The 207,278-nt window shown below is 41.8% G+C and overlaps 1 protein-coding gene and 1 non-coding gene across 3 annotated transcripts; one reads left to right on the top strand and one right to left on the bottom strand.

Moving 5' to 3' along the window:
* The first annotated feature begins 635 nt into the window (after positions 1 to 635).
* Positions 636 to 185,202, top strand: DAPK2 (death associated protein kinase 2). 2 transcript variants are annotated; one of them, XM_072613525.1, is made up of 12 exons: positions 636 to 982; positions 14,299 to 14,396; positions 96,897 to 97,118; positions 114,191 to 114,329; positions 139,725 to 139,854; positions 147,427 to 147,475; positions 147,998 to 148,024; positions 153,560 to 153,712; positions 159,244 to 159,289; positions 177,554 to 177,643; positions 177,776 to 177,859; positions 183,795 to 185,202. In XM_072613525.1, exons 2-12 carry the CDS (start codon positions 14,320 to 14,322, stop codon positions 183,873 to 183,875), a joined length of 1,098 nt encoding a protein of 365 aa, XP_072469626.1. In that variant the 5' UTR covers positions 636 to 982; positions 14,299 to 14,319; the 3' UTR covers positions 183,876 to 185,202. The 2 variants fall into 2 exon arrangements, with proteins under 2 accessions (XP_072469626.1, XP_072469636.1); XM_072613535.1 differs by lacking the exons at positions 177,554 to 177,643; positions 177,776 to 177,859; positions 183,795 to 185,202 and adding an exon at positions 163,144 to 164,460.
* LOC140521814 (U6 spliceosomal RNA) lies at positions 43,063 to 43,164 on the bottom strand. The gene has a single exon (XR_011973102.1). It is a non-coding gene; the product is annotated as a U6 spliceosomal RNA (small nuclear RNA).
* Positions 185,203 to 207,278: the final 22,076 nt, after the last annotated feature.

The following is a 207,278-nucleotide window of genomic DNA, read 5'->3' as shown; positions in this document are numbered from 1 at the left end:
TACCGAGGACTGCAAGGAGGCCATCGTCTCTAGATCCCAGAGGATGAGTAGGACAGTAAGATGTAATTACATGGGAAAGGGAGGAAGGGGCCAGGTTATGAAGAGTTCCATCTTCCATATTTGTGCTTTTGCCTGACCATCCCTCCACCTCCCATCCCCTGTGCCTGTAATATGCGCTCTCACTTCTGCCTTTATAAAGAAGAATCTCTCCCTTCCTTCAAGATACAAGAACCACTTTCTTCAAGAAGCTTTTCCTGATTCCCCTCTCCCCGCTAGTGCCTCCTCCCTTTTTACGGACCTCGTACTTTCCCCACATTACCCCAAGTCTCACACTTTTTTTGTCTCCCTCCATAGAAGGTAGGATTCTTGAGGTCAGGGAATCAGCACCATCCATTTGGAGTTAGAAGCTAACAATCTAGTCTAATCCCCTCAGTTCTACAGAGAAGGAAACAGAGGTCCGGAGAGATTAAACGTCTATCAGAACCCGGTTCCGGACTCCAAATCTACCATGCTACTGAACCATACTGTCTCTCTCCTTGAACTGTCCCTTTATTTCTCTTCTCACTTTGTCATCCCCATTGTTACGGAGGTGCCTGGCACAAAGCAGTGCTTAATGGTAAACGTTTAGTTATTCGCTGGATGGATCCCGATGCTCGAGGTCCGCAACATCGGCCACGATCAGGGGATCGCTGGTCCAGTCAGCTCCTCCCCCGCCCCCCGCAAGGCTGCAGGCGGCCAGCAGGGGACGCCCCAATCCCCACCCCGTCCCAGGCCCGAAGGGCTCGCCTCCAAAGGGTGGCTGAGTCCCCGCTCCTCCCCTCCTGCTCCTTGTCTGCGTCGCTCCCGGGCCGCCGCACTCCGAGGGCTGAAGCGCAGAGCTGCGCAGTGCCCGCCGTGCCCGCAGTGCCCGCGGTGCCCATGACCGGCGCAGCAGCGGCAGTCACACCACCAGCAGCAGCAGGAGCAGCCCCAGCCTCTCGCGGTGAGTAGCGCCCCGAGACCCGACGGCTGCATCCCAGCCACCCGGGATCCGGCCCCCAGCGGAGAGGGCGCGGGCACTGCCCGCCGGAGCCTCCCCCTGGTCCGGCCAGTGGAGCAGGGTTCGGACCTCCGCAGCTCTTTGCTGTCCTCCCCCTTCTCCGTCGAGGTGGCCGCCTGGCCAGAGCTGGCGGCTTTTACTTTCCTTCACTCTTGGCGAGTTGGATCTAGCGCCTGGTGCCAGCTCCCCTCCTGACCCATTCTTGCCTGAGCGTCCCGGTGGGTCTCGTCTTTTCCCTCCTGCCCTACATCCAGACTTCTCCCCTTGGACAGCAGGCTTCTTCAAGGCTGGGGGCAGGTGGGTAGAGGCCAGGGAGACAGCCCTCCCTGCGGCTGCTCCCCGTCCTAGTATTCGGAGACAGAGATCGCTCCATCCCAGCCGGAGTTCTGGTTAGCCTGTGACTGAGTCCCCAAGTTCCTCTCCCATCCTCCTGGCTCTTAGAGATCTCACTATCCCATTCCCACCAGTCTCGGGGAGTAGGGGCTATTCCCTGGACGACCTTGTTGGCTGCGGGGGGACCCACTGCCCCCAACCCTCCGAGGTGGTTGTGTCTTTGACCTTGTTTTTTCCTGGAGGCATCTCCTGGTCTGACGTGAGCTGAAAGAGATAAGCTTAGGGGCTGACAGCAGAGGCATCTGAGAGACCCGGTTTGACCGTCTCTCCTTCCCCCGTCCTAATACGGTCCTTCAGGGCTAGTTCTATGCATGGAGGCTGCATCTCTTCCTTTAAAACTTAGGATCATCCTTGCTACCTGGGGCAGATAGCCAAGGAAACACAGTAAAAACAGCAAGAATAACTTTTCACAGCATTCTAAAGTTTACATAGCACTTTTCCACAGGAGAATTCTGGGTAGTAGTCAATAACAAATATTATTCCCCTCCTACAGATCAGGAGACTGAGGCTCAGGGAAGTTTAGTAACTTGCTTTAGATTACATAGCCACGAAGTGTTGGAACAGGATTCATACCCAAATCTCCATACTCCTACACTTTTCCCACTATATGATGCAGTTCTGTCCAAAGTGCTTTGAATTTCAGAGAGTTAAAGTTCTTTTAAAAACTAGCCCTAGAATCCAAGTGTGAAGATGCAGCGAATCTCTGGTTTTTTAGGAGAGCATATTTATTATCCACTGTGATTGACCTCTCTCCCTGAGCCCATTATATAAAATATCATACAATGGAGATGAAATTAGAAAACTTTCAGTACCCACCACCAGACCAGCTTTATCTTCAAAATGCTGAATTGTAGGATCTGGGTCTGGAAGGGACCTTAGCGATCATCTTCTTCATTTTACAAATTATTAGGAGAGTTAGGGATGGGAAGTTCCTAGGCAAAGATGATATAGCAGAATGAGGATCTGAACGAACCCAGAGCCTCTCACCATTGAGCTAATATTTTTTTTCTTTTATACCATGCAGTTTCTTAGGACTCAATGTGTGTAGTCTTGGTAAATGTTGAATCGTAACTCCTGGGCTACATCCCAAGTGTGTGAGGGTCCCACTGACCCCTTGGCTTTGCCCCATCTTGTTATATTCTTGCAAGATGGGCTGACCTGGGCAAGGACTGGGGATGGGGAGGGAATGGAAGGAGAGAAAGTCAAAAGCTATGGAATCTCAAGAGGTAGGAATTAGAATTGGAGTTGTGCTTGTTTTAAAAGGTCACTTTCTTCACCATTGAGATGCACAGTCCCTAGGTACTTCCTAGTGGAGAGTTGGGACTTGAACATGGCAAACCCTGCCAATAGGAAGGCAATGGGCTTTGGTGCCCAATGGAGCAGGTTCTGTTATCCTTCCTCCTGATTCTCTTTCCCCTTTTTTTGTTATGGTCTCAGGGAACCAAAAAGGCTCCCATCTCTCCCAAGTTTGTCTCTGTTTCCTGGTGAGTATCTAGAAATTTAGTGAAAAAAGCACAGTCATAGGCTATTATATTTAGAACTGAAAGGGACCTTAGAGGCCACCTATTCTAACGTCTTCGTTTTACAGAGGCCCAGAAGAGAATCAGAACTCAAACCCAGGTCCTCTGATTTCAAAGATATCCCTCTTTCCATTGTACCATGTTGCCTAAGCTCTGCTATTTACTACCTTTGTGACCTTGGGCAAGTCATTTCAACTCTGAGGAAGGGTCTTAGTTTCTTATTTGTGAAAAGAGGGAGTTGGACAAAATGACCCCCAAGCTTCTTTAGCACTAGTTACCTTATAATAATAGCGAATCTGTACATAATACTTTGAGATTTTCAAAAAGTTTTATGAATAACTCATTTTATCCTTGCAACAACCCTATTATGTTCTCCATTTTACATATGGGAGACTGAGGTAAACAGAGGATAAGTGACTTACTTGAAAAAAAACTTACAGCTTTTCAGTGTCTGAAGCCAGATTTCAACTCTGGGCTTCCTGACTTTAGATTTCTTCCTGACTCCATTAGCTGACTAATTTGATTTTTTTTTCTTTTTTAAAATGTATTTGTTTACTTGTCATTTACAACATTCCATTCCACAAACTTTTGAGTTCCACATTTTCTCCCCCTCCTTCCTCTCTCCCAGACGGCATGCAATCTGATATAGGTTCTACATATACATTCACATTAAACATATTTTCACATTTAGCTGTCTTGTAAAAAGGGAAGGTTGAACCAGATTGCCCCTTAGATCTCTTCCAGATTTTCAGTTTTATAATTTTAAGGCATCCCAAGATACAATCCTACGAAATCTTATTTCATTCCATCACTCCTTTGGCTCAGTGTTTTGAACCTGGTTAAAATTCAAGTCTTCCTTGATAATGGTATCTTTAAGGAATATCAGTCTTAAAGATTTTGGTGTTGATCTTAGAAGGACCTAACAGTTTTTGTAAGAAGGTATAGTGAGAGGGTACACTGATTGATAAGAAGGCAAGGAGGAAGATGGCTTTGTAGCTGGATCACTCTGTTGAATTCCAAATTTTCTATACTGCCAGCCTTGGGACTCACAGCCCCAATTACCCTCAAACCCAGGGAACCAATCCCTTAGATAAGTTCAGGAGGGTTTGAATGCCTCATTGGTGCAAGAGCTGGAGCCTTGGAGAGAGTAGTTCCTTTGCCAGGAGCTTCTCCTTTAGGGGAAGAGGAAGTCTGGAGGTAGGACCACAGCAGATGAATGTTCTAAGGGTGAGTGGAATGTCACACTCCACAGAACTGGCTTCCAGTCAAGCTGATGGTCTGTTTGGCCATTCCCGGGACCACTGCCAGTGGATTGTTTTGGGGGCTTCCACCATTATTCCAGCTGTGCATGAACCGGTAAAGTGGGACCCTTAGGAGGTTTGGGTTCTCGGAAGGAGTTTTGCATCAAAATTGAGACGCCAGAGGCCATAGCCATCCTAGGCTGACCCTTGGAGGGGCCTAAGTTTGTGGTGGGGGGTGAAGACTCCTTATATGTCTGGCTAAACCTGGACTGTCAGAGGATCCTTGAAACTCTCCCAGAGTCAGCAAAGTATCATGGAAATAGTACTGGATTTAGCACAAAAGAACTGGGTTCAAATCCTGGTCCTTTTCCTTTATTGTAGGGATAACCCTGAGCAAGTTTTAATTTTTCTGGGCCTCAGTTTTCTCATCTGTAAAATGGATGCATTATTTGATCTCTAAAGTCTCTTACAGAGCTAAATTGAGATACCCTTGTTATCTGCTTTCCACTCAAGGGAGCCAATCAACCTACAACATTATTAAGTATCTGTGTACAAAGTCTTGGGGTAGAGCTGAGGGAAACACAAGAGGTAAATAAGCTATAGTCCTCATGAAATATATAAACTGGTAGGGGAGAGGTCACATATTTAAATAACTAGAATGTAAACTTGTATATTATAAGAACATAAGAAAGGCACAAAGTGCTTTGAGGGATCTGGGGAGGAAAATATCATTTCTGTCCAGAGGGATCTGGGACAAGTGTGAGGGAGGAACAAGCAGACTTGGAGCTGGACCTTGGAGGAAGTCCAGCCCTGGAGGGAGGATGCAGCCAGGAGAGAGAGGGAGGTGGGAGGTGGGGCAAGGGCATTTCAGCTGTGATCAAAGGTACAGACAGAGGTTCTGTTGGTGGAACAATGAAGAACTAGTTCAGTTTGACTGTAGTGCAGGATATATGAAAGTGAGTAGTGTGAAATAAGCCTGGAAAGGTAGGTTGAGGCCAGATTCTAGAGGTCCTTGAATACTACACTCAGGAACTGAGGCTTTGTTTAGTAGGCTCTGGGAAATCGCTGAAGATCTTCAGCAAGGGAAGGTTTTTTCATACATTGAAAAGATTACTCTAATAGTGCCGTACAGGGCTCCTCAGAAACTAGGAGACACTGCACAAGAAGGAATCTGTTAAGAGGTTATTGCAGGAATCTAGGTGAGAGGGAATGAGGGCCTAGATCTGGGTGGGGCAGCATGTGCCAGGGAAACAGCAATGAGTACCTGGGATTAGATCCTGGTGAGCAGTATTTTCTCTGTGGCATCTTGGACTGGTTACTTAATGAGCTACCATTTCCTCATCTACAAAGAGAGGTTGGTCTAGTTGGGGTCTTTTACAGCTCAAAATCTACCATCCTTTGAATAATAGATCTTCCACTGATTGGATGTGAGTGGCAAGGGGAAGGAAGGGAGAATAAATATTTAAGTGCCTACTGTGTACCAAATGCTTTCCAAATATGGTCTCATTTGATCCTCACAACAACCCTGTGAGGTAAGTGCTATTATTCCCATTTTACTGTTGAGGAAACTGAGGTAAACAGAGGTTAAGTGACTTGCCCAGGGTTACACAAACTACTAAGCATCTGAGGCCATATTTGAATTCAGGACTTCCTGGCTCCAAGCCCAGCATGTGATCTACTTCATTATCTAGTGGCATGGTATAGGGATGAGTCAAAGATGACTTTGTGGTTTTGAGTTTGACTAACTAGGGAAAGATCGTGCCATCAACAGAAATACAGTTCAGAAAGAACAGGTTTTCAACCTAAAAAGTCTGGTTTTAGTTGTATTGGATGTGTTAGGAAGAGCTCATCCTTGATAGAACATCCCAGACAATTGTATCAGTTCAGCAAATGTCTGTCATCTGCTTTCCCCTCTAGAAAGTGAAATTAGGTTAGGTGATCCCTAAGTATCTACCTCGAAGATATGATCGTGTGACTTGCCATGTAGCTAGAAATATGTAGGCACGAGAGACGCAAAGATACACTTCTTACTCTCATAGATGATTAGAATAGATACTGAAACATGATGTAAATAAGATCAAAAGTGCCTTATCAGCACACAGGTCCAACCAAGGAAGGAAAGAGAATTTCTGACTAAAGACATCAACCAACAAAGGCTACTTGAAAGAGGTGGTGTTTAAGCAAGGTCTTAAAGGAGGAGTAAATTTCAAAAGGTAGATATTGGGAAGACATTCCAAGGATGCAGAATGATGTGAGCAAAGGCGTGCAAGCAGAAAAGCTTCGGACAGGTATAGGTACGTGGAGAACAGTATAGTTTAGTTGAAGCACTGAGTGATCGTTTGTAAAAGGTGTGAAATAAGGCTGGAGAGGTAAGGTAACATCATATTGTGGAAGATTTTGAATGCCAGGCTAATTAATGACACTGGTTTTTATTGGATCCAAATAAGGAGTCACCAGTTTTTGTGGTCAGAACAATCATTTACTACAGGTAAATCATTATAACCTTCTTGGTCCTTGGTTTCCTTATCTGTAAAATGAGGGGATCGGATTCGTCTTTGCTTTCCCTTTCAGTTCTAGTTTTTGATCCAACAAGATCAGATTTGTTCATAAATGAGGCTAATTTGGTAGTGGTATAAAGTATCAATGGGAAAGAGGTCAGTCTAGCAGCTGGGAGACTGGTTAGGTGATTGTAACCATTCTTGTAGGAGGTAATGTGGGAGGAGAGTAAAATGGTGACAATGAAGATAGAAGGGAGGAATAAGTGAAAGATGCTTTGTGGTGTAGAATTGGCAGCTGTGTGAGGAGAAGGGAGCGAGGATGCTATTGACAAAAATAGGGAAGTCAGGAATTGTTCTTGAGTGGTTTTTCAGTTGTGCCCCATTTTTCATTACCCTTTTTGGGGTTTTCTTGGTAAAGGTACTGGAATGGTTTGCCATTTCCTTCTTCAGCTCATTTCACAGATGAGAAAACTGAGGCAAACAGGATTAAGGGACTTGCCCAGGGTCATCAACTAGTAAGTGCTTACAGCCAGATTTGAACTCAGGAAGATGAATCTTCCTGACTCCAGGCCTGCCACTCTATCCACTGTATCATCCAGCTATGTCAGGAGTAGGAATAGGTTTCATGGGGAAAGAGTAAGCTCAGTTTTGAACATAGAGAGTTTGAGCTGTTAGCTACATGTCTAGTCTTCAAAAATTCTGGTGGGGGAATTGAGAGAGGTCAAAGCAGCCCAGGGAGATACAAATGATCCATTATTGCTGCATAGAGCTGTAGTACACATTTTGTTCTTGAATGTAAAAAAATGAAGGTGGCCACACCAATGGTCTTCCTGAACAACTACGGGTGAATTCAATTTTTGTAAATCAAACCCTACTTAAAATCCTTTAGGATCAGGGTAGAAAAGAGAATCTTTCCAATCTAAAGATAATGTATTGTAAATACTTGTGAAGAATCCTTTTGGAAAGTAAATAAACATCTCTTGTATCAAACCAGAGTTTCAAACTATTTTTGGTTTCAATTTAATTCAACAAATGCATGTTAAGTACTCCTCTAAGTACTGTGGATATTAAGTAAAAAAAAATGAAGTTTGGTCTTCCCTCAGGAAACTTACATTCTACTGGAGAGATTGGCTTAACTTGATCTTATATTAGTAAATGCCTGATAGGTCAATTAATCTAGAGTAAGGGTTCTTAACATTTTTTCCCCCAGTACTTCTATTAAAGTACAATTAGTCATAGTCAGCTAGTATCGATTAAGCACCTACTATGTGCCAGATACTGTGCTAAAATCTGGGCTTACAAAGAAAGGCAAAAGACCAACCATGCTTTCAAGGACCCCAGGTCTCAAACCCAAGGCCTAGAGCCCTGGTGGTGGTTCTATACTTGGACACCAGCATATACATGGATTTTACCGTATTTATCAAGAACTCATAGTATAAGTGGAAGATATAGTCCAAAGAGAGCATGTGCTGGGGCTGGAGGGGCTTTAATGAAGATTTATACCCCACACCTCTGTGATTTATGCCCCAGTTAATTGAAGTTTTGTCATAAAGACTTTTGACTGGCCCCTGAGGAGGTGGGGAGCAGCAGTTATAAAGAAGTAACACTGGGAGTGAAGATGGGGAGACACCATAGTGGGGGAGTCAGTAAGAGAGGGGTGGTCACCAAACATGATTTCCTTCCTTCTGGAAGGGAGGACACTGTGTCCCAGGAATTAAGCTCCAGGTTGTGGAAATAGCTGATGTGGGTGAAAGAGAATGAAATTTACACACCTGTTGCCATATTTGACCTTTACAAGACTCACCATGGTGTAATACAAGCTCTCCTAGAGCTGTATTGTCTGGCAGAGGAAATCCTGCCCTCCAAGGTAATTTCCGATCTCTTAGAGCCTTGACTGATGGTTGGTTTTACCTTTCTTTGGTTGTGTTTTGCTTTGCAAAATATGCCTTAATTGCTTAAGTTCTTGTAGGGTGGCATTTAGAGATGGGGGAGGGTGGGGTAGCTGAGAATTGTGGGAGATTGGGGGAAGAGTGGGTGACTGGGAGGCAAAATAATAATTTTTTACACATCAGTGAAATTTTAAAAATTCTTTCATTATTATCTCATTTCAACATTCCCTAAGTGTAAGTCGTTATTGTCTCATATTTTCTCTTTAGGAAACTTAGCCTTTCATGGGCCTCAGTTTCCGTACTGTAAGATGGGCTTCTCTTTCAGTGCTAACTCTATGATTCTATTAGATTTAGGAAAAAGCCACAGAGACTTTCCTTATTTTCCCCAACGCCTTTTGAAATTCCTCTGTATTTACTCACTTGCATATAAGCTGCATCCCTATAGTGGCATGTAAATTCTTTGAAAGAGAAGTTTGTTTTGTTTTGGTATCCTTAGAAAGGGACTTACATACTGGAGCATTTAAGTGTTTGTTAAATTAAGTTAAATTAAATTGGAACCTTCCTCCAACTTAAAATGCTATCCCAGTGTTACTGGCACTTTTTTTAAAAAATAAATTTAACTTGCCTGTGGACCAAATGAAGGAGATGGGGCATCCTAGTGTCAGAGAAAAGAAACAATTTGGAGCCAAAGGACCTGGGTTCAGATATTAGCTCTGCTACTTATTCTCTATGTGACTGGAAGTCTCTTAACCTCCATAGGTTCCTCATCTTCATTTCCTCATCTTCAAAATGAGTTCATTAGAATGGAATTGGATCATTAAACTGGAATGGAGTTTATGATCTCTTGCCATTGAAAGATTTCGTGTGGTCTGTGAACTTGGATGGAAGAAAAATTACCACTGTATTTTAACATACCTCTAATTGAAATTTAGCATCTTTCAATTATGAATTAAAAAAAATTATTCTGACCAAAGGTCCATAGGTTTCACTAGACTACTCAAGAGGTTCATGATGCACAAAAAGGTGAAGAGACATAGCACTAGATAATCTCTAAGACTCTGTCCAAGGCAGCTAGGTAGGGTAGTGGATAAAGTGTTGGTCTGGAATCTTCCTGAGTTGAAATCTGTCTTGACAACTTACTAGTTATATGACTGTGAAAAGTCACTTAATCCTGTTTGCCTCAGTTTCCTCATTTGTAAAATGACAAACCGCTCTAGTATCCTTGCCAAGAAAACTCCATACAGGTTCATGAAGAGATGGATAGGACTGAAAAATTATTGGAAAAAAAAACTGTCCAGTCTACCATCCTATGAAAGTCAAAGAAATGAAGTGATTACCTTAAGTTAAGGTCTCCTAGCTAATTAGTGGCAAAACTGGACCAGAACCCTGAGCTATTGTCCCCTCCTCTAGAGAGGGGCTACCGTATTCCCTCCTGGGATGGTGGTGAGAGGAGGGTGTTCCAATGCACCCCAAGCAAATTAGGGAATCATAGTTGAATTGACTAGAATGAGGTTAGCCACTTGGTCTTGTACGCTCTGTCTTTCTCCAGTTTTTGCAACATGTATTTTGTCCTTTAAATAAAAGAAGTTAAAGCACTTTGGGAAGGCTGGCAATCTTTATCCAGTTTTGAATTTATTCTTCTCTAACAAGAATATTTGAATATTTCTAAGGGGGTCCTCCACTGCTGTAGATAGCTACCCATTCTTGCTTTTTCATCTTGTTCTGGCCTTGTCTGTGTACTGTGTGCTTGGGAGTCTTCCTCTGTTGCCTTCCATTTCATAGCCATGAGAGCAGCAAGTAGGCTGTCCATCAGTTTTCCTTTATTCTTTTTCGGATTAAACATAGTAAGAGGTAATTGCAAGAGCATCTGAGACTTGAGAGATTACAAGAAAGGCCCATCTCTCCAAAATGTGGTCTAGGTCACAGGGGTGGGGAGCCTTTGACCTGAAGGCCACATATGGCCCTCTAGGTCCTCAAGTGCAGCCCTTTGACTGAATCCAAACTTCACAGAACAAATCCCCTTAATAAAAGGATGTTCTGTAAAACTTGGATTCAGTCAAAAGACCAAACCTGAGGACCTGGAAGACCACATGTTCCTCACCCTTTACTCTAGGAAGACTTGGATTTAAGCCCCATCTCTGACACATACTAGCTGAGTGGCCCTAGGCAAATTATTTAATCTCTCAAGGCTCTGGGTCAGTGGTTTCCAAAGTAGAGGACCTTGTTCCCCCATGTGGGCCTTATTCTAGGGGCATCATGGTCTCTCCTCAAAGGGTGTGGCACCAACTAATGGCCATTGGGACATCTCTCTATGCCTCATTTCCTCCTTTACAAAATGAGTTCACAACCCCTCCTCCAGTGGGGCTTGTCTTCAACACACCTCTCTTCTCCCTGCCCTTCCCTCTGCTGTGCAACTTCCAAACTTTTCCCCTCCTGTGTCAGGCATCATTCATTAGAGTCGTTACAATGCAGGTATAACTTAACTGCTACCCAGGTACATACTATCAGCTGCATAGGTGCCCTTGACAGAATTGGAAACCCATCCACAAACTACCCATCTGCCTTGTACATCAGATCATCTTATGGTGGTGGTAGGCAACCCTTGGAAGGTGGACCCTGGCTCAGGGGCAGTGAGTAGTGAGTAGTGAGTTAGAGCCCTGCTTTCTCCTTCTCACTTAGTGTGGGGCAGAGTAATGCCCACAGGATGATCGAACATGGGTGAGTTCCAGTAGCCAATATTGGATCCAGTATTGCAGATCTTATTTCCTGGTACTGATTTCCCCTTCTCTCTTCAAATCTACTCCTCTTCTCAAAATCCTTATTTTAGTTGAGGATGCTACGATTTTTCTAACCACCCAAGTATTTAGGCTTGGGGCCATCTTTATTTCTTCTCATCAATCTTGTGCTTTTACCTCTATAGTATCTCTCTTGAAAGTCTCTCTTCCTCTCTAGTAAAATGGCAACCAGGCTTGTTTAAGTCTTCATTACCTCTCACCCAGATTATTTCATTAGTCTCCTAACTCGTCTCCTGCTCCAAATCTCTTCCCATTCCAGTATATCCTACACCATTGCCAAAGTAATATTCTTTAAACTCAGATCTGGACATGTGACTTCCCCTCCTTAATCAACTCCAGTGGCTTCCTCTTGCCTCTAGGATAAAATATAAACTCTGTTTAGCCTTTAAAGCCCTTCACAACCTGGCCCCAACCCATCTTTCCATCCTCATTGGACACGACTTTCTTTTTTAAACTCTGGGATCCAGTCAAACTGACCTTTTCTTTGTCTCTCACACACAACACCCCATCTCCAATCTCTGTGCTTTGTCCAGGCTACGTGCCTAGAATGCACCCTCTCTTTACTTCTACGTAGCCTGTCTGCCTCAGTATAAGGTGATTCGGGAAACTGGGGCTAGCAGTTGGAGGAAATCAGGAAATTCTTCATGGTGTAGAAGATGGAACTCTTTTCCCTTACAACACAGATCAAACACCATCTTCTACACCATGAAGTCTTTTCTGATTTTCCTCAAGTGCTAGTTGTCCCTTTCCCAAATTACCTTGTATTGAGGTAGTTAGGTGGATGGTGTGCTGGGCTTAAAGTCAGGAGTTCAAGTCCAGCTTCAGACATTTAGCTGTATGACCTTGGGCAAGTTACTTAATCTGTTTGCCTGAGTTTTCTAAACTATACATGCAGATAATAATAGCACCTACCTTGCAGGATCATCAAGGATCAAATAAGATAATATTTGGTAAATGTTTAACACACTGCTTGGCATATAATTGTTACATAAATGCTATTATCATCAACTACATATTTCTGTCTGTTCACTTCAGATTTGTGCTCTTTATAGTTTAGTGTGTTCTTGTCTCCCTTTTTGGAATATAAACTTCCTGTAAATGGGAAGCTTACATCCCAATATAAGTAAGAATTGGGATTGCTTCATTTTTTTGATTTGTGTTTGGCACATTTTGGACAAATGCTTAATAAAGACTTTTTGATTTGCAAGTATTTGCACCTAGAGCCTTCTTATCCTGGAATATGCTTCTGTCATGTTAATCCCCCCCACCCCCTTCCCATTGGCCAGCTCCTTTCTGGGCTTCCATTTTGGGGATGTGCCCAGTCTGACTGTTCCTGTTCCAGCTTCTTTCTCTATAGGCTTCAAACGCCATATTCCTGCATCGGTACCGTCATCCCCACCCTGTTCCTCCTTTTCAGCTACCTTTTATGTTTTATCTTCTTCCATTAGAATTGCAAACCCCTTGAGGTCAGGTCTATTATTATTTTAGCTTGTACCTGTATCATCAGGGCCTAGCACAGCGCCTGGTACAAAGCGGTTACTTAATAAATGCTTATTGCCTTAGTGTCTTCATTTTGTGAGTGTGTGTGTGTGTGTGTACTGGAACAGAAACCTCTTTAGGATAATACTCTTTCAATGTATTCTCGATAATAGTATTAGTCAAAGGACATGATTATTTTATGACTCTGTATGCTGCCAGATTGCCTTCCAAAAAGATTCTACCAGTATCCAAATCCACTAACTACAAATGAACGTGCCTGTTTTTTACAGCCCTGCCAGCGTTGCATTTTGATACTTTGGGTTATTTTTGACACTTGGAGGGGTTTGAAGTAAAACTTCAAGGGTATTGTAATATTTTACCCTGATTCTTGGTGAAGTTTCTTTCTAGTGATGTATACACATATATACATACAATTAGTGATGTAATATATATATACATATATATATATATGTATATATATATTATTAACTCCTACGTGAAATGAACCCAGAAGGCCCGACCTTTATAATTCTTGAGTCTACTTTTTATCCTTTCTTGGTTTGTTTCTTCCCTTACTTTCAAACTATTCCTATCATAGGCTTGTAGACTTAGGGCTACAAGGGGGGACCTTCAAGGTCATTTAGTCCAATCCACTGCTTTCAGTTGCCATCCCACCTTTCAGAATTATGTGTCAAGGCACTTTGTCTGTGGGGGAAGGTACATGAACTTTGGACAACTCTTTCAGGACTCGGTTTTTCTTGCCTATTTCTACACATGGGGCTGCATGTGTTCTGGGTATTTGAGGTGGCTGGAAATCTGAACCCCAGATAAGTGGGATGTTAGTGTAGTACTGCCAAGAACAATTTCAGATGGCCCACTCTAGTTGGCCTCACATATGGGTTTGAATGCACTGTGCCAGAAAGTCAGTGGATCTTTTTCCACACTCAACAGGGCTCAAGCAGCGATATAGTTGATGATGGCAAGCACCAATATTCAAAGAAATGTTGCTCAGACAGGGGAATTTGAAAGGCTTATAGAAATCAGAAATGTGGGCCAACTTTTTGGTAGTGGTGACAGAACCAATGAACTCTGGGTACATGTGTTATTTTGCCTGACCCCTTCTGGGCCTTCCTCCTGCCTTTAAAATCATAGCATTAGGAGGGAGACCAAGCAGATAGCTTTGTGGTAGTGGCCGTGGTATCCAGAATACCTCCTATGGGGGAAATGTTCTTTCCCCTCTCTTCTGCACAGTTGGTGAGGCAAGATATATTGGGTGGGGGAGGACAGACAGGGTCACAGTATTTAAAAAGGTTTGACAATGAATTTCCTAAAAGAGCCAGGGGCTCATTTGTTGTTGTTTCAGTTTGTACTTTCTCTGCAGCCTGATTTCTTTCCAGGACCATTTACAAGGCTGTCCTAACAGCTCTTCCCATACCATTGGCAGGTATATTAGCTCCAAGCCTCAATGAAGAGTCCAAACATGGCGGCCTTCAAACAGCAGAAGGTGGAGGATGTATATGAAATCGGAGAAGAGTTGGGAAGGTAAGAGCCTGTGGACGGTGTGGGGACCAGAGAGGATAACAGAAGCAGCCCTGTCTGTTTACCCTTGTCTTATTGCAACCGTAAACCAGTTTCCCAGGGCCCTGCCTGGTAACTGCACCCAGGCACTGGAGTGTGGTTTTAAAAATGAATGTTCCCAGCCTGAGGTTTATTTTCGGCTTTCAGGTGAACCTTGAGCCATATTTGCCTCTTTGGAAATTTGCTACTCAAGCCAAAGGGATCCGAATGGTAGAGCTCTCTCTTCTCAGCATGGTGCAGGTGACTGTTTTGGTGTGGTCAAATCAATCATATATTGTTACTCATTTTTAAACAGTAGGCTCAGGGCAGAGACCTGACCTGCTGATCCGTTCCTCCTGTTCTCATTTGTGACTCTCCATGGCTCCCAGGAATTTCCCTTTTTAAGCTCACAGCTTGATGGGAAGGTGATGTAATCTTTCCCAAAACTAGTTGTATAAAAAACAAAAATAAATTGGACCACGATGAAATCTCTGATCTGAGTTATTTGGTGTATCAGGTTTGTTAAGTCCAGGACTCCCAGGGATCTTGAAAGCAAGTAATAGTTGGAAGGGAATGGAAATTTTTTTTCAATATTTCTTCTGACCTCCTGGTTATAAAAAACATATTTAAGAAATATGTATCAACATACTGACTTGCACCCTTACTGGTTCATTTCTGCATGTGCAGCGACACACTCATAGACATGCACCCTCATAGGATCTTGGGATTTAGAGCTAGGCCTGAGGGGTCATTTAACCTGACTGCCCCTCCCCATTTTACTGGCAAAGGAGGTATTTGGGGGGATCCTCTCTAAAGGTCTTTAATCAGAGATTAGATGAACACCTCTCAGGGAGTCAGATTTAATTCAATGAATTAAACACCTGCAACGGGTAAGGCACACTGTGCTAGGGGCCGAGACAAAAGAGAAAATAAAACCAGCAGAGGCTGCCTTTAAGGACTTTCATTCAATTAAATGAGATACTGTAAGGAGGTAGGGTGGGGTTGGACTAGATGGGCTCTGCTGTCCCTTTTAACTTGGAGGTACTGACACAACTGAGGAAACTGAGGATTAGTTAAATGGCATCCATTTTCTAAGGTTGTATAGGTTTTAAATGACAGAGCCTGGATTCAAGTCCAAGTCTTTTGGTTCTATATTCGGTACTTTTTCCACCACATTGCTTTTCTTTATTTACACACTCAGGGATATAGGCATGTGTACACACACACACACACACACACACACACACACTCACTCACACACTCACACACACACGCACACACACACACACACACACACACACACACACATACACACACACATACTCTTTAGGCTAAACCCAGCCCATGAACATGATATAACTCTATTACCTTTGGGTTACTCCATTTCTCTGGGAAAGTTAATGCAGAATGCATTATGGGAGAGAGCACAGAAGTTATTTCAGCCTCCTGGGAAGCTCTTAAGAGTGAGGTCAAATTTTTGTCTCCCTTTTATTTTTTTTCTTTAAAAAGTGAAAAAACCAAGAGAAACAGCTTGAAAGGGTCAGAGAAGCCCTTTTTGCAGGAAGAATAGGATCTCCGACTGTTTAAAGTTCAATTTGAGTTATCCAGGCAGGGGAGCTGACTCACTCTGAGGAATGAGGGAGCTAGAGCGTCTGTTGGGGGGGGTGGTGTAAAAATCTTGACAGTTCTTGACACTGGGAACCAGCTGCCCTTGCTGATGTGGATCCTGTCTGAAGAGGCTGGGGGAGGAGCAGAGAAAGTCAGGGCCAAGAGTTTGCCTGGGATCCTGAGTTAGATTCGCTTTTGTAACATGAAGCCCAGCTTCTTGCTGGGTAGGAGGTTCTCAGCCAGTGCCCAGGGAAGCTGAAGGTGAGATGCTTCCCATGGGAGTGGGGGCCCTCGAAGACAGCGTTAGCATTCTTCAATTGTCCACCACTACTTCAGCCCCTAGAAAAAGATCAGGGGTTGGGAGTTGGCTGAGTAGCCTTCTAATCACCCCCCACAGAAGATGTTTGTTTTGTAGGATTTTAGAGGAAGAGTTTCCTTGGTTAGCGCCGTTTCCCATGGGGTCGTTCTAGTCTTCTGTGAGAGGCAACGTGATGTAAAGGATAGAAAACTGACCTCAAAATTAGGGTTGAAGTCTTGCTTTTGATACATAGCAGTCATGTGACCTCAAGCAAGTCACTTAACCTCTGTGTTCTAGGTAGTTCTCTAGGGCTATAGGTCACAAAGAATGAGACAACCTGCATTGATAGAGAGAGTTCTCTATATCTGTGAAATACCTTATTAATCTTGGGTGTTTCTTCTCCCACATCCCCTTTTCCCTTTTTTCTTTGGATTTGGGACAGGGGTGGGGAACCTTCAGCCTTGAGGCCCATGAGGGTGAGACAGAATCAAAGAGTTGCACTTGAGGACCTAGAGGGCCAGATTCTGTCAAAGGGCTGTGCTTGAGGATCAAGAGGGTCATACTTGGCCTCAGGACCTCAGGTTCTCCAACCCTTATTTGGGGAAATAGGTGGAAGGGAGGATGGGTAGGTGTCATGAAGGTCCCACCACTCACTACCTTCCCCTCCTACCTAGTTAAACTACCTTGGCTTTATACAGACATTCCTCATTTTATTGCTCTTTCAAGATAATGGATTTTTCATAAATTAAAAGTTTGTGACAACCCGGCGTCAAGCAAGTCTATTGGCGCCATTTTTCCAACACCATGTGCTCACATTGTATCTGTGTCACATTTTGGTCATTCTTAGGATGCTTCAAGCTCTTTTATTATCATTGTATCTGTCGTGGTGGTCTGTGATCAGGGATCTTTGATATTACTAATTGTAATGATTTGGAGGTGCCATGAATCTCATCCATACAAGACAGTATTTAATCAGTAAATATGTGTATTCTGATGCTCCACTGATCAGTGGTTCCCTTTCTTCCTATTACGAGATACAAGATACTGAAAATAGGTCAGTTAGTAACTCTGCAGTGACCTCTTAAGTGTTGAACTGAAACGATGAGTCAATTAATGCCACAGACTTCATTGTTATCTTATTTTAAGAAACTGCCACAGCCGCTGGAGCCTTCAGCAACCAGTCCACGGCCATGAACACGGAGATAGGATTTTCCACAAGCCAAAAAAGATGACAACTCACTGAAGGCTCAGAAGATGGTTAGCATTTTTTAGCAATTAAGTATTTTAGAATTAAGGTGTATACATTGTTGTTTTAGATATAATATTATTGCACACTTAATAGACTACAGTGTAGTGTAATCCTAACTTTTATATGCACTGGGAAACAAAAAAATTCGTGTGACTTGCTCTGTTGTGATATGCGCTTTATTTTGGTGGTCTGGAACCAGATCCACAATATCTCCAAGGTATGCCTGCACTTAACCCTTTCTAATTTCTCTCCAGTAAATTTCTCCACCCTTCCCTCCTCCGTTGTGTGTTCGTCCTTCATTGCCGAAGAAGACCATGCCATCAGAAAAATAATGACATGACTTGCACTTGACTTTGTTTTGAGGGAGGGAGGCCTCCTCCATTATCCTCAGCCTGAAGACCCAGCCTGTGATCAGAGAGCTGGAGCATAGGCCTAAGGCCAGTAACCCAGAGTTTTAACAGCACGCACATTTCTGATCTTTCTTTGGGAACCTTTCCAAATGAATGATGTAGAATTAGAACTTACGGGAACCAAAGAGCCCACTTAGTCCAGCACCCCCATTTTTCAGGTGAGAAAACAGAAGCCCAAGGAAGTTAATTGAATTGCCCAAGGCGATACAAAATAGAAGTAGCAGAGTTAACAAATCCAAATCCAGGATACTTTCACTGTACTATGCTGGCAGCTCAGATAGAAGAGATGCCTTGGAGTTATTAAGCCCCAGGACCACTGAGTGGTTCTTACCCCAACAAAGCAAAAAAGAACCCTTCTCCTAATCTGCTGAGTGCCAGGTTTGGGAATGAGAATCTCTTTCTGTGGGAAAAGCTGGCTGAGTCAGGGTTCATATTTAGAGTGATTGACGAGGGATGGAGGACCTGGTCTCTGCTGCTGGGTCTTTGACCCCAGAGCTGGGAACAATGCCTGCTTATCTCAGCTTCAGCCTGAGTTTCTGCCTCTCAGGCCCAAGTGCAGAAACTTGGCCAGTGCAATGCTCACACTCTCAGGGCAAGGGAGGTTATCGCCTCATGACGCCAGCTGCCCTGCAGAAGTCAGTTTTCCTCCTTGTCTGGGAGAAGGAGGTTCAGAGCAGTTGCTCTGGTTGCATCAGAACTGGTGGGGTCCAGGGCAGGAAAGGTGAGTCTTTGAGGGGTAGTAGAAGGGAGTGAGATATTTCCATACACAGCTGTGTGCTATTTACATACACACGCCTCATATTATACATGCATTTGCTCTGAGACTCATGCATATACATGTAGGCATTTCTTGGAGGGTATTAAAGGGGCAGGCTAAGGTCCAGCCCTAGGCTTTGTTCTCTACTTAACTCTCCAGATTTATCTTTGTTAATCCTTTACACGAACCCTTGCTCCCATCTTCCTGTTCCTTCCCCAGTTTCCCGCCTCCTCATTTAGTGCTCCATCCTCCTCCTCAAATTACCATGATGTCTGTTTATTTGTGTACACAGAATCCTAGATTTTGAGCTGGAAGGACCTCGAGAGGTCATGTAGCCCCAGCCAGCCCCCTTCTTTTATAGACGAAAGCACTAAAGCCTAAGGTCACAGAGGTAGCAAGTGACAGGACTGAGATTCAGCCTGAGACAGGGACTCTTGAACCCAGCATTCTCTCCATTTCCCCCGTTGGTCCACATGGCATGGTTCTACTTCAGGGGTTCTTAACTTGCCTCAAACATTTAATGAGCTGTGTAAGTCACCCTGGATAAGTCACCAACATTCACTGAGCCTCATGTTTCTCACCTATAAAACAAGGAAAATAACATCACCTACCTCACAGGGTCTTTGGGAGACAAATGAGATTACACACATGGTATCCCAAAAGGCTTAGTGCATTTTACAGCTTTAATAACTTCAGGCTGCACCAAAGCTTATGGTATGCCCTGTACGTAAAATGTTTGCAAGTTGAAAAGTCCTAACGAGTGGGAACTGTTAGTAGTCAGGCTTTTACTTCCACTAGGACATGCCCAGATTTTTTTTCTCTCTCTCAAAGGTACAGGCTTAGGACCTGAGCTGAGAAATGATGAAAGGCATTTGTGTAAGGTGTGGTTCAGCCAACGACCAGTCCTCGTTAAGTTGGCATCATCGTAGTGTACTAAGGATCATGGAGGTCTGCAGAAGGAACAACTGTTGCTGTGAGGAAGGAAACAGAGAGAGCACCTTCGGTGTGCCAAGAACAGTGCTATCTCATCTGAGCCAGGAATAGTGCTATCTCATTTGAGGCAGCTAAGTGGGGTACAGTGGTTCAAGTACTGGACTTGGAATTAGGAAGACTTGAGTTCAAATCTGACCTCAGATATTTACTAACATTGTGAGCTTGGGTAGGTTACTTAACCACTCTGTGCCTTGGTTTCCTCATCTGTAAAATGAGGGACATTCTACCCGCTGCTTCCTTCCCAGATTGATATTGTTGTGATAGTAAATTAGACCAAGGTCATCCACTGCATCCCAGGCCACTGCCAATCATCTTGACTTTTGTCTCGCCACTGGACTGTTCAGTGACTCTGAAAGAGAGAATGAAGCTGATAATTTTGTCATCATGTCATTAAACAAAGCACAAACAACATTGACAATGACAAAATGAGGGAGCTGGACTCAGTAGCTTCCAGGGTCTCTTATGATCTTTCCCTTTTGAGATGCAACTCCATCATCTGTAACATGGTAGGTTTAATTAGTTCATATTTAAGGTCCTTTTTAGTTCTAATATGCTGCGGATTTATGAAAATTCTGTAAGATCATCCTCGCTATACAACAGAAGGAAATGTACATTTACTCAGACTTGGAAAGACTTGCTTGGTGGATGTGGGGGAGGAGAAGGAAGTGGGCAGGGGAGGTGGAAATTCCTAAGTTCTGTTTCTGACTCTTTTGGGGGATTTGCCAAGTTTCCTGGAAGAGGTCTCTGAGCTTTGGATGCTCCATTGGTGAAGAGGGAGAAATCTTTCTCACTTTTGTTTTAAACATAGATATGCACTGATATATTTTCTTATGTCACCTAGATTTTCCTCCATATCCCTCTATCCCTCCCAGAGAGCTGTTCCCCCCACTGACTGGGAGAAACCTGGGAGTTCTTGGATCCCAGAATCTTTCAAAGTTCAGGGTAACCACGACTCTGACTTAGTGGTTCTGCTTCTAGCTGGGTCTAGTGTGAAGTAGGGAACACAGCACCAAACTGGAAGCCAAAGGGACAACAAATCTATAGTTGGGAAGGTTCCCAGGTTCTAGCTTTGGCTTTGCCGTTAACTTGCCATTTTTTCTTTGAGAAATCACTTAAACTCCCCATATTGCATTTTCCTTCCTTTTCCTTTTCTTTTTTTCTAAATTCAGTTTTATTTTATTTTCAGTTCTAAGTTCTGTTCCTTTTTCTCTTCCACCCATGGAGAAGGCAAATGAATCACTTTACACTATCTCTTTTGAATCTCACAAAAGCCTTTTATTATAGGTATCGTTTATAGCCCATGGAATCCCAGAATTTTAATGCTGGAAAGGGTCCCCAGGAGCTGTCTAGTCTGATCTGTTTCTGAAAGGATAGGGAGAAAGACTGGATCTGTGAATTAATTGACATAGAAAACTCTCTAGCGAGGAGTTTTCTTCTATTAATGCACTTTCTCTGCAATTTCGTCTTAGAATTGCCCACTTCTCTGAAAGGTTAAGTGACTTGCCCAGGATTGTGTGGCCAGGATGGTTTGAGTGAGGACTTGGACCCAAGTCTCTTGGATTCCAAGTCCAGTATTATTATCCCTGTGCTACTGTGCCTTGCTAACGGAGTTGAAGAAAATATTACCTCACAAAGTTATTGAAACTGTAAAGATGTCTTAAACAATATAAGATGGAAAGGGATTGAAGCTCAGGTTTGGAGAGAAAGCAGAGATTCCTTATTCCTTCTAGTTCTTCCGTGACCACCTACCAAGGTGCTTCCATGTCCCCCACCCTGCCCTGGAATACTTATTTGCCTGCAAACACCCAGGTCACTTCTGTCAGTTCCCTCTTTAATCATCCCTGATTCCTTCATCATCTGCCCCTCTAGGAAACAGGATGCTCACCATGGCCCCCCAGATTCAATTCTCCTCAAAGAGTGCCTAGCGGCGCCTCCCTACAGGAGACACAGCTGCCTGCCAGGACTGTGTCTCAACTGTGGGATGTGTGTGTGGTTAGAATCTTTCTCTGCTGGCTCAGCCCTGAGAGGCAATCTCTGGTGGGGGAAAGACAAAACCTACAGGAAATTCTTAAGAGCTCGAATGAGGCCTGGCTGCTTCCCCCCTCCCCACACGCCCCCCTGTACCAGCAGTCTTGTTTATTGAGAATAACCAAAGAGGACACCACATATTTGCTGCACCCCATTGTCCCCCCACCCTCCTCCTCCTGCTTTAAAGTGACTTCCAGCCATGATGCTTGGGAGCAGAGGCTGTTTCTGACACCTACCACTCTTCTTTCTCAAAAAATAACTCCCCTGCCTCTTCAGTCAGTCAGTCAGCGAGGCTTTGTGAAGTGCAGACTGCGTGCCAGATGCTAGAAATACTAGTTGAAAGAAAGAAAGAAAGGGTCTCTCTCAGTAAGAGCGCACTTTAATGGAGACAACAAATGCTTATAAAATATTGATAGGGTAAATATAAAGTTAATAAATGAATCTACATACACACACGTATAAATGCACAGCAGACAGGGGTGTGATAGTCAATGTTCGATAACTTGCTTGGGGGGTGATGGGCATAACACATTTTTAAACTGAATAGGCATAGTTACCATTTTCCGCAACAGCTAGTTTTCTTGTTTTTAGTTTTATTACTTGAATTTAGCCGAGAGAACTTATATGACACAGCAAAGGTCACACAGTTTGTGGCACAGTTGAGAACCCAGATCTGTGGCCTCCTGGCTTAGATCTCTTCTCAGAAGAGGATGCTTTCTTCTCTCCCCTCCTCGTATGGCTCAACTTCCCAATCAGAAATGGGGAGAGGATGCGTGGATCCCAGGGGACAGAGAATTATCTACATTTCCTCAGTCTAGTTGGGGGCAGTTAGGAGCTAGCAATGACTCCTTGGTAAAGAGGGAGGGGGAAGGCATGTTCCATGGGTGTTCATGTTCTCTCTTTCTCTCTCTCTCTCTCTCATAATCTCTCATCTCTCTCTCCTCTCATCTTTTTCATCTCTAATTTCTACTTCTGTCTTCTCTTATCTCTCTCTGTCATCACTGTCTCTGACTGTCTATGCTTCCCTCTTTCCTCTCCCCTGTCTGTCTCTCTCATAGTTTCCTCTCATTTCTCTCTCTCTCTCTGTGTCTTCTCTCCTCTCTCTGTCATCACTCTCTCTGACTCTGTCTCTCTGTCTCCCTCTTTCCCCTCTCTATCTCTGTCTTTTTCTGTCTGTCTCTGTCTCATCTTCCTCTCCGTGCTTGGACCACCCGAATTGGTGAGGCTAGGCCATTATTAGATACTTAACTGGACTCTTCTTTTTCAACTCAGTTTCCTCAGAAACTTTTAAACTGAAATAAAAATCGAAAGCTAAGGTGAGAGCTGGGGTGGGGGGTGGGGGGATATGGCACAATCGTCTGAACTGGAATGACCACTCCGGGTTTCCTCACTGATCCCAGCTTGTTGGCTGGGGCCAGAAACTGTCAGGGAGAGGTGTAGGCAGCTTTGCCTGAAGCTGGGGTTGAGTCTGCCCCACTGATATATCTTTCCTCACAAGACAGGTGGTTAGCCTCTCAGACTCCTACTAGAGATTACTGGCAAGGACTTGTCCCCATACCCGGCAGCCGGATTCTTGGTTCCCTGTGGATTTGGGAGGGTGTGGCTAAATTCTATCAGTGGTTTCCATAAGCTCCTCCTTGATATTCTCCAAAATGGGCCAAGGGATCATTCTGATGCTTCTAACCAAGGGCACTTGCAGGTATCAAGCACCTTCCACTATAGGCATTAGATACCTAGGTTCTAGTGCTAAACTCAGTCACTAGTTGTGACCTTGTGCAAATCCCTTCCTTTCTCTGGACTTCCCTTGCATCATCTTTAAATTGAAGGGGTGGATTTTTGAGGTCTCTTCCAGTTCTAATGGTTGTGCCTTATAGTGCCGCAGAAAGATTCCTGGATTTGAAGTCAAAGCAACTGAGTTCAAATCTGACTCTGCTGTTTTCAACTTGTATTATTTTGGGCAAGTCACTTCAGTTCCCTGAGCCTCAGTTTCCCCATCTGTTCTAAGAGAAGTTGTTCAAGGGGACCTAAGATCATTCTAAATCTGTGTTCCCTAGAAAGGAGGTGATAATAGCATAGAGGCCAGTACTAGACTGGATTTCAGAAGACCCAGGTGTTAAGTCTTGGCTCTATAAGTCCTGGTTCACACTTTGCTCTCTGAATTTGGGCAAATCTTTTTTCCTCTCTGGGCCTTAGCTTGATGAGAGCTTAGATGACAGCTTCAGACCTGAGTGATTTCAAAAGTCCTTCCAGCTCTGACGACCTGTGCTCGGTGATTTCCTGCTTGCCCTTTCACTGTTTTCTCCAAGATTTGTGAAGGAGACTTTAATTACCTCTAATTGTCTCCAAGGCTCTAATTGTCCTTCCCCTCTCCATAGATTTTGCCCTTTTCTCATTTAATACCAAACCCGGGGGTCTTAGAATGCCTGAGAAACATAGCAAAACCAAAGGCCGCAAGAGCTGGGGTCCTTATGACCTGATAACTGGCCTAGCCCAAGACTTCAAGGATTATGTAATTTACTTCCTGGAGATGCTGTAATATTTGCCTCAGGCTCAGTGTGTGGGGGCCTCAGAGCCGGAGGGAAGGAACTGCTGTTGAAGTACAGAACTGTAAGGGGACCCTGTCTGAGGACCCTGGTTCTTTCTGATCTGGTTTGTGGACACTTTGGAGATACCTGTACCACAGATGGAGAGCTCTTAGATGGGGGCTGGGAAGGATGGGGAGAAAGGGAAGTGATAGAAGAGAGTGAGAACTGAGCTAAGCAATGAGAAGGCCCAGAAATAGGACTCTGAGGAGGACCTACCTTCAAGCTGAGGGACAGCTAGGTGGTGCAGTGGATAGAGCACCAGTGCAGGAGTCAGGAGGACCCGAGTTCAAATCTCACTTCAGACACTTGACACTCACTAGCTGTGTGACCTTGGGCAAGTCCCCTAACTCCAATTGCCTCATCCTGGGTCATCTCCAGTCATCCTGATGAATATCTGGTTACTGGATTCAGATGGCTCTGGAGGAGAAGTGAGGCTGGTGACCTGCACAGCCCTCCCTCACTCAAAACAAAGTCAAGTGCAAGTCATGTCATCATTTCTCAGATGGTGTGGTCTTCTTTGTTGACAAACACACACTCACACCTTCAAGATGCAGACAAATGCTGTACTGCTTTAAAAAAAGTTTTTATTTTGAACTTAGCATACACCAGATAAAATGAGCATTTCCATGGACATAGTAGAACAGAAAAAGATTGTACTTAAAACAGTACTTTTACTTTTATTTTTAAATATACACTTGATCTTAGGCCAGGTAGACTGAGACACAATTCAACACGGCTTTCAGAATGCTTGTCTGTGATTCTTTCTAGTCTCCCTGCTGTTCTCTTTGGTCAAATGCCATGCCTTTTATTAGTTTTTTTTAAGATTTCTTTTTCTTTTTTTTCCTCTTTTTAAATGGTATTTTTTCCCCAGTTACATATCGAGAAAATTTTTAGCATTCATTTTTACAAGATTTTGAATTCCAAATTTTTTCTCCCTTCCTTTCTCCTGAAAATGGGAGGCGTTTTGATATGGTTTATACATGTGCTTGTCATTTCTTTTTTTAATTCAATTTTTTTATTCAATTAGTGAAAATATGCCTTGTCTTCCTGCTGCCTAACCTCCCTGCCCCTGCATTGAAAAAGAAAGAAAAACAAAATCCTTGCAACAAATATGTACAGTCGCAACCAATTGCCATGCTGGTGTTGTTGATCATTCACGTCTGACTCTTTGTGACCTCATTTGGCATTTTCTTGGCAAAGCCTCTGGAGTGGTTTGCCATTTTCTTCTTCAGCTCATTTTACAGATGAGAAAACTGAGGCAAATAGGATTAAGCGACTTGTGCAGTAAGTGTCTGAGGCTGGATTTGGACTTAGGTCTTGACTAGAAGACTAGGGCCAGTGTTTTATCTACTGCACCACCTAGCTGCCCACAATTCCCACACTGGCCAAATCTAAAAAGTATCTATGTCTCAGTCTGCGCTCTGAGTCCATCATGTCTTTGTCAAGTAGCATGTTTCATCACGAGTCCTCCAGAATTACCGTTGATCATTGCCGTGAATCAGAGTTCCTGTGTATTTTCCAAGTTGTTTGTCATTGCAATACCGTTGTTATTGTAGAAAGTGTGACTTGGGTCTTCTGCTCACTTCACTCTGTATCAGTTTATACACAAGTTCTTGAAGGTTTCTCCGACATTGTTCCTTTTTTAATTTCTTGTAGCATAATAGTATCCCATTATATTCATATACCATAATTTTTAGCTGTTCTTTGACTGATGGTTACCCCTTAGATCTATAGTTATTTACAAAGACAAAAATAGCTTTTCTAAATGTTTTTGTACATCTGATTCTTTCCCTCCTTCCCCCCCTTTTTTCATCTCTTTGGGATATAGACCCAGTAATGCTATTACTGGGTCAAACTGGATCACAGTTGAATAACTTTCTGAGAACATGCCAGGCCTAGAGGCCTGAGGGCTACCCGAGTCTTCTTACCTCACCTCCCGAGGTCTTCGGTTGGCCAAACCGGATGCTCGTATGAGAGAAAGAACGTTCCAGAGTCGAACAAGGGTTGAGCTTTATTTCAGGGTCTAGTTACAAGTGCAGGGAAATTCTTCCTTAGGAGGGAAAGAGAAAGATTTCCCAAGGAGACAAAGATCTTACAATAAGAGATTGGAAGTAGAAGTGTAAGTGGGGAGAGAGGGGGAGGGGAGAGAGGAGAGAGGAAAAGCGGAGCCTTGTTGTCCTGTCCGCTCCGCGCCCCTCGGCCCAAGAGAACTTTCAGGCTTTCTTGATCCTACTTAAACTCTTCAGCGGCACAGGTTGCATCTGAATACCGTGCTGTTAGATAACAATAGTGTGCCCAGATCCGGGACAATCTCAAGGGCGGGGAGAGCTCTCTCCCATCACGTTTCTCACGGGAAGAGGCGGAAATACACGAGATAGCTCGGTTCACCTCGATTCCCAGCCGTTTCCTGGGGGGTCTCGTGAGAACTCTAAGATTTAGAAGTTCCCACCTTTACCCGCCCGAGACTGTCCACATGGAATTGAGCTTCCAACCCTAGCAAGAACATTTCCAAATTACTTTCTAGAATGGCTGAACCAGTTCACAGCTCTAACAACAAGGCACTAATGTTCCTGTTTTTCCATGGCCGTTGTGTCCAAATGCTGTGTCTTTAAAAGCTCTTGTAGACAATTGTTTTAGGCTAAATCCTAAAACTGATCCAGTGCCTAAAACTGAATGGCACAGAGTAGGCCCTTAATAAATGTTTGCTGAATTTTATTGACTTTGAGAAGTCACATCAGTATCCGCAGCTTCCTACATAGACAACATCAGAAAGTCTGGAGGAAGTGAGAGAGTCAGCCAGCAGAGCTCATTGCGCTTGCACTGAGGTCCAGGCCACTGTGGAGACACTGAAATAGTCATCATGTTGTCTTGTATGTGCTGGGTCTTCAGATGCACAGGCATCGTATCGTCTAATCCTCCTAATGCCCCAATGATTATAGTTACCATTTTACAGATGAAGGCGCTGAGGTGCAGGGGGCCCAAAGAAGACTTTACAATATAATATAAAAGATAGATGAAACAGAAATTGGGATGTGAATAGCAGAAAAATGGAGACAAAGTTACTGAGTTATCTTAAAAGAAGAATTTTCCAGAGAAAATGATGCCCTCTTTGGTCATTAGGAAACACTGCATGATGCCTCCCCAGCCTTCTGTTGAATTCAGCTCCACAAGCCCTTAAATGTGAACTGCCTACTACCAGACACTGTTAAGAGATTCTGCCTCGTGTCTAACCTGAATTTCTGATGGAGAAACCTCCTCAAAGGGGGCACTAGTCTGCTCTTGTCTGAAAACCTTGCTGCGCTTGTGCGTATCAGGGTGCACTGGATTCCCTTCCTTACGATGTACAGGGACCTCAAGGAACCCAGGCTGGAGAGGGGGACCATTTAACTTGTCACCAGCTGTACACAGCCCTAGCCTTTTATCTTAGCCCCAGCGCTGCTCTGGGTTGAGCTGTCTGGGGCCTGGGGAGCCCCTTTTACCATCCCTCTATCCCTCAGAAGATGTGTGGGTTTCAGATATCTGGTTCTGTTTCAGAGAAGAGAGGGGAGCAGAGTGACATCACTGGTGAAAAGGGCCAGCCCATTTCTTTCCCTTCTGTCCCCAGTAGGCCACAAAAGAAACTGTTTGGAAATGACAGGCTGTGGCTCGACTATTTCCAGGCCCTGAACTTCTGGGGAAAATGAACTGAGTCCAGTGGTTTTGATTCTGGGCTAGGGCCAGCTAGGAGGTTTCATATGGTGCTTCTTCCTCACCCCACTGTCCCACATGCCAGCTGGGAAGGTCTGACTGTATCCAGCATTTACCAAGCACTTTCACACCTTTATGTACTTGTCCATGTTGTTTCCCTTCCCAGAATGCCCTTACTTCTTTTCTTATCCAAAGTCCACTCATTCTTTAAGATTGTCTTCCAGGAAGCCTTCAGGACTGCTGACCTCTTCTCTGTGCCTGTGGTGCACTGATGAGCAGTTTCCTGCCTTATTATTTTTAATTATTTCATCCATGTCATTTCATGTCCCTCACTAGACTTTAAACTCTTCTAGAGTAAAGACCCCATCTTCAGCTTCTTTGTATCATTCTTGCTGCCCCTCCATCCTTTAAGCCTAGAAAAGAGTTGGGGAAGTAGTAGATGCTCAATAGAGATTCCTGTCTGCTTTGAACCATTTGGAAACTCTTTACTCCAGAATGGGTCCATTCTTCATGCCTGGGCTTTTCTGAAATCTTTGCCAGTTGCTCTGTGGCCAGCGACTGGGTGGAACTTGGGTCCCAGAATCCTATTCCCTATTACCAAGACAGAAGACCCAGCTAGTAATAGTCAGAGTATAAACCACTATATAATGGTTCTGATATGCTTGGTTTCTATTGTAAATAAATTAAAGTGTGAAATTGTATGTGGAACTGGTTGAGGGACTTGGACACTTTTAAGTGAAAGATAAACTGAGGCTTACCAATTTTTCAAGTTGATAATAATGAAAATAATGACAGTGAAAATAATGAAAAGATAACAAGAGTTGCCATCTACATGACAGTTGGAGGCTTACAAAACATTTTGCCATAAATGATTGCATTTGATCTTCACAACAACCCTGGGTAGGAGCTGTTATCCCATTTTACAGATGAAAGTACTGAGGCTTTGACAGATTCCATGAGAGGTTCAGGATCACAGAACTAGGGAAGAGGTTGAGATGGGATTCAAACCGAAGCTTGTGACTGCAAGTCCATCACTTTCTCTACATAAAGCTCTGGAAACTAGAGGTCTCTAATTTGGAAAAATTAAGGTTCAAGAAAGCCATGGATCTAGAGAGCTAGGATCGGAGGCAAACAGATGAAGATGAGAATCCCAAAAGACCCTTCACATAAATGGGGAGTCAGAAATTGTGATCACAATCAGAAAGTGGGACTGTGATTTTAATAGGGGCCTTTGGGAAAGATGGACTTCTGTTCTAACCTTGCTAAACCTAGTTCCATCTGGCGCCGGTGGGAAGAACTTACTATCTCTCCTATAGTCCCCACCTAACACAGGACTGGTGGTCCGAGGGTTGCTCAGTATAGACTTGTGGATGAATTGAATGATTTTACTTTTCCCCTTTCCACTCCCATCTTAAGTTCTAGCTAGGAATCATCTGGGTCAGTACTGTTGTGCCCTGGGAGGGCAACATGATAAAGACTGGGTGCTTTTCTCTGCATGGCCTTGGACGATTCTCATTGTTTCCTTGGTGAGGCCCTTGAGGGGAGGGGGAAGTCCACATGTGGGGGAGTTTCTTTGTTATCTCCAGCAGATGCACAGAATGCTCACTTGTTCTGCCTTCTTGGGTGCCAGGCCTGCCCCTAGTCACATGCAACCTTGGTCCCCAGCTGTAGAAGAGCCACGGTCACCAACGACATGCTACATTGTGTACCCTCTGGGGCTGGGAGGCCATTATAATCACAACTGGAGACCCCTGGGGAAAAAGTGGGGGTAGAGTTAGCTTTACATGTCACAACTGGATAGATTTAGACCTGCAAGGGCCTTTACAGATCATTTCATAATAACCCACATTTACATGGTGCTTAAGAGCTGTTGTTAAAACTCTCTATCCCAAAGACTGTATTTGAGTCTTCTGGTGGCATAAGATGCCATTGCATTTATTTATTTGGTAGGGGACCAAATGAAGGAGAAAAACGTGTAACAGAGAAGAAGAAAACAGCAAAGGAATGATGTGTCACATCTTGGAATCTTGAGGTTAGGATGGAGCTTCTCTAGCCTTCCCTTACTTCAGGAATTCTCTCTATTTGCAGTAGAAAGTGTGCTGGACTTGTTAGGAGATTAGGACTTGAATTCCTGCCTCACACATATATTAGCTGTGTGATTTTGGGCAAGTGACATCATTTCTCTGAGCCTCAGTTTCCTTTCTTGTCTGTGAAACTGTGGGATGCAACCCCATATAGGGGCACCAAAAATTTGATAACGGTAAAAGATTTCTGAAAGTACAGCTACCAAAAATTAATTCAAAATTGTTTCTGGCAGTACTTGCTTGTGTTGTATTGGGCAACTTCACTGCAGTCTAGATTCTGAATACAAAACATGTTCACTTTGCACTGTACATGCCCTCGGGCCATGCCATGGCCACTGAATACTGCTGAAATGCAAAAAGAGGTGAGTAGAAAAAGTTTAAGAAAGTCTGAATTAGGTGCCTCTAAGGTCCCTTTCAACTTTACATCTATGGCCCTATAATGTTGGTTTTGAAGGAAATGACTCATCTCGTTAGAGATGAGCACAGACAGTGTCACGTTCTCAGCCCACTGATGGCCAGCCTTGCAGTCAGGGTGTGAGAATCACTTACCACCCTAGAATAATACCTATTGCCATTCCAAGGAAAGCCAAGACTCCCTTCCACTTAAATTTCCTACCTCTCCTCTTTTTCCAGAATAATTAGCGGAAGGCCACTTAGGACAATGGCAAAAAACGAAACAAATACAGTTGAGTAAGAGTCAGGGACTCTAGATTCGAGCTGAGCTTTCCTACTAACTACCAGTCTGAGTTCAGGTGAGCTACAGCCTCTCCAGGCTCATAGCTTTTTCATTTAAAAAATGAGGAACCCTCTTCAGCACTGAAAGGGTTGTGAGTGGAAAAAGTTTAAGAAATCCTGCCTATATCAAGTGTTCTTAACCTTTCCTTTGTCAGTGATTTCTTTGGCAGTTTGATGGAGCATCTCAATGAACTCCTTCTCAAAATAATTTTAAATAATTGAAGGAAATGTTAGATATAATTTTGAGGCTAATGAAAATAAAGATATAATTTTTCCCCATTAATTTATTCTCTGAAATTCATTAATTCTCTGAAATTTGTACATACCAGGTTTAAAAAAGAAAGAAAAACTCTGCTCTAGATGACATCTAGGGTTCCTTCCAACTCTTACATTAATGAGAACTTATGATTCATTGCTGTTTCAGAGATGAATTGTCACAGAATCACCTTCTGAGGACTTTGGAGCCTTCGTGTGGCACTGGAAATATTCTGGTCTGAGATTAGACTGGGAAGTTTGTCACAGAGTCAATGCCTAGTGCCTGTTTTAGCAACATAGGTAGTAAATATTGACTTTGCTGGAGTGAAAATGGAAAGCAGAAATGACTTGGTTAGCGTTGCTAAGAGGGTGGAAGTTAACTGGCCGATAAGATGAGGGGTAGCTGTGCAATATGGATGACGTGTCATTGTCCAATAAGTTATTTAGGTATGGGGTGGAGATGCAAAGAGTGGAAAGAACAGATGACGAAACAACCTTCCAATGGCTACTCAAGTTCTGGCTCCCTGCCTGATGCCTTTCATTCCCCCTTAACTAGGAAGAAAAATCCAAAATATTGGAATATGCAACACATACTTGAGATCCTGTATTTTCTCAGCTTTCATGAGCTGTGTGTATGCATGTATTATACATGCATATATGCACATGTATATATTTAATATAAATCTGTAAACATACAGACACAGCTCATGAGAGTTGAGAAAAAGATATATACATATGTATATAATCTATATGTATACACACATATATGCATGTATACACATTTGCATACATACATATATATAGTCTATACATATATATACACATATGCATATATATATATACACATGTATACAGACATACATGCATACACACCAATTCTAAGGATTTACTTGGAGAGGTAGAAAGCTTAGAGATCTTGTAGTTTTTCAGATGAGAAAACTGAGACCCAAAGAGACAACATAGTTTGTCTAAGATTATCTAGCATTTGAGTCAGGGGCATAGCTAGGACTAGAATCTGAGACTCCTTACTCTGGGAAGCCAGAAAACAGGCCCATTGTTGGACAAGACTTGAGATGACCCCAGTATTAGCTTTTAAGAGTATACACCAAATTGTCTTCTTTCCTTTGATTTAATTCAACAAAGGTATGTAAATAATTCTTATTTTTCCATAGTGGTCGAGGAAAAGACTATTTTTGTTAAGGTACTTAGCCACTACTCAAATGCTGAAAACTAAGATAAGTAAATAAGTACATTTTAAAAAAGGTACTTAGCCACTTAATGAGTCAATTCATCTCTGTGGGCCTCAGTTCTCTCATCTGTAAAATGAGATAGTTGCTGGTTGGTTGATTCTTGGTTGTAATACAATCTCCTTTGCCTTCCAGAATATTATATTCCAAGCCCTCCAATCCTTTCATGTAGAAGCTGGTAAATCTGATAGAATCCTGACTATTGCTCCTTGATATTTGAATTGTTTCTTTCCGGCTGCTTGCAGTATTTTCTTCTTGACCTGATTGATAGTTTTGGGATTTGACTATAATATTCCTTGGAGTTTTCATTTTGGGATCTCTTTTAGGAGGTGATCAGTGAATTCTTTCAATGACCATTTTACTCACTAACTCTAGGATATCAGGGCAGTTTTTCTTGATAATTTCTTGAAAGATGCTGTCCAGATTCTTTTTTTTGATCATGGCTTTCAGATAGTCCAATAATTCTTAAATTATCTCTCCTGGATCTATTTTCCAGGTCAGTTGTTTTTCCAATGAGATATTTCACATTTTTTTCTATTTTTTCATTCCGTTTTTCTTTATTATATTGTCATCATCGTACAAATTATTCCAGTTTTATGTTAGTCTTCATTAGTCCATAGAGGTTTTCCCAATTTCCTTTGAAACTATCCATTTCATCATTTCTTCGGGCATAATAGTATGCCATTATATTCACATACTATAATTTGTTTATGGTATTTGAATGTAATGGTATGTATCCTAAATAGGTGGGCACCCTCTTACTTTCCAGTTTGGGTCTACTATGGAAAGAGCTGGTATTTATTTCCATCCTCAGAACTTAGCACCGTACTTGACTTAATGAATGTTGACTTAACTATGTGTTCTTTGTACCCCTAAGTCTTTTTCCTTTCTTTTATATCTTTGGGGTTTGACCCTTGTAGTGTCATAGCGGAGTCAAAAGGTCTGCACAGTATAGACCATAGTTCTCAATTGCTTCCCAGAAAGGTTGGAAGAATTTACAACTTACAATTTACAGCAAGAATTTATAGCTCTACCAACAATGCACCAGTGTGTCTGTTTTCTGGAAGCCTCCTTTTCTGTCATCTTTGATAATCTGATAAAGTATGACATAGAAGCTCAAAGTTGAATTTGCATTTTATTAGTGATTTCAAGCATTTTAAAAATAACATCAACATTATAAAGACAATTTTGAAAGATTTGAAAACTTACAACAGTGCAATGATCAACCATGATTCCAAAGAACTAGTGATGAAGCATGCTATTCACCTCCTGACCAGCGTAGTCATTAACTCAGGATGCAGAATGAGACGTCTGTCTTTGGACATTGCTAAGATGGGATGTGTTTGTCTTGCGCATGCATATGCAGCACTAGGTTTTTGTTTTTCTTCAATTTTTTTGGATGGTGCGAAGAGCAAAACTAGTAATAAAATTATCAAGATGGTGGGGAAGGGAGGAGAAAGTAAAGGGATCACTGAAAGCCTTTAAAAAATGCACAAAGGACAACATAAAAAAGGTCAGTATAGGAAACACAGACAAGCAGGACAGCTTTGAAAACAACATGTTGAATTCATTGTATACTTGGAGGTAGAAGCAAGCTGCTCATGTATAGCTTGCAACTGCATGTGTCCTCCTCCCTGTTTGCTTTGTATATGACAATACCTATCCTGATATTTGTTATAAATTGAAAAAAATATTTTAAAACAACAATAACAACAAGTGAAGCAATTTTTATCCAAGGTTGCACAGCTAGTGGAAGAGCTAAAATTTGAACCCAGAACAAAAGCCTTTTTATACCTACATCTCATCCTGGCTTGGATTTTTGTCAGTTAAGAGTAACCATCAGTTAGGTGTTAAAAAAAGTTCTGCTGGGTTTGTGTGTGTATGTGGGCTGGAGAATGTATGATTTTATTTTATTTTTTTAGCCCAAGGGTCAGTGCTGGTTAAAGCACAGTGGTAGCAGAGGTAATGGCTGGTTTGGTGGTTTCCCAGTGGCATAACTAGGATTTTTTGGATTCCTGGCAAAGTCAAATAGGCTTTTGTAATTTGATAAGAGTTTACAAAGTTTGTAAAGGATGCTACAGTATTCCTGTGCCTGCAGTCTAGGGAGCTGTCCATCAGCTGCCCATCATTTACCAAGAATGTTCTTTTTGTTGTCAAAATTTGGTTGCCACATGTCATGAGTGCTCCTAGTAGCTGTTCTAATTGGATCTGGAATGGGAACAAGGTTGGCATAATGGCAGCCTTATCTAGCAATTCTAGCACCACTGTAGTTCAAGATGTTGACTCATCCCATTCCAGAATGCTCTCTCATTGTGAATAAGAGATAAACAGGAGTGCCCTGAATGCCACAGATCAAGTCCATAGGTCGTCTAGGCCCAACAGTGCCAGATTGCATGGAATGAATTACTGCTTCCACAGTGTAATGTGATGAACCCCAGGAGGGTTTCTCCCTTCTTACCTCCCACCCCACGAATATCTCTCTTCCTGCCTGTTACTAGTACCTGATATGTCACTGTAAGAGCTTCATTTCCTTGACATTTTTAGGAATTTTCAAAAGATTCCTTTTATCAACTTTGAAACACTTAAGAATTCTGATCAATGCAGTGACCACGATGACAAAGCATGCTACCCGTTACCTGACAGAGAGAGAATGATGGACCCGTGGTAGAGAAGGAGACATATTTTTGGACATAACCAGTGTGGGAATTTGTTTTGCCTGTCCATATTGATTATGAGGGTTTGTGTTTGTTTTTCTGTTGGGGAGGGTGATTTGGAAGGGAGACGGGTCAAGTGATATAAAAGAAAAAAAGAAAGAAAAGAGGGTCATCACAACATTTAAAAATGCACAAAGAACATAACAGAAGGAAGACAAGATGGAAACAGACGAAAAGACCACTGCTTATTGAGTTTATCATATACTTAAAAGGAAAAGTAAGACAGTCATAGCAGCCTAAGACTTACCTATGAAGTGAAGAGGTGGGTTGTGACCTGCATTGGTGGAAGGAGTTATCCACATCAAGGAAACCATAGTGTCTTTAAGTATTGATATATGTCTTCATATTATGCTCATTAAAAAAACCTGTGATATAAGTAAAGTAGGCATTAGTATGTATACTCACTGAACTGATAAGAAAACTGAGACTCAGGGATGTAATTCAGCTAGTCAATGACCAAACCAGAACTGAAAGATCCAGTACACAGTTCAGTATCCTTTCCATAGTACTGGGTGGCAAGCTAACACTATATTGTACCTTGGTTAACTTTGCCTTGGAGAGTTTTAGAATGAGTCTGGGTGGGATATTGAAGTGGAAAGAACAATGTATTGGAAGCTCTTGAGGCTTGGATTCTAGTGGGCTGAGTGGCTGTGAACTTCACTTTGAAAAGCAGTAGTGCACAGTAGAGGGAGGTAATGAAGAACTTGGGTTCAAATCCCACTTTTGTGACTTACTACTTGTGTGACTTTGAACAAGGGACTGTCTTCTCTGGACCTTAGTTTCATCATCTGTAAAAATGGAGGGGTTGGATTAGATGACCTATGCTATTCTTCCACCTCTACATCTATAATTCTATGATTCTCCAGGCCTCAGTTTTCTCATCTGTTAAATAGGGATTACATTAACATGGAAGGGAGTTTCTTTCTGTAAAATGCCGGTGTTGGATTTGATATCTGATTTTTGATACTTCAGGATCCTCAAATCCAGCCTCAGAGACTTACTAGCTGTCTGACCCTGGACAAGTCACTGAATACCTCTCTGCCTCAGTTTCCTCATCTGTAAAATGGGGATAATAATAGCACCTGTCTTACGAGGTTATGGAGAAGGAGTTGGGGAATAAGTATTTTTACAGCACCTACAATGTGCACTTACTACAGATATTATCTCCAAATATTGACCTGGCAACCCTGCAAGCTAGGTGCTCGTATTATCCCCCTTTTACAGATGAGGAAACCGAGGTTTAGTGACTTGCCCAAAGTCACACAGTTGGTAAATGTCTGAGGCCGGATTTGAGCTCAGGGCTTCCTGACTCCAGAGCTCTGTTCATTGTACCACACCTGTTGGGAGAATACAGTGAAAGAACATTTACAGAGCTTTGTAAACCTTAAAGCCCTATCTATATAAACGCTTTGTTGTTATTTGGTCAGGTCTAATTCTTTGTGACCCTGTTTGGCTTTTTCTTGGCAGAAATATTGGAGTGATTTGCCATTTCCTTCTCCAGCTCATTTTACAGATGAGGAAACTGAGGCAAACAGGGTTAAGCCCAGGATCATATAGGCAGTAACTGTCTGGGGCCAGATTTGAACTCAGGAAGATGAATCTTCCAGACTCCAGCCCTACTATACCACCACTGCCCCTATATAAATTATTATTGTTCTTTGGCTATACAGAGGAGGTATGCAAGATTGAGCCCATTTGAAGAAACCCTTAGAATTTCCTCTTACCTTTCCCCAGGTGTGAGCATGGGCTCTCAGCCTGTAGGCTGATGTAAAGGATTGATACTATCTGGCACATGCCCTTTCTGGCTCTGATTCATCAATTATGATGCACCTGGGTGCCACCGGCATTAGGCAAGTCATTCCTTGAAGACTCTCAGTTTTCTCATTGTTGATTGATTGCGTGATTCAGATGAGCAATATGCCAAGTCCTCATGTGGACTTCTCAGAGTTTCTGATGTGTTTGCTTTCCTTCCATTTAACAGATGGGAAAATGGAGACATGGGGCAGTTATATGTTAAGGACATTAGAGCCCTGTTAGAACCTTCCTGGTTAATGTGATTCTAAGAGGTGACTCCTCTTTTGGGTTGCCCTGCCAGTTTTCCCAGGCCAGCCACGAAACCTGCTTTGATTAGTATTGAGTGAAGGTCTTTCTTATCCTTTACATGTATTCAGATGCTCTCCATTCTTCAAGGGCTGGATTGAGTCTCACCTCTGCCACGAATCCTGCCCAGACCATTCCAGTGGACAGGGATCTCTCCTTCCCTCTGATCTCAGTAGCACTTACCTGCTGACATCATGCATTGAATATCATGCATGCTGCCTCACATCTTATCTTTGGCCAATGTGTATTTTGTCTCCACTTAGATTGTGAAGTCCTGGAGGCAGAGGGCAAGTCTTATTCACGTCTGTGCCTTACGTATAGTAGGCACTCAATAATACTTGTTGATAGCAAGAACAATGGGGGGGGGCAAGTGGGATGGATATTGGCTTGACTTCTGGGAGCCAGGATGCCTCTTAATTCACTAGGTGAAGAGGAAAAGAGGAAGAAATAGAGAACAGCATGAGCCCAGAGGTGGCAAAGTACAGGGCATGTGTGGGTGGGACAGCGTACACTGATTTTGAGGAGGGGTCATAGGGGAGAAAGACTGACAGATGTGGAGAAGATCTGGAGCAGGCAGGGATGAGGCTACTTTTCGGGAACAGAGAGAGCTGTGTAGCTTGTGGGCAGGGCCCATCTTTAGCCCCTGCTAACAAGACCTGCTGTAGCAGCTGATGAGAGGGAAGATTGGGGAATATTGTTCACCCATCTTTCAGTCACACTGGCGCTGGCCCAGAGCCCAAGGGGCTGGGGCTTCCTCAGCAGCTGCACCTCTCTGCGCTGGCTTACTTGCAGCTGCTGCTTAACTCCCTTTGAAAGATAATTAAGAATCCCTTGCTTTGCTTGGTGTTTTACCTTTTACAAAGTGCTTTCACTTACTTTATCTCCTTTGATCTTGTCATTTATCCCTTGAGATAAACGGGGTGGGGCTTCAGCAAACATTTATTAGGCTCCTACTCTGTGCAAGGTTTTAAGTGAGAGACAAAGTTCAGGTGAAACAAGATCCTTACCCTCACGGAGGTTCCATTCAAGTTGGAGGATAGGAAACATGAGCAGATAGCTGTAATATGGAATAATACATGTCCATTATTGAAGAGAAGGCCCCCCCAAAAAAATTGCTATTGGAGGGCAGTTAGGTGGTGCAGTAGATGAAGTACTTGACCTGGAGTCAGGAAGACCAGAGTTCAAATCCAGCCTCAGACACTTTCTAGCTATGTGACTCTGAGCAGGTCATTTAACCTCTGTTTGCCTTGTTTTCCTCAATTGTAATATGGGGATTACAATAGCATTTACTTCCCAGGGTTATTGTACAGATCAGATGAGATAATATTTTTAAAGTATTTAGCATAGTGCCTGGTACATAAATACTTGTTACTACTGGATGATCAGGGGAGGCTTTTTTAGAAGACGTTGAATTTGAGTTGGGGTTTGAAAGGATGGGTAGGTATTCATAAGATCATAAATTCAGACCTGGAAGGGACCTGAGAAGTCAACTAGCGAGTCCCACGCCTTCATTTTACTCCTGAGAAAACTGATACTCAAAGAGGTTTGTGACTTGCTCAGTCCCCTAATTCCAAATGGAGCCCACTTTCCTCCTCTTTCAGCTCCTGAAGGTGGAGAGGGAGAGAGAAACAGACAGGGAGAGAGACAGACAGACAAGGAGAGAGAGAGAGAGAGAGAGAGAGAGAGAGAGAGAGAGAGAGAGAGAGAGAGAGAGAGAGAGAGAGAGAGAGAGAGAGAGAGAGAGAGACAGGGAGGGAGAGAGAGGGAAAGAAGGTGGGAGAGAGGAAAAGGAGACAGACAGACAGGGAGAGGGAGAGAGGGAGGGAGAAGGAGGAAGGATAGTATGAAAATCAAGAACAGCCTGAGCACAAAGGCAAGAAAGTGCAAGGAATATTATATGGGGACACAGAACTTCCCTCTGACTGGAGCATGGGATGTCATGCTACTATTCCTGTTTCATCGGTAGGGAAACTGAGACCTAGCTAAGTGCCATGAGGGCTCAGACTTAAGTCTCATGTTGCCCCACCGTGGTGCTAAGGGTTCTCTCAACCTTTGATGAGAGGGAACCTTTTTCTATCTGGAATTAATCAGTCATAAGTTCTAGAGATGTCCTTCCTGTGTTCTTTCCCCCTTGTCTTTCCTTCTTCCATCTAGCCTAAGTTTTCCTTTACTCATCACAGATCTTTTTATTAAAAATCCAGCACTACAGTAGGCAGTTCACCTTGCTGACAGTAGCTGGCACATATCCATAAGTTTGCCCATTCAGTAGCAGAGGCTTGGGTAGATCTCTGAGCCCTCACTGATGGGTAGGTTGGATGACGTTGTATAAGTAGTGGTGTGTGCACTGTGCTGAGCAATCTTTGCCCTTCAGAGTAAAGATACACAAGTATAGAACACGTTGACCCAAACCTCTTCCCACCCCACACCCGCCTTCAGCTCCTGAACAGTGCAAACAGACCAGCATTTTCTAAAATAGCTGGGCAAGAGGATGAAGCCAATCTGGATCCCCACCAGTTGGTTTTTTACCGTCCCCCAAACACGCTTCACACTTTTCTATTTTCTCTGATTCCCCTCATCTGGAAAGCCCAGCCCTTCCTCCCTGTCTGCCTTTTAAAGTCCTAGTCATACTTCAGGACTTGCTTCAGTCCCTGTGATTTCCCTGATTTCTCTGGTCCACCATGATTCCCTTTGTACCCCTGTAACAATTGTCCGAACCACTCGTTTGGAGATTTATTATACACCTCCACTGGACATCATTTGTGTGATTGGTTGTCTTATGTGTCTATTCAACTTTTCCTGTGTCAGCATCTTATCTGCCTAGCTGTAAATTCCTCTAGGGCAATAGTGACCCTTATATAGTAGTATCTTCCACAATGCTTTGTCTGTTAAGTGGACACTTCTAAATCCAATTGAATTTAGGAAGGAAGATCACTTGGTAGGCTGGAGGAATGAATGGGTTGACCAGCAGTTTTCAAGTTATTACAGAAGCTGGGTTTGACAGAGGCAGGGTGTTAACTAAATGCCTAGCTCGGAAGCCAAGGACAAAGGGAATAAGTATCAGGGGAAACAATGGTACAGAAATGTTGCATCATGACACTGTATTCACAAACAGGGTGAAAGTGTATGACTGTACTTGAAATCTTTGAAATGTACAGGAAACATATCCTTCTTTCTTTCCCCTGCAAAACAGCATGCCTCAGGAATGGTTCCTAATGCTTTCCCTCCTTGTCATTTCCCTTAGGAAAGAGACAAGGCAAAGAATCATGGGCTGGTGGAAAGGGTGCTGGTTAGGGAGTCACCTTCTTTTGTTCACGTTTAAGAGGAGAAGTTGTGAATGCTGTGGATAAGTTCACTTACCTTGGTAGTGTACTTTCCAGGGATGTGCACATTGACAATGAGGTTGATGCACATATTGCCAGAGCTAGCTCAGTGTTTGGGAGGCTCCAAAGAAAAGTTTGAGAAAGGAGAGGTATTAGACTGACTACCAAACTGAAGGTCTACAGAGCTGTTGTGCTGACCTCATTGTCATATGCTTGTGAAACATGGACAGTCTACCAGCGCCATGCCAGGAAACTGAATCACTTCCATTTGAATTGTCTTAGCAAGATTCTAAGGACCACCTGGCAGGATAAGGTACCAGACACTGAAGTCCTTGCTTGAGCTGAACTGCCAAGTATTCAAACTATGCTTCAGAGAGTGCAACTCTGATGAGCTGGCCACGTTGTTCGAAAGCAAAATATATGCTTGCCAAAAAGACTGTTTTATGGAGAACTCACATGGGGCAGGCAATCACATGGTGGTCATAAGAAGCAATACAAGGACACTCTCAAGGTCTCTCTCAAGAACTTTGGATTTGACTGTACAACATGGGAGACACTGGCACAGGACTGTTAAGCATGGTGTGCCCACATCAGAAAATGTTCTGTGCTCTATGAGCAAAGCAGAATTGAGACAGCACAAAGTAAATATAGGATGCACCAATTTGGAGTATACATCCCAAAAATTCATACGGACTATCTGCGCCCAACCTGTGATGGAACAATCCAAGCTTGTATTGGTCTGATCAGCCACAGTTGGACACAGTGAAACTTCACTTTATCATAGTGATGTCATTTGGGTCCTCTTTGAAAACAAAGGACAACAACCAAACAACCAAGAGGAGGAAAATGGCTTTGGAAATCTCATCTAGTTCTCTGAACCTTTGGTCAAGAGTCATGGAGCTCAGGGATGATGACCAAGAGGAGCCATGGTAAAGGCTCATTGATTCCAGGTTGCTGGGTGTTGCCTTTGTGATCCAAGCCCACAGTTATGCCTGTTTTCCTTTTATCCCCAACACTGGTAAGAAAATTGTTCTTTTTCTGACTGAGCAGTTAGTTTACCACACCCAGATTATGTTGGTGCCCTCTCCAATTTTGCTGAGTGAAATAACCAATTAGACCTTAAGAGGGAGATTTATATCGACTCACAATGCCACTCATGATTTATTCATGTGAGGTTGAAACATTTATATGGATTGGGTCCTTGTTCCAGGCAGTTCCTATGTGATGCTTGGCCAGCTGGGCAATAAGCCATCGATATTTTTCCAGAAAAAATTGATTTTTTTTTTGTTTTTGCAAATCTGATTTGCTTTAACAACTTCAAGAAAATCTCTGCTTCTGGTCATTTAATAATACATTCTTTAACCCTTCCCTCCTCTACATTGCATTTCATGATTTTGGAAAATAACGTGTAATAGTACAAGATGTGTCCAAGTTCTGGTTCTACCATTTACTTGGGCAAATCATTTCTCCTTGATGGGCCTTGATTTTCCATTCTGTACAATGAAGGGTTGCTCTAGATAACTTAGGTGTGTGATCCTGGGAAGATCACTGAACCTCCATCTGCTTCAGTCCCTCATCTGTAAAATAATAATGATGATAGTACTATTATATAATAGTAAAACACTTCTAAAGCTATGCAGCCATTTTAAGATTTGTACCATCTCATTTTATACTCACAATAACCCTGAGAAATAGATATTTTTATTATTATCCCCATTTTACAGGTGAGACCACTGAGGGAGACAGAGATTCAGTGATTTGTCCAGGGATGCACTAGTGTGTCTGCTGGCTTTGTTTGAATTCAAGTGCCCCTCTTTCCTTCCTTCCTTTCCCCCTTCCTTCCTTCCCTTACTCTAATTTCCTATATATGGTGAATGCGGGTGGATACCGATCTCCATGAAAAGCCGGAAACCCTTTCAAATTGTCCGTAGACTGGATGGAAGCCTGACCTACTTAACGTCAGTATCAGAAAGACCTCCCTCCTTGAGCTGATTTGGTTTCAGGACAGTTAGTCGATGTCTTCAGCTAAATAGAATTAGTGAGTTCTGTCAAGCACGTATGTACATCACTTCTGACATTTTGAATGAGTTAACTAAAGAAAAGAAATTGTAATCATCTTCTCGTTATTTGTAATTACCTCTCTGTGGAACATCAGGGGAGATTTCCTAGCTCTCCCTACCATTCGAGGTTGCCAAGAGTAGACCTGACCTTGCAGAGGATCTGAGGGAATTTCTCTGATTGTATCCCATAATCATCTCATGTCTTACCTGATGTATTTTTATATCCTCCATACAATAAATAGGTACATGGAGTCAGATTTGTTTATTTATTAGCAAAGAAACCCATTTCAAGTTGTTAATAAAACAGGAATCGGAGGAAAAAGGTACATAGGAAAATACATACTGGACAATACAGAGCGAAGAAGGCCTTCCTTTGGCAGTGAAGTAACTTAGCACACCCAAGAGAGTCCTAGATCTCACTCAAAGGGAAATTCCCCGAAGTCTCTAGTGTAGCAAGCTGGTGATAGGGACATGATATAGACTGCGAGTTTTTCCTCATGTAGGCTTTTTCCTAGCATCTTAAAAATAGGAAACACTTGAGGAATCTGGGTGTTATCCTTGCTCAGAGACCATGCTAAGTTTTGTTTTGTTCTGATTTTAGTAAATGTGCTGCTGAAGCGAACAGGCTGTCAGAAATTTTAGAGCTTGGATCTTTGAGCAGGCAGCTAGGTGGCACAGTGGATACAGTGCCAAGCGTGGAGTCAGGAAGACCTCAGTTCAAATCACTTAACCTTGTTTGCCTCAGTTTCCTCCTCTGTAAAATGAGCTGGAGAAGGAAATGGCAAACCACTCTAGTACTTTTGCCAAGAAAACCCCAGATGGGGTCATGGAGAGTCAGGCATGACTAAAAAGGACTGAAGAACAATAGACCTTTGAGCTCATCCACTGCACACCTCTCTATTTTCTACATAAGGTAACTGAGGTCTGGAAAGGTCATAGGTTCATAAATCTAGAGCGGGAAGGAACCTTAAAGGTTCCAACTCCCACATTTCACAGTTGAGGAAACCAAAGCTTAGAAAGGTTAAGTGACTTGACTGATTGAATGTTAGATAAATGTTAGCTCTTTGGTAAATACACATCAGTCACACTTCTCCCTGCTATTATTACTGTGGATATTCAATAATTTTTAAACATGCATTCATAATTATTTTCCTCTAAAATTATCATTAGGCAGTTTGCCTGGAAATACACTTGTTTTACTATTGTGATAAGGCTTAAAAATAGTGAAGGACAACGTGGAGAGTGAAGAGACGACTGGCCTGTCATGTTGCATCGGCAAAAGGAGTTTACAATGGGAGTTTCTTACAGGAATGAAATGGCAGGTCCGGATCAAAATAATAGCCATCAAAATGCATTTATTGAGCACTTGCCAAGATGTGCCAGACCTTGTGCTTGGTGCAAGGGTGCAGAGACAAAAATGCCTTCAAAGGGGTGTTATTTCTGTTGGGAAAATCAATATGTACATATAGATGTAGTTATAGAAGGTACTTTTGGGAAGAGAGAATAATAATTGTAGAAATAATAATGCATCATATTTGTGTTTTACTTTTCTCAGTTCTTTTCCAATTGTGCGATCTCATTTTGGTCTTCTAGTAACACAGGGAAGTAGGCTTTTCTTGTTTGTCCTTTGTTTTCAGAGGACGGTGACATCAGGGAGGTGATAGGGCTGGCACAATTGTTCCCATTTTATAGATGAGGAAACTGGGGTGGGGGCAAGGCAGGGAGAGGTTGGAGATTAAATGATTTGGCCAGTCTCACAAAGGGTGTTATAGCCAGGAGTAAAACCCAGGGAGGGGAGACCCGGACTCCCAGTGTTTTCCTTTGGTGACAATGCAACTTGGAATCACAGGTGGTCAGAAGAAGAAAGAATCATAAAACTCCTAGTTGGAAGGGACCTTAGAGCTCTTCTAGTCTGTTTTCCTCCTTTTGCAGATAAGTAACCTGAGACCCAGAAACTAAAGTGATTTGTGTAGAAGAACAAAGCTAGCTTGGGGAACGGATGGCCCTAGAACTACATGATGTTTTTGAGGGGGAGATGGGACAAGTTAGGAAAAGTTCAAAGGATATAGATTTTGGCATGGCCCACTGGGTAATGAGCCTCATGCTAAGGAGCATCTTTCCAAAGGGCTCTTTACCTGATGCCTCACATCTTAGTCATTGTCGTGCCCAGAAGTCTTCACAGCTGTTGGATGAATTAGAAACAGTCACTGAAATGGGAAGGTTTGCCTTCTGGACTTTACACTCTCAGGCCTGCAGACCTGGCTCATTGAACCCCGGAAAACAGAGGCATGGGCATAAGCAGGAGTTTATGGAAAGGATTACCAAAGGTGTGGCTGAGAAACAGCTCTGCCCAGCAATCTTTAGTTCTGAGACAGGTGCTGACGCTAGGAGTGCCTTGAATTTTGCCCTTGGCAGAGTGAAATCTGAGGAGCTAATATTACCTTAAGTCACTCTTGAAAGGGGAGTGGGGGTGGGTGGGGGTAAGAACTTGGGCTGGAGACAGAATGGCCAAAGGACAGAACACCAGATCATGCCTACTCTGATACTTCATCAGGGTATGGAAGTGACTTTGAGGTCCTCCAAATCTCTCTCAGTGAAAGACAAGCTGTGGCATCGCTTCTGGGAAGGCTTCTAGTTGGGACCCAATGAGGAACTGGCTTCCAGGAGGGTGTGGAAAGTTGCACCACCAGGCACTGGATAGAGAGCAACCTGTGAGATTCTCCATAAAAGCAGAGGCAGGAGCTCTTCACCTGGGGCCTGTGAAATTGTCCTTGGGATATTTTGATGACTGTATCTCAATAGAATTATTTTCCTTTGCAGTTTCCTATATTTTATTCTATATACTTAAAAACATTATTCTGAAAAGTGGTCTAAGGCTTCACCAGATTGTCAAAGGGAGGATCATGGCACAGAAAAGACTCAGAATCAATGCCACAGTAGGGTCATAGATGTTGGGCTAAAAAGCAATCTTAGATCATTTAATCCAAGTGCTTTAATTTGCATGTGAGGAAATGGAGACCCAGAGAGGTTACCCTAGGTCACATTAATAGTAAGGAATAGTGCTAGGATTTGCACTTGGGTCTTTTTTTCTCCAAAGCTGGAGTTCAGCCGTGCTCAAAAAAAAAAAAAAAACCTTTCAGAAAAGACCTTCTCATAGCTTTCTTTGGGAACAGCTAGTGGTACAATGTTTAAATCTGTCCTCGGACACTTACCAGCTGTGTGACTCTGGGTAAGTCACTTCATCTTGTTTGCCTCAGTTTCCTCACCTGCAAAAGGGACTGGAGAAGGAAATGGCAAACCATTCCTTTCTCTTTGCCAAGAAAACCCCAATGACAGTCATGAAGGGTTGAACATGAATGAAAAATGACTGACCAGCAACATAGTATCTTCAGTATGGTTTATGGTTCCTTTTGTTTGTGGCTTTTTAAACACTATCTTTGACCAATGCCTGACACCTCACACAAGAATAAGGTCCAAATGGATACATGATCTAAGTATAAAGATTGATACCATAAACAAATTAGTGGAGCAAGGAATAGTGTATTTATCAGATTTATGGAGAAGGGAAGAATTTTTGACTAAACAAGAGATAGAAAGCATTATGATGTGCAAAATGTATAATTTTGATTACATTAAATTGAAAAGTTTTTCACAAACAAACCTAATGCAACCAAAATTAGGAGGGAAGCAGAAAACTGAGAAAGAATTTTTGCAACTAGTGTCTGTGATAAAGGCCTCATTTCTAAAATATATCGAGAGCTGAGTCAAATATACAAGAATACAAGTCATTACCCAGTTGATAAATGATCAAAGGATATGAACAGGCAATTTTCAGAGGAAGAAATGAAGCTATCTATAGTCATATGAAAAAATGCTCTAAATCACTATTGATTAGAGAGATGCAAATCAAAACAACTCTGACATACCACATCACACCTATCAGATTGGCTAACATGACAAAACAGGATGATGATAAATGTTGGAGAAGATATGGAAGAGTTGGAACACTAATTCATTGTTGGTGGAGCTGTGAGCTGATCCAACATTCTGGAGAGCAATTTGGAACTATGCCCAAAGGACTACAAAAATGTGCATTCCCTTTGACCCAGCAATAGTGCTTCTAGGACTGTATTCCCAAGAGATCATAAAAATGGGAAAGGGTCCCACATGTACAAAAATATTTATAGCAGCTCTCTGTGGTGGCCAAAAACTGGAAATCTAGGGGATGCCCATCAACTGGGGAATGACTGAATAAACTGTGGTATATGAATGTAATGGAATACTATCGTGCTATAAGAAATGATGAACAGGAAGACTTCAGAGAGGCCTAGAAAGACTTATATGAACTGATGCTGAGTGAAAGGAGCAGAACCAGCAGAGCTTTGTATAAAGCAACAACCACAGTGAGCAAGAGTTTTTTCTGGTAGACTTAGTACTTCATTGTAATGCAAGGACTTAAAAAATTTCCAATGGTATCTTAAGTCAAAATGCCTTCTACATCCAGAAAAAGAACTATGGAATTGGATCACAGAATGTAGCAGATCATTTTCTTTTGTATTACATTTTGGTTTGTTTTATGATTTCTCTCACTTTAATTCTCTATGCAACATGACTAAGGTGAAAATGTATTTAATAAGAATGTATATGTAGAACCCATATAAAATTGTATGCCATCTCAGAGAAGGAGGGGGGAGGGAGGGGAAAAAAAAATCTAAGTTATATGGAAGTGATTGTAGAATACTGAAAACCAATAAGATTTTAAAAATGCTATCTCTGTCATATTTTTTTTTAGATTTTGTTGAAGATTGTTTAGTTCAATTTGTCAATCATGTCATTCAACAAATATTTATTGAATGTTATTATATGTCTGTCCCCCATTTAGGCACTGTGTGTGTGTGTGTGTGTGTGTGTGTGTGTGTGTGAGAGAGAGAGAGAGAGAGAGAGAGAGAGAGAGAGAGAGAGAGAGAGACAAAGAGAGAATTCAGATATAGTATATGAAGTAGCAGCATTATGTGTCAGAAATCAATCAAATAATTAAGTGTTTATTAAGCATTTATTACATCCCAGGCACTGCTAGGTGCTGAGGATACAACGACAAAGAATGAAACAATCCCTACTTGCAAGCAGCCTATATTCTAATAGTGGAGACAGTAAGTACATATAAAAATATATTCAGCATAAATACAAAGTAAATAATACAAATATATACAAAGTAACTAAATGTAAGTAAGGTATTCAAGTTCAAGGGGAAAAGCAACACAAGCTCGTCTGGGGAGGGTGTGTACGTATGATGATGATATTCTACTAAGCCTCTTTACATCCTAAAGTTTACTCTAGGTTAGTTCTTTACTATTACTGAGCAGGTGCCTACTCAGGGTAAGTCCCTTCTATTGTTTTGGGGTCCACATCCTGCTTGGGTATCCTGGTGGTACTGCTTTCCGATTGGCTGAGTGTTGTGGTCCTGTCTGAGACTAGATGGATGTAGTTGTGGTTGAGTGCATCGATACACCTGCTGTTTCCATGGAAAATATGAGGAATGGATCTAGGGGCAGTGGCTAGCTAGAGGTAGCGCATGGGATCCCATCACATGGAAATGCCTGCTGTTCTGTGAGAAACAGGAGTTCACGGACACACCTGTTGTTCTAGTGAGCAGTGAAGCATATATGAAGACATTAGGATATTGAATGTGTGTGTGGGAGGGGAGGGGGGAGTGGCTAGGTGGGGCAGTGGGCCTGCTGTTTGGTGGGGCCTATAAGGAGATTAGAATATTGGGACTGGGGGCAGCTTTATTAGGATTTCATGCAAAGGCATGGAGATGGGAGATGGTGTGTCATGTGTGATGAACAGGAAAAAAAGTCAATTTGACTAGATTGCAGAATGCAAGATAGGAAATGATATCCATTGAAACTGGAAAGGTAGCATGGGGGGGCAAGATTGTGTAAGGCTTTCAAAGCCAAACTGGAGAATTACTATATTGTCCTAGAGGCAATAGGGAGCCACTGGAGTTTATTGAGTAGGGAAAGTCAGAATGCTAGGCTTGGAGTTAGATCAAGTTTCTAGTCTCAGCTCTTTCATCAACTAGCTGTATGATCTTGAGGCAGGTCACTTAAACTTGGCCAATTTCTAGTCTATAAAGTGAGGGAGCTGAATCAAGGTCTATTTTAATTCTGACAGTGTGTGGCTGGCATATTATCAATATGGGTTATTAAATAATTGGGGTACCATATTGTCTGTGATACAAATGAAAAGTATTGTAGGATCAGAAGAGTGGGGAATTGTTGAATAATTGGGGAAGTCAAAAGGATGGTAGAATTTGAAGTAGACTTTCCAGATTGAGTAGGATTTGTATAGAAGGTCACTCCAAATGGGAGAAGTAACACAAGTGAAGGTAAGAAGGTAAGGGTGAAGATGGCATGTTCGTAACACAACAAGCCCAGCCTGACTACAACAGAAAGTATGATTTGGGGAGTAGTGGTAAATAAGCTTGAATTGGTGAGATGGGGACCAGAATAGGGAGGATCTTGAAAATCCGGTGGAATAATTTAAAATTGACTCTGACACCTCCTGGTGACATGGACGTAGGCGTGGGTTCTCAAATTCTATGTCAGTGAAACTCAAACTCTGGCAGGTGCTACCAAGCTAGAAATACTTTGGGCATGGGAATAAGACCATACTTACACTCTCTGAATTTCATTAACTAGACTAGCTGAGTTGTTTGGAGTAATAGACCACTAGACTTGGTATCCACATTGATGAAGACCCTGTTCATACTCTATGACTGGAAAAATCACATCATCTACGCATTCTGTCAGCCTTGTTACTCACACTTCACCAGTACCCTCTGTTCTTGAGTCTTCTCTGATTAGAGGGTGGAGTTTGCTTCCATTTAAGGGGAGTCCTCAGGCCAGCCATCTCTTAATTTCCCACCTGGCTACTACTCTCCTTTGGATTTCTCTGTCATGTACCAACACCTTGCTTTCTCCTGCATTCGATTGTAAGCTCCTTGAGGGTATGGTCTATTGACACCAAGTCCAGTAGTCTTTTTATTCTTTCAAACTCCTTAACTAGCCTAGTTAGTGAAATTCAGAGAGGCTAGTTATCAGAAAGTTGGCCCTAGGGTGATGAATTTTTCAGCCAGGACAACTTATGAAGATGTTTACTGTAAGGGTTCACAGGATAGTGGAGCTGGAAGACACCTTTGAGGTTGTTTAGTACCCCTCACCACATTTTGATAGATGAGAAGACAAAGAAACAGAGAAGTTAAGTAACTTGCCCAAGGTCACATAAGTAGTGACAGAGCTAAGATATGAACATAGCTCCTCTGACTCCAAATCTGGTACTATTTTCACTGCACCATGATGTGATCTGTATGAGTAAAAGTGCCTGTAATGATACATCATGACTTCTTTAAGTATTGATGCTAATGATAATAAATTCAAAGTCACTAAATAGCAGAGAAATGATATGATGAAAAGAGTGTTTTAGGAAGATTAATCTGGTTATTGGGACATGCGTGGGCATGAGCAGGCCACAATGTATGACTAGTAAAGAACTGCACAGGAAAAACAGCATGAAAAGATGTCATTGGTAGAGGGAAAATCCGTAGGGAACAGCATGCCCTGAACAACTCATATTCCTCAAGCTGTATCCCAGCTGGAACACTTCCCGACTGCTGAAGCTCTAGTTTGTTGCTTATCTGAAGAGTTAATGATTATCATCTGCTATGCTGCTTTTTTCACTTTGCTAAATTGCTACTTCCATCTACTAGTTTTTTCTGAATTTCAGCTTATATTTAGTCACTTCTCTAGATGACAGCATTTATAGCTTTTTTTTTTTTTTTTGAGAGGCAGGGTCAACATGGCCCATTACTTCAGGGCTATTTCACCTCTTTTGTGAGTCAGGCCCACAGCTGCACTCAGCCAGTACAACAAAAGACTTTTAGTTCACATCTGTCTTAGTAGTCTTCTCTTTCAATACCAATTTTCTCAGGCCAACCTGACATTTGGTTTGGGGAAAGTAAGTTTCTTGGCATTTTCCTTGGAAAATAATGCTAGAGTCATTCAGCATTACTCTGGAGTTTCCTTACCAGGATCATAGATATGGTTATCTCTGGCCTGCATTCCTAAAGCTATACCTAAATTACCAGTTGCCCTACACAAATTTTTATCCAGTACTCCATTGTATCCTTGTCTTTCTACTCTTTGACAAAAGGAAAGTCAGAGATCATTTAACCTTTTTTGTGTCATGGGCAACACTTTTAGTAGTCTAATGAAGTCCAGAGACTCTTCACAATAATGCTTTTAAAATGCTCAAAATAAAATATATAGGATTACAAAAGACACTAAAAGTTAGTGCAAATGAAGATGCCAGTTACTGGATTAGACTTTAATGTGTTGGGTTTTTCTCCACTACCAGAGATGGACTTTTTCTTTTAAATTTACTTTTGAAATGATGAATTGTTTTTTATGACTATACTGTATTTAACTGCCGCTTATAGGGAGCATAGTGTTTTAGAGAACACCAAGAATAATTCATGGTTTTTGCCTTCAAGGAATTTGTGATCTCATTGGGAAGATACGATATTCATCAAAAAGTTAAATAATACAAGAGAGAATATGAGAGATGTGCCAAGGAAGCATTAGATGCTAAGTACCAAATGTTCATACAGTTAAGTGTTCTAGCAGGGGCTGAAAGTAGTAAGAGAGAGAGCACTGTGGATAGCAGTGGTTAGAAAGGTAGCCATGAAAGAGGAGATAGGTTTTGTGTTGGTTCTTGAGGGCGAATAGAATTTAGATAGACTATAAGGAGGAGAGAGCAGAGTCCAGAAAGGTGTAAGCAAAGGCACATAGACAAAAACTGAACTGTTTAGGGTATAGGTAGTAGATCAATCTGGTTAAAATAGAATCAGTCTATTTGTGAAGTCTAGATTGTGGAGGGCCTTGAATGCCAAGCTAAGGAGAGATTATACATTGCCGCTGTGGATACTTTTAACCTTGTTTGTTTGTTGGACCTCATCCTAGGAGCGAAGGGAATGCTTCTCTAGGTCTGTCTGGATTGTGTAAATGAAAAGACAGAATTGCAATTATGAAACATGAGTGGTTGTGTTTTATACTTTTCCCCTCTGCTATAGGCATCCATCTGTTATCTGTCTTAGCTGTGACACTTTTTTTGTAAAGAGCTTTTGACAAGTTTTAGCTAGTTTTTTTCAGGAGCTTTGTGGAACCTGAGTTGCTTGTGAGAGGGAAGGAGAATAGTTTCTACTTATTTCTTGGCTACCTATGAAGTTGGTATGATTTGTGCTCCCCCTTGCCACCCCTTGTAGCAACTCACATTTCCCTGGATTGGCTCTCTATCAGTGAGGTTTGAAATCATGAGGAGATATGATAAAGTGGAAAGAACACTGGGCAGTGTGAAAAAATGACCCCTCTCTTACTGTAGTTGAAATTTTTGCTATCATATGTATAAGATAGTGGGATAGTACAAAATTGTTCATTGAAACCTATGAATATCAATCTTTCTAAATGTCCACATGTTTGAAAGCAACTTGGTAGAAAGCACAATAGGGGACAAGCTAGAAAAGGACAATCATTCCTAATCAGGGAGCAGTGAATCACTCAAAGGATTAGTTCTGGGGTTTAAAGTGGTACAGCCATTGAGAGCCCAATGGACAGGTTTGGGTTGAGGCTGAGATATCAGCTGAAGATGAAGATGCTAAATTTACTTAAGGAAAGAACCAGTGTTAAGAAGTATTCTATGCTACTGAACTGGGAATAAAGATGGCTGGGGGCATGAGTGGTGCTGTGAAGAAAGGGTCTTTAACAGGACTAAATGGAATACTATGATGCTCCTTTATAAGTTAGACAGTGCTTTATGATTTCGCTTCAAGTGACTTTTCCTCTTTTTTCTTATTTTTTAAACCCTAACGTTATCTTCACTCCTAAGGGAAGTTGATTTTCCTAAAACACAGACGAGAGAGAGATAAGGGAAATAGCTTTCATTGTGGTAAGGAAAAGACTGATAGTAGGGAGAGGCAGAATAAGAAAATCCTTTTGGGGAAGGGGCATTGAGGTTTAGCTGTTTCCAGGCTCCCAAGTATATTTCATCAGGCAAGCAATCAGAAGATACGGCTTCTTGTCCCATCACTGCCTCCAGCTAGCTGTGTGACCTTGGAACCTTTGACTTCCCTTATCTGGGTCTCAGGTTCCTCATGAGAAAAATGAAGTCATTGGACCAGATGAACCTAACTTCGCTTCTAACTCAAAAATTTTGAGTCTATATGAAGTGTGCTTATTGGTGAATACTTGGGATAAATGTTATGGGTTGTTTTTTTTTTTAACATAATGTTCTGACATAGATAGATCTGAGTTTGCAGAGTTTGTCCCTTGGCCTGGTAATCCTACCTAGATGACTGCCTAGCCCACAACACTCTTGAGTTGACCCAAATCAGATTAAAATATAGTTGGAAAATATTTAGCAAAATTTAAAAATACAGTAAAGAAGAGATAATATTAATATATTTTCTAAGTCAATACATAACGCATGAGAATTCTTATGTATAGTCCCTGTTTCTGTTTAAGTTTGGCACCAGTGGTCTAGTCTGACACTAGACCAAGGCTCCTTTACCTTTCTACCCCTTCCCCATATGTGTCGTATCTTCGTAATAAATGGTTTCTTTACCTAGGGTAGAAGGACGCACAAGAAGTCTGTGGATAGATTGTGGGAATCTGTGAATGTGGATGAGGAAAAAAACTGACATCTTTATTTTCACTAACTTTTAGTGTCTTTTGTAATCCTATATATTTTATTTTGAACATTTAAAAAGCATTATTATGAAGAGTCTCTAGACTTCATTAGACTACTAAAGGTGTCGTTCATGACACAAAAAAGGTTAAGAACCTGCCCTGGTAGAATATAAGCTCCTCGAGGGCAGGGGCTGTCTACCCTTTATATCTGTATCCCCTCTGTCTAGCACAGTGTCTGACATAGAATAACTGCTTAATGCAATGTTTATCAATTGCCACAGGCACAAAGGCTTCTTTCTTCCTCTGTTCGTGGGCACCATGCCACTACCAGCCAAAAATGGGAGGTAGGCAATGCTTGGCTTAGGGGCAGCTTCCTCTTCTCCTTGCTCCTAGTGATGACACTCCTGTACCAACTGCCCTTTCCTAGGTTCTGTCCAACTCTTTGAACATTTTTCATTCCAAAGTAGAATGTGACATAGTGGAAAATACACCGGAATTGTAGTCCGAGGACTCAGCTATAAAATTATGACTATTTCTGCATTTATATCATTCAGAAAAATTCTCTGTAAGAATTTGATGCTGTGTAAGCTGTTATTTATTCATATATGTTATATTTATTTACATTATATGTTATGTAAATGACATTATATTTTGCATATTCATTTTTATACGTAGTTATTTATATCTTACTATTTGGTCGCTGCATATGAGATGCAGGGACAAAAATGACATACAGTATTCCTGTTGTGGGGACAACGTTGTTTGAGTGACATCTCTTTTGCTCCCAGTACCCTTCTTGATACGCCTAATGGTCCCCCTGTAGGACTACACTGAGTACAGGGAGTTAAAGACCCCATAAGTGGAAGTTATGGTTCCATTTAGAAAAGTCAAGTTTAAACAGAGGAAGATGCACCCTCCGAAATCAAGCCCCTCCACACTTCATATCTGGTTCGGTATGCTAACAGCTAGAAGACAGCACAGATGATGGAACTCTCCATGATCTCTTTCCCCACATGTGAAATAGGAATTATCTTAATGTTCCCCCTTCCTATTTTGTTGAAATGTTCTAAGGATTAAATAGAGTTTGTTTTCAAAGCTCTTGAAAATCCTCCAATAAAAGGAGCTATGTAAGTGGAAAGACTTAACACTGCCAAAGGAGAAAAAAAAAGGAGGTAATTATCATCGACGCGGATACCAAGCCAAGAATGTGAGATTAAGAAATAACCTGGAACTCCTGGTAGCAAAAAGCTCTCAGAGTGAAGCATTCTTGAGGTTAGTCCTTGACGTGGTTAGGAGCCAGTTCTGCAAGTTGGCCCTTCTGTGTTTAATGGGGGCAATACTGGGAGAAGACTGAAGAAGCACATGAAGGAAATCCAGGCATATGTGCTAGACTGAAAGATGGTGAGCCCAGCCTAACGTATTTCCATGATGCCAGGCAGGGATCACAGAATCATAGATGATAGGTTTAAAAGATTGTGTATGGAAGGAACCTTAGGGGCCATCCAGTCCGGGTCCATTTCTTCTGTACCATTTTACAGGTGAGGAAACAGGCTCACAGAGAAGCAAGTTGTCCAAGGTCACACAGGTAGAGTACATTAATAGAAGAATTTAGACCTGGGTATTTTGGATTCCAAATCCTAGGACTTTCCCCACTATCTCAACAATTCTTAACTTTTTTTGGTGTTAGAGATAGATCCTTTTGACAGTCTGGAAATGCCTATGAATTCCTTCTCAGAATATGCTGTTAAATGCATAAAATAAAATACATGGGATTGCAGAGAAAATAGTTTATATTTAGATACTGTCAGAAAGGTTTTCTGAAAAACAAATGAACAGTCTGTAGGTTGGTAACTCTTGAACTCTCATAAGAAGCAGATTTTCTTTAACATTTGCAAATTGCTTGACAAATGTCTCATTTTATTCTCTGAATACCCCCGGAGGTAGGTGCTATTTTGATCATCCCTGTTTCACAAGTAAGGAATTGACTTGCCCAGAGTCATACAGCTAGAAAGTGTCAAGAGGTTACATTTGAAATCAGGTGTTCCTGACTCCAAGCCCAGACCTCTGCGCACTATGTGGAGTCACCTAGCTGCTTAGACCGTGCTGATTCTGACCTGAAAGGGACCCCTAATCATTAGTGCAGTGAATAGGGAGCAGGACTTAGAGTCAGGAAGACCTGGATTTGAATCCTTGCTTCTAACACTAACTGTATGTCTACAGACAAGTCTTGCAATCTCTGAGTCTGGTTTGGTTATCTTTAAAATTGGTATGGTAACACCAGATGTATAGTATGGTGCAGAGGTGCAGCTACCTGGTGCAGTGAATAGACTGCCAGCCCTGGATTCAGGAAGATTTCTGAGTTCAAATCTGGCCTCAGACACTAGCTTTAAGACTCTGGACAAGTCATTTCACCTTGTTCGACTCAGTTTCCTCATCTGCAAAATGAGCTGGAGAAGGAAATGGACAACTACTCCAGTATCTTTGCCAAGAAAGCCTCAAATGGGTTATAAAGAGTCGCACACAAATGAACAACAGCCTGTTAACACTGGACCTGGAGTTAATATCTCAAGCTAAATTTTTTTAAAAACAGAAGAAAAAAACCCCAACACTGTTGTTTTGAGGCTAGAATGCTTGGCAACCTTTAAAACATCCTAGAAATGTGAATTCAGAGGATCATCCAGACCTGCCATGGACGGCACAAGTTTTCTGTTGACACCTTCTCTTTTAACAGATCTGGAAAACTGAAGTCCAGAAAGGTCGGTGACTTTCCCAAGATCATACCAGTGGTGTGAGACAGAGCTGGGATTCCAGCCCGGACTCAGCCCTCTTTCTACTGTACCATGTTTATAGTTGTTGTGATTATTTTTATTATCATCATCCAGTCCCCCTTCCTTCTCTGCCCCTTTTCTCTCTCATTTGCCAGTTTTAAAGATAAAGAAATTGAAGGGGATTGGGGCGGGGGTCAGAAGTGGCATGCCCAGTGTCATACCAGTGGTAAATCATACAGGCAGGTTTTGGGCCCCAGGTCATCTGGCTTCTCAAATCCAGCGTTCTTTCTGCCTCAGCACTCTGTCCTTTCTTCCTCTTGGCAAAGGGAGCAGCCATCCTGACATCCTTGCCTAACAGAGGGCCCATCATGCTAGGCACTTAAAACAATTACTTTCAGAAAGGCAGATGGGATATTTGTCAGACTGTGTCAACAGCTGATATGGTAATTGATCAGCCAGTGTGACAAGCTCGCTCAAGGAACTTGTCCCAACACAGATGTGGCTTTGAGGATGAATGCCTTTCACACTAATGATCCCAAACTGCTGAGTGATCTTTTTCCAAAATGCAGTTGATGAAAATCATGCATCAGACAAATGTGACCCCATGCTGTCTGACAGATCTTAATTACTTACACTGACATCATTGAAATATTGATGAGCCAAAAGGCTCATTAAGATATTGCCTTAAAGGAAATGACGTAATGCAGGAATTGTTTGTGTTACTGAAAGGGTGATCAGAATGGAAAAGATGGAAAGGAGGTGACTCAGCCACCAAGGCAGGCTCTGGGCTCTGCCAGGGGCTCAGTCCAATTGTGATCCATAAGCATTTATTCAGTGTCTTCTGTATACGAGACATGGTGCTAGTAGAAGCTGGGGATACAAAAACAGACGCAACGTAGATTCTCCTATGGAGATTACTTAATGAAAGGGAAAAGGTCTGGACACCAACAGACAGGCTTCTGGTCAATTTGTTTCACTGGCTTCTGAAGGCAGAGCTAGAAGCAGCCTTAAGTTAAGTTAAGGCAAGTTAAGACTTGATGTAAGGAAAAACTCCCTGACAGTTTAAAGTTATCCAAAGAATGAGAGATAAGTAAGTGGGTTTCCCCTTGTTGGAGACCTTCAAGTTGGATGATCACTTGCCAAGTAGGTTGTTGTAGAGGAAAATAAATTTAATTTGTCACTGAACCTCTTTGGGCCTCAGTTTCCTCATCTGTAAAATCAGAGGTTGGACTGGATGATAGGAACCCTTTTAGCTCTAAATCTGTGAACCTAGAAATCTTAATATCTCTTTTTCTTCCTTGTCTTGGTTGTGAGAGGCAGCATTGAGAAGTGTTAAATTTGAATTTAAAGGTTGTTGTTCTGTCTTTCAGTCATGTTCAACTCTTTGTGACCCCATTTGGGTTTTTTTTGGCAAAGATACTGGAGGAGTTTGCCATTTCCTTCTCCAGCTCATTTTGCAGATGGAGAAACTGAGGTAAATAGGGTTAAGTGACTTGCCCAGGGTCATATAGCTAGTAAGTGTCAGAGGCCAGATTTGAATTCAGAAGATGAGTCTTCCTAACTCCACTATGCCACTTAACTGCCCCCGATTAGAAGACCTGGGTTCAAATCCTTACTGTGTTGGATGTGTGGGCTTCTGCTTGTCCTCCATAAAAGTGAGGTGGTTGAACTAGTTGACTTGTGAGTTGCTTTCCAGATCTTAGGTATGAGAGTGAATGAAAAGTGAATTCATCTTTACCTTCCAAACTCATTCTGCTTTTTAGGGGGTGAAGTGGATAGAGTGCTGGGCCTCAGTCAGGAAGATCTGAGTTCAAGTTCAGCCTCAGACTCTCACTAGCTGTGTGACCTGGGCAAGTCACTTAATCCTGTTTGCCTCAGTTTCCCAATCTGTAAAATTAGCTGAAGAAGGAAATGACTAAGTACCCCGGTATCTTTGCCAAGGAAATCCCAAAAGGGGTCACAAAGAGTTAGAAATGACTGAAAAATGACTAAACAATGATCTCTTCTTGTCCTACCAAAGACTAAAGTCTTATTAGGTAGAGACAACTAGTGGCACAGTGGATAGAGAGTTCTGGGCCTACAGTCAGGAAGACCTGAATTTGGCCTCACACCCTTACTAGCAAGTCATTTAACCTGTCTGCCTCAGTTTTCTTGACTGTCAAATGAGAATGATAATAGCACCTTGCAGGATTGTTGTGATGCTCGGATTTTAAAGCACTATATAAGTGCTCCCTGTTATTACAGTGTGAACCTATCCGCTAAGTTCTGTGTCCACAGTATAGTATTTACTAAGCCTGAGAAATGGTGACTTACTCCGTTGAGAAAGATATTAAGGTATAAAACAGAATGGAGTTTCTGGTAGGTCTCTTTCTGCCTTCTTTCTAACTCCCTGAGGATCGAGTATCATCCGTGGGAACATGAATTCTTATATTCTAGGACAATAGATGTTTGTTGAATGGATGACTGAGCCCTGAGTTACTCAGGAAAATCAGTGAAGCAGATTATCCTGTTCTCTGAGTATTACATTTGATCCATGTTTTACAACACTGCTTTTATAAGGAGTAGACTCATATATACACACATATATGCTAATTCCAACGTCCTTCTCTTCTTTGGTCCCTGGGAGAAGCTCAAGTCTCCTAGACCAGGGCATCTATGCTTTTGTTTTATTGGAGAGTCTCTGTGCTTGTATTGGAGAGAAGGAAGCAGAAAGGAGATGACTGTTACAGTTACTGCCTTTTGCTTTTAAGATGCCAAGACATTTTTCTCCTGGCCAGAAAAACACTTAGAGGTTTGCAGTGTAAGTCATTTTCTTCCTTGTCGGGGCTGGGAGACCTCAGAAAGGTATATCCAGCTTTCACTGTCTGTAGGACCATACCTTAGTTGTGAACAAGGGCAAAATGGAGAAGGAAGTGCAAAAAGAGTCATGTTTTGTGCCTCCTGCCTCTCTTTCTCTATCCCTTCTAGTGTCCAGGTGATCCCTTTCTCCACCAGGCCAGTAGAAGCATAGTGTTATTGATTTAGAGCTGTAAGGGAATTTTGAGGTCATTTTATAGAAGAGGAAAGCGAAGCTGAACCCAGGTCTTTTTGGCTCCAGATCTAGTGTTCTCTCAACAACCTCCTATTGCACTCTAATAGCTCATCATCCCCTTTTTTAAAGAGAGAGCGTGGCATAGTGGATAGAACCCTGGAGTCAGAAAAACCTGAGTTCAAATTTGACTTCAGACACTTACTAGTTGTGTGACCCTGGGCAAGTCATTTCACCCTGGTTGCCTCAGTTTCCTCATATGTCAAATAAGGATAATAATAGCCCCAACCTCCCAGGATTGTTGTGAGGACAAAATGAGATAATATTGGTAAAGTTCTGTGCAAAACCTTGAAGAACTCTCTCTCTCCCTCCCTTTCTCTCTCTTTACCCATGCTATGTCATACATATATACATACATACATACATACATACATACATACATATATGAGTTATTACTACTAGTTATTGTGGTTATTTTCTGGTCTACCACTTTCTAGCTCATTTGAACCATACTTGACTGGAGTCAGCCACCCATTCTGCCTCCCACTGGAGAGGTGGACATCTTGATCCCGATTCCCATCAAGGTTGCAGGTGTGGACTGTCCACTCTTTGTGTGGGTCCCACATAGCTTCCTTTACTGGTCTTCCACATCCTCTTTCAAGTAGAGCCTGGGCCCTTGGGGTGAATGGGAGGCTTTGTCACTTCGGCCTATGATTTCATTGATGTAGAGAACACTCAGGTGAGGAAATTCCTCTCCACCAAGGTAGGTCTGTACCTTTTTGGCCACTTAGAGTCTCATAGAGTTACTTAGAATACTGGGGTTAAATGACTTGCCTAGGGTCACATGGCCAATATGTGACAGAGGTAGACTTCGAACTCAGGTCTTTCTGGCTCTGAGGCTCGTACTCTGGCTACTGTTCCACACTGCCTTCTTTTCAATCTTGAAAAAAATAAAAAGCTCTGTTTAGGCGAAAACAAGGCCTGGCAGTAGTGTTCCTCCTAGTGTTTGGATGTATGTTGGGTGGATGAGAATGTGTAACTAAGAGGATCATGGGAAAAATGAAAACTTCCACCAGGCCGGGTCCCTGTTTAGCTGGTATGTGCTGGAGAGTATTGCAATAGAGCAAGAACATAAGCTTTAGAGTCGGGAGGTCTGGATTCTGGTCCCATCTCCTCCATTGATTGGCAGGGCAAGTGGGTTCCAGATCTTATTACCCTTATCTATAAATGAGGGGGTTGGGAAAAAATGTGCTCTGAGGTCTCTTCCAGCTTTGAACTGCTCTGCTTTTTTTGCATATCTGGAAAGGGCACCATAGTTTTTTGTGGATTGCTTTTCTTAGAGCAACACTGAGCACCCAAGACCAACTGATGGAGTTATAGAGGAGAGTGCTGGGTCAGGAAGCCAAACTAGGTGAGGGCAGCTTCAAAATTTCAGTCCCCTCTAAGTCAGTCAGAGGTTTGCAAGGGTTGAAGGGAATGGAAGTTTGAATGGATCCTTTCACTTCTTTCTTGCTTCTATAAACTCTGGGAATGTATGCCAGGATTGATTATGTAAGAGTGCCTTTGGGGGCAACTAGGTGGTACAGTGGATAGAGTGCTGGGCTTGAAGTGAAGAAGACTCATCTTCCTGAATAATTCAAATCTGCTCTCAGATACTTCCTAGCTGTGTGACTCCAGGCACATCCCTTAACCCTGTTTGCCTCAGTTTCCTCATCTGTTAAAATGAGCTGGAGAAGGAAATGGCAAACTGCTCTAACATCTTTGCCAAGAAAACCCCAAATGGGGTCACAAAGAATTGAATATGACTGAAATGACTCAAAAACAGTAGCAAAAGAGGTCTGGACAAACTTTCTGGTACATCACAAATATTGACCTAGGGTATGTCCTCTATATGTCAATCAGAAAATATTTATTGAGGATTTACTATGTACCTAGTACTGTGAGCATATCAAAGATGAGTAAGACAGTCTCCTCCCTCAAGGAACTCATGGTGGTGGGAAAAACAGATTGATAGGAGAAAAGACAAGTTATTCATATTTGTGTCCCATTAAGAGCCAAGTCAAGGATACAGTGGTAATACTTGCTGGCATTTAAATAGTTTGTTATAGTTTGAAAGTGTTTTACTTAGAGATTTTCTCATTGGATTCTCATTACAACCCTGTGAAGTACAGGTAGTGGGAATGTTGTGGTCCCTGCTTTTTAAATGAGCGAAATGAGACTCAGAAAGGTGAAGGAAGTTATCCGAGGTCCCTCAGCTAATAAGCTGTAGAGTTGAGAACTAGGTCTTTTGATGTAAAGTCAGTGCTTTGGTTTTTTTTAACCACTGTCCCAAAATATTTCTTTAAAAAAAATGTTTGTTGAATTGAATTAAATACTAAAAATATAAGGTAATAGATACTGACTAGTACAAATAGGAAGTGCTCTGAGATGTAGAGCTGGGAGGGATCGACCTTGGATGCCATTTAGTCTCTCATCGGCAGATGAGGAAACCCAGGGTTAGAGAGGTTAAGGGATTTGTCCAGGTCACGCAGGCATTAAGTGGATGTCCCAGTATTTGGACCCAGTTCTTTAGATTCCAAATACACTATTCTTTCCATTTCCCCTATACTGGCTCTTTCAGAATTTGGGGAGAAGGGGGAGCACTGCTCTTGATTGAAGTGCCCCAGGAAGACTTCATGGGTATGCAGAGCTTGAGCTGAGATTTGAAAGAGAGGAGGTATTTGGAGAGGCTGAGAGGAAGAGGCAGTACATTGTGTGTCCTTGGAGGCAAGTCTCTACCCCTCTCTTTTCTTCTGAAGGGTTAACAACTGGTAGATCAACCCTATAAAAATATAGCTGGTCCAAAGGAGTCGGCATGGGATGAGTGGGTGTAGGCTGGCTGGAGACGTCTTCAAGATTCAAGTGAACAAACAGGGCCTAGGAAACCATGGTGGTTGTTCTCCAAAGGCACGTGTACAGATGTGTGTATGTGTTTACAAGCCCAACAGGGTTGGCCAAGATTATTCATTCGTTCATTCAACAACTATTTATTGTGCGTTCCAGTTACCAACTAAGGGAAAAGGTTCTTCTCTTCCCCCCACCACCTGGGAGTGTCTTGGGTTTCCAACCTGAAAACACTGTCTTGGCTTTGGCCCTGCTCTGGAATGGCACAGGAGAACATATCAACAAAAGATTAACCTGTTCTTCATATCTACCCATAGTTGAGGCATCTGGAAGAAAGGGAAGGTCTTCTATGCAAGTCTCAGGAAGTCTGTCGTTTAAGACCCTATGATAAGGTCATGGGAGATACAGATAATAATAAAAATAATAGCATTTATGTAGGGTCTAATATGTGCCAAACACTTCACAAATGTTATCTCATTTGATCCTCATAACAACTCTGGGAGGTAAGTGCTATTATTGTTATCCCCATTTTACAGTTGAGGAAACTGAGGCAAGCAGAGGTTAAGTGACTTGCCCAAGGTCATACAGCTAGTCAGTGTCTGAGGTCAGATTTGAGCTTGGGTCTTCCTGACCAAGGCTCGGTCACCTATGCACTTCACCACTGGGCTACCTCTTGAAGAGAAACATAACAATGGCTTTGTCCACCTCAGTTTCCTCATTTGTACAATGAACTAGAAGGCCTCTAAGTTTTGTGGCATTTAAAAAGTTTGAGAGACATCATTTCTAGGTAGTTAGTCATTTTATTAATAATGCTAGTATTTTATGTTTTCTTTTTTTTTTTTAATTTAACTTTTAACATTTATTTTCACAAAATTTTGGGTTACAAATTTTCTCCCCTTTTATCCCCTCCCCCCCCAAACCCAAGCATTCTAATTGCCCCTGTGACCAATCTGCTCTCTCTTCTATCCTCCCTCTCTGCCCTTGTCTCCGTCTTCTCTTTTGTCCTGTAGGGCCAGATAGCTTTCTTTACCCCTTAACCTGTATTTCTTATTTCCTAGTGGTAAGAACATTACAGTTGATCCTAACACTTTGAGTTCCAACTTCTTTAGCTCCCTCCCTCTCCACCCCTTCCCTTTGGAAAGCAAGCAATTCAATATAGGCCAAATCTGTGTAGTTTTGCAAATGATTTCCATAATAGTTGTGTTGTATAGGACTAACTATAATTCCCTCCATCCTGTCCTGTCCCCCATTACTTCTATTCTCTTATGATCCTTTCCCTCCCCATGAGTGTCGACCTCGGATTGCATTCTCCTCCCCATGCCCTCCCCTCTATCATCCCCCCCACCCTGCTTGGGCCCTTGTCCCCCACTCTCCTGTATTGTGAGATAGGTTTTCCTATCAAAATGAGTGTGGATTATATTCTTTCCTTTAGTGGAATGTGATGAGAGTAGACCTCATGTTTTTCTCTCGCCTCCCCTCTTTATCCCTCCACTAATAAGTCTTTTGCTTGCCTCTTTTATGAGAGATAATTTGCCCCATTCAATTTCTCCCTTTCTCCTCCCAATATTTCTCTCTCACTGCTTGATTTCATTTTTTTTTTTTTAAGATATGATCCCATCCTCTTCAATTCACTCTGTGCACTCTGTCTCTATGTATGTGTGCGTGTGTGCATGTGTGTGTGTGTACTCCCACCCAGTACCCAGATACTGAAATGTTTCAAGAGTTACAAATATTGTCTTTCCATGTAGGAATGTAAACAGTTCAACTTTAGTAAGTCCCTTATGACTTCTCTTTGCTGTTCACCTTTTCATGGTTCTCTTCATTCTTGTGTTTGAAAGTCAAATTTTCTTTTCAGCTCTGGTCTTTTCATCAAGAAAATTTGAAAATCCTCTATTTCATTGAAAGACCATTTTTTCTCCTGAAGTATTATACTCAGTTTTGCTGGGTAGGTGATTCTTGGTTTTAGTCCTAGTTCCTTTGACTTCTGGAATATCCTATTCCATTCCCTTCGATCTCTTAATGTAGAAGCTGCTAGATCTTGTGTTATCCTGATTGTATTTCCACAATATTTGAATTGTTTCTTTCTAGCTGCTTGCAATATTTTCTCTTTGACCTGGGAATTCTGGAATTTGGCCACAATGTTCCTAGGAGTTTCTCTTTTTGGATCTCTTTCATGCGGTGTTCTGTGGATTCCTTGAATATTTATTTTCCCCTCTGGTTCTAGAATCTCAGGGCAGTTTTCCTTGATAATTTCATGGAAGATGATGTCTAGGCTCTTCTTTTGATCATGGTTTTCAGGTAGTCCCAGAATTTTTACATTGTCTCTCCTGAATCTATTTTCCAGGTCAGTTGTTTTTCCAATAAGATATTTCACATTATCTTCCATTTTTTCAATCTTCTCGCTATGTTCTGTGATATCTGTCTTTCTCACAAAGTCCTTAGCGTCCATCTGTGCCATTCTAGTTTTGAAAGAACTATTTTCTTCAGTGAGCTTTTGAATCTCCTTTTCCATTTGGCTAATTCTGCTTTTGAAAGCATTCTTCTCCTCATTGGCTTTTTGAACCTCTTTTGCCAATTGAGTTAGGCTAGTTTTCAAGGTGTTAATTTCTTCAACATTTTTTTGGTTCTCCTTTAGCAGGGAGCTGATCTGCTTTTCATGCTTCTCTTTCATCCCTCTCATTTCTCTTCCTAGTTTTTCCTCCACCTCTCTAACTTGATTTTCAAAATTCTTTTTGAGCTCTTCCATGGCCTGAGCCCATTGGGTGGGCTGGGACACAGAATCCTTGATTTCTGTGTCTTTGCCTGATGGTAAGCATTGTTCTTCCTCATCAGAAAGGAAGGGAGGAAATGTCTGTTCTCCAAGAAAGTACCCTACAATAGTTTTATTTCTTTTCCCTTTTCTTGGCATTCTCCCCAGCCAGTGACTTGACCTCTGAATATTCTCCTCACACCCACCTCGCCTCCTGGTCCTCCCAGCCAGCGTTTGGGGACTGAGATTCAAATGCTGCTTCCCGCCTTAGGGTTTTTGGTGGGGGCAGGGCTGCTATTCAGTGTGAGAATTAAGTTCAGGTGGTCAGGTCGGGGCAGGGCCGCCTCTCAGGCTCAGTTCCCTCAGGGGGTTTATGCACAGACCTTCCACAATGGATCCAGGCTCCCGCCCGCTTGGGGAGCCCCTGTCTGCAGCCGCCTCTCAGCTTCTATCTCCCGGGGGGGCCCGAGCCATGGGGGCACCCCACTCCCCTCTCGACCCGCCAAAGAGACTCTCTCACCAACCCCCGTCACCCGTGGGTGGAGGGGCTTGTGTCGCCGCTGGAGATCCCGTCCCCGTAGCCCGCTTGGATCTTTTCCTCACGGTGTCACGGCCGCTGCAGGGCTGCCGTCTGCTCCCAGTCCCGGCGCCCAGTCCGCAGCGCGAAGGACCCCCCGCGAGAGGTTTGCAGGTCTCTCCGGAACAGAAATCTCCCTCGCTCCAATATTCCGTGGCCTCTGGGTGCAGAATTCACCGTGGGTTGGTCTCCTCTAGCCGTTCTGTGGGTTGTGGGTTCGGAGCTATGTGTATGTGTATCTTTCTACTCCGCCATCTTGGCTCCGCTAATGCTAGCATTTTATTAAGCATCATGGTGGTGAGTTCACAGCTTATATGCCATTGGAAGAGGAGTGTTCCTGAGGATGGCAATCAACTCTGATTGATTAATAATTAATGAGAGAATGAATGTTACAATGCAGGGCTGAGAGTGACATCATGTTACTCTTGAACAGAGACTCCCTCCAGTCTTAGTGTGTGTTCATCCTTCATTGCCAAAGAAGACCATGCCATCAGAGAAATGATGACATGACTTGCACTTGACTTTGTTTTTGAGTGAGGGAGAGCTGTGCAGGTCACTAGCCTCACTTCTCCTCCAGAGCCATTTGAATCCAGTGACCAGATATTCACCAGGATGACTGGAGATGACCCAGGATGAGGCAATTGAGGTTAAGTGACTTGCCCAGGGTCACACAGCTAGTGAGTATCAAGTGTTTGAGGTGAGATTTGAACTCAGGTCCTCCTGATTCCTGCACTGGTGCTCTATCCCCTGCACCCCTAGCTGCACTACCACCCACCCCCCCAGTCTTAGGCAATCTAGACAAAGGATCTACCTGCACCCAAGCTTGATTGAGCTGAACTCATTTTAGTTTAGAGATTCCTTGTAAGGTTGGGTGAGTTCTGAGAGAGGACAAAGTTCAACCTTCACAAATTGGTTTTAAAATGAGGGCTTTAGAAAAAGGAGGAACTCTGAATCTCCCCAAATCATTGGTTATTAATAATAATTTCACTCAGTTTTTAGCTTTAAATTTACGAACCTATGAATTAGTAGTGGATAAAGAAAACTCACATGCTTTGAGAGATTAATAACATGATGGAAGGCCAATGACTTTGGGTTGGTTTGTTGCTAGATTATCACTCATTCTCTTTCCCATTCTGGAAATTTGGTGACTTGACTTTCCACATGCAGAATCAAAATACTTCTAAGGATGTTTGGCCAGTCCTTTATTGGGATGGAGGGAGTTTGTTCCTATTTTGCAGATGAATAAGCAGATAAAGGAGCCATTAATGGCACTGTGATATCTCTCTGAACCAGTTCTTGCTCTGTCCTTTTCCTGACTATAGAAGTGTGGATGCTTCTTGGGCCAACTTCATGGGTCTTTTTCTATAAGTTTGTCTACTAACATATGGATATAGCTCAGGAATATGTCTGAGGTTACTCTGTCAGGGTCATCTCATCCCACCAATGGGCCGAGGTTAAAGTGTTTTCCAAGGTTAAATTTCATTAGGTAGATTCTTTACATTGGTCTTACGGTTATTGTCAAGAGCCTCACCACAGCAGGAAGAAATAGAGCCGAATTCCTCACCCTAATGAAGGGGGTGTGTGTGTGAGAGAGAAACTGATCCTTGTGGGTAGGGTAACAGATAGCCTATCTTTCATGATTACCACACTTCAAGCTGTTCCTGGCCTTGCCATGGTGGGACATGACCGCAGTGTCATTCTCTGTCAGGAAAACGGAGATCTTTCAGTTCTTCTGATAAGGCAGAAGTGTGCATGTTTGGCTGGATCTAAGATCCAGTTTGAACTCTGGTTGCTCTTCTGCAGCCCTAGGATACTGGTGAGTGATATAACTTCCCAGTTACAAGGTGGGCCAGACCCAATGGAACAATGAATGAAACAATCTGACTTGGACCTCTAACCCCAGGCTATCAAACTAGGTCAGCAGTCCCTCTGCCTTCCTGTGAGGCAATCCTAGAACCTCTTCTCCTTTTCAGACTTCTGTCTTGCTTTTAATTATGATCAGCACCTATGGGCCTAGGACCATGCACATCTAACAGTCTGTACAAAGTAGCCAAGAGATCAAATTGCCTCTTCTCTAGGATCAGAGTTTACCAATCTTATTCTCTAATGCCATTTTTTAAAATTAAATTTTATTTTTTCAATTAACAGAATGTTTTCTCTCCTTATTTACTACTACAGGATAAACAAAAACAAAGCTTCAAACCCTTGTAACAAATATGTATAGTCAAGTAAAATAAATTCCAGCATTATCCGTGTCCAAAAAATATATGTGTCATTCTGCATCTGTCAGGTCTCAGGAGGTGATTAGTGTCTTCATCACCAGTCCTCTCCTCTAGAATTGTGGTTCGTCATTGCGCTGGTCAGAATTTTTAAGTTTTTCAAAGTTGTTTGGTTTTTTATAGTGTTGTTATTATATATCTTATTTTTCTGGTTCTGCTCATTTCACTGTGAATCAGTTCATACAGATTTCACCAAACCTTTCATCATTTCTTATGCTCTCTAGTACCATTCATCTTACCCATTCCCCATCACCCCCAGACTTTGGATTTTGCCTCCCTACTAGACCTGAATTCTCTTGACCCTTTTGTGTGTCTATACCTCAGAGTTTCTCCTGATCCTTGCCACTTCACCAGACTACTGATTTCTCCTGGTCAACCTTGAATGACACCAGTCCATCTGCCATGTGGTCATGTTGTGCATTGTTTGAACTGAAGGAAAGAGTTTGCCAAGAAGTCCCTGTGGGCATCTGTTTTAGAAAATCCAAGGATGGGGGCCATTTTAGAGGACTACCAGCTTGGGAATGCTGTGAAAGAAAATGACATGTGTAGGGTGTGGCCCCTGTCTTTCCCGTGTCTTGACAGTAAAGTTAGACCCAAAGAAAACATCACAGGCAAACCAAAGCCTGTTATGTGGGTTGCCTTAGATCAACACCAGACAGAGAGGAATGCCAGTGCCCTGAGGAAACTCAGATGCTTCTGTTTGATGATAACAGAGGAGATATGCTGAAAAGTATACCTGCCTCTCTGAAACTTGTAGAACCTTGAGCTCAGTGGATCACTAGAGTTCCTCTAGTTCAGCTTCTTCCTTTAACAGATGAGGAGACTTATTCTTTGGGAGGCCAGAGGGATGGAAGCTAGTTTGAAATCCTTGGACCTTGGTCCAAGGATCCCCAACCTTTTGGTGGGGTATTACCTCAAAACCTTCAGTAGGTAGAGGTTTCAGTGGTGAAGTCCCTTAGTGGTCAGACGTGGGGTCCAGAAGCTCAGATAGACTGCAAAGGGCTCTGGAAAAGGAGGACATGAGGTGTAGACTTCTGTCATTCTGTCATATCTATGAAAGGAAGGAAGCCAGGTATAATGAACATAGTGCTGTAGTGGGAAGGCTGCTAGATATGGACTCAGTATGAGTCTTGGCTCTGATGTTTACTCTTTTTTTAGGACTTTGGGCAAGTCATTTAACTCTTCTGGGCCTCATTTTCTTTATCTACAAAATGAAAAACCTGGACTAGATGACCGATGAGGTCCCTTCCAGCTCTGTGTAACCATGGAGAAGTCAGTTCACTACTCTAAGCCTTAGTTTTCTCATCTGTAAAATGGAGGTGGTAATGTTTACTGGATAGTATGAAGAGAATACTTCATTAACCTGAAAGTATATAAATATGACTTGTTAGTATTATTGTTTTATTATTTACCTAATATTCTGTGTCTTAGTCATCTTCCCCAGCTAAGGGAAGGATGTTTTCTGTTTCCTTTGTATTCCCCAATATTGAACATATATATTGGGCATATGGTAGCCTCTTTCGGACCTGCCTTATACATAACAAGATTTATAAGTTTTTCTGCAAAGCGCACCCTACTATGGAAAGAGTTCTTTCTTGCCTCCTCTCCCAAGAACTAGGAAAGCCCTTTGGGTTTCCCACCAGAACGTGCTGCCCTGGCACAGCAGCATAAGCAATGAGCCCAGATCTGAGCGGGTGCTGGAACCAGCTCTCAAGACCTCCCTGTTAACATGTCAGCGTGAACATTACACCTTGGAAATGACAGAAGCAAATCAAGGCTGGATTGATTGTTTTGTGGATTGTTTAGCCGTAAGAAAGTGATAGAGAAAAATGTTAGCAATGCAGATTAAACTTAAACCAATGTCATGGGCACATTTTCCTTCCAGAAAACCAGATGTTAAACATTTACCAGTACAGCCCTGCCGGAATTCCACATCTGAGGATTCTGATCTAGGACTGACTGGCATGCAATGAGAAAATATAACTAAATGCTAGCACCACATCAAACAAGTCAGTGAACATCCCAGTTATATTCCAAGCCTTGTTGGAGTTCAGTCATCTCAGACTTTTCATGACTGCTTTGGGGGTTTGCTTGATCATTTTACAGATGAGAAAACTGTGGCAAACAGTTAAGCAACTTGCCCAGAGTCACACAGCTAGTAAGCATCTGAGGTTAGATTTGAACTTGCGTCTTCCTGACTCCAGGCCCAGCTGCCCTCCCTCTAGGCCTAGAACAATCTTAAGACTGAAAGAATGCTAATCTGGGAAGGATTAGCAAAAATTAGTTTTGCCAGTGACCTTGGATTGGTCACAACCTCAAAAGGGTTGGATTAGATGTTCTAACATCCTAAACTTTATCTTGCATCTTTTTTGGAACTATCTGACCCACCCATAAAGCCTTATCTCAGTCTATGCAAATTTTACCCAACCTTCAAGACCCAGGTCAAATCCTTTCTGTAAAGCTTTCGTTAACTATCACATGGATCTCTTCTTACTCCTCCTGGCACTTAGAAGGACGGAATGAATGAACTGGAAAGGATTATAGAGATACAGGTGCTTAATCTGGGGTTTATAGATATTGAAGAAGTCCATAGATAGGTCTCAGAGGGTCCACAAACTAAGGTGAGAAAAACAGTATCTTTAATTCAATAGAATTGGTTTCCTTTATAATTTTAATATATATATACATATATGTATATGTGTATATATATATGCATATAATTTTATGCATTTTAATTTTATTCAATGCATTTAAAAACATTAACAGCAGCAGGAGGGGTCCGTGGGCTTAGAACAGGGAGCTCAATGAATACATGCTCGATTGACTGCCAGCCCCTGTAGTCACATATCCCCTGCTCTTTGTGCTTGCCTTCCAGGGGTCCTTCTCACCCTAAGTAAGTCTCTGCACATTGCATAGACCTATCTAGTCACTCCTCCAATAGTAACCTGCTATTGCAGGGAGCCAACATTGCTCTGAGGCTGGGCTGAGGAATCGTCAGGTGTCCCTGCTCCTTTCAGCCTTATCCCCCCCTGGTTTGGAGAGGCACTTGGCACAGGGGACTTTGGAAAATATGATTTTTGTGGAATGAGTGGTGCCTCAGAATTTTTGAGAACAGCTCCCCATGACACATGTAGGAAACTTGGTTATAAACGTACCTTAAATTCCAGCACAATTTTCCAGAATAACAACAATCTGCATTTCTGTAGTGCTTTAGGGTTTCTATTTCTATAATGGTTTATGGCTTTCTTCATAACAATTTGATTTATGTAGTGTGTTAATTTCCCCATTTTTTACATGTGAGGAAACTGAGGTACAATATTGAAATGAATTGTTCAGGATCATATGACTAATAAGTGTGAAAGCTAGAATTCCAGCTCAGATCCAGATTCAGTGCTCTTTTACTTTATACCACATTGTCTCCAAATTACAAAAATTTCAGCGTACCCACTAAGACACTGAACCATTCTACTCAAGGCTACTCATGGCAAGATAGATTGTGGTAACTCCCTCAGCCTAAACCAAAAAAGTAGCTATTAGTGATTGATGTTCAGTTAATCTCAACAAGCATCTATTAAGCTCCTTTACGCTATACTGGCGACATAAAGATGAAAGTAAAATGTATCCTGCTCTCAAGGAGCTGACATTCCATCAGACACAATAAATGTACACATATTTCTTAATGTTATATGCTTTGTAACATATTAATATAATATTACATAATATGCTACAATGTATTATATATGAAATATGTATTTCGCATATATGAAAATATGTGGAGGGTAAGATTAGATATGTATGATATGTTATATTAGTTGTCATCTACACAAAGATATACATTTCATGTATATGTTATATTATATAACATAATATGGTGTGTTACATTGTTATAAAAATGTTATATCAACTTTCACACACTTCAAAACATATACGCTACCACCCCCACCACCCCACTAGTTCTACTGCATCACACTGCTGGTGGGAGTCAGGGAGGGAATACAGACCCAGGTAGGCTGCCATCAGATATGTGGGTGGATGGGTAGGACTGCAAAGCATGAAGACCTCAGACTCATCCAATAGAGATAACTTTGAAAACAAACAATAATTTTGTCAAAGTCTAGTCCTTCACGCCCACATTCAATTCAATAACATTTATTAAGGGTCAGTTCATTCAGTGCCTTGTGGTGGATGCTAGGGGTAGATTCTCTTAAGGAGCTTAGAGTCTAATGGAAGTAATACTCTGAATAGAATGAAGTATGATACAAGGTAGAATTGGATAGGGGCGAAGGAGAGAGCCAGACAGAAGACAAAGGAAGTGTGAGGAGGACTTTTGTCTAGCCTCACGGAAGAGATAGCACCTGAGCTGCTCTTTGATGTAAGAATAGGTTATCACCAAGCACAGGTAAGGAAGGACTTCATTCCAAGTAATAGGGAAAGCGAATGCATGGAGGTTTGGAAGTATGTGTCAGTACTTAGCACAATGCTGGGCACATTGAATTGAATGGAACATGAAATAGGGGAATAGATTAGGAGTCCCTTTGGATGGAACACAGAATTATGGGGAGGGGAGTTGTGGGAAATAAAGGTGGAAAGTAGGTTGGAACCAGATTGTAAATACAATGCTGAGGAGTTTATAAGTTTATAACTTAGCCTGTAGGGCTTCTTAATCATGGACCCATTGGATAGTCTAGTAAAGTCTATGGATCTTTTCATAGAGGTATGCTTTTAAATACATACATAAAATGCAGAAGAGTACAAAGGAGACCAATTATATTAAAATATGGTAATCCTATTTTTAAAAGAAGTTCATGGACCCCCAGCTTGAGATTCTGGGTTGTAGGCAAGAGGGAGCCATTGAAAATGGCACAGTCAGACTTGTACATTAGAAAGATTATTCTGGCAGCTATGTGAAGGATGGATTGGAGAGGAAAGAGGCCAGGTAGGAACCTATCACAGCTGTCAGTGTGGGAAGCAATGAGAACCTAACTTCAAATGTCAGATGCCAGAGGTATTGTGGAAGTTTAATTGATGCGTCTTATCAACCATGTATATGTGATTGGGGAAGCGATGAGGAAGAAATGAAGATGGCAGACTTAGAGGTTTCAAGCCTGGGTGACTGGGTGGTGGTACAGAAGGAAGAAATAGGGAAGTTGGGAAGATGGGCAAGTTTGGGGAATGGAGGGAAGGCATTGGTTTGGACTGGTTGAGCTTAATTTGTTGGCAGGGACCATTGACTCTCAAGTCAGAAGACCTGGGTTCCAGACCTGTCTCTGATGCTTACTATTTGTATGACCTTGGGTAAATGATTTGCCTTTCCTGAACCTCAATTTTATCTATTAAATGATGGTGTTGGACCAGATGGCTTCTGAGGTCCTGCCCAGATTTAGATTTATGATCCTAAATCTATGTAGATAGTCTCTAGTGAGCAGTTGAAAATACTAGCCTGCAGCTCAGAGGAGAACCTGAGGCTGGATTTGGGAATCATTTGCATGGGGGTGCTAAAGACATGTTACTGCTCAGTTGTTTCAGTTATGTTTGACTCTTCATGACCCCATTTGAGGTTTTCTTGGCAAAGAAATCAGATTGGTTTGCCATTTCTTTATCCAGCTCATTTGACAGATGAAGAAACTGAGGCAAACAGGGTGAAGTGACTTGCCTAGGGCCCCACATCTGGTAAGTGTCTGAGGCCAGATTTGGATTCAGGAAGATGAGCCTTACTGACTCTAGGTCTCACTGCTGCACAAAACATGAGAATGAATGAAATCTCCAAGGGAAAGAAAATATAGAAAGGACAGGCTAAAAACAAAGCCTTGGGTAGGAGACAGCCACACTTGGAAAGAGGGCATTTGTGTGTGGATGGCATCTTCCATCCGGGCTTCTAGCTCATGCTAATGTTTATTTTCCTTTGTTCCACAATAGAGAGAGTGAGTTTACTTTTGCAGTCCAGGCCTATTATTATTTAGGAAAATACTGTAGCTATTGCTGGCCTGGCTTCCCGGAGTTGTGGGGATGCTTGCCCTGGTAGCCCCCTGCGCGTTTGGGCTGTGTGAACCAGTTGGCTAAGATAGCAGGCATAACTGTTTAGAAACAGTTCTATTTTCAGCCAGTGTGCATCTGATTAGGAACTGTTCCCCAGTAGGAAGTAGAGGCTAACCTTGTTAAGCATAATAAACAACCTAGTCTGCTTTCCCTTCCCCCTACACTTTCCTCCAGCCTCACAAAGCAGAAGTGAACAAAGGTGAACTTCACCTTCCTAACTGGTTCCTTCTAGAAAATGGTGGGTGAGCCTGAGAAGTGGGCAGGAGAACTGAGTAGGTGCCTGTGGGCAATACTTTGGGAAGGACCTAGTGCAGTTTCTACAGGTTCACATAGGATCATATATCTGAAGGTCATTTAGTCTGACTGCCCCATTTTACAGATGAGAAAACTGAGGCCCAGAGAGATAAAAGGTCGCTAAGGCAGCAAGTGAGCAGAGCTGGGATTCATTCTCAGCATTTATGACTTTCCCCTCCTGTGCTGTGGCTAGAATTATATAGTTTTAGAGATGGAAGGGACCTACAAAGCCATCTGGTCCAAGTCCCTCGTTTCATAGGTAAGAAAATTGAGGTTTCTAGAGGTGAAATGACCTGTTCTGATGGCACAGAGTTAATTTGACTAAGCTGGAACCGCTGCTGAGTTACCGTTCTCTTTGTCTCCTCTCTGTGCCTGTGAATTCTCCTCCACCTTCACCCTCCAGCTCAAAAATCCTAGCTTCAGGCCCCAGAAGTTTTTTTTCCCCTCTCTTCTGAATTCTTTTTCAAGAGAAGGGATATTTAACATGTATGTGTGCATGCATGCATGTATGAAGCCTGGGCACCCCTTTTCCAAATAAATTTTTTAAATGTACAAAATAAAATACATGAGATTTTTAAAGGAAACCAATTATATTGAAATAGTTAATTAAAACAATGGCTTTTAAGTTGACAAACCCCAGGATAAGAAGCACTTCCCTCAGACTGATTAACCCAGACATTTGTCCTTTAAACATAGACTGCCTTTGAGTCTAGTTTCACTGGGTTTCAGCAGTGTGCTGAGCTCCCTTTGCCTTTGCTGATCTAACCCTTTCACAAGATAAATCCTAATGACTTTCCTGAGACACACAGATATTAAGTGACTTTTGGCTAGCTAAAGTCAGAGGCAGTATGTGAATTTAGGTATTCCTGATTCCAAGGCTGACGTTCTACCCAAGATGACAAGGTTGCCTTCTTTGAAAAGACTTTTCTTGTCTCCCCAACTAGAGCACAAGCTTCTGAAATGTAGGTAATGGCTGTACAATGAGGAGACACTCCTGCTCTCTCACTATAGTGCTATGAGTGTACAGAGCCATAGATATGGAGCTCAAAAGGACCCCAGAGATCTAGTTCAGCATCCTTATTTTGCAGATGAGGAAACCAAGGCTCAAGGAGGTTAAATGTTTTGCCCAAGGTCTCTCATGTGGGATCTGAACCCAGTTCGTGTGACTCCCCTGAGCCAATGCTCTTACTCCTGTGCCATGATGGAAAATATGATCCCATGATGCTCTCAGTAAATACTTGTTAGATAAGTAAATGAAATTCTTTTCTACACCTGGCACCATGTTTAGCATGATAGCAGAGAAAACCAGTGTTGGGATCAAATAAAATTCTAAGACTTTTAGTTGTAATTCTAGGGTTTACTGAAAATCCTTTGGTGCATACCAGTCCATCCTTACAGATGTCACTTCTCTCTGGGTCTCCTATTACTCATCTGTCAAATGAAGGATTGGACTGGATAACTTCTAAGATTCCTCTGGCTCTATACTCTGTATGAACTGAAGACTAATTTAGACTCTCCTCAGTTCTTTTCAGGTCTTGCATGGGCATGATTGCATTAAAATGGGTATTACTTCAAAATGGACTCTATAATACTACACCCCTAGTCTGGCTTTGCCTCATGCAATGATTCTATACTTTATAGGTCTTTAAAGTCATGAAAACCTTGAGTTGGTGAGAAATTAAGTCCTTGCCGCTGTAGTTAACTGGACCACATCACTTTGAGCTCAACATTCCACATGATGCTTGAATGAAGGGAGGTGAGCTGAGTCAAGAGGGGGGAGTACAAGCAGCAACCCAGCTGAACTCTCTTGATGTTCCCCTCTAAACAACTTTAAAATAATATCTCAAATCAAATTTTGAAGTGATAGAGTCAGCAAAAGGTCAGAGCAAGGCATTTTTCCAGCTAAAGACAACTTAGGAGGTCAGCAGGAGAGACATGAGACGCAAGGGTGGGAGTCAGCCCAGCGTGTGACAGTAGTGGCCTTCGAAGGTGTGACGGCAGTGGCAGTGGCAGCTTCAAGAGCTCTCTGCCCAGAGAGGGTAAGGGGTACCACTGGCACTTAATAATAATTCTATTACCCATACCTACTTTTGGATCACAGTTCCAGGTTGAAAAAGAGTGCTTGTGGTTGGTCACAAGGGAGCAGGGGACCTAGTCACAGAGAGGAGCATTACCACTTGTAGCTACAGGAAAGCAGGCACACAGGTCACAGTTCCAGGGGGGGAAAAGAACACTAACACTTGTAGCTACATGGGAGCAGGGTAAAGACCAGAGCTAAGATCAGGACAACAGTGACCACACCTCTCCCCAGATCACACCACCTTGAAAGCATAGAAAACCTGTAGACTTTCAGAACTACCTGCAAATAGCAGCATAAAATACCTGAGGCTTGGCACCCCCAGGCAAGGAGAACCCAAATTTAGTATAACATTCAAAGTGAAGAAATAGACTGAATAAATGAGCAAACAGCAACAACAAAAAAAGAACATGACCATGAAAAGCTACTATGGTGGCAGAGAAGACCAAGATATAAAGTCAGATGACAACAGCGTGAAAATAGCTACAAGCAGATCTTCAAAGAAAAATCTTAATTGGACCCAGCTCAACAATTAAGACTTAAAGAAATTAGATTAAATTAAAGAAAGAAGAATTAAAGAAAGCGATAAGAGTGGTAGAGGGAAAATTGAGAAAAGAAATGACAGTGATACAAGAAAATTATGAAAAGAGAATTAGCTTGGTAAAACAGACACACACAATACTGAAGAAAATAAGACCTTGGAAAACATAACTGGTCTACTGATAAAAGACACAAAAATTCACTGAAGGAAAAAACTCCTTAAAAAGCAGAATTGGTCAAATTCAAAGAGGCGCAAAAGTTCACTGAAGATAATAATTCCTTAAAAATTCGAATTGGGCAAGTGGAAACTAATGATTTTAGGAGATATCAAGAAATAATAAGCCAAAATCAAAAGAATGAAAAAAAAAACAGAAGAAAATGTGAACTATCTTATTGAAAAAAACAACTGACTTGGAAAATGGATCCAGAAGAGTTAATTTAAGAATTATTGGACTACCTGAAAGCCATGATAAAAAATGAGCCATGATCAAGAAATTACCAAGTCTTCATGACTCCAGGCCTGATTCTTTATCCATTGCATCACCTGTAACCAATATTATTAAGATTAAGATTAAGATTAAGATATACAAGGGATTACTGGCTAATTAACTTGGTTATTTTATTGATTGAGGAAAGGGTATTCAGAGCTCAGGTACTGCCATCTGCACAGGGACTGGGTGGTATCTTCCTCCCCCCCTCACCCTGTGGATGCCAATGGTATGACAGAACTATATTCCTTCGTTTTTGGAATTGGTTCTGACATCTATAGATTTGAGCTGCTGTCTCTACAGGATTCCTTTGGGACATTTTGGTGGAAAATTCCATTCCCCACACCTGCCTAGCCCAACACCTAGGGTGGCCTTGGTGGAAAGTTACTCAACATCATTCCCATTTCTGCTTTGTGGTTCTGGAAATTTGGAGGGTAATTCCAGAGGAATCATAATCTATTGTTCTGCTCTGGGATGGGAGGAATCTCCCTGGCCACTGTAGGGGAAGTAAGACAAGGAACAGCATTGGGGTATCTTCCTTTTTTGGAATATTTCCCAACCTTGAATGGTTTCCCCTGGCACCCCAATTAGTGAATTGGAAAATATCTATAACACTACCTTCTTTCATTACAACGCACACTGGAAAAATGTATTCGGTACATGCCTCACTCTTATAGGTAGGGAGGAAAATAAATAGGGGGACGAGGTGACCTGTCACTGATGTGGTTGAATGCAAATAGCACCGAGATTACAGTCAGAAGGTCTGGCTTCATGAACTTAGTGATGACTTCTTGGAGCCTGTTTCTTTTTCTGTTAATTGGATAATAATACTTGTCTTGTCCCTTCTTCTAGAGTTGTTATGAAGAAAATAAACATCCAAATAAATGTGACTTCTTATTAGTGAGGGAACTAGTCTTGCCTCGGGGTTTGAACAGCAGACTTGGAGTCAAGAAGCCCTAGGTTTGAATCCCACCGCAGACACTTACTAGCTGTGTTGTATTAGGCAGGTCACTTAACCTCTGTCTGCTTCAGTTTTTTCATTTGTAAACTGGAAGTTTACAAATGAAAATGTCACCCACTTCACAAGGTTAGTGTGAGGCTTAAATGAACCTTGCTGTGATTGTGAACTCATATGATTATTAGTGGCACAAATACTACAACATATCCAAAAACGGCATTGATTAACTTTGAGCCAAACTTCCTAATTTCAAACGAAAGCACCCTCCCAATTAACTGAGCTTTGGGACCTTGGAGGCAACTTTGACTGTCCCTCTTCCTTACCCCATTATCCAATCAGTTGCCAAATTTTTCTGATTTTATCTCTATAACATCTCTGTTCTCTCTCCAATTAGAATGTGAGTTGTCTGAGAGCAGAGACTGGCTTATTTTTATATTTGTATCCCCAGTACTTTGCATGTAGTATGCACTTATTATGTTCTTCATTCATTCATTTCTTATACCCCATCCAGGCTGTAAACCAGCCACTACTATAGTCCAGTGTAAGAGCCTCTCAGTTGATCTCTCACTGAAAACTTCAACTATTTAAAATAGTCTTCTTAAGAACAGGATTGACTATGGTACTCCCCTGCTCAAAAACTGTCAATGGCTCACTATTGTAAAATCCAAACTCTTCAGCCTAATATTTAAGACCTGCCATAATCTGGCTCAGTTCCCCTTTCACACAACTCTCTTTCCAAATCACATTACTATCTTTTTTCTAAACTTCACATTTTTCCTCTCACCTGTGAGCATTTCCTTCAGCCTGAAATGCCTCCTCCTCATCTCACCTAGTCTCTCTGAAGCTTTATCTTCCTTTGAGGCTTAGCTCAGGGGCTACCTGAAGCCTTCTCTGATCTCCCCCATTCCCCAGCTATTAGTATGATCTATCTCAAAGTACTCTTTATTTCCCAAGTTGGTTACATGCTATATTGTTTCCATCAAAATAAGCAGGGACTGCTTCATTGTGTTTTGTTTTTGTATTATTGTTTAGCACAATGCCATGCGCATGGTAGGCATCTGATAAATGTTTGTTGAATTGGATTGGATTGAACTGAATCAGTTTCAGAAACTTAGCCATCATGTGCAAAATATCCTCATCCTACATGCTGTTGCCTAAAATCCCACCATTGAAGTTGAATCGATGAAGGTTTTTATTGTGAATTAAAAGCAAGTTTCCTAGTGAGGGTTAATACTTGAAGGAAGGTAGTAAATGAAGTATCTGACATCTTGGCACGATAGAAGGGAAGGAGATCAGCAACGAGAGGGGAGAGAGGGAGCGAGACAGACTGAGACAGACTGAGAATGGAATACTCTGGGTGGACACAGGGGAAGCGAGGGTTCAAAGGGAAGAAATTTGACTGGAAGAAGCAAAGACAGGCTGTCCCTTTCACCACTCTGGCCTGAGGTTCTTCAGTTGTGTCCTGCTCTACACAACCTGATGGATGTTAGCATTCCAGGCCCTTCTGTTCTCCATTCTCTCTCAAAGTCTCTCCAAGCCTATGATCACTTATGGCACTACTGATCTCATCCTGTGCTGTCCTTTATTCCTTTTTCCTTTGATCTTTCCCAACTTTGGGGTCTTTTCCAATGAGCTCTGTCTTCTTATTATGTGGCGAAAATATTTAAACCTCAGCTTCAGTCTTTGAGCTTTCGGTGATTAGTCTGAATTATTTTCTTTAAGTATTTGATTCTGATAATATTCGGGTAATTCAGATTCTTAATTTCTTTAAGTATTGACTGATCTGATCTCCTTGCTGTCTGAAGAATTCTCAAAAGTCCTCCAGCAGGTAGGTGGTGCAATAGATAAAGCACTGGCTCGGGAGTCAGGAGGATCTGAGTTCAAATTTGACCTCTGACACTAACTAGTTGTGTGACCCTGGGCAAGTTACTTAACCCCAATTGCCTCACCCAAAAGAAAAAAAAGTCCTTCAGTACCACAATTTAAAAGCTTTCATTCTGCAGCACTCAGCTTTCATTATAATCCAGCTCTCATAGCCACACATTACTACAAGCAGAACCGTAGTTTTAACTATATGGACCTTTGTTAGCAAGGCACTGCTTTTTTAGTGTGCTGTCCAGATTTGTCATAGTTTTCCTTTCAAAGAACAAATGTCTAAGCATCTTTTAATTTCAGTCATCGTCTGTGGTGATCTTCAGGCCTAATATAAAATCTGACACTGCTTCCATCCTTTCTCCCTCTCTTTGCCAGGAAGTGATGGCAACAATTGCTGAGATCTTATTATTTTATTTTTAAAAAATTTTTATTCTACATTTTCTCTTTCACCTTCATCAAGAAGTTTTTAAATTCTTCCTTGCTTTCTGCCCTCAGAGTGGTATCATCTGTATATCTAAATTGTTGATATTTCTTCTGGCAACCTTAATTCCAGCTTTTGATTTGTCCAGCCTGGCATTTTGCATGATGTACTCTGCCTATAAATTAAATAAATAAGGTGATAATACATAGCCTTGTTGTACTCCTTTTCCAATCTTAAGCTAATCCGTTGTTTTATTTTCAGCTTTAACTGTTGCTTCTTAGGCTGCGTACGGGTTCCTCAGAAGACGTGTAAAATGATCCGGTATGCCCATCTCTTTGAGGACTTGCCACATTTTGTTGTGATCCACACAGTCAAAGGCTTTGGTGTAATCAATAAAGCCAAAGTGGGGGTTTTTCTGGAACTCCATTGCGTTCTCCATAATCCAGCAAATGTTGGCAATTTGGTCTCTCGCTCTTCTGCCTCTTCGAAAACCAGCTGGCACTTCTGATAATTCTTGACTCACGTATTGCTGAAACCTGGCTTGCAGAATCTTAAGCATAATCTTCCTGGCATGTGAAATGAGAGCCGTTGTTCATAATTTGCTCCTAGAGTTAGATCAGCACTTTATTTATAGACTGTACAAAACCATCCAACATCATTAGCAACCCCGTCTCTTGGAGTTACTAAACAAGTTTGGTCGCCTTGAAAAGTTTGCCAGGCTCTTCCAGTGTGGTTGATTAGGTCAGAGTGGATGGTTGGTATCCTTGCCTCAACCTATTCCCCATTTGGTATTGGAGAGAAGTACATATCTAGTCTGACTCAACTAACCTCTTCTAGGAAACCCAGAGTGAAAAACCTAATGTGGAACTTGTAGAGAAACTGGTATTAGCACACATTCCAAATGCTTGAGAAACTTTCAACCTGATAGGCTACGAGCATCATTAGAAAGCCTTGGAGACAGGTGTCCAGAAATGACTGGGTGTGGCTGACTGCCCTGAAAAAGCACGTCATTCTCTGTGGGCAAAGCTGGTGACCAACAGTGAGCCTGAAGACAATCCAAGTCATGTACCACGGAAACCTTATATAGCTAGCGTCCGATTTGCTCTTCATTGGTACTGTAGCTGAAAGCTGGTAGGAAGGTCTCCTGTTTGGGCAATGATGGTTGCTGCAGAAGGGGAGAGTAAGCCAGAGAGAGCTCCATTTCAAAAACTGTATTCAAACTGTAGACCAAAGAGAAGCCATTCAGATCAATTATAAGTTGCAAATCAGTGCCATAAATATTCAATTAAGCTTCCTGGGTTCAGGCAGCAGGGGGAGGTGCCAAGTTTATAAAAGACAGTTCCAAAAGGCCACCTAGATAGAAGGTTAGGCTGGGAGTAAGGAAGACCTGAGTTCAAACTCAGCCTTGGATACTTCCCAGCTGTGTGACTCGAGGCTAGGTAATTTAGCCTCTGCTTGCCATAGTTTTCCTCAACTGTAAAATGGCAATAATTATAGTGCTTAACTCACGGGGTTATTCTGAGGCTCAGATGAGAGGTTTGTAAAACTCAGTGCCTGGCACATAGGAGGCACTTCATAAATGCTTATTCCCTTCTCATTCCTACCTGCTTGGAGCTTCTGGACTAGCAACAATAGCTTTCTTAGAAAAAATTTAATTAACATTTTCTCTCCCTCCCATTATAACATATGGCAAGAATGTGGTCACTTCAACAAGTATTTATTAATCAGTAAGTCAACAAATCAGCATATAATTTATTAATATTTATTACTGATAATTGACAACATTAATCAATAAATTAATAAGTCACAGTTATGTGCCAGGTGTTGTGTTGGGCACTGGGAATACAGAAACAAATATGAGAAATCATATCTACCTTCAAGGAGTTTCTACTCTTCTGAGAGTATACAACATATAACAAGATTAGCAGATCGAATTTGAGGAGGAAGGAGCACTTATAACTAGGAGGACTGGAAAAGTCTTATTGTAGGAGGTAGACTCTGAACGTACACTTGAGGGAAGCTAAGGGTTCTAAGAGACAGAGGGAAGTGAGAAGAGATGGTAGTCCAGGCATGAGGTACTACTTGTGCAAAGGTCTGTAGGCAGGAAATGGTCAGGGAACAGCAAGTAATCCAGTTTGGCCAGAAAGAAGTGAAATAAGCCTGGAAGGATAAAGTAGAGCCAAATGGGGAAGGCCTTTTAAAAGCCAAGCTGTGGCTTAGTGGAAGAGGAGGAAGGCCCTGGAGCTTCAGGTCCTCTGCCCCTTACTACCTACATGACCTTGGGCAAATCATTTTACCTCTGTAAGACTCAATTTCCTCATCTGTAAAATAAGAGGTGGTCGAGATGACTGCTAAGGTTCTTTCTAGCTCTCAATCTACGATCTTATTCTATCCTAGAGGCAATGGGAGCCACTAAGGGTTGTTTTTTTGTTTTTGTCTTTAAATGGAGACTGACATACTCGTATCTTTGTTTTAGGAAGACTGTTTGGCAACTGTGTGAAATATGGAGAGAAGAGACTAGAAGCAGGGAGATCAATTAGGAGGCCAGGGCAGTGGTCTAGGCAGGGGGAGGATAAGGGCCTGAACTAGGATAGTAGCCTTGGGAGTGGAGAAAATGTGATAAATGGGGGAGATGTGGAGGACATAGAAGTGACAAGAATGGTAGTTAACCGAATAAGAGGTAGTGAGGGAGAGGGAGGGAAGAGATGAATCTGAACCATAGTAACTTCCTTTCAATACATGGACATCGTAACTACCTATGGACCCTAACAGACATCATGTAGTAATCAATCATTTAATAGGCATTCATAAGAACCTATGTAGCTGTGACACAATCATCTTCTCACTGTGCTACCTGCACTCCAGCAATGGTCTTCATTCTCCTGCTTCATGCTAAAATAAATAAATTATACAAATTTAAATAAATTAAATTAAGCAAGCAAATAAATAAATAGAAGTTCCTAGCTCCATAGCTGGATAGCCTGGCAGTTATAGGTGAGCTTTGATCTTATGTTGCCTGGAACCAGACCTCCAGGCCATCTGGATACCATGCTTCAGGCGCTACCCTTCCAGTCCTTTCCAGCTGTCTTTTCTTATGTTTTCTCTTGTTAGGAAGTAAGCTCTACCCTGTACTCAGGACCTGAGTTCTAAGGTAGCCTCGGACACTAGCTGTGTGACCCTGGATAAGTCACTTAACCCTAATTGCCTTCACTAAAAGAAAAAAAAAAGTAAGCTACTTGAGAGCAGGCACTACTGTTTTACTTGCTTGTATTTGTCTTTGTAGCACATAGCCCAAAAAGTGCTTTGCCCAAGGTAAGCTCTTGGGCAGCTAGGTAGCACAATGAATGGAGCACTGGACCTGGAGTTAGGAAGACTTATTTATCTTCCTGAGTTCCACTCTGCTTTAGAAACTTTCCAGTTGTGTGACCCTGGGCAAGTCACTTAACCCAGTTTGTCTCAGTTGTAAAATAAGCTGGAGAATGAGATGGCAAACCATTCCAGCATCTTTGCCAAGAAAGCCCCAGATGGGGATGTGAAGAATCAGACATGACTGAAAGGACTGAACAACAACACTCTCTTAATAAATGCTCTTCTACTTACAACACTGGGCACAAAGGACAAAAATGAACAGTTTATCTTCAGGCAGTTTAAATTTTATTGGTAAGCAGGGTCTCATTATCTTTTTTAGGGAAACATTAGGCTACCTCTATCCTACTAGGCAATTATAATTTAGCTCTGCTCTGTAGTCCCAGGAAGACAAGGAAGTTCCTTGTCATTTCAGTCATGTCCAACTCTTCATGACCCCAAGTTGGGGTTTTCTTGACAAATATACTGGAGTGGTTTGCCATTTCCTTCTCCATTCATTTTACAGATGAGGAACTGAGGTGAACAGGGTTAGGTGACTTGCCCAGGGTCATTCAGCTAATGTGGTGATGGGACCTGGGACCCCTAAAAGAAAAAGACCATGACTTTGAAAGCAGCCCAGTCCCTGAATTTTCCCACACATTTCAGCAGCCCAGATCACTGGCATCTCACCCAAGGCATCTGTCCCATCCCATCCCACCTAGATACTTGACAGTCTTTTCACTGTGCTCTTGGGTCACCCCAAATTACTTTATTCTTTTCACTATTGCACCTGGCCCACCCTAGGCTTTTTACCACTCCTTAATCCCATCCATATCTTTTCACTGTCCCTTTTTTTAATATAAGTATCAGTCTTACTCCCATTAAGTTGCAGATTCACTAGAAATCTAGCCCAGTTCTATTGGTGTTACAATAAATCTTGTCACTTTGATTGGAAGAAGGCTTGAGTGTGTGAATTTTTTCTAGGAGGACCCAGCTCTGTACCCTGATATTTCAGGGTTCCCAGTAACCCCAAACCCGAATCACAGCTAATAAGTGAGGCTGAATTGGAACTCAGGAAGTTCCTAATCCCCTGTCATTTAGGCAGTGGGGTAATGGTGGCTGATGAAAGCTCAAATACAGTTGATCACTGAAGACCAGCTTTACCTCTTCTGAAACGCTGTGGAATCTTATCATGGTAGAGACCCTTTGGGGGGCTCTTAAAATTCTTTGTTTCCTTCAAAACTCAGCTCAGACACTGCCTCCTACTTTTCTGACCTGCCCCCCCCCCCCCCAGCAGCTAACACCTTCCCTTTCCAAACTACCTTTTATTGATTTTGCATATATTTGCATATACGACCTCAAATCCACTCTCAGACTCTCTAGCTTGCTGCACACCTAGGCTTGGACCTTTCTCGGTCTTCCCCAGTTAGTTTTTTCCTTTCCTTCCAGCTACTTGATTCTATTTTGAATTTATTGTTGTTTCGTTGTGTTTGACTCTGTGTGACCCCATGGACAAGTCCATGGGTTTTCTTGGCAAAGTTACTATTTCTTTCTGTAGTGTGTCCCCATTTTATAGATGTGGAACTGAGGCAAATAGGGGTTGTGATTTGCCCAGGGTCGCACAACTATTAAATGTCTGAGGCCAGATTTTAATTCAGGTCTTTCTGACCCCAGGACCAGCACTCCATCCTCTGCTCTGTCTCACTGCCCTATTTTGAATACATTTGCTATTTACTTATATTTGAACATATTGTTTTCTTCCAATAGAGTGTAAGTCCCTTTAGGTTGAAAATGGTTTAATTTTTGTCTTTGTATCTTCACCCATCCCAATGCCTGGCACTTAGTAGGTGCTTAATAAATAAATGTTTGTTGCTTGACTTATTGAATCAGGAAAATCAGGAATCTGAACATGAGGAAGAAGATAGGACCTGGAAAAATTAAAGGTGACTTTTTTCCTCCTTTACTTTTTCATCTGGACCTGAAACCAGGACAGTTGTTTGGCCCAGATATGTTTTTCTATCCTATTTAATTCTGTTAGTTACTCTAGCTGTTGGAAGAAGGACCATGTAAGGTTCCCAGGTGCCTGGGCTGTGAGCTTCTGGGATTTACGAGACTTGTCTGCTGCCACGTTCATGATGCTGGCATACCTGAAATGGGCTTGGTCTGGGTGAACTGAACTAGGAGAAAAGTTGCCATTTTCAGGTGAAGAGAAGTGGCCTAATTGCAGGCAAGGAAGACTTAATTTTTGAGTTCCAAAGCCCTTCCCTCCTTCGTTCTTCTTGAGAAGGCAAGTACATTGATGCAGATAATACAAAATCATATTTCTCTATTAGCTATGTTGCAAAAGAGAACACAGACAAAAACCCCCAAGAAAAACACAGTTTTAAAAAATATGCTTTGATCTGCATTCCACCTCTTGTCAGTTCTTTCTCTGGAAGTCAATAGCATATTTCATCATGAGTCCTCCGGAATCATCTCGGATCATTATATTGCTTAGAGGAGCTTAGGTCATTCACAGTTGGCCAATGTTACAATATCGTTATTACTGTCTACAGTGATCTCCTGGCTCTGCTCGTTTCACTTTGTATGAACTCAGCTAAGTCCAGGTTTTTCTGAAACCATCCAGCTTGTCATTTTTTATAACACAATAGTGTTCCATCATAATCATATACTACACTTTGGTGAACATCCCTTCAATTTCCAATCCTTTGCCACCACAAAAAGAACTACAATAAATATGTTTGTACTTATTGTCCTAACAAATTTCACTTGTATAGAACATACTTTTGGGGGAAAGGCAAAAAGGTATGGGGGGGCCATGCCCCTTCATTCCCTTAAGGAGATCCAGTAGTTAAGAGTATGCAGAAGCTAGGTGATTTCCAGCTTCATTAGAAATCTGTCTCAAAGGATATATTTGTGACCTGAAAAGAATACAGTCTAGACAAAGATGCAACTTGGGTATTTTCAAGACCATCTGGTAAGTGGTGGAACTTTGTGGTCTTCTTATGTAAATGAGCTTTTGTGTTCTTGTTTCTGGAGATGTTGTTGCAAGAATTCTTGGTCAGATAGGGAGGAAATTAAATGACTTGAGGAAACAGGTTTTATGTGGTGTTTTTAGCGGCTTACTTCAATTTCTGCCTAGATTATTGCCACTGTAGATGAAATTCATCTAAAAAACCTAGCACCAGTATCAAGCAGTGATTTAACATGGTGATGCCATGTGGTTCTGGAAGCTTTTGAGACAAGAATTCTTACTCTATGGTTTATGAACTTAATAAAAAATTTTGATGACTATATTTCAGTATAATTGATTTCTTTTGTATTCCTACATATTTAATTTCTTTTGTTTTCCTATATATATTTTGTATTCCTATATATTTAATTTCATGCATTTAAAATTATCATTCTTAGGAGGGGCTTCGTAGGCCTCTCTAGACGGCCAGAGGAGTCTATGGTACAATGTAGGTTAAAAGCCCCCTACTCTAAGAAATAGTGTGTTGTTGGTCACATTTAAAATTCCTTAAAGTGTGTACGTATTCAGGTAGTACTTTCATAGTGTCCACTTTCATAGTGTCCGTTAGAGAAGAACTTGAGTAAAATAATGAACAAAGAAGCAGGAAAACAGCATATACATTGATTACAGCTTTTAAACGGAAACCTTAGGACAAAAGAAAATGAAAAGCGAACGTGGAATGGGAGGGACCTGGCGTCAAGTTGTGCCTCTGACACCAACGACACAATCTCTGAGGGCCTCCATTTCCACATCTGTAAAATGAGGAGAGAGGATAACATGGTCTCTGACTTGCTTTCTAGCTGTATGTCTAGGATCTATGATTGCTTGTTGCTGGTGGTGGAACTTCTTTAATAGACAAACGTGGTTGTTCACAGCTCTCTTTGGTTCTTGTATCTGGGGTGGTGGCATCAAGGTAGAAGGGGATGAGGGTGAATCTCTTTATTCAGTCCTTTTTAGTCATGTCTGACTCTTTGTGACTCCATTTGGGGTTTTATTTGGCAAAGATACTAGAGTGATTTGCCATTTTATAGATGGGAAAACTAAGACAAACCATTGAGTGACTTGACCAGGATCACACAGTAAGTGTACAAGGCCAAATTTGAACTTGAGAAGGTGAGTCTTCCTGACTCCAGGTCCAGTGTTCTATCCGCTGTGCCACCCAGCTGCCCTGGTGAATCTCTAGGGAGAATGCTTACCTTGAATATTTTGAGGATGCCACTTCTCTTGGAGGTGTCTTCATCCATCAGTGCCCATCCTGTACTCTGGAAGGGAGGGATAGTCCTAAGGCCAGGGCATAGTTTCCCCTCTGGGAGTCTCACCTCATAGGCAGCCTATGGCATGAAATGAACAACCAGTTGCAATGGGACCATGGTTCCTTACCTTCTTTCTGCCCAAGCAGAAATATGTGCTCATTTTGTGACTCCCCATCCTCCAGAGTTATCCAAAGGGTCCTTACTGCCATGGAGGGTAAATCTCCTTGGGATTGGGGAAACTCCCTGTGATATTGACTAATAGATACTAAAAATAATTTCGATTTACTTTAGACTTTAGATGCTTTAGACTTTGCAATGTCTTTCCCAAGCTCATTTTATCAACACCCTTGTGTGCTGTGGTATAATGTTATTTTTATTTTACTTTTTTTGGCAGATAAGAAAACTGAAAGCCAAAGAGCTCAAGTGAAGTACCTGGCACAGGTAGCAGAATGGAGGCTAGAACTTCAGCATAACAGAAATAGTACTGGATTTGTAGTCAGAGGTCCTGAGTTCAGATTCTGATACTACTTGAGTGACCTTGTCTGAGTCACTTAACATATATGAATTTTAGTTTCCTCATTGACAAAATAAAGGGATGAGACTAGATGACCTCTAAGGCTCCTTCCGGTTCTGAATTCTGTAATTCCTGAACTTCTTATTGTCAACTCTTTTCTCTCTTGATAAAGTACTCCATGGAGCAAGTCCTGACTTTAATGATGAAAAAAATAAATTTTGGAAGGCATGGCAGATATGAGTAAAGTGGGAGGGTACCCTACTTGGAAATCATTCCCCAAGCTAGTTTTATCTCCCGGTGCCTGCTGAGACTTGGCATCAAGTAGCTGGCATAGTGGTGACAAGATGAAATTTTTCCTACTCTTGTGGTTGAGTTAGTGAATCAGACAGAAGCCTCTGCTTAAGAAGGGGTGTGTATTAATGACATAATTCTGGGAGAATGTGTTGTTATAAGCTGTGGTTCAGTATGTAATTTCAGTGTTTGGGGGGATTAACTGTAACACTAACTATTCTCTCCTCTGAGGCTTCTTAAATCCACTATTAGGCAAAGAGTTCCCAACACTGGAAATGTCACTTTACCTGGCTTCACCTTTGTATGACAGTTTATACTTTGCAAAACATTCTTACCTATACTCTATCACCTTTATGACAGACCTACCAGAAAGGTTGCTCTGTAGGCATTACAGATGAAGAAACAGAGGCACAGGGAAGGAGACTGCCGAAGTCACCCAGCTAGTTTGTGGCAGACTATGTATGGGTCAACGGACTCCAGGGTCAAAACTCTTTCTACATGACTGTACAGCCTTGGAAAACATTGAATATGAATAATGTGCTGCAGGCTCATTGAGGCTTCCTGAAGGGCATAGATAGAAAGATCTTTGTTTGAACTTCCTGCAGGTTATAGTGGAAGGAGTTCCTGACTTTGGAAAGATGTGGATTTGAATCCCAAGTCTCATACTTCCTAGTTATGTGAACACTACCAAATCAAAGGATACCTTTGACCTTGAGTTACTCTTTCTGTAAAATAGGGATCAGCCTGTCAACAAGCTTTCTTTAAGTGGCTGTTATGTCAGTTAGTTACTAAGCCTGTATTAAGTACCCATTTCCTACCTGGCACCAAGCTAGGTGCTTCAGATAGCAGAGACAAAGCCAAAATGGTCTTGGACCTTGAGAAGTTCACATTCTATTAGAGAGACAGCATGTATACATACATAAGATAAATACAGGTCTATGGGAATGGGGTGGGAGGAAGCACTAACATCTGGGGAGATCAGAAAAGACCACGTGCAATGTGGTGTCTCAGTTGAGCTTTGAAGGGGGCTTTGGAGGAAGCTGGGTGGCTCAGTGAATATAGTGTTAGGCCTGGAATGGGGAAGACCTGAGTTCAAATCCAACCTCAGATACTTAGTGGCTGTGTGACCATGGGCAAGTCACTTAATCTCTGTTTGCCTTAATCCACTGGAGAAGGCAATGGCAAACCACTCTAGTATCCTTGGCCTAGAAAACCCCATGAACAGTATGGTCCACAGGTCATGAAGAGTTGGACGTGACTGAGCAAGTATCCTAAGGGATGATAATATATAATATAATAAATTGTTCATAGGATTGGGAGGATCAAATGAGACCAGGCATGGGAAATGTTTTACAGAATCATATCCACATTAGATACCATTCCTATTATTATTATGAAAAGCATCCATCTAGAATTATTAATTTTACAATTGGTGCAGATGAAGACAGAAGCAACTCTGTTCTAAGGTGAGGCCCTCCAGCATTGCTTACTTGAAGGCTAGAGTAAGTAAGGGTGACATTTTCATGGAGGTCCTTTACCAAGGCAAGCTGGCCGTGCCCCTGATCATTTAATTGCCGGTCTCCGCTATTAAACTCTAAAGGCAGTTTGGGAAGCTAATAATCTGGTATTTTTCTTTAGGAATTTTCAGACTTCCAGTTGTTTTCTCTTTCCTTTCTCAAATGAGAATCTTATTCAATCTTGCGTTCCTGGGAAGAAACAATTAAAAACGGTCATAGAATTAGCTTAGTTTCTCAGAACAAACCGGGCCTGGCTGAGAAGGGTGCTCTTGAGGGGAAGGGGAAGGGAAGGACAGTGACCCGTCCCACTGTCCCACTTTGTGATAAGCTCTGAGCTCCTAGATCAAGGACTGGTAGGGACCCCCACCCCAATCCCAAGGCAAACTCCTTCAGCCCGCTCATTTGGCAGAAGAGGAAGCAGGCCCAGAGAGGTTGGAGAAGTTCCCTGAGGCCACACAGGGAATACTCAGCAGAGGCAGGACTGCTACCCAGGTTCCTCTTCCTCCAGTCCAAGCTCTTTGTTTGCACTCGTCGGTTCTTATTTGTCTTGTGCTCCTGTCTTTGTCTTATCCGCCTTCCTAGATTGGTAGCTGCTTCTGGGAAGTGACCAGATCTTATTTACCTTGGTGCCTGATAATAATCATAATAGCTAACATTTAAATGACACTTTTAGGGTTACAAAGTGCTTGACATGCACCATCCCATTGGAATTTGGCACTAGCCTTGTGAAGCAGGTGACAGCCTAATCTATGGCACAATCATGTACAGATGGGGAAACTGAGGCTGGGAGTGGCTAATGAACTATCCAAGGGTCACATGTTAGTTAGCTAGTATCTTGAGGCAGGATTTGAACTCAAGTCTTCCTGATTCCCAAGTCTAGTGTTCTTTCCACTATCCCAAGTAGCCTCCCTGGATGATAGTCTTTAGCACAGTGCATTGAACTTAGTAGATACTTAATACGTACTTGTTGACGTAATAGTCTTCCCAGGGGGAAGAGACCTGATGAAAGCTTTCCAGGTGGGGATCCTTGGCCTGTAACTCACTCCTCCCCTTTGTTTAGTCACGTTTGACTCTTCATAAGTGGTTTGCCATTTCTTTCTCCAGCTCATTTTACAGATGAGGAAACTGAGGTAGACAGGGTTAAGTGATTTGCCCAGGGTCACTCAGTTAATAAATGCCTGAGGCTAGATTTGAACTCAGGAAGATGGAACATTCATAATTGCAGGCCAAGTGTTCTAACCACTGTACCACCTTGCTGACCCATTTCTCCCGTAGGCTATTCCATCATCTTCAAGTTACTGGGTCCCTAGCAAGTTTCAGTGACAGCTGTGGGCCATGGCAGATTCTTTTTGTCACCTCCACTTATCTTAAGGAGTCCTTTTCTCAGTTTGTTTCTTTACCCAACCTCTATTATAGAAAGGCCCCAACGTTTCTGATGCTAAGGATTCCTTGGTGGCTGTGGAAAACACCTGCTTCCCTGTCTGTCTGGGTTTGGGATCCAAGTCCACAGTGCAGACCCCCCAGCTGTGGCCTCTCCTGCTTTCAGCATTCAACTTGCATTTTATTAAGCACATACTATGTGCTAAGCACTAGGGAAGTACAGAAGCAAAGTGGGGGGGGGGGGGTACTCCAAAGAACTCACAGTCAAATGGAGATAATGACTTGTAATAGCTATATCATAGTTCAGTTGTGTCCAACTCTTCATGATCCTATTTGGGATTTTCTTGGCAAAGAGACTTCTCCAGCTCATTTTACAGATGAGGAAACCAAGGCAGACAGGGTGAAGTGATTTGACCAGGTCACAGAATCAGTAAATGTCTGAGACTGGATTTGAACTTGGGTCTTCTTGACTCCAGGTCCAGCATTCTTTCATCGCACTGCCTAGACACCCAGAAAGAACTTTGTACAGACAAGATTTATGCAGAATAAATTGAGATCATCTCAGAGGAAATGCATTGAGATTAAAGAGGGCTGGGAAAGGCTAATTTGTAGACAGTGGAAACCCTGCAATGTTTGGAAAATGAAGATAAATCCAAGGCAGCATGCCTGTCCTCAGGGAGCTTATAGTCTAGATGGGAAGAGATATAAGGAGGCAGAGAACAATAAAGGGCTAAACTCGGGGAGTGGAAGGAATTCCTCGCATCCTCTGATAGAGTAGAAGAGCAATCGATTTGGAGCCAGAAGGCCTGGGTTCAAATTCTGGCACATGAATGTCTCTAAACCTCAGTTTTCTTGTAAAATGGAAACAATAATACTTTTACTACCGGGTTGTTGTGAGGAGAAAAATACCGGGTAAACCTGAAAGGGAGCAGCTGGGTGGCACAGAGGGTAGAGCGCCATGCTTGGAATCAGCAGGGCTCTTCTTCATGAGTTCAAGTCTGGCCTCAGACATGTAAGTAGTTGTGTGACCCTGGACAAGTCACTTCACCCTCAGTTTCCTCATCTGTAAAAATGAGCTAGAGAAGTATCTTTTCCAGTATCTTTGCCAAGAAAACCCCCAAAATGGGGTCACAAAGAGTTGGGCATGGCTAAAATGACTCAACAACCACAAATCTCAAAGCCATATATAAATATGAGGCATGAAACCCTATCTGGGCTTTTAAAGGAAGTGGAATTTGGGATGATTTCCAATTTTTTGCTTAGGGCATCAGTATCAGTTGGAATGGATTACTGCAGGAGACAGTGAGAATGAGACTGACCTGCTTGGAGCCCCATGGGCTCCAAGTGCCCTCCTATTCACTGTAGATCTAAATGAGACCCAGGAGCAAGAAGGAGGAGTTCCGGTGTGGGCTCATGCCAGGGATGCATCTCTAGTGAGACTCCCATCCCCACAAAGCCTCTCCCATTATAAGGGGAATGCTAAATGAGTCTCAGTTCAGTCTGGTGTGTTATTACTCATCCACTCTTAAAATACTTCCCTCTCAGTGTGATAGGAAGACGCCAGCACTCAGCCTGACCAACATTAACCTCTCACATTTAACTGCTGCTCTGCAGCAAGAAAATCTGCCAGCAAGTGCAAACTACATTCATTCTCCTCTAGAAGCTTAAAGGGGAATTTTTAAAAGTCTGGCGTCAGAGGGACGTCACTGCTCCCCTTTAACACAGATAAAGGGAAGATGGATCAAGGTGACCTGAACTCTCTGTGGGTGGAGATCCTGTTCTCAGAAAACTGTCTCTTCCCCCCTGACCCTGCTCTCTACCTTGGGTTCAAATTTGCTGGTCTGTGGAATAGTGATGGAGAGGACAGAGCACAGGGCTAATAGTAGGGGAGTTGGGCCCTGCCCCAAGTTAACTTGGACCTCACTTTCCTCATCTGTCAACCCTACCTGCCTCACTAAGTCATTGTGAGAATTAAAAAAGAGATCTGTGAAAAGCGTAAAGCACTCTTTCAATGTGACATGCTTACTGTTTATTAGTAAATTAGGAGACAGAGGAGAAGGAGGCTATCCTGATTTTTGGCAGTACCAGTAGGATTTTGGCAGTACACACAACTGGAAGGGATGTTTGGGATATAATGGATGAGGCTTAGTTTGACCAGAAGGGACTAACAGGAAGTATTTTTAAGTAATTCAATTTAATTCAGTTCACCTGACATTTATTAAACTTCATCCTAGGGCAGAAGCCTGAGCTAGTCACCAGGAAAGATACAGAGATAAGTAATGCCAAGTGGAAGCCTTTGAGAGGATGCTGGGATTCAGGCATTTGGAGATGACTACATGAGGCAGCGGGATGTTCGTCTCTGCGTTAAATGTGTGTGCTTGGCTTTGGTCTGAGTCAGATCCTAAAGGGGATGGTTTAAAGCCAGCATTGGGCCTAAAAATAGTGGTAGGGTTTAAATGAGTTTCTTTCAATGAAGCCTTTCTAGCCCTCTGCTGCCCTCAAGGATTTCTTGTCCCTTCTTTGAATATCTATAACCCTTAGTCATGGGGCTTCCATGTCATATGATGACATCACCGGTATTGTTGTCTCATATTATTGTCTCTCTTTTCATGTATTTATACTATACTTTCCAATTTTATATTTCTGCCTCTTTCCTTTAATAATAATAATAATGAAGTTGTTCAGTTGGGTTTGACTCTTCGTGACTGCATGAAACATAGCATGCCAACACCGTCTGGGAGATTTTCTTAGCAAAGATACTAGAGTGGTTTGCCATTTCCTTCTCCGGTAGATGAAGACGAACTGAGGTTGAGTGAGTTACTCAGGGTCACACAGTTAGTAAGCATCTGAGACTGGATTTTGGAACTTGGGTCTTCCTGACTCCAGTTCCAACGATTTATCCACTAAGCCACCTAACGGCCTCCAATAGCAATAGCTAACATTAACGTAACACTTTGCAAACCTTAAAGTCCTACATGAATAATATTAATAACTTGTGGTTATTCAGTCATGTTAGACTCTTCATGACCCCATTTGGGGTTTTCTTGGCAAGGACACTGGAGGGGTTTGCCATTTCCTTCTCCAGCTCATTTTACAGATGGCAAATAGGGTGAAGTGACTTGCTCAGGGTCATACAACTAGTGTCTGAGGTCAGATGTGAATTCAGGAAGATGAGTGAGTCTTCCTGACTCTAGGCCCCCCACTCTATCCACTGTGCCACCTAGCTACCTGTAATATAATAATAGCTGTCATTAATATAGCACTTCAAGGTTTGCAAAGTGATCTATTTAAAAAGAAGATAAGCATTTCCTACCATTTGCCAGGCACTCTGCTGAGCACTTTTACAAATATTATCTCATTTAGTCCTCACAGCAACCCTGAGAAGTGGGTTCTATTATTGTCTCCATTTTACAGTGGAGAACACTGAGGCAAACTGAAATTAAGCGACTTGCTATGTCAGGTCTTCTAACTCCAGGCCTTACACTTTATCCACTATGCCGCCTAGCTGCCTCTTTGCGTTATCACAGTAATAACAGCGCCCACCATGTGCTAGGCATTGGGCTAAACCCTTTACAGATATTTAGACCATTTGAATCTTGTAAGGACCCTGGGAGAGAAGTATTTATTATGATCCCTATTTTACAGGTGAGGAAACTGAGACTCATAGAGGTATAGAGGCGTAGAGACTTACCCAGGGAGGCACAGCTGATGAGTGCCTGGGGCAGAATTTCTATTTGATTCTAAGCCTGGCAATTCGCTGAGCTCAGGAAAGGAGGTCAGTAAATATTTGTTGATTGATTTTACTTCCTGTGTGCTGCTTCCTGACTCTGGGATGTTCTTATGGTTTCCTCTGGATTTGGAGTCAGTTTCCCACCTCTCTTAATAGTAATGGTCATAGTGTTGTCCCTTGATGAAGGTGTACAAAAGGCACGGGAGACTGGTTTATAGGATCCTAGGATTTAGGGTGCTTAGAGACCATCTCACCCAGCCTGCTCATTTAACAGATGAAAAACCTTAGAGAGAGAGAGACGGAGACAGACAGAAAGAGACAGAGATAGAGAAACGGATGGAGGGACAGACAAAGAGAAAGAGAGACATTAAATAGACACAGGGACAGACAAAAACAGATGGGCAGACCGAGAGAGAGAGACAGGCACACAGAGACAGAGAGGTAGAGAGAGACAGGAAAACAGAAGAGACAGACAGACACAATGAACAAAGAGATTTTACCAGAGTAAATTTAAATAGTAAGGTTAAGAGTCAGAATTGGAACCCTGGCCTTCTGACTTCAAAGGCAGTGCCCTCTGCACCAGCTTGTGTTGGGATGTTCTTCATTACATTTTCTAAGCTTGACTCTATCACCTTTCTAATTCTCTAGAGCTCCAAGGGCTCTGTGAGCCTTAGTGGGAGTATGAGGAAAGAAGAGGGTTGGAGCAGTCTCTGATAGGACTGGCATGTACCATGCCTACCCAGTAGGCCCCTTGGCAGTTTCTAGTGAGTGGCAGGTGCAAAAGCTACTTCTTCTACCCCTCTGCTTCCTTGTAAAATGATAATGAGAAAACTTCCCAGATGCCTCTGTTCTCCTGGTATAGCCATATCCCAGAGAGCAGAAGGGAAGACATTTTTGAGATTAGCTAGCCCACCTGTGTGAAGCCCAGGGCTCCCAGCATAAGTAATTTTCTTTCCTGTTACTGGCTATGGGTGTTTTACCATGAACCTTTTCTCCTTTTCATCTTGCACCATCATCATGATGTGAAGATGTTCCACCAAAGGCCCACAACTCATGACCTAACCCGAAATAGCTCTCTACCTTTGTAAGTCACTTTGGCTTTTTTGGCCTACTTCCTCATCTATCAAACAAAGGGTGTTGTATTGAATGACTTTTTTGGTCCCTTTCAACTCTGAATCTATTATTCTATTATAATAATTACTAGGTTTGCCAACTTCTCCCTTTGTTCTGGTCTTGAGGTAGCTTGGTTTAGGAATCCAAAGTCCTGGGACCTAGCCCTGGCCCAGCTATTAACCAATTCATTGTGTGTCCTTACCCTGCCCTTACCCTCTCTTACCCTCTCAGTTTCCTTCTTTTTTACTGAGAGTAAATAGGATAGATGCCCTTCCCTATCTCATAGGGAACCTAATTGAAATTCTGACATGAAAGCATGTTAATGGTAATAAAGGCATTGTTGGCCTTTATTATTCCAACTTCTTATTATCCAAATGACTTAGAAAATCTGGTTTTGCTCATGTTCGTAGCTGTTGGCTCTCTTCGTTGTTACTACTGTTAGGATCATATGTCAGTGTTCCGGTGTGGATTTGTGTTTCTGCAGTGGCCAGTTTGCCATAGTGAAGAAATGCCGGGAGAAGAGCACCGGGGCCGAGTATGCTGCCAAATTCATCAAGAAACGGCAGAGCCGGGCAAGCCGTCGAGGGGTACAACGGGAAGAGATTGAGAGGGAGGTGCACATTCTGCAGCAGATCCTGCACCCCAATGTCATCAAACTTCATGATGTCTATGAGAACCGAACAGATGTGGTCCTCATCCTTGAACTGTGAGTGGAAGCATCTCCTTTTGTGTATATGCTGACTAGCTGGGGACACCAAGGACAGGAAGACACTTGGTGGGGTGAGGGGGAGAAGTGAAAAGAGAAGGGCTAAGGGCAGGCATGCATGGATCCATCAATAAGCACTTATTAAGGGCCTACTAGGTGTCAGACACTGGCCTGAGGATATAAAGACAAAAATGAGATAGTCTACCCTCAAGGACCTTACATTTTACTGGACAGATACATGTTCATGGATAGATAAATACGTTATCTATGACTCCTCACTGTCCCTCACCCTACAGAGCTAATCAGTGGCTAAATCTCTCCTTCCTACCTTTCAGGCATTTCTTGCATCTGACTCTTTTCTACTCACACAGCTTATACCCTAGTTCAGGCTTCCATCCTCTCCCACCTAGATTATTGTAACCAAATAATTAGTCTTCCTGTTTCCAGTCTCCCTCCCCTCTCTGATGCCTCCTGCGCCCCATGCCAAAGTGATCCCTTAAGTGTAGATCTGACCAAATCAGGCCCTGTTCAGTCAATCCCAATGGCCTTCTATTGTCACTGGGATAAAATGCCAATGCCTCTGTTTGAATTTTAAAGCTCCTCACCACCTTACCTGAACCTAACTTTCCAGCTGCATTGGACACTGCTCTCTTCTGTGCTCTGCATCTCTTAACTCCATGTCTTTACATGGACCATGCACCATGCTGGAATGCCCTCTCCCCGACCTCTGCCTCATGGAATACGGCTCTTCCTTTAAGAATCCCTTTCTATATCAAGCCAGTCCTGATCCTCTCAACTTCTAGGGCCCTCCCTCTCAGACTACCTTGTATTTAAGTTGTTCAGTTAGACTCTTTGTGACCCCATTTGGGATTTTCTTGGCAAAGATACTGGAGTAGTTTGCCATTTCCTTCTCCAGCCCATTTTCTAGATAAGGAAACTGAGGCAAACAAGGTTAAGTGACTTGCCCAGGGTCACACAGCTAGTAAGTGTCTGAGACCACATTTGAACTCAGGAAGATGAGTCTTCCTGACTCTAGACCCAGCACTCTATCCACTGCTCCGTAGAGCTGCCTGTATTTAGCTATCTTATATTTATTCCTTTTACATTTATTCTGTATATGATGCCCATATGTTGTGTCCCCTCTTAGTAGTGAGCTCCTTCATTCCCCATATCCCCAGCAGTCAGTGGTAGCAGGGACATAGCCAGTGCTTAATAAATTTTTGGTGATTGATTGATAAAACAAACACACAGCAACTGATGAGAGGAGTCCTAACACCTGGAGAACTCAGGAAGGGTCTCCCGAAGGACACAGGAAACATCAGATGTGTAGGATGGGGAAGGTTTGGCAGAGGGAGGGAGACCAGGTCAGCTGCCAGCCGCTTCCCTTTGCAATTCATCACTCCAGTCCAGCATTCAGAAACACAGACTGAGCAAGGGGGAGGGGGAGCTGTCCAGGACAGAATGTCACTATTAGAAGAGACAAGGAGTCACAAGGGTCTCACTTGGTCTACGTCTGGACCAAGGAACCTGAAGGGAAAAAAAAACCCGAGAACACTTCACTGAAAATGATTGCTGACCTAGATGAGAAATATGGCAAAAGGAGAGTGTGAGATGGGGGTGGAAATAGGAATGATGAAGGAAGATGGTAAGGAGAAAGAGAAAGGTTTCTTTTGGTGATTGGGGGAAAGAAACATCTACTATTAAAGCTGTCTTCTAACCCTCTAATAACACATACGTATAAGCAGCGTAGTTTTGGGGATCAGAAAACCTATGTCCCTGATCCAGCACTTACTAGTTGTGTGACCTTGGATAAGTCATTAACTGGCTTGAGCCTTAATTTCCTCCCATCTAAAATGGGGCTAATACTTGTACTGTCTACATGATAGGGTTGTTTGGGGGCTTATGTTGAATTATATATGAGAAGATGGTTTATAAACTCTGAAGTGCTATACAAGTGTGTGTTATTAAAAATAATTTGCTATTGTTTAGTTGTTTTAGTTGGATCTGACTCTTGGTTTGGGGTTTTGTTTGCAAAGATACTGGAATAGTTTGCCATTTCTTTCTGCAGCTCATTTTACAGATGACAAAAGGCAAACAAGGCTAAGTGACTTGCCCAAGGTCACATAGCTAGTAAGTATCTGAGGCCAAATTTGAACCCTGGACTTCCTGTACTTTATCTACTGAACCACCTAAAGAATAATAAAAATATAATTAATTTAATAAAATGGACTTAATTATATCATTAAGATATAATTTAATTAATCCACTAAAATTTATTTAATTAAAAAGCAATAAAATGAGTTGTCAGAGACCTGACTTAGAGAGATAGCTAAATGTCTCAATGTATAATAATTTGGGAGTGAGGAAGACTTGAGTTCCTCTTCTACTTCTGTTTAATAGCTGAATGACCCTAGGGAAGTAGCTTAACCCACTCTCAGCCTCAGTGTCTTTACCTGTAAAATGGGCATAACAGTAGCACCCACCTCAGAATATTATTGTAAGGATCAAAGGAGATAAGGGGTAAAACACTTTGACAGTGTAGCAGTCAACAAGCATTTATTAAGCGCTTAATAAGTGACCTACTTTGCTAAGAACGAGGCATACAAAGAAAGGTAAAAAAAACCCAACTGACTCCAAAACCAGTCTGCGATCTCCAGGAGCTCATAGCCTAAGGGAGAGATAACATTCAGTCAGCTCTCTGCCAAAAAGATGCTAAATCCGAGATAATTAAGAGAGGGAAGGCATTAGAATTAAGGCAGATTGGGAAAAGCCTTGCAAACCTGAAAGAGCTATTAAATCTCCTCCCCCTCCATATGGATGTTTGCTCTGTGCCCATCTTGGTGCTAGAGCCATAAAAAAGAAACCATTAGAGAATGCAGTATTATTAATAGTTAAAGGCAGATTGTGTGGCACAGACTATAAATCCTGTAAAAATTCAGGGAAGGGTGAGATCACTTTGGACTTCAGTAGTCAAGGAAGGAAGGAAGGAAGACAGAAATGGGTCTCCATATGGGCCAAGGTTTGGATGGGGGGGAGGGAAGACATGTAATTTTCATTACTTGTACGTACATTCATTTCTGTTTCTCTTGCCTCTCTGAGAGTCAGAAGGCTTTTTGAGAGCAGGGCCTTTTAAAGTATTTTTCACTTGGCCTAGACTAGCTCCATTTGCCCTTTGGAGGGATCACCACGTGCTTGGCAAATTGGAAAAGTCATCCCAACATTCCCTAGTCTGCTTATCTCTCTGATACCTGTGCTCACTCTAGCCCTATAGCCCAAGTACACTTCCCCTAATGTCATTTACTAGGAACACTTCCCCCATAAGTAGAGTCTAGGTAGGTCAAAATTTTAAAATACATAGAATTTTAGATAATAATAATAGCTAGCACTTACATAATACCTTAACATATGCAAATTGCTTTACATATGGTGTTTCATTGGATCCTTACCAGCAGTCCTGTGAGGTAGGTGCTATCGTTAGAGGAGATTAAGTAACCTTTCCTGGGCCACACAGTTTACAGTAAGTGTCCTGAGGCTAGATTTGAACTCTGGTCTTCTTGATTTCAAGTCTGTCATTCTCAACCCTAAAGATCATAAGATTTTAGGGCTGGAGGGGATCTTAAATATCATCTAGTCTACTCACCCTCACCCCCACTCATTTTACAGCTATGAAAACAGAGACTTAGAGAGGAACTTCCTTGGGTTCACATAGCTTCCTAAGTTCATTTATTCAGTATCTACTATGTGTAAGACATTGTTCCAGATGCTGTGGAAATACAAAAAAAAAAAAAATTAGCTTGACCCCTCCCCCCACCATTTAAAGAACAGGAATTTCCAATCTAGTAGAAGACACAAGGCCTACATGTGTGAAAAGTTAACAATCAGTAAAAAAAAACCTAAATGGCAGCTCAAGGTATTAGTAAGCAGAAATTATAATAATAACTGAAATCAATCAACCACTAAGTTGTTATTAAGCATGTATTTTGTACCAAGCACTGTGCTGAGGAATGGGTATACAAGTGCAAATAAGGGTTACAGGAACAAATAAGGACCTTAAAAGTGGTAACATTTCAAAGAATGAACATTGATATCTCTACAATAACTCATCTGAACTTTATAACAATTTTGTGAGATATGCCCATTTTACAAACAAGAAACTGAGACTTAGAAAGGTTGTGTAATGTGCCCAATGGTCCCAAGAGGAAGAATTGTACATGAAAAGCCACCAAATGGTTACATAGGGAGTATCACTGGAGTTGGGGATGATAGGAGGGAGAGCTTCTCTGTAGTCTGGGATGACCTGGGTCAATGACCTTGTGGAAGAAGGAAGCAGGATTGGAGCAGAGGGAATCATACTCAGGTGGACATTGTAGGACTGGCTATTCTGGTGGCCTCACTCCTTGGGGAGCCCTGACTGAGAGGAAAACTGGGGAGCTGAACCAGACTTGGAGTGTGATGAGTAGCGCTCTGAGCTGATTCAGACTTTGAATCTAGGGATGTGATTTTTTTTCTGACCCTAATAAACAGATCTGTTTATTATTGGGTCTCCTGAGTGTGGCGTTATCAGTTAATTACACAAAATTAATTTGCCTTTGGCTCAAAAATGACTGCTTGGGACAGACCTTATGAATTGCCTGGTCTAATTGTGCAGGAAATCTACCCTCGGTGTCCTAAGAAGTGGTCTTCCAGCCTTCACCTGAAGGTATCCAATCGCAAGTTGCTCACTACTTCTCAAAGCTCCCATTCTAGCTTTGAACAGAACTGCTTCCTAAGAAGGTTTTTCCTTTTATAAAGCCAAAATCTGCCTCTCTTCCATTTCCACTTCTTTTTCTTTTCTTTTCTTTTTTTTTTTTGGTACCAAGCAAATCTAAGCTCTCTTTCACAGGAGTCAAATATTTAAATAAAACTATTACGTGGTCTCCCCCTCAAGCCTCCTCTTCTCCAGATTAAACATCCCCAATTCTTTTCCCTGCCCTTGGATGCAGTGGTTTTCAGTCTTGGCTACTCTCCCCTGTTGTGTTGATGCCCTTCTGAAAATGTAGCGTCTGTAACTGAGTCCTTACTTTACCTGGTGGACTCCCGTCCTTTCTTTGGTCTCATCTACAAAATGAAGGCAGTGCTCCCGTGCTGGAGTGAAGCTGGAGGTTCCTGACAGTGCTAAGATCTGTGATTCTAAGATAACAGATAGAAATCTGCATGTTAGTTTGCATTTGATTTAATTAAATCATTTAACATCAAAATGGATAGAAATTGTCCTAACCTTTGTTTCTCTGTCAAAATGTCTTGTTGATGTTTCTGGTCTTGATACTGAAACCATTTCCAGATCCCTTACATACTGAGCCCTCCCTTGGGATAAAGAAAAATAAAATCGTTTGATACAGAGACCATGCCTGACAATGTACATAGCATTCTGGCCCAAGAGTCTTCCACCCCTTCTCACCTGAGGGAAAAGGTAGCTAGAGAGATGCGGGTGTGTAGCAAGGTAGAAATGTATGAATAGATATGGATATAAACATATCTTTATATCTGAATACAGTTACCTCTTCCACTTCACAACTTTCCCCATCGTGGTTTCAATATATTGCAGGTTAGAAATTAAATGGGAATTCTGGGGAATTTTTGTGAAAGCTGCAGATGACACCCAAATTTTACAATAAGGTTCCGTAAGCACCCTGTAAAGGAAAAAGAAACAATTCAAACTTCTTCTCTTCTATGAAAGGGGGGCCAAAAAATTTTATATGGATTTTCCAGATTGCAGGGATGCCGCACCCTTGACCTTTGCAGTGTGGAAGGGATAACTGGATCCTTGTGTGTGTGTATACATATATATAAAATGATACTGGTAGCATATCATTATATAAGTATGTGTCTATATATACATATACATACACACATGCACACACACACACACACACATATATATATATATATAAAATCTCTTCTCCAGGACCTTTATTGATTTTCCCATTATTTGGAAATCAACTTTCCCCGAAAAAATTCCACATTTTTATTCACATTACTGCAGTCATTATATTCATATTTATCTGTATTTTCTCTTAGTTCTACTTATTTTCCTTGGCTCATACAAACTTATCCATATTTGTTCCATATTTCTCTGAATTCCTGATATTTGTCATTTCTTACTGTATAATAATATTTTACTGTATTCATCCTGCCATTTTCTCCCCCCCTCCCCCCAGTCATTCTCCAATCAGGGAGTTCTCACTTTGTTTCCAGCTCTTTTCCAACACAAAGAAACCAGCCCTGGCTGCTGCGTGTTCTCTGGGCCTTCTCAGTCTGGTCACACGATTGATGGGACTCCAAGGGCAGGCACACTCAACGCTGCATGAATGATGCTCTGTGAGGCCAAAGTCGTAGGAGGCATGACAGTTTATAGCAGAATTAAAAGATAGGAAAGGGAAAAGGATATGAGGAGGATGCTGTTGAACTGGGTTTTTTTGTTGTTGTTTAATTAAAATTGTTTTATTCTGAACTTGAAATATATAAAAGAAGAAAGAGTATTGCCATATATAAAGCAGAGCACAAGAGGATTGTATATGAAACAGTGTCTTCATTTTGTACTAGCTCTCTTAAAAAATCTACATAATCATTTTAAAAAGTTACTTTTTTTTACTTTAAAAAAGATAATTTTTATTGAGATAATGAAATGTACTTTTTCTCAGGTAAGAGAGGTGGAGGAGTAATGACGCAGAATGTCATCCGGCCTGGTCTCTGTAACCAGTAAAATTTATTTATGAAAAAGGGATTATTTACCAGTTTTTCTCCTAAATAATATAGTTTCTCTCAATTCTTTCCTCCAGAGTTTTTATTTAAAATTTTAATTTCTTGCTTCATTTTTTTAGGCATTTACTTAGTCCTTATGTAAAATCCAATCGTTTTCTCTGAGTTCTCTGCTTTCGCAGTTGTTTTGAAATGAGCCTCCTTCCAAGCTGATTCTTGGGTATTGCTAGATCTAGGACAATTCTGTTTAAACTTATATTATTATCTTTTGTCTTTACATTGTCCATGTTTTCCCCTGTGGCCCTCTCCCTCTTCCCACTCAGAAAAGAGGGAGAATTTTCTAAAGGAAAAATTGTAAAGAAAAAGTAAAAAGAGGAAGGAGAGGGGGAAAAAAAAGCAAAAACTGATCTATGCAGCTATCCCTTTCACATCGCCAGCTTGGGGCACAGCCCTCCAAGACCTGGAAAATTCATGTGAAATTTTTTGGCCTTCCAATCATACCAGAGAAATCTCTTTTTTCTTTTTCTTTTATGGGGTGTTTACAGTACTGTACATATATTTTATGCATTTTTGAATTTCTAAACTTTTTCTGTGTTATTTGTTGGCCTCCAAGTATCATCTGCAGCTTCCACAAAATTCCCCCCAAATTCTCATTTAATTTCTTATGCTGATCTGCAAGATGTCAAAACCAAGGTGGGGAAAGTTTTGGTGTGGAAGTACACTGAAAAGACCTGATCATAGATGCAGTGCCCTGCACCAGGGAACACCCCACCTCTGGAAAGGAGTGAGTGGGCAGGGGTATCTACAATTATTTCCTATATTGGGTTAGTATCTTCTTTGGTATTTACATGGACTATCAGACCTATAAGATGTTAAGAAGAGGGAGAACTCTCTTCGAGCCACGGTGGGCTGAAAAGCCACAGAAAGAGGTTATGGGATATGAACTTGGCCTGGAAGGACCAAGAAGAGGGAAGGGAGCATTCCAGGTAAGTTTATATCCCTGAGCTGAAAGCATGCTTGGCATGTTAAGAGTATACAGTTCGTAGAACTAAGTTTCCTTCCATGTGAAATGACGTTCCATGTTTCTGGGCAGAAGCACCTCTTAGAGGTATTTGTTATTTGCTTGAAGGATGAAACTGTGCATCCAGACTTTGGCCAAGCCAGTCACGTGCCATGAGAAGCTCCCAACAAGGCAGGCAAGTCGCTGGCCTAGGTTTGTTGTTTGAAGGAGAGCTATATTGGAGTGTCATTGCATCCTGGGCCATCTCCAGTCATCCTGATGAATATTTGGCCACTGGACCCAGATGGCTCAGGAAGAGAAAGGGAGGCTGGTGACCTGCACAGCCCTCCCTCACTCGAAACAATGTCAAGTGCAAGTCATGTCGTCATTTCTCTGGTGTCATGGTCTTCTTCAAAAACGAAGGATGAACACAATCAGCCTATGTGGGGAACAATCAGTGAACAGACCCTGTGCTAAGTCCTGGGGATATAAGTTCAAAGAATGAAGCAATTCCACCCTTAAGGATGTTATGTTCTGATAGGAGAGACAACAAGTATTTATATAAATGTATGCAAAGAAAAAGAAAGTAAATGAACACAAATATCCACAAATTTAAATGCAAGTTAGTTTGGGAAGAAGGACTTCATGCAAAAACTGGTCTTGGTCTCAGCACAATTCTCAGCACTTGGTCTAAAGAGATGCAGAAATCACCGCCCACCAGTGTATAGGGCATAAGGAAATTCAACTCAACCTGGATCCAAGGCTAGGCCTTCAATCTTTCCTTTTCTTGAGCCTTTGGCAGGACCTTCTGTCTTTGGTCCTCATTAACCCCATTCACCTGTTGATTTATTTACTCGGTCACTTAGCAAATATTTAATGAACACCTAATGCACACCCAGAATAGAACGAGGCACTTTGGGCAGGCTAAGCTGAAAAAAATAAAAGTGGAAGACCCAGTATCACCGGGTTCCTTTCACCATTTAGAAAACACCAATTGCTCCCAGGACTGTTCCCATCCTGGCCCAACCACGTGATATGGCCAAGCACAGAGGACAAGAACATTCTGCCCTCCTTCAGCAGAAAGACTGTCAGGTGAAGGAAATTGACCCTTTCACCCACTTTGCTTCATACGTTACTGACTATTGCAAATTAGGAACTACTCTGGATTTTTCTATATAAATTCCTTTTCTATCTTTTCTGCTTTGTCTTGCTTTGTGTTTTTGTGTATGAAAGCAGTTCTTGATTCCACTTACAAATGACATGTCTAAATGAAAAAATGAATATTTTCTTCCAGGCTAATTCATTCTTTTATCAAACTTTTTAAAAATGACTGTTGCCTACAGAACATTGCGCTTAGTGCGCAAGGCCACCCGGGATGAGTACAATGCTCTCTTTAAAGGCATTGATGCATCTGCCGTGGGAAAGTTGAGCAGTTAGTTGGTCCTGCCATTTCTGGGTCCAGCTTAACTCTAAGCAAATGGAAAATGGTGGCCCAGTGACTTCCTACCATGAGTGCCTGCCAGGGCTCTCCTGAGAGGCAGAATATGTAGCAGGGAAAGCCCAGCCCAACCCCTCATCCAGCCTGGAATGCAGTTTATTGGACCTCCAAAGGTATAGATAAAAGACCTCCAAAAAGTATAGTCTTCATCCACATGGGCTAAAAGCTAAAGTGGAGAAAGAGGCAAAGGCCATATTGGCCCAGAACTGATTGAACTCCAAGCCATCAGGAAGCTTAGGAGTGGAAGTTGGCCTTTATTTTTCTCTTCAGTTTTTAAGCTTTCAGAGGTTTGTGAATTGAAAATGCAGGTATGAAATAGCAAGGAAGTATCAGTGCCAAGAGGTCCAAGTTTATATCCTTGAGGTAGTGAGGTGGCGCAGTGAATAGATCCTTGGGCCTGGTATAGAGAAGACCTGAGTACAAATTCAAACTCAAATACTTACTAGCTATTTGACCGTGGGCAAGTCACTTTCTACCATCTGCCTCAATGTCCTCATCTGTAAAATGGGAATAATAGTTTCTGCCTCCAGGGTTGTGCAAACGAGAATGTTTGTATAAGTTGCTTAGCCCAGTGCATGGCATAGAGTAGATGCTTAATAACCGCTTCTTTACCTTTTTTATATCCTAGCTTTGACATCAGCTGAATGACCCTAGGTGAATTACTTTATCTCTCTAAACCTCAGTTTCCCTGTTAGTATTTCTTAAAATCGGCAAATAATTTCACTATCTCTTTGACACAAAAAATATTAGAAATGCATTTTGTAAACCTTAAAGTGCTATGCAAATTTGAGTCACATGTAGAAAGAGTGCTGGACTTGGAAACAGGAAGACCTGAAATCAAATCAAACATTTTCCAGCTTTGTGATCCTGAGCAAGTCAGTTAATGTCTAAGAACTTCAATTTTCTTATTGGTAAAATGTAGGTAACCATAGCACCTATTTACAGGGTTATTATGAGAATCATATGAGACCATGTATGTAAAATGCTTCAAGAAACTTAAGGCATCTATACATTTCAGCTCTCGTCCTCATCAGCATCAAACAATGCTAGCCCAGTTATATTTCACTTATCCTGAGAATAAATATGTCACTGTTATTTGTCAGCCCCATTTTTCAGAGGAAAAATCGAAGCCCAAGATCACATGTGGAGTCTTGGGAAAGTGGGGGCCTGGTCTCTGTTCCGATCCTCAGTTCTGTGTCCTAGGCTCAAGTACCTGCTTACTCCATCAGTGGCTTAAGACAGCTCCCTGCCCATGCACCTGCTCTTTCTGGGGGGTGGGAGGGGAAAGATTGAATATGCGTCTGTTTGGATGATTTCACTGGGCAGATATATGTCTAGAAAATAGCACACCAGCTTCTGCCCCCAACACAAAGCCAGTGACTTCTGGCCTACACAGGCTAACTCTGCCATTTTGTTATAGACCTAGGAGTTCAGTTGTATGACCTTGAGGAATTCCTCCCCATTATCTTTGGAGAATTATGGGCTGCATGGTCTCTCCAAAGCAAAGCTGCTTTGGCCTCACCAGCGTGTGAAGGCCAAATGCCAAGCTCTGGGAACTTCCTGTCCCTTAACTGCAGGAATAAAGTTTCCAGATCTGATTGCATACCTTGCAATTTCAGGGGCGAAGCCCTGCCCATACTGGCTCCCCTCCCCCCCCCCCACCCCTTTGCAGCCAGTGGAAATGTACCTCCTCATTGGGAGGCTGGGTGACTGCCTGCTGTCCCCACTTCTCTTGGCTTATCCTCAGCTCCCAGCTTTTGCTCATCTTTACACATACAGTTACTCTCCCTCCTTCTCCCTTCTAAAGCCTATCCATCTTCCACAGCTCAGATTCTCTTTCCTCCTTGATGCTGTTTCTGCCCGCCTTCTCCCACACTAACCAAATCAAATCGAACATTTCTGTCTTCTCCAAACTGCTCTTGGATTGGTAGTTTGTGCCATACAAATGATAGTTTTATTAATCACTTTCCATTCATCTGTAGCTAGGTGGCACAGTGGATAGAGTACTGGACCTGGAGTCAGGAAGTCTCATCTTCCCCAATTCAAATCCCATCCCAGACACTTATTAGGTATGTGACCCTGGGCAAATCACTTAACCCTATTTGCCTCAGTTTCTTCATCTGTAAAATGAACTGGAGAAGAAAATGGCAAACTACTCCAGTATCTTTGCCAAGAAAACCCCAAATGGGATCAATGGAGAGTCAGATACAACTGAAATGACTGAAAAATTAACAGAGTTAAGGGAGATGAGTCAAGAAGAATGAGGTAAATGGGACTTTGGCTGAAGGAAGCTAGAAGATACGAAGGAATAACACTCTAGGAATAGGGGACAGCTCATGAAAAGACTTGGGGTCAGGAGATTCTTATAATTTGCTCCTCCCATTTCCCCAGTGGGCCATCTGAACTTGTTGATACCAAGTCCAACACTCTCTCCTCTTATAACTCACATTTGTATAGCATTTTAAGATTTATAAAATGCTTTCCTAACAACATCCTCGTATTCTTCTTTATCTTTTAAAATACAGATGGGAAAACTGAGACTCATAGGGGTTCATTCAACTAGTAGGTATCAAAGCTAAGGATGCTGCTTTGATGGAGCTATGATTTTGTCATTTTATCGGTGTGGGTGTCCTCTGCACTGATCATAGAGCATAAGCCTTCCGCGCCTTCTCCTCCTGGGTGATTCTTGTTTGTTTCCATAGAGTCCCCCAAAGAGGATCTGTGAGGTTCTTTGGGAGCTTTCCTCTGCTTCTCAGTGGAGACAGTGTCCAGCACCAATACTGGGCTGGCTGGCTGCTGCCTTGTCCTGGCTATGAGGACTGATTCCCTTCCTTTTCTCATTTGTGCTTGTTCTCAGTGTTTGTTTTTTGGGTTTTTTTGTCACTTCTCTTTGATGGCCGCGTCATCTGTGGTAGCTCATTGCTGCCTACACCCACCCACCAGGTTTCTTTCTTTTTGAATCTTTGAGTTGCTTGTTAAATTTGAGTCTTCCGAGTTTGCAGCGTTCCATGAGTCACAACTGTGTACTGTCATCGCTGTACTCAGAATATTAGAGCTGACTCTGGAGCAGGGGATCTCAGCTCTGTGTGTGTGTGTGTGTGTGTGTGTCTGTGTGTGTGTGTGCACGTGCACGCATGTGTGTGCATTCCTGTGTGATGGACAACCTCATTGGCAATATGGGGAAACCTGTAGACTCTCAGAATAATGATTTCACATGCATAAAGTAAAGTATAGGGTGTTCTAAAAGTGTTAGTGCCATTTAATGCAATTAAAGTTACTGAAACAAAACCACTGAGACTTGGACACTGTAGATAAGATTACAAAGGAAGCCAGTTATATCGAAAAGAAGTTATACCAAAACATTTTTTAAAAAACAACAAGCAAATTCACGGTCCTGAGGTTAACATCCCGGATCCAGAGGTCCTAGATGGTAGTGATGGGTCAGGAGAGGTCCAGGAGCGAGGAATCCCTGAAGTTCTGCCGCTCAGACCATGATAACTGGCCCAGACGTCACAGTAGGCCTTCTGTCTTGCCTGCTATCCCGCAGCATCCTGCCTCTTTCTCTACCCCGTCTCCAGCTTAGCAGCATCCACTCATCTTCCCCCCCCACAACTGAGCACGTGTGATTGAACAATTAACATTTATATAATACCTGCTAGTTTTCAGAGTACTTTAAATATTGAGAATAAGTATCAGATGATGTCATCTGGCCCCCCAGGGGGTTGTGACTTGCTCAAGGCCACACACAAAGCCCTTATCAGAGCTGGCTTCGGTCCCAGCCTTCTGCCTTCTGCCGGGGACCTTTCCATGACAGCTCAGCTGCCTCTGTCAGTGAGCCGTCACCGAGACGACTTCAGGGAGCAAGCTGCGAGTCTGGCCGACAGGGCCATTTTTGGCTGGACCATTCCCACTGTGCCTCCCACTTGTTGTAGACGCTTTGATAGCACCCAAGCTAGGTTAGGAATGACAAAGGCAGCCTTGAAGGAAAAGAGAAGCCGCCAAAAGGAAGCGCACATCCTGAGGAAAGGGGAATGAATGTTCACCCGCTTGGCTGACGACAAACAGGAGGCTGTATTGTTACCCGGCTCACAGTTCTCCGGTATTTATTTTAAAAGAATCCATGAAGATTTAGAAGAGAGGCTGGTATGAAAAATATTTATTTAAATAAGAAAGATTTCTCCACCACCACACCCCCCAACATTATTTGCTAAAGCATGTGTCTGTCTCTCCTGCGCTCAAAAAGTTCTAGCGGTTCCCCTCTGCTTCCAGGATCAAAAACCAAGCTCCTCTGTCTGGCATTTAAATCTCTTCACAATCTGGCTTTCCATAATGATTTCCTATTATCTCCCCCACCCCAATTGTAATCTCTGTTCTAGACAAATTGGTCTATTATATTTTCACGTTTTTATGGCTTTCCATTTCTTGACTCAGTGAGGAGACGTGAGCTATTTCTTTCCCAAGTGTGGAATTCTCTATCTCCATGTTCTGAAATCGCTCGCCTTCTTCAAGGCTCAGCTTAAGTATTCTACCTGATTCCTCAGTTTTTAGCGAACCATCTCATTATTTAATATTTATTTTATGTATAGTTTGTATCTGTTTATTCAGGAACATGTCATTTTCCCATAGAAGAATGGAGGTTCCTTGAGGCCGGGGACAACTGGTGTCTTTGTCTTTCTATCTGCAGACCCCAGCACACTATAAGAGCTTAATAAGTGCTTATTTCTTTCCTTGTTCCCTTCCTAGCACCTAGAAGAAGGCCTTGGTATATAGTCTTTAATGAATGATTGTTAAATTGTTGAACTTAATGACTACCAGCCACACTGGCCTCTGGAATGACTCTAAGGTTGGGGAATACCCAGAGTAGGAATGGGGAGTAGGTGGGGTAGAGGGCATCATCTCCCCACTATAAGAAGAGTCAATAGGGCTCTTTTAGAGCTAATGGTTTTGTCTAGACCAGTAATGTCAACCTCTCACAGAAACCAGACCCACTAAACTGGTTCCTTCAGGCTGCATATTGACTTAGAAAACCACATATTAACATTGTCTATGTTTTAATTTCTTTTTAATTTCTTTTGTTAAATGTTTTCCAATTATGTTTTAATGGGAGGGGGGAGATGGGCCTTTATTTGATATCTCTAAACTAGATAATAGGAAGAACTTATGGTGATGAAAATTAACTGATGAATAACTGAAGGAGAATAGGGAAACTATTTCCTTAATGACCTTTTAAAAAAAAGGAAAATGATGGGTATAGTGCTTTAGGCTTCTGTCTCTTCCTGGAGATAGGGGAGTAATTTATATAACCCTTGATCCAGAATTCTATGATAAATTAAAAAAACACAATAGTTCCTAGGCACACACCCCAGACAAGTGTTTACTGGAGCAGGAATAGCCTCACAGAGTATTTAGACCATGAATCTCCCACATCCTTTCTTCTACAATCCATCAATGACACCAGAACACAGCTGTTGGGCTGTTGAGTACAAGAAAAGGCTGTCCACTATGATACATCCTGAGCGGAAGGAAGGCTCCCAAGTCTCTTAAGGATAAGGTGTAATGGGGAGAAAATCTCAGCGGAAAATCTCAAGCAGTCAACCAACAAACCAGTCACCACTGAAAGCAAAATATTTCTCGGAGGCAAAGCCATTTTCATGGTATCTAGCACTAGAAAGCAGACAGTAATCTAGGCATATAAAATTTGACCAAAAGAAATCTTGTTCCTGAGTTTCAATTAATATTTTATGTAATTCTTAATTATTGGAGGGCCCAAGCAATCTTTTGGTCAATTAAGAAACATTAATTAAGTTCTCACGAGAGGCCATATGTACACACTGTGCTAGGCTCTGGGGGTACAAAGACAGAAATGAAAATCTCTTCCCTCAAATAGCTTACATTCTATCAAAGGAAACAACCTATCATCCCTTCCTCTCTCAACCTCTCCCCAATTTCCATTTTATGTATCTTCTATATGCTTTTCTATCCACATGTTGTCTGCTCCCAATAGAATGTAAGTTTCTTAAGAGCAGGGACTGTTTAATTTTCGTTTTTATGTCACTAACACTTCGAACAGTTCCTAGCACATAGTAGGTTGTAAACAAGTACTTGTTGATTGGTTGATGTACACACATATAAATGATACAAAATTTGCTCAGAGTTAGTGCCAATTAATTTTGTACAGGAGGCACTAGTAGTTGGACATGTCTGGAAAGGCCTCATGGCAAGAGGAGTCATTTGAACCATTCCCTGAAGGCAAACTAGGGATTCTAAAAGATGGATCTTAGAGAATGCATTGAGTAGGGGGAAGGGATGGGAGAGCCATGCAGAGGCCCAGAGATGGAGATGAAATGGCTGGTGTGAGCAATAGAAGGGAGGCCAGTTTGGTTGGATCATGATATAAGGCAGCCAAGATTGGAGCCAGGTACAACAAAGAAATTTCTGTTCACAGGAAGAGGCAGTAGGGAACAGCAGTAGGTTATTGAGCCAGAGAGTGACATGGGTCCAACCTGTGTTTTAGGAGTATTACTTTGGCAGCTGGGCGGAGGATGGATTGGGGCAGGGAGAGACTTGAGCTGGAGGCCCGTTAGGAAGCTACTACAATAGTCCAAGTGAAAGGTGATGAGGACCTGAACTAGGAGGGATGGCCATTGAAGTAGAGAGAAGAGGGTAGATATGAGAAATATTGTAGAGGTTAAAAAAAAAGGACTAGATTTGGCAACGGAATGAGTATGTGGGTTGAATGAGAGTGAAGAGTCCTTGAACCTAAACCAGGATTTTTAAATTCTTGTCTTTGTTATTTGACCTAGTTATATAATCTTGGGGCTCTGGACCTATGACCCTCTGATCCTCTTCTTTCCTCCTGCTTCTTTGGTCCCCATTTGTCACTACTTAAACCAGTTAGATGGACCAAGTCCCTCAGGGGGCCTAGTGTGTGTCTGAATTTACAATCCAAAGAATGAACATATGACAGACAAGGAGGAAACACAGAAGCAAGGAGGACTTCTGACGACAGCTCAAGCTGTGCAGACCAAAGGGGATGTTATAATGTACATGCGTATTGTTCAGTCATTTCAGTTGTTTCTTTGTGACCCCATTTGGGGTTTTCTTGGCACAGATACTGGAATGGTTTGCCATTTCCTTCTCTAGCTCATTTTACAGATGGGGAAACTGAGGCAAATAGGGTTAAGTGACTTTCCCAGGGTCACACAGCCAGTAAGTGTCTGAGGCTGGATTTGAACTTAGGTCTTCTTGTCTCCAGACCTTGCACTCTATCCACTGTGCCACCTCTGTATACATACATACACACAATTGTATATACATACACATAGATATACACGTGTGTGTGTGTGTGTGTGTATTATGAGGCAGCTAGGTGAAGTAGTAGGTAGAATAATGGACCTAGAGTCAAGAAGACCTGAGTTCAAATCCTACCTAGGATATGACCCTGGAGAAATCATTTAATTGTTGTCTACCTCAGTTTCCAAATCTTTAAAATGGGAATAATAATAGCACCTACCCCCCCCCCAGGTTTGTTGCTATACTTAAATGAGATAATATTTGTAAAGTATTTTGCAAATTGTAAGGTACAGTATAAAATAATAACTATGTCGATGATGGTGATTCGTAGGGTGTTGTAATATAGAGGAGGGATCTCAGGAGAGAATGAATTTTACTGAATTTGAGCCCAGGTAGCGGGGAAACAAGAGGTGTCAAGATGCAGAGAAAGGAAAGAGTTCATCTGAAGGTGGAAGAGGGTCAGTTTTGGGTGGGCATCTTACATAGCTAAGAGTCCCATTGACCAGAGCTGTCTGAGTTTCAGCTTCCATCTTTATCTTCCAGAGTTTCTGGGGGAGAGCTCTTTGATTTCCTGGCACAAAAAGAGTCTTTGAGTGAGGAGGAAGCAACCAGTTTCATTAAGCAAATCCTGGAAGGTGTGAACTACCTGCATGCCAAGAAAATTGCACACTTTGACCTCAAGGTAAGTGAAATAGATGGAGGGAAGTTTGCTACATTGACATTTGTGGAATCATAAAAATGTTAAGAGTTGGAAAAGATCTAAGAGACCGCATCATTCAGTCCCTCCACTTTATTATTTTGTTTTAAGGTTTTATCATGCCCCTTGTTTTTCATAAGATGCTAGATTTTAGAGCTGGAAGGACCCTTATTCACTCCAAGGAAACTGAGGCTTAGAGAAGTGGGGGGAGATGGCTTTTCTTTGTACCCTTCATGTAGCTGTGTAGGGCACTGTAGGAAGATTTCCATATAAACTCTGAGCAAGCCATTCTGCAACAAGTGAGTATATTTAGATAGTCAAGAAGGAGCTTTAATTAGCAAAATTCACACCATAGATGAAGGGCTGCAAAAGATTGGCTGGTTCTCTGGGTTCATTCTCAGTTCTCTCTTTGTTGCTTCTTTTTTCATAGGCTATAAACCCACCAGCTAAGTACCCAGCTATCCCACTTTTCTAAACCATATATAATATTAAACAGGAGTAATATATTCAGATATAAGAAAGCTCATTTGATAACCAAAGGCCTCCAGTGAATGAATGAATGAAAATAATTAGGTTCTTACTTCATGTCAGTTACTGTGCTAAGCTTTAGTCATACAGATAAACATTCTGCTTGGGAGAAGGTGTACTACATATACATACATATTATATGTGTATATATGTATATGTGCCTATATATGTACACATACATAACTATCAAAATATACATATTACTATCAAATATATAAATAAAACTATCAAATATAATAACTATCATACATATATGAAAAACTATACATATATGCTTATGTGTATATATATGTGTGTGTGTATATGTAAAGAATGCTAGCCAGAGAAGGGTCTTGGGAGTCACAGGGAGTTCATCCATAGGGCTGACCATTGGCATACTCTTTCCAGAAATAATGGTAAGCATGGCAATATTGACGGATTGATCGATTGAATTATTGAGCCCAAAACGAGAACGGGAGGGGAGACATTACAACAGCAGGGCAAAACCAGAAAGCGAGAGTGTGGCGTAAGAGAAGAGTTGTTAAGCCTTCAAATTAAGCCTTTCCTGAATTGGCTTAACAGTGAAGGGACTGAGATTTATGTGTGGAAGCATAGAACATTAGAGCTGGAAAGGACCTTAGAGATTACTTGATCCCATTTCACTGATGAAGAAAGGGAAAGCCAAAGAAATTAAATTATTTGGCCAAAGCAGAGTTGAGAATAAAACCAGGTTTCTGGCTACCTCTTTTTCTGCCTTCCCTAGGCAACTGGTCATAAACTACCTCATGACTAGACAAGCTTTGCCTCTGCCAATTGTTTATGAAGCCTTGGGAAGTTCTCAGAAGATGCTGCAGGAGCTTTTGTGGATCATAGACTCAGATCTGGTTTATTTTATAGATGAGAAAACTGAGACCCCTGTACATAACACAATTTTCCCAGCATCCCACAAGTATTTAGTGGCAGAGCCAGAATTCAATCCCACATCCTCCAAATCCACATCAAGCATTCTTTTCATTGCTCCATGCTTCATGAAAGAATGTTGTCTCCCAGAGAATCAATAGATTGAATAGACCTCAGGAAATAAATTATCTGAATTGGACCAGCCTCTGCCTTTCTGGTCAATACTATTTACAATCAACCTGTTTTTATGTCTGTGCTGGCTCCAAGATGCATACCTTACAACAGGCTTTTTTTGTCATTCTTTCAGTGGAGCAGCCTGGCATGGGTCAGAGTAAAGACTGCATGACATTAGACTTAGGCAGCAGCCAACAAGTGTGTTATTGGTTAACCTCTAACTTACTCATTTTATCTCCGGGAAGCTAATGATTTGCATAAATGAAAGCACCTTTGCCCCACCCTAGAAGTGAATGAAAGGAAAGCATTTGTTTAGGAGTTTTGGCCCCTGACCCAGTAGAAAAACAATCCTGTCATAGCTTGTTAGATGAGCTAGGGGATTTTACAGTCCTGTACAGCTGCTCTGTAGAAGACCGGTCACATAGTAGGTGCTCTATAAATACTTGGTGATTGCTGGGGGAAAGCCCACACTGGGTTGAATGTGGGTTGTGAGCTCACCTCTTTACCTGGTCATTTTCACCACCACCACCAAGGTTTACTCTGGATGTAGATGAAGAGGGAGAAAGCTGGTAACTTCTCAGATATGTCCACTTAGGAGTTGTATGGGCAACAAAACTTTCCAGCTCCTCACCTTGGGAAGAGTCCTTTAGGTCATGACCTTGGTCTTCCACAGAGAGAAAAATGGTAGGAATTCAAAGGATTGTGCAGTTGTGTGGTTAACTAAGGGGCAAATTGTATATATGAGTACCTCCCGACGGAAACTTTTTACTCACAGATGAATTATACTTAGAAGAATTAGCTTGTAGGTAGAGGTTTCTTCTACAGTCAGAATAATACACAGGTATTTTTAGGCCTGGGAGAAATCAGTTGATGAGGTAGGATAGTGGGAGAAAGTGGGCCCTAGGAGAAAGGCACCATTGTGTGAGACGCTAGAGGTGATAGTCTAGGGCTGGGTGAAGGAGTACAATTGACTTCATTTCACAGAGAAAGAAGTATGTTCCTTCCGAAAAAGCTCCACTGATCCCATCCTAGTTAAGGACCTGTCTGTAGTAGAACTTCACTTTACGTGAAGGATCATGATCAGACATACCTTAGCATTTCTCCTTCCCTTTTCTACTTTACCTATTCCTAGTTCTCTTTTTATTAAGTGTTCGAGTGTAGAAGCTCCGAATGTATAGAACATCTTCTCTTTGTAGAGCGGTTTTGCCCAAGTATAAAAATATTGAAGGCTATTTAGAAGCATTAGTCATATTCGGACTTAAAATAAGCAGAATGACCTGTTTTCCATAAACTTTCAGAGTCTTCAGAAGTTCTCAAAATTTGAATGTTTCCCCAGAATCTTGGTATGGGCTCTTAGTTTCATTTATTCTGTTAGCACAGGTTGTAGCCAACCTAGTTTTTGTCTCTCAGGGATTGTTAGCACTTCCATAAATGTTGAGAGTCCCTAAATACTGATCAATTCAATTCAAAAAGCATTTATTAAGCACCTGCTATGTGCCAGACACTGTGATGAGCAGGGATAAAAAGGCTCAGAACTTGAAGTTGACTCAGCTTTCAAGCACTTTCTATCCCATCCAAGTTCAAGCAGAACTGAGTTGACTTTTCCCCTATATGGCCCCATTACTAAGAGTTCTAATTAAAGGGTCTTTTATTGACTTGGTTGACAAAATACCTCACCTGGTCTTTTCATGCAGGATAGCCCTTATTTTGAGTCCTTTGAAATAAGTCATCAAGACTCAAAGGTTCATTCCCTACAAATGATCCCCAGATGGAGGTCTATTTAGCTGGGAAAGCAAGCATTTTTATAAATCATTTGATTGATCAATAAACATTTGTGAAGTAACTACTACGTGCCAGGCACTGTGCTAAATGCTGGGTGTACAAAAAGAGGCAAAGGACAGTCTCTGCCCACAGGAAGTTTACAATCAAATTGGGGAGATATTATGCAAACAAACATATACAAAGCAAACTATACAGAGAAAATAAATATGAAATAATTTCAAGTGGAAAAACAACTGGAATTAAGAGGGGCTGGGTGAAGGATTCCTGGAGAAGATGGGATTTTAGTTGGCACTTGGAAGTCAGGGAGTTCAGTAGGCAGAGTGGAAGAGGGAAAGTGTTATGGGCACGAAGGAATGCCCAGAGTTGGGAGATGGAGTTTCTTGTCCATGGATCAAGCAGGAGGCAAGTGTTACTGGATCAAAGAGTACAGTTTGGGGAGTAAGGTGTAAAGACGCTAGAAAGGTGTGAGGGGGCTATGTTATGAAGTGCTTTGAATGTCAAACAGAGCATTTTCCATTTGCTCCTGGAGGCAATAGGAAGCCACTGGAGTTTATTCAGTAGAAGAGTGACATGACCAGACCTGTGTTTTAGGAATATTACTTGAGTTGCTGAATGGAGAATGAATTGGAATAGGGAGAGACTTGAGGCAAGCAGACCCACTAGTAGGCTATTGCAATAATCAAGACCATTACCAAGCTATTATTCATTGATGAGAAAGCTTCTTTCAGAGTTCCCACCCAAAAGGGGAAGAAAGCACAAGGGGTATGGACAGCTGACACCAAGCAGGGTTGGATGCAACAAGTAGTAATTTCGCCAAACTCTGATAATTGGTGGTTTTCCTAATCCTTGTGATGTTCCATCAGCCAAAGAAAATTCAGATATCCTTTCCTGAGCTATGAAATTATCCCTAATATAGTCACCTCAATCCTTTCTTGAGAACATGTACCCTACAACCTCATACACTACACCGCTTCCACATTGCCTTTTCTCTCTTCCCAATAAACAAAGTGCTCCTAATTACCTTGACACATTTCTGTTGGAAGAATTTGTGTGTTCTCAACCACCCAGCAGATTACTTCACTATCAAAAGCTCCTGTAGTTTTTGCTATATTCCATCTAGGATTAAGATACCGCTGATGGGTGCACAGGAGCTTAGGGTACTGCGCCACTCCCTGCTCTGACCTGATTCAGCTCTAGGGAGCCAGTAGCACTAATTCAAGGAAAGGTGTAAGTACTGGCCCCAGGGCATACGTATCATCTTGTATTTGTTCATTCACTCAACAAGCATTTATTAAATACTTACTACGTGTTAGGCACCGTAGTAGGTGATAGAAATACAAAGATGAAAACAAAACAGTTTGTGCCCTTGATTCTTTTGGGGAGGAACAACACATGTAAGTAAATACAAAGTAAATACAAAGTAAAAACCAAGTTTTCAGAGGAGGGAACACTAGTAACTAGAAGGATCAGGTCAGCTTTGCCTTGGAAAGACCATTTATGATGTTGTTGCAGTAGCTTAAGCAAGAGTTGACAAAGTCCTGAGCTAAGAAGAGAAGGGAATGTGTCTGAGGTCATGGAGATAAAGTCAAATGGACCAGACATGGTAAGTAACTGAATGTAGGGGTGAGGTGATAAAGGTGAAAGAGTGCAAGATGACTCCTAGATCGTGAATCCAAATGATTGGTGAGATACTTGTACCCTCAACGGGGGAGGAAAATTAGGAAGAGGGGAGGGTTTGGATGGTAAGATAATAAGTTCTGTTTTGTCCATGTCATCGTTGAGCCTTTGTGCCTTATGGCTGGAAATGTCCAATTAGTGACTGATGATGAAAAACTAAAATTCATGAAAGAGACTAAGGTTGGATACCTGGATTTGATAGTCATATACAGAAAGATGATAGTCTAATCCACAAGAATTGATAAGATCACAGGAAGGAAAAGAGGATCAGGTCAGAGCTTTGGGGGATACCCATGGCTAACAGCAGCAGCTAGCATTTATAAGGTGCTTTAAGGTTTGTGAAGTGCTTTACAAATATCTTATTTCCTTTTCCCAGTAACTGTAGGAGGTGGGTGCCATTATCTCCCCTTTATAGATGAGGAGACAGAGATTAAGTGACTTGGCCAGGGCCACCCAGCCAGTAAGTGAGGCTAGATTTGAAACACAGTCTTCCTGACTCCAAGTCCAGTGCTCTGTGTACCGTCTTCGAGCTTCCTAGTGGTTAGGCCATAAATAATGATCCCACAAAGGGGGATGAAGATTGGCCATACAGAAGGAGAACCAAGAGAGAATTTTGCCAAGAAAGTGAACCATATGGATCAGCCCTAGGCTAGGCCAAGGTACCATGAGAGAAACAAATGAGAATGGTGAATTTTGAGTCAGAAGCCCCAAGTCCAAGGGCCAGCTCTTCCACTCAACTACTTTGTGATCCTGGGCGAGAGGCTTTTATTTCTCTGGGCCTCAGTTTTCCCATCTGTAAAAGAATGGAGTAAATTATATGGTCTCTGAATCACTTCTTAGCTTTCAGTCCATGATCCATGCTCTCTATCCATTTGATAGTCATGTGTGTAGAGTTGATATAGAGAGTTAACAACTCATGAGAGTTGATGAGGTCACCAGGAAAGAAAAGGAGATCCTGGTCAGACCTTGGGTATGTATGGCCACAACTAACCACAATATTAGCTAGCATAATAATAGAATGAATAAATGAATGAGACATTTTTAAAAGAGTCAAAAGGCATTTATTAAGTGCCTACTATGCACTAGGCACTGTGCTAAACACTGAGGATACAGAGAATAGTAAAACAATCCATTGAAGAAGCCCATATTCCAATGGAGATGCCATAGGTATAATGAAGTACAGTCCAGATGCATTCTGAGCTCCCGCTCAAGATTCAAATACAAAAATGAACCTGTTACAGCTCTCAAGGAGCTTAATTCTAGCAGGGGAGACAATACATGGGGTATCGTGGGGGTGACTATTTTGTTTTGGGAAGTCACAGGGATGGTGAATGGAGCCTCAAGGAAGTTGATTGATGTATCTTTCCCAGTAACAATGGCGGTACTGATTTTGATTATGGTTTCAAGAGAAAGAAATAGAAAGGGGTAGGGTGGGGGGTGTGGCAATAGGGTAGACAATGGAATAATAGCTAGTATTTAGATGGTGCTTTAATGTTTGCAAAGTGCTCTCTTCATGGTATCTCTTTTGGTCCTCTCAACAACCCTGCAAGGTAGATGGTACTATTATCATTCCCATTTTATAGACGAGGAAACTAAGTCTAAAATAGGGTAAGTGACTTTCCCAAGATCCTGCAGCTAGTAAGTGTCTGAGACAGGATTTGAACTCAGGTCTTCCTGACTCTAAGTTTAGCATTCTATACACTGTACCACCTCAATGTCCACATAACAAAAAGATGTTCAAGGTAGAATGCAATGCATTTCTAGGACCAGCTACATACAATGGACTGTATGAGTTTTGTGCTTTTGAACCCACCAATCTGGACAGTCCCAGGGTAGGTGTTCTCAAATGGAGAGGGTTATGAGAAAGCTAAGCTTTACCTTAGGATACAACCAACCTAATCTGTGCCCAAGGAATATGGTGGACTGGTGACCCTTATACAGAAATGAGTGAGGAAGGAGAAGGGAGGACAGGGTTAAACAGTGTGAAGGTTTACCACCTGACCTAGAGAACTGGAAGCTACAGAGACAGCATTCAAATTCTGTCCTGGGTCTGGGATAGGTGGAGGAGAGTGAAAGAGGAAAGGAAGAAATGCTATTTCTGGCTTCCCAGGGCTATTTCTTCATATTGTTTCATCCTTTACTACCCAAGAGAAGCTTCCCAATTTATCTTGAAGGAAAGCTGAGTGGAACTGGGCTTATAACCATCTGGAAGAGGCAGGATTGGATGTAAAAATGTGTAAAGTTGTTAGATAAGGCTGATCTGATGTGTATGCCTTGAAATAGGGTAGGAAGGACCCAGGCTGGTGGTTCTTATAAGCCATCCCATTTCCTCTTTTATCTCTTCCACATCCTTCCAAAAGGAAATTGAATTCACCATTTCAGTGCATGCCCAGATTTGGAATGATGCCTTAAGACATCATTCTATAAATGACGCATCTGGTTTCACAGAATAAAAGCCCAGTTTTGCCAGGCATCTACAAAATGCTAGTCAGGCACATATTTTTAAATGATAACCAAGCTAACAAAAATGTCCCCTCGATTCTGTCACTGATGTGTGAAATCTTGCTTTAGGGTAATAAGGACCAGCCATCAGAAAGAAAAAATGGAAGAAGGCATCCAAAGTGTGATAGAAATTAATTAGATGAAATGACATTTGGAGAATTTTTACTTGTATGGTGAAAAGAAACATAAATGCAGTGACAGAGATTATTTGTTTCTCTATCACCATTGGGGAATACAGGAGGGGGGGAAGTGATATTTCACATAAGTGAATTTTCCATATAATTGAGGCATAACCTTTCAAATGTCAAGGAAAGTAGCATTTGAATTGCGGAGGTCACGTACTGCAGTGGGAAGAAGGCTGGATTTAGAATTAGGAGACCAGGAATCTGTTCCCCACTCATTAATGTGACCTTGGACATGTCTTTATGTCTCAGTATCCTCATCTGTAAAATATAAATAGATGCTCTCTGGAATCCCTTCCAGCTCTAAGTCTGTGACTCTGTGACTAGATTGATCCCCAAGGTTCCTTGCTGTTCTTCAGTCATTTTTGGACTCTTGGTGATTCTATTTGGGGTTTTCTTGGCAAAGATAGTAGAGTAACTTGCCGTTTCCTCCTTTACCCCATTTTGCAGACAAGGAAACTGAGGCAAATAGGGTTAAGTGACTCACATAGCTAATAAGTATCAGAAGCCAGACATGAACTCAGGGAGATGAGAATTCCTGAGTCTAGGCCCTGCACTCTATCCACTGTGCCACCTAGCTGTCCTCAGGACCCTAATAGCTTCACAACTGTGACTGTGAACGAAGGGATTTGAGCTCTGTCAGATCCAACACTTACAATGAAGGAAGTCCAGAGTTGGGCATCAAAGGCTGGATTGGAAAGGATGGTTGTTAAATGAAGTCCGGTGTCAGCTTAAAAGAAGAGTATACATTATACTGTCCTGTCGCCTCTCCACTTCTGTGGCCTTGCCTCTCCCACTCACCAGAGGCCCTGGAGATCATGTGTTGAAACCTGAAGGTACAAATAGACATGTGACTTAGTGTTATTAAAGGCCCAGGGGGGAAGTTTGCAGAACCTTGCACCAACTCAAATTAGAAAATCAGATACTGCAGTTACATGCCAACTAGACCTTTAAATGGACCGCTTGGAGTGTGGGCAGTCAATGGGTCAGTTAGCCTGTCAGACAGCGTTTATTAAGCATCTCCACGCTTTGTGCTTTGCTAAGTACTGGGGATACAAAGAAAGGAGAAAGACAGCGTCCCAGCCTGGGGCCTAAAGGCTTCGTGTCTCGGGCTGGGGCCAAATCAGTTTCTTTGACTCCCCCTATCAACTAAATTTACAGCAACAGTGAGTCCCTCCCCCGCCCCCTCGGGGAAGGGAGTCTTTCTTGCTGCTCTAAGATTTTTCTGAGTAACTGTTCTGGTGTCTCATTAACTCTCCTCTTGCAGGGGAAACATTCCCATCTCTGGGAGAACTCTCAAAGAATCGTAACTGAGACTCTCAACTTGTTGTACTGTACTGTTAATACGTGGAGGCCCTCGGGGCTGTGGAACTGGGTCGTGCTTTTTGCCCCAAACTAACAGGCTCCAGGCTGCTGTGCATTTGGAATGTCTGTGTTCTGACTTTTTGTAAATTTTCGGTCTCAGTCACGGTCAGATGGTATTTTCTGGTTATCAGTGCACCTTGTCTAAAGCAGTCCTCCTTCCTTCATCCTTTTAATTTACCAGGATCATAGATTTAGAGTTGGAAGGGAGGTTGGAGGCTAAGTAGTCCAGCTGCCTTGTTTTACAGTTAAATAAACTGAGGCCCAGAGACATTAAATGACCAAAATCCCATGGGTAGTAGCGTAGCAGGGATCTGAACACAGCTCCTTTGAGTCCCAAGTTGGTCAGCCAGCAGGCATCTGTGTTAAGTTATAGGGTTACAAAGCGGGGCAAAAATACAGTGCCTGTCCTCAGGGAGCCCCCATTCTAGCCAATATGCAGCTAGAAACAGTATACAGCATGTGCATCTTAAATAGAAGGTGATCTCAGACGGAAGGCACCAGCAGAGGAAGGGACTGGGAAAAGTCTCATGCAGAACGTAGGTTTTGAGCCGAGTCCCAGAGGAGGCCAGGAGGCCCTGGGGAAGAGGGAGAGCATTCTAGGTGTGGGGGATAGCCTGGGAAAAGTCAGAGATGGGAAATGAGATCCGACACCCATGTGCCATGCTGCTGCTTCTGATATGCTGTTTCCCGGGAAACCAGATAACAAAGCTTGTCAGACCAGTGTCTCAAAGATGCGGAAAACATCATCCCAGCATCCCCAGCATCCCCATTAGGAATGTTATATCTGTTGTGCTGGTTATCCTCTGAAGGGTCTTGTCCTAAGCTTACAGACAAAGGTGCAAGGTGTGTTCTCTGCCCTTCAGTGGGTTAGATTTTGGTAGAAAAGAGGATGAATTGGTTGTTTGTTTTTTTTTTTATAAAAAATATGATGTACATTTAATGAAGAGCAGCTAGATGGCACAGTAATAGAGCTCTGGGCCTGGAGTCAGGAAGATTCATCTTCCTGATTTCAAATCTGGACTAGTTGTGTGACCCTGGCCAAGTCATTTAACCCTGTTTGCCTCAGTTTCCTCATCCGGAAAATGAGCTAGAGAAGGAAATGGCAAACCACTGCAGTATCTTTGCCAAGAAAACTCCAAAAAGGACTCATAAAGCGTGAAACTAAAAAACACATTTAATAATCATCACTAAAGAATATAAAAGAAACATTCCAAATTAGGGGCAAAATCTCATCCTGGGCCCTTAGACTTTACTATGTTGGACAGCGCCAAATGACTTAGTAAACAACCAATAAACAAAGAGAATTATTTTGTGTTTCCTTTCAGGTCTACCTAGAATTCTACCACCTTGGACCCTGTTTACCTTCTTTCATCTTTCTTAAAAATACAGTTGTCATCAGTGTGTGTAGAGTTCTGATGGTTTCACACTGCATCACCTCATGTTGGCTTTTCCATATTTATGTTCATGTTTTATGCTTATTATATTCATATTCTGTTATAATTCTATTCTATTATAATATTCTATTCTAATAATCATTCACTGTAATTTGTTCAAGGCAGCCAGGTGGCTCAGTGGATAGAGTGCTGGGTCTGAAGTCAGGAAGACCTGAGTTCAATCCTGACCTCAGATCCTTACTAACTGTGGGGTCTTGGACAAGTCATTTAACTTCTATTTGCCTTAATCTACTGGAGAAGGAAATGGAAAGCTGCTTCAGTACCTTTGCCAAGAAAGTGCTATGGACAGTATGGTCCACAGAGTCACAAAAAGTCAAACATACATGAATAGCTACAACAAGAATGTGTTCGTAACATGCCCCACTTGTGGGATTCTTGAGTTGTTTCTGATTGTTTGCTGGGATAAATAGAACCTCCATGACACTTTCTGTAAAGATTGGTTCTTCTTTATGATTTTTCTGGGATAAAATCCTAGCAGTGGGATGGCTGGGTCAAGAAGTATGAGGATTTTTGTGACTGTATGGTTCTCCACAATGTTTGCAGTCCTACTGACAGGGTGCCTATTCCCCCGCAACCCAGCCACTGTCACATCCTTTTGAGGGAAGGCATTTTTAACAGAGACAAATCTTAAAAATTTGATCACCTGAAACACATTTGAGTGTATCAAGGTATAAAAATTTGATCTCCTAGATTTCCATATGGGCCAGAACAGTACAAGATAGCAAAAGTATGAATAAAAAACATGATTATTAGTCCACAATGAAGATGAAAAAGTCTAAAAAATCATCCGTAGCATTTCTATTTCACTATTAAAAAGAAAATATCTGTGTTTTATTCTACCTCTTGCCAGCTCTTAGGGAAGATTGCCACATCATTAGGGGTCATTTTGAGGGTCAAGATTCCCATGGTTTGGAGAAACAGAGTATGTGTAAGTGAGGCAGCCTGGTGTCGTTGAAGGAATGGTGAACTCAAGGTGTGGATTCTGTTACTTAGTTGTGTGACTATAGATAAATCCCACTGGGTCTAAAATGAGAGTGATAATACTGGCACAACCTATCTTGTCAGGTTGTTATGAGGAAAGCACTTTATAAAGCGCTCTATTATATAAATTTAATAAAATTAAATTTTAATTAAATTCAGTTTGGTAAGCACAAATTAACCACATATGCAAGATATTTTACTAGGTCCCAAGGACACAAAGGCAAGAATTTTTGAAAAGCCAGTCCTTGACACTTAGACACTCCAGTGGAGCTACAGCATATAGACAGATGAGTAAAAGGCCCTGTGATTTCACTGGTACAGAGATTTCCTGGTTGAGGACACTCCCTGTAAGTCATCATCAGCGCCATCTTTGCAGTTTATAATCTTAGTTACCTAGAGCACTGAGAGGGCATACCTTGCCAAGATGTGGCAGTGGCAGCACTTGAACCTGGGTCTTCATGACCAGCTCTCTATCCACTAGAGATAGACAGCCTTTCTTCTTGTTTTTCTTTTAGATGACTGGGGTTAAGTGACTTGCCCAGGGTCCTATGGCTGGATTTGAGCCCAGGTCTGCCTGACTTCAGGGCCAGTGCTCTATCCATTGCACCACCTAGCTGTCCCTTCGCTCCCTTTCTAAAGACGGAATGAATGCAAAACAATTTCTGGAAAAGATTAGTTCTGACAATTGGGAAAAAACCCCTTATAGAGTGTGGCACTGGTGCTGAGACTGGAAGGAATCTAGGAATTCTTCCAGCAGGTAGATGTGAGGAAGGAATTCATGCCAGCTCAGGAGAGGGTCTGTGCAAGGGCAGGGAGATTGGAGGGAAGATTTATTCAGGAATTGTGTAAGCTACTTGAGAATAGGGTCTTTGTTTTATCTGTATTTCTATGGAAGGTTCAGGAGGATTAGCTCTGCTGGTGGGGGGCTGCCGAGCTGTGGTAAGGGCTGCTCATCCACCTTGGGTGTGTCTACCTCTCACTCACCTCTCACTTGTGGCTGCAAGCAACAACCACACCCTAGTAAACTGCCTTGGCAGGTAGGCTAAACCAGGTTGAGGGTAGCTGACAGCCCTAAAACCCATTAGTGAGTTAAGGGAACGTCTACCCCAAGTATGTGAAGGCTTCTCCCAGTGGTATGAAAGCAGTTTGTTCCAAGGGACATGGAGGTGGCTGAAGCAGGTGCTGCAGAGTGCTTAGAGCCTGGTCAGACATCGAAGACCCCCAAGGTCATCCACTGCGTGCCCAGCCAACACCAGTTGTCCTGACTTTTGTCCTGCCACTGGACTTTGATGACTCAGGAAGACAGAATGAGTCTGATGACTTAGTGCAATTCTGTCTCACTTAAATCCAGTTCATGTGAAAGTTGAGACATCACCCCATGATGTCACTGAGGAACAGCCACCCAGCACCTAGTCGTTTGTATTTGTTGTTTTTTGTCCAGACCTAGAAATTCATCAATGCAGAGAACTCCTCCATCCACCCAAACCCACCCATAAGCTCTCGTCTTAAAGAGGTGCCTGGGGGTCACTAAGAAATAAATGAAGTGGCTTACCCAAAATACATTGCCTCCTACCAGAGGCAGCACTTAAACTAGGATCTTTCTCATTCCAAGGCCATCCCTCTATTCACTAAGCCAGTTTAATATAATACAATATGAGAAATAATTATTAAGCATCTACTATGTTCCAGGCACTGTATACTAGAAATACAAATATGAAGAAAGAAAGAGCATACAGTCTAATGAGGGAAGAGAACACACAAAAGGAAACTGCATGGGGGTAGGGTGAGATGAAGAGTGCTAGAGGTTAACCATGCCTGATCAAGATGATGGTGGGGTTCAACACCAGGAGAGCAGCTGGTGATAAACAAAGAGATGCCTGCCATTTGGAGCCCTCTATAGAGGAAGGTTAGGGGAGGAGTTTTTGCTCAGCCTTCCAGTGCTCCAGTCAGAGAGGCAGAAACAATTGAGGAACTGATGGGGAATAAGTAGCAAAGCTGAAGCAGCATCCATCACGTTGATGGTGATGAATTTATCCTGGGCAGAGTATAATGAAGATGGTGACGGAGTTGAAACCAAGAAGAGCAGCTGGTGGCAAATTAAGAGAATTATTAACACATAATAAGGATTTAATAGAGGTTTATTGAATTGAATCCTTTTCACTAGCGCCCTGAGCCAAATGGAAAAGTGTTTTGCCTTTACCACCTTTCCACGTGTCTTTTTCTGCCTAGGTCATTAATCTAGTGGAAAGATGACACAGATTCACAGTGCTATTATGTGACCTTTGGATAAGTCAAATCACCTCTCTGGGTCTCAGTAGTTTTATCTGTAAAATGGGCTAGATGACCACTAAAGATCCCATCCACCCCTAAATCTTATAAGATGATGATTTACCCATAGATACTCATGTGGCATTCTGGTTGTCCAAGGTCTCTTCCTGCAGTTTCCTACCGGGTCTGTTCTCTTCCAAAGTACCACATGCTGCAAAATTACTTTCAACTTGCATTTTTTCAGTTTGATGGCTCTCAACTAGGAGAAAGATAATTAGATTCTCTGACTGAAGTAATTTTCATTATGAGAATGACCAATAGGAAGAGTTTTCCTTCTGTAGACTATATGCTGAGCTGTGACTAGGGAGGCACTGGGAAAGAAACATCTAGCTAACATTGAAAAAAATGCCTGAGGCTTACAAAGCTTGGCATCTTAAATGCTTTGCTTAGCTGTCTTTTGAATTAGTCTCTTAGAGTACATTTTCTTTATTTCTATGAATATATAAAATATAATCATATAACAACAGTGTAATATATTATCTAGATTCTTTTTCTCTATGTTTGTGTGTAATAGTGACTCCCTATCATTTCCAGGATCAAATATAAAACCCCATTTGGCATTCAAACCCCTTTATAACCTGTATTTCAGCCTCACCGCCACCACCTTTCCAGTATTTTTATACTTTATAACCCACCAGGTCCTCTGGGATTCAGTGTCACTGGCCTCCTTCCTGCCCCTTAGACAAGACTCTTCATCACCTAATTCCCCATGTCTAGAATGAGGCAGTTGCGTCAGATGGTCCCTTCTAGTTATTCCTTCCAGTTCCAAATCTGTGATCTCCAGTCAGCAACCCAACACTCTACGTCTGAAAGGTTATAGATGATCAGCTTACTTGTGACGTCCTTGTTTTGTTTTCTTTGGGTATCTCTTAACCCTTTCAGTCTTGACATGATATCATTCTAGAAATAACCAGTCCTTCTTCCCACTTTTTGGGCCTTTCTTTCTCTCTTTGCATTCTCATTCCATCTGGAATATACTTTGTTCTTTTGAGATTTCCTTTCCCCATTAAAAATGGCCCCTGTTTATCATTGCCATTTTCATCTGTTCCCAGAGAGCAGAATGATTCCACCTGAGTATCCAATTCACTCTGGGAAATGAGTAGGTTGGACTCGGGGTGATTCTGAGTTCCATACAACCCCTATCCAAGACTTAATTTTTTCAGAATACAAAACCAAACAATAATGCGATGAAGTGAGTTGCCCAGTGGTTCACATTTATGTAACATTTTAAGGTTTTGAAAGTGCTTTATATACAATTGTTCTTTGGATCTTCACTGCAACTCTGTAAGGTAGGTGCTATTATTAGTCTTTATTTTTTCCCACGTGAAGAAACCAAGGGGAGTACTTAAGTGACTCTCTCAAGATCCTACAACTTGTTAGTAGAAGCTAGGGTAGGATTCAAACCCAGGTCTTCTTGACTCCAGGTCCAACACTTTATCCCTTCACCACTTTGCCTCTTATATCCTGACATCAGGAGGAATCTTCCCAAGGAGTGTTTGTATTTGTTGTATAAATTAAATATAAAAATATTAAAAAATAAATAAATATAAAAAGTGTTTGTATAAAGTTATGAGCTGCATGCCCCATGTGGTGGTACGTGCCTGTAGTCCTTGCCACTGTACAGGCTTGGCAGTTCTGAGATTCAGGAGGGCAAAAGCTAATTTGATGTCTACACTGTCTGGTTCCAGTATGGTGAACCTCTGGGAGCAGGAGAATCCCCAGGCCACCTTGTGAGGGAAGAATTCTCCTAGGTCTCCTAGGTCAGAAATTAATTACGTCAAAGCTCCCATGATGATGAGAAACTGTGAATAGCCACTACTATTTCAGCCTAGATAAAGTCTCAAAAGCAGGCAAAAGCAGCAAAAATTGAGCTGCTTGATAACCCAAATTAATCTCTAATTGGTGAAACTTATGAGAAGATCCTTCACTGAAGTCATACTCTGCCACGGTTTGGCCATGACCTTGATTTGCCTGCTGTCCTAGCCCGAGGATAGACTCGGTCTATTGTTTGAGACTAGCTAAGCTTAGCAAAATTTATCTCCAGGAGGTTGGTCATGATGTGATGGAAGATCATCTACTGAACTGTGGAGGGCTCAACCTCTTTGATAAAATCATAGACCTTCAGAAGTATTGAAATAGAGAGAATTTTTTGACCAGGATCCTTCCAGGAGTAATATAGTGACACCTCCTGCAAATCATCTTTCCTTACCTCCAACCCATACCAGAATTCCAGAGATGTGTAATAAAGTTGGAGAAACTCTATGACCTTGGATAGCTTGCTTCCCTTTCCTGATTTCTATATCTGTCAATATGGAAGTTAGACCAGATGACCCCTAGGTTCCTTCCAAATCTAGATTTACAATCCCAGGTCAGCAGCATGATACCCCCACTTCTGAAGGGACATAAATGATCTATTAGCTTGTGCCCTTGTTTTATTTTATGTTGCTTTCTCAAAATGTCTGCTATGTCTTCCTTCACCCCACATTTCCATGGCCTTCCAAGGAGACTCCTTGAAGCTAGGTGTAGCATTTATCTCTGCTTCACATGTTGAGATGATGAAGAGTAGGCTCGTTATTCATTTATTACACTTTATTCATCTTAAAAAGGCATCCCTACCACTTGTCCCCATGCCCCACTCCCCAAAGAAACTACTGCTGTTTCTGGAGACTGTTTTCACCAGCATAGTTGGCCCTGAACTGAAATCATATGATGTATTAAGGGCTGTGGGGAAAAAATGAATTTTTAATGTTTTTCTGACCATCCCTTATATATGATACCCAGGCATAGGGTAGGTTTCTTTGGGTTGTCATCTTTGCTTTCCCTGGTTGGACTGTATGAGCCCTCAGAGACCTCTTAGCAGCAACCAGACAAAGATTGAGCCTCCAAGGCAGCTGGCCAGAGGCTGTGGTTTAGAAGTTCAGGCTCTTCACCAAGCCACAACTGTGGCCATTGGACTTTCTGGGAAAACATAGAGATAGAACACCAAAGATGGGTGTCTAACTGAAGAACACCATAGCTGGAAATACCCAGACAGCATTGCAGTGACCAGGCTCCAATGACCCCAGAGGGCAGCAAAAACTTATAATCAGCAAATACAAATTACTCATACTAACTTCAAATTTGAGAGATCCAGAGTGTTGTCCTCAGTCAGTCATAGAGGTAAAAACCCATCTTGGTCCTCAAATAGCTTACTTTCTTTTTAAAAAGTAGTTTTATTGTTATCTTTTTGATTTTATATCTCTTAGATTTCTACCTGTATCCCCTCTTTGATTTTTTCCAAGAGAGCCATCCCTATTGACAATGATTTTTTTTAAAAAAGAAAAATAAGGAAAAGATTAAGGTTCAGCAAAACTAATAAATACAGTGATAAAAATCTGACTTTATATTCAATGTTCTGCACCAGGGCACCCTCAGTACTTCTTCAAAGTCTTCAAAGTCTTCCCATATCTCTTCTTTGGGGCTGAGCTTATTCTCTATAATTTTGCAGTATTCTTTTTTTGTGTGTGACTTTTTTCCATTTATTTGTATGTAATCATTGCATATAGTGCTTTATTTTTGTTTTTTTGGGGGGGATTCTGTCAACTTTACTTTGATTTAGTCATGTAAGTCTTTCCATGCCTCTCTGTATCTTATCGTGTTCCACCATTTGTTTAGCCATTTCCCAGTTGATTAGCATGTATTTTCTTTCCAGCCATTGGCTATCACAAAAAGTACTGCTATAAATATTTTCATGTACATAGAATCTTTTTTTTTTTAATTGGGGTGTGTGCCTAACAGTAGAATCTCTTGGTCTCTTAGGCTAATTTACTTGTATGATTAGTTTTACTAATGGTTTTACTAATTCACAATCAAATCAACAATGTACTCATGTGCCTATCTTTCCACAACCCCTCCAACATTGACTATTTTTATATTTTGTCATTGTTGCCAATTTACTGAATGTGGGGTGAAACTTCTCAGGGTTGTTTTGATTTGCATTTTTCTTATTATTAGTGATGTGGAGCATTCTTTCATATGATTGTTCATAGTTTACAATTCTTTTGAGAATTATTTGTTTCAACCACTTATCGGTTAGGGAATGGTTTTAGTCTGATACACTTCTGTTATCGTTATCAGAGACATTTGATATAAAGATTTTCCCCAGTTTACCACTTCCCCCTTTTATGCCAAATGTATTAATTTTGTTTGTGCATAAGCTTTTGAATTTCATGTGATCAAAATTATCTCTCTTATCTTTTGAAATTGGCTCTATCTCTTGTTTGGTTAAAAACTTTCCTCCTAACCACAGCTTATTAGTTATTTATTTTTGTTTTGGTGAGGCAATTAGGGTTAAGTGACTTGCCCAGTGTCACACAGCTAGTGTCTGAGGCCAGTTTTGCACTCAGGTACTGCTGACTCTAGGGCTGGTGCCCTGTTCTCTGCACCACCTAACTACCCCTACAGCTTGCTTTCTAATGGGGGAGGCACTACAACAGTGTCTCCATCCCAGGTATCTCTGGACTCCAAATTCACACGTTCTACCGTAGCATGCTACTTTACTATTGATTCGTGTAAAACAGAATATTCAAGACAAGTATGACATATGCCCTGCCCTCAGGGAGTTTCCAGTCTAGGTATGAAAACTAGAGTATTATACATGAAGCAGGAAGAATCACCTAATAGAGTGTATTGATAAAAGCTCACTAGTATGGATGGTAACCATGATAGGAATTCAGAAGAGGGAGAGATCACTGTAGCCTAGAGTGCTTTGGGAAGGCTTCCTGGGAGAGCTTAGGTTTAGCCCAAGTCCTAACTCTATTCCAGTTCAATCCAATAACTTTTATTAAAGCACCTGTTCCTTTATGTGAAAGGCATGGGGCTAGGTGCTGGGGATAGATAGAAACAAAAACAAAACACCCCAAACCCTACTAGTGAGTTTGCATTCTGTTTGGAGGGGAGTGATGTAACATTTACACAGATAATTATGTGCCAGTCACATAAGAAGGGACTTAAGGGTTGTTTGGGGGACTCTGGAGACACTGGTATGACTAGAATGAAAGGAATATTGATAAATAAGGCTGAAAAGGAACCTGGGATCATACTTGGAGGTCTTGAGAGTCAACATAAAAACTGTAGATCTTTATGCAGTTATGCTATTGGGAGTGTTACTTAACTAACATATACTTTGGGAGGTATTTGGGAAGTACCCATTATATCCAAACAAAATGTGCCAATTTTTCAAAAAAGAGAATATAGTTTTATTGGCAGAGGAGTGACATGAGGACAATGACATTCTTGGCCCTACATTAACTTGAGCTTTTCAGGAGGGAAAGGAGGAAACTAGGTCTCCCAATAGCCTGATATCCTGGCAGTATGTACTATGAAGGTGTTCCACCTTGCCTTAGCCCACTACTTCATTGGATTCTAGCTTCACTTTGTCTGGGACCTCCATCTCTACTGACCAGCATGGCCTTTCCTTGTCATGAAGTCTACAGCAAAAAATAGGGCAGCTAGATGGTGTAGTGGATAGAGCACCAGTGCAGGAGTCAGGAGGACCTGAGTTCAAATCTCACCTCAGACACTTGACACTCACTAGCTGTGTGACCTTGGGCAAGTCCCTTAACCCCAATTGCCTCATCCTGGGTCATCTCCAGTCATCCTGATGAATATCTGGTCACTGGATTCAGATGGCTCTGGAGGAGAAGTGAGGTTGGTGACCTGCACAGCCCTCCCTCACTCAAAACAAAGTCAAGTGCAAGTTATGTCATTATTTCTCTGATGGCATGGTCTTCTTCAGCAACGAAGGACAAACACGCAACAAAAAGTGGGAATGAAAGCAGGGCTCAGCAGAGAAAACCTTTGGACAGCTCAGGATCCATCACCATGCAGGTGAATAGAGCTTTCCGGTACCAACCATTCTAATTCTTCCATTCAACCAGAGAGGAGTTTCCCCCAACCTGTCAAGAATTTGGCAGAAAGATCAAACCCTCTATTTGTATGCATTAGAATCAAGGACTTACTACATCTGAGTGTGCATATATCAGTTGACAAATATCACACCCTTTGGAACCTACTTCCTACTGGCAAGCCAGGGCAGCACCTCTGAACCAAAAACTCATCAGGATGTGAATGGGCACGTTGGCTTCTCCAGGCTGTGCTTGGGGTACAAGATTGTTATGACAGGCAGGGTGTAGTTCTACCTAATCCTGACAACTCCTTGGGGCCCAAAGGACTGCTGACTGAAGGCAGAGAGAACCTCTGTAAGGTGAGCCCTCACCTTCGAAGGGGAAGGCAGAAATGTTTTTTGGAGATGATGGCCAGGTTAGGGAATTAATTTGCTGAAGTAAGTAAAATCAGTATGCTGAGGGAAAATCCTTCTAGTCTGGTGATAGTGTCTGGTCACTGAAAAAGACTGTCAGGCATAGGGTCAGAAGCCTATGGGTTAAGCCGTACATTTTCTGTGTCTCCTGGGACGGGAAGGATGAAGAAATAGTGGTCTAAGTCCTTGGAAGTTCTGCCTGGTGACCCAACCTTGTGGGAATTTGCTCAGCCTGCTGGGGGAGGTGGGCCCATTCTGTCTGCAGGGATTCCCAGGGAAAGCTGAGTCAAAGCAGATTCCCTCACATCCACTGAGAAAAGTCATTGTTCAAATAATATATTCTTTTCTTTTCCCCAGTTACACGTAAAGACAATTTTTAAACATTCATTTAAAAAATGTTTTGAGTTCCAAATTTTCTCTCCCCTTCCCTGAGAGAGTAAGCAATTTAATAAAGGTCATGTGTGTTCAATCATGAAAAACATAGTGTCATAAGAGAGAGAAGATTGTTGTAGGTCCTCTTTTCTCTCCCTCTCTAGGGCCTCTTTTTCCCTTGATGTTCCAGGGAACATAGAATTTTTTTTTCCTTAAGGCATTTGGCTATGGTGTCCCTGGTGGTGATAAAGATGGCCATCCTCTTGGATGGCCTCTGAGTCTCACTCCATGGACAATGTTAAGTTGAGGTCTGTCCCCTGTCATACAATGAGAGTCTGGGGTGGGATTCAAACTCACCCAGGGTCAGATGGCTAATAAGTTTCCAAGGAGGGACTCAGACCTCAGGGTGTCCTGTCTTTAGGGCTAGTGCAGCACCATGATGCCTTTGTAATACTTCAGAATTCCCCACTGAAGCAATTGTTGCAAGTTGTCATTCTCTTCTTGTATTTCTACCAGTATTCCCTTCTTCCCACCTCCTGGCTGAATTCTGCCCCCCCCCCCAAAATTCTCACCCCTATAAAAGGAAACCCAGAATTCCTGCACCATTCAGACGTTCAGACCCACTTGCCCCCTTCCTAGGCCAGTAACCTAACACCCCATTTATGAAAGGTTATAGAGTATCAGATTGCTTTGGTCCTTATTTTATTTTATTCTCTCTTATTAATGATAATTAATAATGTACATTATAATATATAATGTTAATATACATCATTATAACATATAATAATAATTATAATAATGGTTAATGATAATCCCTTAGATAAGCAGGGAGTCATTAGCTAATGTCCTTTCAGTAAGATGGAGGACCAGCGTGCCTCACCATCTTACCTTCTGCCCTGCTGCTTTACTCACCAGACCTCCAGGCACTGGGTCTTGTCATTTGCCCTTTCACTGCACCTGTAGGACTTGCAGGCCTTTCTCTTCACCCTACACCATGTCATTTGTGTTGTCTTCTTGCATCACCAATGCTTAGAACAAGGGTTGACACATGGTCAGCACCTAAATGCATTTTCATTCATTCATTTGGAACACTCTCTTTGAAACAATTCTGTGAGGAAGATAGTGTCATCCTCATTATCGTTATTCCCATTTTACAGAGGACAAACTTAAGCTAATGTGGCTTGGCCAGGTTGGCAGAGCTGGTGAGAGGTAGAGTTGGTACTGAAACATCTGGTCCATCTACACCTCACCGCTGAGCACTCTGAGATTATGGTCTGAGGCACTAACGAGGGAGAGATAGAGACTCTATACAGTAACCCTTCTTCATTTTGGGGGGTTGGGGATGAGTGGAAAGGGAGGTGGTAGGAGAGAAAATAGATTTTTGTTCATTGGAAAGATAAAACTTAAAAACTTAAAAAGATAAAAAACTTAAAAACTTAACAACCACATGAACTGGTAACTCCCTCTTAAAGACAACAACCTGGTTTGACTTTGCTTTCCCTGGAAACTCCTGGTTTTTGTATTTGTGGTGGTGAGAGACATATTCCTGGCTAGATCTATACAGTATGAACCAAACATCTTCATGAAGCTTTAAATTTTATTAGCTTTAAAGTTTACTAAGTAAGTTTACTAAGTAAGTTTACTAAGACTTTTAGGAATTCCTATAAGTATGTGTACACATACATATATAACTCATATTTGTATATATTTAGGATATCCCATATATATATATGCACATACCCTCACATATATACACAGTCCACATATGTGCCATATGTGTGTTATATATGTGTATGTGTGTGTATATGACATACCTTTCACATACATCTCATATATACATGGCTCATATATAGATATAGTTAGATGTATTTGCACATACACAGCCAGGCACCATTCTTTCGAGCACACAGACCTGAGGCTTTTTGCATCCCATAGATGGGCCCCTAACTTGGGTTCAAATGGAATGATGCACAAAGCTGAGGCTGGAGAAGTCTGGTTTGGCTTTGTTGCCCTTTCCCTCCCTCTCTCCCACCTCCTTTCTGGAAAAAGATACCAAGTCTTCAGCCATTTAGCCCAGGCGAAGATCTGCAACTGCCTTAGGAAAATGTTCCTGTGTATTTTGAAAATTTAATTGGAAGGAGGCTCCCAGATAAAGAGTAAACCAGCTTTAAAAATTCCAGAAGGGAAACATGTGATATGTTTTTTAAGTAAAAGAAGCTGAGATATAATCTACTTCCTCAAGTGGAAGTTTCCAGCAGCTCTTGAGGGTCAGAGGGAATCTGGGGAGGCTGGAAGTTTCCCATCTGATTTTTTAGGAGAAAAGGGCATGAAGGAAGAAAATTGGGCTGGGGAACTTTCAGGGGAGAGAGAAACCAGAGTTTGTGCCCTTGGATTTTGTGATGCACCAAGACAGCTATGAGTATAGGATCCACAAGCCAGGGTCCTGAGCTGGCCCATTCTGGTTGGGGTAGCTGTAGCTGGGCTCACCCTAGCTGGTGCAGAACTGAAGTTCCGCAGCTGTTTACAGAACTGGAAATAGCCCCAGCAGCTGGCATTTTCCCTGGAAATCAGGTGTATTCTTTCCTGTGTCCTGCTGGGAGCCAGAATTAGTTAAACAAACACAAAACGTAGGGGCAGCTACAGGCAGGAGGAACGGGGAGCTGTCAACAGGAAGCCCAGTGGATGGAGAAAGATGTAGCCAGGAAGGACCAGGCCAGATAAGAGAGGGAAACCATAGATGAGCGGAGGTGTCATTCAGATCTCTTCCTCCTCCTCCCCCTGCTGCTGCAGATTCGTACTTAGCCCTAAGGGACTAACTTTAAAACCAACAAACAGAAAATGCTTGAAGTATTTCTCAGTCAACAATGTCAGTTTGTGTTGATGAAGCACTTTTCTCCTAACCACATGAAGTGAGTTGTGCAAGTCTGCTCATCCCATTTGAAAGTGGGAGAAACTGAGGTTTGGAAAGAATAACCCGACTTGGCAGTGCCACGGTTTATAGGAGGCAGAGTGGCCCAGGGCCTGTCCCTCTGTCCTTATTGGCTTGCTTCTTTTTTTCTCTCTCACTCTCAGTCTTACCATCTGTCAGGGAGGGCAGTGAGGTGGTTAGAACCCTTCCTGTTTACTTCAGGAAACAGATCTAAGTGTGAAATACCACTAAAGCAGTGACAGGAAGACAGACTGTCAATGCTCCATGCAGGAAACCTCTGACCTTTGCCTCCAGACCCAGTGCTTCTTCTACAGAGCAGAGTGGTTAAGTGGCTTATCTGTTTAGCAGATGTGGGTTGGAACTCAGGCTCATAGAATTATAGATTTAGAACTGGAAGCAAGCAATGTACACTTATTTTTTAAAATATATTTATTTTTAGTTTTCATCATTCACTTCCATTAGTTTTAAATTTTCTCCCCCCCTCCCCAAGACAGCATGCAATCTGATATAGGCTGTACATATACATTCCTATTAAACATATTTTCACATTCGTCATGTTGTACAGAAGAATTAGGATCAATGGGGAGGAACCATGAAAATGAAAAAAACAAAACAAAAAAAGAGAACAGTCTGCTTCGCTTTGCATTCTGACTTCATAGTTTTTCTCTGGATGTGGATGGCATCCTCCATCATGAGTCCTTTGGAATTGTTCTAGGTCTTTGCATTACTGAGAAGGGCTGTAATGTATGTTTACCAAGTGCCTACCATGTCCCAGATGCTGTCCTAGGCTCTGGGAAACACAAGCATGAAAATGGAAAACTTCTTGCCTTCAGGGAATATAAAGTAGATCAGGAGAGGCAAACCATACATACATAAAAGTATACATACAAGCTAAACTTGGGGGAAAGGGGTTTTTGAGTTCAGTCTCCTCATTTGTAAATAGTTCAGGGGTACCTGAGCTCAAATGCTTATGGTGAGCCTGGTGCCTATGGGCAAATCACATCACCGCAGTCTGCCTCAGTTTCCTCATTTGAAAATGGGGATAAAAATAGCACCTACCTCCCACAGTTATTGTGAGGATCAAATGACATAATACTTGTAAAGTCACTGTAAAAATGCTAGCTGTTATGTATGAACAGACTGACTCTCATCGGGGTTTGGTGACTTGTCCAGAATCGCCCAGCTCGTAAATATCTAACAAGGGATTTGAACTCAGGTCTACCTGGCACCAAGTCCAGTGCCCTTATCCACCAAGGCAGCATTCTTCCTGACACCGAGACTGCTCCTTTTTCAATTATGTCGTGTTTCTTCTTGACCTTAAACATTTATTGTTGTTGTCCAGTCGTGTCCAACTATGGACTTTGTCCATGGGCTTTTCTTGACAAAGTGACTAGAGTGGTTTGCCATTTTCTTCTCCTAGTGTGTCCCCATTTTACAGATGAGGAACAGAGACAAGTAGGAATTAAATGACTTGCCCAATGTCTGAGGCTGGATTTGAACTCAGATCTTGCTGACTCCGGGTTTGGTGCTCTACTTAGTTACCCCCAGCTACTCCCAGCTTTAAACATAGCTAGCACTTAATAGATGCTTGTGTAATTGAGTCACGTGGCTTCCGTGTCTAATTTTGACTCCATTATACTCTGCAGCTCCCTTCCCAAGAAAGAAAATTGGCCTGATAGAGGCCCCTGGTCTGCCCAGTCTCTTGTCATCCGCAGCAGTTGGGTAAAGCCCAGGCCTTGGGATATTTATACTCTCTTAGGCCCGTTTTGAGTTCTTCGAGGATGGTTAGGGATACAAAAACAAGCTAGAATTTTTGTTTGTTTGTTTCAGTAGCTCAAAAAAGGACACAAAACCCTGCCCCGAATCCTTAACTAAGAACACAGACCAGAGCCTTAATTACCATCTTTTTTTCCCTCTTTTGTCCTGTAGCCAGAGAACATTATGCTGCTGGATAAAAATATTCCCATTCCACACATCAAGTTGATTGACTTTGGCCTGGCTCATGAAATTGAAGATGGAGTGGAGTTTAAAAACATTTTTGGGACCCCAGAATTTGTAGGTAAGTTTAATTTCTGTGACCTGACAGAGGATAAGGTTCAGGCAGGAAAAAAGCTTTGCTCTTGAGCTAAGGCTGTGAGCTCTCCAAAGCATCCTTTCTCTCCTCCATTGTGCACCTCCGAGGTGGGATGCTCATGAGTGGTATCCCCTCAGGACACCTGTACCTAAAGTTGGGGTGGGTTTGGGGAAAAAAGAAAGGCCTTTCTGGGCTTTTTCTTGGAGAACTAAATTTCATTGCTTTAGGGAACAAGTACAAGAAGGGGAGAGCACAGAAGTAGGTGAGGTAAGGTTTCCTCCCTTTCCCATGATGCTTCCACCCCCTCTGAATTGTAGGTCTTGAGCTAACTCTCCTTAGCTTCTCTGAAGAGAAGTTTCTTTCTCTTTCCCCTTCCCCCCCAACCCTTATTCTCACTGGGGCTTATTTTCCAGATTTCAAGTAGCCTCACCCTCCTGAATTCCAGTAAGCTCAGCCTTCTGGAATAGCTTTTGATCTTCTAAAAGGAAAAAAAAATAACCATCTACCAGATGCCAGATCCACCCACTCACCTACTTACCTCCCAGTTCTTTATTCCCATTCCTTTCTTTAGGCAGAGGGAGAATTGAGCTGGTGGGAGGGCTCCATACCCCTCTTTTTCTCTGATACACGCTTTATCCCTCTCCCCTGAAGAACAAGCCATCTGCATCCAAAGCCACCTCCGGGATCTCCCTCTGCTCTAGATACAAGGCAGAAATTTTGATGTTATAATGTGCTTTTGAATAGATTTTCTCATGTGAGACTTAGAATGGCCATGTGGGCTGGTAGCACACATCGTTATTCCCATTTCTAAAGATGGAGAGTCTTGGGGGGTGAGAGTAATTTGTTCAGGTTCATATGACAAGTAAGCCACTCGAACGTAGGCCTTCTGCCTCCAAGATCAGGGCTGTTAAGGTAGAGAGATGAAAAGGAAGTTCAGTGAGAAAGGGGGATTCACAAGAAGCCTAGACTGTACAAGAGAAAACATACAAGTTGAGGGTCATTTACTTTCTGTTTGGGGTGTTAGATTTAGCACTGAAGATCCAGGCAGTAGCTGCCTCTGGAACCCTGAGCTGGAAAAAAAAAGGAAGGAAGAAAGGGAGGAAAAAGGGAGGACTGACCATAGTCTTACAGTGAGGGAGGACAGAATGTTCCAGACAGTCCACTGAGATAGGTGGCAAGATTAATTTTTTTTCCCTCAGTCAGTACAAAGAGCTAATATTGTAGACCTACTACGATCAAAGCACAGTTCTACGTTCTGTGAGAGATCCAAAGGAGTCCCAAAGGGAAAGGATTTGTCTTGGGGTCTTGTAGGTGCTTAGCAAATACTTGATTGACTGATAAGAGGGTCAGCACTTGGGGGCTGGGGTTCAGAGACTGCTCAGATACCCCACATGTGGGATATCTTCTGGATGTGGCAATGAGGCATTAGTCAACAGGTAATTTAGCGGAGAACCTACTAACAGGTACTGTGTTAGTCACTGAGGATACAAGTACAAAGAATGAAATGGCCCCTACTTATAAGATGTTCAGCCATGTCTGACTCTTAATGAGTCTGTGGGCCGTATCGTGGCAATATTGTCCATGGAATTTTCTTGGCAAAGATACTGGAATGGTTTGCCATATGCTTTCTCCAGTAGAATTAAGGCAAATAGAGGTAAAGTGACTTGACCAGCATCTCACAGTAATTGTCTCAGGTTGGATTTGAACTCAGGTCTTCTTGACTCCAGGGTTCATAGCTCTAGCTATTCAGTCACCAAGCTACCTCCTACTTATAAGATGCTTACATTATAATAAGGGAAGACAATAAGTATCCATACAGAATAAATGCAAAGCAGTTCAACTCAAGGTAGTTTAGTTTGAGAGGTAGGGTACCAGTAGCTGAGGGTACTAAGGAAGGTTTCCCATAGAAGATGGCGCTTGAGCGGCCCACTGAAGGCAGAGACTGATTCTGTGAAGCAGGGGTGAGGAGGGAGACATTCGAAGCAAAGCGTGGGAGTCAGCCTGCACCAAGGGAGGCAGTGAGTCACTTGGGAGGAACAGAGAAAATCAGGATTTGTCTGGATCACCCAACAGAAAGGTCTTTTTTCTACCTCCTCTCCAATTCATCCTGTTTTTTTCTGCTCCCTGGGAAGAGAACTGCTTGACAAATGTTGGTTGCATTGGTTGAACCGTAGAGGAGCCAGTCCCTGCCCTTGAGGAGTTTAAAATCTATTTGGAAAGTTGAGGCAGAATTACATAAGCAATTAAATAACAATGAAAGGATTAAATAGAGTCCCAAGACGGAGACTCTTAGAGGGAGAAAAAATGATTGATTGTGAAAAAATGGCCAAGGTAAGTGTTCAGGTTAGACTTGTGTACACATGCAAAGATAGCTGCCTACAGCTAACAATCTGAGGCAGTGTGTGTGTGTGTGTGTGTGTGTGTGTGTGTGTGTGTGTGTGTGTGTGTGTGTGTGTGTGTGTGCTGTGACTGAGTGCTTGATACACTAAATCCTTAAGTGTGGGCCACTGGTGGCCTTGAAGTCAACCGTCCCCACCCCTGGTCCAGACAGTAAGACTGCTAGGATCGCTTCCACTTACCATAGGAAGGAAAAATGGAGGAATGCAGAAGGCAATCCCGAGAGGAAAAAGTATGTACAAAGATGTGGAAGTAGGAAATCAAGGGTACAGCAGTTAGACCAGTCTGACTGTCTAGAGCTGAGGATGCCCGGAGGGAAGTCGTAGGAAATGGGATGAGATAACCTAAGTGGTCTTGTGAATAGAACTGGACCTGAAGTCAGGAAGACCTGAGGTAAAATCCTGCCTAGACGCTAGCTGTGTGGCCCTGAGCAAATCATTTAACCTCTATTTGCCTCAGTTTCCTCATCGGCAAAATGGGGACAATAATAGCATCCAGGTCTCTTGGGGATGTTGGGAGGACCAAATGAGATGATCATTTTAAAGTATTTGGCACATAGTGAGCACAATATAAATGTTCGACAATGGTGATGATGGCGACGATAAATGTGGTCTCAGACGCGAACTGGCAAGCCACTTGCCCTCTCACAACCTCATTTTCTTCATGGGGTTAATAATAAGTCCTACCTCCCCAAACTGCTGTGACGATCAGATGAGATCTTTGTAAAGCACTTTGCAACCTTAAATTGCTATCTAAATGCTAGCTGTTATTGTTACTGTGGCCAGACGATAGAACATTTTGTATACTGTTGATCGGTAATATGGCTTTTCAGAACTCTTATGCAATTTCAATTAAATTTATTAATATTTATTGAATTAATTGATTAATGCCAATCTGCTACGTGGAAAGCCCTGTGCTTGATGTCGGGAATGCAAAGATGCAAAATAACAGCTCCTGTCCTCAAGGAATTTTCTTTTATAGTTTTTCAAACTGATTTTTTTTTTTTACATCAAGGTCACTTTCCAGGAACACGTTCACTTTCCCTCTCTCTGTCTCTCTGAAACTTCCCTTATGTTAAAAAACAACAGTTCAAACCACCCAACCCACCTGCCACATAGGACAGCATATACAATAGTCTGCACCTCTCTTCTTGAGAGAGCAGACAGGGCTCACCATCAGACCTCTAGAATCAATATTACATAAAATACAATCTGATTTCTGATGTCAGTTTTCATTTATGTTATTTTAGCTGTTGTGTAGACCGTTCTGATCTGCTTTCTTTGTTGTGCATTGGTTCAGACAGGTCTTTCAATGTTTCCCTGAATTCTTCAAGGTATTTTTAATCTAATGAAGGGGATAAGACATGTACATAAGTAAGGACAAAAGAAGGTAGAATATGATCCAAGCAAAGATCCCGACAAAATGCTATAAAATGATATTGAAATGGAAAGAATCAAAACACAAAATTAAATTCTATGAAATTATAATGACTGAGAAATTTTGGTTCTGGGAAGAGTTGAGAAAATGCATCCTCTTCGGTTCTTTGTAGAGGTGGGAAACGGTAGGGTGGAATACTGCATAAGCGGAGAGATGGAATCGATACGTTGGCTGGTTTTGCAGAAATGCTTTTTTTTCTTTTCAAATTCTTTGTTACCAAGAGATGGCTCATTAGGTAGGGGTACGTGCAGAAATAAAGGTGATATAAAGACAAAAGATTATCAATGCAAATTTTAAAAAATGAATATGAAGTGGGAGAGATTGTTTTTTAAATGAATTGATGCTCTACCTTCCCTGAAAAGGTGGCATCTGAGCTGTGCCTCTAAATAAGAAAAAAGATTTTAGCAGAGGTAGAAGGAGTACATTCCAAGCTGAGGTCATCAGGCCAGGAATTCTTAACCTCTCGCGTCATAGTCAGTCCAGTGGAACTTATGGACCCCTTCTTAAAATTCTTGTTATTTTTATTGTTTAGTCATGCCCAACTCTTTGTGACCTCATTTGGGGTTTTTTTTTCCTAGCAAAATACTGGAGTGATTTGCCATTTCCTTCTCCAGCTCATTTCATAGATGAGGAAACTGAGGCAAACAAGATTAAGTGACTTGCCCAGGGTCACGCAGCTAGCGTCTGGGACCAGATTTGAATTCCAGACCCAGTTTTCATCTGCTGCATCTATTTCTTAGAATACTGTTCTTAAATGCATGAAATTTATAGAAATGCAAAGGAAACCCATTATTGAAATAAAAATGTCATTTCCACCCCCCCGATCTAGTCCAATCTAACACCCTCATTTTAGAGATGAGACTCAGAGGGACTTGTATAATTGCCCAAAGTTGCACAGATAGTTCATTCAAGAGTTAAATCTAGTCTGTTCTCTGGTGGTAACTCAGCATTCTAGCCCATGCCCTGATTGAGGCAGCTAACAGAAGAAAAGTAGTGAATGCAAGGCAGCTTTCATGTGGGAATTTGTTCTTAACTCTTGACCCTGCAACCACAGTGGGAGGAAGGCCCTTTGATCCAGAGGTGTGAATGGAAGGGATGACACACCCCAGGATTCTTTGCAAAAAGGAAGTCCTCCTTCTGAAGGAGTAACCTTCTCTTTCCTCATCTCTCCCCCATCCCCTTTCCTCTCCCTTCCTGTCCTCCTCCACCACAGGCTCCGTCCTCTGATAAACCAGTTAGCTTACAAGTCTTTATTGAATAACAACTCAGCCTTGTGCCAGGATCTATGGAGAATACACATTTCAGATTCGTAGAAGGAAACACTTCCTAACAATTAGAACTGATCAGAAATGAAATAGATTGTACCAGGGAGATCATGCTGTCTATTAGTCTAGGTATTTCAGCAGACTGATGTCCACTTGTCGAGTATGTTGTAAGCCAGATTCATGATTAGGATATGAATTGAATTAGATGAGCTATGAAGTCTCTTCCAGTCCTATTGTCTGAGATCCCACTAAAGTGGTCCCTACCTTTATTGCAATCTGTCAAGGATCTCTAACTTAGAATAGTAACCATAAAAATGATGGCTATTTGCATGGCATTTTAAGGTTTTCAAAGCCCTTCACATATTATTTCCTTCAATCCTCCCAACAATTCTGTAAAGCAGCTGCTGTTCTTATCCCTATTTTGCAGATGAGGAAACTAAGTCTTAGGGAGTTTAAGTAACATGCCCAGGGTCACAAAGCTAGAATTCAATCCCATACCACCTCTCAGTTTCATTGTTATGATGTTCTTTGCTGAGGTGATCTCACCTTCTCCATACCTTAGCAGATGATCTTTGAAAGTTGCTTTGGGGAAAAAAATCACACTGTGTCTCAGCTAATGATGGGAGCCTCTTCTCTCTAGGAGTTGATCAGCTAACTGGAAAGACAAGTTACACGTAACAATAGGGAACCATGAAGATTTCATAGTCAGGAGGGGCTTCCTAGAGGAGGTAGAACCTGAGGTGGACCCCAGAGGGTAGTTAAGGATGAAGACCAAGTGAGTAACAATCACAGAACTGCAGAGTTGGAAGAGACTTTAGATACCATCTAATCTAGCCTACACCCAAGTAGTACGTGCTCAATAAATGCTTTTTGATTAATTGATACCTGACCAGTGATCATCTGTCCTCTGTCTATAATCTCACCCACTACCCAAGACAGCCCATTCAGCTATGGAATACCTCTAGTTGTTAGGACATTGGTGGTGGGGAGAGGAGTGTGTTTTAAAATTTGCTTCCTTCATCAACCACTCATTTCTCCTTGGCCTGCGTACAAGGCCAACCCCAACAAGTTTCATTCCTGTTGCATATGGCGGTCTTCCACATCCTTGAAGGCAGCCATCATTTCGTAGACTCTAAGTCTGCTCATTCTCAGGTTAGCTATCCCTAGTTTCTTCACCTAGTCCCTACATGGCAAGGACTCAAGGCCTTTCACCATCCTCCCTCCCCAGGACAGTTTCTGTTTTATCAATGTCCTTGATACACGTGGTAGTAATATTTGCGTTGGGCTCTTAAAAGATTCATAGAGATTTCAAGTAGTTTCAAATGCCCTATCCTCAGTAAACTCCCCCTTAGTATAGCAGAAAGAAGGTAGGATTTGGAGGCAGAGGACCCAAGTTCTAATTATGGCTCTTTAGTTACTACCTTTGTGGTTCTGGCAAGTCACTTAACCTCTATATATGGACTCTAGTTTCTTCACTTTTAAAATAAGGTTAGACTAGGTGACTTTGGAAAGGGCTCAGAGTCAGGAAGGCCTCAGGCAAATTTGATCTTGTGCACTTAACTAGCTGTGTGACTCTGAACAGGTCACTGAGACCTTTCCCAATCTCAGTTTCCTCATCTGTAAAATGGTGATATACAGTAGCATCTATTTCACAGGATTTTTTTGAGGATCAAATGAGATCACATATGTAAAGTGCTTTGCAAACATTAAAGCACCATATTAATGTAATTATTTAAACCTGTGATTTTATCTTCTGAAATATGAAGGTCTTCCACAACTGGCCAGATTTTCATCAGGGAGGAGTGGGGAGAAGACCATTTAGTCTCTGATATGTGATGGGGTACAGGTTCTGGGAACTCCCTTAAACCACTTGATCTGGCCTTGGCCTGAGGCCATAAGGCTTTCATTATCTCTTTGTCCAGTTGCCTCTGGCTGCTTCCCATCCTTACTTCTATCAAAATACCCTTAACCTAGCCTAACCCTCCATTGTCTGTTGCCTCCCTTGATCTCATCAAAATCCCACTTTCCTGGTTCTGACTTCTAGTTACCCCAGTTCCATCAAGATCTTCCTTAGACTCCTCCTCAACACCATCCCTAAATTCCTCCTCCCATCACCCCGGATTACTAGACCACCTCTAGATCCCTCCCACAGTCTTTCTGTATATAAGATCCTTCTTGTCTCCATGAAGGTGCTCAGATTCAATCTAGTTTGGATTCAGTCTAGCTCAGATTTTGTCTGGTTCACTTGTCAATACAAGTATCACAAGTGGTGAGGCTTCTTAAGAGTCAATCCAATATGGCAAATCCTAAATAAACTTTGCCTTTCTTTGGCTAAAAGAAGGCTTGAGTCAAACCTAGGGTGTCAGTATTTTGGGGTTCCAAGCATGCCAAACCTCAACAATATGCGCCTCAGTGTCACATCATACTTTACTGATTCTTTAACATTGGCTTCTTTCAGCTCCAGAAATTGTGAATTATGAACCCCTTGGGCTGGAGGCTGACATGTGGTAAGTTTTCCGGTGAGATCTCTTCCAGGTCAGGGTTTGCTCATTCTTCCTTTGTACCCTGCCTTCTTAGCTCAGGAGTGTCCTCCCAAGATGTATGATCCTCTTGACCTTTTTGGGGAGTGGTTATCTACGTCAGCCATCCAGTTCTCTAAGTCCCCATGTCTCAGGGCCCTCTTCCTCCCAGGTCCCTTCTGTATATACCCATAAGCGACTCAGAGTGGTGAGCATGAACATCAAGTCCTACGATGTTGCCACTTTGATAAAAGTTAAGAGGAGAAGGAAATATCAAATTTGCCTCTTTGGGCTTTAGAGAAATGACCTGGAATGGGGGTGCAGAGCCCCTATACCTAGCTCAGAGTAATTTATCCTCCATCTCCCAAAGGTGACTAACTTCCTTAAAGATGGCTGGTAGAAACAGAGACCTAGGGCCACAAGGGGATGTCCCATGGTCCTGTGAGCACCCAATGGAAGTCTGGGATTCCAGCTTAGGAAGCCACTGATTACGTTGCTTTTGTCTTGCAGGAGCATAGGGGTCATCACCTACATACTGTAAGTATCTCAGTGGAGCTCTCAGTCCTGGCTCAAGTCTCCAGGTGGGGTGGGAAAGTGGGTGCCCCTAACCGTCCCTACCCAGAGCCGATTGGGAGACACAAGAAGAGAATGAGTCTCAGATCTTGCCCAGTCACCCTACGGAAGCCACTTCATCCAACAGAAAGAGCACTGATGAGAGTCAGAAGTAGTTCAGATCCTTTCTTTGATGCTTGCACTGTGATCTTAGGCCAGTCATTTACTTTGCATGGGCCTTAGTTTCCTCATCTGTAAAATTAGAGGGTTGGACTGGACAGTCTCTGAGGTCCCTTCCAGCCCTAGACCTATGAGCCTATACCTTCCTTAGGATCAACAAAACTTACCCCTTCAGGCCTTTGGTTACCCAGGCTTCAGGGAAGCTAGGTTCAGTGGATAGAGCACCAGGCCTGGAGTAGGGAAGACCTGAGTTCAAATGTGACCTCAGACACATTTGTGTCTGTGTGACCCTGGATAAGTCATTGAACTCTGTTTCCCTCAGTTTCCTCATCTGTAAAAAGAACTGGAGAAGGAAATGGAAGATCAGTCCAGTAGCTCTGACAAGAAAACCCCAATGTTTCCCTGCAATGTCCCTACTCTCGGTGACAATTTCCTATAGTCAGAAGGTTTGTAAGCTTAATACCAGATCTATTCAATTATAGATTATGGGTAGAGGAACATCCGAGGTTAAGTCTAAAATTAAGCTATTAGGCATAGGACGTTAGATCAACAACATTAAGTTAGGGTCTTTTTATTCTTAGTAATAGTGAGGAGACAATTAGATCAACAGATTGTGAAGTTAGCAACATAATATTATCTGTGTCTCAGTTGGCTCATGTTTAAAAAAAAAATTCTTTTGTGGTCCATATTGTAAATGCTTTAAAAAGATGTATGATCTGACTAAAAGTTCGAATTGCTTTATCTGTTATAAACTGTGTTAAAAATAAATTTAAAAAAAAGAAAAGAAAAGAAAACCCCAACGGGAATCACAAAGAGTTGGGCACACAATCAGAATTTCCATTTTGCAGGCAGCTAGGTGGCCTAGTAGATAGAGTACCGGTCCTGGAATCTAGAAGGCTCATCTTCCTGAGTTTAATCTGTCCTCAAACAGTTACTAGCTGTGTGACCCTGGGTAAGTCTCTTAACCCTGTTTGCTTCAGTTTCCTCATGCATAAAAAGATCTGGAGAAGGAAATGGCAAACCATTTTAGTATCTTTGCCAAGAAAACCCCAGATTGGGTCACAAAGAGTCAGACACTACTGAAAAGAACTAAACAGCAACAATTCCTGGGGGAGGGGGTGAAGGTAAAAACTCAGGTTCGATTGAAGGGTTGCTCCCTATCCTCAGCTGTGAGGGGGGAGCAGAAGAAGACCATTCAGCTCAGCCATCCCACAGCACTTCTCCCACAGCCATGTCATAGGTCTCATTGCTTGCAAGATTGATTACTTACTGTTATTAATGATAATTAATATTCTGCAGCGGCTTCTGCAGTGCCCTGAGAGCCTACTCATCAGCCCCAGCACTGCAGGCTGCAAGGCCAGAATGCGTTAAGGACATTGGATTGTTCTGGTCTTTACCTTTGGCTTCATTCTCCCCCTTCCACCTCCTCAGCTTTCTCGCTCTCTCCTTCTTACCCCCAATCTTGTCTGTTTCCCCTCCTTCCTTGTATCTCCTGTCTCTCTCCTCCTATCTCTGTCCACTTTATTTTTCTCTTTTCCTTTCCTGTCTTGGAGTTATAAAGTACTAGATAGACATGTTTTTTTTTAATCTAGGATATTCAAATTGGAGCAGTAATAGTGTGTGTATGTGTGTGTCTGCACGTACATGTGCACACACACATGCATCTGATTCTGTCATGCTTATCCTTCAGCTCTTTGTGAGCTCTGTTTTCTGTATTAGGGTTATTAACTCCCCAAGGCAGACAGCAATCCTGTGGTTCTTTGGCTTAATAGTGGTCAATCACCGAGCATTTATGAAATGCTTACCATGTGCCAGGTACTGTGTCAGGAACCTGAGATGCAACAACAAAAAGGAAACAGCTGCCCCTGTGCCTTCAGAGAGTTTACAGTTGATTGAGAGAGATAACACACATACTCAGATTCACTGATCTGTACAAAGACCCTGAGTCCCTATTTAAAGTAATGCTGTGCTGACTGATGTCCCCCTCTGTCCCTAGGTACGATCACACACATTTATCCCTGTCTTTTTCCTATCTCACTTTTTCTCCCTTTATGTAATGTACTTTATCTAGGCATTTCAGAGAAATTCCTAGGAATCATCTGATGGAAATGAACACAGACATTACCATCTTTTTATACCTGAAGCCTGAATTCAATCAATCAGCAAATGTTTAGCTATTATCTCTGTGTCAGAGATCTCCAGGTGGGATGGGAAAGTGTTCATTCCTAACCTTCCCTGCCCAGAGCCAATTGGGAGCAGCTGGAAGAGGAATGAGCCCCAGAGACTCACCTAGTCACCCTAGGGAGGCAGTTTTGTGTAGAAGGAGCACACATGTGTGCATGAACACGTGTATACATACATGCATACATACATGCACGCATTCCCCAAAGCCATGGGGGAATTCAGCTAAGATACTAGGCAGAGCACCCAGAAAACCTTGCAGATCCCCTGTTGCCAGAGTCTAACCCACACTCCTCAGCTGGTTTTAATTCAGCAAACATTTCTATGAAATACCCAATAGGTGCAGGGCGCTGTGCCAAGGGATAGGTCTACAAAGAGGAAAACAAAACATCCCTGCAGCAGTTCCCAAGCTCCAGTGGGGATAAAACGTGTGCTGAGATATTTAAGAAATTCAAGGTTATTTGAGGAGAGAGAACAGTGATGACTGGGAGGGATGGGGGCAGGCTCAAGGAGGGAGGCTAGGCCTTAAAGGACATGGAAAGGTGGAAGTGATGAGGGAGCACCTTCTAGCCTTGGGGAATGACTTATGTAAATACACAGAGGATGAAGATATGAGGCTGAGTTCAGGGAACAGCTGGTCTCAGTCTGACTGATGTGTAAGAGAAGTGAGAAGTAAGGCTGGAAAGGTAGCTTGGAGTCCTTTTAGAGTAGGCCTTAGAAGCTCATATTCTATTGGGGGAGGCAAAATGTAAATGAGTGGACATACACAGATACATAAAGAGGAAATGCTGGGTAATCTCAGAGGTAAGCCACTGGCAGATGGCATTGGGGGTGAGGGGTTGTCCCTGAAAAACTTCCTGCAAAAAGTAAGATTTAAACTGAGTCTTGAAGGGCTGCCTGACCATTTTAGGTCACTCCTTTGCAATTCTGGAAAGACAAAAATGTGTGTAGGAAAACACATTGGATTTGGAGCAAGAGCTTGTTTGGTTGTGACCGCATTTGCGTTTTGGTTTTTTTTTTGGCAAAGATACTGGAGTGGTTTGCTATTTTCTTTACCAGCTCCTTTTACAGATGAGGAAACTGAGGCAAACAGGGTTAAGTGACTTGTCCAGGGTCACACAGTTAGTAAGAGTCTGAGGTTGGATTTTAACTCAGATTTTCCTAACTCCAGGCCCAGGGAACCAGTGTTCAAATTCTGTCTGTTAATGCCAGTGTGACCTTGGGTAAATCATTAATCTCTCTGGGTTTTGGTTTCCTCATGCATAATAAGAAGAGGGTGTAAAACTATATAGTTATCTCTTCTACACCTCAAGGGTTAGGAGCAAGTCACCCCTGTATCTGGAAAATCCGTCCTTCCCTTTGTTCCAGAGAAGTTTGTCATTATTATGGTATTAAAAGAGAAAATTCGTTGATATTATTTAACACTGTACATATATTTTATGTATTTCTGAGTTTCTAAACTTTTTCTGTGTCATTTGTTGGCCTTTGAGTGTCATCTGAGGCTTTCACAAAACTCACCCAAAATTCCCGTTGAATTTCTTATGCTGACCCATGATATATGGAAACGGCCTCTGGGGAAAGTCATGATGTGGAAAGGATAACTGTATAGTCCCTAAAGATCCTTCCAACTCCAAATCTTCGATCCTGTTGAAATTATATAAGTTAACATTTCATGCCTCTAATTATGTGAATTATTTCATGTATTTCCTCTGCTAGACTGTAATATAAGCTCTTTGCAGGCAGAGGCTATATTTTATGCTCCATATTGTCTCCTGAGTTACCTAGCATGGGGATGAATCCATGGTAAGTGTTCAATTAAGAGTTAAGGATTGATTGAATGGGATGGGCAGACTGTGCAGTTTGTGATCCTGGGAGGGACAAGAGTGAGAGGACGAAGGCATTTATGCTAATAGGACAGAGAAAACTACATTCACTTCTAGTTTAACTTGATTCAAAATATCTGAATGATTTCCAGTTTAATTTAATTGAGAATCTCTAAGCCTCAGTTTCCTCATCTGTAAAGTGACCTTCTCTCACAATGGTCTACAAATTTTAAAGGACTGTAAATATGAATTAACACCTGAGGCACTAAGTGGGATACCCGCCCTCAGGGAGCCTGTAATCTATTGAGGAAAAGTATATACACAGATAAGTGCAATACAGCTGCGACAAAAGGATGTTCTTCAGCGGTTCCACTATCTCATTTGTGCAGATTAAAAGTCCTCTATGCCTTCTTACCTTGTGCCATCCTTCTCCATGGCTTGTTTTAAGGTTGTCATTGGTACTTCTAGTTTTATCTCATAGATTCTAATAAAGAATTCAGGCTTTCTGTCTGTTATCTCCCTTGCTTACTACATTTGTGACCCATTTCTTTTTCCAGTCTTCTTTTTTTAATTGCAAATGATTGTTAGTACCATACTAGTATGTATCTTCCATATCATATTATATATATATATCATACTATACTAGTATGTGTCTTCTCATTGACCTTCAGGTCACCTGCAATTTTAATTCTTCCATCATTGTATTTTATGGGCAGCTGGGTGGCGCAATGGATAGAGAGCCAGGCCTAGAATCAGGAAGACCTGAGTTGAAATCTGGCCTCACTTACTAGTTGTGTGATCCTGGGCAAGTCACTTAACCCTGTTTGTCTCAGTTTCCTTATCTGTAAAATGAGCTGGAGAAGGAAATGGCAAACCACTCCGGTATCTTTGCCAAGAAAACCTCAAATGGGGTCATGAAGAGTGGACATGACTGAACAGCAATCATTGTATTTCATGATTCACAACCATGTATCCTCACCAGAAGGACATTGGATGAACAACATAGGCTGTTGTGGCTGCGTAAGATTGCGCTCATTCCTCTTCCAGTTCAATTCTGGACCCACCTCATTATCTACAGCACTGTTATGTAAATAATGGTATAGGCTGCCTGTCCATAATCTGTCATAATATGGTCAACTATTGTGTACTCTTCATCCTCTTTGATTATCCAGTGGGATTGGTTTCTTTTGGATGACCTTGTTTCTCTTGTGTGAAAATGCATGAGAAATGAAAAAAAAAGGTATGAAAATTCCAAGGGAGAGATTTACATCTCTTTTCTCACACTTCCTGCTTGAAATCACTTGGTTCTCTTTCTTTCTCTCTTTTTCGTGTTCAGGTTAAGTGGTGCTTCACCTTTCCTTGGAGACACAAAGCAGGAGACGTTGGCAAACATCACGGCAGTGAGTTACGATTTTGATGAGGAATTCTTCAGCCAGACCAGCGAGTTAGCCAAAGACTTCATTCGGAAGCTTCTGGTTAAAGAAACAAGGTGAGATTTTAAAAGAACTTATCAGGCAGCTACCCCCTCCTTTTCATTGTACCTACTCTCCTAACTTCTGAAGAAGTGTTGATTTATCCACCTGCATGGGACCCATTGAGCACAGAGGTCTGTCATCACAGCATGATGGCTGTTTTGGCAGGTGTTGGAAAATGTGTACAAGGCTGAGACTTGTCATTCAGCCTGCTTACTCAAGGCTTTTTTGTAGTTATTCTTTTCATATTGAAATGTACATAATTGTGTATGGGTTTTGGATGCCGGCCTGGTTTTTTTCTAATGCTCGTTGGTCCTGAATATATCTCGCAATCTGTCTCAAGGTGTGTTTGGGGTTTGAACAGTTTAAGATCCAGTGGCAATATTTTCAACCAACAAATTTAGGAAAGGGGGGTGCGTTTGGGTGATGGAGGGTTTGGAGCCAAGGTGCAGACAGGATGGGAGAAAGTGAAAGGCCCCATTCTTCGGAAACTGCTCCCCCCACCCCTCCCCAAGCTCAGTCTGTGATTGTCAGGGAGTGGATGGGAGATTTCTGACTGAGGAAGGGCAGGACTTAGCCTTCCCTAGTCCATCCTTGGAGTCCCTTTCATCATGGAGTGCCCTTTTTCCAGCCAGCTCCTTGGTCAAAGAGAGGTTAATCTGTATCTAACCAGTCAGCTTTAAGGTTTATAGAATGCTTTAGAGATGTCCTTTCCTTATGGATCTGAGCTGCAGGAAAACTCTTGAGCACAATATGTCATTCTGTGAACTGTTCCATAACCAGCATAGCTTAGCAATACCCTCAGAGCATCCTTAGCTGAACTTAACGGTTTGTCCATAGCTGTAATCAGGGAGCCAGCCCAACTGGTTCAAGAGCCTATTGTTAAATTACCAACGTGAACTTGGAATCAGCAAAAGCTACATATTAGGGCTTCAGCTATTGTTTTTGTTGATAGTCTAGACTTAAAGAAAGTAATAGAGAAATGTTAATAATGTTGATTGAATTTAAAACTGTTCCCTGAGCACTTTTTTCCCTTCCAAGTCAGTTGTTAAACATTTTTAAAAAAATTTTTTGGAGGTAATGGGGTTAAGTGACTTGCCCAGGGTCACACAGCTAGCAAGTGTCTGATGCCATGTTTAAACTCAGCTTCTCCTGATTCCAGAGCCAGTGCTCTATTCACTGCACCACCTAGCTGACCTTCAGTTGTTACAACATTTACTACCATATCCCTGGCTGTAGTTGTAGAGGAGAATGTTGCCTGGTCTCTTTTTTGGATCTCTCTCTGTCTATTCAGCACAAGCTACCAAAGTCAGATCTATATTGGTGTCTGGAAACTTTGGGTTGAGGCATAGTCCAAGGGTTAAATTACAACCATGACTCTAGTTCTGAATAAGCAGCTGTGTCTAGGCAGAGACCGCTCCCAGTCATATGGAAAGATATGGGAATGGAGCCATCCTAAAAGCCGCTAGTTTCTGATCCATTAGCTCACCACTGACCTGGAATCGGGAGCACTGATTAATTAATCAACAAATATTTATTAAGTTCCAAGTTCATTCCAGATACTGGGGCTACAACAACAAAAGTGAATAGTTCCTGTCCTCATGGTGCTTACATTTTATCACAGGAATTTGCATTCTGGCAGATGTGTTAGAAGAAGCATTTGGAGTTAAGAAACATTGGGGTCAAATCCCAGGTCTGCTACTTATTATTTGTTTGTTACCGTGAGTGAGTCATCTGCGCTCTATAAGCCTTAGCTCCTCCATTTGTAAAGTGAGGGGATGGAACCCAGTAATGTCTAGGTCCCTTCTCATTCTATATCACATGAGACTAGTTTTACTAGCCATTCTTACAGTCTTATTCTTTGTTTTCGTGACTTGTGATGGAGCCGATGTGTTAAAAGCTACTGTGGATAATTCTCCAGTAGGGAAAATGTTTAATAGAAAGAGCACTGGAGCTCTGAAGCCAGGAAACCTGGGTTCAGATGCTGGTTCTGCCACTTACTGTTTGTGTGAATGAATGAATATATGAATGAATGAATGAAAAAGCACTTATTAAAAAGCACTTGACTATGTTAGAAACCAAGATTTGGGTTCAAGATTTGCCACTGACACATACTGGCTCTGTGATTCTGGGCGTGTGAGTTAACCTCTTGGTGTTCCAGGTAACTCTTTAAGACCTTGGGTTGCAGAGAACCTGCTGATTTACATTTGTAGAAAGACTTTCCTCACTCAGGAGCTCTTTATTTCACTGGTGTGAAATCCCAGGTTCAGTTCTTATTCCTATATGACAGGCACTAGAGTAGGCACTGGGGATACAATTAGCAAAGCAAGTCAGCCGTTGCCCTCAAGGATCTTACATTCTGTAACATTTCTGACAAGCGGTCATCTGAAGACCTCTGGGGTCAAGGAATGCTCTCTCTCTCTCTCTCCCTCTCTTTCTGTTTCTGTCCCTCTCTCTCTCTCTCTCGGAGGCAATCAGAGTTGAATGGCTTGTCCAAGCTCACACAACTAGTAAGTGTCTGAGGCCCCATTTGAACTCAGGTCTTCTTGACTCCAGGCCTGGCACTCTATCCACTACCCCACCTAGCTGCCCCAATGCACCATCACTCAGTGCTGCCCTTTTCACTTTTGTTCAGCTCTTAATTATTAGGAAATTTTTCCTGACATCAAGACTAAATTTTTGCCTCTTGTACTTCTGCCCATTGTCCCTGGTGCTATACTTTGAAACCAAAACCAAAGTCTCATTGCTTCTCCATATGACAGCCTTGCAAATGAATTATTTAGCAAGCATCTATTAAATGTTTAAGGCAACCATCATGTACCCCCCTCCCAAATTCTTTCTTCCTGTGTTAAACTTCCCCCTTTCCACCTTCACATGGCATGGACTCAGGTCCCTTCATTAGCCTGGTTAGACAAATCACAGAATAAGAGACAAGCAACACATTGGGGGAGTGGTATCCAGGGAGGGATGTTTTGACCTGGTAGTCATATGAATGGTGTCTGGAATATTATAATAGTCTAATGGAACTCCCTTTCCAGAAGAAATGGTAAAGCTGAATTTTTTTTGACAGTTCTCAGGACGAGAACTGAAAATCAGGGAGAATGCCTTTTTGGAGGCAGAGTGGGAGATACTCTGGATGAAAACGTATGTTCCTAGGGAATTCCAAACTGAGGGCTTTAGCACTTTAGACTCACACAGCATCTGGGGGTCTAGTTTAGAGCAAAGAGAAGCAGCCATGGCAGCAGCACCGGGGAAAGTCCCAAGTTACTAAACCTCTGATTCTTCATCTATAGAATAAGATTATTGGACCAGATAATCCCTAATTTCCCTTCAAGCTCTAAATTCTGTTATCCACTGAACAAAAATCAGAGGGATATGGAAAAGCCCTTGACCTCTGAAAGAGCCTGGGAAAAAGAACCAAATTTAGTATTTATGGCCTGTCCAATTGATAGGAGCTGTGGAAAGCTGAGAACTAAACAAACTTCTTCCCTTATGAGACCATGTTGGAGAATTTAATTAAGAACACATTAATAACTGAATTTTTTTTTTAATGTGGGAACTTTTTCTCGAGTGCTTGGCACACTCAGATCTCTAAAGGCTTTTATCTTGCATTATGTTCCCTAATATTTTGATTATCAGGGTTCTAGTTGACCAGAATTCAAATCTGGCCTCACATACTTAGCAACTCTGTGACCCTGGGCAAGTCACTTAACCACTGGAGAAGGAAATGGTGAACCTCTCCAATATCCTTGCCAAGAAAACCCCATGGACAGCATTGGTTTACTGTGGTTCATGGAGGTCAGGTAGAGTTGGACAAAACTCAAGAATAAACAGCAATAAAGAAATGCTAAGGAAGGTGGCCATGCCCTACCAGATCTCAAATTGTATTATAAAGCAGCAATCATCAAAACCACTTGGTACTGGCTAACAAATAGAGGGGTAAACCAGTGGAATAGGTTAGGTATTCAAGACACAGTAGTCAGTGAATATAGCAATCTACTCTTTGATAAACCCAAGGACTCCAGCTTCTGGGATAACAATTCACTGTTTGACAAAAACTGCTGGGAAAACTGGATAACAGTGTGGTGGAAACTGGGCATAGACCAATGCCTGACACCATACACAGTAATAAAGTTCAAATGGATACATGATCTAGGTATAAAGACTGATACTATAAACAAATTAAGGGAGCAAGGAATAGTGTATTTGTCAGATTTATGGAGAAAGGAGAAATTTTTGACCGAACAAAAGATAGAGAACATTATGAAGTACAAAATGGATAATTTTGATTACATTAAATTGTAAATTTTTTGCACAAACAAAGACAATGTAACCAAGATTAGGAGGAAAGGAAAAACTGGGAAAGAATTTTTGAAAGGCCTCATTTCTAAAATATAGAGAGAACTGAGTCAAATGTGCAAGAATACAAGTGATTCCCTAATTGATAAATGGTCAAAGGATATGAACAGGTAGTTTTCAGAGGAAGAAATTAAAACTATCTATAGTCATATGAAAAAATGCTCTAAATCACTACAAGATTAGAGAAATACAAATCAAAGCAACTCTGAGGTACCACATCACACCTATTAGATTGGCTAACATGACAAAACAGGAAGATGATAAATGCTGGAGAAGATGTGGGAGAGTTGGAACGCTAATTCATTGTTGGTGGAGTTGTGAGCTGATCCAACCATTCTGGAGAGCAATTTGGAACTATGCCCAAAGGGCTACAAAAATATTCATACCCTTTGACCCAGGAATACTGCTTCTAGGACTGAATACCCAAGAGATCATAAAAATGGGAAAGGGTCCCACATGTACAAAAATATTTATAGCAGCTCTCTTTGTGGTGGCCAAAAACTGGAAATCAAGGGGATTCCCATCTATTGTGGAGTGGCTGAACAAGTTGTGGTATATGAATGTAATGGAATACTGTTGTACTATAAGAAATGACGAACAGGAAGACTTCAGAGAGGCCTGGAAGGACTTACATGAACTGATGCTGAGTGAAAGGAACAGAACTAGGAGAACTTTGTACAAAGCAACAACCACAATGTGCAAGGAATTTTTTTCTGGTAGACTTAGCCCTTCACAGCAATGGACGGGCCTAAAAAATTCCCAATGGACTTGAGGCAAAATATCATCCTTATCCAGAGAAAAAACTGTGGAATTGGATCACAGAATGAAGCAGACCATTTTCTCTTGTGTTATGTTTTGTTTCGCTTTGTGATTTCTTCTATTCATTTTAATTCTTCTATGCAATATGACTAAGGTGAAAATGTATTTAATAAGAATGTATATGTAGAACCTATATAATATTACACACCGTCTTGGGGAGGGAGTGGGAGGGAGGGAGGAAAAAGGGGAAAGGAGGAGAAAAAATCTAAGATATATGGAAGTGAATGCAGAAAACTGAAAACAAAATAATTTTTAAAAAAAATAAATGACAATAGTTGAAAGGGGCAAAATTTAATTCTTGTAAACATTAGGAGGGGAACATGTTGTCAATAGATACTTTCCTCATGAAGTTTTTTTGTCCCTTCTTCAGGAAACGGCTCACAATCCAGGAAGCACTCACTCATCCCTGGATCATGGTAAGGACAGATGTGGTGCATAAGTGCAGGGGATGCTTTTTTTTCAGTGTGTGAACTTGAATTCATCTTGCTCAGTCACCAGAATCATGGTGTGGCCCAAGATTAAGAGACACTCTTTCCCTCACTCACAATCCGCTGCTTTCTTGCCTGACATACCATCCAATGCCAAACTTACCTGTGTTGTTCTCAACCCTAGTCAATGTTAGATGCCAGCTAACAAGACTGCCATAATTTAATTGAATGAACTGATGCTGATTTAAACGACTTTGCTGATTTATTGAAGGTTGTGAACCTCATTTGGAAGGAAAAGTACCAAACAAATGCAAATGAGACCCTACTGGTTTGGGGCCACTTCGTAGAGTTCTTGGACAAGAAGAGATTAGGGTCATCTTTCTTAAAGTAAAAAAATCAATGTTCCATAATCATCCTAATACCAACTCCAATTTTTAAAAAACGATCTGCATTTCATACCTCATCCCAGGGATTTGACATATTTGAAACCAATAGCATACTTCTTTTCCTTTACCCTCTTCTTCCTGACCCAAACGGGTTGCCCTGGCCTCCTTCAGGTAGTGAGAGTCATGTACCTGCAAAGGTGTATGAGAGAAGACCACAGGAAACAGTGTTTCTGAACTGAAGGTTGAAGGAGGAAACCCCAGACAGGCCTTGGCCAATGCAGAAACAGCTTGGCCCATTGTCATTCCTTTCTCTCCCTTTTCTTATTCTGCCCTCCAAAGATGCTTGCCCTTTGTGTGAGGGGGATTCCTACTCATTAACTTTGTGGTCACCCTTCCAACTACTTTTTATTCAAAGAACTGCACTGTAGCAAAGTAGAAAAAGAAATGAGTTGGGAGTGTTGGGGGAGTTCTTCTTATCTTTGACATAGACTAAGTGTGTGCTATAAAGCAAGTCGCTCATTTTCCTCATCTCTAAGATGAGATGGTTTCCAAGCTCCCTTGGAGCTGTAACATCCCATGATGCTGCGATTAGGGGTTATGCTGGCATCTAGCAACCGTGGTAAAGTCCTGGAGGACATTCTAATAAGGGTTACTCAGTTCCTATGTCCAAAGCCTTCCTAGCCTCATACTTAGATCCCTAGAAAGCATCTAGACTTGTACTTATGGTCTAGAGCAGAATGAAAATATGGCCCAGGGCAAAGGCATCTCAATACTCAAGATGGCAGGTCAGATCAAAATGGTTTCTAAGTTTCTCTGAGCCCCAGAGTAGTAACACACCTTGTGTATTTCTGGGGCACATCCTGTCTACCTCTTTCATTATGTCCTTCCTTCAGAGCTGTCCCTTAAAGCTTAGGGATTGGAGGCGAGGATAGAGAGGACACCATAATGGAAAGAGAATTAGTCTTAGAGTCACATGTTTATTTAGCACTCGAGACCGAGTTCTGACTCTTTCTAGCTGTGAGGACTTGCACATTTTCTTCAATTCTGAATCTCACTTTTTTCACCTTGAGAATAATACTTGTATTATCTGTCTCACAGGGCTATTGGAGGAAAAATACTTTATAAATTATGAAGCCCTATATAAATATAATAAGAATTGTGAAGGATATAAAGGTATAGTTTGTATCTTCAAGAGCTTGTGATATAATGTTAGGGTGTCCTGGGCTGGGCCTGACTTAGGTTCATCCCCTAGGAGTTTAGTTTTGATATTGGAACAAAATGAGGCCCAGGATAGGTCATTCAACAGTTAACCAAAAGAGATTTTACTTGGCTACGTAGCAGGAGAAGAATATTCAACAAGGAAAGGACTGAAGATGCCTGAAGTTGCTTCAGCTGAATAAAGCTCTCTTAACTGAGTTGCTCATTTTGCACCCATGCAGTGAGGAAATTATGTCAATCATCTTAGTTCCCTAGGTTAACCAAGTCTTAAGGAAGGTCTTAATACCTTTTAAGGAAAACCTAATCTAACTTGCATAGGGGGAAAGGTTAGGATACTGTTCCTATCTCATGGAGGGAAAAGACATACAAATTAAAGTATGAGATTTCTTCAGTACTTCATAGCTCTATGTTTTCACTGTTGTGGGTACCCCTTTCAAATAAAAGCAGGGGCTACTAAAATAGTGCATAAGGATTCTTAGAAATACATACTGATTTAGAAAACCAAATATTAACCTTATCCATGTTTTATTGTATTTTTACTTATTTTGTTAAATATTTTCCTCTTACATTTTAATCTGGTTCAGATTGCATATGGCCACAGTGTTTGACACCCTGATGTAGATTGCAGCTCCTCTGGGCTTTAGTAAAATGGATGATCTTTGGCAGAAACCAGAAGAAAGAAATCATCGTCCAGAGGTTAGACCTCAGTATGATCCAGAGGCCACATTCAGGGTAGCTGGTTTTTAGATTGCACTGACCCATATTTGGAGTCCTTTCATCCTGGAAAGTTCTGTCAAAGCTTGTACCTTCCTGGCATGTCCTTCAGTTCTCCAGGATCACCTGCACACCTCACTAAAACACTGGAGTAAAACTATAGTTGTTACTGTTGAGTTATTTAAATCATGTCCAGTTCTTTGTGTCCCCATTTGGGATTTTCTTGGCAAAAATATTAGAGTGGTTTGCCATTTCTTTCTTGAGAAAAATGAGGTAAACTGGGTTAAGCGACTTGCCCAGGACCACGTAGCTAGTAAGTGTCTGCGGCTAGATTTGAACACAGGAAGATGAGTCTTCATGACTCCAGTATAGGCACTCTCTCCACTGTGCCACTTAGCTGCCCCTGGAGCACGACTTGTCAGCAATAATGCAAAGCAGTATTATGTGCCAACTGGGTAACAAAGGTTATGGGAGTTTGTGGGAGCAAAAATAGGAAAAGTTTCATGGCAGAGGTAGTTTTGGGGCTGGTCCTTAAAGGAGAGAGGTAAGATTTTGAAAAGTTATGGAAAAATAGAGCATTCTAGATAGGGCAAATTATTCTGAGGCAGTCATCTTTCCCATCCAGCAAGGTGCCTTGTTTTTTCTGCATGGATATGCTTATACCAGGTGCCACCAAGAGTCCCCATAGTTACAACCCAAATCTGACTATTCGTTTTATGATTCAGTTCCATCCAATCAACATTTATTAAATGCCTACTAAGTACAAGTTCAAGGCACAAGGTGATATAATGGATAGAAAACCTGTGCCCAAACTGGGAACACCTACATTCAAGCCCTGACACTCATACCTCCTAATGCTTAGGCACAACACTGAAGTACGCAAATTTCAGAGGAAGTGCCAACCTGTAGAGTAAAAGGAGTTTCCTCACCCTGGCATTCCCTATGCTAATGTAGTCACTGGTCCAGTCTTTATCCCTAAGTACAAAGTGTTAGGCATTAGGTATTCAGGGAGAAAATAAAGCAAAATAGGCCCCTGCCCTTAAGGAACTTCCATTCTACTGGATAGCCTTGGAAAGAGCTGTGTTTGCCCTGGTCCTCTAATGGGTTGTTGCCTTCTAACTGCAGGCTTTTTGCTTGTGTGAGCCTTTCATGATCAAGTTTGCCAATCTTTGCATGACCTTAAGAACTGACCAGTCCTGGGACCACATGTGAAACTGAGCCACTGATAGTAGAGGTGCCATTTTGTGTGTGCCTAGGGGAGGGTCCTGCTTACTCTCAATGATCTTCCTTTCCCTGAAATCAACATGCAGGGTTTGCTCTCCCTCTTCCCCTCCTCCAATGCACTCTTTATTCCTTTCCATTTGGTCTTGGGGATCTCCCAGTGCTTACCACTCCCCCTTCGTTTCTCAGAGTCTGTTGCATGCAGGAAATGCTGAGGAGTGTGAGTCCTTGGTCTGCCTTGTGCAACAATCTTCTGCATGTGCCCAATTAATCCTCTGGTTCTTCTGTCCAAATGCTCACCAGTTGACAGGGGAGGCCAAAGCCCCTGAACACAGGAAGATGGAGCCCCCCCAGGTGAAGACCAAGCGCTTGAGAGAATACACCATCAAGTGCCACTCCAGCATGCCCCGCAACAATACCTATGTCAACTTTGAGCGCTTTGCCCGTGTGGTGGAAGACGTGGCTGAGGCTGAGCGTAGCTGCAGCAAGCTGGCTTCGGTCCATGACTCTCTCCAGGATGATGTGGAGGCTCTGGTGTCCATCTATAATGAGAAGGAGGCCTGGTACAGAGGGGAGAGTGAAAACACTCGCTACAACCTTTCCCAGCTCAAGTACGAGTACCGCAAAGTGGAAGCCATGAAGAAGGCCCTCCAGGAAGACATCCAGACCGTGGCGTCCGACCTGGGGAGTGTTGCTGGAAAATATGCTCAGCTTGGGACTCAGTATGAATCTCTAAGGCAGGAACTTTCCGAGGACCTAAAGTGGATCCAAGACCTCATGAGTGATTTCCAGCAAGAGAAGGGCAGTGAAGGCAGTCTTGGCTCCGTTTTCAACAGAGATGTGAATGAGTCACTAATGGAACTGTTAAATAGGTCTTGCAGTGAAGACTTCCTTGCAGGTTTAAAGCTCAGGGTTACAGAATGGAGCCTGTAATGGGGCCTGATTGGTTTGCCAAAGCACGTTCCCAATTGTCTTGCTGCCGGGATCCTCACTGTGGTAGAAATGAATTGTTCCAGTCAGTCTGCCACCTCCTCCCCTCCTCCTGCTCCTCAGCCCCTATAGGCTGGCCTTCTCACCCTAGCAGTGAATCAGAAATTGCAGGTCCTAATGAGTGATGCAGATGATGTTCCCCCCACCCCCACCCCAGCGCATGTTCCACTCCTTTTCAGCATCCACTGGAAGCACAATATTTCATTTGGGTATTGGTGTAGCACCTTCAAAAGTATGAGAGAGAGTGGACATCCCTCACTGTAGAGCCATGAGCGATGACGCGTCCTTGGACATGTTATGTTTATCACCCACTTATCTCACAGTTTCTAGATGTTAGCTTGGGTTGCCAATACTTGTGGGGTACATGGTGCTTATTTACTTTCTGCGGGAGCTCAGTAGGAAGTAGACTGGAGAAAAGAATGCCACCCTGTATTTGGATAGCATTCCTAACTTTTTGTGGAACCCCCTTTTTTGGAACCCTCCCTCAGTTCTCACAACAACTCTGTGGAACAGGAAAAAGAGCAGCTGTTATTATGCCTTTGTGACAGATGAGAAGTTGGAGGGCAGCCCAGGGCTCCTGCGCTGTGGCATCTGAAAATCAGTCAGTAAACAGACATGTGTGCCAGGCATTATGGGGTGGGGGAGTACAGGATGGGGGCATGTAGAAGGGGACAATGCAAAGAAAGGCAAAAAGCAGTCTCTGCCCTTAAGGAGCTTGTATATTCTAGTGGGGGAGGTAACGCTCGCTTAGTCTGGAAGTCAGTAAACATTTATTCTGTCTCTGTGTACCAAGCGCTGTACTCAGTTGGAGAGGGAGGCGGAAGAGGAATGCAAAAGACGGCAAAAACCAGTCTCTGGGAACTTGTATATTCTAACTGGGGACGTAACATTCATTTAAATAGGTGCCTAGAAACGCTAAATCAGCTAACAGATATTTTATTAAGTACTCACTAGCTAAGGAATAAGGATATTAAAAAAGGGGGGAAAATCGTCTTCCCCCCTAAGGAACATACAGCCAGAATATTGGCATATATTTTCCCAGGGGAATTTGAATGTTTTGAGAGATGCATCATCTCTATAGGTCACTGCCAAAGAACTGTTCATGCTAAATTCATTGCTACCACTGTATGCACTGAAGCAACAAGGCAAGCCAATAAGCATTTATTAAGCGCTTACTGTGTTTGATGGTGCTAGTCCGGAGATACAAAGAAAGGCAAAACAACAGTCCCCACTCTCAAGGAGCTCATCTTCTAATGGGGGACACATACATATCCATACAAGATGTATGTATAGTGCAGATTTCAGGCGACCTTAGAAGGAAGACACCAGGTGGGCAGGAACAGAGAAGGACTTCTTGCAAAAGGTAGGAATTGAGGGAGGAATCAGAGTCCTGAGGGAAGCCAGGAAGTGGACATGAGGAGGGACATTGCAAATATGGGGGAGCCAGCTCAGAAAAGGCCCAGGGACAGAAAGAAGGTGGAGGAACTAGCCAGAAGGCCAATGTGTCACTGGATTTTAGAGATCAAGGTGGGAAGTAAAGTGCAGGTCTCCATATTACTGATCTGTAAAATAAGATTAGAAAGGAAGTAGTGGGTTAAGTAATATTTGGCCCCTATCTTTTCCTTCATACTAGGTCCTTGAGCTAGCTCATAGCCCCAAAGTTCAACTGAGGACCAGACCTAAGAAGGTAGAGGTCCCCTCTCCTTGCTCGTAAGAACTTGTAGTTCTTTCTGATCTGAGAATCTCATAGTGAGTTTTATAGTCCACCACCCTGGAAACCTTGGGAATCATTGTAATGAATGATACCTTGAGACAAAGTGTTTACTGGGGCTAGGAGAAGATGAATCCAGAGGCAGGAGAGCTGGATTCCAATCCTGACTGGGACAAATCACTTCACTTCTCTCTAGGACCTTTGTCTGTAAAAAGGGACAGTAATACCACCATTACCTACTTCACAGCTCTGTTTATGAGGAAAATGTCATAAACTTAAAGGTTTAATATAGCTACTTAATAACTATTTGTTGATTGATTATCTAAATGTGAGCTATTATGATTTTTGCCTTCATGACCTGATATAAAGACCATAGCACCTAAAGGCCTGATGCCCTTACGTCCCAGACAGAGTTAATTTTTCAGCCAGTCATTCGTTAGGTGCCCAACATACGTAAGGCACTTTGTAGCACAGGTTACTGAGGAAATAAAACTTATACATGGGAACACTGTCATCAGTGCAAGGCAGTAGCTAAATGAAAACTACCAAATGAGTCAGACAGACAGTAAGTGCCAAAATAGGATTAATTCACCCAACAGAATTTTCATCCTGCTAAGTCTGGTGTAGCTAACCACAAACCAAAAAAAAATCTCCTAAGGAATTGAATCTCAAACTTGGAAGAGGGGACAAAGTCCACCCGTACTGAACAGGAATCACCTCTGGACCATCCCCAGTGGTCATCCCGCCTTTGCTTTGGGGCTTCAAATAACAGGGAACCTGCTACTTCTGGAAATAGCCCATTCTACCTTTGGATGGTTCTCATGTTCAGGAAAATTATCTTTACACAGACCTCAACATGTCCCTCTAAAACCTCTATCCATCTCTCTAGACTTGCCCTCTGGGGCCATGTGGAAAAGAATCTACAATGATCTCTTCTATGTGACAGACCTTCAAAGACTTCTCTGATCATAGTGATTATGATATCTGATGTATATATGACATATTAAGGTTTGCAGAGTGCTGTACAGATTCAGGGCTTAAAGTTACACCAAGACTTTTGGGACGCCTTGTGCTATTGTATTTGACCTTCCCAGCAGACTGGTGAGCCCTGCTCTTCCCTCTCCTCAACTCTCCCCCAGGTTGTCTTTTCCCAGGCTGAACATCCCTCCTTTTTTCATCCAGTCCTCACGTGGCATCATGTTGAGATCTTCACTATCCTGGATGCCCTCCTCTGACACTCTTCAGTTTATCAATGCCCTTCCTAAAACATGGTACCCATAACACTCTAGGTGTGATTTGATGAGGTTGCAGCACAATTTTGTTGTTGTTCAGTCATTTCACTCATGACCCCATTTGGCATTTTCTTGGGAGAGATACTGGAGTGGTTCACCATTTCTTCCTCCAGCTCACTTTACACATGGGGAAACTGAGGCAAATGGGGTTAAATGACTTGCCCAGAGTCGCATAGCTGGTAAGTGTCTGAGGGTGGACTTGAACTTACAAAGGTAAGTCTCTCCACTCCAGATCCTCTATCTCAAAATCCAGAGTTCTTTCTACTACTCTGTGCTGCTCTGAGAGACAATGAGATCTTATGGAAAGAGTCCTGTTCTTGGAGACAATAAAGACCTGGATTCAAACCATGCCTCTGACAGTTACTACTTGGGTAACCTTGGGCAAGTTACTTAACTGCACTGAACCACAGCGACTCATCTGTCAAATGGAGATAACACCAGTCACATCCTTAGTTCTTAGGGTTGTTGTGGGGATCAAATAAAGTCGTGTATGTATGAACCAGTTACTCTCTAGCATCTCATTTTTAAAAGGAGGAAACCAAGGCCCAGAAAGCTGGAATTATTTTTCTAGGGTCACACAACTGGTTAACTTTCTCTTGAGTCCCAGTCAGTGGTATTCTAGTAAATATTTAACAACCGTCTCTGAAAAAAAAATTGTAGTTAAGACACACTTCTAAGATTAATTTCCATGAACATTTTCTCCATCACTTTCTTAAGTCTACACAATCAACAAAATAGTCAATCAAACCTTGGTTTATAGTGTTTTCCATTTTCTAAGGCATAAATTCTCACACTGAAAATTCAACAGTTGGTTTTGGGGACTGGTACAAGTTGGCTTCAGTTCCTAGACCAGTTTGGACTGGAGTTTGGTTTGGTTCCTCAGTGGAATTGTCCCAACTTTGTGCTCGCATCAAAGTACTAGTAACTTCTTCACCACTTCACAAAGGAATAACCTTCCTCATCTAATGACCATGATTTTGGACAAAATGATCCTGAGCCTCATAGCACATAGGGACTTGGAGCAGATCGCTATGTTTCAGGAAACTCAGCGGAAATAGGATGGACGTCTTCTTGACTCATTGGTTATCAAGTAGCTTCCAACTGCGTGAGCTAAAGATCTCTGCCTGAAGCCTGAAGGATTCAGAGAACAAAGTGGAATGAGTGAATAGAAAAATCTGTTTGTAAGTGTGTTCTCAATATATCTGGCAAGTAGCAACTGCAGCTGAATCAAGGACAAAGATTATAGGACAGAAAGATGGAGTGTTCAGATTAGAAAACTTCTCTCTGTCTTTCTTGAGATGGAACAGACTATTTAGAGTTGTGGTTGATAGCCGTCGGAAAGCTGCTTCCCTCTCCAAAATCACTGAAGACTTGTCACTTTCAAAAATATTAAGAAAGAGCCCGTCCAAGTGTTGTTTGGTGTGTCAACACCCTTGTAAAGAATTTTACTTTTTAACTAGGACTCCTCAGTTTGTCTGTTGTATAAATTCTAATTTTCACAAAGAGTCTTGTGATATCTTTTCTTAAAGATAGACACACGTGTGAAATTCCAAATCTTATCTTAGCCATGAGTTTCGGCTCCCTCTCCCTTTTCCAAGGACTGTTAACAAGTTTGAGTGGTCTGGTTTGAGTTTCTGCTTTTCTCCCTGAACCCTGTTCAAGGTCCTAATGAGAGGTGACAAGACCCTGTAACACAGAATTGATTGAGTAGTGGGACAGAAAAGAAGAGAAAGGAAGTAACCTTTCAAACCCTAGAACTGAAGTGGTTAGTACTACGCCATCTCTAAGGATGGCTTTCATAACTGTGTTCTGATCTATATTGCAAGGCAAAAATATTTGCAAAGTTAGCACTTGAGGATTTAAGAACAGGGGTGAGCAATTGACCGGCAGAGGGCAAGAAGTCACTTCTCTCTCTCTCTCTCTCTCTCTCTCTCTCTCTCTCTCTGTCTCTCTCTCTCTCTCTCTCTCTCCCTCTCTCTCTCTGTCTCTCTCCCCCATCTCTCTCTCCCTCTCTCCATCTTTCTCTCCTTCTCTCTCTCCCTCTTCTTCTCTTTTCTCTCTCCCTCCACTAGCCCCCTCTCCCAACTCAGCAGATACCCCTTCATTGAAAATAATTTAGTGATTCCCTGATTCCTCTCTTAAGTGAAGAATTCCCACAACGGGGGCAGAATATTCTCACTACCTTACATGGTAGTACGAGTGCCAGTCCTTTTCTAGTGAGGATTCATTGGAATTTTGCAGATCAAGCAGGCATTTGGCTGTGGGGATGTACTAAAAGAGTACAGAACCCCTCAGAATGGAGGGGCCAAGCTGCTGGCTCTCATTCTTGCAAAGAAAGAAGTAAAAGAAGGATAATAGGAAGGTTTCTCCATTCCACACCATTCCCCCCACTCCTACCAAAATTTCTCCCAGAACCCCTTCCCCCACTAATCAGAGATTTATTTGGTTTCATATGCTTCCCTAGTAAGGTACAAATATCCCATAATGAGGACAAAAGGGACCTGGGTGACTAAGGCAAAGGCTGCCACAGATTCCCCTCATTGTGCCTTTTAAAAAATATATTGATACCATTTAACTAGGTAAGTTTCCTAGCTAGCATTTACATAGCACTTTTAAGGCTTGCAAACTTTTTCGCAATATTATCTCATATGATCTTTACATTAACCTTGGTTGCTGGTGAATTGTTTCAATCACTGCCAACTCTTCATGACCAACGAGGGTTTTCTTAGCAAAGATAAGAGAGTGGTTTGCCATTTCCTTCTCCAGTTCATTTTATAGATGAGGAAACTGAGGCAAAGAGGGTTAAGTGTCCAGGGTCACACAGCTAGTAAGTGTCTGAGGCAGGACTTGAACTCAGGTCCTCCTCACACCAGCACCATCATTCTTTTTTTTTTTTTAATTTTTTATTTATTTAACTTTTAACATTCATTTTCACAAAATTTTGGGTTCCAAATTTTCTCCCCTTTTGTCCCCTCCCCCCACCCCAAAACTCCGAGCGTTCTAATTGCCCCTGTCTGCCAATCTGCCCTCTCTTCTATCATCCCTCTCTGCCCTTGTCTCCATCCTATACCCCTTTACCTTTATTTCTTATTTCCTAGTGGCAAGAACAGTACTCGGCAGTTGTTCCTAAAACTTTGAGTTCCAACTTCTCTTCCTCCCTCCCTCCCCACCCCTTCCCTTTGGAAGGCAAGCAATTCAATATAGGCCAAATCTGTGTAGTTTTGCAAATGACTTCCATAATAGTAGTGTTGTGTAAGAATTAATTATATTTCCCTCCATCCTATCCTGTCCCCCATTACTTCTATTCTCTTTTGATCCTGTACCTCCCCATGAGTGTTGACCTCAAATTGCTCCCTCCTCCCCATGCCCTCCCTTCCATCATCCCCCCCACCCTGCTTATCCCCTTATCCCCCACTTTCCTGTATTGTAAGATAGGTTTTCATACCAAAATGAGTGTGCATTTTATTCCTTCCTTTAGTGGAATGTGATGAGAGTAAACTTCATGTTTTTCTCTCCCCTCCCCTCTTTATCCCTCCACTAATAAGTCTATGAGAGATAATTTGCCCCATTCCATTTCTCCCTTTCTCCTCCCAATATATTTCTCTCTCACTGCTTGATTTCATTTTTTTAAGATATGGTCCCATCCTCTTCAATTCACTCTGTGCACTCTGTCTCTATGTGTGTGTGCATGTGTGTGTGCATGTGTGTGTGTGTAATCCCACCCAGTACCCAGATACTGAATAGTTTCAAGAGTTACAGATATTGTCTTTCCGTGTAGGAATGTAAACAGTTCAACTTTAGTAAAGTCCCTTATGACTTCTCTTTGCTATTTACTTTTTCATGCTTCTCTTCATTCTTGTGTTTGAAAGTCAAATTTTCTTTTCAGCTCTGGTCTTTTCATCAAGAATGCTTGAAAGTCCTCTATTTCATTGAAAGACCAATTTTTCCCCTGAAGTATTATATTCAGTTTTGCTGTGTAGGTGATTCTTGGTTTTAGTTCTAGTTCCTTTGACTTCTGGAATATCCTATTCCATGCCCTTCTATCCCTTAATGTAGAAGCTGCTAGATTTTGTGTTATCCTGATTGTATTTCCACAATACTTAAATTGTTTCTTTCTAGCTGCTTGCAATATTTTCTCCTTGACCTGGGAACTCTGGAATTTGGCCACAATGTTCCTAGGAGTTTCTCTTTTTGGATCTCTTTCAGGCAGTGATCTGTGGATTCCTTGAATACTTATTTTGCCCTCTGGTTCTAGAATCTCAGGGCAGTTTTCCTTGATAATTTTATGAAAGATGATGTCAAGGCTCTTTTTTTGATCATGGCTTTCAGGTAGGCCCATAATTTTTAAATTGTCTCTCCTGGATCTATTCTCCAGGTCAGTTGTTTTTCCAATGAGATATTTCACATTATCTTCCATTTTTTCATTCTTTTGGTTTTGTTTTGTGATTTCTTGGTTTCTCATAAAGTCATTAGCCTCCATCTGTTCCATTCTAATTTTGAAAGAACTATTTTCTTCAGTGAGCTTTTGAATCTCCTTTTCCATTTGGCTAATTCTGCTTTTGAAAGCATTCTTCTCCTCATTGGCTTTTTGAACTTCTTTGGCCAATTGAGTTAGCCTATTTTTCAAGGTGTTATTTTCTTCAGCATTTTTTTGGGTCTCCTTTAGCAGGGTGTTTACTTGTTTTTCATGCTTTGCTTGCATGTCACTCAATTCTCTTCCCAGTTTTTCCTTCACCTCTTTAACTTGATTTTCAAAATCCTTTTTGAGCTCTTCCATGGCCTGAGCCCACTGAGTGGGCTGGGATACAGAAGCCTTGACTTCTGCTTTTTTCCCTGATGGTAAGCATTGTTCTTCCTCATCAGAAAGGAAGGGAGGCAATGCCTGTTCACCAAGAAAGTAACCTTCTATAGTCTTATTTTTTTTCCCTTTTCTGGGCATTTTCCCAGCCAGTGACTTGACTTCTGAGTGTCCTCTCCACCCCCACCTCGCCTCCAGATCCGCCCAGTCAGCACTTGGGGTCTGAGATTCAAATGCTGCTCCCCAGCCTCAGGGCTTTGGGCAGGGGCAGGGCTGCTGTTCAGTGTGAGATTAAGTTCAGGTGCTCAAGTCAGGGCAGGGCCACCTCACGGGCTCCATTCCCTCAGGGAGTTTATGCAGAAACCTTCAACAATGGATCCGGGCTCCTGCCTGCTTGGGGAGCCCTGGTCTGCTCCCGCCTCTGCTGCTGCCTCCCAAGGGGGCCTGAGTTATGGGGGCACCCCACTCCCCTCTCGACCCACCAAAGAGACCCTCTCACCGACCCTTGTCACCTGTGGGTGGAGGGACCCACGCGGCTGCTGGAGATTCCGTCCCTGAAGCCTGGTCGGATCTGCTCCTTTCAGTGCTGCACCACAGAGGCAGGGTTGGGCTCTGCTCCGGGTCCGGGTGCAAGGGGTCTTTTGCCGAGAGGTTTTCAGGCTCTCTGGAGCAGAAATCTCGTCCGCTCCATTCTGTGGCTTCTGCTGCTCCAGAATTCGCCCATGGTTCTTTTTATTACACGTATTTTATGGGCAGTGGGTTCGGAGGTAGCATATGTGCATCTTTCTACTCCGCCATCTTGGCTCCACCCCCCTAGCACCATCATTCTATCCACTATACCCCCTAGCTGCCCCATCAACCCTGGGATGTAGGTACTATTATTATTTCCATTTTATAGCTGAGGAAACTGAGGCAAACACGTTAAGCAACTAGCCCAAGGTCACACAGCTAGTAAGTATCTGGGACAGGATTCTAACTCAGATCTTCCTACCTGAAGGCCCAGTACCTATGTACTATGTGCCAAGCACTGGGGACACAAATGCAATGCCTAGTATTACCAGGTTAGGACCTTACAGTCTAAAGCTCTGGTTCCTCAAGGTGCTCAGGAGCCATCTAGATCTCTTTGTGTCCTCATTTGCCAGAAGAGTGGAGGACAGTGGCCAGAAACAGCAGACAGAGCAGGCTCTTTATTCTTGTGGTAGAATTTTGACCTTCAGGTCAATGAACTTTTGGTGAATGGCTGCCTTGTGCCCAGAATGTGCTAGGCCCTCTAGAGGGTAATAAAAGGCTAGTGATAGTTCCTGTCCTTAAGGAGACTATTTTATTTGTCCTGGCACAGTCTAGAATGAAGCTGACCAGGGGTCTAGAATGATGTTGTCTAAGCTCCCTTTGTACAGTGGAAGTGGGGCTGGCCAAGCCTGAGGAGGAAAGTCCTAGTGGATAAGTCCCAATTGATGAGGTACCAGAAGCAAGAAGTAGGTTATACAGAGCAAAAAAGATCAGTTAGTGGAATAATAAACCCAAAATACAAATCAAATGGGGGTCTATGACAGAAGGGACATCTGGGGAATACACATTGATAATGAGATTAGCGGTAAGCAGGAGACAATCTGAGCTTTGGAATAAATAGCCTGAAGGCCCCTTTCAGCTCTAAGGTCTATGATTCAATGAGCCTGAGGTCTGGGCTTGAGCAGAGATGACTTACACGATATGTCGGTGCTGAAGTGGGCACACACACTCCTTTTAATCCTGGTGCTGTGGTCATGCGAACCTTTAATCTCTTTGTTCTAACAAAAGATCTTCAGATGTGAACAGCTCCCAACCAGGAGAGACATTTCCTTCAACTAATCAGTCAACAAGGGTTTTTTTTAAAGGGGAGACTGCCAAAGAGGTCCAGGGCACAAAGAAAGATTAAGAAACCCTAATTACTGAGTAGACAAGGATGAAAATAGAATAGTTCCTGTCCTCAAGAAGTTTACGTTGCTTTATGAGAAACAATTGTGCATGAGCTGCCGTTACCTGTAAGAGTTTGGCCTAGTCGCAGCCTCTCAACTCAGTTGTAGGTGGTAAGACAGTATGTAATGCGATATATGTATATAATGTGATAAATGCAGTAATCCAGATATGGGCAAGGCTTTCTGGAGAGGTAAAACATGAGTTGGGCCTTGAAGGATGTAAAGGGTGTAGTTTGGGGTGGGAGATCTGGAAGTAAATTATGGGTTCTATAATGAGCATGGCCTGTGTGGAAGGCAGGAGATTGGTTGGTCTTTCCTTTCCCTGAATACTCCTTGGTTTATTGCTTTGTCTTCTTGGATTTTTATTTCCCTTTCTCCACTAAACTTTTTATCATGGAATCTTAAAAGTTAGAAGGGAGCTCAGAAGTCGTCTGGTCTAATTGATGCCTCATTATATCCATGATGAGTTCAGTCTTAACTTGAAGATGTTTAGGAATATACAACTCACCACCTCTCAAGATGACCCATTTCACAACTAATTAATTATTAGGCAGTGTTTTTTTCTTATATCAATTTAAAAATGAAATGCATCTCTTCAAGTCTGCTCCTTATTCCTAATTACACAATCTGCTGAAATAAATCTGATCCCTCTTCCACATTAAATCCTTGAAAATCGTTATTATATCTCTCTACTCTCCATCCCCCAAATCTTGATGCTTTTTTTTGCCAGTCTACGTGTCCCCATATCCTGCAACCAATCTTCACATGACATGGTTTGGAGTTCCCTTACCATTTTGGTCACTCTCCTCTGGAAATGTTCCATTTTACAATTTCTGTTATTGTTTTCATTGACTCAGACTTGTGATCTCATCAATGCAGAAAGCTCTTGGTGAAGAACTTCTAGGTATCTGTGTAGTCCAATGGAAGTATTGAACCTAGAGTCAGGAAGACCTGAGTTCAAATCCCACCTCAGAAATTTACCTACCTGCGTGACCCTGAGCAAGTCACGTCACTTCCTGTCTGCCTCATTTTCCTTAACTGTAAAATGGGGATAGTAATAGCACTTAGGTCTCAGGGTTGTTGTGAAGATTAAATGATTAAATTAAATTAAATTAAATGATTAAAAGGTTAAATATTATGAAGTTCTTGGTAAACCTTAAAGCATTACGTAAGTGTTTGCCGTTATTGCCAGTGCAGATTGGCACTTTCTTCAAAACTGGTATTCTTAGTCACCTGGGGGCCCTGGAAAGTTAGGTGACTTGGCCAGGGTCTCACAGATAATATGTATGAAGCAGAACTTTGAACCTAGGTTCTCCCTATTGGCTGTCACTTTTTGGTTGTTTGGTCATTTTCTGTAATGTCAGACTTTTTACCCATTTGGAGTTTTCTTGGCAAAGATACTGGAGTAGTTTGCTGTTTCCTTCTGAAACTTATTTTACAAACGAGGAAACTGAGGCAAACAAGGTTAAGTGACTTGCCCAGGGTCGCACAGCTAGTAAGTGTCTGAGGCTGGATTTGAACTCAGGAAGATGAGTCTTCCTGACTTCAGACCCAGCGCTCTATCCACTCTGTCTGCAACCTCCCCCACCCCCATCCTCACCTGGTACATAGTGGGTACTTAATAAATGCTTACTGACCAATTATAAATTCTAAAGCACGATATAAGCATGAGGCATTATTGTTATTACTCTCTTTGCTATTATTTTTTCCTAGGAATATTCATGCTTTTTTATTTCCAGCTTTTCCACCTGACCACATCATAGAGAAAAATATTCAAGGTGAACATTGAAAGTTGTCCTCTGTTCTCTTCAGTGTCTCTATAAAGGAGAATCTAATAGATGAATGAATGGATGAAAAAACATTTATTAAACACTTCCTGTATGCTCAAATAGGTGATGCAGAGGATAAAGTTCTTGGCTTGGAGTCAGGAAGACTCATCTTTGTGAGTTCAAATCCCGCCTCAGACTCTAGCTGTGTGACCCTGGGCAAGTTACTTAACCCTGTTTGCCTCAGTTTCCTCATTTTTAAAATAAGTTGCAGAAGAAAATGACAAACCACTTCAGTATCTTTGCCAAGAAAGCCCCAAATAGGGTAACGAAGAGTTGGACTCGGCTGATATGACTGAACAAGCTCTCCCATCTTTGCTGGGGATGTGAAGACAGACCCTGCTGTCAAGAGGCTCCCATGCTCATAGGGTCATGGATGCAGATTGCATTCTATTTTATTATGGAAGGGATCTTAGAGGTCAGTTAGACCAACCACCTCATTTGAAAAATTAGGAACTAAGGCCCAGAAAAGTTAAAACCAAGGTATTAAGTAGAAGAACCAGGATTTGAATCCAGGTCCTCCGGCCCCAAATTTGTGCCATGATGTTTCTTCACCACCCCTCTCTTATTAGCTCTCCAAAAGAAAGCAACACTTAGATTTCTTCCCTGTCCACTCCCCCACTTGCCAGTGAAGTCTTATGTTAGAGAAACTTACATACCAACCACTGTAGGGGCTCCCTGAGAAGGGGACTGCGGTGACCTATACAGCACAACTGAGGAAGTCTCAGAGTTATATGCTTTCATTACAGTTGGCCCACATTGTCCACAGCATCAAGGGCCTCCCCAAAGCACTGTTCAGAGTACATGCCAGGTCTTCTGGCTAAATGATGCCAATCTGTCATTCTGATTGTTTCTCTGCTGTGTACCCAGAACTATGCAGGGTTGAGGGGGAACAGGAACAGGCAAGAAGAGAGGTGAAGGAAGCAATAGCCTCTGACCTTGAGGGGCTTGTAGACTAGAAAGAGAGATAAGACTCATCCCTGCGAAAGAAGCAGAAAGCTGCACCGAATAATATATTGTGTTGAACTGAGTTGCAGGCTAGCATAGTTTATGACATCATAGAGTTGACTTTAAGGGTCTTTAAAAATTTCTTAAATCAAGCGTTCTTACAACTTGGGGTCCATAGACCTCTAAGATACTGGTGAACAGATTTCAGGAGGTACTTGAACTTGGATAGGGGAAAAATACATCTTTACCTCAATATAATTGGTTTCCTTCATAATCCTATGAGTTTTATATCATGAATTTAAAGCTTTTATTCTGAGAAGAGGTTCAGAGGCTTCCCCAGACTGTCAAAGGGGTAAATGACATACAAAAATGATTAAGGACCCCTGGTCGAAACTAACCCCCCTCACTTTACAGATGAATATACTATACAACCTGGAATACTCAGGGCTGGAGAACATGATGAGATTTAAAACATCACATGATTATAAATTTAGAGTTGGAAGGGACCTAAGAAGCATACTAGGTCAATATTCCTTTTGTCAGATAAGGAAACTGAGGCCCAGAGAAGCTCAAGTTCATGCTATGGGACGGAACCAAGATCAGTTCCAAGTATTCATGCTTTGATTTATAGCAATGTGTTTTGAAAGACAGCCCACACACCCTAGGCTTGAGCTCCATCCCTGTTTCCTCCAGATAATACCCAGAGTGCATGAATATTGAGAGACAATGCCCCTCTGCCATCGTGGTCATGTTTTTCTTTCCTTACCCTGCTGAAGATCGTGTGCCATTATGTAAATCCAACCAACTAACCCTTGCCACGTACTGTGATGCTGAAATCTCACTCAGCTATCCTACCCATAGCCCCAGGAGCAGCTGGCACTTTGCCAGCCCAAGTGGAGCCTGGAGCAGAGAGGCTCTGTCTACATTTTCTTCCACTACGGTAATAATAGATCAGCCAGAGGAGCAAGGACGTATCACCTTCACAGCTGACAAATTTGAAACTGGATTGCTTCCCCATCAAGCTCTTGCTCTGAGCCCCTGGTGAACCCAGGAAATACAAGACTTGGGCAATGCAGCTTCACTGTGCAACCCCAGCACAAATCAGTGCCTCTTAGTTCTAGGGATTTGGAGGGCAGGGAAAGAGAACCGTGAAAAATGCCCAGAAATAACCACAGTTTGTTTTTGTCTCCTAGCCAGTGGATAATCGGCAAGCCATGGTCCGGAGGGAATCCGTCGTCAACTTGGAAAATTTCAAAAAGCAGTATGTCCGAAGGCGGTGGAAGGTATGCAGGCTAATGGGCTTTACCAGAGTTTTGGTGGCAAAAAATGGGTAGCCTCTGAGAGGTTTCTCTCAGGCTCTACACTACTTTCTCTTCACAGTTTGTTTTTGTGTGTGTTTTCTCTTTCGGCCCCAGCTTTCATTTAGCATCGTCTCACTGTGTAACCACCTTACCCGTTCCCTGATGAAAAAGGTTCATTTGAAGCAGGAAAATGATTTGGTATGTATTCATTCCCTACAGACTTTTATTGAGTATCTACTCTGTGCTAGGTCCAGAGTATAGACAAATAAAGAAAAACCAGCTCATACCTTCAAGGAGTCTGTGTTTGAGGGAAGAGGGAGAGCAGGTGAGCACCAGCGTTGAACCAGACAAGTAAACAAATACACAGTATAATTTAAGGAAGAGGAAAGCATTAACTGTTAGAGGGAATCATGGAAGGCTTCCATGGGAGATGGCGTCTGAATTGCACCTTGGAAAAATCCGAGGCTTCTAAGAGTCATTGAGTTGAGGAGAGAGTTGATTCTAGGCATATGGAATGGCCTGAGCAGAAGCAGACAGGGGATGGAGTGCCAGATTCAGTGAGATTCATTAGCAGACAAAGTTGGTCAACAGATGATTAAAAGTTTTATTTTGGCCAAAGTCAGGTTCGTGAGGAGAGGGTAAGATAAGAAGAAAGGATTGTGTAATCGAGGTCAAGAGCAGGAGTACCATAGCTAGAGATTTTGAAGTATATTTACCATTTGTCATTTTCTTTATTGTTATTCCTTGGTCTTCTGCTAACTTGAGGGGTGGGGTGGAGCCAGGAAAGGGACATATCCCATAAACATCCCAGGTATCTAAAGGAAGAAGTCCTAGGATTAAAAGTTCCCCCATAGAACAACTAAATACTCTGATGTTTATTTTACCAGTATTGATAGATGTTAGGATAGTCAATAGTATTAAGTAAACACATTTAAAAGGCAAAAAAATGGATTTATCCAGATGTTTTTAATCTTTTTTTTTTTTTAGGTTATAGACTCCTTTGGGAATCTGGTGAAACCTATAGATCTGTTCTCAGATATTTTTAAGTGCATAAAATAAACTACATAGGAATATAAAGGAAACTATATTGAAATGGAATTATCAATTTAAAAAAAAAACTGATAGACTCCAGTTTAAGACCCCTGACTTAAATTGTTCAGTCATTTCTCAGTCATATCTGATTCTTCATGACACCATTTGGGTTTTCTTGGCAAGGATGTTGAAGTGATTTGCCATTTCCTTCTCTAGCTCATTTTACAGATGAGGAAACTGAGGCAAACGGGGTTAAGTGACTTGCCCAGTGTCACACAGCTAGGAAGTGTCTAAGGTCATATTTGAACTCAGGAAGATGAGTCTTCCTGATTTCAAGCCCAGTGCTTCAGCCACTGCACCACCTAGCTACACTGACTTAATTAGAAGGACCTTTTAAGAGAAATCGTCCCCATCTTACCCAGAGTCTTCTTTTGTTGGCCTAAAGGTTCACATTTGTAAATTTGACTTGGCCATGTGGTAAATTTCCAGGACATTACCATCTAAATGACCTTCAGTGATTCATTTCAGCTTCTGAGGTCTCATTTTCCTCTGCTGTAAAGATATGATTTCTAAGATCCATTCCAGTTTTAATTCACATTTGTTGGAGATGTTTTACAGGGAATTTTAGGTCAGGATCAAGTTATATTAGGTGGTCTTGAAAGTAGTTTCCTAATCATAGATTTTTTGATAAATTGTATTTTAGGATAATTACATTTTGCTTTCATTTTTACTCTTTGTTCAAGGTATATTAGAAATAGGCTATTAAGCAAAGTTGGATCTTTTCAGTTGCCTCATTATCTTATTTTATATTCAGTATTTGACAAACACACAAAAAATAACATTTCCATATACAAAATAGATCAGTAAAAGGAATTCTGTGTGAGAATATGGATATCTATTATGAACAGCTTCTTAAAAATAAAATAAATTCAAAATGTTACTTTCAAAGCTGTCTTGCTGCCTGTTGCCTTTTGAACTTCCTTCTATAATCTGTGCATTTAAAAAAAATGCTTCAATGACCCTCTTTTCTTTCCTTTTCTTTTTTTGTTTGCTATCTCTGTACTTCCTCTCTAACTTTCCCCCCACCACATAAAAAAAAAAGGAAGACATATGAATTGTTTTAAAATTGTTATTGTATGGCTTGAGTCTTAGGATCAGAGATTTAAAAGATCTTAGAGGGTCAGTGTTCACCTAGCTCAAGTTGATCGTAAACCTAGATTTCCATTTGGCCCAGTTCAGGGACAAGACTACATGAATATATTCGCCCTGCATGGCAGTGCAGATCGTAAGCCACATTTGACTTATCAGGTCCCACAGATTCAATTATCATCTCTATGCTTATGATTTGAAGATCTACTTTTCTAGCTTTAACCTCTCTATTAACATCTTGAACTGGAGGTCTTATAGATATCTTAAACTCAACATGTAAAAACTAAACTTATTTTTCCCCTCCCTCTCTTCTTTACTGTTCATGAGAACAACCACTATCCTCCTAGCACCAGTGTAGGAGTCAGGAGGACCTGAGTTCAAATCTCACTTCAGACACTTGACGCTCACTAGCTGTGTGACCTTAGGCAAGTCACTTAACCCCAATTGGCTCATCCTGGGTCATCTCCATTCATCCTGATGAGTATTTGGTCACTGGATTCAGATAGCTCTGGAGGAGAAGTGAGGCTGGTGACCTGCACAGCCCTCCCTCACTCAAAACAAAGTCAAGTGCAAGTCATGTCATTATTTCTCTGATGGCATGGTCTTCTTCGGCAACGAAGGACGAACACACACTATCCTCTTAATCACCAAGTTTTGCAACCTAGATGTCTTCCTCCACTCCTCACTCCCTCTTACTCCCCATATCCAGTCTGTTGCCAAGTCCTATCGATTTCACCCTTATACTGTCTCTGGAATATGACTGCTTCTCTCCTCTGATATTCCCACAAGAAATAGTTCCATGCTTGGATTATTTCAGTAGCCTGCTGGTTGGTCTCTCTGCCACAAGTCCTGCCCCATCCAGTCCATTCTCCATTCAACTATCAAATTAATCTTCCTAAAGTGTGAGTCTGACCATGTCATCCCCCTTGTCAATAAACTCAACTTGTTTACTATTACCTCCAGGATCAAATATAAAATGTTCCGTTTGCTCTTCAAAGCTCTTTAAATCTACATCCTTCTTATTTTTCCAGCTTTCTTATGCCTTATACTCCTTCCTCTCTCCCCTGACCATATATTCTTATATCCAATGACACTGCATTCCTTGCTGTTTCTCAGAATACACTCATCTCCTGAATCTTGGCATTTTTACTGGCTGTCCTTCATGCCTGGAATTCTCTCCCTATTCATTTCCACCTCCAGCCTTCCTTGGTTTCTTTCAAGTCCTGGCTAAAATCGCATCTTCTATAATTCTAATGCCTTCTCTCTGTTAGTTATCTCCAATTTGTCCCGTATATATCTTGTTTGTACGTAATTGTTTGTGTGTTGTCTTCCTTTCATTAGACTGTGAGTTCCTTGAGAGTAGGGACTGTCTTTTACTTTTTTTAAAGTTTTATCTCCAGTGCTTGGTATATAGGAAGTGCTTAATAAAGACTCACTTGTATGCCTTTGGTGCTGAGAAATTGCCAGAATTTAACTGAAAAAAATTTACACTTTCCTAAAACATTGTCATTCCTCGGCCATTTCTAAATAGTCCATTTTCCTTTAAAGTCACCCGGCACAATTAGCCTTCAGGACTCCCCACCCATTGAAGATGTTGATGGATTCTCAGAAATATGTTTACCCAGTTTTTCTAAATTGGATTTTTTTCCCAAATCAATAGAATAGTAATAAACCAATTTGTTTGGAAGCACTAAATGAGATGATTTCAACTATCGCTTTCTCATTTCCAGAGTAAAGTTTTCCTGAACTGGTACCTTCTTTTTAAAAACTGCATTATATTAAAATGTATCAGCTTGATATTAATGAGATTAAATCAGTTTAATCCAAATGAAAATACAGTTGGATTTAGGCTCCAGTATGGTTCTTCTGTCCCTTGTTCGGTCATTTTGTCATTTTTCAGTCATGCCTGACTCTTCATGACCCCATTTGGACTTTTCTTGGCAAAGATGCTGGAATGGTTTGCCATTTTCTTCTCTATGTCATTTTTACAGATAAAGAAACTGAGGCAAACAGACTTCTGCTGGGTTTAACAGCTAGGAACTGTCAGAAGCCTCATTTGAAGTCAGGTCTTCCTGTCTCCAGGCCCAGCACTCCATCCACTATGCCACCTAGTCATGCAGAAGCCAAATTAAAATATTTTGGTATTTCTAAACGTTGTTTTCAAAGAGCTGGATTTTTTTAAATGTACTTAAAAAAGAGTTTTAAGGAATCTTTGGGAGAAAATGCATTGTAACTTTCTTTAAAAGTTCAAATCTGAGCTCAGTTAAGAAACATAGTCCCATTATCTATTCTCTAAATTTCTAGCTACACTGGGCTGGGCATTTGGACTTAATGGTGTTCTCAGATTAATATTCTCAGTGGATCCCACTCCTACATTAGAGAGGAACCTGTGGCTTGGTCATGGCTCTCTGCCAGTTAAGTTGGGAGCAAACTGAGCTCGGCTGTTAAATTTTAGCATCTGAGAAAGTCAGCCTCATTTGATGTTCACTTTAGTATCCGTGAATGACATAAGTCAATAAGCAAGCATTTATTATGCACCTGCTGCCTGTGCCAGGCATTGTATCAGGCACTGGGGATACAAAAACAGAAGGGAGACAGAGCTTGAGAAGGTCAGAAAGATACAACATGTTCACAGATAAAGGAAATTACAGTTTATATACAAGATAAATACACAATGATGGGGAGGGAATATTAACAATTAGGAGAATTCACTCTTGAAGGAGGTGGAACCCGAGCAACCTTGAACCCCAATGGGGTTCTAAGAGGTGGAGAAGGAGAAAGCATTCAAACATGGCGGATGGTGTGTGCCAAGGTAGAGAGGCCAGATATACACCTTCTCAAACCATCGTATTGACAATTCAGAAGACGTCCTTTAAATATGTTATCATTTGAGAGACCCAAAGCCTACAGAGGATGACATGTCTGATGCTTACTGATGCAGAGCAAATGGAAAAACAAAAACAAAAAATAAGAGAGGAGCCAAGATACCCCCATTCTAGTCCCAGCTGCTCTGTGGCTTTTGAAAAATGACTGTCTCTGTGCTGGAATTTCCTCATCAGTAAAATGGGAAGATTGGAGGAGCTAGATTCTAAAGGCCTTTCTAGCTCTTTAAAAAAAAATCTATGATTCTGTTCAGCTCCCATCAGAACATATCAAGGTACACGGTCAAAAGGTCATGGTTCCCAACCTCAACCATTTTTACATTTATCCAAGTTGTACTGACCGTGGAGACAGCACCAAGCGGCAGTAACTGATAGAACATGGCATTTGTTCACCCCAGTTGTAATTTTAATTTTAATCAGCATTCTGACTTGCCTCTTGGTTTCTTTAAGGTCTTCCACATACATACCCACATACACATACATACACACACACACACGCAGGCACACAGGCACACATATGCACATGTGCACACACATACCACCTGACTCCCTTTAACTTTAGTTCTGTGACCCCACCCCAGTTCTCCATTCCTCTCCTTTCTTCTCTCCTTTCCTCTTTTTTTTCTGAGGTGTCAAGGGCTCTCCTATGTGGGTTCCAGGCAAGCTGAGTTGGAAGGCAGGGATCACATCTGTCTATTGTTTTTGTTGCCAAATAGGACTCTAGCCAGTCCACTTGGTCTGACCACCTTACAGAACATAGGGCTACGCAGGATGCCAGCAGCAGCCTTCCCCGGGCCCACTTTCCCATTTCCTATCTTTGGCTTAACATCTCTAACCAAGGAGAAGTAAGCCCAGAGAAACAATATGGTGGATAAGAAAGGATACTGGCTTTGAGTTCAAGTCTCAGCCTTGTCTCTGTATAACCCTACACAGATCACTACTTAGAGCTTCTGTTTAGTCATCTATAAAATGGGGTTAATGATTCTTGTACTATCTATCCAGAAAATTGTTGCACTATGTAAACATGACCTGTTCCTCTTATATAACACCTTCTCCTATTCTTTTTTCAGAGAAATTGTGAGAGTGACACAGAGGAAGATATTGCCAAGAGGAAAGTGCTGCACCCCAGGAGGAGAAGCAGCACTTCCTAGTGTAGCCTAGTTCCCCTCCTAGTAGGGAAACCCAGGTTCCACCATCCCAGCGTGGTTTACAATCTGTGGACACTCATAGGCCCCTGACCACAACCAGCACCCTCTGAGCCTTTGAGAGGGATCCTTCAAGGTGCTTAATCTCTTAAGAAGCCTTTGGCAGGAAGAAAGACTTCAGAGGTTCTGGAAGTATCCTCCTGTTGAAGCTCTGAGCCAATCAAGGCCTTTGCTTAAGAGCCCAAAGCTCTTAATTGTAATTAAGAAGGGCTCACACTAGTTTGCCAGCCCTCTGAACCAATGGGTAAGGTCTATGGGCCTCTGTGGGATTTTATTTTTACTTTCTGTTTTTCAAGTTTCAACCTGGTGTTGTTCACATAAAGCACCACAGGTGAAGAGGAGTCTACTGGGCTGCTGAGAGAACTGAGAAGAATTCCTAGGCATCTCTAAGTTCAGTTTGTCATATTTAAAAGTACACACATTCTTCAGTAAAATTGATGGATTCAGAACATTAATGAGAGATGACTGATTTCTATTCGGTTCTGCTGGAGGGAGGAAGGCCGATATCCTGAGTCAAGAGATCTACAGAGAAATAAGGGAAGAAATCCTGCTTATCCACAGAATTTGGACAAGGTTGTGGGGGAAGAGCAGAAACTGAGAAAATTTGCGAGTGGAGGCCTGCTCGAGAAAGGCCTGTAACACAGAAGGAGAGTCCATCCATAAATGGCCATCTTCCTGGACTTTCTTGGTATCAGGTTCATGATACCAGGTATCTTGGTATCAGAGTGAAATGAGTCTTCATTTGGTGACCTGACTTCTCATGGGAGGATAAGACCTTCTGGCCTTCAAGGATCAGGAAAAAGATTTTAAAAAATCTTTTCTTAAATTTGATACATATTATGCTCATGTTCAGCCTGAGGGTGTGAATGATCAATATAGCAAGCCTTCTCCAAACATCCAGCCATTTCTTCCAAGGTTGGATGAGGGACAGAGTGGGCCACACTGAGAGAAGAAAATAAAGGGCAGTGTTAATTTTTTTTTTCACCCTGATGCTTCAGTCCTCATGAGGACGCAGGTAGAGACCTATTGACAACAGTAAAAAAAAAACAGATAGAGATATTTGGACCCTGCCTTCCAACTCAGCTTGACTGGAATCCAGCTAGGAAAACCTATGAAAGTCTAGAACAAGGAACAAGGGAAAGATGTGAAAGGGATAAAGAAAAAGGAATAAAGAAGTAGGAGAGGAAAGGGAATGGAGCTGGGGGAGGAGGAAAGGGAAGTTTTGGAAAGGGAGTGAGGGAACTGAGGAAGAAGAAAGAGAGAGAGAGAGAGAGAGAGAGAGAGAGAGAGAGAGAGAGAGAGAGAGAGAGAGAGAGAAGGAATGAAAGGGAGGAACTGGGAACAGAGAAAGCTCTCCTTTTGTCAGTTGAAGATCTGTGTTCATTAGTATATTTTGATGGGAATTATGGCCTATTACCTTGAATTTCCAATCCTGTCCAAAAAGGCATAGCATTTTGCTGTTAGAAGGGCCTTGAGAAGACCTCTAGTCTAGCTCTTCTCATTTTGCAGACAAGGAACCAAGTCTAGAGAAAAAAGGTAATTTGCCTAAAGTCGCTCAGTCAGTCAACAACCCAGCAGGGCCTAGAATCCAGATTTCCTGGCTCTCCGCCCAGCATTCTCTCTGTTCAACCACACTGCTCTCTTAGGGGATCAGATGGTACCATGTGTTTTTATAATGCTTTGGAAAGCGAAGGCCTAGCAGATCCACTGAAAAATGAATGTCTCCAATTCCTTCACCTCTAATTTAAAAAAAAAACACAACTTTTTTTAAACCTCTCATCTACTCTTTAATGTTTTCTGCTTTAGCACTTCCAGGAGAAAACTATAAAGCTGAACCAGATTATAATCATTTGTATCCTTGTGGGGCCAGTTCCTTCAGAGTAGAGCAAGCTCCTTCTGAGAAGCTAACAGCCAGCTAGTCAGTGAAAGATGAAGAAGCTTAGAACTGGTCCAGTAGGCATTTGTTAAGAGCTCCTTATATGCCAGGAGCTGTTGGAGGTGATGAGGATACATCAAAAGTCTACCCTAGCCCAGAATAGGTAGAAGTTCTGTCCTTATCTTCGTTACGTAGTTTCTTGGGCCTTTCTGCAGTTTTTCAAAAGCCCAAGGATACTTTTCTTTTCCTTTCCATCACCATTATCACCTTACACCCTAAGGAGGGAAGCCAAATGAAGTCTCCTTAGAAAATCCAGGAGCCCAGTTAGTCAATTGCTAGATGTGTTAGAAATTCAGGAAAGCCATTATCAATATCTGAGAATAATTACAGAGGTAAGGTATCCCACTTATCCTAGCCACTCAAGTAAGGGGGTGGAAGAGAACCCTCCTGTCCTGAGGATCCTGGTACAATAGAAAGATCTCTGGAACAAGAAGGCCTGGATTAAAATCCTTCCTGTGCCATGTCCACCAGGGGCAATTTACTTAACTTGCCTGGCCTTCAATTTCCTCCTTTATAAAATGAAAGGTTTAGAAGGTAGCATCAAAAGGTCTCTTCCAGCTCCAAATCTGCGGTCTCCCACTACTGGTGTGTAAAGCTATCTTGGAGATGAGTGGGAACCCAGAAGGGTCCAGAAGAGCTGGGTTGATTCTACTGACATTGAAGTGCTGGGGGATGATTCCTTGGCTTTAAAAGGGGTTTGTTTAAGGGACTTAAAGTTTGCTCTAAGGCAGATAGTTCATTTACAGTATTAAAAAACCCAGCAGCTTAAACCCAAATATTATTTCATAAATCGGTCTTAGAAGCGCCTCTTCTTTTCTGCAGTATTTGCCTCTGTTTTTCCAATGTGCCAAATTATTTTTAGTAGTTCTCTTATGAAAAGTTTAGTGTGTTTTATTTAAATGTGAATTCCACTAAGTATTCCTTACTCTAGATCTTGGAATATACATATATATATATGTTCTCTTTTCCACTCAGATATCTATATGCTGAAATGATATCTTGGAAAATAAATGAAAGACAAATCCCAATGTCCATACCTCAGAAAGCAGACCAGAAAATCTCACCTTAGGGGGAAAATCACCTTTACGTTCTGTAGATTATTTAAAAAAGAAAAAAAGACCTTCAGTCTGGACCCGTGATTTCCCTACTGTTGAAACCTCCATCATCAGTGCAGATGAGAACCTTACAGTTTTGTTGCCTGGGAGGATGGAGAGTTTGTGCCTTGCTTAGGCTACAGGAGCAACACGTACTAGAGGTAGAATTTGAACTCATACCCTGTTGACTCTCAGCCCATTCTCTCCACTATACCATAATTCACATAAGTCAGCTAAAACAGAGAAACCAAGGGAGTTGTGTTGAGATTTTTCTGCAGCAGAACCATCTCACCTCCAGCTTTTGTTCCTGACTTTGTACCGATTGCTGCTGCTGAAGCCCTGAAGACTGAAGCAGTGATGAATTTGTATTTCAAAGGGCAATCTTGGGACTGTAGGAAGTGGCCTCCAACTGATATGCTCCTTAGCCTAAACCTCTGTTTATTTGTGATTGTCTTTTAATTTCCTTCAGGTTTTTTTTTCTGGTCCTTTTTTCATTTCCTCATTTCTGCCTCTGCCCTTTTGAAGTATGTATTTTAGAATTTATTGAACTCCCTAAAAATGTTTCATCCATTTTCTCACCTGCAAAATGAAAGGGATATTTTCTAAAGGATCTGTTTAATTCTAACAGCCTACAAGCCTCTGTATGATATTCCTATTTCCTCATTTTAAAAATAATTGACTTTCATATTTTTAAAGTCTTAAGGGGAACCCACGATCAAAATGGCAAAGTTTCTTTTTTTTGCAATCTGACCTTTGATTAAGTTTTGTGAGTCAATGACTCTTAACAGGAAAAGATTGCCCCCATCTACTATGAAGCAGTACAGTCGTGTGGAAAGACTGATACATTTGGAGTTAAAAGACCTGAGTTCAAATGCTGCCCTTAATAATTTACTTTCTGGGCAACCTTAGGCAAATCAGTTAATTTCCCCTCTGTTGCCTGTGACTAGAATGATATCCAAGGTTCCTTCCAGCCCTAAATCTGTGATTCTAGGATGCCATGACCCCTGTGTTAGAAAAGTAAAATAAAGGTGAACTTTCCCAAGGCAAGGTAGCTTTTGGGCTATTGGACGGTTTCTCAATCAGCAGAGGAAAATATTCCAGAAAAATGTGGTATTTGCTGAGGCTCCCTCTGTGCTTTGTAGAGAAATTTTGAGGGGAAGATCAGCCCTTTAATTACCAGCAGATCTGGCTATAGGGATGTTTCAGAGAACATACAGGAAGTGGTATAGAATATACTATAGTATAGAATATGGTAGCCCCAGTATTAACCATCTGATCGTGAGCGATGCTTCCACAAGGATATCTCTCCAGATCAGTGATAACAGTAATTATCCCTCACATTTGTATCTCATTTGATAATTCTGATAAAACTGTGAGATAAGCGTGAAGCATGTGTTGTCTCATGAACTATCTTCCCAAGCCTCTTCTCCATGGTGACATCACACAGATCCATACAGAAATTATTGTGATGTCTGGAAGTACCATCCTTTCAGAGCCTTTGCCCACCCTAGTGGGGATTTCCCCCACTGTCTGGATGGAGGTTATCTATTTGCCCCATGCCTCAGTGTTTTCTTTAGTATTAAAGATCTCAGGTATTGTACCTAATAGCCTGTTATACTTTTGATTTAATTAGTAAGGTGTTTAGATTTTTTCCCCCATGTTTTGTATGGATAGTACAACCTAGAAATTAAACCAACAACCAAAAACACCAGTGCCAAATCTGTGCCTTGAGTTTGAATCCAGGCTTTGCCAGTTGCTACCTATTTGACTTTGGAGAGGTCACTCCATGGCCTCCAACGTCCCTTCCAGTCCCAGAGCTGTGATCCCAAGGAAGCATCATTTTCCTTAATATTTTTTGTGACAAGGAATCCTCATCTCTGAATAGCAGGCAGAGTTCTTAGCCTGATTCTCTCCTCCCTAACCCCCTACACCCCTGGGAAATGGCAGACACCTACTAGAAAGGAACTGGCCCATTAGCAAGCATTTAGTTGGAGAGAAAGATCAGTGAAATTGTAGCTCTGAGAATCGGGTTCCTGTCGTGGTGATGTTTTTCTTTTCAACCAAGAGCCTTGTCGCCGAATATCTCCAAAACAAGTCAATATTCTCCTTAAAGAAGTATATCTCAGATCTAAAGTTCTAATTCGTTTGGGAGCAGACAAGCAAAAATTCACATTTTCATTATCTGTCTGTGGAGGTATCCTATTCTTTTATTCAACCTTTAAATAAAGTATTTTATTTTTTAAAAATCCTATTAGCAACTTGGGAAGTGGGTCAGTAGCCTTTTAAGAGAAAATAACGGATAAGTAAACTTGGGTCCAAAGAATTTAGGTGGCTTGTTCAAGGTCACGCAGGAAGTCTGTGGCAGAATGGAGGCTGGAACTCCGTCAGGGCTTTATTTCTGATTTACAATCTAATGTCTCAGCTACTGGACCCCTCTCCATAAACTAGCAAAAAAAGACCCTGGTCAAAGTATAGTGTTAAGGTAAATATGATGTATACATATATATATATATATATATATATATATATATATATATATATATATATAAGTTGGGATAATATTCATGTGTTATGGTTTGCATATTAAATAGCCCTCCCCCACTATTTTTATTAAGGGAAATATTCTAATTTTTATTGCCTATCTGAAAAAAATATGTTCAGACAAAAAAATCTATTATCTTTGAGAGTTATAAATAAAATTTTTAAACCCAACACGAAGATCTGCATTTGTTTCTTTATCCTATCCAGTTCTTGGTAGCACATTTTAGAAGGGACACTGGCAAACGAGTACACCTTCTGCGTAGGGTAACAAAGACAGAAAGGTAAAACCACATCGAAAGACCTGAAGATGTTTAAACAGCTTGAGGAAGACAGGACTGGGGGAAAGACATGCTCATGGTCTTCAGATATTTAAAGAACCCTCATGTGAAAGAGAGAGACTTCTTCCGTTCGGGCCCTAAGGACAAAAACTAGGGACAGGGAGTAGACTTGGAAGATTTCAACTTAACATAAGGAAAAAGTTAAGTTACAGATGTTCAAAAGTGTAAAGGGCGTAACTGAGTTCTCCATCCCTGGAATTAAGTAGATGCTGGATTATCGTCTCCAAAACAAGTAAACATGTTAGGATTTCAGTTTCTGACTAATTTGAGAATGGAGAAGAGAACATTCACATTTTCATTGTCTGTCAGAGTTCTGTTCAACATTAAAATAAAGTGGGCAAGTTGAAAAATGGGAACAATTAGACTTATACCATCTATGTCAGTCATTCAGCATTTATTAAGCTCCTACTATATGCAAGACACCCTGTTAGATGCTGACAATACAAAGATAAAAAATCCCTGCCCTTAAGGAGCTTATAGTGTGTTGGAGGAAACAATATATACATATAAGTACACACACACACACACACACACATACACACACTCTACACCCAAGGGAATTTGAGAGTTCAGGAAGCAAAACAACCTCAGAAAGCCCTTAGGAAGAAAGTACTTCATGAATCTTGTAGTACTGGATGCATGAGTTAATATTACTTGGAAACTAATGGCTGTTCATAAGATTATAGATTTAGAGTTGGTTAGGGATCTTAGAGTCCACCTCCCCTCATTTTAAAGATAAGGCAATTGAAGTCTAGAGGGATCAACTGGCTTGCCCAAGGCCTTATAATAGTAACAATAATGGCTAGCATTTATAAAGCACTTTAAGGTGTGTAAAATATTTTACCTATGTTACCTCATTTGATATCCTGCGAGGTTAGTGTCATTATCCTCCCCATTTGGCAGGTGAGGATACTGAGACTAGGAAAATTTAAGTGGCTTGAGGGATTCTAAGATCCCTACCTACATTTGACGTTTCTTGTACCAGGAGTTTGTAATCCAAAGAACAAACACACATGATTGACAGGGAAAGAACACAGAAACAAGGAGGACTTCTGATGATAGCAGGAGAGATGTGCAGACTACAGGGGATGTTACAATGTCCCTGTGTCTTGTTCAATCATTTCTGACTCTTTGGGACCCCTTTTGGAATTTTCTTAGTGAAAATATGGAGTGGTTTACCTTCAACTCATTTTACAGATGAGGAAACTGAGGCAAACAGGGTTAAGTGACTTGCTCAGAGTCACACAGCTAGTAAGTGTCTAAGATAGGATTTGAATTCAAGTTTTCCCATCTCCAACACCTGATTTATTGTGCCACCCAATTGCCTTCTGATGAATAAAATATAAGGAATTCATCATCAGCATACAAAAAAAACCTTCCTGAGACACATATCTGACCATTATTACAGCTGACGTTTATCTAGTACTCGTCGGTTTGCAGCTAGAGGGTACAGTGGATAGAGTGCCAGGCCTGGAGTCAGGAAGACCTGAGTTCAAATCCAGCTTCAGACACTAGCTGTGTGACCCTGGGCAAGTCCCTTAATCCTGTTTGCCTCAGTTTCCTCATCTGTAAAGTGAGCTGAAGAAGGAAATGGCAAACTACTCCAGCAACTTTGCCAAGAAAACCCCAAATGGAGCTGTGAAGTCAGACACACAACTGAACAATAACAACACCTTATGTGTGTTTTTGCCTTTGTTTTCTTAGTTTTCTTTCCCTCGGTCTTTTCTTAGGTTTTTATCTCCCCAAAGAATGTAGAACTGTGCCTTTGTCTCTCCATCTTCTGAGTATGTAACACAGTGCAAGAGGGTACTTAATACACTGTCTTTGTTTTTCAATATAATGAATTCTCAGAAACACTTCATGAAGAAGATGGTTATAAGCAGGTCATACGTAGCCATGGGAACAATTTTATCTTTCAAATAATATTCCCAAATGAAGAGGATTTGACATCAAATAAATCCCAGCCATGGCCAATAAGAAAGATAGAAACAACTGTAAACCTCTATTATAAGTTACTTCATTTTTAATCAATTTCATTTTTTTTCAGTTATCAAGTGTTTATTTTTTTCTCTTTCCCTTTCCATTGGGAAAGAAAAAACCCTTGTGACAAACATGCATAATCAAAGAAAATGGATTCTCACATTAGCCATGTCCAAAAGTATGTCTCAGACTGTACCCTGAATCCATCACATCTCTGGTAGGAGGTGGGTAGCATTCTTCATCATTTGTCTTCAGAATCATGGTGAGTCGTTGTGGTGATCAAGGATATTAAATCTTACAAAGTTATTTGCTTTTACAGTGTTGTTATAGTAACTGTTCTACTTCTGCTCAGTTCATAGAAGTCTTTCCAGCTTTCTCTGAAATCGTCCACTTTATCATTAATCCTTATAGCACAATAGTATTCCATCACATTCATAAACCGTAACTTGGTCTGTCATTCCTGAATGGATAATTTCCAATTCTTAGCCACCACAAAAAGAATTGCTATGAATATTTTTGTACATATGGGTCCTTTTCCTCTTTTGGGGGAGGATACAATCTCATTAGGGCCATCCATTACTTAAGTTGTTTCAGTGGTCCTGTGTGTATGTTCCCTCCAATAATACAGATTACAACCATGCATGCCTGTTTTTTCTGGGTGATTCTTGTTTATTTCCTCCCATAAAGAGGCCATCTTTAAAGCTCTTGATGTTGCACAGATACCAATGGAGAAACCCAATCGTTATCTTATCCCTCACTTTCACCATGTGAGGAACACACATTTAGATACACTTTTTTAAAAAGCGGCAAGGGTTTTTACTTGATTTGCTACCAAAATTTACTTTGTACTTGATTGGAAAGCCATAAAAACAATGTAACAGATATTCTCAACTCTTCAAAAGTAGTTTGAAAGCCAGAGCTATACCTATGGAAGAATCACTGGAACTTTGCCACAGGGGGAGATATCTAGAAGAGAAAACAGCATTTTTCAATGGCATGCTTTCTCCCCAAACCCACATGAGAAGCAGCAGACCCCTTCCTTCCCTGCCCTCAGCATGTTTCCTCTTCCCAATAACTGTACTGTTCCTTCTCCATCCCCTACGACAACAGCATAGAAATCTCCTGATAGTCTGAAATGGGATTTCCCCCCACTCCATTTGTACTCAAAGTGAGCCTCACCCTCTTCCCCCCACCCTAGTCAATGCCCAAGCAGTCAGTAAATTTTGTGATGCCCAGCATTGATCTTCCCAGGTGCAAAAATTGCCCATGAGGGCTCAGTTGAAAATAGCTCTCAATGAATTGCTAAGACAGGCACAAATTCATATCCTGTAATTCTTGGTATTAGAAACATAATGAAATGGAGAGTGTGGGTGTTAATCCAGTGGCCTGGCCAGGTATAAGTAGAGCTCATTCCTTTCCTTCAACTCAGAACCTAAGTACCATGCCAATTATCCTATTACCCTAAAGCATAATCGTTATTCACCTGGATGTTGGCCAAATTCAAATTCAGGTTTCAAAAGGCATGCCCTCTTGGATCTGCTGCCTCCCTGTGATATCCATCTGACATTTGAATGCTACTTTGGAGGAGCCAGAAATGTCTGAACCGTCTCTAGAGAGAAGTCATTGGAACAGCTGGGAATGGATGGGGGGAGGAGGAAGAGGGGAGTATAGGAAGGAGAATCCATTTTCTTTCAAGCCCGAAACCACCAACTAGGGCCTTATCCCTTCCTAGGAGCCTGGTGGTTTCTGTTTGATTTGGGTTTTTTTTCCCTTTTGATCCAAGTAGATTTCTGGAGAAAATACTTTTTGGGTAGCATCTGTTTCCAATCTACTTAGGCCACTCAATTTGGACAGCTTGAAAACTGAGTGGGCATTGGGGAGGCTAGAGGAGAACTGCATGTGCTGAATCATAGGTAATTGAGCTGTGTACCTTTGTTTATGAAGCAAAGTCCTTTCAAACCAAAGTCTGAAGAAGTCTTAGACCAAGAGCTCTTGACTTTTTTGGTATCATGGACCCCTTTGGCAACTAGATGAACCCTATGAATCCTTTCTCAGAATAATATTTTTAAATACATAAAACAAAATACATAGGATTATGAAGGAAAACACTTATGTTGAAATAGAGTTATCAAAATAATTTTTAAACGAAAATCCCAGGCTTCAGAGGACTGGCTGACCCTCCGGATTTGGAAAGTTATGACCTTAGTCGACACTGGTAAACTAAGGAAATAAGGGTACTTGGTGGCCTTGGAATGGCTAAGAAGTCAGCATGCCATCAGACCTTTCCCCAGCTGGCTCTCTGGGCTGATACATTTCTCATTTTCTTCCAATAATCAAGTAAGAAGCTTTCCCACTGACAGCACACATCTTGCTTGATTACAGAGAAAATATGATAGGAATAGATTTCCCGGAAGGAACCAAGCCCTAAATATCTTCAAGGTCACTTTGGTAATCAGGGTTGGCCTTAATAGATGCAACTATGTGTTGTGGTTCCAGAGACCAGGAAGACCTCCCTATGCCCTCAAATTCCTTCTGTGCCAAATGGATAATAGAATGCCTTCTCTTGATGGGAAGGGGAATATCTTGGACTGGCAGAAACTTCTAGGATCTGGGGTTTTTCTGTTCATCTCCTAAGGCAAGGAAATACCACATGGCTTAGGATGAGAACTGCTTGGGGAGGCACCCTGCCCTCTCTCCTTCTGTTATGTTCTTTTCGTAGGGGAGAAGGGGCTCTCCATTTTGTCCTACCCCCATTCCAAACCATGGAATATTTTCTTGCTTCAGGAGATGGTCATAAAAACTCCAAATCCCAGCAGTCTCTACCTTTCCTTTCTGGAGAAAGCATTATATTCATACTTTCTTTTTCTCCTATTAAAAAGCAAAATCCTTGAGTGGTACAGAAGGAGACAGGTTCAGGAATTTAAAAGTCTAATTTCTCATATATACCCTCAATGTGAATGAGTTTACTAAATCCTTTTCTCAGAGCAGCTTTTGAAAGAGGTGAGGAAGGTTGAGTGCACTAAAATACTTGTGGGAGAGGAGTTGGAGGGAAAGAGGGAGGAAAGGGAGAAAGCATATCAAAAGGCTGGGATTATCCTAGGGAATGTATCTTCACTAGAAACTGTCCCATTGTCTCCCTATCATTCCAATAATTTGGTGCCTATCTTGTAGGGATGGTATGAGGAGCAAATGAAATATACATACATATATATGCAAACACACATTATACAGACCCACACAGAGATAGCGATGGAATACTATTGTGCTGTAAGATATGATCAGCAGGATGGTTAGAAAATTCTGGGAAGACATAAGTCTTAACTTATTATTATTAACTGATGCAAAATGAAGTAAGCAGAACCAGAGCACAGTAACAGCAGTGTTGTGAATGACTTGGCTATTCTGATCAATACAGTGATCCAAAACAATTCTGAAAGACTTATGATGAAAAATGCTATTTACCACCAGAGAAAGAACATGACGATTGCTATGTATGGATAAGGTATTGTTTTAGATCCAGGGATTTTGTTGTTCGGTCATTTCTGTCACATCTGAGTCTTTATGTCCTCATTTGGGGTTTTCTTGACAGTATGAATATAATGCTCTCTCCAGAAAGGAAAGGTAGAGACTGCTGGAATTTGGAGTTTTTATGACCATCTCCTGAAGCAAGAAAATATTCCATGGTTTGGAATGGGGGTAGGACAAAATGGAGAGCCCCTTCTCCCCTACGAAAAGAACATAACAGAAGGAGAGAGGGCAGGGTACCTCCCCAAACAGTTCTCATCCTAAACCATGTGGTATTTCCTTGCCTGAGGAGATGAACAGAAAAACCCTAGCTGACTAGTTGAGAGCTAGGACCAGCCCTATTCAAATGAAATCAGTACCCCTAAATGTGGTGTGATTTAAAGGCTTCCAACCCCAATCCCCAACTTGTAGAACCAAAAACATCACTGCCACAGGCCTTTTTGCTAGGGTTCATGACCTTTTCAATATTATTTACTCCCTGTATTTAAGCACTGAATGTAATTATTACCTAGGAAGGGGAACACGGTAAAGATTTACTGGCTATTAATGGCTTAGGTAGTATATTAGCTTAGTTAGTTTATCAGAATAACAAGTTTATCAGAATAGAGAGACAAGGACACAGGACTTGTAGCTTTTAGTCAGTAAAAGGGGACCTGGAAACGTTCAGAACATAAGGGGTTACAGCTCTTTTTTCTCTGCCATCCTCCAAAGGGAGTGGGGAGCCCAGGAAGAATTAGAAAGAAAAAGAATATCAATCAATAAACATTTATTGAGTATGTACTATGTGTCAGTTACTGTGCTAAACATTAGGAATACAAAAAGAGACAAAAGATAGTCCCTGCCCTCAAGGAGCTTTCTTCTAATGGGAAAGACAACATGCAAATAGGTACGAAGCTATATGCAGGATAAACAGAAAATAATTAACAGAATGAAGGCACTAGAATTGAGAAGGGATGGGGAAGACTTGTTAGTTTTTTAATTTTAGTTGGCACTTAAAGACAGTTAGGGAGGTCAGTAGGCAGAGATGAAGAGAGAGAATTTTCTAGTCATGGTGGACAGAAAGAGAAAATGCCTGGAGTCAGGAGATAGAGTGTTTTGTTTGTGGAAAAGCCTCAGGAGGAAGAGTATGTGTCCTAGAGGAATAGAGAAGAAGCCTAGAAAGGTAGGAGGGGGCTAATTTATGAAGAGCTTTGAATATCAAGCAGCTTTTGATGGAGACCATAGGAAGCTCCTGAAGTTTACTGAATAGGGGAGTGATATGGTGGGACCTGAGTTTTAGGAATATCATTTTAGTGGTTGGAGGATGGATTGGAATGGGGGAGAGATGTGCAATAGGCAGACCCAGCAGCAGTCTATTACAGTGGTCCAGTTGTGAGGTGATGAGGGCCTGCACAAGAGGGATGGCAGTGAGAGAAAGGTAAAATCCTCAAAATAACCTGGAAATAAATGAGTGAAACAGAAAGCATTTATCAAGTGCCATACATTGAAATAAACAATGAGGACGCAAATACAAAAGTACAGTACACAAATATATATATATATATATATATATAGAGAGAGAGAGAGAGAGAGAGAGAGAGAGAGAGAGAGTATATATATATATATATATACACATATATCGCATATATATATGTGTGTGTGCGTGCATGTGTGTGTGTATGTGTGTGCGTGCATGTGTGTGTGTGTGTGTGTGTGTGTGTGTGTGTGTGTGTATAGTACATAAGCTTCAAAAAGCTTATATTTTAATAGGGGAAAAGAATATACACAGGAGAAGAGGCTCCTGGAAAGTAGATGTTGGTGTTGTGTTCATCCTTCGTTGCTAAAGAAGACCATGCCATCAGTGAAATGATGACATGACTTGCACTTGACTTTGCTTTGAGTGAGGGAGGGCTGTGCAGGTCACCAGCCTCACTTCTCCTCCAGAGCCATCTGGATCCAGTGACAGATATAAACCTTGTCCCAAAACCTATTGGTATGGGACTCTCTTCCTATTGGTGGAGATAAAAGCCCTGCCCTAGATGGGTGGTAGACAGAGTTGGTGAGAGGCAAGAATTTCAGTTCCTAGGGTGAGTCCTTTTTAGGACTCTCCAGATGAGAGTTCCCTTTGAGTCTCACTTAGAGACTCTTCAATCAAGAGTCACCAGTCAAGCTTTAAGTTTTCTTTGAGTATGGAGTTGACTTTCAGTATCCAAGACAGAATATGGAAGAGGTCAACCCCACTTCAAGTTACTGAAAGAAAATACTCTGGGAAGACATGAGAAGAGTGGGCAGTCTTCATCATGTCCCTGTCTCCAGCTTAATACTCCAGAGATGGAGGAGAGTTTTCCCATTGAGTAGGATCTAGGGCATTATTTTGGTTGAAGAGTTATCTAGTTTTCAATGGGAGGACTCCTTTATTCTTTATTATCTTATATATGTTCTCATATTATACCTTTTCTGATTTCTATTTTGCTACAATCTGGATAAGTGAGTTTCTTTGTTATTCACTAGGTGTGAACTGGTATTAGGTGGCAAAGGGGTCATGCTTTGGATATAGAGCTTGGTCTCCCTCTTCTCCCCTAGAAATCACAAAGTAATAAGAAGTTAGATGGAACCTGCTCATATCCCCCAGACAAACAATATTTAAGGGAGCAGATAGATATACTTCTAGCCTGGTACCCACTCTGTCTGAGGAAAACAGAGTGGCCTCTGGCCCCAACTTCCTGCTTCCCCTCCTGGTAGGGATGAAAGTCTCCCTGGGAGAAGGGTGGAGAAAGAAGGAGCAAGAGATATTTATTCCACCTCCCTTGGAGCTACACACAAGGACAGTGTCCTCATCTCAGGTGGGGACTCACTTTACCTGTGGGGACTCATATTTTTTTCACTACACAGTGAATTGGGGCCATCAGAGGGTAAACTGACACACCCATTCCAGGAGCAACAGCAGAGTTGATTTGATCATGATTGCGGAACTGAAAGGGAAGAGAGGGTACTCCTGCAGGTTGGCAATCTGGGGCTGTTGAAAGTATGCTTGGTATAAGAGGTGATGAGCAGGCAAACTTCAAAAAAACCTGGAAAGACTTTTAAGAACACATGCTGAGTGAAGTGAGTAGAGCCAGAACACTGTACACAGTAACAGCCATAATGTGGATGACTGATTTTGATTTTGACAGACTTAGCTCTTCTCAGCAATGCAAGGACCTAAAGCAATTCCAAAGGACTCATGATGGAAAATGCCATCCACATCCAGAGCAAGAACTGTGGAGTCTGAATGCAGAGTTAAGCTGACCATCTTCTTTTTTTTCTTTCTCATGCTTTCTCCCATTTGTTATAATTCTTCCATGCAACATAACTAATGTGAAAGTGCGTTTAATAGGAATATATGTGTAGAGCCTAACAAAAAAAAGAAAAGAAAAGATGCTTGGAAGAATGGACACTGGGCATGGCTGGGTCCTGAGTGGGCAGGAAATAATGAGTCAGGTGAGGTAGTCACCAGTCAGGACACTGGGGCTCCAAGGCAGAAGTTCCAGGGATGAGAAGTTAAAACATCCAGGACATATTGTCTGACCCAGCTGGCAAGGCCAATTGTGAAGACACATCAATGAGATGCTACAAAATACAGTTGAATTGGCAGTTCTATGCGCTGGCCAGTCAGACTCATTTTGGTACTGGCTATCTGGTGCTGGAGACAGATGCAAAAGGAAATCACAGAGGGGCCAAAGCCCAGTTTGTCTTGCTCACCATTTTGTAGAGGGCTGGGCTTATAGTTCTTGCAACTTTTAACATGAAAGTTGAGGCCAACTGGATGGTCAGTTTGTCCCCATATGCATGCAGTGGAGCTGTTATGAAGTCAACCCCTCCGTGGCAGAATCAAAGGGTACTCCCCTTTCTCCTTCTATCTCACTACCTAGCTTGGGTTTCTCCAAGCATCCTAGGAGTTGGGGTCCTGTGAGTGCCTGTCCAATGCAGGATCAGTCTTCAGTTTACCTGACTCTCCAAAAATAAAGACCTTAAAATAATGAGAGGCAGAAGGAACTTGGGACACTGCAAGGTCTTCACCTTGTCCATGGGTCTGCTATTTCTAAAGCTCAGTTGCATGAAATATAATAAGACTGATGCCTGAAAAATAGTGCTGATGCTGCAAGGGGGCTGAAAATAAATCTCAGACCTGGCCCTAACCCAGGCCCATGAGAAGCCTCTAGTGACACTGTCTCAGGATTAAAAAGGGAGGAAACATGAATGTGAATTGGATCTGTGCCCTTGCCTCCCATGAGCCCAGCCTCAAGAAGAGCTTAGCTGTCCTTCTGAGCAGGGCCTATGGATCATTGATTGCAGGACAATCAGGAAGCTTCCTGCCCCATGTCAAATGGGTCCCCTACCTAACTTGGGGTGTTTGATATTCCTTTAATTTCTCACTTAGAAAGAAGGTTTAAAATTCATTCAAACAGCCCACTGATCTATTTGTCTACACTGAAATGTAGATGACTAATACTGGATTCTTTATTGGGAGCTAGTTTTAAAAGGGAAAAAAAGCTTTAGTCACCAGAAAAGGATGGAAAGGCATGGGGGAGGCAGGAAAGGAAAAGAGGAGAGGAAAAGTCTGTGTCTACCTACATTAGAGTTGTACTCCCTCCCCAAAAGCAAGATGATGCCAAGGAAGGAAAGGATGGGAAAGTAGTAAGTTTATTTCTGATAGACCTTCATGACAAAGTCTGCAAGGATGGGTTGAGAAAAATTGCCTCCATAATGTGATGTGGTGGGACAGGAAAACCCTGTCCTACTGTCCATTTCTTCCTCCTCTACCAGGTGGTTCATACCTGAAAATGTACTGCCAAAGTCTGAACCTTTTAGTTTAAGACTTTGATCCCCAGGGGGTGGAGTCAAGATGGTGGAGCAGAAGGACAGACCTGCTCTAGCTCTACCCCCATAACCCATAAAATACCTGTAAAAAATGACAAAACAAATTCTAGAGCAGCAGAAGCCACAAAACAGCAGAGTGAAAGAGATTTACAGCCCAAGACAGCCTGGAATGCCAACAGGAAAGGTCTATTTCACTGGGCTCAGAGCAGAGTGCAGCCCAGATTGGGCTGCAAGGCATGGACAGGACTGGAGCAGGCTTCAGGGTGCAGAATCACAGGTAGCAGCTGTGGTTCCCAGATTTCTCAGCCCACAGTTGAAGTGCCAAAGACCACTTCAAAGGTCAGTAAGAAAGCTCTTTCACCTGGGTGAGAAGGGAACAGAGTCTGGACCCAGCCCCAGCTCCAGGGCAGCTGCAGCCATTGCGGCAGCAGTATGCACTTTTGGAGCCCTCAGCCTAAAGACCCTGGAGGAATTGAGCCACTGATCTGGGTCTCAGTTCTGAGTGGCAGTTCTGGGGTAAGGAGGAGCACTGGCGTGGTGGAGCTGGTGGAGGTTCTGAAAAGGGAATCCTTCTCACAGATCAGAGCACAGACCAGGAGAGGAGCAAACTCCTTTCCCTTGATCGTGCCACTCTGGAGGAACTGTGAACTTACAGGTCACTAGAATATACCCTCCACTTGACAAAGGACTCAAAAGTCAAATAACTGGCTGGGAAAATGCCCGAAAAGGGGAAAAAATAAGATTATAGAACGTTATTTTCTTGGTGAACAGGTATTTTCTTCTATCCTTTCGATATGGAGAAGAACAAAGCATATCACCAGAGGAAGACATAAGTCAAAGCTTCTACATCCAAAACCTCCAAAAAAAAATATACAATGGTCTAAGGCCATGGAAGAGCTCAAAAAAGATTTTGAAAATCAAGTAAGAGAGGTGGAGGAAAAATTGGGAAGAGAAAAGAGAGCAATGCAAGAAAATCATGAAAAGTGAGTCAACAGCTTGCTAAAGGAGACCCAAAAAAATGCTGAAGAAAATAACACCTTTAAAAATAGACTAACCCAAATGGCAAAAGAGGTCCAAAAAGCCAATGAGGAGAAGAATTCTTTAAAAAGCAGAATGGGCCAAATGGAAAAGGAGTTCAAAAGCTCACTAAACAAAATAGTTCTTTAAAAATCAGAATGGAGCAGATAGAAGCTAATGACTTTATGAGAAACCAAGAAATTATAAAACAAAACCGAAAGAATGAAAAAAATAGAAGACAGTGTGAAATATCTCATTAAAAGAACAACTGACCTGGAAAATAGATCCAGGAGAGATAATTTTAAAATTATTGGTCTACCTGAAAACCATGATCAAAAAAAGAGCCTAGACATCATCTTCCAAGAAATTATCAAAGAAGACTGCCCTGATATTCTAGACCCAGAGGGTAAAATAGAAATGGAAAGAATTCACCAATCACCTCCTGAAAGAGATGCCAAAAGGAAAACTCCTAGGAATATTGTAGCCAAATTCCCAGGTAAAGGAGAAAATATTACAAGCAGCCAGAAAGAAACAATTCAAGTATTGTGGAAATACAATCAGGATAACACAGGATTTAGCAGCTTCTGCACTAGGGGATTGAAAGGCTTGGAATATAATGTTCCAGGGGTCAAAGGAGATAGGATTAAAACTAAGTATCACCTACCCAGCAAAATTGAGTATAATACTTCAGGTGAACAAATGATATTTTAATGAAATAGAAGACTTCCAAGCATTCTTGTTGAAAAGATCAGAGCTGAATAGAAAATTTGACTTTCAAATACAAGAATCAAGAGAAACATGAAAAGGTAAACAGGAAAGATAAGCCTTAAGGAAGTAATTAAAATTGAACTGTTTACATTCCTACATGGAAAGATGTTATTTGTAGCTCATGAGACCTTTTTCAGTATTAGGGTAGTTAGAGGGAATATATATATGTGTGTGTGTGTGTGTGTGTGTGTGTGTGTGTGTGTGTGTGTGTAGGTGGGTTTGGGTATGTATGTATGTGTATATTATATATGTGTAGGTATGTATATGTACATGGGTATATGGGTACAGAGACAGAGGACACAGGGAGAGCTGTATATGAAGAGAGAATACCTAAAAAAAATAAAATTTACTGTTGAATGGAATGTACTAGAAGTAAGAGAAAGGGAGAGGTAGAATGTAGCAAATCACCTCTCATAAAAGAGGGAAGAAAGTTTTTACAATGGAGGGGAAAAGGGGGGAGATGAAAGGAAATAATTGAGCCTTACTCTCATGGAATTTGGCTTAAGGAGGGAATAACCCATACTCAATTGGATATGGAAATCTATTTTACCCTGCAGAAAGGCAGGGGGAAGGGAATAGGAGAGGGAAGATATTAGAATGGACAGCAAATTGGGGAAAGGTATAAACAGAAGCAAACACTATTGTGAGAGGACAGGTCAAGGGAGAGAGTGGAATAAATGAAGGGCAGGACAAGACAGAGGGAAATGTGGTTAGTCTTTTACAACATAACTATTGTGGCAGTGCTTTGCATTGTTTCTTATATATGACCTATAATGAATTGCTTGTTTTCTCAGTGAGGGTAAGTGAGGAGGGAGGGAAAGAACAGGAAACTCAAAGCTTTGAGAATGAATGTTAAAAATTGTTTTAGCATGCAACTGGAAATTAAGCTATATAGGTAATGGAGTACAGAAATCTATTTTGCCCTACAGGAAAATAGAGAGGAATGGGGATGGAAGAAAGGTAGGTAATAGAAGGGAGGACAGAGTAGAAGAAGGAGTGGATGGGGTGCATGCTGTCCTGGGGTGGGGGTGGGGAGAGATGGGGAGAAAATTTTGAATTCAAATTATTGTGGAAGTGAATGTTAAGAACTAAAAATAAATAAATTATATATTAAAGAAAAAGACTGATCCCCATTAAAGTGAAAATCCCTCTAGGAGGAGATCACATTTCAAGTGTTTGGAAGTCAATCATACCTTGGATGAAAGATGCAGGACATGTTTTGATAGGAGACTGAAAGAGAGCTTGGATCACTGGAGATTAGTGGAGAGGGGACTTGGTACCATAGGAGTGGTCATGGACAAGTAGGCAACGGAGACTGAAATAACCCTAGGATATAGCAAATGGGATGATATTTGCTAGATCTCCATGAAGGGCCAAGGCAAGTGTGTCCTACAAAGGAGTCATGGAGACTGGAGTTTGAATTTTGCTTCACATAGTTACTAGTTGTGTCACCCCAAGCAAATCTCCTTACCTCTGTTTGCCTCAGTTTCCTCATCTATAAAACAGAGATAATAATAACACCTATCTCCCAATGTTGTGAGGATCAAATGAGATATAGTTATCCCTTCCACATCACAGGTTTCCCCATCAAAATTTCAATATATCACAGTTCAAAATAGAAATTTAATGGGAATTTGTGGGGAGTTTTGTAGAAGCCATAGATGACATGCAAAGGTCAGCAGACAACATAGAAAAAAAATTAGAAACTCAGAAATGCATTAAAGTATGTGTAGTATTGTATAATACAGCCTATGACCAAATACTTTTTATAGCACCTACTGTGTGTCAAATTTTGCAATAAAGTACTATTAACACCTTATAAAAGAAAAAGAAAAAAATCAGACTTCTTCTCTGATATGATAAGAGGGTCAAAAAATTTTACACAGATTTTCCCCATTGCAGTAATGTTGCACTCCTAATGCCCATGATGTGGAAGTGATAACTGTAATATGTGAAAAAGTTTTGCAAATCTTAAAGCATGATGACGATGTTTTTTCTAGAATAAGGTAGCCTGAATGGTAGTTCAGTAAAAGGGCAGGAAAGATGTGTTAGTATCAAGAATAAAATTTGAACTCAAGTTTTCCTGTGGGATCTTTTATCCTCTCTGGACCTCAGTTTCATCTGTAAAATGAGAGGACTGGACCAGATGGTCTCTAAAGTCCCTTCTAACTATAAAACCATGGACTCCAAGTCAAGCATCGTATCAGAGTGCCACCTCATTGTTTTACCAGTCAGGGAAATAAAGTTCATTACTGAAGTTAGAAGAGAGTAAGGTATTTTTATAAACTCTGTATAGAATTTCCTCAACTCCAAATCTGTTAGGACTCAGGTATTCTTCAGGTTTTTAGGCAATTGCCTATAAAACATCAGGAAACTAAAGCCCACTAATTACAGGCATCATCTTGCTAGGAGAGATGGAGTGGGTATCTAATGATTATTAGACATGAAGTAAAGGGGGAATTCTTAGCTCAGAAATGAACTGAATAGTTGAGACCTGTCAAGCACAGCTTAACATTTTCTGTTTCACTTATTTGATCACCAGAAATTATCTGGAGGTTGGAATCCTACCCTTATCTAATCAAGTATAATTTTGAAATGGACTCAATTCTAGAGAGTACTTACAAAATTCACATTGGGAGTTCTACCACTCTCAGCTCTACATTGCACAGGAAATTCCAGATTGAATTAAAAATACTGGGCTCTGTCATTCGCTGATCCCACCCACAGAAGGTCCTTTTCACTTCAGTTATGGCCAAGGGAAAACTGTGAAGGGGACAGCTCTTGTGTTTGCATACTTCTACAGTACCAAACACTGTCTCAGAGCCTTCACACTGCTCTTCCTAAACCCCAAGTACCCTGAGTTTCTGGACCTTTCCCAGTCTCCCACACTCAAATACAAACTTCCTTGTCCTATTTTCTGTTCCCTTAGGATCCTTCTCTCTGCTGGGTGATACCTAGTACATTTGATAAATCAATCCAGTACGGGTAGGAGCTAATAGGTTAAGGTGCTGCTCCTCCTAGGAAACACATGTTCATGGTAACAAGAACTCATCATTCCAGGATGACACATCTGTATCTCGGAGATGTGTCCAGCCCCCTCATTTCCCCTTCTGGAGAGTGATGCCATTTTTTAAATGGGACTCTGCTTCTAACCAGTCTTCCTGCCTCTGCTCTTTCCCAGCTCTAATCCCTTGCACAGGGCTGTCAGACTAATTTTCTTTTTTTAGGTAGGGGAGTGAATAGTGCCGGGCAATGTGCTAAGTTCTTCACAAATGTTACCTTGTTTGATCCTCACTACAAACCTTCAAGATAGGAGCCATTATATCCCCATTTTTGTGGTTGTTCAGTCCTTTTCAGTTGTGTTTAACTCTTTGTGATCCCATTTGGGGTTTTCTTGGCAGAGGAACTGGAAGAGGTTTACCATTTCCTTCTCCACCTCATTTTACAGATGAGGAAACTGAGGCAAACAGGGTAAAATGACTTGCTCAGGATCACACATAGCATCTGAGGCCAAATTTGAACTCAGGTCTTCCTGACTCCAGGCTCAACACTTTATCTACTATACTACCTAGCCACCTCTTTTTATTTTCATTTTTTCTTTATTCTGACTTTAATCACCAAATAAAATGAATGTTTTCATAAATTCATTAGAACAAAAAAAGATTGTACATAAAACTCTATTTTGTACAATTTGCTTTTCTTTTTAAGTGTAATATGTAATAAATTATATGTATAATTACTTCATATGTATAATACAAAATATAATTAATATAGTATTATAATATATGTTCAAAATGCAATTTTCAAATCTGTGCTGTGCCTAATTAATTTTCCTTATGCACAAGCATGACTTTATTGCTGTTTTTGCCCTTTATTTGAAAAGGACCAATGGAGTGATGTCTTGACTCAATAACGAATTAGATTTAAGTGAGGCAGAGTTGCACAAAGTCATTAGCCTCACTCTCTCTTCCAGAGTCATCAAAGACCAGAGCCTCCCAAATAAAGTTCAAATCCATTAATACGGTATTCAAGGACCTCCATAATCTGATGTTGCTTTACTTTTCCAACCTTATCTCATACAACTGCCCTCTGTGCTCTCTATGCTCTAACTAAACTATTTATTGTATAGTCCTGTACACAAATTGTACTTTCCCACCACTGTACTTTTGTTCATGCTGTTCTCTGCACCCTGAATTCTCCCTCACCCAATCCTACCTGTTACAATCCTATCTACCCCTTAAGTCCCAATAATAGCTTTAAGTCCTACAGGAAGCCTTCCCACATTTCTCTACCAGTTAATAATCCTTTGCCTCAGACTTCAATAGCGTTTCACTAGTATTTCTTATGCATTTTTGACATGGAAATGATTTTATTAAGAAAGATGTTAAAATGTGTGCATACCAATTGAAGTACAAAGTACTTTTAACTTCAGCAATTACACTAATATGCATTCTTAATATTTAGTATTATAATTATTAAAGTCTGTGTTGTATCATGCTATGAGACGGGGAGCTTTGAGAGGGCAGATATTAAGAAATAAGGCATACAGGAGAAAGAACAGACCTGACCCTGTACCAGAGATGAATTTCTTTTGCTTATGAGCCAGAGAAAACAAAGTATTTTGGTGAGGTCAGCACTATGATCTACGCTGTTGTAACAACTGCCAAGCTGGCTCATCCTTTGTATTAGGTAGTTTCAATGCTGACCCACAAGCACTTTTCTCTAGGGACAAAGTCAGGAATAAACTCAGCTGACACAATTCAGATAGGCAATGACTTCCTAGATATGACCATGATTATTATCACCACTTACCTCCCTAATTCTGGTGCAATCTGTGTTTAGGTTTTACAACAGCAAGAACCACACCTTTGATCCAAAACAGATAGCCTTAAACAGTCCCACACACCAAAGTGATAGCGCAAGGGCAGGAGGTCCAGGAACAAACCCCTTAGTGCCAGGGCAGCATGGCAAGTCTCCACTTCAACTGATCTCTCTCCAGTGAACATTCCACTGAGTCTTCTCGTTGTATTCTAGCACCAAGTACATACCAGCTTGCACCAAAATATACCAGAAGTCTTTCCATTACTTGACTCCTTTTGCCACCAATGCCTAGCACATAGTAGGTGCTTAATTAATATTTTTTTTAATTGAATGTAAAGGTAGAGGTGACAAAGGCAAGATGAGATGGGCAACTGCAACAAATCTAGTTTTACTGTAATACAGAGTTAATAAAGGGGAGTAGTGCCAACATGGCCAGCCCATGGTTGGTTGGTTGTTGTCCTTCATCTTCAAAGAGGACCAAAATGACATC

This window comes from Notamacropus eugenii, chromosome 1 (assembly GCF_028372415.1).
Source record: "Notamacropus eugenii isolate mMacEug1 chromosome 1, mMacEug1.pri_v2, whole genome shotgun sequence".
NCBI lineage: Eukaryota > Metazoa > Chordata > Mammalia > Diprotodontia > Macropodidae > Notamacropus > Notamacropus eugenii.
Note: the sequence above shows the minus strand (reverse complement) of the source record. Positions and strands in the feature narration are given on the sequence as shown.

Excerpts from the sequence above, each read along its gene's own strand:
- DAPK2 (XM_072613535.1), top strand. The coding sequence starts at position 14,320 with ATGAAGAGTCCAAACATGGCGGCCTTCAAACAGCAGAAGGTGGAGGAT. Across the intron at positions 139,855-147,426 it reads TGGGACCCCAGAATTTGTAG|CTCCAGAAATTGTGAATTAT; the intron begins GTAAGTTTAATT and ends GGCTTCTTTCAG. Across the intron at positions 148,025-153,559 it reads GGGGTCATCACCTACATACT|GTTAAGTGGTGCTTCACCTT; the intron begins GTAAGTATCTCA and ends TTTCGTGTTCAG.